General features: G+C 40.2%; 1 protein-coding gene across 14 annotated transcripts; it reads left to right on the top strand.

Moving 5' to 3' along the window:
• The first annotated feature begins 95,332 nt into the window (after positions 1-95,332).
• On the top strand, positions 95,333-268,736 carry MBNL2 (muscleblind like splicing regulator 2). 14 transcript variants are annotated; one of them, XM_012458626.2, is made up of 10 exons: positions 95,333-95,561; positions 148,546-149,319; positions 206,014-206,178; positions 216,167-216,367; positions 220,285-220,548; positions 230,329-230,382; positions 231,016-231,169; positions 238,609-238,644; positions 239,926-240,020; positions 265,943-268,736. In XM_012458626.2, the coding sequence occupies exons 2-10, from the start codon at positions 149,146-149,148 to the stop codon at positions 265,955-265,957; spliced, it is 1,158 nt and encodes a 385-aa protein (XP_012314049.1). In that variant the 5' UTR covers positions 95,333-95,561; positions 148,546-149,145; the 3' UTR covers positions 265,958-268,736. The 14 variants fall into 14 exon arrangements, with proteins under 14 accessions (XP_012314049.1, XP_012314054.1, XP_012314051.1 ...); XM_012458631.2 differs by lacking the exon at positions 230,329-230,382; XM_012458628.2 differs by lacking the exon at positions 238,609-238,644.
• Positions 268,737-288,358: the final 19,622 nt, after the last annotated feature.

Genomic DNA, 288,358 nt, shown 5'->3' with positions numbered 1-288,358 from the left:
TTTAAATTCTAAAGGCAACTCTTACCAACCTTTGTTCCCTTAGCCTCCCAAAGGTCTTGTGAACCTTAAACTCCCTGCATCAAATCTTTTCTGCTGGAAATATCTGCAGTGGTTTTTACTTTCTTGACCAAACCTTGGCTACCACAAATCAGGCATCCAATGACCTGGAAATGATTTTAAGCCAAGTCTCAGCTTCAAGCTCACTAAGATACAGCCTTTTTGTTCCCTCTGTGGTTGCAGAAATCTATGCAATTCCATGTCTGCTTCAGTTCCTGCCTTGTGTTTTGGGTCCTTTGCATGAATTCAACCCCATGTGGGGGATCCCAGGCCACTTGGCTAAGACTTCAGTGCCTTTCCTAATTTTTTTTTTTTTGAGACAGAGTTTTGCTCTTGTTGCCTAGGCTGGAGTGCAATGGTGCGATCTTGGCTCACTGCAACCTCCAAGTCCCAGGTTCAAGTGATTCTCCTGCCTCAGCCTCCAGAGTAGCTGAAATAACAGGCATGCACCACCACTCCCAGCTGATTTTTTGTATTTTTAGTAGAGACGGGGTTTCTCCATGTTGGTCAGGCTGGTCTTGAATTCCCTACATCAGGTGATCTGTCCACCTCGGCCTCCCAAACTGCTGAGATTACAGGCATGGGCCACCATACCCGGTCACCTTTCCTAAATTTTACTGGCCTGCCATGTGAGGAAACTTAACTCTCACGCCTTAACTCTCATGCCAACTCTCCCTCTTGAAGTCATGCTCTGAATTGGACAACCTTTCTGGAACCAAAGGGCTGCCATCACCCAACTTCAATATTTACTACTGCCTGGAAACTTCTGCTCTAGTTCTTTATTCATTCTCTGGTTCTAACCTGCTTTCGGGTTCCAGTCAACATTGATTAACCATTAAATTCTTGCCTCCTCTCTCCAGGTGACAAATCATACGGCAACTTTGCTTTCATGACCCAGTCACTCCTCATCCTGTTTTGTTCTAGTCTCTTTTCTTCTAGTCTAGTCTGGACTTGAAGTCCCAGCACACTCCTCAGTTGTGCCTGTCAAGGTTATAGCATTAAGCTAATAACATAGCAATTCCTTAAAAGCACAGCTTTTTCTATACTGTCATTTAACTTCAAGTCCTTCTTGTAGCCAGCCTCAAGTTGGGACACAACTTGTAATTACAAAAGGAAGTTACTAGGATCGTAATGCGTAGATATTATATTATGGAACATAGAAGCATTACTGTGGTCACAAACACTCATGACAGATCTTCAAATTCCTGATGTCACCTGCTCTTTTCTTGCTACATACAACATTACATCATGATAACTTGCTTCACTTTTTTCTCATAAACACCATTTCCAAGAGCTTGTCCTGAGGAATCACTCATTTCATATTTCATTGTCCTGAGGAATTGCTCATTCCGTATTTCAGGGATTGGTCGAACGCGTACACTCCACTTTTGAATCAGTCCTCTGTAGTTTCCGTGTGATGCTGAAAGAGTTCTTTCTTTCCTCTGGCATTCTCTCAGCTTTTCCTTTCTGGAAAATTTTTGTAACCACATGTGTACATTTAGTACCACGGACTCTTCTTTAAGTGATAATTTATGGAAAACCAATCCATGTGCATTATGAGTGCCAATGTTGAAAGTCCATGTAATCATATAATTTCAGGATCTGTTTCAGCCAGAAAACAGAGAAATCAATCTTTGGTATGCCTGAACAATCCTCATATCCACATTCAGAAGGGGCTGCTGAGTGGGGAAAATCATGGCAGCAATCTACTCTTAATATATGAGTGGAGAAATAATTTCTGCTAAAAATTAGGTATGGACATGCTACCTATTCTTCTTGGAAATATTTTAAAAGAGATTCCGCCCACCCGTCACATGGTTCTGCAGGATGAGTCATGAGCACTGTAATGCCACGAAAAGGCAGATTCTCACACATTTGCTCATGGACCTCCTGGCTGGACAGATTGGCCTTTCAGATCCGTCATGCTTGGTCATGTACCAGTGATGTGCACTTTCCTTGGTACAAGGGCAATGGTGTCACTCTATTCCTCTTCAGCATCATCCCTTTCCCCTCTCTTTTGCCATCAAGTCTTGCTTCAGTCCGTTTCCAAAATCCAATCGCCTGCTTTCCGATGAGGGTTTCCATGGCAACTTCCACTGGTGACATTATTGCCTCCGTTGCTCCATTTGGTCTCTGCTTTGTGGCACTAAGCTCTTCTTTCCAGGTTAGACCTAAACAGTTCTGGTACTCTCTCCAGCCTCTTTGTTCTTATATTGTGCTTGACTTGGATCAGGGCCTCTCTGAGTTCAATTTCCATATTATATTTTGTTCTCAACCAACCAGAATCAGAATCTATGTCATGTGTTCAAACCCTACCCTCTCACAGAGTGCTGGGTTAGCTCAAGGGTCTCCTGCCTGTTGGAAGTGGTGGCCATTACTGTTCTGCCTGGAGCACAGTCAGATAAGAGAGAATCAAGCAAACTCCACCCTTCCCCTGCAATAAACATGTACACATTCTTAGACCCCACCTAGAAATAATTCTACATGTTAGCTAATTGAAAACTCAACACCATTTCTTTCTTAGTTTCTTATATATGTCTCTTTTTTTTTCAGGTACATTCCTCTGATTGGAAATATTTATCAGTCATTCACTCCTCAGTGTAAAATGACCTTATCACCCAAGGACAAATTGGGTGAAAAGGCACATCAGTGGCCGGGCACAGTGGCTCATGCCTGTAATTCCAGCACTTCTGAGAGGCCAAGGAGAGAGGATTGCTTGAGCCCGGGAGTTTGAGGCTACAGTGGGCTATGATCACAATACCACACTCCAGCCTGGGTGAGAGAGCAAGACTCTGTTTCAAAACAAACAAACAAACAAAAAGGCACATCAGTAACTGTTCTCATAAGGCTTGTTGCCTTATTATCCAGAAGCATATTGTTAACAACATAAGCACAAAAAAGGAGAAATAGATATACCGTTTACTTGGTCATGTAGGACGAAAAGGTATTTTGAAATCTTTGAAATACCAACATCTTTCTCTTTACTATCTTATTGGAGAGAGTAAAGGTTCTGTCTGGACTTGGCGTGCTCAAAGTGTGGCTCCTTATCCTTCCTCTTATCGGGCCAGAAGTCCTTGAGGAATTTATTTAACCTCTTGGAGCCCAAGATTATCCAGGGAAAAGGAGAACAAAAATACCTCTCTCTTAGGGTTGTAAAGATTAAGAGATAAAGTTTGCGATGTGTCTGGGACTCTTAATCCAAATTAAATTTCAAGAAAGGTTATGTTTAATACACACTGGTAAAAAAAAATAAAGACTCTTCTCACTCATAGGTGAGTGTTGAACAATGAGAACACATGGACACAGGGAGGGAAGCATCACTCACTGGGGTCTGTTGGGAGGGCTAGGGGAGGGACAGCAGGGGGTGGGAAGGTTGGGGAGGGATAACATGGGGAGAAATGCCAGATATAGGTGACTGGGGGATGGAGGCAGCAAACCACCTTGCCATGTATGTACCTATGCAACAATCCTGCATGATCTGCACATGTACCCCAGAACCTAAAGTACAATAAAAATAAAATAAAATAAAATAAAATAAAGACTCTTTAGTTCTCAAGATCTTTTGTCTTGAAATTTTTCTATCAATAGTCCCCTAAAAATGTATCTAACAAAATAATTATGAGTGATTGATGTGGACCAGCCAGTATAAAATTTGATATCATTTCTTTTTATGGATTTCAGTTGAGTATGCGACTTAGACTTATTTTGAAACCAAATCACGGGAACAGAGTCACCTTCATTAGACTCATGATATTTGTGCTCTTGTTGGCTGGTTTAGCATTCTCTGCTTGCTTACTGTATTTGAAAAACCAGTCATGATTCATCGTATAGTCTCAATTGTCTTGAGAGCCCATTCATTTCAATGCAATCAATATTTATGTGCGACTTTCTGTGTGCAGAGGATTGTACTAGACACCCAGAGGCAGGGAGTGGTTAAAGAAGAAAGAATAAAACACTGTTCTGTTTCAAGGAACAGTAAATACGGCTGAGAGCCAAAGCATCGAACAGATGACTAATAGAAAACAATGAAGTGAATGCAATGAGCAAGTGATATGAAAAATATGGGGAGAGAGAGGTTCATGCTGTCTGGGGAAACCAATTAGTAGATGAGGTAGCATTTCTATCTAACCCTGAAGAATGAGCAGGACCTGACCTGGGAAGATGGGAAGAGAGAGACACCAGTATAGACAAACAAGGTAAGCATCTATTAATACATTGCCATATTCAGCGAAATAGTGAATTTGGCTAAAGTTATAGCTTTGGAAGCACAGAATTGCTAAATTTTATAGCTGGAAGGGACCCTAGTATCCAATCCACTCATTTTAACAGCAAATGTTCAAGAAAAGTACAGAGATATGTTTAGAAAGGCATGCTGGATTAATTCATGGAGAGCCTGGAATGTCATTTGAAAAGTCTGGACTTCATATCACAGGTGATGGATATTTTCCAGAGGTTTTTGAGTAGTGGAATTGAATGCATTTATAGCTCTTATTTCTGCTTTGGATCCTTTTATAGAAGTGGTTCTCAAAGCTAGACCAGTATCTGGAAAGTTTGTTAAAATAGATTGCTGGCTCCCAAATCTAGAGTTTCTGATTCAATAAAGTCTAAGCAGGGCCCAAGAATCTGCATTTCTAACAGGTTCTCAGGTGAAGCTGATGCTGCAGGCCTAAAGACCATTTGAAGAACCACTGCTCTATTATATTCTATTGCTTCTCAACTGTGGGTGTTCATTCAGATCATCTGAGGAGCTTCCAAAACGTACTCAGGCCTGGGCCCTGCCTCAGACCAGTTGACCTGGAAGCCCTGAGGATGGAAAATAGGTGGAGGTCATTTTTCAAAGCTCCCAGGTGATACCCCAGGCCAGCACTTCTCATATTGTCTTGTGCATAGAATTTTGTCAAGATGCAGGTTCCTTTTCGGTAGGTTTGGATTGAGGCCTGAGGTTATGCATTTCTAATGAGCTCTCAGCAGATGCCAATGCTCCTGGCCAGTGGACCACACTTTGAGCAGGAAGGCTCAAGGAAATTCAATATTCTTCTTCTTTTTTTGTCTTACTTTTCTCTCCAAGTTTCCATTCAGTGGTTGATTCAGTCTCTCTGCCCCCAATGCAATGTCCCAATGCAATGATGCCCCAATACACCATCCCTGACCCCCAATTTCAATTATGCCTCAGAAAAACATCAGACCAGGCCAGCCGTGGTGGCTCACACTTGTAATCTCAGCACTTTAGGAAGCCGAGGTGGGCAGATCACTTGAGGTCAGGAGTTCGAGACCAGCCTGGCCAACATAGTGAAACCCTATCTCTACTAAAAAAAAATACAAAAATTCACCCAGCGTGGTGGTATGTGCCTGTAGTCCCAGCTACTTGGAAGGCTGAAGCACGAGAATCATGTGAACCTGGGAGGCAGAGGTTGCAGTGAGCTGAGCTTGCACCACTGCACTCCAGACTGGGCAGCAGAGTGAGACTTCAGCTCAAAAAAAGAAAGAAATCAGACCAACTTGGGATTTGGCCAGCCATTGTGTTAACCTGGACATAGAACTCTGGGCAGATGCTGATGCAATGCCAGTGAGTGTGCCCCCACAGCACGTGTCCTTCTGTCCCCACCAGCTCCTGCACTTGGTGCTTGGCAGGCCACCCACACGCCTTCATCGAACCTCTTCCTTACAAGCGCCTGAGCTTCGCCTGCCCACCTTCTCTCAGCAACTTACGTTTTTTTTTTTTTTTTTTTTGCTCAAATTACTCTTTTTTATAAGCATAATTCCCAAAGAGAGAATAAGAAGCTTTCTGGCATATCTATTAATCATGAAGGAGATTGGAAGCTGTGAATAAGGAAAGGGAAAAAGAGACCTATAAACTAAATAGAAAATGCCCGTCTGAAATGAGGCTTCTCTGACAGCACCGCGCCCGCCCCCCACTACCCCCTCAAGACCTGCACTCCTGTCCCTTACCTTAGATGCCTCTTCCCTTTTCGTGTGTGTGTGTGTGTGTGTGTGTTGGGGTGGAGGGGGGACTGGGTAGGCAGGGGAGCAGAGAGACTTTTCCCTTTTTATTTCTTCCTGTGAATTCTGACAATGGTTTGAAGTGCTCTTGCCTAGAAAACTGTGCTTGGAGGAGTGAAAATGAAAATATTTCAAGATTGTAAGGCAAATCATCCTCTCCTACAACCTTGGGTAGATCAACACCAGAACACCCAAATTATTTCGATTAAAGGAAGATATCTGAGTACAAGCTGCCCTGTGCTGTTACTGAACAAAGAAAGAAAACAGTAATTGTTTTGCTAAGCTGTGTTTATATGAACAAAAGCCTCAGAGTTTAGCCCTTGAAATTCTTCACGGGACCTTGCAACGTCACCAGTTAGGAGGGGGAACTGATAATGCGTTTACTGATTCTATGTGGGTGAGGACATTTTTGCAAGGGTTCCAGGGGCGACTTCCAAATGGACATGAATATAGACACATGCAGAGGCTGCAGGAATTCAGGCCAATTGTGATACTCTGTGATACTCACAAATTTGGGTCACTCTCTCAATTAGTTTAGCTCCTCATCTGTGTGAGTACAGAAACAAAAGCTACTTGGAGGCCTTGTGGGTTGGCAGAGCATCTTAAAATACCCTCCTAAAGAGGCAGCGCTGCAAATTCAAAACAGACTTTCAAAATAAACTCAGCAGGGCAGCACTCCGGGGGTGCTTCCAGAGCCAGCCCCCACCTCCATCCCCACCCCCAGTTCTCAGTTCTAGGTGTCTGAAACTGCAGTACCCTTAGCTGTTACAATCCTCCTCTCCCCCAGGAGCCTGCTTCTCCCTGGAGGAATCAATCATTCTGCAATACATCTGAGATTTCTACCAGTCCAGATGCAAGCTTTCACAAACCCAACACACCCCCCCGTCTTCTGTTAGTCATTATTCATCTTTCCACTGTGGTGGAGGGCATTAGGTGTACTTAGTGAGCACTCAAATAAGTGGTCATGTGAAAAGTCCGGCATTTGACACATGCAGTTGGATCAGGACTTTAATCTTGGAAGTCATCTGGGACATGAGGTGTTGTGCCATAACAAGGACAATTCTCTTAGAACTAAATCCAAATTCTGTCCTGTTTGTCTCAGGCGTTTCTGCCACCAGAGCAAACTTTTTATGCTTTGGAGCATAAGTACAGATCATCTGTTGTGCTTTAAAGTGGGTGTTTTTTTTTAAAGGAGCTAATTCGGTTGTGCAATACCATCAAGAGGCGCCACTTGTAAATTATATTTAGGTGTGTGTGTGTTCCTCCCCTCGTGGCGCTGATGAATCATATCCATCTTCGTGTCATTATGTAACTCTACACTTGCAAGAAGGACTGCAAGCCCCTGCCATACACCAGAGGCTCCTGCCCATCTGCGCTCCACCCAGCAGGAGGGTCTCTGCTCTTCCAACACCAGCCGTGGCCTCTCTGCGGAAAAGCAAATAGAGTGACCAACACATCCTCTGTTCCCAGTTTTAACTGAAGGTCCTGTGTTCAAATGGGATCAGTTGGCCACACTACCTGGCCTGACTCTTTGCCCATTTCTGGCCTCAGGCGCTGAGGGTGTGGACATCAGCACTGGTCCTATGGGCTTTGGGTTCCATCCAGGCCTGTCTGTTCTAACAAAAAATCTAGAAGATTCCATGACCTGGAGGCAGGAGGCAAGCATAGGGTACAACAAGATCTGCTGTGGGCATGGAGAAGAGGACAGCACTCCCTTTCCATGTGGAAGTATGGACAGGTGCAAAGGAGTTCCCTGTGCTGAAGGAAACAAAGGCCCTACAAGTGAAAGGTTCCTATGTCTATTTCATGGCAGTAAGAATGAAGCCAAAAGTCACGTGTATGCGGGGAAGAACACAGGCTTTGGAGCCAAACTAGGTTTACATATTAGTCATGTCACTCATTTATTCTGTTTCTGGGACAAATTATTTAGTCTCTGTCAGCCTCGGTTTCCTTGTCATTAAAATAGAAATCATAAGTCCTAGACTCAAACTTCAAGATAGTATTTTCTATATTAAAAGGCCATCAAATTCTGATTTGGTTCTCTTAGACTTCAGAATAAGGGAGTAACCTTGGCTTTTTGACCAGACTTGTTTAGCCTCTAGAATCTCCCTCCTTTTTCCCTCCTCCTGCCCCACCCTGCCATCTCTTGTAAATCTAATGTGCTTTGGCATTCAGGCAGTTGTTACTCTGTGTGCTCATTAAAGCAAAACAGCTGCCATAACAATCAAACCCCAAACTTCAGCGGCTTATTGCAATAGAAGTTCTCTCAGAAGTTTGATGCAAGTGGGGAATGGAGTGCTCAGCTCCACATGGACATTCAGGGACCCAGGAACTCCATTGTCCTCAGCACATGGCTTCTAAGATAAGGTGAAGAAGATACATCCACTTGTCTTGGAAGGGACACATATCACTAGAGTTCATTGAAAAAAAAAAAAAGGCAAACTCTGTAAAACGTTGGAAGAGATTTATTCTGGGCCAAATGTGAGTGACTGACCCTTGACACAGGCTCAGAAGGTCCTGGGAATATGTGCCTAAGGTGATTGGGTTACAGTTTGGTTTTATACATTTTTAAGGAAACAGAAGTTATAGCACAGACATAAATTAATACATGTTAGGTATACATTGTTTTGGCCCAGAAAGGGAGGATCTTTGGGTGAAGGAGGAGGGTGCCTCACAGGTCATAGGTGGATTCAAAGATTTTCTAACTGGCAATTGGTTGAAAAAGTTAAGCTTTTCCTAAAGAATTGAAGTCAGGAGAAAGAAATGTTTGAGTTAAGGGCAGTTATGGAAGCCAAAGTTCTTGTTGTACAGATGAGGCTCTCAGGTAGCCGACTTCAGAGAGACTAGATGGTAAATGTCTCTTATCTGACCTTGAAAGATGTCAGACTCTTAGTTACTTCTCCTGGATCCTGGAAAGGGAAGAGGATCCTCTGCAGAATGCAAATTTCCCCACAATTTGCATGGCCATTTCAAAATATGTCAAAAATATATATATTGCAGTAAAGTACTTTTATTTCCTTCAGGGTCTTGTGATACCGTACCAGAGTCAGGTTGGAATTTTGTGTCTTACTGCTACAGCAAGTCTGTGTTGTCAGTCCTAAGATCTCTGCTTTACTGTTCACCCTGGTTAGTTATGCGTGAATTCCAGAGGGAGGGGGTATAATGAGGCATGCCTGACCCCAACCCTCAACCCTTCTGTCAGGTCCTGATCTAGTTTTTCAGGTTTCTTCAGGATCCTATTGGCCACGGGAGTTGGGGTGGGGGTGTCCATTTAGCTGGTTGTGGGCCTTAGAATTTTGCTTTTGGTTTACAAGTTCATACTCAGCTCGAAAAACTAGTCACATGGCCCCACCTAGATGCAAGAGGGTCTAGTTGTGCAACCACTTTCCAGCCACTATTCTAACTAGGAATTATCCTTTCGTGTCCTAACTTTTTCAGACTTCTCAAATGTGTGGGGCACTGTGCTGGGCATTCAGAATTAAAAAAGCATGATTAAGACACAACCCTTATAATGTTCCCACAGAGTTGACAAGAATTGCGTTCCTGGTTCTGGACAGAACAATAGTTACAATTAATCAGGTTGTACTCTGGCCCACTTCCTTCTTGCTGAAAGTCACATGGTACTAGATGCTATTTGTATACCTTAGTTCCTATAGATAGGATTTCTGACATTAGAGTCATAAGACTGCTTAAGAATTGGGTTGCATTCCCATTGTTCCTATAGACAGGATCTCTGAGATTAGAATCATATAAGGCTTTTGTTTAAGGGTCGGTTGCTTAAGATATTTTTCAGACCCTGAATTCCAGCAACCAGTTTGAGACCGCCACAGAGGAATGAGATCAGCATGAGGACACAGCTTCTTCCCCTCCCTGTCCCATGTCTTCACCCTGCACTCTTCCACAAATCCACCATCTCCACCCTTGAGCCCACTCCAGCTCTTAAAACCTCTAGCCCCATATTCCCCAGGGAGACGGATTTGAAATTCTCTCCCTCCTCCTTGGTCAATGACCCTACAATTAAGCCTCTTTCTTTACTGCAACTTGGTGTTTCTGCATATTGACTTGCTGTGTGCATCGGGCAATGAACCTATTATGGTTACACCCATACCTCCAAGGAACTTGCCTTATATATTAGTAAACTACGAGCCTCTCCATACTGCTCTTCCTTGGCTTGCAGCAGTAAGAGTCAGCCTTTTGGCATGTCTTTTGATGTATGGGATAATGAATACAGAGTGCTAGTAACCAAATTTAAAGCTGGGAGAGATCTTGGAGGTCATCTGTACCACAAAAAAAAATTTTGTTCATGGATAGGAAACATGAGACCAAAAGAATTTAAATGACTCACCCAAATTCTTCCAGCCGATTAGTGCAAGAATCAGGTTAAAATCTTGCTCCTTTCATCTTCCAGTCTTAAATACTTCCTAATATGTTGGGATCTTCCTGATGACTGTGCAACATGCAAGGGTTTATGAGCTCAGTCCTGTTTTTGTATGTGTTTAGGCAACTGGAGCTAATGGTGAGTCCCAGTGTGGTGCGTTTTAGGATAACATAGTCAACATTCACCATTATACCCACAGAACATGTGGACATCATTGCTTCATTGGGAAATTGTGTTGTCTCTTTGAAGTATGATCTTTGCCTCTTTGAATTCCTCCTACATTCAATAACACCTCAGCTCATGTGCCTAAAACCTGTCAAGTTCACCTCAAGTAATAATATCTGTCAGGTTTCGTTTGTCCCATTGAAGCCTAATGAGCCTCAAAAGTTTGAACAATGCTTTGTTTTCAATACACAGTGCTGTCTACCATGTACCCAAAGTCAATGGCCATATATATAAATTGGTTTAGATTGTACCTAAAAGCATAATTATTATGATCTCTCTCAGAGGGCCCAAGTGTATGGATTCAAATGGCCAAGTTGGTATGATCTATCAGCTCTGGTTAGATTGGCATGATCAACTTTGACATAGAGATATAAGTGGCACTTGGGAATTTTTAAGAGTGGGAGGTAAACCTGGTCTTCAAGTCCCTGGTCAAGGTGTATATCCAGTACGTAAGGTAGTCATTTTTCTTAATGGAGATTTCCTTTCATGGAGATGTTCCTGACCAGAAAACTTTTACCTGCAGGAGCTCCCAGACTGAAGTCTACTTCTCAAATACACACTGACCTATGAGCCTGGAAGTCAGGCTGTTCCTGAGGATTGCAAATTTCCTTTCTGGAAAAGTAGGAGTAGTGGATAAATTTGAGTCGAGTGAGGAAAAATTGTTTCCCAATGTATAAGTAGGCTTCTTGAGGGTAAAGGCCATGTCTGACATGTCTTCCTAATGTCCTAGTCTAGAGCTGTTCAGTGAATTCCACTTCTAATCCTAATGAGTCTGGCAATTGAGACCTTGGAGAAGCTTGGTAAATGGTTCTGAGACTAAGGAGAAACTGTATATGCCCTGCAATTCTGAAGCAACTCTTGTCAGACAGTAGGTTTATGTTGTATCAGAGCACATGACAATGGCCTTTCTATAACAGACCAGACCAGTTTAAGGGCCTTGGAATAATTTCTCTCTCTCTGTCTGTGTATCTCTCTGTCTGTCTGTCTGTCTCTCTCTCTCTCTGTCTGTCTGTCTCTCTCTCTCTCTCTCCAAAGTGACCATATCCAACTGGGAAAGGCTGGAAACTCTAACCTATTCCCCAATATGAAGATGTATGTGTTTCTTGTCATGTGACTGAGTTTAAATTCCCTGGAGAGTTTCTGATTCTACTGCAGTCTAAAATTCATGCACTCAGCTGTTCAGCTGAAAGAAACAGGGCTGGGTGGGAAGACTGATTTCTTAATATATAAATAAAATGAAGTTTTTCTACTGTCCTAGACTGGAAAATTTTACCTACAACTAAGTATTTGCCTATGTTTCTCCAGAATGCTACTGAGACACCGATTTATCTTCTACAGGCATGTTTTAGATTGTGCTGAAATGGCTAAGTTTTCCCTAAGTTGGCAAAAAAAGAAATCCATTCCATGTGGCTGGAATCAGGCCCACTGAGATTTTCACCAAGGGCAAAAATACCTTGCATGTGTATCAAAAGCAGTTGGATAAAACTGGCTCTATTTTTCTGCAGCAGCATCGTCAGACTAATGGCATTCCAGTCAGTTAGTTGGCATGGTTCTCTTTGGTGTGCATCAGAAGGCCCAACTGAAGCTGGACTCAAATTCCTGTCCCCTTCTGGATTCTAAATCTGAAGACTTCATACTACTGTGCATTCAGTCATTCATCAAAGGTTTATTTCGCACTTACAGTTCATGGGTCACTGTGTTGGGCATTAGGAATTCAAAGATGAATAAGATATGGTCCTTATATTCAAAGTGCTTACCTTAATGTCTAGAGAAGGAAACAAATATCTTCCTAGATTGTCCTCATTTTGGGAGAGAGATCAAGCTCACTTAGGATGGTATGCAGTACTACCCTACTGTACACCTCTAGTGGGGTTATGCACCTGACATTCTATGTGACTTACAGCCCATAGGATACTGTGTCAATAATACCCTGGACATGTGCAAAGAAGCTGCTCTGGGAGGGGTCCCCAAAAGGCTTCCTAGAAGATGAGACACTTGGGCTTTGAAAAGATGAGTGCATAGACAAAACTTGAGTGCATAGATGTTGCAGAGAATAACCCAGGCAAAGGAATACAAATATGTAACTATCAATAAGCAAAGTTAGAATTCAGTGGACAAGGCTGGGCGCGGTGGCTCAAGCCTGTAATCCTAGCACTTTGGGAGGCTAAGGCGGGCGGATCACGAGGTCAAGAGATCGAGACCATCCTGGCCAACATAGTGAAACCCCATCTCTACTAAAAATACAAAAATTAACTGGGTGTGGTGGCATGCGCCTGTAGTCCCAGCTACTCAGGAGGCTGAGGCAGGAGAATTGCTTGAACCCGGGAGGCGGAGGTGGCAGTGAGCCGAGATTGTGCTCCTGCACTCCAGCCTGGCACCTGGCGACAGAATGAGACTCTGTCTAAAAAAAAAAAAAAAAGAGAATTCAGTGGACAAGAAGTGTGGTAGGTGCAGAGGCAGAAGCCAGATAGCAAGTGTCTTGCATGCCATATCAAGGAGTTTGAAATGCATCCGTTTAGTGCTAGAAAGACTCTTTACAGGACTTTAAATGTGACTTGTGGTTTTGAACGTTCACTTTGAAATCAGTGTGGAAAACGAACTCGTTTATGAAAGGATTAAAGGGGTGGGATGGAGAACAGGGAGATTAGTTAGGAGGTTGTTGAAATAGCCCAGTAGAGAAGTGATGGAAATTTGAGTTAAGATAATGAGTTAAAAATTGATTCAAGACCTTTAGGAGGTGAAATTCACAGGTCAATGTGACTAGTGAGATGTAAGAAATAAGCAAAGTGAGTTGCTGGGATTGAAAACCCTATGGGTGGATGACAAATCATTTAACTGGGGTAAAGGACCAAGAATAAAGGTTCCTTGGGTAACAGAAACCATGAATTTGGCTTTTGAATATGTTGAGTTGGAAATTGGGACCACCAGGAGGGCTGCAGAGACAAGTCTAGAGTTAAGGAGAGAGGTCTAGGCCACAAAAAGCAATTTAGAACAATCAGTGTTTAGGACATGGTAGACGATACTCTCCTAAATTCCTAATTTATTCCTTTCTCTGCACTCTAAAATGACCTCTGATGAACTTTCCTGATGATTTAGCTTTTTCAAATCCGCCACTGGCAATCTATTCAGTCTTAACTGTCAGGTAGAATGACCACTTACATGGCCCTCTACTCGGCTTTTGCAACTCCAAGCCCCTTTCTGAGGTCTCTCTCTCCCTTTCTGTTTTCCTGATTGCTTCTAGTGACATACTTGAATAGACTTTCTCCTGGGCTCTGGCAGATCATAATGCAGCAAAAGATCGAAAGTTGGATTTCCCACTCTCCCACTTTTGAGCTTGTGGTCTTGAGTAAATTATTAAACTCTCAGCTTACTAATCTTTACAAGCAACTCCAGTAAAAATCTGAGAAATGCAGATTTTTGAAGTCAAAATGAGATAGTGTATAATAACATTAAGCATGCCACATCAAGGGATGCTCCACACGTTGTTTATTCGTTCATCGGTTTTAGAAATCAGAATCTATTAGAGTTGAAAGAAAACTCAGAGACCATCTCACCTCATTCTATCACATTCAAGAGAGAACGGGGTCCCAGAGAATGAATATGACCTGATGAAGTTTACGTAGCCAGTTAGTGACAACTCTGGCCTTCACATTGTCATGTTTAACATTATACTGTGCTTTTACCTTCCAAGTTTTTTTTTTAAAGGGGATCTATGTCCCCATATATCAGCACAGCTATATTGGGCTGCCTGCAGAAGATAAGAGGAAAGCTGTATTAGTTATCACTCATGACACAACAAATTCCCACTAAGTTAGTGGCTTAAAGCAGCACATATCTACGGTCTCACAATTTATTGAATCAGAAGTCTCAGCACAGCTTAACTGGGCCCTCTGCTCAGCTCTCACAGAGCTGTAATTAAAACATTGGCTGGGCCATGTTCTCATCCAGCAGCTTGACCAAGGGAGAATGCAATTTGCAAACTCATGGTCAGATTACCGACAGAATCCATCTCCTTATGGCTATGGACTAGGTGACCATTTTCTTGCTGGTTGTCAGCTGGGGGTCCACTCACTCTTGGATGCCATCAGTCCTCTGACTGGTTCTCCATGATGTAACATCTGACTTCATCAAAGCCAGCAAGATAGTGTCTCTCTGTCTACTCACAAGTCATGTATACATAGTGATGGGACATCATTATGGGAGTGACATCCATCTCCTTTGCCATCTTCCATGGGTTGGAAGCAAGTTGAGGTCCCCCAGCCCTTAGGGGAAGAATCACACAGGGCAGGACACTGTGGGCCAGAGACCCTGGGTGGGTGGCACCTCAGAATTCTGCCTTCTGCAGATGCCATGGTAGATTTCATTGTGAGAGTGTCACGGAGCACAGTCCAGTTAGCCCTCGTCTCCTCTAATCACAACTCAATACACAGCACCGCTTTCAGGAAAGCTGCATCTGCAAGGGCTCTGAGATGAGCGTGAGAGCAAAGCATGGTGGGCTCAGGAGACGCTGTCGGGCTCAGAGTGACACCACAGGTCAGAGTGGTGCTGGTGCCAGTCAAAGTGCATGTGTGTATGTATGTGAATGTATATGTATGTGTGTGAATATGTGTTAGTGTGTATATGTGTGCATGTAAAGTGTGTGCAGGTGCATGCATGTGTGTATGTATATCAAGTGTCAGGGAGCCCTTCCTGGAAGCTCATCAAGTGACTTTGCCTGCTATTCGGTATTTTCTGGAGTGGCTCTTTCCGGAATTGTTGGTATACTCTGTGACATGAGTCACGCTGCCTCTTTATTAAAAATCCATCTTCTCCAGCTGAGGCAAAGCAAATATTTACCCACATCTAACTCTGGTCCCAGCCTTGGCAATTGTCTGTGCTTCTCCATGGAGCTTTCCATGCCCTCAGGTATGGCTAAACGAAGGAGACATTCCGCTTTTCCTCAAGTTCCCTGGAGTCTGAAAAATCAGATGCTTTCTCTGCCTCCAGGCCCCTGCCTCCAGTGAATCCTGCCCACCACCTGCCAAGTCTTCTTGGAAGTCTGCTTTCATCACGCCACTTGCTTGATCAGGGTGTTCAGTGGCTTCTTCTGCCTAACGTCCACATGCATTGCCTTATCCTTTAAAGTCTGCCAAGCTTGTAACCCTTCCGCTCCCCACCTCTCCTCCATACATACTGTAATTCCCCAGTGCTACTCAGCACCCACTCCAGAGAGGCCAGGTATGTTAAAACTGAATGATGCCAGCTGCCGTTTATCTGCTAGTGTGGTTACACTGTCCCTGTCCCACTTCCACCCCATCATAGTCCCGTTCTCACAGTATCCCCCATTAAAAGCATAAGGCTTTCTAAGCCCACCTGAAATCTCACTGCATCCCTGATTATACACAGCAGCATTCATCTGCCTCAGTTATGACCTCTCTTAGCATTTGCTAACTGAACCTGAGTGACTGTTTAAGGCAATCTATTGTGCTGTGTGTTGCATTATTGATTCTTGCATGAGAGTGTGTCTTGTTACTCTAGTGAGGTTATAAGCCTCTTAATGATGGCCGGAGGTGGTGGCTCACATCTGTAGTCCCAGGACCTTGGGAGGCCAAGACAGGTGGATCACTTGAAGTCAGGAGTTTGAGACCATCCTGGCCCTGGTGAAACCCTGTCTCTACTAAAAATACAAAAACAAAAGCAAAAAAGCTTGACCAGGTGTAATGGTCAAGCTTGACCATCTGTAGTTTCAGCTACTCAGGAGGTTGAGGCAGGAGAATTGCTTGAACCCAGGAGACAGAGGCTGCAGTGAGGTCAGGTAGCAACACTCCTCTCCAGCCTGGGCAACAGAGTGAGACCCTGATTCAAATAAAAAAAAAAAGTCTCTTAAAGATAACATTTGCGTTTTTCCACTTTTTCTTTCTCTCTCCCTCTCTTCCGCCTTTTCACTTCATAGTGTTTACAATTTGGACTTTGGGCCTAAATGGACCTGATTGAAATCTCAGCTCTACCACTTTCTACCTGCGAGAAACCTCTGTGGTCTTCATTTTTCTTGTGCTTAAGTGAGGATAACTACCTCATATTGTGGTTGACGGAAGCCAGAGAAATAACATAGGGAAAGAAATCCCTGACACATAGTGAACATTCCATTAATGAGAGATATAATAGAATCCTTCATTTCACATTAATGAAATTTCTGTTCAATCCAGCAAGAAACAGCTGAGCACCTTCCCTGAGCCCGGAACTGTGCTTAGGTGATGGAAAGAGATCAATAAATGAAATGATTATGTTCCGATGGACTGTAGCGGCTAGTAGCTACTAAGGCTTCCAGGAGTCTGCAGAATGTATGACCAGAAGCCCTAAAGATACCAAAATAGTTAGTGATTATTTAAAAAAAATGGAAAGAAACCCCTCACAATGAATCATTATTTTTAGAAAGCCTTTCCGTTGGTATTGTGTGCCAGCAGACCTGTAAGCATTTGTGGTGAGAGTGGCATAGGACTCCCACCCACTGGTTCCCCCGACTATCCCCTGCTCCATGCAAGGCTGTTAAAAATGGAAATAGGGGCTGCCTCTGTAAAACAGGTGACCAGATGGTGCTGTTTTGATGAGTTGTTAATGAGATGAAGACGGATGATGCCTTCTCATTCTGCTGGAGGTGGGGAGAGGGGCTGATCACCTTCAATGTCCTCTTTCTCTCCTCCCAACCCTTCACCCTCCCCACACACATTCTTCATGCTTTTCAGAGATGGGGGAAATGTCTCCTGACTCAAGTGCCTTCTAAAGCTCCAGGGAGACATTCACCTAAGGCTGGTAACTAAGGTTGGTAATGTCATAAGTACCTAATAAATATCTGCTGACTCGTATCTCATTCTTTTGAGGGTTGTATCCTATAGAACCTGCCCCAAATGAAGGCAATCAGCCTCCTGACAAGACCCTGCTGCACTAAAAGTTAAAAGTGGACTCAGGAAAATGATCTTAAAGCTGCAGTGTGAATGTTTGTTTGGTTGTTTTGCTCGAACGTGGGCTTTCTGAGGAGTTTGAGGCTTTTCTTTCTCCCTTTTGTGGGTGGCTCAATGAAATGGAAAAGCTTCAACTTTAATTCCTATCAGAGTAAAACTGTAAGTGGTGAAGTTATTGGTTTTCCCTTTTATGGAATACAAAGTACCTTGATTATTGAAATGCAATACCACATTATGAAAGTCCCAAAGGAACAGGAGGTTTCTTGTTTGAGAGGCACGCACTGAGCCAGGAAGTCTAGTGCTAGTCATTGCAGAGGAGAAGGAGAGTGTTCCATTGCCTGCCAACCCCCCTGAGCATCCTGCAGTGGGTACTCCCACATTCCTCCCTGGCAGTTGGCATCCCAGCGTGTCTGGGATGAGGAGTCATTCCACTGATGTCGGTGTGTGCCATACGTCGCCCATAGGCCTGCTGAATTCAGATAGCGTTCCCCAAGGTGCTTAGAGGAAAAGGGAGAGCTTCAGGACCCTAGAATCTCCGTGGTGGAGAAGACCAAGAGACAATTCTGCATCTGGGAAGCTCCCAGCCCCGTGCCACTGAGGGAGAGACACTTTTCCATTCTAGCTCTTCTTCCATCTGTCTCTGACCCATACTTGCTGTGTTAGTCTGTTTTCACATTGTTATAAGATACTACCCGAGACTGGGTAATTTATAAAGGAAAGAGGTTCAATTGACTCACAGTTCCACATGGCTGGGAAGGCATCAGGAAACCGGCAGTCATGGGGGAAGGGGAAGCAAGGCATGTCTTACATGGTGGCAGGCGAGAGTGAGCAAGCAAAAGGAAATGCCAGACACTTACCAAACAAACCAGAATCTCATGAGAACTCCCTCAGTACCATGAGTACACAATGGGGAAACCACCCCCTCCCCATGGTCCAATCACCTCCCACTAGGTCCCTCCGTCAACACCTGGGGATTACAACTGGAGATGAGGTTTGGATGCGGATGCAGAGCCAAACCGTATCACTTGGATCAGGTCAGACTGGAGGAATTTCTGACCAAAGCTCCTGAGCTCCATACAATGACTGCTTCTGATGGGCTTCCGTCACTCCAGACTTTCCCAAGAAGTCTCTTGTGAGAGTTTAATGGGAAAATAGACACAAGCAAATGAGCCCTGAAGGCCTTGCTGGACTTAGCAGCAGTAGCAACCTCTATATGGGGATCTTTTCCTGTGTGCCTGGCACTGTGCTAAGAACTTCACATACAGTTATTTGCCAAGGAGCCAGATTAGGAAAGTCTCCTTATGATCTGAAGTTACTGATGAGGGAACAAGGCCCACTGATGTTACATTAGGTACCCAGGAACACACAGCCAGAAAATAAGACAGCTCGAGGGTCAATCCCAGTCTCCTGATTCTAGGGTCTCCACTCTTAGCACCATACTATATCACTTTAAAAAGTCTTTTAAAAGTCTCCAAAAATGTTTGCTTTCATTTTTTGTCCTTTCATTTCCCCAAGATTTCCACTCCTTTGTGTTCTCTTTTATGCCCTCTGTCTTAGTCTGCTCAGGCTGCTCTAATAAAAACATCGTGACTGAGTGGCTTACAAGCAGAAATTTATTTCCCACAGTCTGGAGTCTGTGATGTTGAAGATCAAGGCATCAGCAGATTTGGTGTCTGGTGAGGGCCCACTTCCTGGTTCCTAAATAGCTATCCTCTCTGTGTGTCCTTATATGGGGGAAGAGGCCAGGGAAGTCTCTGGGATCTCTTATCAAGGCATTAATCCCACCCCCATGACCTATTAATGACCTTCCAAAGGCCTCTCCTCCAAATATCATCACATTGGGGGTTAGGTTTCAACCTGGGAATTTTTTTTTCTTTTCTGAGACAGAGTCTCACACTTTCATCCAGGCTGGAGTGTAGTGGTGCAATCTCAGCTCACTGCAGCTTTTGCCTCCCAGGTTCAAGCAATTCTCATGCCTTAGCATCCTGAGTAACTGGTATTACAGGTGTGTACCATCACACCTGGCTAATTTTTGTATTTTTAGTAGAGACAGAGTTTCACCATGTTGGCCAGGCTGGTCTCAAACTCCTGAGCTCAACTGATTGGCCTAACTCAGCCTCCCAAAGTGCTGGGATTATAGGCATGAGCCACCATGCCCAGCTTCAACATGGGAATTTGGTGGGAGACGCAAATATTTACTCTACAAGCACCCTCCACTCTCCCATCAAGTGAAAGATTAGCCCATATTAATTAGTTTATTCTTAAATATACCTACTGTTTTGGCACACTAGGTGCTGGAGGTCTACTCGACAACACTGGCTACTTATGCTACCCCTAACTGTTGCCAATCATGCCATAAGCACAAAAAACAGAATAATGGTCTCTTGGTCTAGCCTGATGAAGAGGGTTCAAGAAAAGAGAGAGCGGTGGGGCATGGAAAAAATGAGGCAAGGTAGACTTTGGCCTGGGCTTTGGGACTGCTGTAAGCACAGAAAACTTTGCCAATGGGCAGTTTATTTGCCAAGTTTGAGCACGAAGAAGTAGGATTTTGCTAGCTGCGTTGATCAGGTTACCATTACCTTATCCCAGCAATCACTTCCAGCATCACAAAAAGTAGAACCACCTGTGGATCCTGATGCAATTGGCTATGAAGTAAGCAGCAGCATCCATGCAGTCATTTTGCCAAAAGTGTACACTAAATTTTATCTAACTTCCAGTTTATAGAAAATATAGGGGTTAGAGAACCAAGGTAAATGACTCGATGAGCAAGTAATCAGACAAATCCAGAAGGTAGTGCATTCCCCAAGACCCCCGCTAGTCTCTCCTGCTGGTCAACAACATGAAAAGAAACACGCAGGGAAGGAGATGTGGATGGGGCTGATCGAGGTTAAAAAAGAATAAAAATGACTAAAGGCAATTTGTGGATACTGGTTGGCTTCTGCTTTGAATAAATGAGTCAGAAAACACATTAGGACAACAACTAGGGAAATTTGAATCGAGAACTGGGATGATATGATATGCAGTCTTATTAATTTTGTTAGGTGCAGTATGGGTATTGTGATTATATAGAACGATATTTATAGAGATGCCACTAAAGTCTTCAGAAGTAAAATGTAGTCTCTTGAATTTACTTTAAATACTATTATTAAAGGCCAGGCACAGTGGCTCAGGTCTGTAGTCCCAGCAATTTGGGAGGCCGAGGTGGGTGGATTACCTGAGCTCAGGAGTTCGAGACCAGCCTGGCCAATGTGGTGAAACCCTGTCTCTATGAAAACACAGAAAATTAGTTGTGCATAGTAGCATGTGTCTGTAATCCCAGCTACTTGGGAGGCTGAGGCAGGAGGATTGCTTGAACCCAGGAGGTGGAGGTTGCAGTGAGCCGATATTGTGCCACTGCACTCCAGCCTGGGCGACAGAGTGAGACTCCATCTCAAAAAAAGAACAGAAACAAACAAACAAAAAACTACATTAAAAAATTAAAGTATATCCAGCAAAATGTTAACACTTAAAAATTCTAGGTGATGGGTATATGGTATTCATTATATGATACTACCATAGCTATGATAAATCTAATGAAATAGAAAATGACAACCTTGGTTTAGCAGTGTGAAAGCAATGTAGTGATTTATAAGACCTCTTTATGGGATAATTGCCATGAGTACAATGGCTATTAGACACGTTGTGAACGTGTCAGATTCATTTTGGGGAGTCTTTTTGATTCCAAAACCACCATATCCAAGTGCACTCAGAGGGCTTCTTTGCGTGGAGTGGACAGAATCTTCTTGTGTGGCGTAGTCCGGCTTCAGATGCACATGAAGGGGCCATTGCCTGAGACTCCAAAGATACCCATGGCCAGACGCCTCCATGAAGCAGGTTTGGGAGGCTGATCAGCCCATTTCACTACCAACATTCAGCCCCATCACAGCAGGTAGAGGCAGCAGCTATGGAGGGCAGGAGGGATGCCACATTCCTGACCTTCAGCCATCACTTCCTCTGTCCCTCTTACCTCGGGATTTCACAAGTGGCTGTTCCCTTCTTCTGCTTTCTTCCATAGGCTGGACCCATACTCCCTTACAAGTACGTGGCATCTGTCACTCAGCATTTCTGCCACTTCACCTTTCCAAGCTTGCTCCACTTCCTGATGCTTTCCACCATTTCCTCCACTGGTTTTTTCTTCCAGCTTTTCTTGCTGAATTTTTGTATAATTCTCCTATCCCATTTTTTACTCTACTTAAGAATTATATCACAATTTAAGTTGTGGTTCTCTGTTTGTCAACTTTTTTTCCCTGTTACCATCTGCCTCTTTGTAGAAGACTGGTGATATACAGGCAGATAGACACACACACATAAACTCGCATGTGCGTGCACGCACGCATGCACACACATACACACACACACAAACACCCCTTTGGTAGATGTCATGTCAAGTTTGAATTTGTTCATGTACTGAATGATGCTTAGGAAAATACTTGGTGAAGAACCAGACCATGCATTTAGCATTTGGATCATATTTGTGAGTTTCTTTCTTTCTTTCTTTCTTTTTTTTTTTTTTTTTGTGCAGTAACAGTATTTTTCTCCCAGTGGTAAGAGCAGCTCATATTCACCTTTCCCTAATGCTGAATTCTCCACTTTCTTCCCTTATGTTGCATCCCAATTTGTTTGGGGTAATTTAGGTTTTCAGCCATTCTTTTCTTGTTAGAGTCTATAATGCCTCTTCTAAATTGAAATTCTTCCTTTAGGGAGCCAAGAACTCAGATGCTTCTAAATTTACATCTGGGTAACAGATTTGCTACAAAGTTGGACTACTGGGGAACAAATTCAATGTTTCAGAAATTTTACAAAGAGTTGCATTCCTCAAGGTCTTATCCAGTGAGTTCCGTCACTGGGGACAGATGGTCTACTTTAAGTATAATCAGGAAGTTTCAGAAACATGACATAATGTTTACCTCTCCTAAGATTTTTCTCTTTGATTTGGCATCTGAGAAATACTCCTTGTGCCCATCTCTCTCTCTCTCTTTGGCAGATTCTGACAAAAATAATGTCTAGAAAGGCTTTTGCATTGTCTTTTATAAAAAGAACATATTTGCTTCTAATAATACATATTGGCTATACTTTAACATTTTTAGATCATATAAGCTCAGTTTCCTTCTCTCTTATGAAAAATAATGTGTTTTATTTTGAGCAAATGAATAAGCCACAGGCTCTCAGAAAAAAGATGATTATAGGAGAAGAACCCAAAAGGTAATCATTTTGACCCAGAGTTGTGATCAGAGTTGTCCTTTATATCTGTCCTACATCTGACATTTAGACACAAGCTCTCGCTGCAGGAAGTCTCATGAGAGTGTGTCTAGGATGGCAGAAAGGATGGCATTTCATAAGATGGGTCTGACTACATAATGTATGTTCAGTAATTAAAAAATCTAAAATGCAAATCAAATTTAAACCATCTTCATAAGAGTAGGAAAATGCTCCCCGCCCCCAACCAACTGTGCCAGTTCTTTTGAGGAAGTAGTATTTATTGAGAGGAGATAATGCATGTTTGAATTTTTCCAATTGTTCTCTATGCTGAATATTCTTCATTTAAAAGTAGCACACATTTTTTTTTTTGCAGTCTTGAATTGCAAATGTCTACAACTACTTTGGTGCCTCTGTGCACATGACAGTTTGCACACACACACACTGTCACTACTCTCTTCTATTCTACAGGATCATTTTATGGAGTTCAAAGTCCTCAAAGCTTGAAGGGAAGGGAGGAGGACTAGGGAAAAGGATGCTTGTTCTAAGCCGGAGTGTAAACTCCCCTTGAGCAGAGAATGACTCACATTCTCTGTGACATGAGTCACTCCCATGCAAAACTGGAGTTGTGAGCTACTACTTTGCCTGTGGCTGTTTGTTTGTTCAGAGGCAGATGGAAGGCAGAGGCTGTGCAGAGAATGGAGAGCTATGTCTGAAGAGCCTTGGCGCATTCACTCTGGGAGAGGCAGGCCACTGTGTGATCACCTTTTCTCCTTGGCTTTCATAGCTCAAAATATTCAGTTTCCTAAAGTAAGGCACTAGCAAGGCCAGTATTTTTTACCTAAGGAACTGAACCACAGAGAAAGTTAATTTACAAAACGAAATAGAAAAAAAATGACTAGCAACCGGTAGAAATTGATAGAAAGGGAAAAGAAGGAAAAAAAAAACAGGGTAAAAACCCAAAGGGTTTCTTTATCAATTAAATTAAAGCTTTCTCATTTAATGAGAATTGATGCTTATTATAACCGTACTTATTTATTCTTAGCTGTATCTAAAACAGCAGAAAGTGGTTGATTTAATAGGAAAATTTAGAAAAAATAAGGTATTAATTCTGCATTCTAAAAATTCGTTAACCAGGAGTGCTTGATTTCCTAGAATGCATGAAACTTTGTCTGTCATAATTACTGAGGTGATAGAGTCACCCCTGATTTCTCAATTATAAATAGAATAACCAAATGCTGAAGGCAAGGACCTTGTCTAAACAATCTCCACTCGGTTATATATTTGAGTGTTTGGAACTACTGTGCAAACTCAATAGTTCTCAGGTCTTAGTTCATCAAAACCTAAAGCTAAACATACCTCCACACACAGTGTGGGTGTTCATCCCTACACTTTCCACCTTCCTCACTGGCCCCCTCAAAGGAGGCTTGGAAGAGTCTGTGGCTGGCTCTGCATTGGTCATGCGTGCCTCCACGGCTGCTTTGCTCTGTGTCCCCTGCTTTCCTAGGCATCTCCTCTCAGCCTGACCTCCACTTCCGCTTCCTGTCCTTCATCACCAGCCAACAGCTTAAAGGGACCCTCCCCAAGGAATTGTAACCTGTGGACTTTCCCTAAGGGGAAATCTGGGTTATAGCTAGGGGCTCAGGCAATGCAACTAACATGCTTTTGGGAAGAGATCAGTTTTGCTTTTTTATCTTAGACATTTTTCTAGTTTGCCTTGAGAAAAATCGAGCTGTTCCTCAGGAAAAAAATGGAGAAGGTGGTAGGTCTTGTCTTTGGTCTTTCCAATTTCCCAAGAAGCACCAGCTCACATCCTCTTAGGACCGTGAACTCACTTCTTACCTAGCTACCTGGCCCAGATTTATCATGTCAGTTACCTCTGCAATATGGTGTTAGTCCATGATAGCTTAAAAATGAGTGTTGTGGCTTCCAGCTATACTTGATTTTTTTTCTGGTTCTTCTTGAAAACTAAAACATAAAAATAAAAAAATCCTAAAGGAATAATTCTCTTGTCTTAAAGTTGTGTCAACATAGTCAACACTGATGGAGGCATCTGAGAAACTTTCCCTGTGTCCTTTGCCATCTCATATAAGCAACTATTTACCTGTAACCACCCCCAGCGTTAGGCCAAGTTGTATTTGAGCATACCACATAGTCATTAGCTGATTTGGGTCTCAGCACTCTTGACAACGCAACAGAATTCTTTGAAACACCTTCCCGTTATCAACACTTCCTAAATTCCCCAAATCCCTGTGCCATTGAAATCTACCCAGGAGGGGAGTCTAACATGCAAAACTGCAAGTGACTCTTCAGCAAGGTGGAGAGCAGGAAGCAGGTATGATGGCTGTGCCGGCTTCTGGTTTACAGATGAAAAGAATAACGTTTGTATGCAAATAAACATATTCACTTTTCTTTAATTCCCAGACAACGTTTTGTTGACAGCTATGATGTGGCTTTAACTTAGGGATTTCCTTACAATTTTACAATGCAGTTGCTTCCTAAGATTCATTCTAACTATGATCAGTATGGAATAAACCCTTTTTTATTTTTGCTTCATTCAATTACTCTGTATTTATAAAGTATAGTGGGAATGGTTTTACCCTGACTTATTTTTGAATAGTTCAATGAGGGCTATGGAGGAATAGTGTTTAAATGAGTTTTTTGGTTTGTTTTAATTTTTTTGAGACGGAGTTTTGCTCTGTCACCCACAGTGGAGTGCAGTGGCGTGATCTCCGCTTACTGCAATCTCTGCCTCCTGGATTCAAGTGATTCTCCTGCCTCAGTCTCCCGAGTGACTGGGATTACAGGCACCCACCATCAGGCCTGGCTAATTTTTGTATTTTTAGTAGAGACGAGATTTTGCCACGTTGACCAGGCTGGTCTCTAACTCCTGACCTCAAGTGATCTGCCCGTCTCGGCCTCCCAAAGTGCTGGGATTACAGGCATGAACCACCGTTCCCAGCTGTCTTTAAATGATTATTAATGTGGTGCCATGTGGAGTGGGAAAAAGGAGAGGCTGCTCTGAATGAGTCTTTAGCAGCCCTGCCTTAGCAGCAACAGGTGGGAATGAGCGGTGTCTCCTAGGATTGTACCTCAGTAAAGGAGGGATCTGAGCTAGGGCCAGATACCTGTAGGATCCTGATACTGCCTTCTCTTCTGCTTAGAGGACTATTACTATGTTGTCCCAGAAGTTATGCATTAAAACCCACGAAGCTCCTCTCCTTGCCTCTAAGTGATACGTCTTAGAATTACTCTTGGCACAGTCACCACGTGACGGCCGAGGATGAGGAGGAAATAAGGAAGACCTCAAACAGGAACACCAAGGCCATGGGGCAGGGCTGGAGGGGAAGAACATTAGAAGCAAAGTATTGAGAAGGACCCTGACATAGAGCTGTGAAGGTTACATAATGACTGTGGTACTCATTAGGGGAATTTTAAATATTTGGACTCTCTAACCTTACAAGCACAAGGTAGCATTGTGCTTCCCCCACATTGTGTCTGTGTAATTTGCTTTAGCAATAAAACACGTGGGAAGTGATGCATATTTCATATCTAGGTAGAAACTTCAAGATAGAATGCAGGCTTCCCTACATGCTCTCTTTGCAACAGTTGAGAAAATGGCTGCTCCATCAGCCTCTGTCCCTGAGCAACTGCAATGGGCAACCTGTGATGGGTGTGTGGAATGACGCTAAAATTAACTTTGTTGCTTTAAACACCTGAGATTTGGGGGATGCATATTATTGCAGTGTAACCTGGCCAGGCCTGACTGATCCTGAAGAACCATAGACAAGCTAAACAAAGGCTAAAAGCAACATGATAAGAAAGAAAAGAGAAAGAAAGAATTGGTAATGAAAGAGAGAAAAGAGAGGTCAGGGAAGATATGGAGAAAAGAAGGGCACAAAAGGGTCTATAAGAGACAAGAGCGAGGATGGTGAGAAGAAAAAGTGTCCAAGGAAAAAGAATCCAGGTGACTGAGGATGTAGGTGCCCAGTGGCTTTCAGTGATAAATTGTCATGTGACATGAGGGCGTGGGCCTTGATGTTCACCACACACATTATTTCATAATTAGTTGGCAGCTCGTATTCTGTTGCTTATTCCCCAACCTATATATTTGAAGCTATCATTACTTTTCCATGGAACGAAGCTAAGAGATAGGGGCATTGGATGGTGTTTGGAACTGGACCATGTAACTATATTGTGAAATAACAGTTTGTTTCAGAAAAGAGCCTGCCAAGTGGTCTAGTTCTGAGTTCTTGAGTCCTTGCCCTCTGGTGCTGTACGACTTCCGCCTGATTCTCTTGGGAGCTGCTCCCTGAAACAAGGCAAGGCAGACCAAGCTATTGATCTACCTTGATTCTCACTGGAACAGTTGCATTTTTATCAGGTGTGTATAGCAGGCTTCCATGTCAGGTTTTACTGGCAGAAAGGGTTCCACTTTCTAAAAGAAAAAAGGTTTGCCAACAACAGACCCAGTCCATTGTGAAGAAGAAACCCCACAACACTTCACTAATATTCCATCCAAGCATTAGGCATGAAAGTATCTGTTTGTTCAGAATGAAATGAGGTTTGCAGCTTACAGATATTATTTATGAATGAAAAATGAGCACAGGAAGTGTGCTGTTGGCCAGGGATCTCACTTGATTGGTAGGCTTTCAGAAAGGACATTGGGGAAGAAGAGACCTATGGAGAGGGTTGTATGGAAGGAAGACCCTTAATCTTGTGGGAATAATTGAGACAGAAAAATTGCCTGAAGCTCGGACTTCAGAGAAGCCTTTCCCCTGTTCAGAATCCAAAGCCACATTCTAGAATTTTCATTATAATACATGGCTAATCTCCCCTCATACCCAAAGCGAAAAAGCAGCCATCTGGGATGCTCAGGATGTGTTGTTCCCAGGGGACCATGGCCAGTCACCCAACAAAAGCATTGACGGGTGAGGATGAGCTGGGAAAGACCAAACAGAAGCCCTGCAGGCTACTTCTGGCTTGGCTGTTTCTTTCTCAAGAAAATTCATACTGCCATCCCTCCATTGAAAACATAACTCCCATTGGATCTGTCTATGAATGGCATGGGAGGTTCCTGCTGTGCTATGGACCAAAGCAGACCTCTTTTTGTTTTGTATACTTTGGTAGGAATATGGCAGAGGTCAACTGTACCTGGAAGAGAGTGTTAGATACAAGATTAAATTGGAAACAGCAAATAATGGCAGTTATCCAAACAGAGACAAGAACAGCATCCGGAAACTTGGAAAGGTTAATGAACCTCTATGGTTGGCTCTCTTGCTCCTTTGGTTGCTGGGAAAGTAGGCAGGTTGCAGGAAGCATGAGAAGTTCTGAACAGTATTTGTGCTGAATGCATTGTCTGTTCACTTTATATTATTCCAGACATAGATACTTAGAGGAATGTTTTTTGTCTGTGGATGGGTGAGATTTTTAAGTTCAGAATGTATGAAGGTAACTTAAGCTGTGTTTATAGAATGTATGTTCATATTGGCAGTTGTTCTTACCTGTTTTCATAATCATTCCTCCCCACTGAGCACTGTAACTTTGGCTGAGTGTAAAGCAATAGCCCACCAGTGGCTAGGAATGGTCCTGCTTTGATCATCTGGAATAATTTTTTTACCCACTGGCTAAATACAGAAATGCTCATATTTACCTGATTTGTCATCTTGCAAATGAAATAGTACATTTCATATCCATTTCTCATGCTGGTTAGAGTTTAGGAAATATCTGGTATTATGAAAATATAATAGAGCCCAATGAAAATGACAGCTTTCTCAGTCCTTAAAATCTAGAGAGGAAAAAAATAGCATTACAATCAGAGTCCAGGAAGGATGGCATTGAACTGAGCAGATCTTGGTTTACCTGATATCCAAGGCTTGTTTTCATGGGGATAAAAGAAGAAATTCATGGTTTGAAGGCAAGAGAGGCACCTAATGGTGAATAAGGAGGTAAGAAAGTGGGTTCCAGAGTTAGGAGGCAGTAACAAAAGACAAGACACAGAATGCAGGAGCAGGAGGGGAGTGGAAAGAGGAAGGCAGGGGACGCACTGGCTCCGGGCAGCGAAGGGAGGCAACTAGAAAAGGCAGCAGAGTCAGGCGCCAGTCAATGCTCTGTTCAGCCCAAGCTGCCAATGTACAGGTTTGTCCTTGGAAAGAAGAGGAGTCAGCTTGGTTAAGGATACATGGTTGAGAAAGAAGATGCTAAGTGACTGGTTACATAAGAGGAAAAGAATAACAAAGCACATTCAACTCCTGACACAGACAGTATTTATTGACAATGTCCAGTGGAGACCTCTGGGAAGGAAATTCCAAAAAATAGAGGCTTTTTATATGACTAGCAAATGTTCTGCATAAAGAGTAGCTCTGTGTTCCTTAGCTGAGACAATTCTGCCTATAGAACATGGCAATCTCTTCTAGTGTGCATTTTTTTTTTCAATTTGGTAAGGCCAAATTGAAAAGAGAATTATTAAAACAACCCACGGTTACATACCATTCATTATATATTTGTCCAAACTCACAGAATGTACAACACCAAGAGTGAGCCCTTATGTAAACTATGGACTTTGGGTGATAATTATGTGTCAATATAGGTTCATCAGTTGTAACAAATGTACCAGTCTTTTGGGGGGATGCCAATAATCAGGGGAGGCTATTCATGTGCAGGGGCAGAGAGTATCTGGGAAATATCTGTACCTTCTGCTCAGTTTTGCTGTGAAACAAAAACTGCTCTAAATAAAGTCTATTTAAAAAAAAAAGATCATGCAGACTAAGAGGCAGCATCATAGAAAAGACAGATCACCATTATTATCTTCCATGAGAAGTGTCAAGGTATTTACACCAAGGCATACCTTATATTTTCAGCATTAGTGAATGTTGTTCATAGGATGTGATGGAATCCAAAATGAAATGCCGTAGTAATAATTACTAGTATTCAAAGAAAAAGTGGGTTAATTAGTTCTATTCCTAGGGTGAATACATGTGCCCTTGTGTATGCACTAACGTACACATACTGGTACACATGCACACACACGAGAATATTTCCCTTTCAAAAATTCAAATTAAGACTGCCTAGACAGGAGCAGAGGCTCCAACCCAACTCTGAACTTGGGGACTTTCCACGCAATATGTTTGCTGTGTGTGTGGATTTGATGAAACAAGCCTGTGTGCTGAAGCCAAGATCCACCGTGGCTGTGGCTGTTTATCTTGGAGATGCAGGGCTTTGCCAGTGAACTGTGTGGGTGTAAAACAGAGGGGAGAGAAAGTGATAGGACAAGATTCAGCTCTGGCAGGCATTAAGGAAGTGTAACATCATGCTTCCTAAGGCACCTTCTCACTAGTGATTAAATGAGGATATGTTCGGGCTTCAGATGGACGTTTAATGCCTTGTCTTAAGTGAAGTGCTCCTGGAGATAAATCCATCTGCTTTCTTGTACGCTGTGCATGCTTAGTAAATATTTAATGTCAACTCTGCATCTTCCTTGGGTTCACTAAGTCATTCTCTGCTTGCTACGGAGCAGCCCTAATGCTCTCCTAGAAAGTAGACTCTGCCTCCTTGGGCTACAGCTTCACAAGTTGCCACCTCGGTATGGCTCTAGCTGACTAGGGGCTCACATACTAACCACAGTCATAGCCAATAATAGCGAACACTTAAGGAGCTTATGAGTCAGCTGTAGGCTAAGAGCGTTGTCTCCTTTTTTACCTGCTTTTCACAGCAGCTTAAACAGGTAGTTATTATTATTACCTCCAATTTACAGAAGAGAAGGAAGAGGTTTAGAGAAGATCAGCTGCCCAACACAAACTAGAACTTGGTGGAGCAGAGGTTAGGACCTGCAGATTTCTAACTCCAATTGTGTAGACTTAGATCATGGACTGACAGCTTACTCTTCCACCCCTACAACTTTTTCTAATGACATCATTTGTCTGTTTTGATTCCCACACTTGAAAGTTATTTTCTAAGAGGGCGGATGCCTCTCCCTTCTCTCTCTGCAGGAGAGTTGTTCTCCCAAAAGTGAAATTAGGAAATCCATTGTAACGATTGGCCTGAAACACCACACCCCACCATATCACACATCAGCTCTCTGTGAACAAAATCACCTGAGCGTCTGGGCTGACAACTTAGAGCGTGTTTTCCAATTGTGCTCTGGCACTGCATGGCTGCCTGCAGCAACAGGCGTGCTTTTGTCTCAGAAAGTGTTGCCAATCTCGTAACCAAAAATGGAGAGTTTTTCCAATCCACAGTAATCAGCCATCCTACACTCACTGCTGGTGGGTGCACAGAGCACAGAATAAAAGGAATCAGCAAGGCTTTCTACTTGCCCACCATATGTTTACGTTAAGTGATCTGCCCAGAAATGCCATTTGTTCTTCAGAGTTATTCATGCTGAGATTTCTCCTCACTTTTTGAAGTTGAAAACCCGAATTTACCAAGATGAATGGTGTGACCCTTGGGGCTACATGAAGCAGAAGCAAGATTACCTATTTCTCAATTGCCGAGTACATTCTAATCAGTTTATAGACTGACAGGTCATGGCTCAAAGCCACATGGTCTCTTCAGGTTGCCCTGATATATGAAAAATTTTCTAAGACAAAAAAGAATTTTACAAAGGCCAATAAGAATACAATTTCAGGAAGTCAAAGAGTTACCTTGTAGTAGTGGATGAAGACTTGAATATAGTCAGGCAAATGCTTACCTATACATGAGGACTTCATTTTCACTTAATGCAGTTCTCACCCCGCCCTCAGTTATAGTCTTGACCAATCATTGGGGCTGTTTATGCCTGGCCTGGCAAAGCTACAAATTACAGTTAGAGATGAGGTCTTGCCATGTTGCCCAGGCTGGTCTCAAACTCCTGGTCTCAAGTGACACTCTTGCCTCTTGCCTTAGCTTCCCGAGTATTTGGGATTACAGGTGTGAGCCACCATGCCTGGCAAAGTTATTAACTGTAGTCCAAGACAAGTAACTTTGACTATGGGGCTGCCCAGTGCTCAGGGAAGTAGTATTTCTGGACTATTCAGGACTCTTGGCCTGCCCCTAACACAACATGCACCTTTCAGTTAGACTTTTGGATGAAGAAGGCAGATTGAGCTTGCATTTTCATTGCTCCTCCCTCAAACTACTAAAAGGACTATAAGAGGTTAAAAAATATATAAACCTTCAACAAAGAGGAGCAGGGGTAACAGAAGACTAACTTTGTGAGTTGGAAAGCAGGTGGATAAATGGTCACTGACTTGGCAGATCCCAGAAAGCTGAAATCTAAGCTGTCAGTGGGTAAAGCCAGGAAACAAACTGAATTGCACTTCAGAAAACCAGGAATGATGGTAGCAGATGCTTTTCAAAGCAGGGGTGAAAAGAGGGCTATCAGTAGGCAATGGTGTAAAAGTCTGTTTAAAACACAGTAAAACCCTGGATTCCCTCTCTCACTCTACATGATCCTGTGATTATGTTTCCTTTGTCCAACCCTGACAGATGCTGACAAGTGTATTTCTTCAAGAGGGTAAAAAAAGAGGAGTTCTAGCATAGGAAACACCATACACAGCAGGTATAGTGTGTTCGGTGGTGCACTAGTATGTTTAACTATCAGCTTGGAAGGTGGGGAGCAACTGGGGCTCTAACTTGCAGTCATTGCCAATTGCAGTGGTGTAAATACTCCCACCAAAGCTAATCTCAAATGAACAGCATAAAGTCTCTGTCATGGAGTTGGGAAGAGATGCACACAATCAGCTTTTTGTGAGCCTGTGAAAGCTGGCTTCAAGACAAAAGTTTGATGAAAATAGAGAAATTAAATGGAAATTTGCATGCCAAACTATCAGACAGCCTCCACTTTCATCCTCCTTTGTTTGATGCCATGTTTAAGCAGCCAGGATAATACCTTTTAGGCAATAGGTTACAAGACTTTTCCCTGAAGAACCTGACTTGTTGGAGAAGATAAGGGACACCTGCAAATACTTATAGTCATGAGTCACCCCATGAAATGCTCAACCAGTTATAGTAAATTTCATATAACAACAAGCCCACCCACAAAGATCTTCCAATAGCACTTTATCAGCCCACTCATCTGTAAGCAGACAAGCAAAGATGACCAGTAATTTTAGGAAATCTGCCAACCTGAAACTCAGAGATGAAAATAAAGAGAGAGAAAGAAATTTGAAATTAAAAAGACAATGCAGTGAGAACACTTCAAAAACATTGATTACATTCATGAAATAAGATAAAGTCTTTTTAAAGGAACATTCTTATAAAAGGAATCTAGAGATTAAAAATATATAAGAAAAAGGAAAAGCTCAATACATGAGCTGGGAGATAAGGTTCAGAAAAACTTCATGAGGGAAAAACATTTTTAAAATATAGTGTTAATCCAGAAGGCTTAAAATCAAATTATAGGAATTTCACACACACAAAAAAGAAAACAGGGAAAAAATCCAAGAAATGAAACAAATAAAATTTTGAGAAGTGAAGTACATGAGTTTTCACATTAAAAGTACTACCAAGTGTAAATACAATGGATATAAAAGACCCAAGCCTCAAGCACATCATTCTTAAATTTCAGAATACTAGAGACAAAGAAAAAATTTTGTAAAGTTTTCAGAAAGCAAAGAAATAATCAAGATTCAAAATAGCATAAGACTTCTCAATACCACACTGGAAAGAATAGATAAATGATTCATACCTGCCTTCAAAATTCTGAGGAGGGTATGATTTTGAGTACACTATTCTATACCTAGCCACAGCATCAATTAATTGAGAGGATAAAATAAAGACATTGTTAGACATTCAAGTTTCAAAAATTTTCCCTTCTTGCACCTTTTCTTGGGAATGTAATGGAGAACAAGATCCTCTCAAATGAGGGAATATATCAAGAAAAAAGAAAAAAGACATTGGATCCAAGAAACAAGTAATCAGGTACAGACAGGTACCAAGGGAATCTCCCAGGACGATGGCAAAGAAAGTTCCCAAGATGACATCTCAGTGGTAAATATAGGGAATATTAACTCCAAACTGGAGCAGGATGTCAGAGGGCTCTGTAGAAATGTTTCAAAAAAGAAGAATAAATAGCAGATTGATGTGTCTATTATAAGAAGATTTACATTTCTGGTAAAGAGTGTGTATAATTAGTAATTGGCACACAAAAACTAAGCAGTGCCTCCTCAAATAAAAAAGTAAAAAATTACTAATTCCAGGGACACAAAAATGTAGTATAAGAATAGAAATGTAATAATAGTACACTACATGGCTCAATTGTGAATAGTGTGTTCCAGACTCAGAGCAATGTAAAACAGTCTCTCAATCGAAACATCATAATATAATTATATAGAAATAATGTGGGGAAAAGAGCATATGCATATGTATTTGAGTGTGTGTGTATTTTCTTCGAAGGAGAAGAGGTTAATTAAAATGTTAATCTTCTATAAAGAGTTTAACAATTATGAAGAAACAGTGCAAGCACATTATTTAGGTAAATGTAGATATAATCCAAACAAATAGTTAAAAGTTAAGGTAGTTGGGCAACAGATGAGAAAGATTGTTGGGATTTAAAAAAAATGAACTTCATAGAACAATTTTCATTTTTAAGCCATGAACACATGTAATTTTGATTAAAAAGTAAATATACAGTAAGAAATAAAAAAGACTAGGAAAAACAGAAAACCTCTTATGATTCTCTGTGAAGGCCTCAATAGTCTCAGAATAATTGAATCAAAGCATAATATGTACCTCTGGCAGCCACAAATCTTAAAGCACTACACCCAGCCTGGAGTCCTGGGCCCATTTACAAGGGGGAGGGAACAAAGTGGACAGCTACTTGACCATGTCTACTTTACCAAGAGACTTCCTAACATTTGGACAATTTGCGCATGTGCTGACTTCCAAACATGTTGTGCCTATAAACTTCTCCTATATGTCATTCCTATCCTTTGACATGCTTCTATGCAGATGAGACTTGCCAAACTATCTTCCAATGATGAATTTCTAAGTTTGTGCTGTCTAGTAGACATTAAATTTATGAATTGTTTCATGCAGCAATATTTCTGTAGGATAAATACTCTGTGCCAGACTGTGCAGTATGCTCAGGAATAAAATGCATTCCTTCATTCCTTCATTCATTCAACATTTGTGTCTAATATATCTAGAAGTTGGGAGACTTGGTAAGTGAAATAAACAGAATTTCTTCCTCTGGGAGCCCAAAGTCATAAAAGGGAATTTGATGTGCAAAAAAGTTAGACTGGAGATGGACTGATTCTTCTCATCCTCATAAAAATTTGAAATAAGGCTTTTAGTGTTCACAAGGCTTTAACCCCATTTTTTTACCCTGTTGAATTTTTTTTTTTTTTTTTTTTTTTTTGAGAAAGAATCTCACTCTGCTGCCCAGGCTGGAGTGTAGTGGTGCAATCTCAGCTCACTGCAACCTCCATCTCTCAGATTCAAGCGATTCTCCTGCTTCAGTCTCCTGAGTAGCTGGGACTACAGGCATGCACCACCATGCCTTTTAGTAGAGATGGGGCTTTGCCATGTTAGCCAGGTTAGTCTCGAACTCCTAGCCTGAAGGAATCTGCTGCCTTGGTCTCCCAAAGTGCTGGGATTACAGGCTACTCAGCTGATTTTTTAAGTATATAGATTAGCATCAGGAGTACAAAAGAGGAAGTGATTAAATTAGTCTGGATGGTGCAGGGAAGGCAACACAAACTAGAAGTTGAGTCTTACTTTGCCTTTATCCCTCATGTCTAGCAGAGCTAGGCACATAGTTGATACTAGTAAATGTTTCCTGAATAAATAAATGGTATAAGGATGGATGGATGGATGGATGGATGGATGGATGGATGGATGGACAAGCTGATTAAACTAAAATTCAATCGGCTAAAAGAGGTAATTCTAAGATTAGAGGGACCAGTTTTGGTGACCGCATAAATAGTATTGAGGAGGTGGTGCGAGAGTATTGGGGACTTTTTTTTTTTATTATAAAGCCTTTTCAACAGACTTATGACTCCTATCCAGTGAGAATATGAGTAACTGATTTTGAGATGAGCCCTGACCACTGGGGTACCACGCTTTTTAAAAGAATTCATTTTTAGAGTTTTTGTTTTCTTAGTTTAGATTTCAAGGAACCAGGAGACTAATTACACACATGGACTTTGGGATTTTTTGTAGCTATTTTCACTAGAATTGGAAATACATTTTCTATTCTCTCATTCTAGGTTATTCTCTTTACCCATGGTTAATATATACATTTTATATCCAGGTTTTAAATATTTTTTTCAGTACCAAACCAAGTCCTGCTGCATTCATTCTCACTCTTGTGTAATTCCAAAGTCATTATATTTACTGAGAAAAAAAAAGTTATTTTCTTATGTTTAAAAAACCCTATTGCTGTTAGGGGAAATATCTCACTTGTAACACTAATTCTATGGTGACAGAGCCTTCTGCAACAAAATGGTTGCCTTTCAAGCCAGTTGTGTAACTTCAGCTGAGTTGTAAGAAAATTCCAGACTGCATTTTGCTCACCTTGTGAGCTGGCTGCTCTGTGCTTTCTGCAAAAGGCAAGAAGAAGCCCCCTTCAATAAATCTCAGAGGGCTTTTGCTGAAAGGAATTTTTGCTGCAAGGTAAGTGTAAGTGTAAGTCCACTAAAACAGGATGCCGCCTGCTTACTAGAAATTAAGAAGAGACGTGGCCTAATTTCTATGCTTCTGTCTAACTACATTTAGTTTGTACTTAACTCTTTTAAAATTTAGTATAGAAAATGAGGTGACACTAAATTCAAGTAACTGGATTATGAGGTACCTAGACATACACACACACACACACACACACACACACACACACACAATTAGGCAGGGGAGCCCATAAATTTGCTTTCGGTTACATGGCTGCTCATTGCTTTGTTAGAGCTGAGCTAACCATATTTATTGACATTGGCTTTTCATTCTTAAGAATAAACTCCTTGGAACGAGAATCAGGAATCTTGGCTTTCCAAATTTGTTTTTATTAGTATGGGTGCAAACAGAGAGTTGTTGAGTTTATAGCCTTCTGAACAGGGATTTATTTTATTTTATTAATCAATAGTTTACTTCTTTAAACATATGTTTTTCTAACACTATAGTTTAGGCGAAAGTAGAAAGAGTTAATTCTCAATTTTTCAATTGAGATGGATAATGTCATGCCAAGTTCTTTCCCAGACTGAAAACGGAATTTTCTGTGGTTTGTTGAAATATTTGTTGGTCATCAAATTACAGCCTATGGACAACAGCATCAGATCACCTGGAAACTTTTAGAAATGAGGAATTGAAAGTTGAAAGCCCCACCCCAGACATACTGAAGTCTGTTGTCCTCTTTTTGAGAAAATTACTAAGTAATTCATTTGCATAGTAAGGTCTGAAAAGCACTGGTTTGGATGTCGTCTTTTACTGAAGCGAATGCAGAGTAGTTCCCAATGGCATTTAGCATTGAGAGGAAATTCAACCCCGCTGGAGTGCACACTCTGGCTGCTAAGAGCTCAGTGTCTTCTTTTGCCCATCACCTCTGCAAGCTTTGGAGTATGTGGCTCAATTCTCATTGCTTATCCATTATAATCATCATCTCAACTTTTTTTGCAGCTACACTGAATCTCACCATTGGGGGTAAGGATAGTCTTTGAGTAGTTTCCATGCCACTGTTGGACTTCAAGTCTGAAACTCCCAGAACATGTTGGAACTTTCAGCTATTCTAGTGACTTTTACTCTGGTGTAAAAGTCAAAGGTACTGCACTACTCTTAGTGCAGTAACACTGTGGGCTCAGTTTCAGGATAAATTTGTACAAAGAACTCTGAGTATTCATTATAATTAATACTATAACTATAGTTTATGAATGAGCAAGAAAGTTTAAGCATCACCTTGGAAGTATCAAAAACATGCATCTACCATAGAATAGTATACTCTAGATGATCATGAATATATCATTATACTGATAGAATATAAACATTCCTGAAATAACTGGAAACTTGAGAGCAGCTGACAAATGAGTGCTTGCCATGTCTTCAATTGCCTTGAGCTGTACAGATTACCTAGATTGGTGTACACACTTGCATGGTGTTCTGGATTTATTTTTGAACACGTAGTTTTTTTCTTATAAAGATAAAAAATTTAATGCAGGGATTCAGGGTCCGAGGAATACATTTGTGTTAGTCCATTCTCGCATTGCTATAAGGAAATACCTGAGACTGGGTAATGTGTAAAAAAAAGAGATTTAATTGGCTCGTAGTTCCACAGTCTCTACAGGAAGCACTGTAGCATCTGTTCGGCTTCAATCATGGTGGATGGCGAAGAGGAAGCTGACTGGATTCGGAGGAAGAGGAGAGAAGGCAGGAAGGTGCTACACACTTTTAAATAACCAGATCTCATGATAACTCACTCACTCTCATGAGAACAGTACCAAAGGGGAAATCCACCCCTAAGATTCAATCATCTCCCACCAGGCACCACCTCCAACATTGGGGATTACAATTTGACCCAAAGCATAACAACAGCCAACTAACATCTATATCAAACCGACTCTAAGAATGAAAAGTATGGTAGGAAAACAGGAAAGAGACTGCTTACGGGATTGCAACCTTGCATAAGTGGAAATGTCAGGTACATGAGCTGGGGCTCATATACTTGGATTCTTGCAAAGTAACCTCTCCTAGGTGAAGAGGTGGGTGTATTTTTCTATTTAACACCTGTTACTTTTAACATGCATACTCATATATGTAGGTTGCTTTGTCTTATGACTACAGCTCCGGCTGCTTTTAGCTAAGGGAATTATAAAAATATGAAAAGTAGGTTCTAAAGCTCTGGGATAGATGGATATCTAGTGCTCCTCACTGTTTCTTCACTGTTCTCAAGAGGAAGTCAGCATAGTCATTATGGAAGGAAAAGAATATTGTGCAGCTCAGCCTCACTCCACCAGCAGACTGGCTGGAGTTAACATACTCATCTGTGGATACTGCTCACAGGAGTGTAAATCTATGAAAGATAATATTTTTTAGTAATTTATCTTTTGAGATGTTTATTTCTGAATGTCTAGCTAAGATCTATAAGGGAAGAAGACCATATACTGAGTGAGAGAGATAGGAGAGTCAGGATATTTGGGGAAATTATGGCAAGAAACAAAGGTCTTGAGAATCTTGTTTCCTAGGAACCAGATTCTGAAGTTGAGGGGAAGAAGAAGGGATCAACAGGGAGATACTCAAGAAAACCATTTCTTTTGTCAACCGAAGCTGCAGAGTGATGAAATTTGCAGACGACCACCACTCTCAACACCACCATCAACAAAGAATGTGCTGTGTGTTTAAAGATTTGAGGGTAACAAAGCAATAAGCAGAAAGAGCATTGCACCATCAGGGCCAAGGGTCTGGCTTGAAGGATAACATCTTTGGTGATCTTGCCCCACCCCTCCCTCCTTTTTCTTCTCCAGGCTATCATATTTGTGGTTTGGAATAAAAGGACAAATCGAGGTCCAGATAACACCTATTCCAACTTGTAGACGATAAAATGAGCAGTCCAGCAGCTAAAAAAAAGCCAGGCTTTCCGTAGAGCAGCCTTGCCTGTGGAAGCCTGAGAGGGAGGTAGCCCTCATCACCTAACTGGGATGGGACAGGGTGGACGCTTGTCCAGGCACAGGACTCCTCAGCTGCAGTAGAATTTGCCAAATCTGGGAAGGGGACTGACCTCCAACACTCTATGGCATGCAAGCCAGGCAGTTGCCCCTTCTCCACGCCTTGTATTTCTAGCTCAGGATTTCTCAAAACTGTTCCATCTGAGCAGCTGGTGGGAGGATAATTGCAGCATCAAGGGAAACCAGTTTACCTGAATACTCACTGGGTGATTGGGGGTGGCCAACTTTACATAAAAGCACCTGCTCTTCCTCTTGCTCACATGGCAGAGGCTGTGATTGTAACCTCCCTGCACACACCTGCACACACTCTCAGCAACCACCCCCTGTCCTCAGGGAAGGTGGTGGGCCCTTAATCCACTATGACTGGTGTCCTTATTAAAAAAAAGGAAATTTGGACACAGGGACATAAACAGACACAGGGAGAAGATGCTCACATGACCACACAGGCAGAGATTAGAGTTTTGCATCTAGAAGCCAATCAATGCCTGGGGCTACCAGAAGCTGGACTAGGCAAGGAAGAATCCTCCCCAAGAAGCTTTAGAGAGAGGACAACCCCACTGCCACCTTGATCTCCAGTTTTGGAGAGAGTAAATTTCTCTTGTTTAAGCCACCCAGTTTGTGGTACTTTGTTATGGCAGCCCTAGCAGATGAATAGAGTAATCATTTGCAGAACTTTCTAGCACAGTTCCTTGGATTATTTTATTTTTCTTTTTACTGCTTTTTCTTTCTTGGAGATGAGGTCTTGCTCTGTCACCCAGGCTGCAGTGCAGTGGCACAATCTTGGCTCACTGTAGCCTTGACCTTCTGGGCTCAGGTGATCCTCCCACCTCAGCCTCACGAGTATCTGGGACTACAGGTATGCACCACCATGTCCAGCTAATTTTTTTGTATTTTTAGTAGAGATGGGGTTTTGCCATGTTTCCCAGGCTGGTGTTGAACTCCTGGACTCAAGAAATCCACCTACCTTGGCTTCCCAAAATACTGAGATTGCAGGCATGAGTCACTGCACCTGGCCAGTTATATGTTATCAAGTCATTAATCACACTGGCATATTAGGATTTTTATGCTTTTTGGTTCTTTTGAGTGCTGCTACTCTGCTTTATTAACTTTCTCTTAGCACAATGCCTGGCACACAGGGGTCCTTAATAAATAAGGAATGAGCAGATGAATGAATGAATCAATCAATGAACAATTAAAAAGTTGTATACGAAAAAAATTTAAATGCTTAATTGTGAGTTTAGGTGAAACAGCAGTTATAATGTAAAGAGAGAGGTGAAATGGCACCATGTAAATATCACTAGCATGCTGTAGCCTAACAGAAATTTTTTTTTTGGTAAAGTGGTATATCAATGTTTACATTATCTTTCTTTAAGAGAGAGCCAAATTTATACAGATTTTTACAATTAAAAAGCAAGTGATTAATTTTCTCTGTTTCTAAGTAATGCCAAGAGGAAAAATGTCTCTTAGTTCTGGAGAAACCCAGTTCTGATTTTTTGCCTGGTCTGATGCTTGCCCATCAGTAACCAGGTGTCCTTGGCCACTTAGGAAGATCTGGTGTGGCCTTCTGTGGAGACGAATCAAGCAGTTCTCATTAAGTTTCCATTCTTAGGAAAAGAAAACAGGGCCGGGTGCAGTGCCTCAAACCTGTAATCCCAGAATTTTGGGAGACCGAGGCGGACAGATCACTTGAGGTCAGGAGTTCAAAACCAGTCTGGCCAACATGACAAAACCCCATCTCTACTAAAAATGCAAATATTAGCCGGGCATGATGGTGCTGGTCTGTAATCCCAGCTACTCAGGAGGCTGAGGCATGAGAATCTCTTGAGCCAGGGAGGCGAAGTTTGCGGTGAGCTGAGATCATGCCACTGCACTCCAGCCTGGGTGACAGAGCAAGACACTGTGTCAAAAACAAAAAAAAGAAAAACAAAACAAAGTTCATTTTCAAAACAAATTTTAAGGGGTTATGCTAAAATGTATCCTGAAAGAAATGAGGAGAAATGAATGTTTTTATAATAATCCTTTAAAAGGGGAAATGTCACCTTAATTTAATTGGAGCTTTGCTATTACATTTCATCTCTATCTGTGACACAGTTAAACTCTATTATCTAAAGCACTGACCCAAGATGAGCTACTTTTTCTTAAAAAATCTTCCTGACATCATTTTTAAAATGTCTTTTATGAGTCCTTTAGTTCTGAATTAATTATTTGGAGGAAGGGAGAGTGAATCAAAATTTTAGTTGGGAGGTTTAGGGTTTGCATAGTTTGAAAATCATATTCAACATTGTAATATGGATTTATCCCTAGGAAAAAAGTTAAAATGTTTTAATAATGTGAATTATGAAATGTAAACAGTAGTGAGTCCTCACTAATGAAGACACACACACATCAAACATCATCTGAGTGTTAGCGGCTCCCTAACATCCATGACGCTACCTTGGGAGGAATGCTACTTATCAGAATCTAGAACTCAAAAACTGTGTGATACAGTTATGCTTATTGAAAACAGGTGTGTGCTTCAAAAAGCATGCCACCTTGTCTAGTTTCTGTATTTTCTGTTTATATAATTCAGACTGGCTGTGACATACAGAATCTCTTCTGGGTATCGATAGCCTTGAAGTCCCTTTCTAAACTTAGGAGCTGTAAGCTATTACTTTGTGTAGACTTTCTCCATACTTGAAATTGTGTTTGCCTCCTCTTCGGCTACTGTTTATCAAAGTTTTCTGATACGTACATAGAAAGCCTTTCTGGGTGGAGAACGGAAAGGTTACTATGCAAACACAAAGTAACAGTTGCAGTGTTTGTTACAAGAGTGGCGAAAACTGTATCAGTCTCTTTGGAATATCAAAATGGCATTCCATGTTGGGTAAAGACAATTATTAGGGACAGACATGGACTTTTTAAAAAAAAAACTTAGGGGGATGTATTATTTGGGATGTTTCCTCCTGAATTAAATAATCAGGTAGCACATGAATTTTTAAAAAATCCTCGTGGTCTGTTAGCATATTCGTGCACTTACAGTAGCGGATCCCTTTCATCTTTACCTTCGTGTAGGTGTGGATGAGACAGGTAGATAAAGCATAAGACATCCACAGAGTGAGAAGACAAATGTCGTGATTAATACTGTCAACTTGATTGGACTAAAGGATGCAAAGTATGGATCTTGTGTATGTCTGTGAGAGTGTTGCCCAGGAGATTAACATTTGAGTCAGTGGGCTGGGAAAGGTCAATCTACCCTTAACCTGGGTGGGCACCATCTAATCAGCAGCGAGTAAGGCTAGAACATAAAGCAGGCAGAAAAATGTGAAAGGAGAGACTGGCCTAGCCTCCCAGCCTACATCTTTCTCCCGTGCTAGATGCTTCCTGCTGTGGAACATCGAACTCCAAGTTCTTCAGTTTTGAGACTCAGACTGGCTCTCCTGGGTCCTTAGCTTGCAGACAGCCTATTGTGGGATCTTGTGATCATGTGAGTTAATGCTTAATAAACTTCCCTTTGTGTATATATAAATATATACACACACATACATATATACATATATGTGCGTGTGTGTATACATATATATATATATATATATAGTTTATTATATATTAGTTCTGTCCCTCTAGAGAATCCTGACTAATACAACACAGCTCTTTCCAATTCTGGGTAATTCTGATTTGTAGCATGCTGGGAAGAAAAACTCAACAGCCTGAAGATTTTGCACTACCCAGATCTTGTTCTAATCTGATTCTCACCATTGGGCTCTGCTTCCAGTAACAAAGTTGACAAAGTTAAGAAAAGGAAAATGCCTTGAATATTACATAGCACAGAGTAAATGCTCAGTAATACTTGTTGAACTAATGAATAAATGAGTGTAAAGAATTAGGCAGCTGCTTGTCTATATTAAGGATAGTAATTAATAAAATAGCATAGAGTCATTCAACTTAAAAATCCCAGGAATTGAGGCCAAAACCAAAATAGCAAAGTAAATTGCACAGAACATAAGCAGGAGAGTACCTTTAGCTTAAAGAGGTAGACGAATTGCTGTCAGAACTGTCTCTTGATTGTATGAATTAATTTACATGCTCCACAATGTTGCTATCATCGTTGTTCAAACATGAAAAGATTCATTAATGCTTTATGTAAAAAAAAAGTAGGTCTAATAAATGAAAACCAGAAAGTAGATATTTTTATAGGAAAACCTAGAAAGTAGAGGGGTTAATGCAGTATAAGCAAAGAAAACTGGAAGAAATTAATTTCCTTTATTTATGAAAGTCTATTTTATTGTTTTCTAAAAAGTAAAATTAACCTCAAATTGGACTTAGCCATTGTATTTTTCTTTTTAAATAGATCGGTTCCTTTAACATATTTAGATGGGTAATAGCTAATTATCCACCTTTTAGCATATTTAGATGGGTAATACATAATTACCCATCATTTAACATAGTTAGATGGGTAATGGCTAATTACCCATCTAATTTAATCATAAAGCTGAGGATTTAATGAAAGGACTCCATTCTATATAGATCTTAAGCCTGGTCTTAGAAGTAATGGCATCCCTGTCTTTCAGAGTCCTCTGTGCCCCATCCAGTAGAGACCATTTCAAAAACAGAAAATGAGATTAGGGACATGAGTGCATTTCGTTCTGTCTCAGAAAGGGTCTGTATCATTTTTTAAAAAATTATTTGTCCCTTAACCTATATATTTGTCAAATTAAAGATTAAGGCTAATTTCTTGCCACGTCAGTACACTTGGTAGCAAGAAAAGAAAAAAGATAAGGTCTGTAATTTTTGTTTGCCTTTTTTTTTTCTTGAGACAGAGTTTTGGTCTTATTGCCCAAGTTGAAGTGCAGTAACATGATCTTAGCTCACTGCAACCTCTGCCTCCCAGGTTTGAGCAATTCTTCTGCCTCAGCCCCCCAAGTAGCTGGGATTACAGGCATGTGCCACCACGCCCAGCTAATTCTATATTTTTAGTAGAGATAGGGTTTCACTATGTTGGTCAGGCTGGTCTTGAACTCCTGACCTCAAGTGATCCACCCACCTCAGCCTCCCAAAGTGCTGGGATTACAGGTGTGAGCCACTGTGCCTGGCCTTGCATATGTTTCAATTAAAACCAAATGTGATTCAGAAGTTTAAAAAGATCAGCTTTAAAACTTATCAAGTCTAATTAATTCCCAAATTAAGTTTCATTTCTCTTGTGGCTCTCCAAAATTGTCAATAAATAAGTGAAGAAAGAACGGATATTATATAAATGAAAGAGAAATATTTTATAAATTTTGCACTCCCCATCCTCATCTCTCTTTTCTGCTTTATTTTTTCCCCTGGAACTTACTAGCTCATCATATTCTATATAATTTGTAACTTGATTTATTTTCCTGTACTTCTGCTAGAAAACCAGCCATGAGGGTCTGGATGTTTGTTTTATTTTCCAGTGTCTCTCCAGTGTTTAAATGGTGCCTGGCACACAATAGGCACTTTATGTATTTGTTGAATTGATTAATCATAATGAAAAGATACCGATATGATGTAAACAAATGATTGCACAGAGTCCCAATTTTCTATCAGCATTTATTTAGAACAGAATATGGTGCAGTGTTTTTTCAAGGACTGCCAAGTCATGTTTTACAGGAACAATAAATTTAATAACACTTCTGTGGCATTTCAGCAATTTACAAAGTGCTTTCTCATGCATTGTCTCATCTGCTCTCTCAGAAGCTTCTTGGGGACCTTTTCCTGTTCTTTCTATGTCACATAGGAGGTATTCGATAGTCAGACAGGTTAAAGAAGTTGTCCCAAATCACCACAGACAGAAAGTGCTAAAACTTAGACCTGCAGCTGTGTCCTTTGAGGGCAAAGGTCGCCTACTCTCCCCTTTGTTGCTTGGCTTCTCGTTTCTGGAGTTCTTTCAGAAATGTACAATGTGTGCTCCGAGATGCCTTCCACACAGTCTCCCTGTCAATAGCTATTTTAGGGACCAATAACTTATCGAGGTATCCAGGTCAGATTGCCAAATACTCCATAAACTGAGGTTACTCTTACTTTGACTTCTCTGTTCTTGTAGTTCTAGGTGGACACTACTTTGTCAAATGAAATGAAGGGGCTAATTAACTCAGGTGGTTTCATTTCCTTACATGGAGAGCCCCCAAGAGTGGATTGAAAACAAAATAATGCAACAGCGTTTCAGACATTCTCCTGGACACCAGACATAGAGTGGTGAACAAGAAGGGCTCGAAAAATGGATGGTTTCATTTCTACCTATCAATGTTCAAATACTTCCTCCAAATGTCCTCAACCAGAGACAAATCGGTTGGAAATTTCAGAAAAGCAAGATTTCTCTGATCTCATAGTTTTCTGAGAAAACTCAAGCCAGCTGAAGCCAAATGTTTTACTGTATTTTGAAAGCTTTTTGTGTTTCTAAATGGCATCATGAATTCAGAAATGACCATGTAATTGTCTTTCGCATTTGAAGATCTTCATCCTTCCCAAGGTTTATGGTTGTGTGGGTGAGAAGGTCAAGTTGAAAAGTATACACTACTCTTGCAGCCTGCCCTTCCATTTCTGACTGGGCCACTCTTTCCAAACCTTCTCTGATATGTATGCTTAAGGAGCTCCTCTACTTTATTTATCTGATGATGGGGTGGTTTTCTGGCAGGTTGTTTCCCTACAACGATGCCACATGGTTTGATGTGGTCCTCCAGCGTGGAACTCACAATAGTGCATTTGATTTCTTGACTTTAATCCAAATGTGATGACTTCGATTTAGTGCATTTTGGGGAAAAGATCTGGTCCATAATAAAAAAGGATCTCATCATCCTTTACTTACATGTGACTTCATATCCAAACAACCATCACTTTACTGCATGAGAACTCCAGAACTGAAGTTATTATCATCTTAACAATGGTCATTCTGCTCATTCTAACACTGCACTTCACAGGGTTACATTGACCCCTTTTATTTAGGACAGTTTTCTGTGACTAGAATGTCAATTTCCTTACTTGCCTGAGTTCATCTTAAATTCTACATGCTGAGAGACAAGAACTATATGTAAGCTTGTGATGATATTTAAAGCATGTGTGTATGTGTGGATGATACTAATAATTATCATTCCCATTTATTATCGACTTCGAACCAGTCATTTTGCTAAGTGCTTCACATGTGCTATCTCATTTAAAACTTCTAGTAATAATTATGAAACATAATTATCCCACACTTGTAACTGCCCAGTGAGTTTTCCTGCTGGTTGCACAAACAAAGATGACAGCATTGCTGTAGAGAGACTTTAATTGAGTCTGGCCACACCACGTGGGAGATAGACTTATTACTTAAATCAATCACATGGAAAGCTCATAAGTTAGGGATTTTACAAAGGACGTTTGCAGGTGGCTGCTGATTGGTTGGGTTGGAGGCGACATCATAGGGAGTTAAAACTGTCCTCTTGCACTCAGTTGCTTCTGGGTGGGGCTACAGAAGCCATTGGTTGGTGTGTCTACGTGGAGCCATGCGTGTCAGACATGTGAAAAAAAAAACCTGAAAATAAAAAACATCTTAAAAGGCCAATCTTAGGTTCTACAATAGTGATGTTATCTGCAGGACCTCTGGAATAATGGCTGACAATTGTTTACATCTACAGTTTAGCAGAATTCAGGCTCTTCTCCTCTCCCTAGCCTGGTGGTCTCTCATTAGCTTTACCAGGTTAAGTTTTTGAGAAGGCTTATTATCATTTAAACTATAAACATGTCTCCCAAAGCTATCTTGGCAGAATGAAGGCTAACGGCAAGAGGGGAGTCAGCTGGATCAAATCTCCTCCATTGCCATAATTTTCTCACTGATATAATTTTTGCAAAGGTGATTTTATACTGAGTAAGTAACTTGCTCAAGGTTTCAGAGTGGAAGTACTGGAATTCAAATGTAGGTTTGTCTCCCCACTTCAACCCTAGGGCTTTCTCCAGAGTTCAACTATGCCCACTTAATTGTAATAATAGTCAATATATAACACTTCCTATAAGCCAGAAATTATTAAAGCTTACAGATTATCTCCTGTGATTCTCATATATAAGGCAAGTGCTATTATTACTATTAAGGAAACATGACTATACAGGCATAGAGTCATTAAGGATCTTGCCAAAAGCCACACCATTTGTAAATTATAGAACTGGAATTTGAAAGCTGACAGTGCCAGAATTTTTGCTGGTACATATTATATTGGCTTCTCAGCTTATTAAATACCTTTGAAGACAGTTTTGCAAAATTAGAGCTGTAAAATACATTTTTGAAACTACCTAAATATATTCATGTGTGCATACAGTATACCACACACATATTGGAATACTTAATACACTTTTCTTGATATCCTCACTATATAAATCATTTAGAGTTGAAACTTACCAAGCCAACTATATCCCATCTGCCTACAGAGAATACATTTAGAATTACACCACTTTTCCCATCCAGCAAGTCTATCTAGATTCCTGTGGCCACCAAGTCAAACAGGATAGAAAGGAGAATGGACCTATGTAAAATTTATTTTGGGTCTTGATATGGTTTGGCTGTGTCCCCACCCAAATCTCATCTTTGAATTGTAGCTCCCATAATTCCCACTTGTTGTGGGAGGGATCCAGTTGGAAATAATTGAATCATGGGGGAAATTTACCCCAGTCTGTTCTCATGGTAGTGAATAAGTCACACGAGATCTGATGGTTTTGCAAGGGGAAACACCTTTTGCTTGGCTCTCATTCTCTTTGCCTGCTGCTATGTGAGACATGCCTTTCACCTTCCATCACAATTGTGAGGCCTCCCCAGTCACGTGGAACTGTCAGTCCATTAAACCTCTTTTTCCTTATAAATTATCCAGTCCTGGGTATGTCTTTATCAGCAGCGTGAAAACAGACTAATACAGGTCTGCCACTTTATTTTCATTAGTCCATTTCAAGATGAGGGTGAAGAGCTTGTTTTTGTGGCATCCACCAGGATCATGGGCAGTGGACACAGGTAACTGGGTGACCGCAGCCACAGAGTGCTCAAGGAGCTCCGTTCACTGAGTCCTGTGTGTGGACTCTAAAGAGTAGCACTCTCGTTCCCAGGCTCTCTTCCACCTAGCCCTGGGCACATTCCTATTTCCTCTGTTTTGTTCTCCAGGTAAAGTGCTAGCAATCTAGTTAGAGCAGCATTCTGATTTGGATGTCAAATAAAACTGATTGATTTTATGATTCTGTAAAGGTCACCTAAAAAGGTGAAACGATTTCTGCTGTGGAAAAGCACCCATAAATCCAAGCTATTTGTGACAAGTCTTGTCCCACTGTAGCAAGATGAATTCTTGGGTCTTCATCTAATCCTAGAAAAGACTGCAAATGTTCCACTGGACTTAGCTCAGGAGCTCACACTCTCTAGGTATCAAGGAAGCTTACGTATATGAAGACTGCATGGATAAATGAGAATCTATTGTCAATTGGCCTTAGTGCAGAACTGTAAGGATGAAAACTTAAATGATCACACTATTCCTTTGAATAGTGTGATATTTGAATAGTGTATCAATAAGAGGACACCTTTCACACCTGTTGATGGCCTCATCACCATCAGTTAAGGGCCTAGAACATGAGGCGTCCAAATGACTGAAAGGTCAGCGTGTGACTATAAGTCTCCCATCTCCTCTACCTTTTCCAGAGCTCAATGAAGGCAGAGAGTTTTCTTCTTCGGTGCTTTCTATTTTGCCCAGAAGAGCGTTTAGCACAGAGTGGAGGCTCAAAAAAAAATATATATATATACACACACACACACACACACACACACATGCGTAATATACATAGTAAATATATGTAATATACATAGTAAATATATATGTTATATATGAGATAAATATATGTGTGTATACATATATATATAATGATTACACAAGTTGCATGACCGTGACATCTTTGATACATCTTAAAATTTCTGGGTATTATCAAAACTCATTGGGGTTCTTGGTCCATCAAATGGAGGAAGGGAGCAGTGGGAAATGACTGTGGTTGAAAAGTGAGGAAGGAAGGGATGTGTTGTGTGTGTGTGTGTGTGTGTGTGTGTGTGTATGTAAGCATCTATAAAAATAATATAACAGTGAATGGAGGGCTTTTGTCCATGCTAGTCTAAAGCAAGAGGATCTACTGAAAATGTTTCCTTACCATTCCAATTTTCTTAAAACAACCGTGAATCAAAGGTAAGACACTGAGGGGAACTGGAAAGTACTTAAAAATGTGAAATGAGGAAAGGGATTAAAAAAACTGCCAAGTGCTATGTCAGGCACATATGGACTAGATCACTGTCTTCTCTAATACAAAGAACTAACCAAAAGGCAGAGATTGTGGTTCCCACTATGCAGGAAGGAGGCTGAAGGACTTAGTGCACAAATGATTGGCAGAGAAGTGAGGTCCAGCCTAGTCTCTTGGCTCTGGTGACTGACCTTCGTTTGTCCCGGTTTCTGCCATCACCAACATGGTTCAGGCCATCATTGACCCTTGCCTGCCTGCCCTGGCCTCTCCTTAGTCTTTATAGCCTGAGTGGTGTTTCTAAGATCCAAATCAGACATGTCTCTACATGGAACCAAAGAAGCCCGTGATCCAGCCATTTACCTTTTCCAGCCTCCTTTAAGTCTACTCTAAGACCTCCCACTTCCTCCTCTTGCTTCTTAGCTCTCCACAAACAGCAGGATATGTCTCACCTCCACATGCTAGCTAACCCATCACCTGTTTCTGGAATATCTCCCCCTTCTGTCTTTGCCTGGCTAACGTTGAATCATCTTACTTATTGGAGACCTCAATTCCTTTTGGAATCTTGCCTGAGTTCCAGGTTGATGTTGGGGCCCTCTTCTGCATTTCCATGGAACTCTCTGAATTCATATGCTGTAAAAATTTATCACAGTCTGCCAAAATTGTAATTTTACATCATCTAGCTCACTAGTTTCTAAGTTCTTTATAGTGAATGGCTGGAGTGGAATGCATACACCTGTAGTCCCAGCTACTCAGGAGGCTGAGGCAGGAGAACCACTTGAACCTGGGAGGCAGAGATTGCAATAATCCGAGATCACAACACCGTACTCCAGCCTGGGCTACAGAGTGAGAGACTCTGTCTCCAAAGAAAAAAGAGAAGTAAGAGAAGTTTTGCAGCCATGAAAGAACAATATGATGCTATAAAAACAGAACTCTTGATGAGGAATTAGAAGCTTTTTAAACTTAAAAATTATGATAACATAAATAAATAACTCTATAGGAGTTTCAGAAGTTAAAGTCCAGGATAACAAAAAACGAAGAAAAGACAAATGGAAGAGAAAAATATAAAGATAGGAGATCAATGCACTAGGCCCAATGGTCCAGAAAGAAGAAATAGAGAAAAGTTGCAGAAGAAAATCATCAAACAAATAATAAGAATATTTTGTAAAATGAGAAGATATATGTTTTTAGTAAATGTCTGTCCGATACAATGACTGAAAATATAAACAAGACACATCATAATTAAACTTCAGAATGCTAAGGATAAAAATATAATCTCAAAAATTTCCAGAAAGATAAAATGCATCACATATAAAGGGTCAAGAATTAGAATAATATCAGAATTCTCAATTACAGTATTGAAGCCTAGAAGAAAATGAAACAGTATCTTTGAATTCTGGTAGAAAATTATTTTCCACCTAGAATTCTCTTAAGACAAACAATTAAATATAAGCATAGGTAGTATCCATTGCCAGACATCTGAGATTTCAAAAATTTACCTCCTATGTATGTGTTCTTGGGAAAGCTCCTGGAGATGTTGCACTACCAAAATGTCAGAGTAAATCAACAAATAAAAAGACTGAGTCTTGGAAACAGGGGATACTACATAGAAGAAGTCAATGGGAGTGAATCCACAGGATTCTGGCAAAGAAAATGCCAGGAATGTAGCACTTTGGCATGAGGAGGGACCAACTAGGGTAGATTTGGACAAGAGGCTAGATGGAGGATGACATTGAGAATGATTTAGGTGGTGGTCATAACTATGAAAATGAGACTGATTTGTTTATGTGTTTGATTATACTGAGAGGAATATACAGTTCTGTGGGACAGTTTGTGGAATAATTAATGATCAGCACAGGGAAATTTAATGAAAAAACTAAGCTGTATAAGACGGAACAAGCAATAATAGTGTACTTTGTGGCTCAAAATGGTAATAATTATATAGTAAAGACAATATTTATTTAAGTAAAAAATTGTTATACAACTATTTTGGGAAAATAGAGAAGAAACATAATGTGTGGACCCATAGGATTTTTCCAAGGGTGCTTCAACCTCATCTTTCACAGCAGAGAGAATCAATAGAAATGTCTAAAATAAATGCTACTTAGAAATACAAGAGTAGGCCACGCACAGTAGCTCACACCTGTAATCCCAGCACTTGGGGAGGCTGAGGCAGGCGGATCACTTGAGCCCAGGAGTTCAATACCAGTCTGGACAACATGGTGAGACCCTGTCTCTACATAAAAATACAAAAATTAGCCAGGTATGATGATGCATGCCTATAGTCCCAGCAACTCGGAGGCTGAGGTGGAAGGATTGCTTGAGCCCAGGAGGTCGAGGCTGCAGTGAGCTGTGATTACACCACTGCACTCAGCCTGGGTGACAGAGCAAGACCCTGTCTCAAAAACACAAAAACAAAAAACAAGAATACTATGGTATATATCAAAATAGCTTTAAAAGTTTAATTTGAGATAGATAGTTGAAGTTGGGAATTGTATTATTCTCAGTGGTCTTTGAACCACTTGACTTTTTAAAATCGAGCAAATGGATTGCTTTGGTGAAAACAAATAATTGAAGACCTAATCAATTCCACAATAAGGAAGAACAAGGAGTAATTTACAGACATATAAGCATGGACCAGTCTCTCCCATTTCAAAACGAGCAATACCTCCCTCATCGTAATACACCACTCCTTCTCTTCACAAACCAGCTTCATTAGTGTTGACTACTCACCGCCTCCACTTCTCACTGGCCACTTATTTATTCACCTGCCATTATCACAGACTTTTTTGTTGTTCAATATCATAAATTCTTTTCTTTTATTTGACCATGTTAAATCGTCTTGTCTTTTGACTTGCCTACCGTAACTTCTCCTACTCTCTATTTTCCACTCTTCATTTCCTCACACCTCCTCCAAAGGTTCTGCTTTTTCTATTTGACATGAAAATATGCTCAGAAAACCACTGTCAGGCCACAGAAAACTCATTTCCTAGGTGGCCTCAGAGGGGGGTCTTCCCATTGCACTTCCCTAACCCAGATTCCCCTCTAGACTGTGTTCTGGGCTGATTCTTTAGCAAAGTGCTTTCTCCCTGCTTCCCTGGATCTTAATTGCTTCCTGACCTGCTGACATCTAAGAGGAGGTCAACAGATTCCCTTGAACTATGTGCTGACTCTCTGGGCTTTTTGCTCCTTCTTCTGCTCAGTCCCAACTCCTAAGAATGCTACTGAGCCAGAAAATCCAGTCCCTGCTTGTCCCAGCTAAGAAACAGCCTGTATGATGGTTCCAAGGAAGGAAGGAGCACGGAAAGTCAAGGGGACAGGAGAAGAAGCTCATGGTGGCTGCAGAAGAGAGAGTTAGGGGGTCAGTGACCAGAGATGATGCTGGAAGGATGGATAAGGGCCAGACGTCACAAGGCCTTTTGTTCCACTTACAGATTTTTGTCTTAAAGATCAATAGAAAACCATTCAATTGCATAGAGCATGAACAATTTGTGATCAGATTTTCATTATAAATAAGTTAGGATGAAGTATAGAGAATGTATAAGGTATGAATGAGAAAAACAGTTATGAATTGTGCATATGGAAGATTATGTTGCTGAAATTAAGGTGGTGATGGTGAAGGTGGAGAGATGTAATTGAAACAGAGAAAATTTGGTGGTAAAATCTACAAGACTTGGTAATGACTTGGTTAGGGATTTTGAGGGAACAGCATTGAAGATGGCCTCCAGGTTTCTGGCTTGAACATCTGAGAAACTGATGGTGCCAGTCACAGATAAAGCAGACACTGGAGGAGGACCAAGTTTGAGGGAGAAGCTACAAGTTTTTGAGCTTGAGATGTGTTTGAGACCACTGGGTGATGATTTTCCAGAAGTCAGTTGGATACAATTCTGGAACACAGAAGGATGAGCTGAGTTTATAGATTAAAATGGTGTAGTCAGCCAGGCGCAGTGGCTCATACCTATAGCCCAACACTTTGGGAAGCCAAGGAGGGCAGATCACGAGGTCAGGAGTTCAAGACTAGCCTGGCCAATATGGCGAAACCTTATCCATACTAAAAAATACAAAAATTAGCCAGGTGTGGTGGCAAGTGCCTGTAGTCCCAGCTACTCAGGAGGCTGAGGTAGGAGAAACACTTGAATCTGGGAGGTGGAGGTTGCAGTGAACCAAGGTTGTGCCACTGCACTCCAGCCTGGGCCACAAAGTGAGACTCCACCTCAAAAAAAAAAAAAAAAAAAATGATATAGTCACAGGGGTTGTATCAGTTCCTACCACTGATATACAAAATGATCACAATCTAGCTCTTGGTGACCTAAAACAATACAGATCTATTATTTTAGAGTTCTAGAGGTCAGAAGCCCAAATGGATTACATTTTACTAAAATCAATGTGTTAGCAGAGCTGCATTCCTTCTGGAATCTCTAAGGGATAATCTATTCCCTGGCCTTTCCCAGCTCCTGGAGGTCACCTGCACTGTGTATTCCTTGGCTTGTGGCTCCTTCTTCCATCTTGAAAACCAGCAGCACAGTGTAGCATATTCAAGTCAATCTCTTTCTCTCTCTCTTCCCTCTCCGACTTCTGCTTCCATTGTCATATCCCCTTCTATGACCCTTACCTTCTGACCTCCCTCTTATAAGGATCTTTGTGCTTACCTGAAGCCCATTCACATAATCCAGAACAATCTCCCCATCTAAAGGTCCTTAATGTAATCACAACTTAATTTAACCATGCCATATAATTTTTTGCCATGTAAGAAAATATATTAACAGGTTCCTGAATTTGAATGTGGACATCTCTAGAGACCAGTGTTCTGCCTGCCACAGGTGTACAGACATGACCCTATGAATGCTTATTGAATAGGTGGTTTTAAAAAGGAATGAGATTTTTAAATGAGATGTTGTTTTTCCCTAATCTGATTGAATCAAACTCAGAAACATAGGGAGGTTTAATGGATGAGCCAAGGGAAATTATGAAATGTATAGTAGTGCTGACACCAAGTTGTTTTTTTACCAAAAAAAGTTTTAGGTGTTTTGCTCCTAAAATATTCTCCCTTTTGAGCACGTATAGAAAAGATAATTTATTCCTAAAGCCTGTCATCTTACAAATCGATTCAGCTTTTTTCTGGAAGCAGTCTAAGCATGAGTTTGGGGAGTGTAATATGTGGTATATCAACCTCAGTTAAGCACCATTCAGTAAGAGGACAGCTATTCCTGGTCTGTCCTCTCTGACTACTCACATCTTGACTGACATTGTTATAGCCTCAATCCACAATTACAAAGCCACCATGAAAGTGACATCTCTCATCGTTACGTCCAATGAGCTACTTGTGAAAGCTTTGTTTCCTGCCCCTGTAACTGAGATCTTCTGGTTTTAGTACCTAAGAAGGTTGTCCTTCCATCAGTGGATACCAAATAGTTCTAAAGGAATTTCCAAGTAACCTTGTTATTTTAGGCTCATCACGCCACTGGGCAAACAAGCCAAAGAAGGGTTAGCGGAGGGTTTTATTTTTAATTTATTTTTTCTCCCTGTGTTATGGTGCTGAGGGTTAGTGTTTAGAATGATGTATTTGACCTTGACTATTAAAGGACAATAGGATGCTGCCATAAAAGTGAAAGGAAGATGTATGGATGGAACCCAGGCAATCCTGTGGATGCTGCCTTATAATACCACATGTACTGATGACTCATGCAACCTAAACAGGTAGATCCCCTGAGGGCTCAGGATATACACAAGTTAGAGAACCCCACACGAAGGGAAGTCAAAGTAGTGGGTGGACAAAGGGAGTCACAAATACTCAGTTAGCACCTGGTGACAAATCAGAGCTAATCTTTGCAGCTATTACTCATTTTTCCTTCTTTGCTATGCAATACATATATTAAATGTTTTATCTGATTTTCTTTCTCTTTCCTCCACTATCTTATATAGTGCATATTGATGACACTTATGCCATTTAGCTTTAAAGTGGAAAACTATTGATGAGAGATCACAATGGAATGAGAGGAGACATGGGTATCACTCAGTTAATCTAGGCTTGGAGATGGATAGGATAACTGGGACGACTTCAGCTTATCTTCCTTTAGGAAAAGGTTACTGCACTTTTGACGTGTTAGGAAAGTTAACTTTCGGGCATTTTTAGAACTGTCAAGATAGAAATGAAGATATGGTGAATTTTAGGCAAAAACCAAGAAGTGAACTATAAGGGCACACGTCAGATTTTTGTTGGTGGTGGTGGTTATTAAACAAAACACATTTCCCTCCCAAAAGCACTTTGAATTCCTTCTTGAGAACTATTCCCCTCCATTTTGTATTTAGTCTTAGCAAGGAAACTGGGTTGATCTTGGAAGAAAGAGGAAGAAGAAATGTTCATTATAAGTTACACCAAGTATAGATACATCTATTGCTATATTTAAAGAATAAACTCAAGATTTTTATAATATCAATAAAAACATCGGATTTCATTACTATAGAAGGAAAGTACATACAGTTTACTAGCAATTACTATATAGTTAAGGCAAACATAAATGCAGATGCATCAGAATCAAAGGTTATGGACTAGGGTTGTGTTAACTCTAATATCTTTTCAACAAGGAATTGAGGAAATCTTAATCCACATGTGGCTATGGATGTTTTTCTAATTTGGTTTTCTCTTCTGTTTTCATTGCTCAATATCACTGATCCCTGTGTGTCTCTCTATCCCAACTATTTAGTCCTTTTATTATAATAGTTAATAGAAATTATGGCAAATTCTATCTCTCATAGTAATTATCCAAAATTCAGCAGCTGTGTTTCTCAAAACTCTAGTTACCTCTGTTCCTAACCACATAGGACTTAAGAATCATTCTGTTTCCAGTACACTCATAAAATTTCTTCCCTTTACTTCTTGCCTGAAATGCAGGTTTGGCAAATGCCTTCTCATCATCCTACTGATTGCTCCCTCTACCCTTCCCTGAGCCCTCTCCAAACTGTCATCATACTCTGCCAAATACCCAATGGGATCCTCTCTGCCCAGATACCATTTGCATTTCTCCTAAGCACATAGTGGCAAGCACCTGGTGTTTTACAGTTTGATGATTTTACGCCCACAGTTGGGTACACCTCCACAAGCACTTTGGCCAGCTCTGACAGGAAGGTAAAATGTGCATTCTCCAGTACACCTTCCTTAATTTTTCTCTTAATGGCAATTTTCAATCCTTTGCCTGGGTGGATGGTGGGTATTTACCTGCTATCAGATATGAATAAAAGGGAGAAATTATTGTTCCACTTCCTCTGGCATTACCAATTTTTCTCAGTTGTTGAATTGTTTCCATAAACATGCTTCCAGGCAAGTGAGCTGATTATTTGGCCTGTAAAGGAATGAGATATTTGGGTATGAAACCAAATCCCCAGTCTCTTTTTTTCACGAGTATGCTTTGTTCTAATCATTCTGATAAGAGAATGAAACTAAGACTTTTTAAATGGAGTTAGAGACCACAGAGATGGATATAAAGTATTATAGCTTAAACGATCATTAGAAACTATCTAATCCAAACCATGCATTTTTAAAATGAGGAAACTGAGGCTCGTTGAATGGAAGTATCTTTCCCACAGCTAGTTAGGGAGAGGAAAGACTATTCTCACCTTCATTCTGCTACTGGGCACTGTTTCTCTATCCTACAAGACATATAGAGAGTATCAACTTAAGAAAATCTGAAGTGTGCATTTGATATAGTCTAGCTCTTGTCACACAGATCTATTTAATGTTTTGGTAAGACTTAAGGATAATCTCTTTTCTTAAAAATTTTTTTTTTCAAAAGAAGAGGACAACAGCAAAAAAGCTTACTTAACCTTACTGCTCCCTGGCTTCCATGATGATTTCCTCTCATTCTCCCTCCCTAAGCAATGATTTCCAGCTGTCCTCATTGTGGTCTCCAAAATAACCATCCCCATCTTTCCTGGTTTCCCACCTCACCCCTGGATCTACCCCCTCTACTACCAAGCACCAGTAACCATCTGACTTCCAAATCCCATGACTACTCCTCTTTTTTCTCTTTCTTTCTTTTCTCTCTTTCTCTCTCCTTCCTTCCTTCCCTTCCTTCCTCCCTCCCTCTCTCTTCCTTCTTTCTTTTTCTTTCTTTCTTTCTTTCTTTCTTTCTTTCTTTCTTTCTTTCTTTCTTTCTTTCTTTCTTTCTTTCTTTCTTTCCTTCTTTCTCTCTCTCTTCTTTCTTTCACTGAGCTTTGTCACCCAGGCTGGAGTGCAATGGCACGACCTCTGCAACCTCCGCCACCTGGGTTCAAGTGATTCTCCTGCCTCAGCATCCCCAGTAGCTGGGATTACAGGCACCCGCCACCACGCCTGGCTAATTTTTGTATTTTTAGTAGGAATGGGGTTTTGCCATGTTTGCCAGGCTGTTCTTGGGCCAGGCGTGGGGGCTCACACCTGTAATTTCAGCACTTTGGGAGGCCGAGGCAGATGGATCACCTGAGTTTGGAAGTTCGATTCCTCCGTCTTCATTGTTTTCACCTCCTGTCTGCAACTGGCAATAATGATTTATTCCTCCATCTCTTTCCTGAGTCAGACATATATTCTTTGGTATGTCAGTTTTCAAATATAGTTAAAAATTTTTTTTATTGTAGAATGCTGGAGAATAGGAGAAAAGGACCAAAATGTGACATATTCCCATGTTTCTAATGAAACAAAAATTGTTCAGTTGATATATTTCCTTTTGGGCTATTTTCGTATTTCACATATGTTATCTCAATTATTTTTTTGTGTTTCTGCATGTTTTCATGCTTTAAATTGTTGCATAATATTCAACAGTGCCCAGACCTGATGATATTTGATATCCAAAATAAAGAATGAAATTTATATCTATGATGTCCTGAATTACTCTAAGAAGAATCCCAAACTGAGAGTTAAGTACAAAATGTGGTGACCTGAAGTTGACCTGCAATAAGTAATTCACATCAATGAATAGAGAATACCTTAGTTTTATAAAAGAAATATTTCATAAATCTGAAATACCTTGGAATGAGAGTTGTGATTTTCCAGAATACCTTCACATTCCTCCAGGAGGCTGAATAGTCGCTCTCCCAAAGATGTTCATGTCCTAATTCCTGGAACCTGAGAATACGTTACCTTACATGGAAAAAGGCACTTTGCAGCTGCAGTTAGGGATCTTGAGATCAGAAGATTATATTGGATTAGCCACATTGAGCTCAATGTAACCGCAATGGACCCGATAAGAGAGAGATAAGAGAGTGAGAGAAGGTACTGTGATGACGAAAGCCGAGGTAGGAGTGAGAGGCCTTGAAGGTGGAAGGAGCCATGAGGTGGTCATCCTCCAGAAGCTGGAAACAACAAGGAGAGAGATGCTCCCCTAGAATCTCCAGCAGGGACACTGGCCCCCCACACCTTGATTTCAGCTCAAAAGGCACAGTGGGACTGACCTCCAGAACTATAAGCCATAAATGTGCGTGTCTTAAGCCACTAGGCTTGTGGTAATTCATCACAGCAGCCACAGGAAAGTAATCTAATCCCTTCCACCCTGGCAGGCAAGGCTCTAGGAGCTCCATAAAAATCACCCATGACTTTGCTCTGGTGGCTCCACATTCCTGCAGAATGCTACCTCTCACCTGGCTTTCCATTGCTTCTCGTTTTGCTGCTTATGGCCCATGCCTGGGCTTTCTCTATATTCAACTCCTCCAGGTTTAGATTCATGAGCCAGGTTGCCCTCAGCCTGAATGCTCTCTCTTGATAACCCAGCCCTTGCCTCTTCAGTGTCTGGCCTTAGTATCTGGGATTCTAGCCAAGGAACAGTGCTCAGCTAAGCACCAAAAGGGGAGGTTAGATGATGGTTTCCAGATGGGTAAATTTCATAACCCCAGAGCTTTCCTGACTTCTAGACCCATACATCCAATAACTTATTGGGCATGCTGCCGTAGATGCTTAAGCTCAACTCATCTAAAACTGAGCTCATGATTTCCCCACATCCTTCCCCTTCTCCTGTAATCCAATCCTGGTTACTGGTGACACCTAGTCCTCTCATCCACAAGCCCCAGAATTCCATTCAATCTCTCTGACTTCCTGTGGTGTACACTCCATTTTCCTGCTCCTACACAGAGAGCTGCTCAGATGTTCCCTCTGGGATATTTTTAGTTTACTCAACCATCAGGAACCCTAGCTAGAGTAGACCTTGGCTATTATATTAGTGTAACTGAGCTACCATTTTCTTTTAATAAAATTTATACATAATATTATATATTCATAATATTAAAATTGGTTGATCAACTAATAAAGCAGGTCAGAGTGACTATCTAACCATATGACTAGAAAACTGCACTGGGCGTTCATTGGTCTAATCACAGGACCTGCCCTCTCCAACTATAAATACTTTCAGATTCATCTGGAGATCACAGCAAGTCATCCTTTTAAGATTAGGTTAGTATTACAGAAAGAAGTTATTCCTATTCTCATGTTACTCTGATGATAAAATTTAAGATGATCATTCTATATCATGATACAGGCATTTATATTTTGATCATATGCCAAAAAAAAGGGTGGCATTTCATACATGTGCCTCCAGTGCTCAAAAAGTATCACCAGGTCAAGACAATAGGTTAAACTTGGATCTCAGAGGCTCCCCAATTGATCACGTGATGACTTTGCTTTGTAGGGACCCACTGGCTTCCCCTGCCTTATTCCCACTCTCAAAATAGTGAGAATTCTATCTTCAAAGAATTTTTTGTCCTGTGGATTTTTTCCTATAGGGGATGAGATTCTTAAAGATCCTACCTGATCTTTACTAACAGGTGAGGACTTAGAAAGTGCAGACATTATGGAAATCCACAAACCAAGTTTCTTTTGGAGTGTAGACTAGAAAGTATGTGATTTTTATTTTTTCACAAAGGATTTAACTTTACTCTTTTTCTGTTTATAAAAGATAGTCTCATTACCAAAAAAGAAGAGATAAGTACAGACTAATAGAGATATATAATAAATACCATCTTAAATCCACCACGGAGATTTAGTCACTGTTTACATTTTCTTTATATTCTTCCAGGATTTTTTCTAAGTAGCAAGTCACTATGAGGCTTTTGTCCGTGCCAGAGGGGGGAAAAAATGAAACAGAGAAGCTAAAAGGTTCAAAAATAGGAGAAGCAATCTCCTATTTGTACTGTGGCAGCAAACATTAGGAATCGGATCCCAGAGCCATGCATAATACTTCCTAATGTAATTAGGAAGCCAAACCTATCTGTTGCCTTCTGCCATTGGGAACCCTCAAACTATGCAGCTTAAAAAAAAGGAAACTGGTGCAGTATCTTTCTTTAAATGCATGGAGGGCTGAGATATTAGACCTTAATCCATGGAGAATTAATGTAGCCCTTGATTTACTAGAAGAATCTGCTGGGAAACATTTTGTTTCTCATCACCACCACCGACAGATTCATGCTTAGAACAAGACTGTTTTAGGTTTCAGAGGGAATATTTTCCCTAAATTCACCCACAGAGTAATTGTCCTTAAAATGAAGCTACAAAAGGTGAGAGGAACCTTAGGAGGTACTTGGGCTGACAAATGTCTCAGCTGCAGCCATTATCAAGGAGGCGGGGTGATTCCATCACGGCCCCAGACCTTGGCTCTCTCCTCTGCACAGGGGGGCTCGTAATCAATGTTCAAATACCTCACAGGATGCTTCCCCAAATAACAGGTCCTAAGTGGGCATACGGGCACTCCCAGACGAGTACACTCATGCACAAATATCAGGAATTATCACCACTCCTGGGGCCATAATCATACTCATCATCTCAGAGTGGAGACATTTGCTGGGGGACATACCTGCTCTCCTCTGCCCCTGCATTTCCGTTCAGATCACAGAACCCACACCTGCCACACACACATACTGAAATATACATGTCTTCTCCTTAGCCTGATATGCTGCTTCCTGCAGCTTTCTGACTCAACCAGCTGAGTGAACTAAACATCTGCCTGTGGCTGATGCACGTGTAATTCTTCCAGAACACTAACACACGTGAAAACAAAGCCAAAGGAGAAAGGAAAGGCAAAGAGAATATGCGTCTTTGAAGGCTTATTTTTCACTCAGACCACCCTGATTTCTTTTAGGCAGAGGGCCAGTGCTTCTCCAAGCATCCAGTCTCATTTTCTTATCCTAACACCCAAGTTCTCCGTCACCTGATTCCTATCAATCTGTCTCTTCTCTCACTGTCATTCTTCCCTGCCCACTTCCTCCAACCCAGACCTCATTCCTTCCTTTATTTTCAGCCAAGACAGCCCGAAATTCCTGAAAGATCTATGCCCTCTGAAACCACTACACCTTTACCCACACAGACCCGCCTGTCCCTCTGGGACTCTTCTATCCCTTTAACACCATCGCATCCTTTGAGCAACTCATACGTTCCCCCATCTAGAGAGACTTGGTCACTCCAGGGTGGATAGTGTGCTCCACCTTCTACTTGTGTATTTTTTTTTTTTAAGAAAAGAGGTATTGCTCTGTCACTCAGGCCGTTCTCAAACTCCTAGCCTCAAGTAACCCTCCAACCTCATCCTCCCAAAATTCAGAGATTATAGGTGTGAGTTACCGTTCTTGGCTGTCTCCATGCTTCTGACACTTAACTGTCAAAACACCCAGTCACCGAGTTCTAAGGTGGATTTAGTTACCCGGATCTCTCACTCATTGTTGATGGAGACTGTGCCTTCCACCTTGGTTCTACAGGTACTTGGTGGAAATCAGTAAATGCCTATTGCAAAGGAAAAAAAAAAGGAAGGGCGAATGGGAGGGAGGGAGGTAGTTCAAGGTATATGGAGTACATTTTAGTTTTGTTAGGATGAAACTGAATGTTGTGGTAGGAAAATAACCAAAATAATTCCTCATTTCTGTAGGGAAGGAAATATAAATACATATAGGTGTGTATATATACACACATGTATATACATCTGCACAAATGCATACACATATATGTCTGTGTGGCCACATTCCTGCATACATGTATGCACACATGAGCATATATATAAATATGTGTGTGAATATCCATTTTCATACATATATGTGTGTAAATATGTATGCATATTTTGTGTCTCTGTACACATACATACATGTGTGGACACATACATGTTCTGGTCTTCCTGGCCCATCTATCACTCTGTGTACAGAACCTACAGTACAGACAATAAAATTAATATGATCACAACTTAAAGGGACAGATAAGGACTCTTAACCAATTTTCAGCAAATGGTTATTGATGTTTACTTTTGGAACCACATGCACAGCATGTGCAGCTGGTGACGCTGCGTGGGCCACCTGCTACCTAGTGCTTTTTCAATCATGCCTGATTACAACGATGAGGGAGAAAAAACACCAGATAGCTCAGCCTGATATGTTTTTTATCATCCAGTCTGTGTTTGGGCAGAGGAGTTCAAACCACGAGTGTCAGCAGCATGTAAGACAGCGTGGGGTTCGGGCCACCTGCCGCAGCGGACCCCTGGCTTAGTTTCCATGTGCTGTCTTAGCACGGCAGAAAGCAGATTCCAACCAGTCACAGCAGGTGACAGGAGCTGAAGCTCAGCCCTTCCTCAAAGCAACCTATGCCCTCAAGGATGCTGACAGTGTTCCGAGTAAATTTTCCAGCTCCCTTGTTCTGTGTAAATAAATGTTTAAGAAGAAACTAGCACCAGCAGTGATTCCAAGCACTTTGTGAAGACCAGGATACTGATACTCCCTTCCCGTTGGATGGCACTCCACGCTTTGTTTGCATTTCATTTGCTGTTTATAACAATAGAGGAAGAAAGGCAAAATGTTTTTGTTTTTGTTTTTTTTTAACACATGTAGAAAACGAGATAGGAAGAAGTAAAGTTAATTTCCCAGAATAATCTATGCTAAGCCTTGAAAAGCCACGTTTATTACAGATCAGATATTTATTCTAAAACAAAAGTATAGAATAGCAGAAAAACAATGGGCTTAGAGGTCTAAGGGCTGTTAAGTTTATCCACATATATCTCTATGACCCCAGACCAGTCGTTTAGTTTCTCTGAGCCTGATATTCTCATCCATAAAGTGGAACCACCTGCCTTTTGCATATCCAAGGAGGCAGTACCCATGGAGGAACACTGAGCATTATACAGGGCTAATTCCTACAAGGGATGATGTCTGCCATGCTGACCGGTTATCCTCTGCTGTGAATTTTGTTCTTCAGAGGTCAAACAACTGAGTTTGAAGCCTGAGGCTGGATTTATAGGAGCACTAGAATACATCAGCTCCAAACATTCACAAATCAGGAGCTGATTTCATCTCCTCCTGAAACTTATCATCTATTGGCTAAAATAGCTCTAGTTGCTTGGATTCCAGATAATAACACTTAAAGTTTTAATGAGAGATAAGCATGTTCATTAAAAAACAAGTCAAATGAAACTAAAAAAAATCATTTACTTGAAATCCATGCCTTTAATGAAGGCATGCTATTGTGTAGACAACATCGGAATGATTAGGTCTGATTGAAGAAAAGAGTTGTCACCAGCACCCTAGGTAGAAAGATTTTTTTTTCAATTTCCATGAGAGTTATGTTCACTTGTAAGTTGGTTGTGAGGCAGCCAGGTGGGAGGGAGTCCCCGGAAAAATTCCAACCACCCTGCACACTAAGAAGAGTGTGCACTGGGGTGGAGCCACAGAATTTGGAACCCTTTGAAGTGGGGAGGAGCCTGGCGCCTCCTCTTCCTGGATGGAACCGGGGATTCAAGCTGCGAGGCAGGAAGCTCACTAGCAGAGTCCCTGTTTCCCTCTTTTTTCTTTTCACCCAATAAAACCCTTCTTTATTCACCCTTCAAACCATCTGCGAGCTTGAATTTTTGTGGCCGTCAGACAGATAAGGACCCTGTCTTTAGCTGAACTAAGGAGAGGTCCTGAAGCAATTATGTGAAGTTATTAGCACAAGTTACACAGAAACACATGTTATCCAAGTTAGGCCAGCCTCTCCATGCCTATTTGATGGAATTGTGGGCAAAATGTAAGAAGAATAACTCCACTGTGTTTTGGATTAAAAGGATTTTTGTGGACTAGCATGATTATTTATTTACTGTACCTATGGGCAAATGTATTCATGAATGGCAGCTCAAGATGTTGCAAGTAGACATCAGCTATTTTCAGAAGAGCTTGGGGAGATGCCACCCTGCCAATGAGCAGAGGCTCAGGAAGGGGGATCCCTCTGCAGCTGCACTGGGTACTTGGCACATGGCCAGAAGGGATCCCCCACCCTGCATCTGCCATGGCCTCTCAAAGAAAAAGAAGAAAACATTTCACCCATGCATCGAGCATGCCTCTATACAGAACAGTCATAATTTAGGTGTTTATAGGTCAGGGAGAGACTGTGATGCACTTCCTTTCATTCTCTGCTGTAGCTATGTAAGATGAGGAGTCTTTAGCTATAAGCTCTAAAACACAGAAATAACCTGACCCCAGCCCTGTTATTATGACAGCTTGGTTGGCCTTTAGAGGTTAACATTCAAATCCTCAAAAGGAAGAAAATAGTATGAGAGGATAACATCTTCAGATATTGAGGCAGAAAGAATATTAAAGGATACATATTCAGAAAAAAAAGAAGGAAAAAACCTTCATTGTTCATGCTTTCCTAAAAAATGTACCGGCTATTTAATTTAGATCTGATCTGACCCCACCCCTATGTTTCTGTGTTATCTTTTCTATTAGAATAGATACGACCCTGAGCTAGAACTGATCTGTCACAGGGGCGATAAGATCAGACCCAGTCCACCCGGCAGGTATCAAATGCAAGCAGTCAGAGGCAGAAGTGAGAGTGAAGAATTTGGAATTGAAGGCTGGGCTTACAACAGAGCTTAAGAAAATAATTAATGCTCCAAGGGTGAAGCCAGTTGGAAAGCAGAGGAAATTGAACTCCTCTATAAAGACAGAGGGTGTCCAAGAATTACTGAACCTGAACAGCCTCATGGGTGCCCAGGTGAGCTGCCCTATTTACTGTCCATGGTTTAGCAATCAGGAAACCCACGATCCTCAGAAGACGCTGAAAAGAGCCTTTAGGCACCAAAGATTAGAATTAGCCAAGGACCCGATCTGTAGAGATTCTGACTTAGGGTAGGCCCAGGAATCTGTGGCCACACTTGGAAAAACATTGTACTGAGTGACAGTATTAGATTTCACTCCTAAACAAGCAGTTCACCTGCAATGCCTCTAAAGGTGTAAGTTATGATTAAAAAGAAGTGAAGTCAAGGTGTTTATGGATGTCCAGTACCCATCAGCAGCTTCACCTGAAGGCTGAAACAAACCCAGGAAGCCAGTGGGTGAAAAATAGAAGTTAGTTTACTATTCTAGGCTTTAGTCCCAAGACAATTCAATCAAGAGAGACCTGGCAGCTATTTTGATGTGATAGTTTGCTCAAGCTGCTGTCCACTTCCCACCCAAGTCTAAAGAGCCCTGACTTTTTTTAACTGGGTGGTTACATAGAGGACAAGAGCTTTTCTGAAAGAAGGCTGCAGCTGGGTGCCTGGTGCAGAGGATCAGACTTAATGTAACTGTCAAGAGGAAGTCAGAAGGGAAGAAAAGAGAAACCCAGCAGGTGAGGAAGAAACAGCAGTTCTGCTCTCCCCGGCCAGTGGACCAATGCATTCTCCAAAGCACTTTCCATCCTAGACATTCCAGCCTGGAGGCAAAGATACCCTACTTCAGTTGCATTTAGGTTCTGCGACATCGTTGGGGCTGAAGGGCACTGTGAGCTGGGACTATAGCTGCGCACCATCATCCCTTGCAAATATTTATTTATTTATTTGTTTATTTTTGTAGAGATGGGGTTTCACTCTGTTGCCCAGGCTGAGCTATAACATTTTATTTCTAAGATGTAAATTTTTAATGTTTCCTGTCCAACCCTCACCCCTAGTTGCTCACATTTCAGCAAACGGCTTCACCATTGGCAGAGTTGTCCAGGCCATAAAGCTAGGGCTCATCTGTAATTAAATGCTTTCCCCTACAACCACATCCAAGCTGTCAGAAGACAAAACAGTGCTACCTCCAGAGTACATCCACTTATTGACCTCGCTCCTACTACCACCAAAGCCTCAGCCACTGTGGCTTCCTTCCCAGACAACTGCCGCATGCTGGTCTCTCCACTCCCACTCTTGCCCACCTGCAATCCATTCTCCACCTAGAAGCCAGGGTCAGGCCATGTCATCACACTGCTTACTGCCCTTAACTGTCTCTGTCTTCCCAGAGCATCCTCAATGAACCTCACAGCCTTCCAACAGCAGGCTCCTGATCACACTTCCCACATCATTTTGGGTCACTTTCTTCTCTCTTGGTATGCTCCAGCCTCCCCGGTCTTTTAGTTTCTGTAGCAGGTCAAGCTCCTTACCCATCTCTTGGCATAATGGAACATCCTTCCACAACATCTTCACTCCACTCTGTGTATAAATGGATATTTCTCAGCTTTCAGGTATTTTTTCAATGACACCTTCTTAAAGAGATCTTCTCCGAACATGCCACCCAAAGTCTGTTCCCATTCCTATTGTGCACAATTCTCAATGCCAGCATCATAATTCCATCATAGCACTAGTAACAAATTATACTTACTCTACTCATGAAATTGTTTTACGTTCAGTGTCTGCCTCCACTGCATGCCCTTTAGAATCTAAGTTCCACAAGGAAAGGGATCTTTTCCATTTGGTTCACCTTTATATCCTCAGTACCTACCACTGCACCTGGTACATAGGTGGGCTCCTTAAATACTTGTTAAAAGGCCAAATGAATTAAACTTATTAAAAATATCTGTGCTCTCCAGAAAATACACAGCACAGGTCAAATCCTTTGACAAACAAGACCCCTGCCCACCCATTCAGCCCCTTCTCTCATAAACGAACATCTCTGTATAATACTGGAACTGTCAGAGGTGTTCAGACTACAGCAACTTTGTCTCGAATAAGGGCTGGGTAAAATGAGGGTGAGACCTACTGGGCTGCATTTCCAGGAGGTTAGGCATTCTTAGTTACAGGATGAGACAAGTCAGCAGGACTGGTATCACAATATACAAGACATAAAGACCCTGCTGATAAAACAGGATGTGGTAAAGAAGCTGGCCAAAACCCACCAAACTCAAGACGGTGACAAAAGTGACCTCTGGTTACCGTCTCTGCTTATTATATGCTAATTATAATGCATTAGCTTGCTAAAAGATGCTCCCACCAGCGCCATGACCATAAATAAATTCCATGGCAATGCCCGGAAGTTAATCTATATGGTCTAAAAGGGAGAGGAACTCTAATTTCTGGGAAATCCCTGCTCCTTTCTCAGAAAACTCATCAATAATCTACCCCTTGTATAGCATATAATCAGAAATAATTATAAAAATTGCCAATCAGCAGCCCTCGGGGCTGCTCTGCCTTTGGAGTGGCCAGTCTTTTGTTTCTTTACTTCTCTAATAAACTTGCTCACACTTTATTCTGTGGACTCATCTCTAATTCTCTCTTGTGTGAGATCCAAGAATCCTCTTTTGGGGTCTGGATCCAGACTCCTTTCTGGTAACACAAATGCAGCGATACCAACCTGGAGGCAACCTCTTGATGGAACGTCCTCTTCTCAGGCCATTACTTTTACCTGGAGTCTTCTGCCTGTGCTTTGTCCTTGAGAACTCAGGCATTATCTCTTTGTGATCTCAGTCATCCCCCAGCATACCCCAAGGGTGCCAACTCAGACCTTCATGCCCCCAATATTCAAACTACTGTGACATGGCCCCCTATTTAGAGCATTTGTCTCTCCCAACCCTGCTCTCCTGTAGACTGTGTGTGCCTCAAGGACCTATTATTTGTCACTGTTATCACCAGAATCTAGTACCTTTTACATGGCACAAAACTGGTGCTCAGAAAAAAAAAATTGTCTAATAAATTAAAAAAATGAATGAATATGCCGGTCTGTAAGGCTCTTAGAATAACTATCTTTGACTACTCAATTTTAGTCTTACTGCAATCAATATGTTGATAATTTTAGGCTAGAAATTCAATATGGCATATAGGGTGAATTAATATGATGTAAGCCATGGTACGGAAATTATACATAATAGCATAACTATACCTGGTATCAGATAATTAGATGTGATAAGCGACTTTAAAAGGTTTTAGGTGCATTTTCAATAATGGCTGATTCTTGGTAATCTTGGACATTTTTAATATTGCCAATTGACATGTTACGTAGTGAGGATCCATTTTAATTATGAGAGCCTCATATTCTACAGCCTGTTGTTTTTCCTCTCTAATGGTACAGAAAGTGTTGCTGTATACATTCATTACACTGGACAACATCAGTAGAAGCTAACTGGAGAATAATCTCCAAAGATTCCAGCAAGACAAATGTGTATAAGTGTTGTGTTCATTTTAGCCTAAGGAACATCAGTTTTCAAATAATTTTAACCTTAATCTTTCCCTTGCCTTGTCTCATTTCAATTCCATAGAACAATAGGAAACATAATCTAATCTACCCTTTTGTGCCCTCCAAGGTTGAAGCTCTGCCCCTCTGGTATCCTCGGTGGGCATGGTAGAAAACCCTAAAGGCTGAGAAATTACTTTTGAGAGACACATAGATCCAGCTGATATAGGAAATGCACATCTTCGCATACAGGCTATAATTCACCAACAATTTCTGCAGAGAAATAGTAAGATTGCATGACATTTGAAGTATCCTGGAAGGTATTCTAGGGATTCTAAGACTATACAGTTCCTGCCCTTCCCCTTTATTGTTGCCACTTAAAACTTATTTAGCACTCCTGTGTCATTCAGGGAAGCAGAATCCAATTTAAATGGTTCAGAAAATTTTGAGGAAGGGGCGGCTATTCAGAAGTGTAGGCACGGTAAAGTCAACCTACAGGAGGTATGAAGGCACCCAGGGATTAGCAACAGCAGGAAGCCATTATTATCTTTATGTCTGAAGGGGACTGGAGGAGAAATGTTGCTGGAGCCATGGAGGAGGGAGCCCAGGACAACAAACACCTATAGCTACAGAGGTCATAGTGACTTCTAGAAATAATGCTCAAAATGAGGAAGAAAATGACTTCCTCCTGAGTGTCCAGGTGATGAATCCCGGGTGTCCATAGAGGATCAACTTCTGGGCACAGAAAGGTGGTGTGAAGGAGAGATAAAGAGAATAACCAGAAAATTTCCACAATTCTAATTACCATGGTATCCTCTACACACTTTCTCCTTAACCTTCCTCATTTCCAAAGTATCTCTTGCCACCATAAGGTTCTGAAGATCCCTCTTGAGGACCAGCAGCCTAGAAAGATGCAATTTAAATTGAATGTCCCTTTAATGTCCCTTTTGTGATCTTTGTTATTCAGATTGTTTACATAGACCAAGGGTCACCAATTACTTTGCCCCTAGAGCTAGATTCTGGAATGCCAGGAAATTGTTTTCAGTGATACTGCAAATTAAAAAGCAGAGTCACAGAACCTCAATAGACATTGATTATTCAGCCTGCTACTTGACTGGGGAGGTCAGATGCCTCCCGTATTAACTCTCCTATCTGTAAACTCAGCTAAATGTTTTTCTCTAGTGCAAGTAACAAATGCATTTATTTCTTAGACAGATACATTGTCTTGATATTGTGCTTCTACTTTTATTAAAAAATTATTGTTCTTTGCATGCACAATTATTCTGCCTTATACCCTCTATACTTTTGCTAAATCAGAAGAAACAAGAATGACTTCCTAACAGATTCATATTTTTGTGAGACTATCTATTACACATGCTTGGTTAAAAGATGATTTCTGGTTCCTAGTTATTGAGTTTCTGTGTTTATTCCATTAACATGTCAAACTCAGTTTAATGTTTATTCATTTTCCTGGAACAGTATTGATAATCTCTCAGAAGTTCTCTGCTACAACCAGTTTTCTCTTCATTTGCCTTAGAGATGGTTTTTCATTTGTTTAAGCAGTTTTTGATTAGCTATTTTTTTTTCCAGCCAGTTTTGCTCATTTTGGTGCTTTCTTTCTCTTATTTAATTCCCTTGATGAAAATCACATGAACATTTGTTTTTGTTCTTTGATCTACAAATGCATTACTACTTTATTTGAAGTATTTCTAATTCCCCTAATTTTTATTTTCAGTAACGTAATGTTTCTCTAGAGAATAATATTATTGGGTATTTGGATTATGGTGGGATCCAATTAAACTAGTTAAGATTATTAACTACTTAAACATTCAGCTGATTTTTATTCTTCATTTTGTTGTTTTTATTTCTTTATGGTTGCATATTGAGCTCCTACTTTTATGCTGGATACAAATGTTTAGCAAGTTAGAGAGATGCTAGTAGAAATAAGACTCTCAAAGTGATATCTCCTGCCAGACCTCTCTTTTGAACCTCAGACTCATATTCAGTTGCCTTCCTATGAGCAGCTCATAGGCATCTGCCATGGTTGATTTTATGTGTCAACTTGACTGGTCCATGAGATGCCCAGATACTTGGTCAAACATTATTCTAGGTGATCCTCTGAGGGTGTTTGTTGGTGAGAATAACATTTAAAGTGGTAGATTGAGTAAAGCAGATTCCTCGCTGATGCGACTGGATGAGATTCAATCTCATCCAAACAGTTGGAGGCCTGAGTAGAGTGAAAGTCTGACCCTCCCCAAGTTAAAGAGAATTCTCCTTCTTGACGGCCTTTGAACTAAACCATTGGCTCTGTTCTTGCCTTCAGACTCAAAAATAAAATATAGGCTTTTGCTAGGTCTCAAGTTTGTTGGCCTTCAGACTAGAATTACACCACTGGCTCTCCTTAGTCTCCAGCTTGCTGACTCACCCTGCAGATCTTGGGACCTGCCAACCTCCATGATCATGGGCTCATGGAGATCATGGAAGCTGGCAAGTCCCAAGATCTTCAGGGTATATAATACATATTTAATATATATATTAAATATGTATTGTATATATAAAATTATGTTATATATTAAAGATATATTTAATATAAAAATTAATGATAAATCTATGTCTATATATACATATGTACACATTCCATTAATTCTGTTTCTCTGGAGAACCCTGATTAATACAGCATCTTAGGCTTAACATGTCTTTAACCAAACCCTTGACTTCCCTTCCACTCATCTTTTTCTCCCATAGTCTTCCCTCTCCCAGTAAATGTCAATTCCATCCTTCTGGATACTGAGGCCAAAATCCTTGGAACCAACCTCGATGTCTCTCTTTTTCTTTTCACAGCAGTCCTTTAGAAAGACCTATTGAGTCTCTCCTCAAAAGAGATGCAGACCCTCCACTTTTCACCATCTCCACTGCCACTCCTTTGATCCAAGCCAGCACTGTCTCTTGCCTACCACCATAATCAATAATCTCCTAACTAGCCTCCTGCTCCCACTGGTCCTTCTGCCTATTTTCAGTGTGTGAGTCAGATCAGTTACTCCTCTGCTCAAAACCCTCCAGTGGCCTCCCATGTGACTCAGAGGATAAGCCATAGATCTTACAAATTGCTTGGGGAAGGTCCAGCATGATTTGCCCCACTACCTCTCTGACCTTATCCACATCCACCTTTCTCCTTGCCCAAGTGTGCTGGTCGCACTTGCTGTTCTTCAAACATGCCTAGCCTCCTGCTGTTTCTGGCCTTTGCACTTGCTGCTCTCTCTTCCTAGATACTGGTTCTCCAGAAATCTGAGAGCTGACTCCCTTACATCTTTCATGTCTCTACTCTCTCTTTGCCTTATCAGAAAACCTTCCCAGTAACCACCCCTTTGAAAAGGGCAGCAATTTCCACATGATAATTCCTATCTTAGCCTTATTTTCTCCATAGCAACTATGGCCACTTCATGTATTACATACATGCTCTTGGATCTGATGTCTCTCTCCCTACTAGAATGAAAGCTCCATGAGGGCAAAGAATTTGTCTATTGTGCTCCCTGATGTGTCTCTGGCATCAAGATTTATGCCTGGCACATAGTAGGGGCTCAAGCATTCATTGTTGAATGAATGAATAAACATATGCATAGGCAACCACTATTGGATGCAGAATGCATAATTGCTATACATTTTTTAAATGCCGTGGGTATGGAGAGAGATTACGTCTAACTAGAGAGACCAAGAAAGGCTCATCCCTGGGAAGCCTCTGATATGTATCTCATGGAATGGAATGCTAACAGCATAGTGGTTAAAAGCTCAGGCTTCCTGTGACACATACCTAAATCCAAATCCCCACCCTGCCACTGACAAATATGGGGATTTTTGGTGTCTCCTTAATTTGGACTTGAGTAGTTTTCCTATCATATAGGGTTGTTGTATCACTCATGGTCTGATCAAGAAACAGAGCTGCTTTGTATGATAAAACCTAAGGGACTCACTGGGGTTAGACCTCCCTGCAATTGTGGAAGCCAGTGAGGCAGTCCCTGCAGGCTGCTGGCTCTGCACCTGATGTTGAGCCTGAAACATGAGGTCTTTGGATCTGCCAGGCTGGCAAATAGAGATGAAAGCTGGATATGATTGAGAGCAAGGGCAAATAAGAGTCTACATTGATGAACTGAAGCCCCATAAATTCAGCTGGATCCTGCGAGACAAATTGGAGCCTGCATCTTTCTCTAGCTACCACCAGCCTCCGTGCTGTGGGCCACTTGCTGGAGATGCTGGTACCTTTCAGCACAGAGCTGCATGTACACCCACTCCAGGCCTTGAAGAGGTGGAAGGAGCAGATCTTTGGGGAGCTGGTGGAGCAGTGAGTTGAGATGCAGAGCCACACCTATCAGGTGAGCTAGTCGATCAGCCTCATCATGCACAATCTGCCACAGTGCCTGGGACCTGCATCAACACTCAGGATGCAGCAAAAATGACTGCTGGGTCATGTCTACATCTCACGTCAAATATTTCTTGTGGTGAGTACTAACCCAGAGCCATACAAGGAAAGGAATCTGGAGAAACATAGTTCCAGCTTAGCTAAGTGGACACATCATATTTGTAAGAATTTCCACTCATAATATTTACATTACAAGTTATCACTCTGTAGAGAATATTAATAGTCATTGGACAACAAAAAATCCTCTTGGATTACATTTTTCATGATTTGACAGCAAACAGTTTTAAAGACATTTTAGCTATATCTCTTTAAAATTTGCAACTCACCGAATCCCTCAAACTTGATTTATTTCATGTCTTATCTCATTTCATATTATAGCACCTACAGACACCACTGAAAGATCAATGAAGGAATTGCGAAGTGTTTTAAACTAAGTAGCGTTCTTGCATTGTCATAGGCTAAGGAAGCATGTCACTCTGCCCTCCATTCCTGGAGAAAAACTCCGGTTGCTTTAGGGAGGTGGACTCAATGACTTTTTGGAGAACCTGGGCTGCCTGACCTTCCACCCAAGGTCCTGAAGTACTATGCTGTGACTTAATTCCTTTAAAACTCTATGAAAGTTCATTTCTCATCAACTATCTTTACCCTTTTTTCCCTACTATGACCTCAGACCTTCTTCTTGCTCTGAGATTATTTCCTCTCTCTCTCACTCATTAAGCTAATGGACCAAAAGGAGGAAAAAAAAACTTTCTTCGAAAGCCACTTCTTCTTTGGAGCCTTTGAGTGATGAGTTTTTAATGATCTATCACTTTCTTCTTCATAAAATGAGCCGGGGTCAGAGTCATCTGCCCATAAGAAGAAAAGTGGGACTTCAAAAGACCATCTTTTCTGTAGAAACACATAGCCCTCCTGTCTGATTCTCATTTGAGTTTCCAATTATTTCTTTTTCTTTTTCCTTCGTGTCACATAACAAAGTATGACTATACTTATAATGCTGCATCTCACATGCTTGGCTGTGTTTTCTCTTCTTTTCACATATTACTTAAAAATACTTTTAGACATGCATCTTGCTAGACATAGAAGTAGGCACATAGATGGATGAATAAATGGATTGATGATAGACAGATAAATATATTGAATATCAGAGAGGAAAGAGGCTATTTGAAATTATTTACTTATTCCTTTTGAACACCAATGATTCTAGTTTTTCAAATTTAGAAAGCTCTGTCTACTAAAAATGTTTATCCATTACAATTATTTGGAGCTTTATCAGTAGATACACTGAAATTATAACCTTCAGAAGGTTCTGTAAGCTGAAAATTCTGATTTATTTATCAGTGATAGTTCAAACCCCTCTTTCCATGAATAGGAAACTGAGGTTTTACGAGTATGAGTGATATGCTTAATCACAGTAACAAAACGAACCTAAACTTTCTAAATCCTATTACTCTCTACTCCGCCACATGGAGAAATAGATGGCCTAAGCAACTTGCATGTAAAATAGTCTCATTTGATCAAACACCATTTTAGTGTTAATGCTGGAATACAAATGATGTGATTAGTGGGTTGGTAGATTTATTTCTTCATATGTACCAAATCATATTACACCTAAAAGATTATGACTTTGTAGTTAAATCATAGCTTGAGACTGGACATTTAAGACTAGAAGCATTTAATGAATTATTGTTAATATTTTTAGATGTGATAATGGTATTGTGGTTATGTTTTTTTAAGTTCTCTTTTAGAAATACATACTTAAATGTTTGTAGTTGAAACAATCTGATATCTTGGGTTTACTTCCAAATGACATTGTGTTGGGCTGGAAATAGAGGAAATAGAACTAGCTTTATGTGATATTTATTGAAACGGGGTGATGCATAAATGAGGGCTTATTGTAGTCTTCCCATTACTTCTATTAATGTTCTAGTTTTTCCATAACGAAAAGTTAACTTTAACAAACACCACCACTGAAGCATTAAGGTGATCAGTTTAGGGTTCAGTCAGATGGGCCAGATTTGAATTCCAGATCTGCCAATTACCAGTGCTCCATCTATAGAACTGGTGTAAAATACCTACCTTCCAGAGTTGTAAAAATTAAATTAAATCATACATGTAAGGCCCTTAGAATAGCCCCTATCACATTTGTAAAGACTCAAATTTAAATAATATGATGACTATTATTTGAAAAGATGCCTTATCTCCATGGTTTTCTGTTTCGCAGAATCCTCGTCTATTGCAATGTTTAAAAAAATAAGTATTAAATAAAAGACATGAATACCATTATCCTAGGTTTTGAGATAGAAAAAAATGCTCACTAAAGTTTTCAGATGCCATGCAGCAAGGAAGTCAAAAGGTTGAAATGCAGAATGCAGAACGGAAAAGATAAGAAATGCCCTTGACTATAAAGATGAACTGCTACCCAAATCAAAGCAATCCTGTATCCTCCGCTCAGCTGAGAAGTGGGTACCGTGGCTGGGTTTGGACTGGGGCTGGACAACATGTTGTTTGTCACAGCCAGTAGATTTTGTTCATTGTGAAAGGAATTACTCAGTGTTGATTCCCTTTGGCTCCACATCTTGTTTTGTGCTTTTCCTCCTCCTTCAGCTGTCCTTCTACCTCTGAGCTTCTCTTTCTTTCTCTGGGGAGGAGTGACATGATTAGGGTAATGGGTAGACCAGAAGGATTCACCTACAAGGGCTATGCTGGACATGGGAAAGCTGTGGGGAAGTATGCCTCTTAATAGAATTAAGCATCTAGCACTGTATTCATAATATAGACCACTTGCAAATAAAAAGGTCAAGATTCAATGCTTTGCAGAAGACATTTTTGGGGGTCATCAGAAGCTTGCCAGTGCCCATATTAAACACTGTTAAGTGTATAGATGTGGAAACAGGTCCTGGTGTTGTTAATTCACATATACATTGATAAATGCAAATGGATCAATAACTCTGTGAATAGAGGCTCAAATCTTCATAATGTTACATGACATAATGTTACATTTGAGCCTCTAGACATCACCTGTAGCACCACTGGCCATCACCCCATCCCCACATTGCTACTAGTCTAACCTGTATTTCTACCACATCCACCCCCAACCCTCTGTGCCCCAGGCAAGAATGCAGCCATCCCAAGGTCTCTGTGCTGGCTGTTTCCTCTACTTCAAAAGCTGTGCTCTTGGGTATCTCTGTGCCTTGCTTCCTTGCTTCCTTTTAGTGTTTGATCAAATATTACCTGTTAAAAACATGCACTTTGAATGAAGAGACCCCCCAAGCAGGCTTTGTGTGAGCAACATGGCTGTTTACTCACCTGGGTGTAGGTGGGCTATGGCCGAAAAGGGCGTTAGCAAAGGGCAGTGGGATAGGAGTTGGTTTTATGGGTTTGGGGTGGGCAGTGGAAAGTTAAGAGTAAGATCAGTTATAGTGGTGGGGGTAGGGGCAAGGAGTATACATTACCATAATATATACATTCAAACATTCAGTTACAATGGTGGGTGGGGTGAGGCAGAAGAGCAGTTAAGATGGCAGGATGGGTGAGAGGTATTCACATTATCATAAAAACAGTTAAGATGGCAGGGTTGGGTGAGGGACTTGTCTGGGGAAGCTTTGCTGGGCGATCAGGGACAATGGTGAATGCAGGAGGTGGGTGGGAGACGATCAGCTGAGGCAAGCAGGACTTCAGACTTTCAGGCTCCAGGCTTGCATATGGAGACTTCACATTACCCTCTTGGCATGGCCTCCCCTGCCAACTGATTGATAATGTCAACCACTGCCTAGCTCTTCATTCTTCATCCCTTTTCTCTGCTTTACTACTCTACCTAACCTTCATTATTTTTAAATACTCATGTAATTTATTTACTTAATTATTAATCTCCTTCTTCCCCATGAGGATGTGTATTTGTATCTGTTTTAGTCTTTGAAAGACTCCAATGACTAGAACACTGCCTGGTGTATAGTCAGTATTAAATAAACACTTAATTGAATGAATAACAAGTGAATGGATGGATGGATGGGCGAATGGATGGATGAACAAGGTAAATGAGTACTAAAAGAAATACAAAACTTGTAGTTGCAAGGTGTAGTTCATTCCTTTTTAACCAGCAAAGGCCAGTTCCCTCTCCTGATCACCTGGGGTCTGTCTTCTGAGTCTAGCTGTCTCTCTGAGGATCTGATTTACCCCAGACAGCAGCAGCAGCGACACATGTGCTCTTTCTGGGAGAAAACAACCATGTGACCTTCTCCCAGAGGCCACAGGATAAGGTCATCTTCTAAACGCAGTGAGCCCCACTTTCAGGTGAAAGACTCACAGGCGAGGTGAGGGCTGGGATTTGTTATAGAGTCCCGGATCTCATCCACAGAGAGTTCGAAGGTTAGGACTTGAATTTAGTGCCTTGGTCAGTTATTAAACGTCTTAGAGAAAGGCTTATCTAAAATAATAAAGCATCCATTTAAAATACTTTATAACGCACATTCAAAAGAAGACAATTGTGTTAATCTTAAGTGCACATAAGCCCTTGAAGCCATTAGCAAAGTATTACCAGTATGAGGAACTCCTAGCTTTATTTCCTTAAATACATTAAGTTCATTTTTGTGAAGCATTTATTTGCATAAATTGCTTAAATTCACTGTTTCAGGAAGGAAAAAATCTATACTTTCTTAAGAATGTTGAAAAAGTTCTTAATTATGTAGCAGTTAAATTATGTATAGACTTATTTAGGAAATGTTTTCTTCTTAAGGTGCAGGAAGTGGGTTGCAGCCCAGTCCATTTTGTCCTCATTCTCCAGACTCCCTTCAGTGTTGGGTCCCCTAAGTCAATGCAATTGTCGTCAATTAGGTAATTCAGTCTGGGTGTGGTGGTTCAGGCCTGTAATCCCAGCATTGTTTCAAAATGGGCAAATCACCTGAGGTCAGGAGTCTGAAACTATCCTGGCCAACATGGTGAAACCCCATCTCTACTAAAAATATAAAAATTAGCTCCTGGGTGGTGGTACATGCCTGTAATCCCAGCTACTTGGGAGGTTGAGGCACAAGAATCGCTTGAACCTAGGAGGCGGAGGTTGCAATGAGCTGAGGTCACACCACTGCACTCTAGCCTGGGTGACAGAGCGAGACTCTGTCAAAAAAAAAAAAAAGGTAATTCAGTGGTTTCTACAGAGTAAAGTTCTGCATATAAAGTACATGACAGAGCAGAATGTTCTCCTTGAATTTCTTGCCTTTCTTAACTGAAAGTTGGAATCTTTACGTCCTTCATTACTTAAGAGAGTATCACTTTAAAAGACTCTAAATATGGCATTTCTGTTAGATTACACCTTATATCAGTTTTCCCTTGTAAGAAGAAAACTCTCATTCAGAATACAAGCTGTCGGAAGGTGACAGCTGTTTTTTGTTGGATGTAGAATTAAGTAAACAGCTAAGACAGTTGAGCTTTTACTAAGATGATTTAATAAAGCTCATTAATGTTGTTGATTTACATAGCTGACCCAAATAGAACACAAAACTCAACTCTGTGTTGTAGTAATACGTTATCCAAATGTATTGAAGTATTAAATGCACGACTGACGTTAAATTTTAATTTCAACTTTAGTCAAATTTGTTAAGACAAAAGACAGCACAAAGAAGGAAATCCTCAAAATATCGGGAAATATTTTACATGTATTTTCCTTTGTTTTCCAACCCATGTAAAGTGCTCAATCTACCTCAACAGGAAAGTACTAATAGCTTCACTGCTATGAAAAAAAAATTGAGTTATTTTTGAGATTATAGATCAAAGCTATTACATCAATCGATATAAAAGCCAACGACTAGTTAGAGAAAGGCTTTAGCGCTCAGTAAACATCCTCTCTTCCCTATCAGTCATATCTACAGTAATGAATCAGAGAGAAAGCATTTGACCCAGCAAAATTCACTCCCCTGTCTGAATCGTGATTTCTACGGTTCTGATCCTCAGAGAGCAAACCACTTAGTTTTTTTTATCTTTTATATTTCCATGCCCAATTTCTTCAGTCTTTGTTCGCTGCTTCGTGACTGAGGATTTCATACAGTCTACTCCATAGGCATGTGATTCACTTTTTGTATATTAAGATCTCTTAGCTTTGCTTCAGCTTTAGGGGAGTAGAAGGGAAGGGAGATTACATTTTGTTTTTGATTCCAGTAGCTCCTGAGTGTTGATAATTAGACTTGGCTGTGAATCTCATGAAGTGTGAGAATTAAGCTATGAATTGTCATAATAAAAACAATTGGCAACATTTGTTATTTATTATTTATTATTTTCTGAGCACTGACTCCTTTAATCCTCTCAACAATCCCATGAGAATTGCTATTTCCTTGTTACAGAGATAAAGAAGAATGTTAGGGATGGGGACCCCAGGCAAAGGCACATGCTACTGGTGAGAGAGATAGGACTTGAACTTCAAAACTGATTGGAGCCTGCTCAGCCATTGCATCACGGTGCCTCTTCAATAGTAGTAATAATGATAACAGTGTAATATTGTGCCAAATACAATGAAGCAGAAAGAGAATGGCACGGGATTCAAAGTCTGCAGTATGGATTCAGGTTAAAGCCCTGACCAAATTAGTCGTATGACCCTGAGCAAGTTATTTAACTTGTCTAAGCCTCAGTTCCTCCTATGAAAAATAGATTTAGTAAAACAAGGGCAGGTAACAGGCTTGTCTTCCTTGAGTGCCTATTGTCTCTCTGGTGTGTTTCCTTTTCCTCTACTCACCACTTTCTCCCTACCTCCTTGGATCCCCTTCCCTTCCCTGTGTGCTTTTGTTTTGAAGCTCAACTCATTACACCGCTGAAGTGCTACAGAAAACCTGTAAATGGCCAAGGTTTTGCTAAACACTCTATGATGGGTGCTAAAAACCAGCAATCAATAAGAGTGAGGTTACGGGATAGTCTTAAATCATGCAGAGAAACATTGTTTATTGAACTAGTTTTTCTGCAGATTTACATTTCCCACTGTACATTTTTTACATTAACAGGAGTTCATTAGTCCATTTTCATGCTGCTGATAAAGATATACCTGGGACTGGACAATTTAGAAAAGAAAGAGTTTTAATTGGACTTACAGTTCCATGTAGTTGGGGAAGCCTCACAAGCCTGGTGGAAGTCAAGGAGGAGCAAGTCACATCTTACATGGATGGCAGCAGGCAAGGAGAGAGAGTGTGCAGGGGAGCTCCTCTTTTTAAAACCATCAGATCTCGTAAGACTTATTCACCATCATGAGAACAGCACAAGAAAGACGGGAATTCAAGATGAGATTTGGATGGGGACACAGCCAAACCATATCATTCCACTCCAACCCCTCCCAAATCTCATGTTCTTGCACGTCAAAACAAATCATGCCTTCCCAACAGTCGCCCAAAGTCTTAACTCATTTCAGCATTAACTCAAAAGTTCACAGTCCAAAGTCTCATCTAAGACAAAGCAAGTTCCTTCCACCTATGAGCCTGTAAAATCAAAAGCAGGTTACTTCTTAGATACAGTGGGGGTGCAGGCAGTAGGTAAACACAGCCATTCCAAATGGGAGAAATTGGCCAAAACAAACAGGCTACAGGCCCCATGCAAGTTCAAAATCCAGCAGGGCAGTCAAATCTTAAAGTTCCCAAATGATCTCCTTTGACTCTATATCTCACACCCAGGTTATGGTGATGTGAGAGATGGGTTCCCATGGTCTTGGACAGCTCCACCCCTGTGGTTTTGCAGGGTACAGCCTCCCTCCCAGCTGCTTTCACGGACTGGTGTTGAGTCCGTGAAATTAAGTTTGGAGATAACCAAAATTAAACTTTTGTTCCTTCTCAGAGCCTTTACTATGTGCATGTGCAATGTGAATCTCCAAGTGGACAATGTAGTATGCATTGATTCCCACTTAAACAAAAAGGGAATTCTTTTTTATTTTCCCAGATCATTTTGTGGGATCATTATTTAGCAGGAAAATTATGAGAAAGTCTTGAATGGGAGTACCAATTAATAGATGTAGGAATCAATTATTGAGGGTCGTTTCTGTGACTTGGGGAGGGGGCGACATACCTCTGATTCTTTTGTAGAGCTGGAACTTGAGCCTTTTGCAGAACCTACAGCTTGGCCTAGATTGTACAATAGAACTGGATTGTTCCTAGAACTATAGAAGTAAAAGCTGATTCATGGATTTATCTCATCAATCTTGTGGGATATAGAAACCCTATTCCCTAGTCTTTACCCTATTACAGGCCATGTAAAAAAGTCTCAGTGGTAAATGTACATGGGTCAGGGACTTCAGGAATTTGGAAAAATAATGACAAGACTAGGAAAGAGCCAGAGCAGATGCACAAAGGTTATTCAAAGGTGGAAAGCCTCTAATAATGAGACCAGCCTCTAATAACATTCACCCACCTCAACCTTAACCTTAATCTAAAGATGTTAACTGGGCAGTGTGTACAGTTGAGTGAGCTGTGTACTGCACAACTCCAGCAGTGCACATACTTCCAGAATGTGTACTGTATTATGGTAAGTATGACCTAAATAATATTCTAGAGATTTTCCAAATATAACCTCTAAGGTCATACACTGTGGCCCTGGACATAAAATCAGAAACTATGTAAACTGAGAATGTATACTAAAAATATGTTATTTTGATAAGACTACAACTGGTTTTTACACCAGAGTTCTTAAATGCGGGGGTGGTGGGGGTGGGTGGATCAAACTGGCCAGCTAACCAGCTAAAAGGGCACAAGAAATGAATTCAAAATCCTAGAAAGATATGATTTGGTTAATTAATTATATTTTAAATTAAATCCCTATATTTCCTTTAAAATATTGCAGGAAGTTCTCTGTATTTCTGTTTGCAGGATAATTTCACCCATTATTATTTTCTTCTATATAAACAGAGAACCCCCCCCCAAAATTTCACTTGCCAACTCCCTGTCAAAACATGTCAATAGAGTACGAATCTTTGTACCACTTTTTGGATTAGACTGTATTTGCGCCACTAAGAGGCCTAAATTTTACCCAGAATCCTATGTGTTTCAGAGACCCAGGATTAAGTCTTTAACCTGCTGTGCCTCAACTTCTCTACTTATAAAATGAAGGCAAAGAAAGTGACCTCCCAGATTGAGTGAGTATGAAGTAATGCATTACTGCAAAGTGCTGTTCAAAGGAGAGTGTGCAATGAATGCATTGTAATAAACTTTCCAATATTGAAGACATAAAGATAAATTAGTTAGCCCCTTTGTCTTCTTTGAGAACAATGAGAAAATCCTTATTTGCCTATCAGTGACTCTAATTAAGGCAATAAATACTTATTAGTTGATACACTATGAAAACTGTGTACTCGCTGCTCATTTAGTAAAATTTCTGGTTTTCTAGAAGTTTGAAGATCTTTTTGTTTGGCTATTGTCAATATTAAAAAGTTCTTTAAAATATACATTGACTTCTTTTTTATTTTTATTTTTTATTTTTTGAGACAAGGTCTTGCTCTGTCACCCAGGCTGGAGGGCAGTGGCGCCATCTCAGCCCACTGCAACCTCCGCTTCCCGGGTTCAAGCAACTCTCATGCCTCAGCCTCCCAAGTAGTTGGGATTACAGGTGTGCACCACCATGCCTGGCTAATTTTTGTACTTTTAGTAAAGACGGGATTTCATCATATTGGCCAGGCTGATCTCGAACTCCTGGCCTCAGGTCATCTGCCTACCTTGACCTCCCAAAGTGCTAGGATTAGAGGCATGAGCCACCATGCCCAGCCAACATTGACTTCTAACCAAAAAAAAAAAAAAAAAAAAGTGTCTTCAGTATATTTAAATGTGAAATCTTAAGGATAGATTTTTTTCTTAAGTGTGGTCCAAAGTATTAGCTCAGTGATGTTATATAACTCAGAGTATGTACCTATAAAGCAAGGTTATAAATGCTTAATTATGTTAAAAATAACTTTAAGTTTCAAATGGATTAAATATATCATCTATGTTTCTTAGTCAGGGACCAGCAAATTGAGAACTTTTAAAATTGCTTTTGGAACATGACGGTTAATGTGTGATGAAAGCTTATAAAGGAAGTCTTTGTCTTTGTGGCATAGCTTGTGGTTTTGAAGCAGAGAGCCTGATTTTGCCAAAATGTAGTATATATGTGGATAGTTTTCTACTCATTGACAGTAAATTTTTCCCTATCGATATATACAAATTTTATAACTACACATGAAAACAATGTAAATAATTCTATACAGCTGTGAATTTTTTTTTTTTTTTGAGACAGATTCTCACTCTGTTGCCCAGGCTGGAGTGCAGTGGTGTAATCGTGGCTCATTGAAATTTCTGCCTCCCAGGTTCAAGTGACTCTCATGCCTCAGCCTCCCAAGTAGCTGGGATTACAGCCACGAGTTTCATCATGTTGGTCAGCCTGGGCTTGAACTTCTGGCCTCAAGTGATCTACCCGCCTTGGCCTCCCAAAGTGCTGAGGTTTTAAATGTTACTTGCTGTGAGACCAAGGCCAATATTGAAACTTTTAAGTGGAAGAGACTCAGTCCGGTTCCTGGTGCAGGAAGGATTTCTGGCTGCTGTGATTCAATGACTTGGGTATATGCGATTTTTGTGTATGGAGGAGAGAGGTGGTGAAGGGGTGGCAGGGAGAGGAGGCAGGGATTGGGTGGGAGTAGGGGTAAGGGTGGGGTACATAACATTTGATGCATGATCTGACATCCTATGAGAATCTTCATTGAAATTTTGAGGAGCCACAAACTTCCAAGGAGTTAAAATCTTTTCTGTCTTTTACAACAGCAAGCCTTGTCTTGCTGTCTGCTTCCTCATCTTCAAATAAGAAGCTAGGACGTAGATGAAAAGAAAGATTTCTTCTAGCCCTAGGATCCGTGATTATAAGCTCACCATAATCGTCTCAGGATTGAACTGCCTCGTAAAATAAAATCATTATATTTGTGAGTGATCAGGCTTGTTGGAGAGGTTGACAATCCCATAGGTTGGGGGTACAGAGGGGGATGGTGTGGGCCTGAGCTTGAGAGAGACAAGGGTTGTAGGCAAAGCTGCAGCAAAAACTGGAGTAGAAAAAGCACAATTCTCATTTTATTTTGCTGTGGAAAAGGGACCTGCTAACAGAGTTCAAGATTAGAATGACTCAGTGAATATTTAAGTATGGTTATTTCTTCCTTTTTCATTAAGCCTTCTGAATGCAGAGATCTATAAAGCTGTGGCTTGAGATTTTAGAGGAAGAATGCAGTGACATGAGACCAGAATGATGTGAGGTGATGACATCAACATCAGAATGCTGTTGCTAAGGTGAGCCTGTTTTTCTCTCTAATCCAGCTGGAAGGCAAAATAATTGCCCATTTCTGGTAAAGAATATATCCATGACATGATCCCTTTTCTGTAGCAGATAAAACAAAGCCAGATGCCTCCTCTTTGCACAAATTATTTTAAAAATAAAGATTAAAATTTCATTATAAAACATAGCACATGTCCTTGGGAGGATAGACAGAACATTTTATGTAAGTTTGAAATTTTAATTTATCAAGAATATATGCCGAGATCTAAATGGATATTGGAATGAGAGAGTGTGATGAATCTACCAGGAAAGAGATAGCAGTATTTTGGATTTAGGGAAAGGGGAGGTAGAAAAATATCTAGAGGTGACAAAGAAAGATCTGGAAGCTTCTGGTGGCTGATAGAGGGAGAAGAGTGAGGAAAGTCCTGGATGTGAAGAAAGATAGGCAGAAGCCACCATGCTATGACTCTCGATTATGGATAGTGCCTTGTACAAAGAGAACACTGTCAGTGGAATTCAGAAACAAGTGGTGGGACTCAGACAAACTGGAGGCCAGAGTGGTTGCCTGCAGAAGTCCCTCCCACATGAACGTCTTCCAGAACTGCTCCTGGCTTCTGACTATTCTGTTTGGAACACACTTCTCCAGGTATTTCTATTCATTGACAGTGGGAACGCAATCCCTCACCCCCACACGTCTACTCAGAGGGCACTTTCTTCATGAGCCTGTCCTGGTCACTCAATAGAAGCCACAACTACCCACTCCCAGCTCCCCCTCATTGCCTGATCCCCTTTACCAGGCCCCAATTCTCCTTTACCTTTTTTTTTTCTTTGCACTTAACACCTTCTGATTTGCCATATAATTTTTCTTTTATATGTAGTCAGTGAGGTGTTGCAGTAGAGAACATGGCCTCTGAAGCCAACCTGCCTGGGACAATTGGGCTGCAACCACCTGCAACCCTGGAAAAGTTACTTAATCATTCAGGTGTTTTCCTGTCTGTAAACCTGAGATAATAATAGCGTCATGGATTTCACACAATAGCATTATGCTTGACTCAGTATAATCACTATGTACACGTTTAATAAATAGATGTCTCCCCTTATCCCCAATACTATGTGAGCTCCCCAGAAGCGCTTGTCATGAGTAGCATTTGATGGAGGAAAGAGATGAGTAACACATTTTCCAGAAATTGATGTTTTTGCTGGCACATGGAATTTAGACAGGATTAAGCTGTGGAAGGGTGGTTATGCCCATAGGTCACTAGACAGCCGCCAAGGGCCCTCTGCTGGTCAGAAAAACCTGGGCAAATTGTCTCCAAGATTTGCCTGAGGAGAAAGGCTGCTTCGAGGATCTGGTCCAGACAGGAGATCCTGGAGCCACAGGGACTTCCTGGGTAAACATGGTTCTGAGAAACAAATAGAAGATAGCATTGAGGTGTGCTAGATGCCTCAAGTTAGTAACGCTGAGGACATCAGTCAAGTAAGGAAATACAACATCAAATAAAAGAGGTTGAGTTGAATGAGTTTGAATAGAGGTGACAAAGAAAGATCTGGAAGCTTTGGTTGTTAACAGAAGAGAGTGAGGAAAGTCCTGAATGTGAGGAAGTACAGGCAGAAGCAGAGATGGACATGGTCTAATGAGAGCAAAAAAATTTTTTACCTGGGCCAGGGTTTTCCCAAAATATAACCCCCAAGAACACCATACTAGTTGGATTTCTTTTTTTAAATAAAAGAGCCTCTGATAAAATTAATTCTCAGACACAGTGAACTAGAGACCCCATCTTGGAAATTTGCAATGCGCATTCCCAGAATCAAGACTGTCAGGTCCTTCAGTAAAAACACACATTTAATTAGTGATTTCAACTGTTTCCAAACTTACTCAGCCCTAGGTCCTTTTCTTTAGAAACATTTGAGATGAGTGCCCATATATCTCACTTTGAGGATCATGTGAAATACTGTGAGATTCTCAGGGTCCCATCTACACGTTGCTTATCTTTATATCATGAAGGTTTCAACTGGGACCAACACGTAGCAAGTCATGTGATAAATCCTAATCAGCTGAGTGAACAAGTGGATCTAGGTAGGGTGGTGATCCTAAAATAAATAGAAAGAGATGGAGAGGGAAACAGGAGCACTGAAAAGTCTTTCCTTAAGGAATGGTATATTGTGGTAAACCAAAACCAGTTGTATTTAGTTTTTAAAGTCAAGCTTGTCATCATGCTACAATAACACACATGCTGTGCTTCATCTATTCCCTACGTCCATTCCGTACTCTCTCGGAGATGACCATGTCTTTGTAGGCAGCAGGCTCACATACTCCCACTGCTACGGAGACTCCTAGAACCTCACCACAATCTTTTGTGTAGGAACCCACCTGCTTCTGAATCATTGAAGAAGAAGTTACGTTATTCTCATTCCATTAAAGAAGAGGCTATTAAAGACCCTTTGATTCCACTAAACACTTTTTTTAGGGATCTAAGCTGCTCATCAAGTATCAAAGAAACATAAAATCCTGACTCTGCCATAGCACACGCTATTTGGTGACACAAAAGTGATACTCTCAAATGGTGGTTTTGACTTTTTTACTCTTTCCTGGTTTTTTAAAACTTGGCTTTCACGACCCTTGGAAACTCCTTAGAAAATGCCACATTAGCTTTAATCCTTGGCCTTCTGTCTCAAACCCAATTTCCTACTTATCCTGTACCATATTTCAGTCATCCTAAATTTTGCTTAACAAATATTTATTGTCAGTCTCATATGGGTACCGGACAATCAACAATGAGTACCACATCAATTATAAATTTTGACAAATGGCAGTAAGTGCTACAGAAACAAAAGGAAAAGTTTACCAAGTGAGGGCGTGTCCTTCCATCCAGTGACCACCGGACCCCTGTTCAGCCTGGCCCCTCAGTCGGAAGGTGGGCAGAAGCTTATGGATGGAAAAATCTTACTTTCAAGTATCCCAACAGGAGGGAGATCATGGCCTCACCTGCAGCTTGGAGACCCACCTTTCAGGCTTGCAGATTCTTATCTGTCAGAAACACCACTTTCACAGAAGGAGGTGGAGAAGGGGCTGAGAATACTCATCCTTTATTATAGGAGAAAGGGCAAATTCTAGTAAGTACAGTGACAAATGCATGATGATACCTCAGCCAGTCCAGGAGAAGAGCAGGGAGGAGCTGCAAAAGGAGTCTGTGGTTTTATTGAAGACGAGTGACAGGGGAAATGCTCTTTGCTGCTTCCTCTTTGTGCTTATATTTACAATTCACCATTTGGAGAGGGGAAGGATCCCGCACGGCAAGTTCCCCGGCCCATCAGCTGTGGGCAGATCAGTCGGCCCCTGCCTCAGGGTGTTCTTCCTTCTTTGGCCCACAGACATCAGCAATCCTGGAGAGCCATAAGCTTCACCCCTATCTCAGAAGCTTGGAGGATTTCACATGACCACAGCTTAATTGCCAGGTATGTTTTGTAACTTTTGATCTGATCTTCTCTCTGCAACTTCGAATGCCCTTAGGCCTGAGGCAGGCGGCATGATGCTACCATCAAACCAGAAAAATAATGAGACAGTTAACATTGGCCAACCTATCGGGACTTTGGCCTTAGTGCCATGGTTCCCAAACTGTGCTCTCAGGCACCCTAGGAAACTGTAGTGAACCAGCTCACTGTGGTTCCATGGGCTATTGTACATTTTCTAAGGAAATACAGCAATACTTAACATTTGCTAGACACTGTGCAACCTACTAGCTTAAGATAATTCACAATTTCAATAGAATCACACTTCATTCCTTTTGATGGCAACATACATCTTTGCAAAGCTGGATTTTTAGTAGTTGTTAAGCTGATAAAACAAGTACCATGCAAGAAGCAATGTGGAACAAGAAATGAGAGTAGTGGTTCCAATATAATGTCAAGCTTTGAGATAGGCATGCTTAATCCATTAAAAACTATGTCGAGTTGGCCAGGCATGGTGGCTTACGCCTGTAATCCCAGCACTTTGGGAGGCCAAGGTGGCGGATCACGAGGTCAAGAGATCGAGACCATCCTGGCCAACATGGTGAAACCCTGTCTCTACTAAAATACAAAAATTAGCCGGACTTGGCAGCGCGCGCCTGTAGTCCCAACTACTCAAGAGGCTGAGGCAGAAGAGTTGCTTGAACCCGGGAGGCGGAGGTTGCAGTAAGCCGAGATCCCGCCACTGCACTCCGACCTGGTGACAGAGCGAGACTCCGTCTCAAAAAAAACAAAAAACAAAAAACAAAAAAAACCCCAACTATTTCGAGTTAAGCATGGAAGAAAACTGTTTGTTTTTTTTCAAATATTTTGTATTAACTTTCCATACAACTATTAACTTGTTAAAATACAAGCACCTACTAAGGTGTTTGGCTGTAACTATTTAATAGATGGAACAATTAGGCATTATTTTTGGCGTAGTAGCATGTGAAAAAAATTATGGACTACCAAGAATGTCATGAAGCAAGGCAGTTTGCATATCTCTACTTTAGTTGTCACTTTTTTTGGCATACAGAAATCACTCTTACTAGGATTCTAAGCCCTAAGGATTATGATGATGTTGATAATGATGATAGTAGCAGGAAAAATAGTGACTAACAGACATTGAGCACTGCTGTGGACCATGTTCTGTGCTAAAGGATTCTCAGACGTTATTTCATTTACGATTTACGTGCTTCATGCAATTTACTTCCTCCTATTTTCCTGAACCTAGAAAATGTTAGTCCTAATTCTCCCCAGAGTCTTCTGCCCCTAGACCTACTGGAGAAAATTTAAAAACCAGTTGACATTTCTTGTGATAAACTCAATAAGAAACACTATAACTTTTTTTCCTGAAAATTGTAAAACCAATTTTCTGTTCCCTGCTGCATTTTCAACCCACATGTTTAAAAAAAAAAATACCAATCTCTTTGAAAGTATGTGAATTTTCTCCAGAATCCTAAATAGAAATCAATCAACCAAAATTAATTCAGCCGCTCCATGTTAGGCATTGTGGACAGCAGGAAAGTACTTTAATGCAGGCTCTGTACCCTCAAAGGGGTTTATGATTTGGTTTATACGTGAAACAACTAGAATAATTTTTTTAAAGTACATACTAAAGGACAAAGTGAGGTGGGATAGGCTTGAAATATTATGTTGAGAGAGAAATAAGCCCTAAGATTGAATAATCACAGACCTGGCCCATCAGCAACTTACCTTCCCGTCTCATCTCTCTCTTGCTATAAACAACTTTTTCTTCCTTTCTAGGGGCCAGGCCATCTCTTTCAGCAAACTGAACACTTCTATCTGTTCTAAGACACTATCCTTTTCTATTCAAAGGGAGACTTTCTTCCTCAGGAAATCACCATGATTTTAAACATCATCAAAGATTATTTTTCTCCTTGACTATAAGCTTGTTAACTTTGGTATGCCCAGCAAAGGAGACGATTTCATAACTGCATTGTGCCTTTCAGCTTTGATTTATTGCTTCTTTTCCTTCTCCAGTTCAACTTTAAATTTGTGTGTGCATGCTTGTGTGTGTGTGCGCATGTTTGGATATATATTACTACACATGTAGTGTATTTATACATACATATAGTATAATAAACATATACTGTACAATATGCATATTATATACATAATATACATAATATATAATGTATGCATAATACATACATATTATGTAATGTAATATACATATATAATATATATATAAAATGTAATATATGCATATATACACATATATGTGCTGTAGATAATATAATATACACATATATAATATGCATATAATACATTATAATACACATATTATATAGTATATATAATAATTATACATTATATATAGTATAGTATAATATACATACTAGATCCATTGTCTCTATGGCTTCTCTATCAATTTTTTTGCTTAAGCCCTGTAACTGTCTTTATCACTTTATTACCAGTGCACTTTCAAGTTTATCCATTTAACCATTCAACAGCTATTCAATAAGTGTCTGCTATTATACAGTGCACGTTCTAGGCACTGCAGATAAACTGATGAATAGGAAAGACATGGCTGGCTCTCTCAGATTCTAGCAAGGTATATAAACAAGTAAGACACGTTTACTGCATACTGTTGACAATGGCTATGATGAATAAAATGTGAAGGTGCCATGGGAGGCATGGTGGTCAAAGAAGGCTTCCTGGAGGAAGTGATGTGTACATCGAGTGTTGCTGGATGGAAAGATGTTAGAGGGGTGATTTTTCATGAAGAAGGAATCCAGGATCTAAATTAGATTCTAAATAGACACACCTGAGGGACTAAAGTTAGTTTAATAATACTGGAAGAAAAGGTAAGAAGGAAGCGACTTCAAGAGGAGGGTGAAAGAATATAGCTGGGAACTAGGCAGGAGACTTATCTGGAAGATAATGAGGAGACATGGAGTGAGTTTAGGCATTATAACATTTGCATTTTTAAAAAGATGATTTTGGCTGAGGTGTGGTAAATGGAGTGAAAAGTGAGGGTCAAGATTAGAGGCAGAGAGGTAAGGAACACGTAAAAGGTGGTGGGGTTTTTAATTAGGAGCACAGCAGTAAAGATGGAGAGAAGTGGACAGATTCTGGAGACAGGAATTTACAGGATGTGGGACCATTTGGTTGTTGGTGATGATGGAGAGTTAGGCATCAAAGATGGTGGCTCCACTTACCAAAGTGGGAAACAAGAGAAATGATGGTTTCACTCATTGAACTGGGAAATGATCAAATGAAAAAAATGATTTTAGCTTGAGAAAAGGTAAAACTGAGTCACCCAAATGGGGTGACTAGAGGTCAAAAGAAAAAGATGGAATGATAGGTCTCAAATTTATCAAAGTGTAGAAGACAAGTGACAACTTCTATTGGGCAAATTTAAAGGTGCTGTTTTTTATTTTCATTCCTCTGACCACCTCCTTTATCTTGGACATGGTTGATTGTCTTCTTGCTACTTGTTCTGTTTGGTTTCTCAAACATTCTGCTTTCTGCTTAGCATGTCATGACCTCGAGTAAAATAAAGCTTCTATTTAGAGTTTCTAGGAACTTATGTACATATATAAAAATAAGGAAAGGAGAAGGAAGAGGAGAAGGTGAAAGAAGAGGCAGAGGAGAAAAAAGAAAAAAGATAAGTCAGCTTGGATCTGTAGGACATTGTACCTGTCAATTCATTCATTTAACATGTATGTGTTATTGAGCACCTCCTCCCATGTGCCATGAACATACTAGATTAGATGTTGGAGAGACAATGGTGACTTCTGATGCCAACAGCTTGGTTCAGAAGGTAGCCCTTAAGTAAGTAAATAAAATTAACCAAATTAATGTATAACCATCCCCTGTAATAAGCGCTATGAAGCGAACAACATCTATAAAAATTTTGGTGCTTGAAGAATAGTCCATGGACAAGAGCCATCAGGGTCACCTGGTAGCTTGTTAGAAAAGCAGAATTTCAGTATCCACCCAAGAACTACGGAGATAGATAGGATCAGCGTTTTAACAAGACCCCTGGGGGATTTGCATGAGCATTAACATTTGAGACACACTGCTCTAGAGTTCACAGGGCCGTGAGAGAAAACAAGAGGAGGATCTGAACTCATCCAGTGGGTCAGGGAAGGGTTCCCTGAACAGACGACCTCTGGCTAAGCTAGAGAAGTAGGCAGGGGCTAGATGGCACAGAGCTTCATGGGCCATGTTTTCCTAAGAGCAGCCTGAAGATAGTTAAAGGTTGTCTTAGTCGACTCAGGCTGCCATAGATTGGGTGACTTATACAACAGAATTTTGTTTTCTCATAGTTCTGGAGGCTGAAAGTCCAGTGTTAGAGTGCCAGCATGATCAGGTTCTGGTGAGGTCTCTCTTCCTGGCCTGCAGAGAGCTGCTTTCTTGCTGTGTCTTCGCATGGTAGAGGGAGAAAGAGAGAGTTCTCTTTCTGGTGTCTCAGAAGAACACAAATCCCGTTGTGAAGGCTTCACCCTCATGACCTCATCTCAATTACCTCCCAAAGTTCCCATCTCCAAATACCATCATATCGAGAGTTAGGACTCCCACATATAAATGTTAAGGGAACACAACTCAGTCCATAGCAAACGTTTTACACGAAGGAGTGTGGAAAAAATAGACTTTTGTTTTTTAATTCCTATTCTGGCTGAAGTGTGATGAAAAAAAGATTTGAAGGGATCAAGAATATACTCAGGAGACCAGCTAAGGGGCTATTTCAATCATCATGATAAAAGACGCCGATACCTTGGGCAAAGCCATTGGTAGAGATGAAGCAAAGTGGAACATTTCTGAATATTTTGGCGTTAAACCTGAAAGACTTTGATAATGGATTTCAAATGGTGGTTGAAGAAGGAAGGTTAAGAATGACTGCCAGTTTTTTGGCTGGTGCAGCTGGATGAATGTGATATCAATTCTTGAGATAGGAATGGTGAAATCAGCAAGTTTGTACCTGGCATTTTGCTAAATGCAATGAACAATGCATTTAGACATACCAGTAAGAATGGTTATCATTAGTGAGCATTTATTATGTGTCAGTCACTGCATAGATGTTTTGTGTGCATTATCTTAATTAATATATGATACAAGCCTTGCTTTCTGAGATGGAAAGATCAACTCAGGTAAGCTAACTACAGAAGACTACATTGTTAAGGGTTTCAAAGTGTCTGGTACAATAAACAATACAGAATGCTTTCACAGGAGAACATCAGAGAGGGTAATGTGGTCAGAGAAGACAAGACAGAGTAAAGGGAAAGGTGAGCTGAAGTCTAAAGATTGAGTAAGGCAGAAAGAAGCAAACTCCATCAGGAAGTTCACTTGGGAAAACAGTGGAGAAAAAGTTGAGTTGAAAGGGAGAGGTCAGATTATGAAGGCCCTTGAAAGTCTATAATTCAGATTTTATAGAGAGAGAGAGGTTTGAATGGGAAAGGAACATGACTTAACATGACTTAATAAAACCTGTCTGGCAACAAAGGAGCTTGAAGATGAGGAGGCCTGAGTTCCAGACACTGTCTTGTTAGCATTTGTGTTTTCCAGGTAATAGGTCAGATTTCTGGCCTACCTGGGAGGGAAAATCAGCAGAACTTAGATTCATCGGCTGAGAATAGGGGAATGTGTCAAAGATAACTAAAGTTTCAGGAATGAGATTCATGGAATGATAGTTTCAAAGACAGAATCAGAGGGAGATGAGGGAGAGGAGAATCATAAACCTGTGGTTACCCATTTACATGCAGGAGATTAGGTATATTAATAATTAAAAATTGTTTTTACCTGTTAGACCACAGAGCTAATTTAAATTTCCAGAAATAGTACAGTAGAGGAAAGTCTGCAAGTTAGGATATTTGAGAGAATTACAGGGGGAGGATAACGAATAGAAGTATAAAAACGGAAGGGAATAAAGCATGGTAGTTCTTGAAGAAAGTAGCCTCGAAATTATATGAAACATTATGTTTTTAAGATCCAATGGCAAAATAAAAGGAAAGCATTCCATTTCATTCTGTTACTTCATTACAGATGCGCTGAACAGTTGCTTATAAAAAATAGTGCCTTGGGTTCAACCTTTCAGATGAATAGGGGCTTTGTTCTGCCTTGGTCTAGTCATGTAATCATCATACTTTTATTTTTTTCTCAAAATGTTATATTTAGGGGAAGAAAAATGTATGCTTATTGTGTTTGCTAAATACCATATGTTTTTGTGTTTTTGTTTTCAAAGCATGCAGAAATGCTGTTGACTGGGAAAAAAATAAATAACCCTTCCTAACCTTTCTCTTTTTCTGCCTTATCTCAGGAAACTCCAGCACCTCCTAGAACGTCTTTTGTGGAATGGCACTTCACCGGGGCCCTTGGATCACGTGCCACATGTATTCAACAGTAAACATCTTCCTATAATCCTTGCTTCATTAATGGCAATGTGAGCCAATGCACAGTGTTTATCAAATGGCATCTAAGATGGTTAAGGCACACCTAATCGTCTTGTGGGTGCCTGCCAAGAGTAGAAAATGGTAGTGTATAGATATCAATTTTATTGTCCAGCATTCGCTAATTGACGTCCCGAGTGGTCTGAAAACTTAGACGAAAGATAAATGGGCCACAGTAATTAACCACTGCAATAACAGATGTGATACAGGAAACCTGCGTGTGCCAGAGCTATAAGCATGTTTTGATTTTGGATAGGCACTTGGGTTAGCACATTCTTCCTCAATAATGGAAATCACACGTAAATGTTTTGTAAGGTATTAATTGCCGTGGCAGACGTTGAATTATTTTTCCTTTAAAAAACATATACATACGCTTTGTTAGATAGTCTAAGGACTTGTTTCATGCACAACCTGGATTTCTTTGGAATCTGCGGAGTTTCACATTTTTCAAAGTGTTCACGGTGCAGCTCCTGGCTTCGAGCTGGCTGTCTTAAAGGGTGTTTTCTTGAGCTACCCCTCTCTCTGCTCTGCCAATTATGTGCCACTTTGTCTTGGTGCTATGATTGCTTTCTTCTGAGAGGGAAATTCCTCTTTCATCAGTATGGATGCACTGTTTTTACACACTGCAAGTGCTGTGTTACTGTGTCAGTCATCCTATTAGGGCCAGTTTCAGACGAGTAGGGCTGACGAGCTGGCTGGGGATTGGCTGGCCCCGGCTGGGAGGGATTTGTCGGAAGGAAGGGCTGCAGCTTACAGCAACAGAGTTTAGACTGTCTTTGCTTCATCATCTGAAGGTAAAATTTTCCAGATACGGCAGACGGCTTTCAGAGTACAATAAACAGGGAATGAGAACTATTTACATGGAAGTTTCTTCCTCATGATGCGGTGGAGAAGCCTCGGCCACTTGGTTCTGCCAGATGTTCCTGGGGTTACTGTAAATGGGAAGGACAGGCAGAGCTAAACAAGGTAGGAGAATCGCCCCCCCCCCCTTTTTTGAATGTTTAAAGAGTTTGCTGCAGTATGCTGCATTCCATGTGTGCTGCTTAGGGGAGCCAGGGAAACTGGATTCCACTAATTCAAATGGAATACTTGCGGGGGACCCTGGAGTTTTACGTAACATTTTGATTTGAGAAAAAGAAATGGCAAAGCTTGAATCTATGCCGCCTGTTTGGGGTGAGGCACCAAATCGAGTTTTTATTCAAAGAATCGATTCATTTATTATTTTTTTAAAAACCATTTGAATTCTTCGGAGCAGTCTTATTTTCTTGCTCTAAAAAAATTGTCATATTGCCGTAGCTAGTTCCCAAATAGATAAAGTTTACATGGATCCTATTATTTGAAAACAGAGTTGCAATTAAGGATTTAAAAAAAAAAATCATGGTACTCATCGATTGACTGTTTGGCCAAACGTATGTGTCTGTTTATTAAAAATTAGAGACCTACCTAGCTCTACAAGACTACAGCTTTAATTGAGTTTCAAAAGCACATTTTTAACAACCTAGCAAGAGGTAGCTTTCTGGCAAGTTTTCGATACTGTAGTTCAATGTTTACGTTTCTTTTCCTGGCATGTCTGAGCCTTTGTTTCCAGCTTAAAAGTGGAACCATTATATTCAAAAGTAAAGCTGGGTTAATAATGCTTACTGCAATTATCTGATCTTTATGCATTTTTAATGAGAACACACAGCCAGCAGAATAATTTAATGAGGGCAGGCTAGCTTTTAAAGCTGTGTTTTCACTATGCAGAACCATATCAACTTTCTCGCTGAGAAGCAGCAGTGAGAAATGATGGAGAAGATTTATTTTTAACACACTTGGCCCAGGAGAAGGAAAGGATATATTTGCTAAAGAATTCTTTCTGCCCTTTTCCGTTTTAAATTTCTGCCAGGCATGAGGAAACTGTGCTTTTTTGTTAGGCCTCGGAAGCATGTGTTTACAATAAATGTGTAACATTTTTAGAATAGTTAGCAAGCACTGAAGCGAAGAAAAAAAATCCGACTTGCCTAACCACCACCACCTTGAATGTTCAAGAGACATTACTGTCCCTTTAAAAGACAAAGGTTAAGTGGAAAGCTATTTGTTAATTGGGTAATGTGTGTGTTTTGGGGACAATAAGGTTTTTTTTTTTTTTAAAAAAAAAGGCAGGGGGGAACGTTCTTGTAATCTTTAAGAGGAAGTTTCTTCAGCTATCCTACTTGTTTTGCAAGGAGCAGTAGAACTACTCATTTAAATAAGGGCAATGCCACGTAGATTCTTCTAGACCCACTGTTTTTACTTTCAAGGAGAAGTGCAGGACACTAGCCCAGAACTTCTGACGTCATCCCCCAACTATTTCTGCTGTGTGTTCTTTTATTCGAGCTTGTGGAGAGGAATATTTCTTTATGTCCTGGCCAGGAACATTCTAACTCCCTGTTGGCAGGACTTAAGTTATGTCTTCATATTTTCGCCTGTCTGTTGTAAACCGTAAACCAGTGTCCGTCATAAATAGGGCACCTTCTCGTACCTGCCTCCTGTCGGGCTGGACAGCACAGGTTTTCTGCAGGGCTTTTGGCTGGGCTGGCAAAAAGCAGCAGGGAGCAGGGCACAGCTTTTTTTCTGGCCTGACTCTCCCTTGGTGCAGCCCAGCACTGCCACCTGGGCGGATGGTCCTCAGGGCCCTATTCCCAGTTGCCCCAGAGCCACTCTTTAGGATCCAGGTTGTGCCACCAAGTTCAAGGCTGGTTGTGATGGTGGGAACAACTGCTTTCATAGAAAAATCATCATGTCCTAGCGCAGATGGCCCCAAGCAGGGAAAGTACAATACAGCAGCCTGCGAATCCATGTCACAGGTGGCAACCTTGGTCACAGAGATCAGGGGGAACGGTAACGTTTATGAAGGAGCCTTTTAAAAATATTTTGATTAGAGCACATTGGAGTTCTTGGGAGTTCCTAAAGCTAGTTCGTGTCTCCTCTGACTACTCACGTAGTTTTGAGCAAGTGCCTACCTTAATTTTTCTCTCTCTTAATAGAATTGAATCATACTTGCTGCACTTTCCCTCATCATTTCGCATTTTGAGACCTTGACCTTTTACAAACAGAAAAAAAAGAGAGAGAGAAAGTTGTTTGTCTCTTGGCACACTGAGCTATTTAAAGTACAAAGGGATAAAACCTCGGTATTAAGAAACTCTTGGCAAATGCCTTAGGGTATTAAGATACATACTCATATACACAAAACCCTTCATTATACTCTGCGTTCATGTAAATTTTCTAGGGATATTTATTCTTAGGTCATCAAATGAAATTTCCAAGGAAATCAAAGCATTGTTGTTTGCATTTTCTCCATCGATCTAGTCTAATATACTAGAAGCTCTGCAAAGCACACCATTCTGGCCACAGGCTTTGTAGTGCCCAAAACATTTAATGCTGTTTTTCCTTTGACTTTTGTGTTGAATTTGTGAAAGTGGAGTAAATAAGAGAAAATACAAGAGAGAAGGAGAAAAATATGCTTGTGAAATAAACTGGTTAGGTAGCTTTACTGGTTAACAGCCTGCCTTCTCTCTGCTAGTTGTTTTAATTTGCTGTTGCTATGGTGAAAACAAATCAATATCACATGGCTACCAGCCAGTCCCGCGCTCAGGGAGCGCCATAGAAATTCAAGATCAGGTACTCAAGATTCCAAGCAGGAATTGGGAAAAGAGGATTTAGATGTTGAGCTTGAGAGAATTCCTTATAGTAGAAGAAGTAGGTTCAATCTCGCACGCATTTTCTCTTCCTTTCTTCCTGTACTTTCCTACTGATAACAAGAAAAAGATGAAAAGGAAAGCATACTGATTTGTTTACATTTTCAAAATGACAAAACTCATTATGAACGTAGAAGTAGGTTGGCAACATTGCAAGGGGTGAAGGATTCTGATTCAGAAAAAGGTGGCATAACTACAGGACATGTTGGTTGTTGAAATCAGAGTTTGGGGGCCCTTACCATCCTCGGGTACAGCTGCATGTCAGAGCTGGCTGGGTCATGCCAAGCAGAGAAACCTGGCAACTCTAGGGGACAGGTGGGCAATGGAGATCGGAGGGGGAGGAGACGGTTTGTAGAAAGGTAGGGAGGTGTGGGTATAAAAATCAGCAAGTGAGAAAGCCCAGAGAGAGCTGTAGGTCAACAGTCAGGCCGGACGAGCACAGAGCCCTGGGGCATGGCAGAACAGAAGAAAGGACGGTTCGCCCTGGTCACAAAATCTGCTCAAGACCCAGGCTAAAGGCCTAGCTAGGAAAGAAAGGCAGGAAATGGCTGCAAAGAGAAGTAAAGATGCCCTGGGCCCAGGCATCCTTTCTGGAATGGTCGATGGAACTAGATGGGCATGGATCTTCACTGCTGTGGAGAGCAAAGAGCTTTATATTTTAATGCTTATGTTTCTGTCGGAAGAATGAGGCAGGAAGACTTAGCTGGGCTTTGTAAATTAGTTAATATACTATTTTTTTTCCTCCAGGTTTATACTCTGCTCAGTTTTTTGTTTTTTGTTTTTTTTTTAATGCGCACAAACTATTTGTTGCAGCCGTGGTAATATTCGTAGTAAGGAGCCAAAGGTGCTGTGTGGCTGGATCTGCATCAGGCCTGGGCCTCCAACTGCACGGCTCTAAATGCAGTTTGTTTATGGAGACCAGTCCTGGCCTCCTCTGCTGAGAGTAGAAACAGGTGTGAAAGGTAAGGCCTAAGGGTTTCTTTTGTAAACCCGAGCTCTGAGCCTGATGGGTAAGTTTTGGGCTTGCTGCTCTCAATACAACAGAAACGCTGGGTCATAAAAATGGACTCAATGATTTACCTTAGTGTTTTGACAAAGAATGCATTGTCTGAATTGTCCTAGGTAGTATATTCCATCAATCAGTCAACAAGTGTTTATTAAACACCTCTGAGGTCCCCTGGCTTTTGCTATTCGCTGAGAAACCCAACTCAGTAACCTAATACCTGCCTTTGTGTGTGTGTACAAAAACAAATGATGCAAAATTGTTAAGTTTCAAAAACTTGCATAACTTTATTGGCTAATATTAATTTAGCATTGTTAACAGATTAATTTTAGGCTTGGGGCAGTTTTGGTGATTGTGGGGAGAACAAGAGATGGAGTTTTGAGTTTTAGATATCTATATGTATGTACTTTCTTTACCTCTGTTATATTTCTCCAGATAAATACTGTTTAAATAACATATAAAGATGTCAGATGAGCAATAGATAGATAAGAATGGTGCAAAAAAATTCAAAATATAAAGCTACTGAGAGCAATTTCTGAGTCTCTGAGTTTTGGCCCCAAATTGCCTGGGGGAAATGGACATATTATCTGAAATCTGTAAACTCCAGCCAACAGCAGGAAGTCTTAGACCCCTGGCCCACATTTCTGAGCTGCAGGGTGTGGGGGGATGCCCCCATGCCTTTATCTCACTGTCTCCATCTCTAGCAAGGAAACCTGTTTATTGACTGCAGAATTTCGCTTCCCCCTTTTTTCTTAAAAGCAGAGTTAATTTAAAAAAAAAAAATCCATTTACTTTTTAAACACTAAGTTTTAGGTTTGTTTGTTTGTTTTAACCTAACATCAGTTAGTGTGTATCCTCTGGGCACGGACAAGCTTCGAGGTTCAGGAACGCAGCCTTGGGGAGAGCTGAGAAAGGAGGCTGAGGGTGTAGTCACGTTTACAGAACTCTTTTCAGGCACGGGTCTTGGCAGACAGATGGGCAGGTCCAAGGTTTATGGGCATTCGCTGCAAGCTGCTTGCTGTAGAAGAGCTCCAAGGGGGTACACGACCTCAGAGGGAAAAGGGAGGAGTCAAGAACACTGAAATTGCTGCTGCCGTTTGTAATCCACAATAGCAAGGAAACAAGATATGGACAAATGAGATAAGGATGGTTAAGCACTCAAGGAGAATTAACATATGTGTAGTTTCTTACACTTTACAAAGGGCGTTCACAGGCAGTATCTCAATTAGCAGTTCAAATAGAGAGTTAAAAAGGGAGTCTAAACTTAGAGCACTCTGGCAGGGTGTGCTGGGAAAGCTGCTGGAGGAGATGCATTATAAACTGGATTTTTAAAACTTGGATTTATTGATTTTTTTCAGCGGCTAATTGACTTGAATTTTGAAGCACAGGAAAAACTTAGAAGTGTCCCTGGGGGTATAGATGCGTGTCCCCAAATGCCTTCACGGACAGTATGTGCATTTAGACTAGACTTTGGGACCATCGGCAGCCTGGATACCAAGGCAGAACAGGAAGAGAGGTTGATTCGCTTTGCTGTCTCAGCTCTGACTGCTGGACATTCAGGCACAAAGCCCTGTGCTGGCTCCACACCCCAACCCGGTCACACAGCAGTAAGGGTCACACAGCAGTAAGGTGCTTCTAGAACAGAAAATTCATGCATGATTATGAATGGTCTGCAGGTCTGGGAAAAGCCAAAGTTTACAAGGAGACCAAAATTCAAAGTATTCAATTTTCCCATAAAAGCATCTTGCTGAGTTCTCCTAAGCCTGCTACAAGGGGGGAAATAAATGATATGTGTTAGGAACTGGCTGCTTTACACACATATCTTATATAATTTGAACCTAAGAAGAGCAGGAGAGCCCCACAAAGTTAATGCTATCCCTAGTTTGCCAGTAGAAGAGAGGCTCTGAAAGGCTCAGTTATACAGCAATGATCCCACAGCTAGTATTTGGCTGAGCAAATATTTAAACTCAGGCCCGTAAGACCCCCAAGCTGTATAGATAGGTGAAATTATGGTTTTTAGCTGAACAAATAAAACAGAGAACATAAAAATAATTCATCTGCAGAAAAAAAGCTCAAGGTGGAGGTAGGAGATTATTTTAAAACTCTCAGATGTACTTTATATAGTTTACATTATAATATGCAAAAACTGAGTATATTAGTGATAGTAACACCTCACATGTATATATATATTTGTTTTTATATTTATTATATCTCTTTATTTTATTATTATTATTTTTTGAGACAGTCTTACTCTGTTGCCAAAGCTGGAGTGCAGTGGCTCCCTGCAACCTCCACCTCCCAGGTTCGAGAGATTTCCTGCCTTAGCCTTCGATGTAGCTGGGATTACAGGTGTGTGACACCACACCCAGCTAATTTTTGTATTTTTAGTAGAGACAGGGTTTCACCGTGTTGGCCAGGCTGGTCTCAAACTCCTGACCTCAGGTGATCCACCCGCCTCAGCCTCCCAAAGTGCTGGGATTACAGGCCTGAACCACCCCTTTCGGCCTATTATCTCTCTTAATGGTCACATTTTGCCCCCTGTTTTACAGATTCAACAAAAACTCAAATTGAGTAAGGTTAAGCAATGTGCTAAATGTCTCATTAGCCAAAAAAGTAGAAAAAGTAGTCCTCAAACCTCTGGGAATCCATGCATGTGATAGTTAATGAGATAAATGAAATTAAACTTCAGTCTGACTTGGAATTTTCTTGTAATGGATGTTGCATAACTTGAGTAGAGGCCCAACCCAAGCAGTTTTGTGAAGACAGTAATATTTTTAATTAAGATATTGAATTATTCTAAAAATCCATAAATTTCTGGCATCCTAGATGCAAGCTTCAATTAATCAAACTTAAAGTATTGATGAAATATATATTGTATAAATGATTTACTACATATAATTTTAAATGTTCTGAGAGTTCAGGAAAGTGGAGCTCGGTTTGGGTAGGAGTGAGAGATAAGATGCTTCCGGAAGGAAGAGCTGCCTCCTCCGGCTCTGAATGGATGTATTTTGTCTGGATCCATGTCTCTAATGTGGTATGTCTATACCCCAGGCCGAGGGCGAGATTATTCACTTGGCAAAAAAATACATGAACTTACATCTTATATATTATTTAGCTTATTCTTTAAAAATGTCAGTTTTCATGGATGTTTGGTAATGTGTATAACATATTAGTATTGTTATGCAAGTGTAATATTTATAAAATAACCATCCTTCATAGTTGTTTCTGATCCGAAAAAATTTCTGGTAAGAATGTATGATCAAAAATGTTTGGAGAGGCCAGTCGTCAAAATCTCAGGAAGGACGAACAGCATGATGTGGTGTAGGGGCCCGGGAGGAACCTTGACCTTGGAGATGGGGATGAGGTGTTAGGGAGCAATGGGGAATAAAGTTAGTTGGATAGGGTGGAGTCAGGATATGAATGAGCTGGAGTGCTCTGTGGAGGAGTTTACTTTCATTACCTATGACATACTTTATAAAGATTCAGTTGGGACTTGTAAGACAGGGGTAGAGGTCAGAACATTTGTAACTAGTGATGTCACCGGCCAGAAAACTTTTGTCATATTCCAGGCACAAAGTGGAAAAGGGTTGGCATGAGAAATGGAGGAGGAAGGGTAAATCCAAAAGGCAGTTTGAAGGAAAAATAATAGAAGTTAGTGAGAGTTTAGAAGAGCCAAACTGACATTAGAATGTCTAGGAGCAGTAATATCAATGCTATCCTGATAGAAATGGGAGTGGGCTGAAGAAAGGACCAATAAATGGGCATAGGGTTGAAGGAGGGTGGGCGATGATGAGCTTTTAGACTTGAGAATGGTGTTTTTAGCTAGTGATGGAACATCCAAGTGGAAGTGTCTCATAAACATTTGACGGTGTGGGAATGGAGAATAGCCTGGACAACAGGCCACAAATATAAGCTCGAAACACACCTGTGTTGAAGCCACAGTTGAAGCCATTGGTGCTCACACCTCGTAAAAGAAGGCAGCATGAGCAGAGATAAGCAATAACCAAGATGAGTCTTGGGGAACACAGCAAGGGCCCGAAAGAGAATAAGAGCTAGCGAAGAATCAGAAAAATACCCACAAAGGAGAAAAATCATTTTAAAAAAATGAATGGCCAATACTATTAAGCACCATAGCCTAGTCTCCAGGATTCCATGAGAAAACAGTGTAGTCTCCTGGGTTGTACTATTCTCCTGCACATGGTTTTCCCTCTCTGTCAAGAGTTTCTGACTGTGGTCCTTTTGGAGGCAAATACTGGTTCAGAGTCTTGTTTAGAGCCACAGAATACTGGATAGTTAAGGGAAGCTTCATAGCTGTATTTCTCCTACACACAGTTGACTTTTTAAAAGTTGATCTTCACTAATCAGCAGAGAGAGAGTATTTACAACCAATAATTATCAATACTTCTGCATCTGTCTCTCAAAAGGTATATATGTTGGGTATGTTACTAGTTAGAACAGTAATTCCAGAGTGATTGGAGATATCACTTGACACTGGTCATCCTGTTCTCAAAGACCCTGGGAATTCATTTATTTCTGGTTCTAGCAGTTCTCAATTGAACCCAGCCATAAGGACTTCTCTGAAGAAAATAGCCTTTCATGAGAAAGTACTTGAGGTATGCAAATGGATTGATGCCCTCACACCAGACACCTACCATGAGTAACCAGAAAGCATTTCTCAAACACTCATGTGCCTGCAAATCACCTGGGGATCTTATTAAAAATGTAGACGCTGATTCAGTAGGGCTGGGGTGAGGTCAAGATTCTGTGTCTGTAACAGGCTCCAGGTGATGAAGCTGATGTTTCTCCAGGAAGCTCCAGACTACAATGTCTGCTTTGTAAGTGGCAGCAAATCACTGCCACAATGTGAGTGGCAGTAGATCACTGGGTCCAGGATGGCTACTTGGAGGATCTTTTGTAGGTCTGGAGACTGGGAGCTACATCTTCCATACAGGGGCCTTTCCAGGCTGCTCAGCCTCAGGGTGAAGTTGAGGTTGAACTGCTGTATCCCACCAGCCTTGCACCAATGAGGCTGGGACTGAAGGCATGAAGGCAGGGCCTTCAGCAGCTGCAAGCAGTTCTGTAGCTACACACTGCCCATCTCTGCATACTTCCCCGTTCCCAAGATGTCTGTCATCTCTGCGGACACAGACTCTCACAAGTTCCCCAAGAGACTTGGTTACTGCCTTCAGGGAAAGCTGGCGTGTTTGTTTATCTGTCTGCTCCAGAGTTTGTTGTTTTTATCCTAAGGAATATATGCATTATAAATCAGCCTTAGATTCCTTTTCTTCTAGATGGTGGTCAGAACTGGAGCCTGGAAGTCTGCTGTGCCTACTTGAGTCCTCACACCCTTGGTGAATTAGGTTCAGGAGCTCTGACACACTCGATCATTCCCTAAGATGTAAATAATGCCATTTTCTCCTCCTTCTCTCCAAAGAATATGAAGGATAGAGAGGAAGGGTTATATGCCATTAGCATTGCATTTGTTTAAAAATGCTAGTTTTAAAGTCTTGTAATAGAAATGAAGACATTATGAGGAGGGACAGCTGTCTAATGAAGTGGTTTAAGTGGAATGTCCAGGCCTGATTGTAGTTTCATACCTTGTTATAGGTCTTACATCTCGTGCCCCTGTCTGTCCTCCCTCTTTTCAGATGCCTCGTTTTCCTGTGTGTCCCACATGTGGCCCCCTCTTTCCTTAAACCAGGAGTCAAGCTAAACTGATTTAGAGGAAGTCTTCCCTACCCAGATGCTCATTTAGTCCACACACAGATGGCTGATATTTTTATTCATTTTTAATTTACCAATAACCTTTTAGGAGTGAAACAGAACTAACATTTATTGAATTTATTGAGCACTTACTATATGAAAAGCCCTCTGCTGAGAAATTTATGTATATCAACTCAGTGAAACCTTTTCATGAAGAAAATGAAGCTTAGAGAGACCAAGTTACTTGCCAAGGTCATAGAATAAGGGGCCAAACTCAAGTTGGTAGGATGGAAACACGCAGCCCTTGTCCACCAGCACTTAATCGGGGGTGGCAGCAAAAAGGGTTTGCTTCAGAAAAACTTCCCTGACAGTTGTAAGTGCTGTTGGTGGAACTCACTAAATAGCTAAGTAGAACATAAACAAGCAATTACTGCCATACTGTGCGGGCATGAGTTCAGTTTTAGCCAGGAGTCCCTCCTCACAAAGGGACTTGGTATAGTGCCAAGGATAGCTAGGGTATCATCTCCACTATTTTCTGTGATTATTTGTTGGTCTTTTTCTTACTCTTGACTCTGTGTGTGTGTGTGTGTGTGCGTGCGTGCACACACACACACGCACATACATTGAATAAACTTAAACAACTTGATGGATCTCAACTTTTAGACACCTTAAATAGATACCATAGGTAAAAGCTCATTATCAACTGTGAGACCTATTCCAAAGTGAAATGTTCTGTGCTATTGTGACTTTGTTGCCCTCTATGAGAATTCTTAGGGATCCCTTTTCTTCTTTGACTTCCCTTTCTGCGCAGTGCCGTTTTATTTATTGATTTTGTTGATGCTCTCGCCTCGGGCTCTGTTTTTGTAGTGCTCTGCCTGCTCCTGTGCTAACCCATGGTCTCCTTTCTCATGTCCTGTTCTCTCTTCCAAGTCTGTACCCAGCACCCCTACTAAATGGCACACACAGACACCTCGTATTTCTGGGGTTCTAGTCACACCTGACTCTTAACTGGTGGAAGGGACTATTTATTTTCCCCCTTTAGGAAACCAATCATTTGAAGCCTAAAGTATCAGCTTCCTGGCAGCCACCACAAAGACCATCCCCTAAGGAAACAAAACAAGCCCTATCTCTTGAGTTTCCCTGTTTCTTTTCTTTAAAGTTCCCTGGTGCAAGTAGGCTGCAATTAAGAGGCAGGATCAAAGGGACTGGCTGCCTCTGGGGCTGCTGGGACCAGCAGAGCGCTTTGGTCCTTTTAACTACTTACTTCCCGAAATGTGTGCTACTCCAACCCTGTCTTTGTTCTCCCGGGTACTCAGGTACCAGAATGGTGATTCACGTGGGAAGACACATCAGTCAATGGAAAAACACAGGATTCTGACAGCCCTACCACGCCACTCCTCGGAGATCTACCCAACTGACAAAAAACACAAATATAAGGTGGAAATTAGAAGGAAATCCCAAGTGGGAAGGCATCCAAGGGATTATCTAGCACAATTCCTGCCTACCCTCTTCCCCAGCCCTGACAAGCTGTTTCCAGCTATTGTGTATCTTCCTTTATTGACCAGACAATCGCGACCCCATAGTGCATACAAGCCATAACATTTGGTTAGAAAATTCTTCCTCGTGCTGAGATGAAATCGGACCGTGTAACCTGCACTCTTCACCCTTGTTCAGGCCTTTGGAGTAACCCTAAGCAATCAAGTGTGTCTTTAGGAGGCAAGCCCCTTCACATATTTGAAGATTTTAAAATTCCTCTGATAGGACCAGTATGACACCTCCCTAATTCGGGATAGAATACCTTTGTTTATGCAACCACAGACACTGAGCTGCTCTGGCCTTGACGACCCTTTGTTGACTCACATTGAACCTTGAACCACCTATGATAAGAGAAAGAGGTGGGGTTCTTCAGCTTCTCTCAGCTCTGTTCAGGCCTGAGCACAGCAGGGAGAAAGTGAATGGATGAAGGTAGAGTGTGATGGGACAGATGACCTTCCACAACTGCAGGATGGGATGCTTTCAAATTGTTTTCAGTCCCAACCACAGGTAACAGCCAGCTCCGGAAATCCCTGGCAATGTACGGGACACTGGCTTGCAAAATTGCCCACAAGGACAATAATAGACAGATAGATTGATTGCGATTTAAATAAACATTCATGCAGAGATAGATAGATAGATTGAGGTATATCTTCATATCAACCATTTGAATAACACTCTCAGGCAGTGTTTAGAGATAAGGTATACGTTTTTGCTTTTCTTTCATCCTCTGTGTTTTTTGGCTCAATGATCATTTTAGCAGTAGCACTCAGTCCTCCTGAGTTCCTCTCCGGCTCTCAGCAGCTTAGAGACACACTCCGCCATCAGTAGGTGCCAAGGTCACTGGAGGAACTAATTAATCCCAGCTCCAGTCAGCAGCAGGCTGCACTAACCTGCCCTCCTTCCTTGGAGAAGGAGAAACCAGGAAGGATTTTCTCCTTCAGTTCCACCCAGGCCTACTTAGGGGCACGCAGAGCAAACAAAGGAAGGGTGACAAGGGATGTTGAACCACTTCTCTACGAGGTGGTCACGTTTTCATCTAGAGAAAGCCCAGAGCTTGATCTGAAGCTTTCAGACTTGAGTTGATATTTAACCTAGAGATCCCCAGGCCCCTAGTCTATCACAAACTCTGACTTTTTTTTTTCTTCTGTACTAGTATTAGTTTTATGAATGCCCTATAAACCCAGCACGTTTTGCCAGGCTAAAAATTTGCCTTTTTAATAAAAACTGCCAGCTTTCTAGCTGACCACTCAAAAGCATGAGTTTTCCCCCCTCAGGGTGAAATGTGTGTTGTATAACCCAGACCTTGTTAAATAATTGATCAGAAAATGTAACTGAGAGGAGTGATTATTTTTGGAAACACGACCAATAACCCAAGACACAAAGTTAGAGAACATTGCCGTTTAAAACCTTGTAGATACCGGAATTCTTGTGAGTCCCCTTATCCAGGTACATGTTGGGTCTTGAGTTAATTGCTCTGCGGCTGTGGATTTTTATTTGATGTTCTGATCTCTTCCTCCCAGTTTGATAAATTAGCGTAGAAGGTGGAGGGAAAAAAATGCCAGCACGGCCTGTGTGCTTTGTCAGGTCAACAGAATGAAGTCCCGCTCTGGGATCAGTCAGTGCTGTTGTCTGAACCCTCTGTGGCTTCTTCCCCGCTGGGCCCCAGAGCTGCAGAGGCACGAGGGGCATCGGCTTGGGAGCAAGGTTCCCGTTACAGTTTGGGAGAACCCAGCAAATACTGGAGTTAGGTTTCTGACGCTCCCCATCTTGCTCCCTGGTTAAAAACAGAAAAAAAAAAAAATCAAAACCATATGTTCAATACACTATCAGCCTTCTAGTGAACATGTTGCCATTAGATAATAACTGTCCGCCTATCCGCAAATGTGAAGGTGATGGGCGCTGAAGCTGACCTGCCCTGGTCGAGGCTGGGGAGGGTGGAGAAGGGCGGTTGTATTTGTCTTCTTGCTCAAAATGGCATGTGGCTGGAAGCCTTCCAGCTCCTAATGGTGGAGGCAGAGTGAGGACTGCATTTACCGACTTATCCCTCTTTCTTTCACGTATTCCTTCTTCCTCTCACATTTTCAGGACTGAAAATTAGAAACACTTTTCTCCTACACACAAAATTACTCCCTCACACACACTTTATTTTCCCCCTGCTTTGAAATGACAGTTGCTGCCAGGAAAGGTTTCTCTCAGAAGAACACAGCCTGCCCTGGCCAGAAAGAAGGGGTTACTTTAACATACAGCCAGCTAGCTAGTCCTGGGGGAGTGCTTCCCCTTGGGGATGGGGTGGCGTCCAAAAGGATGGAGGGGGTGCTCCTGGGCTCTGCTAATATTTTATTTCTTCATCTTGGTGTGAGATGCACAGATGTGTTTACTTTGTGAAAATCCAGTGGGCTGGACGCAGAATATGTGGTCTTTTTTTTTTTTTTTGTCTTTAATAAAAAGTTTTTTAAATGTAGCTGGCTACCTTGTGCTGTGTACCATAAGATAAAGAGAAAGCCCGTGGGAAGGTAGTTCTATATTCTTATTCTAGTCCTACTTGGACCTCCACTTTTTATTCATTTCTTTCTTCTGGAACCTTCTGGGCTTCCAGCAGTGGTCTCTGTTCCCACCTATAATCAGAATGATAAAAGGTCATGACAGCCAGCTTATCATTCTACCCTGGGCCAGACGGAAGTTAATGCTTCAAATTAGAAACTTGAAAAGAAAATCATCAGTGTTAAATAATAATGATAGTGACAGTAATAATAACAGTTACTTTGCAATTATGTATAAAAAAACTTCTTGCTTATTTTATTTTTTTTCTAGCTCATGCAGTTAAGAAAAAAATCTTGTTTCTCCCTCTTTTTATTAAAATGCATGAAAGCTTTGCTTAATGGACTTTTTTTTTGACTTGGCAATCGAGACGTGTGGAAGGAAGGAAGAGTGTGGGGACAGCAGATGACAAAGCGCTTTGCCCTTTTCTTGCTATGTAGCCCTAGTCACCTGTTGGTCTGTTGAAGTTGAGGAGTCGCAAATCTCAAAAAATAAATAAGGATGGCTAAGGATGGCCAAATCCAAAGCTGTGGGTCATCAACACAGATTTCAATCCTGGGGTCCTGCAGGAAGCACAAGTTACCGAATCGACTGGAGCTTTGGTTTCCCACGCCCACTTCTCAGGATTTTTGTGAAGATTTGGTAAAACAGTGGACCAGAACTGCCTTGTGTACAGTGAGGGGTCCTTTGCCAGTGGGAAGAGCCTGATGGCCTTGTTGATTTAAGGACCTGCTCTGCCAGGGCAAATGTGTTGTCCTTAATGAAGCTCTCATTGACTATAGAAAAGTTTGCAGGGAAAAAAAAATGCATGAAAGAAACTGGATGAGGAGAAAATTATTTCTTAAGTTGTCTCCACTTTCTTTCCCCACATGGAATTTATACTCTGCTGTGACAGGTAAGATGTGTAAAGAAACCACCATGGTGAAGGTATTATGCCACAAGGGAGGTATAAGGTACCTGTGAGATTACTGCCATCCAAGTGAGGCAGTCAGGGAAGGCTTCCTGGAGGAGACAACATCTGACATGTCCTTGGAGGGTAGATAAAATCATATTGTGTGCACCTGAAAAGCACCCATGCAGGTTTTTCTGGAGCACAGAGTACAGTCTAGAGAGTACTTGGCATGGACTAAATTGTGAATGACCTTGAATGCCACCCTATGAATTTCAAACTTTATTCAGAATGCAGCAGATAGCCACCAAATATTTTTGAGCAGGTAATAAGGGGTCAGACAATGCTTTAGAGAGATAATTCTGTGAGCAGAGTTTAGAGCTGAGAATTACAGACACTCAGACAGGTGATGAAGGCATAAGCTGGGCTAGCAGCAATGAGAATGAGGTGCTGTGCTGAGGCCAGGAGCAACTTATGAAGAACATGGGCAGGATTTATTGGGGCCAAGGGAAGGGGAGCAAGTCAAAGCCGACCTGGACACGCTCAGCTTAGAAAACAGAAAAATCAGTGATGCCAATGGCATAAACACACAGGAGGATGGGGAAAGACAACAAAATTGGCTCTGGTCATTGGGAGTTTGGAGTCGGAGTGTCCTCTGAGAAGTATGGGTCTAGGCTGCTGTAGCATGCGGAGCCCAGTGTGTATTTGGAATTCATCCACAGTAGACTGATATTTGAAATCATAGAGGAATTGAGATAGCAAAGAAAACAAGCATAATCTAGAAAGTGGGAGATGACACAGGCTTGGGGAAACTTTACATTTAAGGGGATTTCTTGGGACACTTCCACTGGCACAAAAATCCGAAGTGAAGATCATTTCATCCGAGGTGAGGGCACTTTGGAGCAGGTATATGGGCCTCATGACCTGTCGCAGTGCCTTCGGATCTGTGACAAAGGACCATGCTATTCACTGTGTCCTAGATTAGGGCTTCCTGAAACCAGACGAGAATGGGAAGTAGTGGCAGATCCTAAAGAAAGTTCAATGAAGATGAAGACCGGGCCCAGTCCCATGAGGTGCAGAAGCCAAGACAACACCTCTGACCTTTGGGAAAGCCCTTTTTGGAAGAGTGGGAGGTGGGCTGCTGAGCTGCAAGGCACCAGGGGAGTAGAAAGTGAAAACGACTAGGGAGGGAGTGGGAGAAAGTAGCACAGCCAATGGGGAGATGGCTGTGAGCAGAGAAGAGGCAGGGATAAGGTAAGGGACTTAAGATGTGAAGGCAAAGTGTGCTGGGCTGGCTGGTGATGCCTGGGCAGCTTTTGGTTGATGGAGGCCGCCTGCTGGGGATTCATGAGCTGAGGCCACTGGGGAAAAAATGGTTTTTGAAAATTCGTAGGCGTAAGTATGATTCTGCTGTATCAGAAAAGGTGAAAAACATCAGATAAATGTGAAGGAAGATGGCGAGGTGAGGTCTAAAGGCTTCTCCAAGGAGGCTCCCAGAGGCCTTTGCCTTGAAATGAATTCTGCTCTACTCAAAATAACTAGAGCGGGGAGGAGTCAGGATGCTATATCCAGCCCCACTGCTCATCAAAGACGATCCCTGTATCGCTACAGGCGTAACAGCAATACAGCGACTGCTTCTTTCCCAAGTGCTATGCAAATGTTGTTTGTTGTACTATTGTTAGTTTATTATTTTCCTAAGCTTTTCCCTTCATACTACAGGGTATCAACAAAGGCTAATTCATGTGCCTAGATAACTCTTCTCCTAACTAACAACCTGCCAATATAGATATCTCAACTGGAATATTTTTAATGTCTCCTTATTATAGTAATTCCCATGCATTTTAAACTTGAGCCAATGTCTGATAAGTAATAGATGCTCAATAAATGTTTGTGGAATGCTTGTGAATGGCTGAAGTGTTTTAGTGTTGAGCCAGGCATTTCTCTAGATAATTATTAACTATGAGTCATACAGAAATCCATAGTCCACCATCTATACAAATGTACCCAGAAGTTTATATGGTGATAAAAAAACGAATGTGTTTTTCCCCTGGGAGTGTATGCATCTCTATGAAGTTGTGCTTTAGTGCTGAAGAGAGGCCAGCTAAGCTCCAATCCCCTTCAACCAGGGATCTTTTCTCATTTAAACTTCAAAGAATAAGTTTGGCTGATGAAGGCTGGGGACAGAGAGAGAGACTAAGTGTGAGAATCATGAACTAGGAGTTCTCTGGAGTGCCCTAACTCTTCAAATAAGTTTGAGTTGCTTGAGTGCTGTAGGATAGATTCTTCTGGTTATGTTTGGCTGCACAAAATGTACAGCACATCTGACAAAATGGATTGACCTATTTCTTCGCCCTTGAGGGCTACTCGAAAACGTAATAAAAGACAAGCACATCCACAGTAGAGGCCAGAATAAGATTTGTAGCCACTGGGACAAGGCTGTATTTCTGGACTCTATTCACTTCTCCACCCAACTCCAACCCAGGAGTAGAAGTTGTATTTTCTTTCCATACCCATTTCAAAAGCTCTCCCAAGTTACTTCAAACGTTGGTTTTGTTAGCTACACGTACTCTTGGGAAGCTTGTTAGAAGGACAGATTCCTGGGCTCCACCCCAGACTTCTCAATCCTAGGCCCCAGCTCCCATGATTTGGACTTGGGAAGTCTGAGGTGGGGCCTAGGAACCCACATTTATTGCTAGAATACACAGTGACGTTGACACAGATTATTCACAGATCTCCTGGCACAGAGGTTAAGAGACCATTCAAATCCTGCACCCCAATCCTGGCTCTGCCACAGACTAGATGCGCAACTTCAGGCAGATTTTGACATCGATTTGAATCTCAATTTTCTCATCTTTAAAATGGGGGTAATAATTCCAACTTCTTTGGGTGATGCTGAGGATTAAATGAGATCACCCCATGTAACTTAATTACACAAGAAAATACTTCCTATGCTGCACAAAATACACACTAAATATATAACGAATAAGATATAGTTCTCTGAGGTGGTCATAAAGCTATTAGAGAATAACCACCAACAAATGCAATAGACCCTCTAAGCAGTTCTAGAAAGAGCAGGGCTTTGACATGACTATTTCTGCAAATTATTAAAGGCTAGCTATCCCTCACAAAGATCCCATTGTTCTTTTAGCAAAATGCAAGAAGGCTTTATATTCTACAAAAGACTTTTGGGAATGTTTACATTTCAAAGAGATGGTGAAACACTGGAGCACGCTACCCCAGACTAAAGGAATCATAGTATTTCTAGGATGATTGAAATGTAGCTGCTTTTGAAAACAGGAGGGCTGGGCTACATTTGGAAAGTTTCATGTAGTGCATGTGTGAAAATGAAGCACTTGAGCGAGCTCCGTAATAGGCCATGCCTTGAGCTGTTTTGGCACAGATAAAATTGCTTCTGTCCTCACTAGGGCTGTTTTTAGGTTGTTCAAGCAGATGGTAACTGGCTCACATAGGGGCCAAACTCCTGAGCTTAAAACTTTTGGAAATGAATGACTGACTGAATGAATGAATGAATTTTCTCTGGGTCCAAGAAACGCTCTCATTATATCTGCTATTCCATTCTAGCCCTCTGGTCCCTCAGGAAAGGTTACCCTTTTTGTTGCTTAGAGCATGAATATGTAACGATTGGTTCAAGGTGTTTCCTGGAAGCAAAGTCCCCTTCCTTCCTGGATGTGCTGACCCGGTTGCCTGTGTTGGAAGACTCAATATCACATGTTCTTTTTCTTTCCCACTGAGAACCCATCAGCAGCAGAGATACTTTCACAAGTTAGGTGTTTGCTGGAGCTCTGGGTCATAAGATTTGGGTCACACACAACCAAGAGGAAAGAAGTGCGGTACGGAGTCCATTTGATCAGCACACAGGGAGAAATAAGAACAGAAAAGTGAAAAAAAAAAAATCAAAACAGAGGAGGGAGTGCAAAGAAAAATGTATGCTACTCTGAAATCTAAGTCTCCATTTCAGCTTTCAGTTGAGAAAGGTTTTCGATTTTTTCCAAATCAGAGTGTATCTACAAATCTTCAAATTCACTGTGAATTGTTTTCAAAAGGCCTAGTCCTTTCATTCAGAGCACTGATGAAAATCCAACTGTGAGCTAGTACCCTGATGCTTCGTAAGGGAGTAAAACAAAAATGACTCGTAGCCAGCAATGGAATTGAGCAGTAGACACACAGATGCATAAACATTGCGCACACACACACACGTGTGCAACACAGGCATGCACCCCAAAAGCCATCGGAGAACCCTGAGACCAACCCCATTGGACTTGGGCCCTGGATACTTGCTGCTTCATCTAAGGTGGGAGGGAGGGCCCATCAGAGTTAGGCTAGTTGGGTCTGACTCCAATTGGAGTGGACCTTGTGTTGAGCTTAGAAGGATGCCTGAATTGAGATAACTGTGCGGGAGATGGCATACATCCCGTATCAAAGGAAACCGCTCAAACAAAAGCCAATAGGAGGAAATGAGCTCTTATTGTGTGCACACACGGGGTTCCTCTGAGAGGAAATTGCCTGATTGAGGACACTTCCGATGCCTTCTGAAGCAACACGGAAAGCCTAGGCCCGTGTACCACAACTCGGAGAAGGTGTATCCCTCCACCCTGGGCTAGCTGCAATGATATGGGTATGATTTTAGCAACACCGCCGCCCAACCCCCAACACACTCCTAGACCTCCAGAAACGTCAGTTACAAAATGTGTCCTTGGAACCCAAAAGGCAATTCCCTATGTTCTTCTTTGTGCTTTAGGGTGTTTAGATCTAGGAAAGGGGAGGGAGCGGGCACTTGGCTCAAATATGTTGCTCTCTTTATACCCAAGGCTCCCTTATTCCTTGAGGTGCATCAGGCAACTGAGACACAGCCTGTGCCTTGCAGGGTCGCTTTGCTACCAGGATCCTGTTGGCTCCCTGGTACGGGTCAGGCCAACTGAGATGAGGTCCCTGGATCTGCTCAGAGGGGTTTTCACATTCCGGCCCTTCATTTAGACAATAGACGCATCAACAATCCTGTTACCTGCCATCTTCTACTCCAAATGTAATCCTGAGCCTGAACCTGTGATTTTGCGGGGGACAGCCTGGTGTCTGAGACTTGTCCTCGGCTCCATGCGGAACATGGATATGTAGGGTCTAGAAGAGGAGCATACGTTGCAGTTAACCTAGTAGAATAGGAACTTCTTGGGTCCCTGGAGTCCTCGAGGTGGGGGATGAGGGTACCTAAGAGACATTAAAAGAGCTTGGAATGAGCAGAACTTACTTGTCCCTTTTTTTCCCTCCTGTACATTGCTTGATTGACAGTTTGAGTACAGTTAAGCTTGGATCTGTGGGGATGCTACTATAACTGGAATGTATTATGGAGTCGTTGTCCAATGACATCATCCTCTGAAAGTGGTGCTGGTGGAAGGAAAATGAAAGCCGACTGAGCAGGGCTCCGCACACGGCGGCCCCTCCCCTCCGCGGAGCGCATGCGCTCTTGTGCAGGCGTCTCCTCCTTACCCTCTGTCAGCCTGGAGCCCCAAAGCTCAAGCATGAGCTCAGAGTGTCACCAACCCAACCAACCCCTCCCATGTACCCCTCACCGCCCAAGTGACTGTCTGCAGCGGTGGCCAGCGGCAGGCATGAACAGTGGCTGTGGGAGAGAGAGTGGATCAAAAGACAATGCCCCTTGAACATAATCAAGTTCCACTGCAGTTTAGGTAGATGCATTTTCAGTTTACCCTGGAGGATGAAAAATCAAGGTTCTTAGATTGTCTGGTGGACTGCTCTTGGAGGGCTCATTTATTTAGTCAGTCAACAAACCCTAAGTGAGTAGCCAGTGTGTGTCAGATGCTGTTCTGGGGGCTGGGTAGCCTGGCTGCTGTTCTAGCCAGATAGAGCAGCAACAAGATCAACCTCGAGGAGATGAGGATAAAAGGAAAGGGGGCACCAGGGTCAGGGAGGCCAGGACTGGTTGTCTGGGGTACTGGGGGCAGGGGACAGGGCTGGTCATGATTTTCCAATCAAGGGATTTGAACTGGGTCTGGTAGGTTGCCCCAGATGCCAGAAATCAAACGGGAGAAGCATCTCAGTCTCACAGTCTTCTAATTAGCATGCTACTTCTAATTAGTTGCTTCCAAGGCTTATCAAGTTGCATCTATAAACTAAAACTAATAGGCAATTGAGCATTTAACAGTTTCTTTGTCTTTTCCCTTTTTCTTCTTTTCTCCCCACCCTTGGAGGGGGGAAAAAACAACAAATGAATTAAGAGTTAAATTTGCCAGCAAATAGCATCATGTGGATGCAGAGGAAGAAGACTATTTTGCTCATCCTAGATAGGGCCGGGCAACTGAGAATTTTATCCGCCAGTATGAATCTTATTTTGTCATCACTCATCAGAAGTGGCAAGAAAAAAAGGGCAGAGGGAAACTTCTCTGTGGACTCTTCTGTGTTCTCCTTACACTTTTGTTTTTCACAGCATCAGAACGGCAAGGAAAAAAAACCACACACCCTTGTTCTTGATTATAGTACAGACAGTATTTTACCCTCTCTTCTGGCTAAAAATGACTAAATAAAAAACAGATTCATCTCATGTAACAATGAATAATGGTGGTTTCAAAATTCCGCATAGTTTAAAGGCTAGTTTACAGGATTAGGTCATAGAAATGCTTGTAAAATTCCAATGTGATTCTTTACTCATATTTAATTTCAAATATTATCATACACCAACAATAAAAATTTTAGGAAATCCGCTAGTGAAATATTTTCAATGAATTTAAGCTTTCACGCATTCAAACATAATGACTTTCGTAGCTGTCCTGAAAAAAACACGAGCTGTAATTTTGAAAGCAACAAATTAACGGATGCAGAGAGGAAACCAGGCCAGTGTCTAGTAACACTGCTGAATAGATCAAGATCAGAAAAGCTAAGGAAAGCATGTCATCTGCTAAGAGAAATTGGGAAACAAAGAGAGACAAGTCAACTTATAGTCCGTGTGATTCCCCTAACCACTGAACTTCACTGAGAACCACGGAACTTTGACTTTTTTCATGTATGAACAGCACTTTTGTGCCTTTGTTTTACAATGTAGACCAACGACTAGATAATGTGCCTTGTTCTTCATTGACTTTGTAATCTCATTCTTTGCCACAAATATAATGGCCTGTTTGTTTTGCTGCTGGTGCACATTGGTGAAAGAATCAGACATTTGTTTCACGGTGCTTGTTTTGAAGAAATCAGTTCTGGGTACATCTTTACACTGCCCATAAAAGCAGGGGCTTATCTGGGTGAGAGATACACCAGGTCTGCATTTGGATGGGCTTAACATTTATCCACTACTATAGAAAATGAAATTGAAATGTAATAAAACTCCATTTTAATCTAATTACCGAAGAGCTTGAATTATAGACTATTCATAAAGATGTACAGTTTTATTCATTATAATGACACATAGCAATTTGAGCTGGCCAAGAGTATTTTATTGAATAATAACCATTAAGAAATTCTTATTAATAAAGAAATAAAAATGATTTATAAGTAAGATTACAGGTATTTTTATCAAAATAAATAGTAATAAAACTTCTGAGAAGTTTGGTCTCAGAAGTAGGGTAAATATCCCCATTAGAATTAAAACTTAATTTCTTCAACAAGCACATTCTGTCTGCCCTTTTGTTAATAAATAGTTCAAAAGTAAACTTTAGCCTAGTCTATAAATGGTTTCAACTCGCAAAGGAATTCTGATCCATTGGTGGTGGCTGCCTGCCTCAAAACTTGCTTGGAGAAGTTTTTGGGTGCCAAGTCTAAGGTCCCAGGGAAAAAGCACTGGGATCATTTGGTGATATCTGCCATGGACAGGATGGGGGGAAGGGAACAACAGACACTATTCATTTGCTACCCTTGGCATATCATAGGCTATTCCAAATAGTTACAAAGTTAGGATTCTCACAGAAGTCATCCCCAGTCTTCTCACTAGGAAAGCATAATAACTTTCATGTTGCTGGTAACAATGTTTCTAGATGTCACCACAATCCTGAAGTTAATGGTTCTTTCTACAAGTGTAGTAGCCATTTCACTACCTTAATTCACTTAGACCTTAAGCAAGAAAATCAAATTTGCTAAATGTAGCCTTGTAAAATGCATTTTTATTTTTACTAAGTTGGAGAAATAAAATGATTTAACAACTCTTTCTCCTGAATTTGATGTTTAGGCAGGAGGATGGGCTGTTACACTGGATTGAGTCCATTGAAATGGTATTTTAATATTTCATTTAAATTTTGCTTGTAATTATTATTGCAGTTTTTGAAAGAAAATACTTGGTTCCTTCCACTGAAACAAATCTGAAATTCAGAACCAAGTCCACGCAGTAGCACAATTTTCCATTATTTTGAAGTTAACAGATGATGAGTAGGACAAAGGAAGGGAACTAGTGCCTTTAAAGCACCTACAATGTTTTAGGCACTTTGATTTATTTTCAGAATTTTTTCTCCCTTATTTAATGCTCCTAGCTACCTTAGAGATATATGGTATTGCTACATTTTATAGGTAAGAAAAGTGAAGTTCAGAGAGTTCCATATGTTTGTTCAATGTGGAACTTAAATTGGAACTAGCCTCCAAAGTTGACCGAAATTTCTATTTGGAATTCAGAGTTTAAATGCATACCACTTGCCCCAACTTTTAAACAGGACTCTTGTAGTGAAATTTTTGGATCGACTAATAAGAATTTAAGAACTTTAGCATTTTTGAGAGCCATCAATAATTGTTGGCTACTGTTATTTCACACACACACACACACACACACACACACACACACACATACACTATATACATGTGGGTAAATTCCTACTGAACTTCAAACATTTATTGCAAACCATTTTGCCTTTTTATTTCAAAAAGAAAATGTGAATGACTACTCTTTATGTTAGAAAATTATTTAAAACCTAGAAAAGGGAAACTTTTATGTGAGGATAAAGACTGTTAAAGTATACAATAAAGTCAGCAGTGCATGTAAGAAACCTGAATATCTTCCTGACATTTTATACAGTGTGGAAATTGAACTTCTAATCCAGAGCAAGTCTGCTTTTAGTTAACCACTGTGAATAAACTTCGGTTTCTAAAATTCTCAGTCTCTATCTTTGAGTAAGGGGAGGCAGTGGGATTTGTGGCAGAAAAATCCCCCTCCTCCCTTCCCTGAAAAGGCATTTTATTAATTTCTCTCGCTGAATTTTTGACCCTGTGAAGAAAAAAAGATGCATTGTACCAAACCACACTGCAAGACAGGCTCCTCCAGACGGGCTTTTTCCTTCCTGCTGAAGGACGTGGATATCGGCTTTAGGGGCTGGTTACAGTCAGCTTTATCGCCAAGCCAGTAGATTTTCTTAATATACTTACTGCTGTTCTGTAAATAGCACAAAGGCAATCATGAATCTGAATCACTTATGAGGTCACAGTGAGATTGATAAAGGTAATCTTGGGAAGAAAGTGTTGAGTAACCTAAATAATGAAACTAGTAATTGCAATTCTTTCTTATTGTGCAGGCTGACAGTCTTGACACCAATCCTTTGAGTACGTATTGTCTACCTCTGAAATTTAATGAGATAATGCACGCTAGAAACACTTTACTCAGTGTATACAATTCTCTGTAAATGCCAGCTGTGATAATATTACAGAAAATAATTGTATTAAAAATGTTAACTAACACAGGAAGAGAGCTTCGAGATTGTCCAGCATGTTTCTTTGCAAAGTTGATTTATTAAAAACTCAGTATGCTTTATTTGTTTCTTTATTTTCAAGAATATTTATGAGGACAAGCACTTGAAGCTTGGCTTTATGTTAGTCACGTAAAAACCAACAGGGCACTGGGTTATTTTTTTTTCCTTTAAAATGGTATGCCACCCTGATTTTTAAAATTCTGAATTACCCTTTGATTCCCTTTAAAAGTGGGAAAGGAGAAGAGATAAATTCTAAGTTCTAGGACAGGAGACTGCTAAATATGAACTCTGACATAGATCTTCTTTGTGCTCTTAGGGATGGCTTCATTTCTCTCATACCTGTTTCTCTTGTTTATTGATTGAAGTTAACGATATAACTTGGAGCATTAGAATATTCCAATGTAAAGTATCATGGTTATTGAGGCAGTGGTGTTGCTTATATAAAAATTCTTTAGGCTGGGTGTGGTGGCTCACGCCTGCAATCTCAGTACTTTGGGAGGCTGAGACAGGTGGATCACAAGGTCGGGAGATTGAGACCATCCTGGCTAACACGGTGAAACCTTGTCTCTACTAAAAATACAAAAAATTAGCCAGGCGTGGTGACACACACCTGCAGTCCCAGCTACTCGGGTGGCTGAGGCAGGAGAATCGCTTGAACCCAGGAGGTGAAGGTTGCAGTGAGCTGAGATTGTGCCACTGCACTCCAGCCTGGGTGACTAAGCGAGATTCTGTCTCAAAAGAAAAAACAATTGTTTAGAACTCTAATATTTTCTTTAGTTAATTCATTAAACAGCTAAAAGAAAGCAGAATGGTTAATTAACAATATCATTTACTCCATGTTTTAAATCACATTTTAGTTCAGTTGCATCATTTTACTTCACATAGCTTCATAAGTAGTTAGTATTTGAATCTGCAAGCCAACTAATTGCTCCACCTGTGAATTTTACCCCCAAAACATAGGTTTACCCAAATCTAGAAAACATTTCCTAGATGCATTGTACCAAACCACACTACAAGACAGGCTCCTCCAGACGGGCTTTCTGGAAAAGATGGAAATGGCACGTGATTACTTTATTCATCTCAAAGCATATATGGCAAACCCTTCATCACATGTTCTAAACTTAATGTATCATCAGACACCCTTATTCTAGACACCCTTCATCACATGTTCTAAATTTAATGTATCATCAGACACCCTTATTCTAGTTAAGTGTTTTTGTGCTGCATTAGAAATGATTTTTCTATGGAAAGGCAAATACTCTTTTCCATATTTATTATTTCTGGATTTAACATGTAATTATTTATTCTTTGCATAAAAATTTTATATATATATACATACATATATATATGTATACATACAAATATATATATATGTATGTATATATATATGTATGCATATATATGTACATATATATATACATGTACATATATATATATACATACATATATATATATATATATATATTTGAGATGGAGTCTTACTCCAGGCTGGAGTGCCGTAGCAGGAACTAAGCTCACTGCAACCTCCGCCTCCCAGATTCAAGCAATTCTCCTGCCTCAGTCTCCCAAGTAGCTGGGACTACAGGCCTGTGCCATCACAGCCAGCTAATTTTTGTATTTTTAGTAAAGATGGGGTTTCACCATGTTAGCCAGGCTGGCCTCAAACTCCTGACCTCAGATGATCTGCCCGCCTCGACCTCCCAAAGTGCTGGGATTACAGGCAGGAGCCACCGTGCCCGGCCCCATAATATTTCATAGTCATGGTTGAGGCTCTTGTACATGGGTGGAGAGCTTAGTTGGTTAAAGCAGGAGACAGTGATCACAAGTCCCTGATGTCACAGTCTCATATTTCACCCAGACCTGAGCCAACTATTCCCAAAACATGTGCTATGGGTCCCCAAAGGGACAAAGCCCTACCATAATATCTCTAACCATTTAAAACACAAAAAGAAAGTAATCTTTTGTTTATGAGTTCCATTAAGAATAATAAAATCGAGATAATTGTTTTTTTAGAATCCTCCCTTTCTTCTAAAATCCCACGAAATCAGATAAGAAAAGGTGGAACAAAATCCTAAATGTAATGTTCAAATCAAAATGTAAATGCAATGTAATAAAGTCATATGTGGTGCCTCCAGGGTTAATTTTCTAGTTATGTTTTATTATTAGAAGCAATAATAAGCAGTTTTAATTTAACATTTTTATGCCAAGTCTATGGAAAATGTTATGCAAATTTTACTATTATTAGAAAGCTACAATTTGCAAGCCATTGTCACTCCATTCTTTTATTTAATCTCTTTTCTTAAAAGTGGCCAACCCCCAACCCCACTCATTGTGAGTTAAAATTATTCAAATTAATGTCAAGTTGTTGAAATCTTAAACTGTATTTTATGTTGAGACTTATTTTTTAATAACACATAATTTCGGTGACACAATTTGGACAACACACTGTGATATATGATACGCCTACTATCCCATCTAAACAGGCGAGGTTCATGATAACAAAAATGTGTCCAGACTCAGTGAGATAATGTGAGTTCCCTATTTCTCAACTTCCTTACATTTTCAGATGTTCAGTCTGGAAAGTGTTTCCACAGTTTATGAATGATTGTCCCTAGATGGTGGTGACATTTGACCTATTGTTCAGTTTTGAAGATGGAAATGACATGTTTGCAAGCATAAAAGCCCAGGGGACATTTTTAGAATTTTTGTCTTAGAATATTTTTAGTTTTATTTTATTTTCTGGTGATAAAATACTTGCTTCCTCAAAAAAAAAAAAAAAAAAAAATATATATATATATATATATATATATAACATTTAATATCCTATGGTAAACATTGGAGCCTGACATTCTACATTGATTGAAAACATGGTTTTTAAGAGCTGCTTAATGTCTGATGATATGAAGATATCATTATTTATTTTAGCATTTCCTGTTGCTTAATATTTACATTGGTTCTAATCGCTTATTTTCATAAATTGTGCTGTGATTAACATGCTGATACATAAATGTTTAATTCCATGCCTGATTCTTTTCTGTAGGATATATCCCTACAAGTAGGAGTCCTAGGAACTGCTGAATTTTTCTTTACCCTTTGCAGATCTGAGAAAGTTTTTCATTTTCATGTTGGAAATAAAATGTGATTAGGTATATTGTTCATAGAGTATTAGGGTCCCCCCCTCCTGCCTGCCAAACTTCTACAGACATATTTCTATGGCTTTTGCTGTTTTATGCTGCAAAAGAGAAATTGGAAGCCAACTGATTCATTTGTAGTTAACTCTTTTCTGGGCGGAAAGCTAAATAATTTTAGATCTCTTCCTTTGTCTTCCTGATTGGTACGAGCTTCCAGCTTGGCAAAGCTTTTAGCTGGCTTAGCCCAGGACACGGAAGTCTGGTTGGTTCTTCTTTCTCAGCTTTTTTTTGGAACTTTCCAAGATTCTCTAAGCTATAGATTTGAATTATTGCTTCTATTTCATTTGTTCTTTGATTTTTTCTCTCTCTCTGGGAACACCAATAATTCTTAGGTTGGATCTTTGTTTTCTGACTTCCATGTCTGTCAGTAGTTCTCTGAGCAGTTTAATCTCTTTTCCATTTTCCTCTATGTTGTGTTAAAAAAAAAAAAAAGTCTCAAGTATATTCTCCAACCCACTGATTCTGCTTTCTTTGCTGATAGTGCACTTTACTGCATCAAATTCAGATTTTTATTCTGCTGTCGAAATGTTGCTTTCCTCTCTTTCCTTTCTTATGTCAACCAACTGTCACTTTCATTTCTGGCTATCTTTTGGTCCCTTTTCAGCTCAGTCCACCTTTTTCCCATTTTTACTGTCCTGTACTATAAGTTCTTTAAGAAAAGTGAGCTTTCTTGAACTTCATTGAAAACACAAAGCACGATGCTCTCTTCAATTTTCTTTTTTAATGATAAACCTTGAGTTCCCTTTTGACCCTCCTTTTAGTTTGCAGAATCTTTCCATCAGTCATTTTAGATTTTTGTTGCATGTAGAGCTATTCGTTTGTTTACTTTTTATTCATTCAATGATCTTGAAAGAAAAGAAGTCTGTCCAGGCATGGCTTGTTTTTATTCAAGACAGGGCTGAGAAATCATTTCAGAGATCCTCACCTGCTGCCTGATATCAATATAATCCTCTCCGCCAATGCTAAGTAGAAGTATCCTTGACACAAATTTGATTTAGTTTGATGGTATAGCAGCTTCAAGATAGTATGGTGACAGTTTTAGCCACGGTATATACAGCACGGGTATGTCATCTTTGCTGAGTTTCCAGCAAACTTTTTCTTTTCTTACTCTGTATGCCAATATACAACTCAGCCAAGCCTCCTTACCATTGCTATTTCCACTGCACAGGAAGAACTCTTGCACTGTCAGTTTTAGATTTGGTCCAGCTACTGGGCAGTATTTAGGAATTTCTATGTAACTGCTAGGAGCATGGAGACTTTAAGACATGTGGCTGAAGGGATGGTTAATAGGTACAAAAATAGGGTAATGAAGAAAGAGTGAGATCTAGTATGTGATAGCACAGCAGAGTGACTACAGTCAACAATTTATTGTATGTTTTTAAAATAATTAAAATAGTATAATTGGAATGTTTGTAACATGGAGAAAAGATAAATGCTTGAGGTGATGGCTACCTAATTTATTCTGATGTGATTATTACACATTGCAGCCTGTATCAAAGACTCTCATGTACCCCATAAATATATACACCTACCATTAAAATTAAAAACTAAAAAAAAAGACATAGCTGATATACTTTCTTAACACTGCTTTAAGTTTTCATTTTGCTGGCGATTAATAGGGAAGGTCAGATAGCTACTTGTGCTCAAACTGACGTTGCACAAAAAAGTCAGAAGCTATTAGTAAACACTGAAGTGTTTAAAGATTGATTTTTGTTGCATTGTTTTGTCTTGTTAGAAGGACTTGTACGTCTATTATTAATGAAAGATTCACTTATATTTTCTTTTGCCCTTTGTGGATTACATTTTTAATTAAATCAATTGGTGAATAGGGCAAGTTGAGTTTATAAATTTATTCTCTATTTTCCTTAATTTTTCAAACAATATTTACTGAATAAGGCATCCTTTCTCTATGTGTGATATTTATTATCTCATATCCTCAATTCTTATATATACTGAGATCTCTTTCAAGAAATTATTTATCTGCCTATTCTTTCAGTAATAAAAAATTGTTTTATATTGATATTACATGTATCCAGATATATCAAGGTCAATCCTATATATACATTGTGATTCTTTTTCAGGAATTTATGTTCTGTCCTCATTTGCTGTTGCTTCCAAAGAAATACCAAAATCATTTTTCAAGTTCTTCCCCATACCCAAAATAGCCTCCCCAACAATAAAAAAATCCCTTTAAGGTTTTATTAAAGTTGGATTAAATCTACAAATTAATTTAATAAGAACTAATATTTTTAGATGACAAGAATCTGCAACTATATTTCAATTTTATTCAAATATGATTTTATATCTCTAAGTCAATTTTAATTTTTTTACTTGTCCAATACATTTTCAGTTAGCATTATTTCAAGCTGTCTTATTTTTATAAAGCTGTTATAAATGAAATATTTTTCTAGCATATCTTCTACTTGATTATTGCTAAAAAACAAGAAAACTATTGGTTCCATTTAATTTTATTTAGTTATCTCATTTCTGGCAACTTAACTGAACTCACTTTTTCCTTGTGAGAACTAAATTTAATTCTCTTGAATTTTCTGGCTGTATAATCGCATCATCTGAAGGTAATGATAACATTTTCTCCTCTTTTCCAGTAGCTATGCCATATATTACTGTTACATATTGATGCATTGGCTGCACCATTTCTTGACTTTTTGAAAATTTCGAACAGCTTATCTTCTGAAAAGTCTCAAAAATAAATGGTTAGTGACAGAGGGCTCTCTCTATTTTACATCTTGTTCTGAATGTGAGATCCCCCTGGGAATTTTAAACTAATTATAGCAACCAGCAGCAGATTTTTCACCTTGCTAAGTGAAATTGGAGACACTTAAGCATCTCATAAATATCAGTTTTATGATATTAAAAACAAAGTTCAGGATAGTACATTTAAGACTAATTGCACATCAGTTACCTGCTTCCATAGAAAATACATATTGATATGTATCTTTAAAATAAAGATAATCAACTTTTTTTTGCTTTGTTTCATCTATCCATCCACGTATCCATTTATCTACTCAACAAATATTTATGAAACTCTGTGCTTGAAGCAAAGAAATGAAAAAGTATAGTCCCAACCCTACAGAATCTTAGCCTAGCCTTAGTAGGGATGCATAGTTCTGCTCATATAATTGTGTCCCAAATGTTCATGGCTTGAATAGATGATATCAAGTGAAAATGTATATACACATTAAGCTCTTATTATATTCTAATCATACACTCCTGAGTTAAAATTTCATCCTTTGAGATAGAGACACTGGTGACAGGTGAGTAAAAACAAATATCACCTGTGGATCCTGTTCATTCATTACCAAAGACCTCTCTAGTTGCTTGTACTGTCATCAAGGTTTCTCAGATAAGGATTGGGAAGAATGCAGGAAAATTAAACATGCTTCAAGTGGACTAGTTTTACCACTCGTGTAAAAAAAATCCTTTCCTTAATTCTCTCTTTGTAAAATAGCAACACACAAAACTTCTCATTTGAGACAGTAACATTGTGTTTATTAATATGTATTGTTATTAATATGTATTAAGTTATTAATACATATTAATAAGCAATTAATACTTATTACAATACATTTATTAATGTATTTATTGTGTTATTATGTATTAAGTAATATGTATTAATAAATTCTTAATACTTGTTACAATACAATGTATTTATTAATACAACATTGTATTTATTATATGTATAAAGTTTATTATGTATTACATAATATGTATTAATAAGTTCTTATTAATACTTATTACAATACAATGTTGTATTGTATTATGTAATTTTCTTTGGATATTTACATTCCAGAAAATGTGCTGATTTTTATTTTTATTTTTTTTTTTAGAAATTTTCAACACAATTTTTTTTTTTGAGACAGAGTCTCACTGTGTTGCCCAGGCTGGAGTGCGGTAGTGTGATCTTCACTCACTGCAACCTCCTGGGTTCAAGCAATTCTTCTGACTCAGCCTTACCAATAGCTGCCTCAGCCTTCTGAAAAATTAGCTGGACAGGCACGCACCACCATGTCCAGCTAATTTTTATATTCTTAGAAGAGCCAGGGTTTTGCCATGTTGGCCAGGCTGGTCTCAAATCCTTGACCTCAGGTGATCCACCTGCCTCGGCCTCCCAAAGTGCTGGGATTACAGGCATGAGCCACTGCACCAAGCCCAGTACAATTTTTTTAAACATGTAAAATTTTAACTATTAAATGCTGCTAAGAAGCATTTAGATACTTAGATTAAAATGATATAACATGTAATAGTTTCCAAATGTGTTACTATTTCTTTCTCTTTGAAAAATAAACTATAACTCACACATAAAAATCTAAAATGTAATTATTCTCAATTTCTGAAGCATGATAAAGGATTTTGATGCATTATGATTGAAAGGTATTTATCAATATCTAATAGCTTGTGAAATTTTTGAGTGTAAAAGTTTCAATTGAAACAAAATCCAGTGTTATTAACTTGCTCTTTCTCTAAAATGTCCACTCAAAGGTATTTGCCTCCATTCAGAAATTTTTTAAAATCTAAACGTCTGATTTGAACCTGTACATTGACTTCTTTTGACTCTAAGCCTACCCACCCCTCCACTGTTCCATCTGCCACTCTTTTATATTGGATTATATGGTTGTAGGGATGTAAGACCCTCTAAACTTTCCCATTTGCTTTTTAATTACTGTAGTACCTTCGGTAGTATAAATTTTTAAGAAAGACAGTCAATGTGATGGATTTCTCAAAGCAAGATTTGAGTTTTGTCAAATATGAGCAAATACAACTGAAACCCAATAGATGCTACTTTTCAGCACCAGGAACAGTCCAGGTACTCTTGTGTGGCCCTGATTTCAAGTAAATAGATGAATATTTCCAGCCGCAAAGGTGACTCTAAAGCCAGAGCATATATCATGACTATTTCAGGCATTTAGATGTGGTGAAGTATTATTTTCTTCTCCAAAAAGGGTGAGTGATTCAGATGAAATCATCAACCTTAATGAACTTGTGCTTCTGCTGCAGTGTTAACAAACCAAACCCCAATGAGTCACAAGCAGATCCCTAAAGATCCCTCCCACTGAGAGGCAAGAAACATGATTCTTGGCATGTCCCAGGTAGAAAGCACCTTGGAGACACTGCCGTTCAGTATCTCAAGTTTTTCCACTGAAGCACCCTTAAAGCAGAGCAGGGTTAGAAGAAATGACAGAAAATATCTGCTTAATTATCTACAAAAGTCTTCTAAATCTTTCCTTCTTCTCTATTATATATCTTTGCTCTAATATAAAAAAACAAATTTTAAGTCATATACGACTTCAATTATTTGACTTTTCTCTTTAACCCTCATCAAGCTTTTAAGTAAAACGAATGCTTTTATAGGCTGCACTTTCTTCCTTGGGCCATGAAACCACTCACGTCTGAGTTTGAAGACCACAGCTTGGTCCAGAGTCTTCTTTTATGATTCTGTAGACTGAGGACTAGACAGGAATTATGACTTACCCTAAATCTCTCAGCTAGCACATGACTGTGCAGGAACTAACACTCAATTCTTCTGACTCCCAGACTTACCCATGTTCAGATAAACAACTAGGCAATGAGGCTACCCCCAGATGGCAGCCAAATATATTGCAGAGAGTCTTCACATTTTACATATTCCCACTTTGCAAATAGGAATGCTCGTTGCCCTTTTATTCTAGAAACTGTTTAGGACCTCATGTGTTGTGTTTTTGGTGGGGGATGGGGAGAGCTGAGCCAATTATCCATGAAGCATCTATAATCTCTCCGCTGACTTGCACATTCACTCACTCTTGGTAACCAAAGTGCTTCTCTTTCTATAGAAAACCATTAGGGAAGCCGAAAGCACCAACTAAGACGGATAACAGTGAGCGTGACAGTCAGGAATGAGTATGATCTGAGCTCATTCATGTTTAGAGAGACTGTCAAATTAAGAACTAGGCAGTCCTACCTACTCTAAAAATGACCCCGAAACAAATTAGTTGAAGAAATTAAATCTCAAATATTCTTGGTAGAGAATTTTGAAGTTTTATCAGTATATCCATATTTAAAAGGAGATAAAAGAAGCCAAAATAAAAAAAAATGTTGCAAGGCTGACAGACAATTGGATTAAGCATCAGTTTAATTTAAAAGAGCTAACAAAGATAAATCTTTTGAAGATAAATTTTGACTCCAGTTCTTTAGAGAAACTAAGGTGACCTTGATGGACAGTGGAATCATGACACATGAAATTCCTTGAATAAAAATTTATTGACTTTAAATTTTTTAAAAAACTGTCAGCTTTGGGACATGGATTTTTTTTTTAAATCAGTTTTCTCTGAAAATAATGGAACTACTATTTGTGAAGCTAGATGGAACCCCAGAATGCCTGTTAGCAGGCTTGCTGGGAAATTGGTTTTAGCAACCAGCATAGTGAAGAACTCATAGTCAGACGTAATAAATATTTGCTGCTGCTGAGTCATTCGTACTGGAAAAAGTGAAGCAGACAGGAACATCTCCACCAAGTGCTTCAGGTTATCAGAGTGGCCTTAACCAAAATTTCCATGAGTAATGTTGCAATCTTCCTACCATGGCTTGGTAAGACCTCCAGGAATGATAATGCCTTATGTGAGTGTTCTGTTTTAAGTCTTCTAAATCTTCCCCAGACAGTATAGTGAGAGAATCTCAGGATAACCTAGTAGAGAGGAGGAAGCTGAAGTTTTGAGTTCACTGGCTTGCCCAAGGATGTAGGGTTTTATAAGCTGTTTCTCTTAACTCTTAGCACTGTGTATTCAAGTAAGCAATCATTTCTCATTTAGAAGCACACTTGTGTTAAGTGCTAAGTAAGTCATTTTGATTACCACCAACAAGACACATTTCAGTAAGCGGAACATCATTCACATTTGCACATACAGAGGGTTTCATTGTAATCACAAAAATTATTTTGCATTTATTTCATCCTTAGTTAAAAAGATACTGTGTAGGCAAAATAATACTTTAAATCAGAAAGCATTACTGCATGGTCAAGTTGCTTTTGCATGCATACCTTTTGGTTATTGGACTATGCAGAGAGCATGAATAGGTAGCCCTGTGATAGTCTGCATACCAGAAAAAAGTATTCAGGCATTCAGACCCTACCTTCTTTTCTTTCTCATTTTATCTTGTCAGGTTGGGTTTGATTCAAAGTCATTGGTTCTCTTAGAGAAGGAGGTCAAACCAGTTTGAGGAACAAGGAGGATTAGAAGAGCAATTGAAGCCTGCACGTGGGAACTCAGATGATAAAATCATTTTGGAAAATAATGAACGAGTAACTTGAGAGCTTGTCTTGAGGGTGGTATCACAGGTTAGGCCAGGTTATTAATTTTCCAACTCAGCAGTATGCCTCTTAAAAAACACTTACAGGGAAATGGATATGTTTTCGAAAGAAATGGCAATTGGCAGAAGGAAATGACAGAACTGCATGAAGTCCCCAGGCCAGTGGACCTGGGAGAGCAAAACTACTTCCATGTACATGAGAATTGTGTATTGAGAAGATACGCAAAAGATACAGCTAACAGAACAGCGTTCAGTACACCAGCGTAGATGTCTGAAGGTTTCTTGGTTCATCTATATGATGCCGAAGCACCCACCCTCTCCCGCATTTGTTTCAGTCACCCTGGGTTCTTGTTGGAGTGGCCCAGGGACCCCCGTGTAAACCATGAACACAGGTGCCTGTGCAGGGTGCGCTCCTCAGGTTTTACATTTTGCTCCTCCATTCACAGGATTTAGGGGTGCACTGGCCAATTCCTCGAATTCCCCTTACATAAAATGAGAAGAATCACACGCGCATCTCAGAAGTTGCTCGCGCCCAAGGGCAGATCAGAGACTGTGATTTCGCCTTTCTCCCCATCTCTCTGTTGCACTCCTCAAAGTGGTGCCCCATTGTTACCATGGAGATACAGCACAGGTGACCTTGCTTAGAAATAACGACAACTGACGGTAGCAGGGAAGCAGAGCCCGGTGGTAAGGAGCCTTTGAGGAATGCCCCGTCTGGACAGAGAGGCAACCGAAGGATCTGTTCCTGAGTAAAGGAAGGGGTGATAGGATGCAGGATTTCACGAGTCCTGCCTGATGCATTTAGCAATAATGTTACCTAATAATGCATGATGTCACATTTTTATTGAAGATACGCTTTGTTCCCAGGGTTTTTTTTTTTTTTTTTTTTGTCTCAATTCCTCTGAACTGGAGGCTTTAAACACAACATATTATTTAAACACAATAAATATTTGTTTTTGATTTAAATACCTAGCAGTTAGCTTAATTTCCTGAAAGATAAGATGAATTGTTGACTCATTCATTTCTGTAGGCTACTTCATACTTGTGGCTTGAGTCACTGCCCGTTGATGGGATTTTTAAAAGTATGGCAGTAAATTCTTTTTTTTTTTTTTTTTTTTTACTTCTAGGGTGAATAAAATAACAAAACAAAGTCTTGGTTTAATAAATTGCTCTCTTCCTTTTCCTGAATTAGTGGGTTCTGCTTTGCTGCTGAAGTCAAACGGTGGAAATTATATTTTGTTAAATATTAATAAAATCCCGTCACCTGTGTGTCTGACCCTGCTGCTATCTTTCCCACAGTGTTCAAATAAGTGAGTAGCATTCTGTGTCCTTCTGAGTTCTTCTGAACCCTTGGCTCCTCCAAGCCACATATCCCATGTCGGGTTCTGTGCCAGAATAATTGGGTTCTGCAAAAATAGTGGGATGGGGCTGGATGTGGAAAGAGGTTGGACAACTGGATGGCTCTTTCTGGCAGATTATCTCTGGCAGAGACTTAATAGCCAGATCACAGATCTCAGGAAGGTAGACCTGTGGCCTCTGCCCCAAGGGCCCAGGCCAGAGGAAGGCCTGCTTGCTGAGACCTGACTTTGGAGATCTGGGGGAGGGCCTGCTCTCTCTGACCTGACTTCGAGCTATGCTAACCCCCAGCGTATACAATGCTGAGGGTTCATGTGGCTCCACAATGGAGTCTTCACTTGTGAGAGAATACCAGGGCCAACGAATGGGGCCTCTTGGAGCTTAGCCTTCATGAGAATCATGTTCACATCTTCTCAGCCTCTGAGCAAACTTTTCTGATGACAGCCTTCAGGACCAGCACTGCCCCCATTCAAGTCTGAGACCCTCCGCTGGGTCCAGGACCACAGTAGCTCCCACCACCACACCATGGAAACCGGGCTTGGGTGCGCTGGTGAGGTCTTGGTGCGCAGTGGCATTCTCTATATATTCTGTGCTAGGAGAAGAGGACATGTAAAGAAGAATGAAATCCCTGCGGCACCAAGTCCCCCGATCTTTGTCCTTTTCACAGTCTGGAGTGTAAGCATTCCAAACTACCTCCCCAGTCCTCTTCACCCCCACAGCGGCCCCTCAAGGTGCTAAATGCCACAGGCAGACCCTGCCACCTCTTCACCCTCCCCGAATCCCCTTTCATGCTGCCTCCTTGAGGGGTCTGGACTCAGGAGCAGGAAGAAAATGGGCTCCACGCATGTCCCCCTTCCTCCAATCCAGATCCTCCTTTTAGATCCCACGGCTCAAAAGGCCTGCTGACAAATCTAGGCCAAACCCAGCCGAGCTGGTAAGATTTCCAGAAGAGTTCCTAAAAATACTTCTCCTTAAATCAGCCTTGCCAATCACTGTACAATCACAGAACTTTAAGGACAGAAGTGGCTCTAGAAATTGTTGAGGCCTTTCTTTTTTAAAGGTAAGAAACTGGAGTCCCAGCGTGCTGAAATAATAGCAGCAACAGCGGTTGAGAAAGATTTCAAATCCCATGGAGAAGATGGAGCAGAGCAAACCATGAAGGCGGGCACAGACTGTGAGCTCCACGGCATATTCATTCATTTATTTGCTCATTCATTCACTTGTTCACTCAGCAAATATTTATTCCATGCTCACTGTGTTCTAAACTTAAATGTTGCCCTAGATGTTAGGGATACAGACAGACCATCCCCTCCTAGACGTTACGTTCTGGGTGAGGGAGAAAATGCACAGTTAAACAAGTAAATGTGTGAGTGTCAAATAATGATAAGGACTTTGGAGGGAAATAAAGCAGGGTGAGCCAGAGTGAGGAGGTAAGGCTGATGCAATATTACATCAGGAAAGACTGCACCATAGGCTGCCATCCAAGTGATGTGACTATCTGGGACAGAAGTATTCCCAGCAGAGAGAACAGTGAGGTCAAAACTCTGAGCAGGACGTGCCTGGCTACTCAAGGAACAAAGGCCAGGATGGCTGGGGGGAGTCAGAAAGTATGGGGCGAGTCACTAGGTCAGTGTAGGCCATCGTAAGGCTCTGGACGTTCATGCTCTGTGAGGCGGACAACCATTGGAGGTTCCTGGGCAGAGAAGTGACATGATCTGATTACATTTTCGAAGAGTCCCTCAGGATGATTTATTGAGATGTGACTGCAGTGGGGCAAGGGTAGACGCGTCAGTAGACTGGTGAGGAGGCTTTGCACTAAAGTAGTGAGAGAGAATAGTGGCTCCAAGGCAGGGGCCAGTGCAGCTGGGGAGAAGTGGCCAGACTCTGGTGCCATTAGGAACGTGGAGCCAGAGACATCTGCCAGTGGATTAGATGTAAGCTATCAGAGAGAGGGAAGAGGGGAGGAAGAAATAGGAGAGAGAAAGAACACAAATGTCACCATCTGGTGGGTTTTAACAGCGTAAAACTGTACAAAAGAGTGCAGTTGAAACCGTAAAACCGGACAAGACAGTGGTTAAACAGAGGCCTGGTGGATTTTGCAGCCAAGCTGCCATGTTCCAGCCTTTCCTTCTCCTCTCCACCTTCCCCATCCGCAGATACGCTAACCTCCTTCTTTTAAATTAGCACAGGCCACCAGGCATGAACCCTTGGATCACTCTCATCTTTATCACCCTTCACTTTAAAAACGTTATCTCAAATGCTTCTCGGTAAATGTTTGTTCTGAGCTCTACAGGGGTCTTATCTTGCTATTGAAGATGCGAACCCCATCCCACTAATCTATCGGTCGGCTCTGCATGCTGCTTCCTCCAACAGTGTCCAGCACCTGCCTTTTTCTTCTCCTTGACACATGTGCGCATTCTTACTGCACCTTCTCTGCAGTTATTCATTCCTATAGAAAGGAACTCTTCACTTCTTTGCACAGCACACGTAACTATGATATGCCGAGCGCATGATGGATACAGACCCTCTCAGCTGGGAGTATCAGCCATGCCCACTTCCGACATCATTCACTGCTTCACTTGACATGTGCACACTCACACACATGCACACACAGCAGGAAATTTACAATACACTCAGAAACAAATTGCACGATTGCAGATAAAATTTCCACCCAGGAGAGAACAGCCCTTTTATCCACCTCCTCAACTGCCATCGCCTCCATGTGTACTAGCCTCATACCTCAGGCCTTTTTGTTCTTTTCAATTGTCCCATCTCCAAGACCTTGACCTTTGAAATTGGCAGCACCCTTTTTCCACCTCTGCTTTGGACTGGCCAAGGGGAGATGGAGAAAGCAGAACCATTCATCTCAGAATACATTCATGCTCTTTCACTGACATTGTGCCTCCTGGGCCACTTGAGGTTCCCTGCCTTTCTCTCTCCCTGCCACCTTCTGTAACTGCCCACTGACGATGTCCCACACTTCAGGCACTGGCTGGAAGGCCCCCGCCCCACCTTTGCGTGTCTCAGTGGGTAAAACAGCTCTGATTTGACTGAGATGGTAAAGGCCGCAGGACTGAGGCTGCCCTGCTGTCTAGCTTTCAGCCAGGCTGCAGCCCTCACTTCCCACCTTTTGTGGGTCCTGTGAGTGAGAAGTGAGTGTCTCATTTCCTCGCAGAGGCCGAGCCTTCATGGGAGCCGGCCGCCTTGTCCTTCCCTTCTCTCGAGGCCAGTGGCCGCTCTCTGGCCCACACATCCACCCTGCCATCTCCCCAAGCTCTTGTCCTGTTTCTCTCCTTCCATTAAAATGAAAAAGAAACATGGGAAGGGTTTGGGGAGAAGCAGGTGCTCTCTTATCCTCCCAGGGGCTTCAGAGAGTGAATCCTTAAAATTCTCTCTACAAACCTGAGGTTCTGAAAGGGTAACTGCTGAGGATCCCACAGGCATCAAAGCCTCTCTGACTTGAGAGAGTGAAATCCCTGCCCTGCCGCCACACGCTGTTCTTGCAACACCGAGTGCCTCGTTCACCAGCTCTGTCAGCGTCACGCCACAGAAACCACCCCCTTGAAAGCCAGTAGGGACTTCCTCCTCGTGACACCTAGCCACCACAAATTGTCCACATGCCTTGATCTCTCCGTGACCCTGGACGTTTTTGGCTACTCCTTCCTTTTAAAACTCTGAATCCTTCTCCCTCACTGTTGCGTTACTGAAAGGATCTTCTGTAGCTTTCTTTTTCTGTGGTTTACCTTACTCCTCTTCCTTTTTCCACCTCCACATAACTAAATAAACTGTCCTGGATCTGGTCCAAGCCTTTCTGTTTTCTCTCCCAGATGTATACAAACAAATCCCTTCCCCATCTCTTATTTTGGCCATTCTGTGGTTTGAGCAGCCATTTCCGTGGCTGTGAACTCCAGCTCTGGAGCCATGACCGTGACTTCTAGACCCCTATTTCTAGCTGCCTTCTGCCTTCTCTGAGCAGAGATTTGATGTCCTTCTGCACACACAGGACCCGCATTTTGAAGTCCTTACCCGCTTCTTTTTTTCTTTTTTGAGATAGGGTCTTGCTCTGTCACCCAGGCTAGAGTGCAGTGGCATGATCTTGGCTCACTGCAACCTCTGCTTCCTGCAGCCAAGCGATTCTCCCACCTCAGCCTCCCAGGTAGCTGAGATTACAGGTGCACATCACCATGCCAGGCTAATATTTGTATCTTTTTTTTTTTTTTTTGGTAGAGACAGGGTTTCACCATATTTCCCGGGCTGGTCTCAAACTCATGACCTTGGGCAATCCACCCGCCTTAGCCTCCCGAAGTGCTGGGATTACAGGCTTGAGCCACCATGCTCAACCTTTCAGTCCATTTTGACTCATGTCTTTCCTGCACACCTCATTCCCAATCCCCAAAGATGACTTTGCCTCTAATGAATTGACCTCAGCAGTAACTTCTCCTTTTTCTCCTCAGCACTGCAGTGTAACTTTTAATGGCCTTCTGCTCCACCATTGCTGTAACATTTAACCAATTCCCCCTCCCTTGCCAACTCTTCCAATTCTAACGGATCCTAGGCGATGCTTCTAGAAAGAGCTTCCTCCAGCTGGGGGTCTTGTCTAGATCCTGCCAGAGCTTCCCACTCTTTACTATTCTAACTACGCTGAAGTGTTACACCCAGGCCTACTTGGTGATACTTAGGCAGACGAAGCTCTCATATCACTATTCATAACGGGGACCATTCTACCCAGAGGGACACAGTGGAAACTTACAGGAGCATTTTTTAAAAAATTGTCCAAATGTCTCGGGAGCATCTCTGGAATTTAATGGACAGGAGTAAAGAATTTTGACATCTTGCAATGAATATGACTCCGTCGGAGCAAGAAACCAGCCTGTATCTCTATTATTATTATTTGAGTTGGAGTCTTACTGTATCACCAGGCTGGAGTGCGGTGGTGTAGTCTCAGCTCACTGCAACCTCTGCCTCTCAGGTTCAAGTGATTCTCCTGCCTCAGCCCCCGAGTAGCTGGGATTACAGGTGCCTGCCACTACACCTGGCTAATTTTTGTATTTTTAGTAGAGACAGGGTTTGGCCAGCTGATCTCGAACTCCTGACCTCAGGTGATCTGCTCGCCTCGGCCTCCCACAGTGCTGGGCTTACAGGTGTGAGCCATTGTGCCAGGCCTTATGTTTATTTTTTTAAATTATTGAACAGCCTCAGTATAGTTGAATTTTTCAAGAATGCAACAACTGTGTAAACTGAGATAAGATTGTTCTTGTTAGGGACTTCATCAGAAATTATTTGGCAATTTGATAAGCCACGTCTCTTCTCAAACCTGTGTCAGTCTACATTTGTACCCGTCCCGTTCATTACAGTGCTGCAAACGTATAGGTGTCAGCTTCTGACACTTCATTCTGTCTTCTAACATGCTTGTGCCTTAGCATCAGAATTTTAAAATATATATGATTTATTGTATGAAATAGCTTTCTGTTGTTATGTAAATTACTGTATTTATAGTTATGCGATATATTGATTTTGTTTTTAAAAAGTGTGCCCATTGGTTACACTATGATTTTCATTTGGTGATAATAAAAGTTGTGTTACAAACATTTTGTCAAAAAATGGGGGTTACTGGTATTTATAGGTAGGTGGGCAGGGATGAAATGGCCATTAAGCTGGTCACTGGAGAGAGAGAAAAAGACAAAGGTCAGCTGAAAGTGGTTCTGTCCACCCAAGGCTGTGTCCGGGGGAGGAAACGGAAGTTCTCACAAAGACTTCTCTGGGAATTCAGGGCTAGGTTTCAGTTGACAGATCGATGATTGTTCTGTCTGCCTGCAGCCATTGGTTCCTGGACATCCAGGAAACCGGTAAGTGCAGTGCAGTTTTCAATGGTCTCTAATACAATTGCTTTTATTCCTAATAAGAGCATCTCCTAACTGAATTATAAATATTTGGATAGAAAACGCAGATGCAGTGAAAAACATAATTTGAATACAAATATGTGTTGAATAGATTGCATCTGGCTGTAGTTTCAGGAGTATATTTAGAAATTTCCCCCTTTGAATTGAAGATGTGATTTCTTTCTCTGCCCATTCCTGGAAATGGCAATGAAAATCGACTGGAAATTTTCACATGCTAAAATGAGCCCCAGATTTATGAATTTTTCACTTGTACTTTAAGACATATGACACATGAAAAAAAATCAGTTGGAAATTTCTCCTTTTGTTATTTTTATCATGAAACAAAATTTGGCTTATCTGACTCATTGAAAGGCCTTGAGTAACCCTACATTTTTTTTCCCCGTAAGTATGTTCTGGAGGACGAACTACCATGTGAAATGAAGATATCATTGTCAGCGACGGCTCTTTCCCTAGTTAGAAGCAATGAGTGTTTGGAGTTAGTTTTAGAAGAGTCTATCAAGGGCGTGTCCAACTCACATGCTAGACAGGACTTCATAGGTTCTATCTACCTTCAGAGAAAGAGCCTTTCTACTTTTGTTTACTTATACTTCATTGACTTTTGAGAATACGATAATCTTTAGTAAAAAAAAGTATTTTCACCTGTCATTTGTGTGTGTGTGTGTGTGTGTGTGTGTGTGTGTACATGCATGTAGCTATCTCAAGAACTAATGTTGATACAGATTAGGTACAACGTAGAGAGTATTGATGGTTTACTACTAAATATATTTTGGTTGCAGTGCGTGTATTTAGTTTAGGTGTCACTATCCTTTTGATGACAAACAAGGAAACTGAAGCTCTGATAGATCAGATGACATCACGCAGCTTTTCAGAGGCAGAGCAACCAGGGTCCGGGTTAGAAAAGTTGGTCTTGTCCTTTAACCAAGCAGAACATTCAAGGCACCATTTTATTTATATTTTCAATAAATTAGTCTGGGTGCAGTGGCTCACCCCTGTAATCCCAGCACTTTGGGAGGCCGAGGTGGGTGGATGACTTGAGGTCAGAAGTTTGAGGCCAGCCTGGCCAACATGGTGAAGCCCCATCTCTACTAAAAATACGAGAATTAGCCAAGCTTGGTGGCAGGTGCCTGTAATCCCAGCTACTCAGCAGGGCCGAGCCAGGAGAATCACTTGAACCCAGGAGGCCGAGGTTGCAGTGAGCTGAGATTGCACCACCGCACTCCAGCCTAGGTGACAGAGGGAGATTTCATCTAAAATAATAATAATAATAATAATTAATTAGTTAAAATGAAACCAATTTGAAGGTATCTAGAAAGAAAAACACTTAAAAAAAATCTCTTTTGCTACTGCCTCAATGTTTTCCTTTGAGAAGTCAATCTAGTTCTCTATTCATTTGCATTTGCACCTCATTCACATCTGTGTTTTCCTTGGTTCACTGAGCTTCCTCTGGGCAGGCCCCAGTCAGGAGCCTCTTCTCCAAGGCTGTGATTACAGGGCAGTCTTACACCCTCCTCCCGGAGGTCAAGTGGCTCTCAGCCCCAGTCCTTCAGCTGGCGGCTCCTCCAGGGCCCTCTCCCGCCCAGGCGTCTGCATCTGATAGGCTCAGGATGCGGCCAAGTCATTGATCAACAGTGAGAACACGTTGAGAGCTATTTTAAATTAGGCTCCAGAAATAGAGGTGGGGACGCTCCAGCATCAAGCCACTCACAGGAAGGAAACATTGTTTTTTAAAAAATATATTTTAAGAATTTAAAAATTAAAAATAGGAAACTCAGAGATTCTGAAAATTAGAAATAGGAGAGTCAAGGAGACAAGGTTTCTTTCTTGTAATTAGATTTATACAAAAAAATTAAAGGCATCCTATAAATTACTTAATGGATAATGAGTTCTTGACTGTCTGACTCAGAAATAGGCTTGTTTTGCAAAGATCCTTTAATCAGCTCCCTAGGAGGCCGATGTCTGGCAGGCAGTTAAAATATCATAGATGACCTGAAAGTAAACTGGAGGAGCTGTGTGCTGCAGAAGTATTTCCCTTAAGGTGGTCTGAAATTTTGATCAATCTCAGTCTCAAGATTGGACATGATTGATGTGTTTCCCTTCAAAAAAAGGTACAAACAATCTACAAAGCAATGGCACGGAGGAGAAACCTGGGGTCCACAGCCCTGGCTTGTCTGAGAGGCGTGGAATGGAGGGAGGTTGCCTCCTTGCAGAGTGAAAGGCCAGGCTTTCCAAACTCACCCTGCATAACTTAGCACCTGCAAAAGAACGTGAGTGGCAAATTCTTTTATACAGTCAAAAGTGACTGCTTTCTGAAAATCTAACACTTAGAAGAGTTTTTAAATACGTTTTGAAAAATGAAGCGTCATGTAAGTAAAGACCCTAAAAATAGCTTGGGATTATTTTGTAGAGTTGAACGGCACCTCCTTTGGCATTTCAGGAAATACTACAGGACCTTGTTTCTTTATTCTCGAACTTCAGTCTCGCCTTTCCTTTAAAGATGAGTCAAGCAGTGAACCTGGATATTCCTTAAATCACATGCTGTCTGTCTGGAGAGGATGGGGCGCTACAAAGCAGCTCCTTCTGATGACTGAGCTGCTGGTCATCAGGCTATTAGTCCCTTTAAAGTGGTCCTCTCTCAGACAAGCGTCCATAAAACAAGGTCCCCCACCGCCCACCCTGGCCTGCCAGAGGGCTGTGGGTCAGTCGCTTTCCTAATTCTCATAGAAGGAAGCCTTAGCAGAAACAAATCTCTCAGGTGTTTTCTGTGAGTCTAGTTCTGTTTTGTTGTTTTTTTTTTTATTGATCAGAAACAGCCGCTGGGGGCAGCCCAGGCCAGCACTCTTACAATTGTTTCTGGGGAAATCAGTGAACTCAAGACCCTGCAGGTAACTCTGGGTGGACATCTTTGTTCTTTCAGCAAGCAGCAGGACGCCTGGCACAAAGAAGGCAAGGAATGCTTCCGACAGGGGTTTTCAAGCTTGAGCCTGCATCAGCCACCCCTGGGCAGATTCTTAAGACACAGATTGCTGGGCCTCACCGTCCGGGCATCTGATCCAGGACCTTGGCGGTGGGGCCTATGAGTATGCATTTCTTTTCTCATTTTTTTCTTTTCTTTTGTCTTTTTTGTTTTTCTGTTTTGTTTTGTTTTGAGACGGAGTGTCGCTCTTGTCAACCAAGCTGGAGTGCAGTGGCACAATCTTGGCTCACTGCAAACTTTGCCTCCTGGGTTTAAGTGATTCTCATGTCTCAGCCTCCTGAATAGCTGGGATTACAGGCATGTGCCACCATGTCCAGCTAATTTTTTTTTTTCAAGATGGAGTCTCGCTCCATCACCCAGGCTCGACTGGAGTGTCTCCACTCACTGCAACCTCCGCTGCCTGGGTTTTAAGCGATTCTCCTGACTCAGCCTCCCATGTAGCTGCAATTACAGGCATGCACCACCATGTCCAGCTAATTCTTTTTTTTGTATTTTTAGTAGAGATGGGATTTCACCATATTGGCTAGGCTGGTCTCAAACTCCTTGTGGTCCACCTGCCTCAGCTTCCCAAAGTGCTTGGATTACAGGCGTGAGCCACCGCTCCCGGCCCAGCTAATTTTTTTGTATTTTTTGTAAAGATGGGGTTTCACCATGCTGTCCAGACTGGTCCGGAACTCCTGACCTCAAATGATCCATCCACCTCGTCCTACCAAAGTGCTGGGATTACAGGTGTGAGTCACCATGCCAAGCCAAGAATCTGCATTTCTAACAAGCTCCCAGGGGATGCTGCCACTTCTGGCCCAGGCACAACACTTTAAAACCCACTGGACTGAATACCTGGGCACTGAGGCTCACAGCGTGCATCCCTGGGGAAGCTCCCAACCTCAACCTACTTGGCAGCAGCGGGGTAAACCAGTGGCGTCTGCTGGAATTTTCCTATGGATAACACTGGAATTCCCCATTCAGAACATTATTCCTTTAGCTTCCACTTTGGTCTGTATTAATATGCAAATATTCCTTGGAGAAGGATCAGAAGCCCATTCAACGAACCTTTGTCTGGTATAGTCTGCATAGCAGGCACTGAACTGAACTCTGGGGATTCAAAAATAATAGGCGAAGTCTATCAGACACCTGAGGCAAACCCTGTAGGGGTTATGCTGCAGGGAGGCAGATGGAGAAGTCAATATTTACAGTTCTTGTGAATTAAGGAATGATACCTATATAAAAATAATGACCAGGCAGTATTAAAGACGGGCTGTAAGAGAGGGTGTCAAAAGGGAAAGGACAGAGGAGGGCGTGCTGTTCCAGATGCAGGCGGGTGAGGAGGGCCTGCAAAGAGGGTGGCTCAGCTGAACCTTTCGGGCAAGCTCATATCCTCTTCCAGGAAGGGGCTTAGAAAGGCAGGAAGTTTCTAAATGCCTCAGGAGGAAGAGGAGAGGGCCTGCCAGAGAAGTCATCGGGAGCACCTACTCCCAAGTGTTGCCTCTGTTCTGCCCTGGAAGGAGCTGATTAGGGTGGGATTGTTTGGGACGTTGGAAATAAAACCAAAAAAGTCGAAAGAAGTGAAAGAAATGGAAGCCAAAGCACACCAGTGAGAGAGACTCAGAAAAAACTGAAAAATAATGTGGCCAGAGATCCTGTTCCCCGTGCAGCCCAGAAACTTCTGGGAAAGGCTAAGGGTGCCTTGCGTAGGAAGGGGCAATGCCGTTATACATGGAATCTTGATATAAATTTTCCTAATTTCCAAAATTATGAAATGTCTGGAGGTGCCCTCTCCAGACGTTATTACCCGGGGGCCCCTCTGGGGAGATGAACTCAAAATGCCACCCCTTCCTCCCTGCTCCTCCAGGGCACTGTGAAGGGAAACAGCAGCTCCATTTTCACCATGCCCACAGGGAAGCCGGCTCCCATCAGTGTGCCAGAGGATTCGAGTTCTGCTTCCCACCCAGGACGACTGCTTGGCCCCAGAGGTGTTCCCTTCACTTTTGGGTGAACAGCAGCTGGAGGAAGAAAGCAAGCTTAAGGTTTTTGTAGTGACACTTGGAAAAACCTCTCTGAGGGTCCCTTGGGCTGCAAAATAAAGGCAGTGTGAAAAGTGAAGCCTTCTCCAGATCAGAGGTCCAAGTACCCTATGCAGTCAGATCATTGATCTCTAGGCATTGCCCTGCTCTTTGTGGCTGGAACAGAACTACCCCAGGTCTAATCCTGGTCATCGATACGGAAGTATCATAGACAGAGAGGAAGCCTGAAAGTAGATTTTGTAAATACACATTTGGATAGCAACATTTAAAACTTACAAAGTTCTTTTATATTTTCACTATTATCTGTCTTTCATGGCAGCAACCATGTACATATAGGCAGAAACTGTTATCGATGTTTAGATGAAGAAGGTGGGTCTCAGAGAAACTGACTTGCCCAAGGTTATGTGATGAGATACCTTGGCAAAATGAAGGCTGGAGGCTAGTTCTTAGGCCAGGGTGCTTTCTACCACTCCTGGAAGTTCTGTTGACTAATGGAAGAAATGCAGCGGGCCTCAATGGGTCACACCTGTAAATTTAGCATTTGAGAGGCTGAGGCGGGCAGATCATGAGGTCAGGAGATCAAAAGCATCCAGGATAACATGGTGAAACTCTGTCTCTACTAAAAATACAAAAAATTAGCCCGGCATGGTGGCACGTGCCTGTGGTCTCAGGTACTTGGGATACTGAGGCAGAAGAATCACTTGAACCTGGGAGGAGAAGGTTACAGTGAGCCGAGATCATGCCACTGCACTCCAGACTGGGTGACAGAGCAAGAGTCCATCTCAAGAAAAAAAAAGAAGAAAAAAATGCAAAAGAAAGCTGTTAGGACAGCACCATCAGTAGAAATAGAATGTGAGCTACTTAAATAATTCTGAATTTCTCAGTGGTAAAAAAAAATCAGGTGAGCTTCATTTTAATGATATTTAACCCAATATACTAAAAATATTAATTTACTATGTGATAACTATGAAACAATATTGATAAGATATTTTCACATTCATTTTTTCTTACAAGGTGTGTATTTTTGAATTCAGTGTGTATTTTCTACTTAGAGCACATCTGAATTTGGATCTTAAATTTTCATTGGAAGCACTCCATCTGTATGTAGGTTTCATAAAATTTAAAATTAAAAAAAGTAAATTTATATATTCAACTTGGTCTGATCACACTAAAAAGTTTTCCAGTGACTGAATCAAGGGTGAGTTTTTAAAATTTAAATTCACTAAGAATAAATAAAGATGTAAAATTTAGTTTCTCAGTTGCACTAGCTGCATTTCAGGTGGTGGTTTCTGCCTTGAACAGCACAGTCTAACGCATGCCCCAGCAACTGGCAGGCTAATCGGTCCAATATTCCATTATGTCCATACGTTGGCCTATCTCTCAGTCCCGTCTCTTGATGGCCGTGCTGAAACGTGGTCTAGCTCATCCTTACCCTCCATTGCTCTTCTCTTCGGTGGACCTATCTAACTTAGCTCAAGTGGCTATCTCCCTCCTCCCCATATCTACCTGCCTGTACCCATTCCCTGGTACAGGTACCTATGCTAACAGTAGCTCTGTAGCTTTTTGGAAAGGAACAGAGAACAAGTTGGGAGGGAGTGGATTCATAAGAGGATATGATAGCAGTATGTTGTACTGTGATATGACGAATACCTCTTTCCTTCTGAAACATCTTTGCTGTATAAGTGACTCTGGCCATCAGAAAACTTGGCTACCCCTTCTCCTTTTTTTCTTTTCTTTTCTTTTTTTTTTTTTGAGATACAGGCTCTCTGTGTTGCCCAGGCTGGAGTGCAGTGGCACTATCTCAGCCCACTGCAACCTCTGCCTCCCACATTCAAGCGAATCTCAGCCTCCCAAGTAGCTGGGATTACAGGTGTGTGCCAGGCTAATTTTTTTATTTTTAGTGGAGACAAGAGTTTCGCCATATTGGCCAGGCTGGTCTCAAACCCCCGGCCTCAAGTGATCTGCCCATCCTAGCCTACCCTACTTTTTTTTTAATTTTTTTCTTTATTTTTTTTTTTTTTAAAAAAAAACAAGATACATGTGCAGAATGTACAGGTTTGTTACATAGGTATACCTGTGCCATGGCGGTTTGCTGCACCTATTGACCCATTCTTTAAGTTCTCTTCCCTCACCCCCACCCCCCAAGTGGTATGTGTTGTTCCCCTCTCTGTGTCCATGTGTTCTCAGTGTCCAACTCCCACTTATGAGCAAGAACATGCAGCATTTGGTTTTCTGTTCCTGTAGTTTGCTGAGGATGATGGCTTCCAGCTTTATCCATGTCCCTGCAAAGGACATGATCTCATCCCTTTTTATAGCTGCGTAGTATTCCATGTTGTTGTATATGTCTCACATTTTCTTTATCCAATCTATTATTGATGGGCATTTGAGTTGGTTTCATGTTTTTGCTATTGTAAATAGTGCTGCAATAAACATACACGTGCATGTGTCTTTATAGTTAAATGATTTATATTCCTTTGGATATATACCCAGTAATGAGGTTGCTGGGTCAAATAATATTTCTGGTTCTAGGTCCTTAAGGAATCACCACACTGTATTCCACAATGGTTGAACTAATTTATACTCCCACCAACAGTGTAAAAGCATTCCTATTTCTCCACAACCTTGCTAGCATCTATTGTTTCCTGACTTTTTAATAATCACAATTCTGACTGGCAAGAGATGGTATCTCATTGTGGTTTTGATTTGCATTTCTTTGATGATCAGTGATGTTAAGCTTTTTTTCATATGTTCGTTGGCTGCATAAATGTCTTCTTTTGAGAAGTGTCTGTTCATATCCTTTGCCCACTTTTTGATGGGAGTGTTTGTTTTTTTCTTGTAAAGTTGTTTAAGTTCCTTGTAAATTCTGGATGTTAGACCTTTGTCAGATGGGTAGATTGCAACAATTTTCTCCCATTCTGTAGGTTGCTTGTTCACTCTGATGATAGTTTCTTTTGCTGAGCAAAAGTTTTAGTTTAATTAGATCCCATTTGTGAATTTTGGCTTTTGTTGCAATTGCTTTCAGTGTTTGTGTCATAAAGTCTTTCCCCATGCCTATGTCCTGAATGGTATTGTCTAGGTTTTCTTCTAGGGTTTTTATGGTTTTGGGTTTTGAATTTAAGCCTTTAATCCATCTTGAGCTAATTTTTGTAAAAGGTGTAAGGAAGGCCATCCCTGCTTTTAAAATCAAGTTTATCTTGAAGACAAATAGGGCATGATCTGACTTAAAGGTTTTAAGTGTTCTTACAACTAAAAGGTGCTAAATATGCATGTGTTAATTAGGTCAATTTAGCTATACCACAATGCATACATATTTCAAAATATCATTTGTTTATGATAAACCTACAAAATTTTTACCAATTTGAGTTAATACATAATTTTAAGCAAATGTATCTTGGTAGAGTCTGATAATTCTGGTGGGATTTTCATAGTAAGTTGGAATGTGAATTCTCCCAGGAGGAAAAAAAAGTATTTTTCCCAGAGGGAATAAAAAAGTCTTCTTACCTATAAGTATGAATAAAAAATGTACAGCATTCACTGAACTGCATTGGAAGCATAGCTGCCGGGGAAATTTTGGGAATAGCTGAGTAATTATTCATGCCATCTATGCAACAGTACCTATGTTTACCTCTTTCTTTCCTTCACGGGAGCCCTTGGGAGAGACTCTGCTGCCTTTGAGGTTGAGCATCTACCTTGGGGCCTGGTACTGAGGACCTGGGGACTCCATGTAATATTTTTCAAGCACTAAGTGTGTTCAGTCCATCATTTGAAATCCCCTGGTCATTGGTGCCTCATCTCCCTTGATGCAGGCAGAAATGTGTCCTCGTCCCTTGCTTTCCTCATCCTTTGTTCTCCATGGGAGCCAGTGGTGCGGGTTGAGGTAATGAAGATACAAGTCCAGGCTGGTCTATGAAACCCAACCCGTAGTAAATTTGGTTGTTAAACTCATCTTCTTAAGCTCCCTAACTTAAGCTAGTTGATGTTAGCTTCTGTGAATACAACATTGCCAAACAGACATGCAGGAGCCTGCCTGGATCCTTCAAATATTTTATAATTGAAGTTTGCTGTGTGTCATAGCTTTCAAGATTGCCAACTTCCTTAAATGCACATGCAATTATAACTCATGCAAACACTTTTATTAAGAATTAAAAGAATTATTGGGATAAAGTAGCATTTCCCACCAGTCCCAAGGGATGTCCTGCTTAAATAAATGTTCTATCATCAGATAAGCTTGAGACACCATTGTGGCTCCTCCCTTATGAGGGACCCGTCAGATACAGCAGCCAAGAATAGCTCTGTTGCAGGCTGGGTGCAGTGGCTCATGCCTGCAATCCCAGCACTTTGTGAGGCCAAGGTGGGTGGATCACCTGAGGTAAGGAGTTTGAGAACAGCCTGGCCAACAAGATGAAACCCTGTCTCTACTAAAAATATAAAAATCTTCCAGGCCTGGTGGTGGGCATCAGTAATCCCAGCTACTCGGGAGGCTGAGGCAGGAGAATCACTTGAATTTAGGAAGCAGAGGTTGCAGTAACCCGAGATTGCACCACTGCACTCCAGCCTGGGTGACAAAAGTGAAACTCTATCCCCCAAAAAATAAAAAAGAAAAGCCCTAATGCAAGGAAGTTCAAATGGTTTGGTTTACCCAGAGTTAAATAAACTCAGCTGACTTGGGGACATACTTTTTCAGGGAACACTTGTGAACTACTTAAAAACTATTGCTCTCTGGGCCAGGCAGGGTAGCTCAAGCCTGTAATTCCAGCATTTTGAGAGGCCAAGGCGGGCAGATCACCTGAGACCAGGAGTTCAAAACCAGCCTGGTCAACATGGTGAAACCCTGAAACTCGGTCTCTGCTAAAAACACAAAAATTAGTCAGGCATGGTGGTGGGCACCTGTAATCTCAGCTACTTGGGAGGTAGAGGCACAAGAATCGCTTGAACCCGGGAGGCAGAGGTTGCAGTGAGCTGAGTTGGTGCTACTGTACTCCAGCCTGGGTGAGAGAGAAAGACTCCATTTCAAAAAAAAAAAAAAAAAGTTATTGCTCTCTGAACTTATTTGGTACCTGCCAATTTAAAATAATTTACTTCCTGTCTTCATTAAGTTCTTCTTAGGTATAAATTTTTTAGAAAGACATCAAGGCTCAGCAAGTATGTAAGGTCATTTGTGGCATATCCATTTTATGAAAATAATCAGCTTCTGGACTTCAGCCCTTTATTCATGCTTGTCCCAGTAACTGTATATTTTTAATGTTTAACGATTTCATAACCCTTGAAAAGTTAAAAGAAACTGAAGGCGCTTATTTTAGACATCTGAACTTACTGACTATATTTTTGTTGTAGCCATGTGTTTTAACTCCAGAATTTCATACTACAGAGCATTTTTAGATTATGACTCAGTTAAAAACTAAACTGAACTCAACTAAAACTAACTTATATTCATGCATTTAGCCATCAGTTAACTTGATTAATAAATAATTTCTTAAGGGTCTAATAATATATTCCATAGATGAAGGCATTGGGAATATAGAAATGAAAACTACAAAGAATAGTCTTTGCCCTGTGAGTGCTTGCAGTGGAAATAGGAAGGTAAACATTAGGTAAGTCATGGTGGAGAGGAAGTATTAAGATATCTGAGAAAAAATATCCTACCTACTCATCTCCGAGTCTACATCTCTGTAAACTAGGAAGAACGTAAAGAAGATAGAGCCCACACTTCATCCAAACTGACAATATCTTTATTACATAGAAGGGACACATCTCAAATAATTGTTTATTGCATTCCCAACAATAAAATCAATGGCCTAAATGTGAAATGAATTGGAAGTCACAGTCCTAATACACTGTTTTGGCGATTAAGCACATTAGATGGGATTGTTTCAGAAGGCCTAATTATTGTGTCTGCCACACTCATCTGTTTGAGTCATTCCTAACTTTTGGATTGCTGCCTAGACCATTCTGCAATACGGTTTCCGTTGCGTATTCTTTTTTTTTTTTCTTTAATGCATAACTTTTCTCACTATACTCAAGGCTCAAAGCTTTAAACTGTGCTTTTGCAAATTCTAGATAAGAATTCCTTAGTTCATTGAAGCGTTGATTCCATTGAGTTTGCGTAAAAGTTGATATTTCATTTCTGTTTTGCAGGTTCATGATTGAAAAGTGCCTGTGTGAAGTCACTTTTGCTGGAAACTGCAGCCTGGGAGCTTTCTTTGTATTCACATCTCACTATTCTATCAAGTATACTTTACCCTGACCTTATGAGTGGATGAAGATACCTCAGTTGTCTGACTTTGCCAATTGATTAATTTCACAATTTAAAAAGGGGGAAGAAACATCCTGCTAAAATATGAACATCTGAGTGTCTTATTTTCCAATATCATCAGTAGCTGTGAGCGTCAGCATAAATATTCTCCCAAGGAGTGCCATGATATTGATGTCACTTTATTAAAAACAGGTGTATCTGCAAAACAGTCAAGAGACTTGGACGTTGAAAGCCAGAGATGACACTGAGCATGCTTTTATTGCGGCCCGCCGTCTTCAAGTGGGACATATTGATTGATGAGTGACTGCCTGTCCATAAATTCTCTCATCATCCTGTTTCCTGGATTGGACTTCACTAAGCAATTTATCACTCACCTTCAGACTTACATGTGGGAGTTTTCACAACAGTAGTTTTGGAATCATTAGAACTTGGATTGATTTCATCATTTAACAGAAACAAACAGTCCAAATTACTTTATCATCATGGCTTTGAACGTTGCCCCAGTCAGAGATACAAAATGGCTGACATTAGAAGTCTGCAGACAGTTTCAAAGAGGAACATGCTCACGCTCCGATGAAGAATGCAAATTTGCTCATCCCCCCAAAAGTTGTCAGGTTGAAAATGGAAGAGTAATTGCCTGCTTTGATTCCCTAAAGGTAAGAGAATGTGTTTTATGTGTCATTTCGATACCACATTGGACTTGCAAACAGAAGGCTTTTCATTGCACTTTTACAGAAGTTTAAAAATTGCTTTTAGATTCTGTGTTCTTGTTTGTGGCGACTGTTGGGAGATTTTCACTCAGATTTTTTCATATCAGGCATATATAAATTTTTTACATACCCGTGTTTAAATTAAAAATACATGATGATGTATTTCTGGTCTGGCATGACATTCATGTACCCAAGAGTTTTAAATCAAAGTCTGGCTTGTGACAACTGAAGATAAATATTTTATCAACATTTGATCTTCTGGAGGTTATATAAAGGTGAAGAAATTGAATGTGTCACTTTTAAGTGCCAGTTATTCTGACTTAGCTCTTGAAGAGTTTCTTATTCTTATGGCTTTTTTTTTTTCTTGACCGAGTACTTCCTAAAACACTTCTTTGAAAATGTGTCATGGCTATCAGAAATTATTAAGTACACATTCAATACTCAATACTTGAGAATCAACTTCATGTGAGTTATATGACAAGAGAAACTAAAGTGATTCAGATGGCACCCTTGATGAGCTTACTGTCTGGCAGGGAAAATACAGCATATCAGCAAGGATCTACAATGCGAGAATAAAGGGACACATGCCTTGTGGGAGGAATAGATAGCGAAAACATTTCTATGGATTCCATAAAAGAGAGCTGGTTTCCAACAGACTGTTTCAAGAAATGTTTTTGGAGATTCAAAGCATCTGAGTTGTATACTGAGTTGGGTGGAGTTAGGAGGATAGAGAGAATTTAATGAAAGATCTAGAAGTGGCATGAGTGAAGCCATTATGCTGTGGGGTATATGCAGCCCTAACATTATGAATCCCAGATTGTCTAGGGCAGCCCTGCAGGCATAATATTGTTTCCAGTAGCAATACGTAAGGCGCATCAGTTAAAAGAGCTCGTGTTTGCATCTCTGCAAGACTTCAGTAAGTTCACCAAACAGTTAAGAAAATTGTTTATCGATGCTCTTGACATATGATTTGAGAAATTATAGAGCTGTTAGTTTACAAAATAGTGACCTTAGCCCATTCTTGGGTGTTAAAAAGAGACTGAGTTGTCCTTTGGGAGAATTTCATCTTATGTAAAAAATTATCTTTTGTAAGATATAAGTCAAAATTTATAATTTGTATAAGACTTCAAATTATATATTTAAGTATTAATGTATCTTAAAGGGAAAATTTGTCAATACACTCAAAGCAGAAAAATGTATTTCTGGCCCAACAGAAGTCTTTTAAGGGTGAAATTTTGACAAATTAGATCTGTTATCTACATCAATACCTACTCCTGTTTTATTCCTTTTTATCATAAAAGGTTTATTAGAGTAGACTTTAAAACGATGAATTGTTTTGCCTAAAATGGAAATGAATAGATGGATAAATCACAATTCATATAAACTATAACATTACAAGCATGGTTATACATTAGTATTTATTTTGCCTTTAGTCAAAAAAGTAAACCAAATCTGTATTTGCCTCTATGATTGTCAGCAATAGAAACATTCACTATGAAAAAGCAGGGTAGTCTGGGCACAATGGCTCACACCTGTAATCCCAGTATTTTTGGGAGGCAAAGGTGGGTGGATCACAAGGTCAGGAGTTCAAGACCACTCTGGCCGGCATGGTGAAACCCCATCTCTACTAAAAATGCAAAAAATTAACCGGGCATGGTGGTGTGCACCCGTAATCCCAGCTACTCAGAAGGCTGAGGCAGGAGAATCACTTGAACCCAGGAGGCAGAGTTTGTAGTGAGCTGAGATCATGCCACTGCACACACCAGCCTGGGTGATAGAGCAAGACTCTGTCTCAAAAAAAAAATAAAAATAAATAAATAAATAAAAATAAATAAAAAGGCAGCGTAGATTTAAAACTAGATCATAAAAGCTTCAAGATATGAAAACAGGTCAGTGATGATAAATTAATTTTTCAGGTCATCCCCAATTTTTCCATCTTATTAATCCAAGCCTTCTCCAATTGGATATTTAATATTAAACATCACAATTTTTGCCAGTTTTTTTTTAAACCCTGGCAAATTAGAGAAATATGGGGAAAATAATTCCTGACCTATTAAGGCCAAGTATTTCATGACTATCAACTGGGCAACAATGCCTAGATCCTTGTAATTCATCCCATCGCTGTGGATTCACTAGGACCACAATTGTTTGAGGAATCTAGCCCCCAGAATAAAGGATCACGAGCCATTTGTTCAGAATAAAAACATGAGCCAAGTTGTGAGAATGTTGAACACCATTCGAGTAGAAAGGGGCTTTAAAAATCATTTTCAGAAGTGCCTGCTGGAGGCTTTTTGAGGTGTTGAAGCATGGTTATATAGAGCCTCAAGTTATCAGTTCCCTTTCAGAATTGTAAAATTTCAGATTATTTAATTTGAGTGCAGCATTATACGTTTTTAAAATTGTCCAACTGAAAAGAATGTGAAAACAGCCCACAGGCAGAGGAGTAAGACAGACCTGAGTTTAAATACCTGCTCAACCACTTGGGTGTGTCATTTATGACTTCTTGACTTGGTTTCCTCATCAGTAAAAGTAGGATGTTCAGCAGAGAAACTGGCTGAAGTAAACATGGTCTGTAGCAACTCGCTGGCAGATTCACCTTGCAAGGTCCGTGAGGACTGCAAGCCCTTTCCACGCAACAGACCAGTTAGAAAAGCACTCAAAAAGTAGTAGCTAAAAAGAAAAATAATGACAATGAGAATTATGAAGCTGTTTATTTCATAATAGATTTAAAAAAGACAATGTTACTCAGTGTGCAACAGAGAGAACCAGTGTGCAATAGAGAGAACCAGCAAGGGCTTTGAAGACAGATGGACCAGGGCTTGACTAAGCCTGGCTGGGACCCAGGCAAGCTACATCACTTGGGACGAGTGCTTTACCTCGTTGGCTTCAGTTTCCTCCTATATAAAATCAATACAATAATTCCCACTTTACAAGGTTACTTCAAAGACTACCTGACCCATGGCATCCCACATGCTCAGCCCAGGGCTGAACAAGTTAGGACCTGGCAATATTAGTTTCTTTCCCTTTGTAATAAAGTATCCCAGGATAGCCACTGATTTTGATGACTAGCTTTAAAGGCAAGATTTTATGTCCAACTCTTAACAAGTTCAAACTTTTAAGAATCAGCTGTGTGAATTAGAGTACCTCAATTATACAAATTAGTCATGACATGGAAAAAGATTTGGGGGGCACAATATTTTTATTATTTATTATAAGATATTTTCTGCAAACACTGTGGAGTATTTATTTGTATTTATAACTGTGAAAAGAATCTGTGTTGGCCTGTTGGTATGAAGACAAGTCAATGTGAGTCTTTTTTTTTTATTGTTGTTATATGTTATTTACAAATATGAGTAAACTTTTCCATAAGTATGTACTAAATTTGTTGGTGGAAAGTGATTTGCTGAGCTCTTTGGAATGAAAAGTATACATATATAAATGCATTTATAAAAGACGTTTTGGAAAATATATTACAGTTCTTACTGTGAAATTTGTGCATTATTCACATACCTTATTGCATTTTATGTAAAACACTGAGCATGCAAGCAACATGATTTTTTTTTGGAAGTTTCAGTGTTATTATGAACAGTAGACATTGTCTAACAATTTTTCTGGAAGGCCAGGTTACATTCCGGAAAGCTGTGTTCCACGAGTTAGGTTAACTTGACAAAATACAAACTATTTCATGAGCAATTATCTCCCTTGGAGCAGAGGCCTTGACCATGTTAACTGTACCTCTGATGTTTCTACAATCCATGAAATGCTTTTCCTCACAGCTAAAATGTTTGAGATTTTTCTTTTCAGATTCTTTTTCATGTAATTGATAGGAATTCATCTGAACCATTTGGCAAATTGAACATCAGGAAGGGAGCGCATAAATTAACTTTAATGCTTATTAAGACTAAAAGTGTCAGTATTTACCACTTTCATGAAGTATTTATTTGCTTAAACATTTGAATTCACACTCAGCTTTTAAAAAAAGACACAATTTTAAAAATAGGATTGCTAATTTTGGTTAAAAACAGAGTATTGGGGAAAATTGTTCAGACAGTTTTTAGAAATTTAGACATAATCTTTTGTAATAAAAATTCATTTCAAGTACAATGAGATTCTTTTTAGCACCTGCATCAGATGATGTCACTCCTCTGTTCCAGTGGCTTCTCACTGCACTCAGAGTAAAGAGCAACACTGCAAAGGCTGCCTAGGCCCTAGGAGATCCGCTTCCCGCTCCCGCCACCTGACTTCCTTTCCACAGCCACCACTCCCTCCAGCTCACTCCAGACAGGCATCTTTGCTCTCCCCTGAATATGCCAAGCAGGCTGTGCCTTAGGGCATCTGCACTTGCTTTTTCCTCTGCTTGGAATACTCTTGCCTCAGCCACACAAACAGCATGTTTCCTCGTTTCCTTGGGGTTTCTGATTAAAAATGCCAACTTGTGAATGAAGCCCTTCTGCCAAACTTATTTCAAACAGTAATTCCGCCATTGCTGGGATCCCATCGCCTTCTCACGTGTCTTTATTGCTCCCCCTAACACCAGCGTTTGATATGAGAGAAGCTTATTTGTTTATTGGTTTATTATCTGTCTCCCTCCTCCACTCTGCTAGAACATAAGCTCTATGTGGATGGGGACCGTGTCTGTTGTGATCACTCTTGTATTCCTGGAATCTAGAACACTGTCTCATACGTAAGAGATGCTCAATAAATATGTGTTGAATTGCATGTTCTGCATGTTCATTAGGAAAGTTTTTGAGCTTCTCAGGGCTGCTGGATGTGATTGTACAGGGGTGTACTGCATTCTAGGGGTGCCTTTCTCACCGCAGTCTCTGTAATAGACACCCCCTGGAGTGGTGCAGTGGACAACCTGTACAGCCATGTGCTGTTGCTCTGGTGTTAGAATTCCAGTGGATTTCAAAATCAGGGAGCTCTGTGTAGGAATTTCGAGGTGCAGGTGTGACTCTGGAAGTATAATGCAACATTGACAAATTGTCAAGTAAATCATTTTCTTTTCTCTTCAGGGTAATTCAAGCTGCATATGATGCAGAAACTACTTTTTTCCTACTCTCCTAGTCTGTGTAAATCTCAAAGATGTCAAGTGGAAGTTGCTCATTTACCTATGAGATGCTGTCTATAAGTTAGCTGACGGCAATATGTAATTTATGTGGACTTTAAGTTCATGTTCTTAAATTGCTGCTGGGCTCCTAAATAGAAGCAAATTCTTTGCAGAAATTGTTTGAGTATTTTCTAAATTGTACTGTTAATTTTGGCCTGATTTGCAAATATAATCTCAGACAAATTTTTTATTATCAGTAGTAATCATTGTAGTCACATAGAGCCTACTATATGCCAGGTACTTTGCACGCATTATCTATTCTAGTAACTCTGTCAGGTAAATATCACTAAATCACCCTTATAGATGTGGATACAGGTTCAAAAATTTAAGTAACTCACTTGTGACTACCAAACTCATGAATGGTGGAGGAAGGGCTTGACTCCGGGTAAGTATGTTTCCCAGCCAGCACTATCCATTCCCTCCTCCTAACTGCTCTTACTGAATAAATCATTGATGTGGTTAATTTCAAAATTCTTAATAGCTTAATAATATTCGTGTTTAGCAAGGTTAGTATGTTGTAGTCCAAAAAAAAAAAAGTTCTAGGCCAAGTGCAGTGCCTCATGCTTGTAGTTCCAGCACTTTGGGAGGCGAAGGCAAGAGGACTCGTTGAGCCCAGGAGGTCAAGACCAGCGTGGACAACATAGTGAGAACTCATCTCTACAAATAAATTTAAAAATTAGCCAGTTCTGGTGGCATGCACTTGTGAACCCAACTACTTGGGAGGCTGAAGCAGGAGGATTATTTGAGCCCAGGAGTTTGAGGTTGTAGTGAGCCGTGATTGCGCCACTGTACTCCGGCCTGGGAGACACAGCAAGACTTCATCTCAAAAAAATCAAAAACCATTCTAAAATAGAATCCCCCAGGAGTAAACATGTTTAGATAGCAGAAATTTAAATCTTCCAAAGACAGAGACACTACAAGAGAAAGTAGGGCATATGTTGTATTTGTTTCTGTTTGTGTCTGCATATAAATATTATACCATCACCTACTAAGTCTCTGTAACAAAAATGGTTCTTGTCCAAGGCGTTGTTGGTGTATGTGTGCCTATGTGATTCTGAAACGTGTAAGTCAGTTTTATAGTATAGCAGAGTATAGGCAGGTTCATGCTTAAAGATTCCTGGACCCACCAATTGTTTCCTGAAAACAAGTCCATCTTCCTTTCATCTGGCTTCAGCTGTTCTGGGATATCAACCACTTTCCCTGTGCACCCTCTCTGGATACTTTTCAGACTTCCACATCATAGTTTACTACTGGAAATCCACGCCCAGTGGAAGCCCATAGGCTTCTGAAAGATGTGATTGTGTCTTACTTATTTTTGTGCCCCAGCACCTAGCATGACATCTGGCACAGAGCAGAAGTGCAGTCATCCCCAGAGAATGCATTCATGAACAAAGAAACCCTCACAATTTTTCCAAATGGACTTAGTGCTGCTCCATCAGTGATCTCCAGACCAAAACCTTCCTTTCAGGTTGTTCGCCCTTTCCTTTAACATCTCCGTTTCATTTTGCAGGTTTAGTCATTCGAGGAGAATTCTCTCCTGCTGCTTTTTGCTTGTGCTGTTTTCCTAGTTCTTTCACCATGCTCACCTCCCTTCCTACGTTCCCCCTAATGCCACCTCCTTCTCCCTTTGCTCCCTAAGTGTGGAGGCTCCCCAAGACTCAGGATTAGCCTTTCCTAGTGCATGTTCAGTCATCAGCTCTGAAAGCTTATTTGCTTTCATGCATTTAGTTCCCACCTCTGTGGCAATGAATCCCAAATCTGGGTGTGTGCCCTCACTTGCCACCACCATGGCTCCAGCTACCTACTGAACATCCCCACCTGAATGGCCCATTGTCACCTCCAGTGCCTAAGTCCAGACTCCTGCCCTCCTATTAGAATCCACTCCCACCCCCGAGTGCCTTGTTCCTAGGTACCAAACCTGACCACCATGGCCCAAGCTCCTAGTCCTTTCTTTTTTGTTGTTTTTCAGGTTTAGGGAAGAATTAATTAATTAATTTTGATTAATTAAGAATTAATCAAAACTAAGAAATCTACCCAGAGAAGTATCCATACTCACAGCCTATTACAGTCTCACAATCTAAAGGGTTTCATGTTTGCTTCTAAAAATTATAGATCGCAAGTTAAGAAATCTTCATCTTAAGAGAAGTCTGAAACATTTAAGAAGCTCTGATGATCATTAAAGAAACCTTTGGGTTAGTTTACAAATTTGCCCAGAGCCAAGATTAACATCAACCAAATTTCTCCCAATACCAAGATATTCTCTGCTAAGGAAGGAGAAGCATGTAGTTTTCAGGATAAAAGCAGAACCATGACTCCCTAAGAGCAGGTGGAATCGGTTTCAGTGCCTTGAGTGAGCAAAGGAATGAGGATTTTCAGGGCATCAGGCACCTCCAAATGTCTCACTGAGGAATGGCACATATGCGCCATAGAGAAAGCCCTTTTCCTGGAGAGAGAAAGCCACTTTCCTAGAGACAGCTTCCTCCAGCTAGATGCCTACATTCCAGCCCAGTTTACAGTTGAGGGTTAGACAAGATCGTCTCTGCATCAGTTTCCCAAGGCTGTCGTAACAAAGTACCACACCCTGTGTGCTTTAAAACACCCGAAATATGTTCTTTCTCAGATCTGGAGGTTAGAAGTCCAAGTGGTAGTAGGGGCCATGCTCCCTCTGAAGTCTCTGGGGTTGGGGTAGTTGGGGGAAAGGGGTGGAAACCAGTTCTTGCCTCTTCCAGCTTTGGTAGCACTATGTGTTCCTTGGCTCATGGCAGCATCACTCCAATCTCTACCTCCCTCTTCAGATGGCCATCTTCCTGTGTGTCTCCCTTTACATCATTTTCCTGGCGTTTGAGTCTGTGACCGAATTTCTCCTTCTTATAAGGACACCAATTACATTGGGTTAAGGGTCCACCCTTCTTCAGTATGACCTCATCTTAAATTACATGTGCAACTACCCTATTTTCAAATAAAGTCACATTCAGAGGAACTGGGAGTGAGGACACAATTCAACACGTTAAAATAATATATACACCTAGAAAATATCAGAAATCTAGCACTGTAGTCTAATTCAATTCTGATTATTGGATTTGGCAAGAGAGAGGAGGTTTGCAAAACTCCAGAGGGTCTTTGGTACTGAATCGAGAAAGAATGACGACAAACTGGCATTCCATGATTACATTCTTTGGTTAAAACGTGTAAAAATAATTCATGGAGAAAAATAGCAAAACTTATTTTCACCTACAAATGAATGGCGTACAATATCGATTTTTATTTTAATTGCATTTTTAATAGTTAGGTTTGTTTATTACTCATTTTGCCTTGGGCACTGATGCTAACTTTTGTTAGTCTGTGTATCAGTTCTTATGAAACCATTTCTTATTAAGGTTTAAGGAGAAAGAAATATTTATCATGTTACAGGATTTAATATTCTTACTGAAAGTGAAAATAGCATTTTGTCAAACCTTTTCAGTCAAACTTTTGTTTTTATTTTAGGATTACAGATGACACAATAGGAAGCAAATATTTAAAATAAAAAGCCCTGGCCTGGAAATCAGCATCTGAACCCTGGCTTTGTCGCATGTAGCTTTATGTCATTTCACCTTCCTGGGATCCAGATGTCTCACCAGTAAATATTCTTTAGTTCACTCATTCATTCATTTATTCATTCATTCTTTCTTTCATTAACTAAACAAAAGGGGACAAAATACAAAGGAACCAGGAAAGTGATACGAACAAATGACTCAGCTCTCAGTGTTGGGGAGACTCAGGAATTGCTGGAGACAGCAGAAAATTAACTGAGGAGCTCATGACCCTTTTAAAGACAGCAGCTGCCACTCAGCAATAGACAGCTGTTGCCTGCCTTGTGATAATCTGAATGACAGTTAAACAGAAATAGAGATTCAAATTTTGATGTGATGTTTCCCAATTTCTGAATCTTGGCAATCAATTAAAATATTTTTAAGCCTTGGAATCCAAATAAAACACATCTACAGGATGGATTCAGCCAGTAGACTGCCATAGTTAACCTCTGAAATAAATAAATATTGATCAGGTGCGCCTAAACATTGGGAATATAACAGCCTTGCTTCTTCCATCAACAGAGATCATTGAGGGCATAGTGAATTTATCAACTGCTCTTAATCATCCTTGAAAGTCTTTATTCACACTGATTTGGTGATTCATTTTCATCTGATTTTCCCCTCACCTCATTGGCCCCTCCTCTGTCTCCCTTCCTGAATCTTCTTCCTTCTGACCTCTAAATACTGGACTCTCTTTAGACTCAGTCCTTGAACATCTTCCCTACACATCCACGGTGGCAGCTTACTCTTCTTAAAACTCATCAAATATCTTGCCTTAAAGCCTTTGTACTTGCTAAAGCAGCCACCAGACCAGTTGAACTGTCAGATGACTCTATCCAATCCAAAGACCTTAAACATTTCTAAATGCTGAATATTTCTTAATTTTTATCTCAGCCCTGATTTCTCTCTTTAACTCTAGTCTTATGTATTCAACTGTCTACCTGACATATCTACTTGGATATTTATTTAAATGACACCTCAAATTTAATATGTCCACTAACAACTTTTTAATTCCCCACTCAACCTAGTGTTCCCATTGGACCTATTCTCAGTAGATGGTACCATTCCTTGAGTGGATCAGATCAAATACCTTCAAACCTGCCTTCATTCTCCTCGTCGTTGCCATATCCAATCCATTATAAGTCCTATTCCATCTGTCTTCAAAATACATCCTAAACTATAGCACTTTTCATCACTTCTATCGTGACCGCCCTGGTCCAAATCACCATCATGTCTCCTATGGACTATTATAGTAGCCTGGTAGCTCTCACTTCTCTACTCCAACACACAGTGATCCTTTTGAAACCTAAGTCACAGCATGCCAGTCTCTTGCTCAAAACATTTCAGTAGTTGCCATTTCATTTATGAAATTCAAAGTCCCTTAAGGCCCTGTGTGGTGTGGCACCTGCTGCATTTCTGGCCCCACAGATTAGCCACCTGGCCCTCTTCCTCCACCACCCCCCACTGTGCTCCAGCCACACTGGCCTTTTTATTCTTCAGGGCCTTGGCATTGGCTGTTCCCTCTATCTGGAATGCTCTTCTCCCAGGGAACTGCAAGTCTCAGTTCTTCATGTTAGTCTGGTCTTGGCTTAAATGTCACATTTGCTCACAAAAGCACGCCTGGAATTACCTTTACGTGATGCTAACTACCGCGTCTCTCCACTTTCTATTTCCTCCACTGAATGTGAGGCTGGGAGGCAGGAACCGCATTATTGTATCCCTGTGCCTGACAGCTACTGGCTGCACATCCATATTTGCTAGTGAAGAAATGTATCCTTACATCCTAGAATCTAAATTTTCAGAATCTAACTTCTCCAGTAAAAGTCAAATGTCTTTTCCGGCTGCCTATTACTCAGTTTTTCCCATTACTGTACAGACAGAAAAACATCGGTGCTAAAGGCTTTGTACAAAGAAGGCTCTTTGGTTTATAAGTCAAAAGGTGTTGCAGGCTCACTCATGTTTACAGCTGTCCTGAAAGCAGGTCACATGGAGACTTGCTCATGAGTGTCGGCTAGAGCTATTAAAATTCATGGATTGGCTTGTCGGGCAACTTCGCTGTTCCCAAAAACTTGGCCCGAGACTGATGCTGGGGTTTGATAAAACTTGCACTAGCCTGTTCTGAAATAAGGACACTGAAATACGTTTTTCTCATTAAGGTAGATTCATTCAATTTAAAGGCTGTGTTTTTAAATGGACATATATTGTGGGGTACATAGTGATGTTTTGATGCATATAGTGATCAGATCAGGGTACTTAGCATATCCAAATATTCACCATTTCTTTCTATTGGGATATTCACTATTCCAGCTATTTGAAACCATAATTTATATATTTTTGTTAACTCATCCTACAATGATATAGAACACTAGAACTTAGTCCCTTGATCTAGCTGTAATTTTCTACAAAAGGTTGTTTTCTGTTCCAAGGTTATTTGCTTCTTATTCTTGTGATTATTATGGGTTTTGTTTTGTTTTGTTTTTGATTCGGAGTTTTGCTCTTGTCACCCAGGCTGAAGTGCCATGGCATGGTCTCAGCTCACTGCAACCTCTGCCTCCCAGGTTCAAGCGATTTTCCTGCCTCAGCCTCCTGAGTAACTGGGATTACAGCCTCCCGCCACCAGGCCCAGCTATTTTTTTATATTTTCTTTTTTTTAGTAGAGACGGTGTTTCACCATGTTGGCCAGGCTGGTCTCGAACTCCTGACCTCAGGTGATCCACCTACCTTGGCCTCCCAAAGTGCTGGAATTACAGGCGTAAGCCACCTTGCCTGGCCTATGTTCATTTCTTGCATAAAATGATTGTCTTAGTAGGTGAGTCTTCTTGTTGTTTTTCCATAATGCCTTTACTTGGCAAAAAGAAAAAATAAATGGGCAACTCTATGTCAGATTCCCACTCTTTTTATTAAATATTACTGCTCTATAAAATTCAAAGGCGGGGATCTATCTGTCCATACTACTTGGACTGAAATCAGTAGCAGCAGACTCACTCATTTGAGTCATGCACACTGGAAGAGTTTGTCTTAAGAAAGTCACCGCGAAATCCACGTACTACTTGAGAGGACCCAAGAAGTTCCTCTAGCCTTTTTCTGTTAGCAAATGAGGACAGCTTGATACATCAAATAAGCTAATATCCATTTGAGAATGGGGAGGACAGAGCCCAGCCAGAAACCTCGAGACCTAGAATGGCTTTGTTTCAGTGCACAGGATCAAGTCCCCAAGAAGCCGAGAGAAGCTGGCAGAAAATGCCAAGGTCTAAACCAAGGCCAGGGGGCACGCTGCTGAAGCTGGGGAGACCAGGTTTGTTCTGCAGGAGCTAAACCAATGATGAACTTCACCTATTTTACAACTTTTCCATTAACTGACCCTGCTAATACTAAATAGCACATTCTTTCCACTTGGTTTGATTCAATTTCCTCTGGCTCGAAGATTATAGTCCAGTGTATATTAGTCTTTCTCAGCACCATCATGACCAAGAAGAATAAAGCTGATACTCCTAGGACAAATCCTCCTCTGAGCACAGACCTTTGGGATTCGGGGAATGAGTAGATATTGACATATTTATTTGTGATCAAACTTACCTAAGCCTGCCTGACCAAACGGCATTTTGGAGCTATGACTGATGAAGCCATTTTCCTATGCCTGAGGTTGTACCCACACAATATTAAGCCCCATGGAACATGATCTATTGCCAGGGGAAAGAGAAAAAGAAAATGACTTAGAGGCCTTAACCTAGTTAAAGCAAAACAGAATGGCTAGATTCAACTTTAGGGATGTTTCTATTTCATTTAGATTATCATCATCTTAATGGAGCATTTCTTATTCTTAAAAATATATATAATGTGTCTAATTTTTTACTGAATAGTGATGTGGGTGCTTAGGTACATTCGTAATCAATCTTAATATAAAGTAGAATAGAATACTTGGAGGCTTTTAAAAAGTGACCATCTGGTCTACATCTCAAATCTCATTCGGAGGAATATTTCAAGTGCTCCCAGCTCTTAGTAAAATCATTAATAATGACACTAAAATCATCATTTGCATACCTGCCATGAAACTAGGCACTGACCCAGATGCTTGGGATCTAAAATTAATCAGTAGCAGCCCTCACTGGAGGCATTCAAATCACACGGCCTCTCCTCCATTCCTGCTAACTTTCGGTTGTTAACAGGAGCTGGGATATCTGAAAAATATCTTACTGAAGAATTCGAGGGGGTCCAGAATCTTCTGAGTGGTATATAAAGTCAAGGAGAAAGACATTTCACTTTCTAGAGAACTTTAAATATCTTTATTCATTTATTTATTCTACAAATAATTGTTGAGCCACTCTTAAGTGTCAAGCACTATGTTTGGTGACCAAAGAAGAGGTGGGAAGCTTGCTTTCATGGACCTTGCAGTCTAATGGGGGAATCAGCCACATTCCAACACAGTGGTAAAGTAAATTAAAATGGAGACGACCAGGCCTAAAGAAACTGAGAGGAGACATAGCCAGCGAGACCCCAGAGGTGACCTTAACCTTGCTTGATTTGCAAACATAAGCAAAACTTAGCTTGAGCAATTTCTTGTAACTGCCTATATTAAAGAATACAACTTAACCTCCAACCAATCAGAAGTAACAAATAAATATGTCATTATATAACCAGGGGATTTCCAGCAGGATAGAAAAAATAAGGCAACTGTATAATGTTTTCTTTGCAGTCAAATATTTTCTTTGCATTACTTCCATGTTTATCCTATAAAAGCCTCCCCCTTGCAGTCCCTCGTGGAGCTCCCAAACCACTTTTGGGTTGGAGCTACCCAATTCTTGAATCACTGTTTGCTCAAATAAGCTCATTGAAATTTTATTATGCCTCAGTTTGCTCTTTAGCAAAAGTAAACAAACTAATACAATAATCAAAATTTCTGAAAATTGTGTAATTTATTTATGAAATTTGGAGCGCCCCAGTATGACAGGCAGTGGGCACAGCACTGGAAAAAACAGCATGTACTAAAAGCAGACAAGTTTCTTGACCTGGCGAGATTTTCATTCTAGTGGGAAGTGACACACACACAAAAAATCAATAGACCCAACCCTCCTTTCCCACCCAACAATTATTTATTTACGGACTATGAGAAGTACTAGAAAGGAAATGGAGCAAGGTACTCTGATAGAAAACATTGTGATGGGGAAGACTTTTTACAGAAAGGGTGGCTTGTGATGTGTTCTCCAAGGAGCTACTTTCTGAGCTGAGACCTGAAGGAGAAGCGAGAAAGGCTTCCCAGACACAGGGGAAAAAGCTCTAAGCTTGGAGATGAAAGTGCTTTGCCAATTCCTGGAAACAAGAGGCCTGACATCATGAGTAAGAGAGAAGCTGTGTAGGTGTTCAATGTTACGCTCAGCACTAAGATTTGAGCACAGGGATGACAGGCTCTGATCTGTCTTATGGGAAGGCCAGTCAGCACGGAGGAGGAATGGCAGGAGGAGGCAGGGCCAGGTGTTCTGTTCCAAAGCCTCTGCATAACTCATGTTACTGACAATGCTGCCCAGCTAGGGTGGAGGGGGCAGAGGTAGGGAGAAGTGTGGATTTACAATATGTTTTGAGGTAGAATTATTAATATTGGAAAAGATGATACGTCACAACAGGTTATTAAAAGGATCAAGTAATACACATCCCATCTCCATCCGCTCTTCACCTTTGTGGCATCAAGAGTGATTCCTTGGGCCAGGTGCAGTGGCTCACACCTGTAATCCCAGCACTTTGGGAAGCCGAGGCAGGTGGATCACTTGAGGTCAGGAGTTCAAAGCCAGCCTGGCCAACCTGGTGAAACTCCATCTCTACTAAAAATACACAAATTAGCTGGGCATGATGGCACACACCTGTAATCCCAGCTACTCAGGAGGCTGAAGCAAGAGAAATCGCTTGAACCCGGGAGGTGGAGGTTGCAGTGAGCTGAGGAGCTGAGATCATGCCATTCACTCCAGCCTGGGTAAGAGAGCAAGACACTGTCTCAAAAAAAAAAAAAAGAGTGATTGCTCGCAGAGGGAATAAACGACCCTTTCCTCCTACGAGGGCACATCTCTCCTGGCCCCATTTGCACTGCTGGTCATTTTACCCTTCATGTTCTCTAAGGCCATTCTTGCCGTAGTCACTCGGGAGCTGGGTGTAAGCCAAGCTTGGGGAGAACTTGGTTTATTATCTGAGCTGACTTACCTTGGACTGCTTCTATAGAAAATCCTACTAAACGTATCCTGTGTAATTGAAGCTCCTGTCACTTGTAGACTTCCCTTGGTTCCTCTTGAGATTGGCTTCAGTCTCCTTAATTTTTTCTTTGCCATTTTAAACAGAAAGTTCTATTTGATCATTTGTTTTCTAGAATTATTTTTTATTTCCAATTTCAATTCTAAATAAAAACCTAGCTCATTTTTACATGAAGTGTAAGCCCACTTCTGTAATTAAATTGAAGAAAGTGTGGTCAAGATCTAAATTCCTCTCTCGGTGAGCCCCAGGTCCCCCCGAAATTTCTGAAAACCTCACTTGAAGTAACAGTTACTTCTTGATACGTACTATAATTTCTTCTTTATTTTCCTATAGGATTTCTTCTCATTAAGTTCATCTCAATTTACATTTTTCTCAGGGAATTATTTATTTCACCAAGATTTTCAATTTTATCATTTAAAATTCTTTGACTTTAAGTCAGTCTTCTCCCTATGACTATGTAGATAATTTATAACTTATTTGTTCTCCTTTTATTTTTTTAAATTAAATTTGCCAGAGTGTGGTGTGTCTGTTTTATTTGAAGAACCTGTGCTTGGACTTAACTACCAATTCTACAAAGGATAAATTATTTTATCTCATCGTCATTATTGTTATTTTTACTTTTATGTTTAATATTTCCTTTCTCCAGCTTTCTTTTTAATTGTTTTGTCTTTTTGCCCCTAATTTCTGAGTAGAATATATAGTTCTGTTCTCATAACACTTTTTTCAGTAAAGTATTTAGGGCTGTAAATCTACTACAAAAAAAAAAAAAAAACGGTTTTGACTGTAGCTTATAGATTTTTGTTAAATAATATTCTCACTTTTGTTACTTTCTAGCTCACTTGACTGACTCAGTCATTATTTATGCAACCAATTCTAAAATATCCAAGTAATCCGGGTTTTCTTTTTCCTTTGAAATTCTACTAGTAGCTTGTAGTAGTGTTTTATTATTAAGATAATAAGGTGCAGTTTTACTTTAGAAATGCACTGAAGTATTTTTTGGTCCAGATTATGATCAATGTTTGTACCTGGTACACGACATCTGAGAAGATGCATTTCCTGCTCTTAAGGTACAAGGTTATATCAATGTGCAGATATTTATCCAAACATTAAATAATTCAAGTGCTTTATGTCTCTAATTATTTCTTTTTGTCCCCTTGACCTGCCAGAGAGTTATGGTGATGCAAGAAATTTTAATACTCCTCACATGTTTCCTTGTATTTCATGGAAAGATACTGTGTTATTCTGAGCTTAGTGTTTCCTGAGTCTCAGCTTTTTTATGGCTCTGTCTTGTATCAATATGTAATTAACCTTTTTTCAATGTATTCTTTATTTTTGCTTTTGTTTAATATTTTTTGTTTCCGTAGGTTTTTGGGGAACAGATGGTATCTGGTTACATTAGTAAGTTCTTTAGTGGTGATTTGTGAGATTTTGGTGCACCCATCACCCTAGCAGAATACACTGAACCCCATTTGTAGTCTCTTTTCCCTCGCCCTCTTCCCATCCTTTCCCCGAGTCCTCAGTTTTCTTCAACTTATTCTTTAACATGGGTATACCACTCCTGCTCTTTTTCTTCATGCTATCTTGTTTCATTCTTTTATTTTCAACTTTCTTCTACCTTTTCGTCTCATGTAAGCTTCAATTCATTGAATTTGATTTTTATTTTGAATTAATATTGAAATCTTGTGTTTCTCTGGCATGTGTATCATTTCTAGCTTAAGCTCCTGTATCTATCTTCCTTTAATTTCTCTTTTCTCACACTGGCTCTAAAACCCCTCACCAATTGACCAATGACTCTGTGTTCAATATTGTGCCATGCTCCTTGCAAGACACATGGAAACGTAGCACTCAGTTCTTGTTCTTAGGGATTTTATAAACTAACTAGGAGATAAATAGTCATGCAAAATTTACAATTAAATACTAAACCATGTGTACTAGTTATTAGCTGAAGAGACTTTTTAAGAAAATAGAAGTATTAGCTGCAAAAACAGAGCATTATGGGTGAGGTAGAATTTAGCTAAGTGGGAAGACAGACCTTCATGTTATTTACTCTGTATCAGTGGCTGCCAAATGCTATTCCTTTGGGGACTTACAGAGGCACCTGGTCAGTAGGTCTGAGTATGGATCCCAGTAATCTGTATCTTTAGAAGCTCTCCAATAATTTAGCTGCATGGCCAAATTTAGAAAACGTTACTTGAGATAATTATATCACATACTCTGAAACGGTTCTTACACTGCATAAATCTAGTAACTATCCCTGAAGGTCTTACTTAAAGTTTTCATTTGTCATACAATGTTCAAGTAAGGCACAAACACTATGTTAACTCATAGATTGCATTTCCCAAGTCAGGATAAAAAAAAGATCGAGCACCTGCTCTACACCCTTTGACTTTTTATTCTTGTGACAATTCTAATTGCAGTGTCCAACTATGCAGCAGCCTATATGTCATTAACTATAACTATAAACAACACAACCACCACCCAGCTCTTGTCAGTCTGAAATATTATGGTATCATTGTGAGGAGAAAGTAAGTAGTGTGTGAAAAAATGGAAATGAATGAACTGGATGTGTTTACTCTAGAGAAAGAAAGATTCGGAGAAGACATGATAGCCCTCTACAAATATTCAGAGTTGGTACGTTGAAGAGGAAGTAACTTGCTCTGTGTAAAGAACAGGGCCAATGAATGAGATCTGTGGGAAGACACATCTTTGTTCAATACGAGGAAGAAGATACAAACATGCCTTGAGGGATAAAAGTTTCCATCTCAAGAACTGCTCAAATAGGTGCAAGCCTGGGATTAGTATTCAGATTGTCTTTTAAGAGTTTCTTTTTTTTTTTCCTTTCTATTCTAAAGATACTAACAGACAGTCCCATGCAGAAATAATTGCTAAAGTGGCCAATCCCAGCTTAGCAATACAAGTTTTTCCCTGTGCCAGGGTTGAAATATTTGGTTGCCTAGCAACGATTATATATCTATGATGCATCAGAAAATCGTTAGTTTTTGCCTGGGTTGGTTTGGTAGTTCTTAACACCATACTTGGTTCATTTCATTCATGACAAGTATTCCCATTTTAGTTTGTTACATATCAAAAGGGTGTTGAGCTGCAACCTGCACAGTAGTCATCTTTATCAAACCCTACCCAGCTGCCCAGCTTAGCCATAATGATCACAATAGAAATAGATGTTTGATTCAGGCAGGAGATGACAGGAGAGGACGGTGAGAGCACAGTAACAGTTGGGAGACTCATAAAACTGTTAAAATACATTAAATCTAGTAGAGTTCTTGGAGTGATGGTACAATTCTAATCATGAACTCTTCAACTTTGAAATCCTGTGAATTTTTAATAAGTAACTAATACCAGCATTTAAGGTATAGAACAGAGTTTAAATACACAGCATACTTCAGTCATAACTTTGCATTTACAGTCTCCTAGGAAACCAACAAAATATATCTGAATAGTTTAAAAGTATGATCTCATTTATAAAGAGCTGCTTTATATTACAAGAACCAAAGAACTGTTATTTGTAAAATTTCCACATTAAATATCTGCCAAGGTATCTTATTAGGTTTTCTTAGTAATAATGACTCAGTACATAAAATAAACCATGGAACTCTGTCAGATTCTATCCACGTTAAATAATTGAGACACTCATTTCCTCTCCTTTGTTTGATTTCTCCAACCCAAATCACAATGTTACAAAGTGATGGATTTGATTCATTTCTCTTTCCCTCTGAAAGATTTAGAACTGCTTTAGGTAACTTTTTATTAGCCAGTCCAAGACATTGGTACAACAATATAATTAATAGCATTTTTAATGAAAATGATGGCATATTAATTGGTAATTTTTGGATGAGTGTTCTTCCTAATTACTTATTAACCTTTAAATCAGATATACACAAGGGAACAGAACAAGATTCATGTCTTTGAGTATCTGAAAGCTTTTTCAAGGTGCTTTTTATAAAAAGAATCCAGAGAAACTGTTTTTTCCCCCAGAGGAAACTTAAAATTATATCAGGAGCTAAGTGTGATATGATGCTCAGCACATTAATATGCCACAGAATTTTTCAGTGTAGTTCTTCATGGCCCTTCAGTGAATCATCATTAATAGAAGTATGGTTTAATAAGATAGTAAAGAGGATGCCATCAATTTTTCTTTATCATTTAAATCAGAGCTAGTTGCAAAAAGGTGCTTAAAAGAGAAAAATACTATTATCAGTTGAGATTGTCTATTTGAAGATTTCTACATGCATACTAGAAAATGAGGGAGGCTAGGCCAAGAGAAGATTTCTAGATCTTTGGCCCCAAACATTAAGTCTGACTTTGTGGAGCTGAAGAAAGTTCTACAGATAAGGTGTGATCAACCTGACTCATTGCCATTTACACAATAGGCCTATCTAAATGGTTGAAGATCAAGTAGATTAAGAGGCAGATAGGAAAGGGCATCCCAGTCTAAGGTTCTTGTCTGTGGCCCTGTCCTGGTCTGAGTTTCTGTCTGGCCTTTTTGTCCACGTGGTACTGTTGCAGGAGAGTTACTATTTGAAGGTCAAAGTTGCTTTCTCACTACTTCTGCAGATTCATTTTCTACCCATGCCTTACCTCAATGCCTTTGTTCTGTTAACTCTTCTGCCTTCTTCCTCTGTCTCTGCCTTTTTTCATTTATGTAATGGGCATTTATTGAGGGCCTAACATACATGAATTTCTGTCTTTGACATAGAGGGTACAGCAGTGAAGACACTACTACTGCCTTCAAATTGCTGATAGTCAGGAGTGGGGTCAAGATGAGTATCAGGCAACTGCCATACAGTTTGATAAGTACCAGGAAGGGTCTCCATGTATCCTGGAGTATAATAAGATCTATGGCATGTCCTCTGGAAACAACTTGCAGACTTAGCCAACTCAGACTTGGGGTTGGGGAGGTCAGAGAAAACGTCTCATCAGACTTGACTGGGAGAATTGGGATGGGAATGAATGAGTGGGCGCCATGGCCATCTCTGACTCTGCCTTCTCTAACTCCATGAAGCTGCCTGTTCTCTCAGCCACCCTGTCCCTGTCCCTGTCCCTTCATGTCTCCATCTTCCAACTCTCCCTGCTAGATCGTTATCTGCCAAAAAAATAGCCCCAGCCAGGACCATCCATCAGACCACTATGCAACAATAGAGACTAAGACGCTGATTACAGGCCCTGCTGCAGGTTGAAGAAGAGTTGATGAAGGAGTCTGGATATCCATTCTTTTCCTATGGTTTGCCTCCCAGTTTCAAGAGGTCTGAGTGCAGCTGCAGACCAAGTTTTAACTGTGGCTCTGCATGTCATTCTAAACAAGCAAAGCCTGCCAGAAACAATATGCAAAGACAAAATGCTAAACTATAGCTAGAGCAGCAATTAATAAAGAAGTCAATAAACACATAAGCAAGCACATAAAGAAAATAAATAGATAGGGATCAAATTAGGAGAAATATCTAATGTAGGTGATGGGGGGATGGATGCAGCAAACCACAATGGCATGTGTATACCTGTGTAACAATCCTGCATGATCTGCACATGTACCCCAGACTTAAAGTATAATTTTAAAAAAGAAAATAAATAAACAAACAAAATACTTCTTGAAAGGAGAGGGAGAACAGACACATAGAAGAAATCATAATACCAGCTGCTGTTTACTCAGGGTATACTACACATTGTAAACTATCCCCTTCAGTATATTAGACATCATTCTTTTTTTTTTTGAGGCAGAGTTTTTGCTCTTGTTGCCCAGGCTGGAGTGCAATGGTGCAATCTCGGCTCACCACAACCTCTGCCTCCTGGGTTCAAGCAATTCAATTCTCCTGCCTCAGCCTCCTGAGTAGCTGGGATTATAGGCATGTGCCACCACGCTCGGCTAATTTTGTATTTTTAGTAGAGACAGGGTTTCGCTATGTTGGTCAGGCTGGTCTTGAACTCCTACCTCAGGTAATCTTCCCGTCTCAGCCTCCCAAAGTGCTGGGATTACATGTGTGAGCCACTGTGCCCGGCCGCAGATACAATTCTTAAAACAATCCTGGAAGGCGATTTCCTAGAAACAAAACAAAACTTCCGGAGTGGTCTTTGGCACAAAGTAGGAAGGCAGTTACTATTTCTTGAATACATGAATAAATCTTTCTGTTTTCTTGGTGTCTGTCTTCCCTCTCTCTCCCTGGAATATAAGCTCTCTGATGGCAGGAACCTTGTTTTGCCTTCTGCTATATCCCAAGCACCTAGAATGCAGCCTGGCACATGGGAGACACTCAATGAGTATGTCTTCTCTAAAAGATGGAAAACCTGAGGCTTAACACAATGCAGTATCTTTTGCAAAATCACACAATAACTGGGAAGATTTTGTGTGATTTTGACTTGACCCAAGTCAACCCATGACTTTTTTCCCTTTACATAATGTCTATCTTACCTTTTCTTCCTCCTACCCACAATCATTCTCTTAAACTACCTCAGGCCGCTTTATATCCCAAATATTCTTTTCTGTCAATAATCCACCAATAAGGTTCTGTTTAAAGGACTTAGCACAAAAGCATGCATTGGTGAATGAATATTTCACATGTATCTGTGAGAGTAGGAAATGATGGGGAAGTTTTATTCTCCTGTCTGTGCCAAAAAAGCAGTAGAGGAATACACAGGCATAAAGGATTGCTTGTCCCTTGCAGCTGCAGTGGGCCTTCTGCTATGGAGACAGTGCAGTTGAATCTTAATAATGTAAAGTCAAACTCACTGATGCACTACAGCTCATCCTCAGGATCACCTGAGGTCACGTGGTCACCTGATAAGTGTAGGCAGACTGTAATCTCATAGTATAATGATCATAGTGAAAGAATAACTTGTAGCAGTACCTAGCTGGTTTTAGAGGAAGGCAGAAGGAAAGCAACGGGATGTTAGGAATTGCAGGATTAGTATTGAAAATTTTGGTGCTGGTCTGAAGAATCCACGTGACTCAGAATTTCACAAAGCATGGGCATTGGTGGTTTTTGTTACTACCAGATTCCAGCTACTTTTTTATTTTTCTAGTTTTTTTTTCCATTCTTTTTACACTGACTTCTTCTCTCTATTTTTCCTATTAGCTGAATGCAATTTAAAGCTTTCTAATATTGACAGTGTTTTAGAGAACCATGAACTATCACAGTGCATAATAGTATGTGTAAAGGCAAAACAAGGTTCCTCCTGTCAGGGAGCTTATATTCTGGGGAGAGAGGAAAGGAGACAGGCACCAAGCAAATAAATAGATTTATGGAATATAAATTGATTTAGGCTTTTGGAGGATAATTTATAAATATATATTAAATTCTTAAAGGTTCACAATGGTTCAACTCAATCATTCCACTTCTAGATATTCATTCTAGAGAAATACTTGTGCATAGGAACAGAGGCATGTACATGGATGCTCATGTCAGTGAAAAGTACAAACAATCACACTGCTAATCAATGAGGAACTCTAGAGAGGGAATTGGTTACATGAACTATGGTTCATTGATACTGTGAAATACTGTATATTTGGAAATAAGGTGGAATTACTCTATCTATCTATCTATTATCTATATCAAAGACATACACACATGACTTGAAAAAGTCTTCAAAACATATTACTTAGTAGGAACAAAAATGCTTGCTGTACTATTTTGTACACTATTATCTTTTTTATTTAAAAAACATTCTAAGAGATATATTCCATAGGTACACATAGAATGTGTCAATGAGGTTGTAGCAGCTAAGCTGTAATAAGAGACCCAACAATCATATGGCTTTTAACCATATGGCCTAGACCAGTGAGCAAAAAGCTTACTACTGTCTCATCACAGGATGTGGGTGGTGTTCCACAGTCATTCAAGGCCCATATTTCTTCCATATTGTGGTGGTTCTGCCACTCTTTAGGCTCTAGGGCCTTAGAATTGCATAGACAAGGCTGAGTCACTGATATAGCCAGGTCCCAACCAGCCATAAAGGAAAAGAGAAAATGTGGGAGGGACCTATTCACTACCGTAAGGGTCCCACCTTAGGGACCACACACATCACTTTCACTCATGACCTATTGGTGAAAACTTTGTCCAACAGCCACCTTGTATAGCAAGGAGGGTTGGAAATGCAGGCCCTGGCAAGATGACCATGTACCCAACCATAGCTCTATGACAGTGAAAGTAACAGAGAATAAGTTTTGCTGGACAGCTAACTATCTTCCTCACCATATAGAGCAGCAGTGTCCCCAACCTTTTTGGCATCAGAGACTGGTTTCATAGAAGGTGGGGGAATAGTTTGGGGATGAAATTGTTCCACCTCAGATCATCAGGCATTAGATTCTCATAAGGATTATGCAACCTAGATCCCCCGCATGTGCAGTTCACAACAGGGTTCCCACTCCTATGAGAGTCTAATGGTTCTGCTGATCTGACGGAGGCAGAGCTCAGGCAGTAATGCTTGTCAACCTCCTGTCTAACTCAGAATCTGTAATAGCTCCATGAGGCCACCTTAAGCTCCCAACTGGCCTCTCTTATAACATTGCCTTTCTCTTCTTACTTTTCACCTTCAACATCTTTACCCGACCATACTCTCTTCCATGCTAACCACCATTGAACTGCTTCAGAAATTTGGATGCTCAATTTCTACTGGATTATAAGTAGAATGCTCAGTGCCTACTGGATTATAAGAAGTCAACAAAATTATAATCCAGTAGGGATTATACCTACAAATGGCCTTTTACCCTTGCACTGGGATTTTTTCATTCACTCCTTTACTCACACAAATATGTTGGGCATTTATAACAATGATAGATCCATTAGGAAGCTGGAGTGATGAGACAGAATTGTCATTGACACCAGCTGTCCCCTTCAGAAACATATATTGAATTAGCCAAACAAGACATCTGTGTCAGAATAGATGAGTAACAATGGCGGTTGATGTGCCTGAGTTAGTGGTAAAGCTATTAAGCTAAGTAGGACTTCAGAATGGGAGATGATGACTAGGATTAGGAGGTTTAACTGGAGGTTCCTTAATGAGATGAGACTGGAATTGTACCCTCAGGCTTCTGTGGTATTTGTCTAGACAAAAAGACATTAACATGTACGGTGGGAATGGAGTGAACACTTATTGACTGCCTGCTACAAGCTGTGCCCTGTTTCAGGCATTTTGCCTGCATTACTCCATTTATCCCTGTAACATATCATTAAAATAGGTACCCTGATTTTACAGAGAAAGAAAACGAAGCAGAGAGCTTATATTAATGCCTCTCCCCAGGCTGGGAAGCAGAAGAAGTAGGATGTATGTCTGGTTTCTAATGACCTCACTGTGTCTCGGAGCATTTCAGGCAGGAGGAGAAGCAGGAGCAATGTGATGGAAGAGAGTTGAGTGTGATCCATCGAGGGACAGGGAGGAAGGGAGGAGAGCAGGTTGGGTGGCAGGATGTCATTCCATATGCTTTTAGGTTGAGGTCACCCTGGTGTCTGATGTGCTCTGGTCCAAGAGAATTGAGTTACTTGCAGGAAGTGCTGTATCATGCTTCACTTGGCACTGAGTTCTCCACCAGCCATGGGGAAAAGAAACCCTACAAGTCAGTCCAGCTCCACTGGCCCAATTTAACAAACCAGTTTAGATGAAGGGTTTAGTTAACAGAAAACACCACCAGCCTATATTAGTTCATCGATAGCAAACACCGACTGAGAGTCCTACAGCCTTCCTGTATCATGAGCATGAGTTGCTCTGGGTGACTTGTAGTCACTAGAACATAGGGCAGATGGGTCTTCCTGGTCCCTGACCTACATGGTCTCAGAGCATCAGTAAGCTCTACTCCTCTCAGATTTCTTCCGGTTGGACGCTTGCTCAGCTCTTCATGAGGTGACTGTATTCCAGTGTTTCTCAGAGATCATGTTCTTTAAAACTCCTTGAGATTTTGGCAGCAATTTCTCAGCACGTCCTTGGAGGTGTGTTTCTCCCTGTTCCCGCAGCTGTCACCCCTTGCTTCTGCCCTGAAGGCCCTCTCCTCTGGAAAGCTGAAACAAAAACGATCTTCCTAAGCCATTTCCCCTCCTTTCCCTCTCTGACCCAAGCCATAAACAATGCTCAAATGTTTTCCAAAGACCTTTTCTCTAGAAATGGCTCATTATTTTGATAAGTCAAATGAGAGGAAGAGAATCGCTTTTAACTAGAAAGGCATGATGGGTAATGCTTTTTATAGAGTGCTACCTCTGTATTACAGGGGGCCTGAATGCCGAAAGAAGTAATTTGTCCTTTTTCCTGAAGGTATCTTGGCTGTGGGGTGTGGTTGGGAGGGGAAAGCCTTGGAGTTCTCTGAGTAGGAAAATGATAGGATGGATGTTTATGATTTGTAATCTGGTCATCTAGAGTGGTAATATGTGCCCAGCACTATGCCAAGTTCTTTACAAGTGTTTCCCTTAATCCTCACAAGCAACCCTATGAGATTGGGCCCATTTTATGGATGTGACAGCTGAAGCTTAGAGAGTTTTATTTTTCCTATGGCTGGTACGTGACCGAGTTGAGTTTGATACTGATAATTTCAATCCAAACACAATGGGTGTAAATATATTGCCAGTGAGGACAGAGAAACTTCCAGGAGGCTGTTGTGGAGTCTGTACTTCAACTGGGGGCCAGACTCTGTTGGCTCTGGGAATAGAACAGAAAGGAAGGGTGAGGCCGTTGACAGGAAAGGCTGGCAGGCAGAGAGTGAAAAGGACAATGAAGAAGGGAGGGAGGGGCACTGACCGAGAGCCCTGCAACCAAGCGTATTTCAGCAGCTATGCCACCAATCCCTATGATCATGTCATGAAAAAGTTCTATTTTCTCCATTTTGTGGTTGAGGAGATAGGTTCAGAGATTTGAAATGACTCCATAGCACCCAAGTGGCAGAGCAGGGATTTGAACCAGGCCCTATGTGATTTCCAATTTGGAGCATTTTGTACCTCTTTGTACTCTCCAGATGTGGCTTCAAGCTTCAGCCTTGGACATGAGGAGGAATCATGAAACCTTTCCCAGAAACAGGGAAATCGTGTCCCAGTGAAGGACATGTGGGCTGGCTTTGGGATAATGAGTTCCTCAGGGAGGTGGCAGGAGTCTTTTGGGGTAGAAATTTCTTAAATATCTGGGGACAGGAGCTGGCAGCACAGATTTGGATGGCAGAAGTCATGAGGCAGATGCCAGCCCCCAAGGGAAAACAGGTGGAGTCGGGAGGGTTCTAGGGGCTGGGCAATGGGAGGGGGTGCCCACAAACAGAAGCCAGGATGAACCACAGGACCAGCAAACACAATGGAGAAGGTACCATAGAAGAAAATAAGAGGGTGCCAGGGTCAGAGACAATCAGAATGGAGAAGCATAGAGGTCAGAATCCAGGCACACCCTAGCCAGCCAGCTGCTGGCTCTCCCAACCACCCAGGCTGCAGCAGTGATATTTTGGATCATGTCAAATTTATTAAGAATATATTACATTGCATTAAATGCTGCAGCCATGAAGGGCACTGCAGTGTTTCTCAGGCCTCCCTGCTCTGGTGGCAGAATGCCCCATTTTCTCAGGGGCACCCTCTGATGGGCTATTGTTTTCCAGTAAAGTATTTGCTGAACATATGCCTCACATAAACAAATAGAAAAATAATAATAATGTAGACTGTCTCTGAACCTTATAGGAAAGTGTAGGCTTTCATTTAATGAGCTTTGGAGACAACATAGCAATTTTTGATGTCCTGTCAAGTTTGTTAAATTGCGATTCTACCAGGATTTTACATCCAGCCAGAGCCAGAATGTCCCAGCGTATAAATTAGGCATAATTGGATATGCACCGACTCTTTCGGTCACTGGGATATAATTTAATGCTATGATTGAATAAGTGACACTGTTGTGGCCTGACAAGCCCTCTCTCAAACTTCTAGCCCACTTTCAGGAAGCAACTGGGGAGGCAGAGACCATCATATGACTTGACACCAGCGTTTTCCAAACCTAATCCCACGTCTGAAGAAGGGCTCCAATCCATAGCTCTTGGTTTATATTTTCAATAGAGGGGGCAGGAATATGCATTTGAAAAAATTCTCTGATTAATTCAGTTGGAAAGCCATATTAGAAAACACTGTTATATGTTATTCAAGGAGAAAAGTCTTTGTCACATATTTTATTTACCTAGACTTAGTAGAGATTGACTTAGTGAGGCTCAGCAGGGAAAGTGTTTATTTGATTACTGCCTACACTAACTATCTATTTGAGTTTAATTTTATATTAAAAATGTTTACTTACCTTTTTACATATGGGGTCAAAATGTAAAAACTCATTTATTTGCTTTCTTATTTTTAATGACAATTGCAATTATCCTTTGGTATGCTATCCAAAATCTCTCATATACCCTAACTGAGCAAGTGAAGGATTTCATAATGGATCATAGTATCAGATCTTTAAAGACCTGGTTTTGGATTCCAGATCTATCATTTATAAGCTAGATGATCTTATGCAAATCGTTTGCAAAGTGGCAATAATAATAGTAATATCTAGTCTACTTAGCTCATAGTATTGTTATAAAAGTCAAGTGATATGATGAATTGACAGAGATTTGCAAACTATTAAATGCTTACAAACAAAACACATTATTACATAGAATTAAAATAACAAGTTCTATGGTGTTACTTCCATGACAGTCTCTGAGGCGAGAATGTTGGAGGGATACCAGCTCTGCTTAATTTAGAGAAGTTCTGTTTGACCTTTATGCTTTAAAATCTGATTTATATATTGACCTTCTACATGAGGCTTCATTGGAAATCTGCTGCTTAAACAAAAGGGGTTGAAAATCACTATTCTGTGTTCTGTTGGGCTTTCTGCCCATATTCTTCCTTCTTTTAATTACCAGCCCACCCTTAATCAAGTAAGTGCTAATTACCACCTTCATAGATATTTTAAAAAGGTAAAATTCCAGTTAGCATCTCGACTTGACTTCTTATCAGGAGTTCTGGTTAAATTATTTGGTTTAGTTGAAAAACAATGGCTAACATATGTTTTTAGATGAATTACTCTTATTTTCAAATTTTCTTTCTACTACCCCTATGCATAATTAAGAAATTGCTATAATAGGAGAATTTCTATTTAAAATCTACTACTTGGAAATAGTGAAATCTAAGAGATACACATGTATCAGATGATATGAGCAAATCAGAAAAAACTTATCAATCCCCAATGCTCGGCCAATATTAGAAAGAGGTAATTTTAGAATAACTGCTTAAAAGCCTAAACCATCACTTCAAAATCCCAAATCGGCTGGGTACAGTGGTTCACGCCAATAATCACAGCACTTTGGGAGGCTAAATCAGGTTGATCACTTGAGCCCAGGAGTTTGAGACCAGCCTGGGCAACATGGTGAAACCTCATCTCTACAAAGAATACAAAAAATTGGCTGGATGTGGTGGCACATACCTGCAGTCCCATTTACTCAGGAAGCTGAGGTAGGAGAGTCTATCACTTGAGCCTGGGAGGTCAAGGCTGCAGTGAGCTATGATCACCCTACTGCACCCCAGCCTGGGCAACAGAGGAAGACCCTGTCTCAAAACAAACAAACAAAAAATTCCAGGGATTTTATATTTTTTGCCAGAGTCTCATGATGAGTTTCTCATGAAAAGTTCAAGACATTTGACAGAAAGCTGTCAAAGCAATAATGGTTTCTAAGAGAAGCTGAACAAGGGGGAAGGGGAAGAGAAGGGATAAAAAAGGGAATAGAACAAATGAGTTAATTCCAACAGATTCCAATGGGGCTTTCTCTTCCCTGAGCCTGGAGGTGTCCTGGCATTATTGTGCCCTCACTGATCAGCTTCCACTGCTAGTCTACCCATATTCCCTTTCTCTCCTCACACAGAGGAAAGGTGGGAAAATGAAAACATTTTCTATGACATTAAAAATCATTTCCTCTCCCCTTTCCCCAGTGTCCCCAACCAGAATAACCTACCTTAATAGGATATTTCAGATGATGGAATTGTCTGACCTTCCTCACCACCGCCCCTTAACCCTTGCACACTGCAAGGCAACCTGGTGGTTGCTCTCAATACTCCACCAACTGCCTTTGATGAGACCACCAGTAACTGTTTAATTGCCATATTCAATGGCCATTTTTGCAGCCCTTCATTTCGCTTGACCTGTCAGCAGTATTTGACACAGTTGAGCACTCTCACCTTTTCTCACTTTCTTCAAACTGTCCCATCTTCTTCTTTCCTCTTCTTCAAGGCACATATTTCTGGAGACTTCCATCACCCTCTGAGAGCAAATTCAAGGTCACTCCTTGCCACCACTGTGACATAAAAGACACCTCTTTCCTTATGTTGCAATGATTTGTAAACATGATGGAGAGGCTGGGACTGGGTACCAGTGGGATTGCCTGGGACATAAATGGGAAACTCACCCCTTGGTGGTCCTTATTTCACTTTGTCCATCTGAGCAAGGAACAAAGGAGCAAATACTTCCAGAAAAACTTGAAGGGCTTCCCAGCACCAGAAAGGGATGAGGAGAATAGGTGTCCTACTTATGAGCTCATTTTTCATGTGGAGGAAGCCTGCTTGGGAAGTAGACAGCCTTTGGACATTGGTCTCCTGGGTCTCGGTAGAGTCTGGTGTTGTTGCCAAGCAACAGGAACAAGGCTCAAGGACTCTAAGTTCTTGTCTAATTGGGAAGAAAATTTGGTTGAATTCTCAACAGGATTTCAGGAATGTGTGGAAGCTCTGCCTTGGTTGGATCACTCTATGTTCATGAAATCTCCCTGCATGCCCAGCCCTGTAGACTCTTGATTTTTGTCAATATAGCGTCTTACTCCTTATCGTTCAAGGCATGTTCCTGCTGTCTCCCTGGTTAATTGAAAACCTTTCTGGAGGATAGAAAGAAAGTGTAAATCTCGTGGGTTCCATCTCCCAGCATGCAACATAAATAAAACCATCTTCAATAAAACCATGTTGATTTGTTGATTGATTGATTATTTGACCTACCATCCTAGTTGGTTGTCAAAAATCCTCTCTTTATTTTTCTTGGTGGACACAAGTTTAGTGATACTTGTCGAGGCCAACTTTGCCTTTCAACTTTGAACTTCTATTGATTTTTCCACTGTGTGTGCCAAAGCCTTAAACTGATTCCAGATGCTTAAAAGAGATGTATATTTTTCTTCTACACATTTTAAGGAAAAAAAAAAAAACTTTGAGTGTATTTTCCCTAGACTCAACCAAAGCCAGATAGTTTTTCCAGCAATGTATGAATGAACAACAAAGTGGTTACTTTGGAAGCCACCATGCTGTTATATTGGATTTCAGAAAAGTCAAGTAATCCCATATTTCATGTCATTCCAGGTAAAAGAAAAAATATTTAGTCAGCAACAGGAAAGGGAAAAATAAATTCAAAAGCTCCCTTGTGCAGATTTGTGATACAAAAACGGAAAAATTTAATGTAGCAGCAGTATGCCAAATTATATTAGTAAATATGAATTGCTTTTTAGACAAAAGAATATTCATGACATTTTTGCTGTTTAAAGATAAAATTATCTCTTTCTTGTTCATTGAATCATAAAATCTTGGACCTGGAAAAGACTTTAGAGAATTAAATTATTTTCCACCCAAGTGCTAAGATAGTGACTCCTCTAGGGCACGGATCATATTTTCTGCTCCCTCTTCAAAATGTCCACAGTGCTGAGTCAAATGCTGTGCACTCAATTCCCTTAAATAACATTCAGTGATGAGAATGCTGTTTACAGATACAGGGGATAAAAACAAAAATCTCATCCTCACTTTCTGGAATTCTGTTTCTCTTTGATAACAACTCATTTTGAGCCATAGAGCTATTATAATAATAGGGATTATGTCTTTGGGATTTTCCTTGTATCACTCATTTCTAGTCATGCAAAGAATCACACTGATGCTTTTGTTGCCAGGCGAGCACTGGCTGGCTGCCATATGCCTGCAGGCCCCAGTTCATAGAGGACCAGCACATTGACCTGATCATTCAAAAACTGTTACCAGAGCTTTACCTTTATATCACCACAGTACAGTGACTTACAATGATTCCAGATCAATACTCCTCTCAGAGTTCGTCTAGGAAGTCCTACCAGCTGTCATGTAAGGGTAATTAACACATCTCTCTCAATTATGCATGCCGGTGGAAGAATTTCAAACATTTGGCTGGATAACAAATCCATCCCCTCTGTTAGAGAAAGGTCATCCCTCTGGCCATCTGGGTATTTACTTTTCTTTAGAAATGAGCTTCATGGAATTTTCTGTTGGAAGGGGAAACTGATGAGGACAAAGGGAATTTCCTAGTAAAAATGATGATGCCAACTTTTAACACTGCTCATACCCACACACCAATAATCTTAAATCTTACACACAACCCCTTTTAAATTTAGTCTACTCTCTACTAACCTACATCATGTATGGCCTGCCCGCTATTTATGACAAGAGCTGCTTTAGAGGCCCCTGAAGTTTTATGATGATCAATCCGTACAACAGAATATTTCTTTTTCCTCTGATGTGTTCACAAAAGATACAAGCAATCACTTTGGGAAAAGGCACTGAGAGGCGTGCAAGGATGAGTAAGTCCTTGCTCTTAAGGAAGGTACAGTCTAGCAGCAGGGAATACAAGTAACTGTGACTATGACAATGGTCATAGCCCTTCATTTCTAGCCAAATAAGCAAAAGAAGCCTCGGGGAGAAAGAGAGGTTTCTGAGTGGGACTGAAGAGTCAACATGGAGAAAGGGCATCAGAGATGGGCCTATGGGCGTGGAGTAAGAGGGCAGTGTGTGCAGAAAGAGCCCGTGAGCATAGGCACAGAGGCAGAGGCAGAAAAGTGTGGGTGTGTTTGGAATCTGAGAGTAGCATGCTTGGACTGTAGCATAAAAAACCATGGGGCATGTACAGAGATAAATAACAACACCACTTAGGAACAGGGCTGTGGGAGAGTTTGCATGCCCCAGTGAGGAATTTGGACTTTATTTGATAAGTGGCGACAATGGAAGACTTTGAGCAGGGAAATGAAAAATGTCAAAATGACCTTTTGCAATCAAGAGCAGCTGCATCTTATCTTCCCCCAAATTCATATGTTGAAGTTCAAACCGCTGTTAGTGACTGTAACTTACTTGGAGACAGGGCCTTTACAGGGGTGATCAAGTTAAAGTGAGGTCATCAGGGTGTCTTAATCCGATATACCTGGTGTCCTTATTATAAGGGGAAATTGGACATGAGATAATCATGGAGAGGGAAGGCAGTGTGAAGAGACAGGAAGAAGATGGCCATCCGCAGTGAACGAGAGGGTGCTGGGATGGGTCTTTTCCTCATGACCCTCAGAAGGAACCAACCCAGCACACACCTGGATCTTGGACTTCCAGCCTTCAGAACTGTGAGAGAATACGGTCCTATTGTTTGAGACACCCTGTTTGTGGTACTTGGTTATGGCAGCCCAAGCAAACTAACAGCTGGGAATGAAATAACGTGGGCCCTGCAGAGGATGGCAGCAATGGGAAAATCAAGGAAGAAAGGGAGATGAAAAGTGTCATAGATGATTGAGCATAGCTCATGCCACGGGGATTTGAAAATTTAAAATTTTGCAATGTTTCAACTCAACACTAAGAGCTAGGTCCTGTTCATTAGTTGGTTTCATTCAAGTTAACACCAAGAGTAGAAGCTCATTTTCTTCATTCGAAGAAAAAATAGGATCAAGAATAGCACAGAGAAGGACTATCTGTAATGAACTATGAAGCAGGTTATGCAAAAGGCAGAATATTGGTGTCTGGACGTTCATTTGAAGAGATTTAACCAAAGTGGAGGCCTAGGAGGGTGCTAAAAACAGAGGACTGTCGGGCAGAGGACAGCCCCCAGAAGAAATGTCAAAGTTGAAGGCTTAGCAAATAACCAGCTCCTCATGCTGTCTTCAAGGTTCTGATTGGGCATGCAAAGGCCTGGGTTCAAGTTAGTTCTGACTCTGACTCGAAAGAGTTCTGTTATCCCAGACAAGTCACATCCTCTCTCTAGATTCAGTGTCTGTACCATAAAAAGAGGGTATTGCCCTGGATCATCTTAGAGATTCCAGTGCTAAGAACATTTTCATGATACGATGCTAATTATGTGAAGTTTTATGTTAGATACAATAAATACATGTTTGCATACATGTCTGTATGTATGTGAATGAGATTTATAGCCCACCTGTTTCTAAAAGGCATGTGAAAGAACTTGAAATTCAGCATCGTTTTTTTGTTTTGTTTTTGAAAGGAACAACTAAGTAGAAAATCAACCCAAAGGAAAAGAGAAACATATTACCGGTCACCTGAGATGAACCCTTTATTAGATAGAACTTTAGCTCTGAGTTTCCTGGCAGTTAAGGCAAAAGGAAAAACATGTGTTCATTGCCTGATAAAAATCAATGTAATATGATTAGGTCTTGAGAGAAACATGTGGATATGCTGAGCGCTCAGATAAGATTACATTTAAGAATAGGCAGGTTCAAGATGCATTAAAAGCCACACAAAAATCCATACTCTTTAATCCAATAATTCCACTTACACTGAGGAAATCAAAAAGAGGAGGAGGAATGACTATGTGTGTGAAAATGCTTGTCACAAAATTATTTATGAAATTTCAGAACTGTAAAGAGTGAGAATGGGAGGTAGAGTTAATTGTGGTGCACTCATTCAAGCAAACACAATGCTGGCATTGTAAACAGTGAGGCTCTCCAGCAGCATAGCGAAGCAAGGTGTGTGATTGGCTCCATAAGAACAATCAGGAGACAAAATTACCTGTTCACCGTGATTATAACTATATAAAAATATGAAAACTGTCAAAAATGAGTCTTCAAACATGGTAGTAATTATGGTAGAGAGGTGCTATTAAGTGTAAACCCCCCCACCACCATGTTTCCCAATGTTTAACAATGTTTACAATTAAATTTAAGCAAACAAGCCAGCTCACACACTTAAGCTTTTCATTCTGGCTATGCTTTATGGGATTATGTTTTTTAATTAAAAGAAAAGAGAAAGATTTCAGAAATGCAAAAATAGCAAACTGAAATTGTATTCCTTAGAAAAATCAATTTCTTGAGATAGTGTTGTTTTTTTAGGAGGGAGTGTGTGCGTGTGTTTGTTTGTTTTTTAACCATGTGTAGCTGTGTGGTGCTCATGGAGATTTCCTCCTGTTTGCTTTGAGGTCACTGAAGCTGCCTGAATTAAACATGTGAGGAAATACTCTTAAGGGGCTAGAGTTGGGTTAAGGTCCAACAGTCCTCTTTCCTTAGCATCCTCCTAGGTCCACTTCGGTTAAATCTCTTCAAGTGAGTGTCCAAACACCAATATTCCTCCTTTTGCATAACTTATCCCATACTCTATTACAGATAGTCTTTCTCTATGTTATTCTCGATCTTACTTTTTCTTTGAATGAAGGGAAAGAGCTTCTACTCTTGGTGTTAACTTAACCAATGACCAAGAACTGGCTCTTAGTGTTGACTTGAAACATTGCAAAGTTTTAAAACTTTAAATCCCCCATAGCATGTGCGAACATTCTAGAAACAATCCAGCATAGAGAATAACTTGAAAAAAATGATTCATAGAAGAAAAGTATAGGTACACGTGTCAATAGTTGCTTCAGCCTTTGGCAAAGTGCTTCTAAGTACATGAAAACCAATCAATGGAACACACTCTGTTAATGGAATAAGGGGATGGAAGACATCATGTCAGTTGATGCATAAAAAGTATTTGATAAAATCCAATATCCTCTCATGATGAAAACAAAGAAGTTTCTCTTCTACTTGCTGCATTTCTCCCACTTCACCTTCCTTTTTGAGTACTTTTCCTAATTTCATATTTCTTGGACTTGTTTCTCATGAAGTCTACTATTTTCTTTCTATTCCAACATCCTCTTTTACTGGAGGTAATTAACAAATTACACTGAAGTTTTAATAATTTCAGAATTATTATCATTGCAAAAGTCCTGGATCACGAAGAATAAGAAATATCTCCAAGAAATGAATCTACAATGGCAGCTCTCAAAGACCAGGAGACCCTAGAGTGTCTCTTCTTCTCATTGGTCTTCACAACCCATAGTTTGCTCTAACCACCACCTTGGAGTTAGATTTCAAATATCAGTAGCCCACAACTTAGATTCATTTTATTACTTATCATTTACTGCTTATAGGTTTTGAAAGAATTAAAATTCCTCTTTGGCACTAAAAAATTTTGTCTGAGCACCTATATTACTATGCTTTCATTACCTATTGATTGGGAACACATCTTATAAAAAGTACTGTGAATTCAATTTAAAATTGTATGTCTGACTCTGCATTTTATTCCTCAAAGTAGAGTTTATAACTTTGGAAACTGTCATGTATGTATTTACTTGCAAGACACCATTTATTTAGTCTACAAACAGCGTTTGGTGCTACATGCAACCATTTTCCCCCGGTGACAACTCGCATCCATTGGGGTAGCAATGGTCCACAGACGGAAACACTGAGAAGCACAGAGGAAAATAAATTCTAAAATTCTTGGGAGGAATTGCACATAGATAGGTTGAAAAGAAGTCATTTCCTCTATACCTCAGGACCGTGAATTGGAAAGTGGGGGCTCCTAGTGGTGCTCCCTAAATTCTAAAGGTCCAATGGCTCTTTGAAGGTTTGCATTTGTCAGGCTAAAGGCAGGTCCAAGGTATTAACTCTAAATCCTGAAAATAGAAACTAAGCTATCCGTTTGCTTATTCTGAAGTAATTTTCAGTGGTTTCCTCTGCTTTTCTTTTTCATGCATCTAACTGCACTCCTACCTTCTCACAACACATAGGACCCACCCCTGCACAGAAGAAACTCAAATTTCTAATCAGCCAGTGTTTTATTTGTGGAACATCCCATCAATTTTTTTAGAAAAGATCTTATTGAACTGAAGAGGGAAATGGAACTTGAGGATGACTTGACATCGTGAGATGTAAATGAGGTTGGCAGAAGTTTGACCAGGACTTTTCCCTGCTCCGCTGAAGAGACTGTCTCTCCTCTTGCTGCCCTTCTTGGAGCAGCATTTTCAGCCTGCTGCCTAAACAGCTGTTGATGGATAGCTTTCTCCCTGCAGCACTGCTTCAAGAGCTGGTAGCAGACATGGCTGATGTATTCCCAGCTGTCTGGATTTTAAGGCTGAGCTGTAGGCTTCAGGGATAGCCACACACATTCTTTCAAGGTCTGAGACAGGCACACTGGAAATAGTGTGGCCCACTACACCTGGGCTTTTATATGTAAGCCCTTTATGCTCTCCTAGGCTCTGACCTGCTCTCTGATCACAAGGGCAGTGCTAAATGGAGATCTGTATGAGATCAGCAGTATTTAGCAATTGGGAGTTTGACATAATGCACTTTCTCATAATTTATTAAAGTTGCTAATACATTAAAAAATATGTGAAGAACATGGAAACCTCTCGGTCATACGGTCCAGTGCATTAACCCTCCATTGATTTTGCATCTCTATCAGAGTAAAAGCCAAAGTCCTTACGATGACTGGCAAGGGTCACCATCTGGTCACCGCACTCTCCCCAATCTTAGTTACTGCTCTTACCCTCACTCACTCAGCTCTAGCCACACTGACCTAGTTGCTATTCCCAGAATACTCTAGGCACGCTCCTGCCTCAGGAGCATTGCACTTCCTCTCTCCTCTCCCCAGAAGCTGCCAGACTTGCTGCCCGCTCCCTTTACATCTCAAATGGCATCCTCTCTTTGAGATCTTCTTTGTTCATCCTATGAAAACTTGTGAAGTTTTCTACACACACACTTCCTGTTTCTCTCATTTCTGTTTTTCTCCCTAGCACTTACCACCATCATCATATTCACTACATGTTGTATTTGTTAATCTTGTTGAGTGTCTGCATTCACCCATTAAAATATAAGCTCCATGAAGACAGGTACTTTAGCTCGTTATGCTCATCACTCTGTCTCTAATGCTGAGAACAGTGCTACACAGAGTAGCATACATTAAATATGCACTCAGTAAATGAACACTTACTTGTCATTCAACCATGCATTGAAGGAATGAATGATTGAAATTGATAGTCAATTCTGTCCCAGAATATGACTCTTGGGAGGCTCTTGCCATGCTAATTTTCTTCTTTTGAGATAATCTGAAACTCAGGCACTGAGGTCAACAACTCTAATGTTCGAGATCTTCCAAGAAGGGGCGAGGAGGTTGGATAAACAGAGTTTGAGTACATCTCCCTTGGCATTTGAGAGAGATAAATTGAGAATCCTGGCTTTCCCACCTCCTAGCTCTGTGGCCACTGATAAGCTATCCAACTTAGGTCAAGCTGTTCAACTCTGGGCCTCAGCTCTCTCAATATGTAAAATAGAATGATGTAAAATGCAGGCTTTTATAAGAATCAGGGTTGAAAACATTGGGCATATAGTGATAAACCTTCATTAAAATGAAATGTATTTTCATATATATAAATCATTTGTATTAATTTGCTTATTGATGAAGTAGAAAGTCATATACTTATTGGGATTTTCATTTGAAGAGACACACCGAGTCTATATTTAAACTCTTTACAATAGTTTTTGTCTTACAGGAAAAAAAAACCTCTTATGTATACTTTGATTAAATTCTCACATGTATTTCTGTTATTTAAGGATCCCAAAACGAAAAGAAATAGCTTCTAAAGCAGTTAAAATAATTATCAAGGTATATTTGTTCACTCCAGATCTCATCCCACAAGGTTTATAAGGGTCTTGCCTTTTGAAGTCTTTGTCTTCCAAAAATTCATTTGTTAAGCAAGCACTAAGCACTTGCTCTCTTCCAAGCAATGTTACTGGCTCTATGTTACTGGCTATTCCCAATGGCAAGAAAGAGTTTCTGCTCATGAGCAACTTACAAGATAGGCCCAAGATGGGATCTGACATCGATACTGATATTGATAATGGTTAATAGTAGGCATTCGGGGTTAAATGCTGCCCCAGAGGTGCAGATTGTTAGAGACATGCAGAGAAGGAAAAAAATGCTTTCTCAAGGAAGCTTGGGAGTGGTCAGAGAGTCATTCATGCGAGGTTCATTGGAGGAGAGAGATGCACTCCTGGCCATAACCAATGGTTTGTTCATAGCTGTCAATTGTTTTCCTATGCCAATGACTTCCAAATGTACACTTCCAGACCTTACCTCTCTCCTGGACTCTAGATTCCTGAAGCCAACAGCCTGCTTGGCATCTGTCTTTCAATGTTTTATAGGCATCCCAAATGCCACTCCTGCTATTGCCCCCACATCTGCTTGAACCATGCCTTCTGCATCTCAATTGACGACAAATATACCCTTCCAGTGCCTAAGGCCCAAAACCTTAGAATCATCCTGACTAGTCTCTTTCCCACTTTACATTCAGTGTGTCAGGAAATCTTATTGGCTCCACCTTCCAGATATACCCAGAATCCACCACTTCTCACTTCTCCCACTACCAGCAGCCTGGTGTGAGCCACCATCATCCTTCCCTGAGTGACAACCACAGCCTAACTAGTCTCCTGATGACACCTCTGGCCCCTTCGGTTCATTCTCTCACAGCAGCCAGAGCCATCCTTCTAAAACACCAGTGAGATTACGTCAGTCCTCTGCTCCAAGTTCTCATTTCCTTCAAAGAAGAAAACAAGTACTTACAATGGCCTTTAAGACCCTACCTGGTCAAGACATGGTTGTTTCTCAGAACTCCTTTCCAGGTTGGCCCTGGCTTATGGAGCCCAGATTCTCCAGCCTCCTGGCTGACCCTCAGATGTACCAGGCATGTGTCCTCCCAAGCCCTTAGTGCTGGCTCTATTCTTTGCCTGGAATATGCTTCATCTGGATACAGGCAGGCCAACTCCACACCCCTGCAAAGTCTTTGCTGCTAAATTGCTTTCTTTGTGGTAATAGCCCTAACCATGTAACTCAAAAGGGCCACCCAACCCTCCAGCACTCCCCGTCCTACTTACCCACTTGTTCTTCCCCAAAGCCCTCAGCACGTTCTGCTGCATAACTTGTATATCTCTTTATTGCTTATTGTCTGTCTCCCCTAACTAGAAGCTAAGTTCCATGTGGACAAGGGCATTTGTGAGTTTTGTTGTTGATATCCCATGTCCCTGGAACACTGCCTGGCCCATGGTAGACTTGCAACATGTGTCTGTGGAGTGAATAAAGGGGAGAGTGCAGCGGAGGGTATAGGAGGTAGAGAAGGCATCTGTTGTCAGCACTGTCACACATCTGATGGCCTGGACCAGCCTGACAATGCCAGTGGGAATGGAAGGTGGCGGGGGATGGGTATGTATCTAGGGCTGGGTAACTCAATGTGGGAGATGCCAGGCTTTGTGATGGATGATGCATCAGTTGCGCTTCAGTCCCGTGTGGTCCGATGAGTGTCACTCTGTTCCAGGGCCAGGTAGCATATGCTTTTCACGGCTCAGCTGTCTTTGTGGATCACAGAGGCAACCAGCTGAAACTGGGTAGATAAAGTGAACAAATGTCGGTCCTGTAGAAATAGCTCAAAACTGCATACCCTCCCAGTGGAACCCCACGAAGTGTCAAAGTATGACCTGCCCAGGATAGGCACGTGTTTCATACTGGGGTCATCTGAAGGAGGTGCACAGTTCCCCCACCCTACTGTTCCTAGGGAAACTTCTCTTATCTGGGACTTTAGTCTTTTTCAATAAACAAAGCACTGATATATGCCTAAAGTATGCATGCAGAACTCTTAAATGATGGTTTTATATACGCATAATCCTTTTGGTTGCCTGAAATCCAGGTGCCTCATTTGCAGATTCTGAAAGCTTGTGATCTCCCTGTAACAGGGCAGTCCCAGAGGCTGTTACTGGTGCCTCGTCTTGCCCTAATAGACGGAGTATGATGACAGTGGCCTACTTTGGTTATTCACTTCAATTATTAGTTTGATGTATTAAAAGCCAGCCATATTTATAAAATATACTAGATCACTTTAATTGGATTTGGAAAACTATGATTTATGAAACATTACATTGATCCTTCTGGCTAACATTAGGCTTAAATGTTACTTATTACTATGCTTTCTTTCCTTCCATTCATGTGTATATGAATTGCAGATTTATGTATGTTGAGCTTCTCAAAGATAAGAAGAGTTTGTTTTTCATCTTTGTAGCCACTTGGGCCTAGCACAGTACCAGACATAAGGTAAGAATCAATATTTTGTATTCAGAGAGTGTGGCAGCTCTGGAGCCAGGATGAGTAGGTTCAAGTCTGTATCTTCCTCTTACTAGCTGTGTCGCTTGAGACAAGTTATCTAACCTCTCTGTGCCTTGGTTTCCACATCTGCAAATCTGCATAAAAATAAGACCTACCCAAAAGGCTTATTGTGAACACTAAGGAGATCATTCCTGTAAAGCACTTAGCACCATGCTTGGTACACTATGAGAATTCAGCCAACATAATTAGTCTTTACAACCATATGAATATGTGAAAGAAGAATAGTGATTAAGGGCGGTGGCTTTGGAGTCACACTGCCTGGGTTCAAATCCTGGTTCTACATCTTGCTACTTACACACCCTAGGACAAGATCATTCATCTCCTCAGGCCTCAGTTCTCTGTCTGTCAAATAAGGATATTAATAGCTCCTCCCCCTCTCAAAGGTTTGTCTGAGATTTTGCATGTGAAACACTTAGCATGGTGTCTAGCGTGCATCTAGTGAGTATTCAAAAATAATAATAGTGGTATTTGACTGCATTCAAAAGCTGTTACCAAGTATTATTACCATATATGTAATCCCCTTTTTAAAAATAAAAATTAGACTTCATAATAATGTATTAATTCAGTTTGTATATACGTTTGACTAGCAGTGCCTGGACTACCTAGAGCTTAAGTCTCCAACAAGCAGGGACAGATGAAGTACAGCTGGGGTTTGCTGAGGGAAAATACTTCTTCCACAGTTTACAAGCAGGTCCTCAGAGAAAAAGGAAGTAATGTCATATCTCACCACTGGGCTAAATTTGGCCAGGAGAGGCCCCAGGGTCTGGAGTTAGTTCTGCCCACTGGGCCAAACAGATGGAGATTTCGCTGCTGTGAGCCTGGGTGTGTTGTCTCAAGGCCTCCACCCTCTCTAGGTACATATTGGAGAAAGATGGGGCAGCAGGAATCCTGAGAAAAATTAGCAGGTATCTGCTGAGGGTGGACCACAGTGAAGAAAAACCCTGGATGGGGACCCTCAGGAAGTGTGAGTGAGCGACATCTATGCAGAGGGGACACAGGACCCCAGCCTGCAGGCAGGGTTTTCTGGAGGCAAAGATGACAGGCAGAGCTTCACTCCAGGAAGGAGCCTGGAGGGAGGCAGGTTCTCAGACCTTGAACTTGGGGCAAAAAGAGAAGACTGCAGGACGCTACAGTGTAAGACATGGGACATCTGGTGGGTGTTAGGGCTTGAAACAGAGCAGCTGTCCAGCCATTAAAGCTGGCACCCTGGTGCAAAGACTGAGTGTCACTTCAGGATTGGTTCTGGGGACTTGGGCCTCTCTGAGGGAGTGCTGGCCAGGCCCAAGCTCTGGCAACAACCAAGGGCACTAAAGGCTGGGCCTGATGAGAAGGAATGGATGGGCAGGACAGTCATGAGGGTGACGGAAGACTCTGGCTGAATAGGGCAAGTCTCTCCCCTTTCCTCTTCCCTACCGCTGTCCCTCTGTGTGTCAGAGTGCCAGCGAAGGTGATTCCACCCACATCACAGGTGACACTATGCCGATGCACATCTATCTACCTTTGTAAAAGCAACTCCAAAATGTTGGCTAAATTCACCCATTTCTTTTGACCTCCCTCCTGCTAGACTGAATGATTTTTCCCCCCACCATGCAAAGTTAATATCAAGGACAATTTTTATCAAGTCATTCTCTGTAATCAGAATATAAAAATTATCCCAACATTTCTCTTTGAAAATGGATCTTCAGAGACCCAGTAGCCCTTTATGCATTACTAATGAGTACTTTAGTGAAACATTTTGTCTTTTACTAAAATAAATCTCTTCTATTAAATCTTCCATGTGAAAAATAGGATAGTATTTAAGCTGACTAGTTTCACTGGTAGAAAATCATTGTACTTGTTAGGGATTTGGGGGTTGTTATAGTTTATTTTTGAGCAAATAGGGAAATCTCGTTACCTAAGATCATAATAAAAATTAGAATGCACATTCACAGAAACAACTCTTAGCGTTAGAAGAGACTGTAGTGTTTTGCAGGTGTAACCACCAATCTCAAGACAAAATACATTTGCATTTCCTAGAGGTGGCTGTGTTAGCTTCCTAAGGCTGCTAGACTCAGTATCAGAAACTGGATGCCCTAGAGCAACAGAAATTTATATTCTTACAGTTGTGGAGCCCAGAGGTCCAAAATCCAAGGGTCAGCAAGGCTATGCTCTCTCAGAAGGTTCTCTGGAAGGGTCTTTTTTTTTTTTTTTTTTGAGACAGAGTTACACTATGTCACCCAAGCTGGAGTGTAGTGGTGTGATCTCGGCTCACTGCAACCTCCGCCTCCCAGGTTCAAGCGATTCTCCTGCCTCAGCCTCCCAAGTAACTGGGATTACAGGTGCGTACCATCATGCCCAGCTAATTTTTTGTATTTTTAGTAGAGACGGAGTTTCACCGTGTTAGCCAAGATGGTCATGATCTCCTGACCTTGTGATCTCCTGACCTTGTGATCTGCCCACCTAGGCCTCCCAAAGTGCTGGGATTACAGGCATGAGCCACTGCACCCAGCCTGGAAGGGTCTATTTTAGGCCTCTGTCACAGTTCTGACAGCCTCAGCCATTCATTGGCTTAAAGATGGCCGTCTTCTGCCGGCCACATTGGCTCACACCTGTAACCCCAGCACTCTGGGAGGCCAAGGGCGGTGGATCACCTGAGATTAGGAGTTCAAGACCAGCCTGGCCAACATGGTAAAACCCCATCTCTACTAAAAATACAAAGAATTAGCCAGGTATCTGTAATCCCAGTTACTCAGGAGACTAAGGCAGGAGAATCGCTTGAACCAGGGAGGTAGAGGTTGCAGTGAGCTGAGATCACACCACTCCACTCCAGCTCCACTCCAGAGCGAGACTCTGTCTTAAAAACGAAAAGAAAAAGATGGCCATCTTTTCCCTGTGTCTCTTCACATCGTCTTCCCTCTATGCATGGATCTCTGTGAAGAAATTTTCTCATTTTACAAGGACACCAGTCATACTGGGTTAGAGTTCACCCTAATGTCCTCCCTGTAGCTTGATTACATCTGTCAAGACCCTACCTCCAGCTAGGATCTCATGCTGAGAGTCTGTGGGTCAGGACTTCCACATGCAGGGAGACATTATTCAACCCAGAATGCGGACCATCCGCTGTCGCCTCCCTCGAGTGCATTGTCATGCAGGTCACTCATTCTGTTTTAAACACATCTCACAGGTTGAGCCAAAAATCTGTGACCCCACAGTGTCTCCCGTGGACCACCATGGGCAGTGGAGAAGGCACGTGTTTTGGCGAGGGAAGAGCAGAATTTAGCCCCGGTTGACTTTAACAACATGACCTGGAAAGTACCTTAAATCTCTCAGAGCCTCATTTCCTTACCTTTAAATTCGGGTAGCAGATAACAAAAACATTGCGAAGGTCTAATAAGACAGAGTGTGAAGAATGCTTTTTAAGGTGTGATACAGAAGTTCCATCGTGAGTTTCTTCAAAGCAGCTCTGCACAGCGCTGATGGCACGAAGTCCCGGGCCAGCCGGCTTCACTGACTGCACGTATCTGCCACTTACTAGCTACACACGCTTGGGAAGTTATTTCCCGTCTCTGTATCTCTGTTTCATCCCATAAAATGGGATTATTAACATTATCTCTTCTAAGAGCTTATAGTGAAGACTAAATGGGTATGATCTCCAAGAAGCACTTAGAAACTGCCTGGTACATGATATGTACAACATTATATAAGTCTCTGCTATTTTTATCCAGGGCAGGGCCACAGCTTAGAGTCCTGTACGCAATTCCTTCCCAGTTTCTGGCGTAGAGCAGATGCTCCGAAACTGTCAGATGAGTAAAGGAGGAGGCACGCCGCTTCCAGCCTCAGGAGGTGCAGGATAAAGCCCACGCCTCTTCCCTGTACCTCTGCTCTGCGTAGCCTTCCCCAGCCGATGCATAAATGCCCACGCCAGGTACCAAGGTGCCATGGCCTCCACCTTCCCAGGCTGTTTTTTCTGGAAAAAATGTGGCTTCTCCCTGCTGCAGTGCAGGACTGCAATGCAGGTCTTTCCTGAGGCACCAGGTACAGAAAGTCCCTGACATATAATGGTTCCATTTACGATTTTTGACTTCAGAACAGTTCAAAAGCAATATACATTCAGCACACTCCTGGACTCATGATGGGGTTACGTCGGAAAAACTCATTGTAAATTGAATATGTCATAAGTCGAAAATGCATTTTCAACATATACTATTTTCCATTAACTGTGGGTTTGTCAGGACATGAGTTCATGGTAAGTCAAGAAACATCTGAAATTCAAACCAGCCTAAGAGAAATGTTGTTTTCCGGTGTTGCTCACAATGAAGGCACTCTGAATACGATACTTTGTTTGCCCATCTTCTTCCAGTGCTTCCTAACCTAGTCTTCCTTCCCCTCCAGCCCACCCCTTCCCTATTCCTCTCTCCACAAGCACACCATCCTTCTCCCACTCCTTCCCAGAAGCATTCCCAACTCCGACACTGGCAACCGGGACACTCTGGCCTTGTCACAGTTTATCTATAATAAGATGTGATATTCAAAATATTTTACCATAAGTACCTCCCAGGCGGACAGCAGCCAATCAGAGTGCACCACAGCTGGTCTTGGAAACCCCTGCTGTGTGGGCTTAACTCTGATGGCTGGGGTCCAGGAGGGGAAGATGCTGGGACTCTGGAGGAGGCACTGGAGTGGCCAGAGATGCAGGGAAAACACTCGACACTAAACAGGCTTGGGACGGTGTCTGTTTTCTACCTGGGATGGAATTAATTTCCAATATTTAAGTAAATGGCACAGCTGTACAGAAGCACACCCACCAAATGCTGGCCTTTACAGCAGCCCTCTGTGGGGGCAGGTGATTCACCATGCAATATTTCAGTTTGGAAAAGGCTGTAACAGAGGATGTATAATAAGGTTTTGTATTTTTGGATAGATTTTGCTTATTTTAAAAATTGACCAGCTTCTGGAATTTCTGAGGACTGATGATAATAGAAATAGTGCCCAATGTTCACTAAACATTCAGTTGGCCCTCCGTATTCATGGATTCAACCAACTATGGATTGAAAACATTTGTTAAAAATTGTGTCTGTACTGAACACAGTCAGACTTTTTTTCCTGTCATTATTCCCTAAACAGTAGAGCTATTCCCTAAACAGCTATTTACATTAGCATTCACTTTGTATTAGGTGTTATAAGCAATCTAGAGATGATTTAAAGTACATAAGAAGATGTGTATAGGTTATATGCAAATACTAGTCCATCGTATATCAGGGACTTGAGCATCCTGAATTTTGGTATCCATGGGAGGTCCTGAAACCAGCTCCGCATGGAAACTGTGGGATACGGATGTCATGTGATGGTATTTATAAGGCTTCAGGAATTAAACCCTCCTAGAGTGGTTGTCAGTTACTCTGGTTTGCTTTAATTCTCCAAATGGCCAACTCTAATTTTTTAAAAAAATGTTGTGGGAACATAGTAGATGTATATATTTGCGGGGTATATGAGATGTTTTGATACAGACTGCAATGTGAAATGAGCACATCATGGAGAGTGGGGTATCCCTCCTCTCAAGCATTTATCCTTTGAGTTACAAACAATTCAATCATGTTCTTTACATTATTTAAAAATATACAATTAAGTTATTGTTGACTATAGTCACCCTATTTTGCTGTCAAATAGTAGGTCTTATTCATTCTTCCTCTTTTTCTTGTACCTATTACCATCCCCACCTCCGTGCTCCAAAAGGCCATAACTCCCACCTGCCTCCCCACTCTCAACTAGATATTCTGATAAAGATCTTAGCTTAAATGTTAAATGTCCCATCCTCTGGAGTCATCCCTGACCTCTAAACTGGGAGAGCTCCCTGCAATGCATTCACACAGCTTATCATGGCATCAATCACTCTATTTCAATTGCTTTCATATCATAGAGCTTGAGTTCAGGAAATATCTGTTGAAGGAGGGAAGGAAGATCACTTGGATATTATGCACCCATTGTGTGAGGTTCACTATACTGTGGGCTTTGAGGAGAAGTTCAGGAAGTAGACAGAAAAGGCCTGCCCTCCCCGACAGGAGAAATTCGAGAAATTCCAAGCTGAGCTACTAACGTTTCATGGGACTTCTATTCACAGAAGGGGCTGGACTGGGAAAGACAGACCCACCCTCAATCTTGGTGGGCCGCAGACATTAATGAATGTGGTGTTAAAAATCTAGACTCTGTGAAGTCAAACAGCCACTAGACTGGTATATTAGTCAGGGTTCTCTGAAAAACAGAACTAATAGGATTAGATGTATATATGAAGGGGAGTTTACTAGGAGAATTGACTCACACGCTCACAAGATGAAATCTTGCACTAAGCTGTCTACAAGCTGAGGAGTCAGGAAGCCAGTCCGAGTCCCAAAACCTCAAAAGTAGGGAAGCCGACAGTGCAGCCTGCGGTCTGTGGCCAAAGGCCTGAGAGCCCCTGGCAAACCACTGGTTGAAGTCCAAGAGTCCAAAAGCTGAAGAACTTGGAGTCAGATGTTCGAAGGCAGGAAGCATCCAGCATGGGAGAAAGAGGAAAGCGGGAAGACTCAGCAAGTCATTCTGCCTGCTTTATTCTAGCTGTGCTTTATTCTAGCTATGCTGGCGGCTGATTAGATGGTGCCCACCGAGATTGAGGGTGGGTCTGTCTTTCCCAGTTCACTGACTCAAATGTTAATCTTCTTTGGCAACACCCTCACAGACACACCCAGGAACAATACTTTGCATCTTTCAGTCCAATCAAGTTGACACTCCATAGCAACCATCACAGTTGGTTTCCTGTTAGTTTGATATATGATCATCGTCCACACTAAGCAACCTACCCCTGTGACTCAGAAGACATTTATATTCTCATTAAATGAAATAATTTCCAAATGAAGCATCTGGTGCCAGGAAGTTTGTTTCCCTGAATCTCTAGAGAACTGATGGGCTATTTTTAGTCTCACTGATTTCTCTTAACTGGAACATTTTTAGTTAACAAATAAAATTAAGAGAATTAACAGTCCTTATCGGTAAGAGGGGTTGCTCCCTTCACCAAGTCAACAAACAGCTCTCCCCATTGCAGAACACAATAGTATGAGAAATTGAAACTGCCCAGCCAACCAAAATGCATTTAAAAGTTTTTTAAAGACAGGGTGCGGTAGCTCACGCCTGTAATCCCAGCACTTTGGGAGGGTGAGGTGAGAGGATTACTTAAGCCCAGGAGTTAGAGACCAGCCTGGGCACCATAGTGCAAATCAGACTCTACAAAAATTAAAAAATTAGCCTGGCGTGGTGGTACACACCTGTAGTCCCTACTACTTGGGAGGCTGACGTGGAGAATTGTTTGAGCCTGGGAGGTCGAGGCTGCAGTGAGCCGTGATTACACCACTGCACTCCAGCCCGGATGACAGAGTGAGACCCTGTTTCAAAAATAAAAAAAATTTTTTTTTTTGAGACAGAGTCTTGCTTCATCGCCAGGCGCCAGGCTGGAGTGCAGTGGTGGGATCTCAGCTCACTGCAACCTCCACCTCCCGGGTTCAAGCAATTCTCCTGCCTCAGCCTCCCGAGTAGCTGGGACTACAGGCACGTGCCACCATGCCCAGCTAATTTTTGTATTTTTAGTGGAGACGGGTTTCACCATGTTGGCCGCAATGGTCTCAATCTCTTGACCTCATGATCCACCTGCCTCGGCCTCCCAAAGTGCTGGGATTACAGGCTTGAGCCACCGCGCCCGGCCAAAAACAAAATTTTTTTAAAGACTTAAACATGTTATGAAATGGCAAATTACAAACAATTTGTCTGCTCTGCCTTTCTTTCTCATTTATTAGTTTTTATGCTTTATTTATTTAAAATAGTCACAAAATTAATGTCAGGGGCCTGTGCCAGTGGTGCTTGAAAGAAGAGGGCGGTTGTATTAGCATAATAAGGAGTGAGTCACAAATCTATTCCCAAAGCCCTGTGATGGCCTGAAGGTTTTCCCAGCCCTCAGGTGATAACAAGCTGTCCTAAATGCAAATCTAGAGATGAGAACACTCAGATTTGCAACTCCCTTGAAGAAAGGTCAAAGCACTAACCTTAGAGAAGAGTTCCGCCCCATAGTCCAGATGATACAGTGGAATGATGCTCTACACCTATTTGTATTGTTTTTGGAAGGAAAATGCAAACTGATTTGGGCCACTCACCTATACAACTTCATTCCTACTTTTCTTTATCCTCTCCTAAACCCACAGCCATGCAATTGGTGGTGGTGGGTAAGACTGGAGCTGGCAATGACTGCCTACCACTATTTGTGTTTTCCCTCATTTATCCACCGGGCTACGCTGCCAAGCATTCCTATGTCACCCTAGGCATTTCCTCCATATAATAGAAGCAACAGAGAAAAAGAACCCAGAGAAGAAAAGATTGTAAATACACCATTTTTATCTGTCATTAATAAGTACAAAATTTTGTGCTATTCACCAAAAATTATTGCATAGCTAGACTGTCAAAGATAAATTGTAATATATGTTGAACCAAATAATAAGCAGAAAGAGCTTATTAGAGGCTTATGCATAATCTTGATGATATTGGCAATTATTCATGTTGATGGATATTCTGGTTATCATTTGTTTATAATGATTCCCTGAATCCACAGTTTCTTTCTAATTCTGAAGCTCTTATGTGGTTGTATTTTATTTGCTATATTAGGTAGTTGGAATTAATAATACAAGGAGCTCATGTGGTTCAATTAGTTTATTTAAATTCAAAAGAAACCCAAAAGCCTAATCTGTCACTTGCCTTAGAGTAGAGCTATTTCAGTCTCGTAGTTAATGTTGTAAATCAAGCCTTGATGTAAATAACCATTTTATTCCTCCACACTTTTACTTGCCCATATCCTTCCGGAAATATACTGAAGGAAGAAGAGGACGTTCAGGCCGAATGTTAGACTTGCTCTATGTGACTGAGACCTGTATGAATGATGGACTAATAAAAATCAGCTTACCTACTAAAACCACAGCCTTCATTGTTTCCCCACTTTCAAAGACCTTGAGAAGTTTTGAAAGTGCAGGGAAACTGAGGCTGGGAGCATCTGATACACCCACTTAGCTTAGTCACCTAGTAAATATCTGCTGAACAACTTAGGCGGCACAAGGATGAAAACAGAGGTCTCTTTTATCGAATTTTTCACTTCTAAGTTGTGTACACTGTGGGTACTTAATAAATCCTCCTAGACTTAATTGATTTTGACTTAATTCGCCACTTCTGAATCTCCTCAAGACTCGTCACGTAGACTTCTCGTAATTCTCGGAACATATCTGGACCGTTGCCAACATACAGTCCGGGTGTCACTTTTTACTGTAACTGTTGGTTCATGTGGCTTTCCCCTTTTACTAGATTAGGAGCATCCAAGGGGAAAATAGATCTGGAAAAAACATAGATAACAACTTACATTTTTTTTTTCCTGAGCAACTTCTGCTCTAACAACTGTCAGAAGAAGTTGAGATATGGGAATAGGATCACCCCTATTTGACAGATGAGAAAATCGATGCACAGACTATTATATGTTATTTAAAAAGTTCATCTAACCATTTTGGAATGAAGCCACAGCCAGAATCCTGGTTTTCCAGCCATAATACATAGCTGCTTTAAACTCTAGATAAGCCTTGCCATGTTGATCAGCCCTGGCAAGTTTCAGCAGGGGCGATATCAAAGAAAAACAGATCTGAGGCTGTGTGAAGAGATAAATGACCAAAGTTGGCACTGACAGTTAGAATGAGAATAGCAACGGGTTAAATAACTTGATAGACGGGCCAGACAGGAGCACAGTGATAAGGAAATGGAGCAAGTATTAGCGAGGTTGTTTTCAAAACCATGTATTTTTACCCACCATGAAAACAGAGCGTCAATTTGACAGTGATGATGATGATGATGATGATGGAGCTTAGGGAGTGCCTACTAAGTGCCAGAAACTGTTAAACATTTTATATGCATTAACTCTGAATCTTTATTGAAAGTCTGTGAAGTACAAATTATTCTTAGCCCCATTTCACAGATATGGCAACTGGAAGCCACAGGGTCCCATGGCAAGAACAGCAGAGCTGCATTTTAAATCCAATTAGTCTGGTTCTGAGACTGTTCCTTTTACACTGCTTCTCCAGGAGAGGTTGCAAGACAGAACAGGCTTCTGAAATGTAATTCCAGAGTGACAGCATCTGTCCTGACCTCAGGATTTCACCAAGCTGGCCTCAGCCATGTAGAATGCAAGGAATTTCAGAGGCTCTTTCATGACTTTCCGTGGCCAGCTTTGGGGTCCAAAGCAGCCTCCAGGACTCAAAGTGTCCCTGAAGGCTGCGTCTAAAACACATATCATCTTCCTTTAAACCTTAGGGCCAGCCCTTGCCATTCCACAGCCTGGCCTGCTTGTTTGAAAACATCATCATGCACCTAAAGCAAAAAGTGTTGCCCAAGGTGGCACTGGAAGAGGCAGAATTCAGAAAATCAGGCTGGGATTCCAGCCATCTATTAGATTCATTTTCCCCCAAAAAAAGTTTTATTGGAGTCTGCTGGTCAATGACTCAGCCCTTGTAAAGACACAATTCAGATTATTTCAATGATACACGTGTCCAGGGCCTGCTAACTGTTTGAATTGTAGATCATAGAAATCCATTGCTTTTCCCATGAAAAACTAATAGGAGGCAGTTGTCTGATAGCTATTCCTATGGGCAAAAACTATTGTTATGGGAGAGGCTTTAATGGTCTTCTAATTAATGTTATCTTTTTTGTGCCCATATTTTAATTGATTTTTTTGATTAGGAACATACTGGAAAAAGATTCTAAAAATTACTTATTTTAAAATAAGCCATTAGAAAACCTCATCCTTCAATTATGCTTTTTCCTTCTCACAGCAACCTGATTCTGAAGTCTTTTCTTAGCCGAAGTTGCATTTATTCTATCCCACGCCATGTAATTTAATGGCCATGTAATTTCAATAGCGCCAATCTGTTGTTCTGTCAAGTACATATTACGGTTATTTAGCATCTTCCTTCCTACTGTCGAGAATCAACATGAGTATTGTGTATTAGAATCTTCCATGGTTGCTGATTTTAATAAACTTAATTCAGCTTGAAGTTCGAACTTGATTCTAGCCATCTTCCCCAATCGAAATATTCCTGGAGTACAGATTATTCTTGGAAGAAGAAACTGCACAAATACAATGTTGATTCCATCAGAATTCTGTTACTGTTTTTAAAGATATGGTCTCCAAACAATATAAACTATAATAAAATTAGAAATACGAGATATAATAATCAGGGTGTGCTTTAAATGTAGCATAAAGCATAAATCTGATCTTGTTATTTTCCTGCTCAGAAAGCTTCAACAGCAGGAAGTTCATACCCCTCAACTGAGCTCCCATTGTCTGGCTTCTGCCTCCTACTTCCTGCCTTACCTTATATCACTCCCCATACTCCTCACCACGCCCCTTCCCTGTGCTGGCCTTAGAGAGCTGCGTGCCTGCCCCCAGATGGGACATTCTCCTGGCACACACTTCTCTGCAGAACATTCAACACCCACAACACAAACACACAAGACACACCAGACGCACAACACACACAATACACACCAGACGCACAACACACACACAATACACATACAACATGCACACACATCCCATGCATACATACAACACACATACCATATACATAACACACCTAAATATACATACAGCAAACACACAATACAAACACACAACACACATAAAACATACACACACAATACGCACACATATGCAGCACACATACAACAAACACAACACATGCAATACACACTACACACATACCTATGCAGCACACATTTTGTTTATACACATAACACACACACAATATACCTATCCCATACACGCACAACACACAACACACTTCCATACACAACACACTTACATCAACGCATATCCCATTCACACAACGCACACACCATACATACTACATGCACAGCACACACACAACAGAAACACAATACGTACAATACATACAACACACACATACGATACACAATACATACAACACATACACATGCATGTAAACCATGAACACACAATATACACACTACACACATAGCACACATACAACACACACATGCAACACAACACACATACATACACACTTTGACCACCACTCACTCCCTTGCCAAGTTCCTACTCATTTTTCAGGTCTCAGTTTAAATGTCACTTCTCCAGAGACCTCCTCTATCCCCGGATCTCAATTCTGACCCTCTCCCACCATTCGTTCTCAGCATCTCTCTGGAACATGTATCACAACTTGTAACTAGACATGTTTTGTGAACATCTGTCTTCCCCACAAGACTGCAAACTTCATGAAAGGAGACACCATGTCTTGCTTTTCCTCACCTTTGTTTAGCTAGCACTAAGCTCAATCCCTGGCACAAAGTAGGATCTCAAGAAATATTTGTTGAATGAATATTTCAAAAGAATGAATGAGACCTTATCCTGGAAGTATATGACCACCTGCTGGTTCCCTACCTGGCATGTCCCATGTGGGATGAACAAAGGCCTTGAGGACTTATGTGACCCATGAGCTGGTCTCTGTTGTGAGCCCACCTGACTGTCCCTATCTGGGGCTCTCAGATCCCAGTTCCTGGAAGGCTTTTCACAAGCATTCAGCAAGGTGCCCTCCATCTTCACTCCATAGAAGCTGCGCCAGTCCCTGCCGCTAGGCACTGGACACTGCTTCCCTTATCTCTCCAGAAATAATGTGTTACCAAGAACTAAAAGGGAGGAAGAGTTAGAACAAAGCAAAACAAAAAACAAATCCTAGCTGCCGCAAGGAAGTTGTTTCCCAGACACTTTTGTCTTTATTTCTTGGACTAAAACCAGGAGACGCTATTTTTGACACCTCTGTTTTGTTTCACAATGATATACAAAGGCACTTTACGCTTCTGCACACTGCCCTGTACCATTCAGCTATGACAAATTGCTTTGATAACCAACGCTTTTGTACACTGATGCATATCCTGGCAAATCTTATGCCTTAACAGAAACTTCCTTACAAATTGTTCACTGTGTCAAGTAGCTTGTTTTATTTTGACAGCAGCTTTTCCATTAGGATTTTACAATCCTGTAGGATCCCTTACGAAAATTCTGTTTCCTAGAGTCTCCCAGGGTTTGAATTGGTGTGCCTCAGACATCCATGGTGCATAATTCTTCAAAATATTAATACTAGATTGTACTGGGGTTCAGGGTTGTCTCTTAAAATATGGACACAAATACCCTGTAGAATTGAAAATAATTTTAAACATAAAATATTTGAGTGAGTATAATTAAGTAGCTTTCAATATGTTTGGTGTGGAAGAACCAAAGAGCCAGTCAAAATACTACTAAATGTACGATTCTGTACTTACTGAAAATGAAATTTCATATAGAAACATTTCTCTTTCTTTTGATAATAACATTTACTCCGTGCTTACTATGTGCCAGGCATTTTATGTGCCTTCTGCATGTGTTAACTCATTTAATTACACAACAGCCCTGAGAGGAAGAAACAATAATTATTTCATTGAACAGATGAAGAAAAAAGTCAAGTAATTGCTCAAAGTCATGCAGCTCAGAAAAGGTTGAGCTAAGTTATGAGACTAGTACCTGTGAGCTTGAGTACTCCTTCACCCCCCTACCCATGGATAGGTCCAGGCAAATCATTGTTTTCCATTCCCAAATCCCTATATATATCTTATTATACTTAAAATTTTGTTATGCATCCTATTATTATACAAAGTATCATGGTAGATTTTTATCCTCCCTGGATTTTAACTATTGCTAATGAATAGCTTGGCAGTGTGATGTAACTGAGTCAGGTAAGTCTGGATTTAAAATCTAGTTCTACCACTTACCAGTTATATGGCCTTGGGAAAGTTCCTTAATCTTCTGAGCCCATCTGCTATTTTGTAAAGTAGGGATCATTATCGCTGTTATAAGGAGAAAATGAAATAACCATACATAAATTGCTTGGCATGTAGGTGATCAATAATATTCTTTACTACAAGTTTGCAAGGACACTAGGAAATTACAGCAATTCTTACAAAAAAGAAGGTTTCATTGATAAATTACTAATACAGTGTTGTAAAATACTTTCTATTTGCTGAAAATAGCTTATATGGTTTCCTACGAATCCCAGTTGTATCAAGAATTAAGAGCATTTATAAGAAAATTGTATTTTTCCAGCCAAATTGAAATGTGTATATGCAGCCACAAAGCATTACATTTAAAGATTAGTGATCAAATTAACAATTATATGAGTGAATACAACTTAATAGCCATACTGGTAGAAATGTAGACATTTCACTAATTCCATCCTCATCCTATGGAATTCTGCTTTCCCAAGTCTCTCCGTTAGACCCACCTCTGCACCCTGAATACATGAGCCTTTCTAGGTGTCAGCTTCCAAGAGCAGTGTTTGTGGCTAAAGAGAGTTTGGATTGAGGTTGGAGAAGCCTGGGGTGGCTTACCCCCTATACAAGACATGCATTCTATGAAACCCTCCTTCACCCCAGCTGATGCGCTGTACTTGCATTTTGATCCTCACGGACACCTCTCATCACAAATGATAAAATTGTTTTTGGCCACCTGATATAAAGGCAGCCAATTCAAAGACTGGGCACACACCTACGTTGTAGGAGCTGGCTCAATCTGTGCCTGTCTTGGAGATTTGGTTTTATCAGAGAGACAAGCGATTGTCAAAGGAAGGAAGAAAAGGAAATAAAGTAAAAAATGGATGAAGGAAGTTGACAGGGCTGGAGGGACTGGCAAGCCATAAAGCAAAGAGATTTAGGATTAAAAATTTTTAAAAGATTCGATTTGCAAGAGAAGCAAATGAAGAGAGAAAAGAGAGATTCCTAGATTGCTTTGATTTAGATTAGTGTCCATTTTACCTCTGTCTTTGCAATAGACTTTCCAAATGCTTGCCCTAGGATGTCCATTTATACATAGGAAGCCGAATGAAACGTCAACCATATAAACTTGAGACTAAGGAGACATGTTGGCGTTACCTATTGTTACAGACTCTTGATAGCAGTAAACAAGGACTTACTCCTTTTGGCGTCCTTGGCACCTGCCTGGTTAACCTCCCCAAAGAGGGTGATGCAACTATTAATGCTGCTAACAGTAGATCCTCAGGACACCATTTGTTGATTAGCAAAGACAACCGGGACTAGAACAGGACCCATGTCTGCCCTTCTCCATGGTAGTCGGGGAAGATTCAAACTCCAGAGAGGAAGTCTGAGCTGCCAAAAGTGCGGCTGAAATGAGCGGGAAGCAGAGTGAGAACTCCAGATGTTTAGAATTAGGATGACTATAAACAAATTCATTTCCCCAGATCCCCCAAGCTTGCTTTTTAAAATTATTTTTATATCTGGTAAACAAATCAATTCTCTCTTTTCTTGGCTGAAAATGGACTAATTCTTTAGGGAAGTGTGATACTCAAACTGGTTCACAGTTTGCTCTTCTTTCTCCAGAAATTGTATAATTCACACATCAATGTAATTCTTTCAATTGGTAGTTTGAAAACTTGGGGATTACGTATAAACACCGCCATATGCAATTACCCTTCAAGACTGGTTTTATGTACCTTGTCACCTAATTACTCTTTTCCTTTGTTTTACCAGCTTTGGCATCCAAATATTACTTTAGCCATAGACACTTCACTATGTCACATCATGACATCAGATTTGATATTCCTATCATGGGAGTAACTCCTGTGATGAGGGTAAGGCAGGCATATAGAGTGACAGCTATTGTGTAGCAAAGTAATCACTTGCAGATGATTATTTGAGCTCAAGCCTGAAAATTTCATCTATGTGTATATAAATTTCATCTATGTGTACATCACCAAGAAAAGTCCACCCCTGCACCACTATTGCCTCTTCATCAATAGGCTGAAAGAAAGAATGTGTTCAGCTAATCTGGAACACACATTTAAAATTCTTATTACTTTCCACTCCACAAATTTATTACATAATTATTCATATTTGGACATTGCTCTAGCATGTACAAACAAGTGTATAGCTAGTTCAAAGACTTTCTGATAGCCCACAATAGATGTGCCCTTCTGGTTACCTTCCATACTGTGTAGTGGAAGGACCTTTCCTTTCTCTCAGCAGTCACACTTCTTTGGAATCTTTTGTCAGGGTTTAGAATCCATTAAGAAAGAGAGAGAGAGAGAAAGAAAGAAAATAAAGAAGGAAGGAAGGAGAAAGAAAAAGAGAGAAAGAAAGAAAGAAAAGGAAAGAAAGAGAAAGAAAGGAAGGAAGGAAGGAGAAAGAAAGAAAGGAAGGGAAAAATCCTCAGGAAACTTCTCTACTTTACAGGTTCAAGCAACCTTGATAATCTTGTAATGTGTGATTCACTTTTCCCCAACAAACACACATCAGCACGTGCACGCGTGCGTGCACACACATACACACACACACACACAGGATCCTTGCTTTTGTATACAAAAAGTGATTGTTCAAAGGTTGACTTAGGAGTTGCAAGCTACTTACAACAATCCTAAAACCAAACTTGTTTTTACAGGGCCGTTGTTCAAGAGAGAACTGCAAGTATCTTCACCCTCCGACACACTTAAAAACTCAACTAGAAATTAACGGGAGGAACAATTTGATTCAGCAAAAAACTGCAGCAGCCATGCTTGCCCAGCAGATGCAATTTATGTTTCCAGGAACACCACTTCATCCAGTGGTGAGTACGTCTTATTCAGTGATGAATTGGACGGTTTCAGTGTTGGTATGGATGATGCCACATTGACCTAGGGTGGCCTCTCTCCACTTTGTCACTTTGGTTACAATGAAAGCAAATAGCTTTAAAGCTCAATAGATGAAGGAAAATAGGCTTCTAAAGAATTGATAGAAAAATATTTGTGGAAACAGGAAACAAAGACAATTTCTAATCAATATCTGGGAAATCTGTATCACTCCAACTCTTTTCATCAGTTAACTCTGTATCTCAGCCATCTTAGAACAGAAATCATTTTAACATGTTCATTTACAGTGTGAATTAATAATCTATGTATCAATGAGTTTGAGATGCCTAAAATGTTTTTAGCTATCCCGCTCTCTGACACCATTTAAAGGATGAGGAAAGTGAGAAACCTTCAATGATTTTCCCCAATGTCTTGCAGCTAATAAATCGTGGAGCTGGGACTTAACTCAGACATGTTAGCGGAGTGTTTTCTGAAGTCTGTTCCAGGCAGATTCTAGTAACAGCCCCAAAGAAGGATGTCAAAGGCAGCACCACCAAGGAAAACCCCACCTGAGTCACTAAACTCTCCTGCCTTTCAGAGGCCTGCAAAAGGTGTGACAGCTCTGACCATTGTCACAAGATCAAACACCGGAGGGACTTAAGTATATGAATACATATTGCACAATATTTTTTCCCTGATTTCACCCTGTCTGAAAGTACTTCCTTAAAGGTCTGGAAATTGTTTTAGGAATGAGACCCTTGGGGAAAAGGAGTGCATTTAATTTTAGTGGGTTTCGCTTACATTTGTGAATTATTTGTCAGAAACAAACTCACTCTTTTTTTTAAAAAAAAAAAAAAAGCCAAAATGAAATTTATTTGTTTTTAAGAAGTATGTGAACAAAAGGCTTTTGTTTAAAAATCAATGTTTATTGTAGGAAAAGTCTGCATGACTGAAACCTGCTAAATTAGGAGGGATGGCTACCAGCAAATTCGATTTTCTTGTTGTGTTCCCTGTGAGATGGGGTGTGGAGGGCAGGGCCCACTCAAAGGAGGGTAGAGAATCTGGCAGGTTGTCAGCCATTCTGCCTGTCTCCAGGTTTCTGCAGAGAGTAGCCAGGAAACAGCTCTGCCCGGAAATGCCAGGTGCCGAGGGCTCCAAGATAAATAAGATACAGTCTTTTTGGGAATAGACAGACACATGAAAAGGGCAAAGTAAAATTCAGGCACAGGAAATGATGACAGTGGATGAGGAAAGCCTGCCTGGAGGAAGTCTCAAATGAGCCTGTCTTAAAGGGTGAGTAAGAGCTCACCCAGATTAAGGACTAGACGCAGATAGAGTTCTGAACATATTTAATTCCCAAAATAGGCATTTAAGTGGTTTTGTTTAAACTACACACACGTATAATTTATGGTTCTCTCTTTATTGATGCATATAAACTATTTTATTAATTTACCTAAATGCTAAAATATTTAGTTATGCATAATAAATAATGTCTACAGCAATAAATTTAGAGCCAGCAAGGTCAACATAATAACACAACATTATGTGTCTCAGTTATTTGACTCAGACACATCCTATCTATTTAGAATTAATAAGGACTGACCCTGGTGCTCAATGTTGGCAATGTTAAGAGAATCTCATTCCTGCTGTTAACTATTAGTTGAACTTTTTTTTGAAAGTTATGTTTATTGTTGTCTCAAATATTAATTAGAAGTTCATAATCACCATTTCCCTATGAAAAAGGAATATTACACTTAAATATTTTAATAGAGGTTTTTAAATCACTGGAAGTATTAGAATAAAAACTGTGACATGCTTAAAAATGATCAGCTCTACAAACAAATTAATTCAGTCTCAGAAATGAATTAGTAACCTAGTAGGGTATAGGTGGCTGAATAATGGCTCTCAGAGGTACCTGGAACCTATAAATGTCACCTTATATGGAAGCAGGGGCTTTGCAGATGGGATTAAGAATCTTGAGATGGGAAGACCCTCCTGGATTGGATGCAATTACAAGCATCCTTCTAAGAGAGAGGGAGAGTTAGCACAGACAGAAGAGGAACAAGTCTATGTGACCACAGAGGCAGATTGGAGTGATGTGGCCACAAGCAGAGGAATGCCAGCAACCACCAGAAGATGGAAGAGTCAAGAAATGGATTCTCTTCTAGAGCCTCTGGAGGGAATGTGGTTCTGCCAACACCTTGATTTTGGCTCAGTGAAACTGATTTGGATCTTCTGGCCTCCTGGACTAAAAAGGGATAAATGTGTGTTGTTCTAAGACAACACAACGGTTTTATAGTAATTGAGAGCTGTTTACAGCAGTTACCAGAAACTAATAGATGCAGAAATTGCTTAAGACAAGTCAATTGATAAAGAGAGTCTCAAGTATCAAACTTCTTTACAGCACTGTGGATACTTCTTCTATTCCCTCCTCTGTCCACTCTTGAACCCATTCTACTGCAATCTCTCACCAGTGTCCTCCATATTACCAAATCAATGGTCACTTTTTGCCTTTATTGTTGCTATTGTCTGAATGTTTATGTCCCACCAAAATTCACATGTTGAATCCTAACCTCCAAGGGTCTATAGAAGGCAGTTAGGTCCTGAGGGTGGAGCCCTCATGAATGGAATCAGTGCCCTTATAAGAAGAGACATGGGAGAGACCCCTCACCCACCTGCCATGTGCAGACACAGCAAGAAGGCGCTGTCTATGAACCAGGGAGCTGATTCTCATCAGACATCAAATCTGCCAGCACCTTGATTTGGGGCGGCAAAACTGTGAGAAATTCAATTCTGTTTTTTCTAAGCCACCCAGTTTATGTTATTTTCTAAAAGCAGCCAGAAGGGACTAAAACAATTTATTCTACCTCTCAGCAATACTCAACTCATGTGACCAATCTCTCCTTTGTTAAACACTCCTTCCTCTCTGATCACTCCTTCCTCCCTGATCACTCCTTCCTCTGTCTCCGTTGCCCACCATGTTCCTTTTCTGTATGCTGAAGGTCCAAGAGCTGGATATTTCTTTCCATCTACCTTCTCCCTTGTGGTCACATCCATTCCTGTGACTGTCAATCATCTAAAGACTGAAAACCCCCAAATGTATGCATCCATCTCAACCTCTCCTCTGAGCCCCAGGCTCATAAATCCACCTTTCGACTGGCCTCACCTTTAAATTTCTTACAGGAACTTGACATGTTCAAAATCAAATTCTTCCCATTTTTAGTAAATGGTACTATCAACCAGCAATCTCACACCAAAACCTAGCGGACTCTTTCCTGAACACTATCTGACATCCAGTTCATCAGCAAGTCCTGTCATATCTGCCCTGAACCCCATTCATTCCCCTACATCTCAGCACCCTCATCTGAGCCACCATTAACCTTTTATCAAAATACCATAAAAGCATTTAACTTCCTAATCTGTCAATATCCACTCTTGCATTACTCCATTATGTCTGATATACAACAACCAGAGCAATCTTTTAAAAACATAAACAAGATCCTATCACTCCCTTATGTAAAACCCCTCAATGATTTCCCATTTTACTGGGACAAAGCCGAAACTCTGACCTTGACCATGACCTATGGCTTCTGTGATCTGGTCACCACCTTGCCTACATTGCCAGGTGAACACACACAGTTCATGCGTGCCCCCAGCTTCTGCCTTTGCTGGCCTGTCCATGTCCTAGTGCTCTTCACGCATTAACTCACCTCATTCATGAGGACTCCAGGTGCACCCCTGCAACCCACCTACAACCCTCAGCCTTCTCTACCAGAGAGTCCTCCTCCTTTTCTGCTTATCCATACAAATGAACTGTAATTTTGTTTGTTTTCTTTTCATTAGGGCTTCCATTTAATCAATGTACACAGTTTCTGGCACCATGTCTACCCCAATAAATATTTATTAAGGGAATGAAAATTCAAGTTATTCTCTCCTCTTACAACCCTTCTGTCTCAAATTCACAACATTTGAAAAGTCCCCTTCATTTATTCCTCCTAGCAGCTTTTCTCTCCTCAATTCCTGATAGAATAGGACAGGAATTCTTCCCTCCCGCCCTTCCCAGAGCACGCCCAGCTGTCATATGTGCACTCAAGATAAAGCAGCAAATGTGGACGACCTTTAGGAGGATGGAGATGGAAAAGCCCCAAGGGACATGTCTTGCATGGGTCTTCTGCTCTCTAGAGCTGCTTCTGGCAGTAGAGGGAGGAGCCTTTTAGCTATTGCCCGGCACCTACCATTTAAAGCAGACACATTCTAAACGAGCAGCATTCTTGCCTAGTGACTGGACTTTTGAGCCATGAAATGCCTCAGGCCACTTAGCCATTACCCTTGGCTAAGCCCCCTTGCTGCTACGAAATAGCAAAGAATGTGCATGTGTGTGTGAGAGTGTGTTGTAAGTACATAAGTGTGAGTGTGTAGTGAGTGTATGTGTGGAAGTGTGTAGTGTGTGTAGATTATATGTATGCATGCAGGTGTGCAGTGAGTGTATATATGTGTGCAAGTGTGTTGTGAGTGCATGTGTGTTGTCTGTAGTGTTTGTGTTGCATGTGTACTGTGAGTGTATGTGTGTTCTGTGTAGTGAATGTATTTGTGGTGTATGGGTGTGTTTTGAGTATATGTGAGTGTACATGAGTTTGTTGTGTGCATGAGTGTGCTGAGTATAATGTGTATGTTATGAGTGTATATGAGAGTAAAGAATGTGTTGTGTGAGTGTGTGTTAGTGTTGTGTTGTGTGTTGTCTGTAATGAGTGTGTGTGTAGTGTGTGTTGTAAGTCTGAGAATATTGTGTATATGAACATATGTGAATGTGAGTGTATATGAGTGTACATGAGTGTGTTATGTATGTGAGTGTGGAGTATGTGTGAGTGTACATGAGTGTTGTGTGTGTTTTGAGTGTGAGTATATGAGTGTACATGAGTGTGTGTTGTGTATGTGAGTGTAAATGTGTTGTGCATAGTGTTAGTGTACATTAGTGCATTGTGGGTGTATGTGTATACATAAGTGTATTATGTGTGAGTGTATATTAGTGTGTTGTATATGTGTGTAGTCTGTGTATGTGAGTGTACAAGTGTGTTGTGTGTTGTGTGTGTAATGTATGTGTGCACATGAGTATATGGTGTGTGTATTGAGTGTACATGTGTGTTGTGTCTACATGAGTGTTATGTGTGAGTGTAAATGAGTGCAGTTTTATGTGAGTGTACTGTGTGTACAAGTGTGTACTGTGTGAGTATATGAGTACTGGTGTGAATGTGTGTGTTGTGTTGCATATGTATGTAGTGTGAGTGTACAAGTGTGTTGTGTGTTGAATGCATACAAATGTATGACTGTTGTGTGTGTACATGTTGTATGTGTAGTGAGTATATGTGAGTGTGCATGAATGTGTTTTGTGTGTTGTGAGTGTACATGAGTGTATTTGAGTGTGTGGGGGATGTGAGTATGTTGTGAGTGTGGTATGTGTTGTATGTGATGTGTGTGTTTTGAGTGTATCAGGGTACATGAGTTGTGTTATATGTGTACAAGTGTGTGTATGTGTTGTGTGTGGTGTGTATGTGGGTGTGTTGTGAATGTGAGTGTACATGTGTGTTGAGTGTGTGTTGTGTGAGTGTACGAGTGTTTATGTGTATGTGTGTGTTTTGAGTATGTGAGTATACATGAGTGTGTGTGTTGTGTGAGTATATGTGTGTCTGAGTATAGTGTGTATATGTGTGCACATGAGTGTGTTATGTTTCGAGTGTATGTGTGTGTAGTGAGTGTACATGAGTGTGTTGTGTCTGTGGGCATGTTTTGAGTGTGTGACTGTACATGAGTGTGTTGTTTTGAGTGTATGAGTATTGTGTATGTAGTGAGTGTACATGAGTGTGTTTTGAGTGTATGTGTGTTGTGTGTATACATGTGTGTTGTGTCTGGGTGTGTTTTGAGTGTGTGTGCGTGTACATGAGTGTGATGTGTTGTGTATATGTGTCAGTGTATGTAAGTGGGTTGTGTGTATGGGAGTGTGTAGTGAGTGTACATGAGTGTGTTGTGTCTGTGGGCATGTTTTGCGTGTGTGAGTGCACATGAGTGTGTTGTGTATGTCAGTGTGAGTGGGTTGTGAGTGTATGGGAGTGTGTATAGTGAGTGTATGAGTGTTGTGTCTGTGAGTGCGTTTTGAGTGTGTGAGTGTACATGAGTGTGTTGTGTTGTGTATGTGTGAGTGTATGAGTGGGTTGTGAGTGTATGGGAGTGTGTGTTGTGTGTATGTGAATGTGTTGTGACTATGAGTTGTGTATATGAGTGTGTTGTGTGTGTGAGTGTGTGGGTGTGTTTGTCATCTTTGAACCCGGACCTGATGTCCTGGGAAGGAAAGCAGGGCGTGGAAGACTGCGGAGAGAAACACCGGAAGGTGGAGTGGAGACCGGGGCAGGAACTCTCAAGACCAGCGTTTCAGAAGCAATTTTCTTCAAGGAGGCTTTTCGCGAATCTTGTCCTCTGGCCTCTTTAGCTGTGGCTGAGAGCTGAGAGATGACGTGGACCAAATGGGTCCTGTCTCAGACAGCCTGGCAGCAGCACTTCTGAGAAACTGCAGGGCTAATTCTCCCAAGCTGTAGTTGGTGCGCTTCCAGAAACAGAATCATTGGAAGGTGCTGCCCTTCTCTTTTCTCAGCCGCCGGCTGAGAACCAAATGCAGACACCGGGATCCGTTGTTGGCGGAGATTCTACCTCGGGAGTTTAATTTGAATCCAGGATCTGAGAACCACTTTTTCAAGGCAGCAGGTCCCGCGCCTCCTGTCTGTAGAAGGCCCAGGCAGGCTGTGGGACGCGTTCCTGTGCAACGCTCCACCAACGCTCTCTGCATTCGCTCCAAAAACATACAGACAACTGATTTGTGGGGGGTTCTTTTTCCTCTTTTGTTTTATGAAATAACCAACAAAATCTAGTAATTGCAGTAGAGTGGACGCGGCCTCAGACTAGGAGCCAGGAGTCCCGGGGTGTTCTGCCTTGACTTTGCCTTGCAGCATTGACCTTGGGTTATCCGTTTAGCGTCTCTCCTTTAAATTGCTTTCACCTGGAAGGCTGGGCCGTTCTTGCTGCCACACTTGCTTCTCATGGATTTGAGAAGATTAAAGAAGACAAGTGTGAGAATGCCTTGAGAACGACCAGAACCTTTCCCAGATGTAAAGCATTATTATCCAGAATAGTATTAACACGGAGTGAACGTCTCTGCAAATCCCCCTAACTATATTTTTTAACAAATCAACTTCAATGAAAAACACGCTACATCAAAAAGGAAAATAACCAACTGCATCTGTCTTCGTAAGGCCTATGAACTTGCAACTTTCAGTTTCATGTGACAGAAAATATTTTTTTCAGTCCACATTTCAAAAGGAAAGAGAAAATGTTTGCTATAATATTACTCACTTTTATACCCCTGCTATACTGCTATGCTCGCTACATCTCTGTTGTAGAACTCTTAGATAATTTGAGGCCAAAAAAAAAACTTGATCAATATTGATTTTTACAGTATTAATGATAGCTGCTTTTTATTGAGTTCTGACCATGGGAAGTGGGGGCGCAATAGCACCTCGTTCTGCCCAATCCTTTCAGCTAAGTAGTTTCACTTCCTCGTTTCAGATAAGAAAATTAGAGCCCAGGGAGGTTAATTTCCTCCCCAGGTTAAAAATTAGTAAGTGTCAGAGCACTAGATTTGAATTCAGGTCTCTCTGAGTCTAACATCTATGGTTTTACTTTAAAATAATACTATTTCTCCATGAACTGTGTTATTGCCATTATCAATAAAACATACTGGAATATTCCTTTTTGACTATGAACTCGAATGAACAAGTAACATACATTTTTGAAGGCAAAAGTTAGCTAATTGGAATAGATTTGTTGATATCCAAAATGGTTTTGGGAAATGAGTTTTGAGGTTCTCAATCCTATCGACAAGCCAAAGTACAACCCGTATTTATGGCACCACGTAACCCTGGCTTCAAATGATCTGCGGGCTAGGAGGGTTGAGAATTTGCTTCCAGAGGAAATAAAAATGGAAATATGGGGGAGGGCTCTTTTATCTAAATGTTTACGTTGATAATTCGTCTCTGGGTTAAATTACACATTTAGTCCAAGTATTTTAAGACTACTTTCACTCCTCACATATGACAGTGGTCCCCAAATTTGGCCATGCATCGGATCATTTAGTAAAATTCAAAAATGTAAATATCAAGGTCTCAGCCTAGACCTATTGGGTCAGAATTTATCTCTATTTGTAAAATCTCCTCCAGGCATTTCTGACAGAGCTAGTCCACTGAATCACTGATGTGCTGTGTGATTTATGACATTTCAGAATTGATTCTTTTAAAAAATCCTAACATTACATAGTCCTTAGACCATTTAAATCACTTGGCTTTTTCTCCAGTAGCGCTAAATTAGAAAAGCTACAGTTACTGAAAATCACAACTTTCTATAATTATGACTCATTGAGTAACATACACATATAAACTTTTGTTTATAGTCAAGGGAGAAAAAATCCTAACTGCTGTCTATTTCCCACGTTCACACCTTATGATGCAACTTTCTCCCAAAGTGGATTTTATGTCTGAGCCATAAAGATCTAAGAGTTCCTTGTGGGAGTACTGAGACAGTACCCTTCTAAAACAATTAGAACCACCCCTTCCAGCCACTTCAAAAATAGGCTTTCCTTCCTATCTGATAACTGCCTGCACAATCTGTCAATAATTTACTGTTCTCTATCATGAGTATTCATAAAAGATATTTTTCTGTTACTGCTATAAAGAAAAACGTTTACTAAACGGAACTTTTTATTTTTCCCATATGTTAAACAATTCATCCGGGGTCATAAATAGACAAAAGAATGTCACCCACAATGTAGAAACAGAGAATACACATGACACAGCATAGTTCAACGCTAAAAGTGTGACAAGCAACAGTAAAATTCAGTGTTACAACATTGCATTAATATATGATTGCAAATATCTGAAAACAAATAGGCTAAAAATCATCTGTAACTAACAAACAAACAGAAAGAAGCATTCAGGTCCAATTCGGTGTACAATTTATTCTAAGAAAAGTCTTTAGTATTTTAAATTACTTAACAAGGTTTGTTCTCTTAAATGTACATTATTTCCTTTCTAAAAGGCAGAATTATTTCCATACTTTAGGTGGAGCTTTTAAAAATAATCATCACCTCAACCCACGAGCATAGTTCTTCTTATTCCTAGATGAGGAATATGGTGTCAGAGAGCAAATTTAATAAGGTTCTGTATGCTCTTGTCACTGCTGTGTTGATTTTGTGATCTAGGAAACCAAACCAACTTTTAATGGTCAATGAAAAATTGATTAAAAAGCTTTTCCATAAAACCTTTTAGGAAGGGAAGACTGACTGGATCTAGACATAGTTGAACTAGAGCAAAAAAAAAATCATAGGTTGATTTGAAAACTACATAGGAATTTTGGGAATGTACATGCTAATGACGGAATATGGAAACATACTGGTAAGTCTGGGCAAAATAAAATTGCAAGTAAGCTCCACTGTTTGAGAATGCATAGACTTAGGGAACTTGAAAATCAGGCTATAATCAAGGGGTTTCATTACTCCTTTCCCTTTGAGAAACATGTAGAATAAATCAAAGATTATCAGTCAGTATTCTACAGGTTTCACTACCTTAGTGTTATGATATTTAATAGTTCAGAATATTGAGTAATTAGAGTTGAAATTTTTTTTTGATGTTGAGAACACTTTCATAGAGACAAAAGCTTAATCTAGTTCCTGTAACTAGAGATTTCTATGATATTCTCTCATATTTCTGTATGGTTTAGGGAAGAGAGGGTGTATGTACATGGATTTCGTTTTTAATGCAGGTCAGCATTGAGCTAGACAACTAACACAGAGTATATGATGAATGCATTTTGCTCAAATGACATTTGCTGGTAATTTTTTAAAGTTTTATTCTAAAGAACTCTTTCTCCTGTGTTGTCTTCCTTTAACAGCCCACTTTTCCTGTAGGTCCCGCGATAGGGACAAACACGGCTATTAGCTTTGCTCCTTACTTAGCACCTGTAACCCCTGGAGTTGGGTTAGTCCCAACGGAAATTCTGCCCACCACGCCTGTTATTGTTCCCGGAAGTCCACCGGTCACTGTCCCGGGCTCAACTGCAACTCAGAAACTTCTCAGGACTGACAAACTGGAGGTACTTCAATTCTGTTTGTGTTTTAAGATGCGTTTGTGGTACAAGTATGTTTCTGTGTAAGTGATTGCTTGTGAGATAGAATTCAGTCCTGCAAAACAGCCATGTACACACACACACACACACACACACCACACACTCTCACCTAAAACCCATGCATTCATAACTCTATGGTTTGAAGTTAAGGCCAAGTATAAAGGAAATTAGTTTATGGAAAAGACTAGTTTTAACACAAACAAAAATCAGCTGCATGGAATATGCATTTAAGGGCAAACTATTAAACAATCAATAGATCAGTGACTCAATCATGATGCAGCCCAGAGAGATGGCTCCGGGTCCTGAAGGTCTCCTCATGTCAAGGTCTAACCCTTGCTAGACCCTGGAAAGTTCTGGAAACTGGTGGGTCAGGAGCCCAGCAACCAGGGCAGCCAAGGACACTTAGGGACAGTGGTCGGAGTAAGTGGCACTACAACTATTTACCAATTGGTGTGATCGTATTTCAGTATCTTAAGAACAAGTATGGCTGCTCTAGAATGTTCTGGCATATTAGTTCTGATTGTGTTATTGCTAAACAGGAAATTGGAGGATGAGTAAATTTAGTTATTGAGATATTTTCTTTAACCTCAATTGTTCTATGACATTCAAAAAAGCAAGTTTTGATATTTATAAAACATCATTGTAAGTTATGAATCAAACCAAACCTCCTGTAGTTTGTTGGGTAAAATTTCTCTTTAATCAGAGCTGTAGAACTCATCTATTTATCTTACTACTATATCCCTATGCTTTTCACTACAGCACTTTATAAGGGTGTATAGAGATTCTCACAGATATTTTTTCAGAGAGCTCCTTTAATTCCATTACTGATTAAAGTTGTTAGGTGACGCATCTGGTTAGGATGTACACCATGCTTTCTGCCAGTGGGATCATTAGAGAATGTTCTTTCAATGTGCATTTGTTTAAATATTAACCCAATAAACCTTGAGGGCAGTAAAATGTGGCTGCTTAATAACCTGTGAAGGTTTTAAAACTCAGAATTTCAAACTGCAGATTTTTAGAAGATATATATTTTAGTTTCAATCTGGATGCCCAGATGAAGAGAATATAAACTAATTGTTACTATTTTGGAAAGATCCAGCCTATCCTTGTCAATTACTGAACAGACCTTTCACAGGACTGGGAAAGTGTTTTGGGCTCCACCTGCTGGACCCATGGAGCTTTTGTGTTCAGTATGTGACTGTATTTTAGAAAACAAATTAAATCAGCGGAATTGGGAACAAGTAGTCCTTCCCAACAGGGCTGGTAGACAAAGACCTGTAAAAATGATTCACAATAATTTTAGCAGAGCAGCTTTTGGTTCATTTCAAAGCAGGAATGGAATCAGCTGCACACAGAGCCCCTTGGTAGGAGTTAGATGGCAGATCCACACCTATGACGCTGTCAGACAGAAGTCTTCCATTGATGGAGGAAGTCTTACTCGGAATCTGTGGGAACATCTTAGCAATATTTTATTTTGCATTTTATAAACTAAAGATAAAATGTTGGCTAATACCCAAAGTAGGAGGAAATAATTAACAATCCGGTGATTCATGCTGTTTACCTTCAACCTGGCCTGGTCACTGATCAGTGAAACAGTATTTCCCAAGTATGTCTGATTTTCACAATACTTGAATTTCAGGTCAGGGGCTCTTCATATAACATCACTAACGATCAACATGATGATCACTTACATACCCACTTTGGAATTAGAGTCTAAAAAGAAATAACTTACAATTCTACTCATAAATCTTTCCTGCTAATATGTATAAGCAGAGAAGAATTATATAATATACATGCATTATTTACGCTATTTCATGTTGCCTGTATTCAGGGCATAATTAAAAATACTCTTCAAATTCTAAAGAAATATTTTTTCATACAGTAAAATATTGATCCACCAGAATTCTCAGGGGATGGAGACTTCTAGTTACTTGAGATTTCAGGATAATTTAGCATTAAATAATTTTTAAAGTAAACTATTTCCCTCCATTTCTTTCTTTCTTTTTATCTCTTGCCATATTTCTCTCTATTTTTATCTTTTTTTTTTTTTGTCTTTTCTGTGCTGTTAAAAATAATAGTATGGTGGCCTTTAAAATGAAAGTTTTGGTGTCTTAGATATTGTTCTTCTGATTTATGATTATGCTATCTTTGTAGAACAGGAGAGAAGGAATGGGAAACAGGAGTGTTCAGATTCACCCTACCCCAACTCCTCAGAGAGAGGAGGAACAAGTTTATCATTTTCCCTGATTCTTTTTGTACAGCTATGACCTGGTAGCTTGATCTATGATGAAATTGTCCCTCCACACACAAAAAAACCCCTATAGCATTCTCAGAATTGTCATCCAAGTAGGATATTGAAGGTATAGAGAGAGGTAGATAGATTATAGGTAACTGATAGATAATAGGTAGATTATAGGTAGGTAAGCAGACATTTGGATAGGTAGGTAAATAGATTAGATGATTAATTAATTGATAGATTTTAGATAGGTAAGTAGGTAGATGATAGATGATGGATGGGTGGATGGATGAATGAATGGATGGATAGAAGGATGGATAGATAGTAGACAGGTATATAGATAATAGACAATATTAGGTTGGTACAAAAGTAATTGCAGTTTTTGCCATTAAAAGTATGATAGATGAACAGATGATAGGTAGATAGATGGATGGATGGATGGATGATAGAGGTAGATGGATAGTTAGATAATAAATGATGGATAGATGATTGATACATGATAGATGGATAGATGACTGGATAGATTGATGATAGTAGATGATAGATGGGTGAATGGATGGTTAGATAGATGATAGATAATAGACGATAGCTACATGGATGGATGGATGGATAGATGGATGGATGAATGGATAGACAGAGATAGATGGGTAGATAGATAATAGATAATGGATGAATGAACAGATGGATAGATGACTGGATAGATTGATGATAGTAGATGATAGATGGGTGAATGGATGGTTAGATAGATGATAGATAATAGACGATAGCTACATGGATGGATGGATGGATAGATGGATGGATGAATGGATAGACAGAGATAGATGGGTAGATAGATAATAGATAATGGATGAATGAACAGATGGATAGATGACTGGATAGATTGATGATAGTAGATGATAGATGGGTGAATGGATGGTTAGATAGATGATAGATAATAGACGATAGCTACATGGATGGATGGATGGATGGATAGATGGATGGATGAATGGATAGACAGAGATAGATGGGTAGATAATAGATAATGGATGAATGAACAGATGAATAGATGACTGGATAGATTGATGATAGTAGATGATGGATGAATGGATGGATAGATAGATGATAGATAATAGACGATAGCTACATGAATGGATGGATGGATGGATGGGTGGGTGAATGGATAGACAGAGATAGATGGATAGATAGACAATGATGGATGAATGAACAGATGGATAGATGACTGGATAGATTGATGCTAGTAGACGATAGGTGGATGAATGGATGTATGGATTGATAGATTGATTATAGATAATAGATAGACGATAGATACATGAATGGGTGGATGGATAGATGATAGATGCATAATATGTTACCCAGGGACAATGGAGGCCTTGTTGATTTTCTTTTGTTATTTTAGCTGAAATGCAGATTTCGGATTATTTTCTCAATACAGATTTTCACCCTAGAAAGGCGGGTAGAACAAAACTCAAATGAGTGTGTCAGAGATTCTGGTTACCTGGATTCCGGATAATCGGTATTTTCTTGCCAGTGGTACCAGAGCCACCACTGAAAGCCAGGCAAAGCCTCCGCTCCCCACGCGGTGGCCGGGCCGCAGGGGCGCCTGGGCTCAGACCTGCCTCTGCAGCGCGGCTCTTCTTTCCTGTCTCAGGTATGCAGGGAGTTCCAGCGAGGAAACTGTGCCCGGGGAGAGACCGACTGCCGCTTTGCACACCCCGCAGACAGCACCATGATCGACACAAGCGACAACACCGTAACCGTTTGTATGGATTACATAAAGGGGCGTTGCATGAGGGAGAAATGCAAATATTTTCACCCTCCTGCACACTTGCAGGCCAAAATCAAAGCTGCGCAGCACCAAGCCAACCAAGCTGCGGTGGCCGCCCAGGCAGCCGCGGCCGCGGCCACAGTCATGGTAAGTGCGGCCGCCCGCCGCCCCTGCACCCCGGCGCCTCCGCGGAGGCCGCTCCGGGCTGGGGCTTGGATGCTCTTCCACACACTCGGGAAACATGGAAGGCTGCTATTCCCGCTGCTCCGCTGCCTAAGTTTTGCTGTTGTTTTCCCTCTTTTTGTTTTGTTTTCCCCTCCTGCCCTTCTTCAGCACAATAAGTAAATCCCTCAGGCGCAGGGACAGCCCAGGGGTCCGTGAGCTCGGTCCCCACTCCCAGGGTGGCGAAGACTGAGCGCGCTCGCTTAGAATCTTCTTAAGAGAGGCTCAGGGCCCTTATGATGCACAACAAGGTGGGCACCGCTGCAGAGAGGGGAAAGAGAGGTGCATTTCTGCAGCTGAGCGCGAGGACGCAGCCTGCTCCTGGGAGCAGCCGCGGAGGACAGCTGTGGCCTAAGAGGAGCCCAGCGAGTGATCTGGTCAGTGTCTGGCTCTTCCCTGCTCCCATTTTCTCTCCTCTTCCTTGACTTATCACTAGGGCATTGCTGGTCAGAGGCCCCACCCCAGTAAGATTTTATGCGAATAGCCATGCATGAAACAGAAAGTGGAGCCGACCTGGCTAGGCTGTGGCCTGCCGACCTGTGACCTAGGCTTGCTTCCCTGAGTCACCCTTCCCTGAGTCACTCATTAGAGACCAGTAGTACATCATTACCATCTCCTGGGAGCCTGCTACTGCTCAGAATCTCAGGAAGCCTAACTGTCCCTTAGAGGCCGGATGTAGGATCATCTAGGAGCCTGTGGAGCCCCCAGAATCCTCGGCCTCACTCCAGACCTCAGAGAATCAGAATTTAAATTGTAAAACATCCCCACGTGTTTCATATGCACATTACTATTTGAGAAGCACGTGCCTAGACACTGCTTATCAAACTTGGAACAACCTGAAGGGTCTGACCTGACCTCTGAATCTATCCTTTTCCCTGAAGTTTCTTACTTTCTTATTTAGTTGGTCTGGGTGTGGCCTGGGCAGTGGCATTTTTTTTTTTTAAGACAGGGTCTCTGTCACCCAGGCTGGAGTGCAGTGGAATGATCATGGGTCACTGTAGCTTTAAACTCCTGGGCCCCAGTGATCCTCCCACCTCAGCCTCCTAAGCTGGGACCATGCCCATCTAAGTTCTAAATTTTTTGTAGAGACAGGGTCTCACTATGTGGCCCAGGCTAGCCTGAAACTCCTGGGATCAAGCAATTCTCGCACCTTGGCCTCCCAATGCGTTGGGATTACAGGTGTGAACTACCATACCTGGTGACAGTGGCAGTTTTTAAAAGCTCCCAGGTGATTCCAATGCACCACAAAGTTTGAGAACCTCTGCATTAGGTTGCAGAAGTTTCTAATTAATTTGTTTTTATATGAGCTCTCTGGCTATCAGAAGTCTATGTTGGTATGTGATAAGCACTGCACATTCATTCTTTCAAAAAAATTATTGAGACCATGCATCAGGCACTTGCTGAGTAGAATAAATAAATCAGGCAGGTTTCCTTGCCCTCACGGAGTTTGGAGTTAGTAACTGAGAGCAATAAAATGCTCCTCAATGACATGATGGAAATGCTTAATGGGGTCTAGAGGGCATGAAGGACTCAGTGGCCAGTCCTCCCTCAAGAAGGAGAGCTATTACTTCAGAGATGGAAAGTACAGTTTGAAAACACTTTGTTCTAGCTAGCAACCAGTACCTCATATACTCATTACTGATTAAAATGGAAGGGTAGCTGTCACGCAAACAAGTTCACCATTTCTCAACATTGTTGCGCAAATGTTTATTAAGGCATGAACCTGTGATCAGTGATAGGGATACAGTGAGAAAGGCACCTTCCACCCATGAGGTAATAACTCCATGTGGTTATAGAGACCTTTCCAATCTCAGCTGCTTATTTCCACACTCCTTGAGCACTAGGCCCTTCATCTGAATCACTGTTTTGTGTTTGTTTTTTAATCTCTGAGTCCTTTCCTTGTCCCTTTAGTGTCCTTTCCTCTCATTGTTCTCATTCTTCTGTTATTGGACATAATGCTGACTTTTCTGAGTGTGAGTTCCTATAGATGTGGAGATGTATGTATCCACACAAGAGGGTCAATAAAAAAATAGAGAAATTCTCCCCTTTTTTGTTCTAGTGAAAGAGTAGTTTCCAAAACTCAATACAATTGGGAATGGGAAGGAGGGGAGGGATGGTGAGAGTAAACTGATCACTTAAGGCTGGTAATAAAAGGAATTATTTTAGAGCACAAATGAGGTCCTTTACACATTTCTCCAAAGCAGAATCCACTTTACTATCCACCTAGTGAGGATCTCATCCCATAAGAAGTAAGATATTTTTTTCATTGTAATCATTCTGTTAGGCCAGCTCCAACTTATCCTAATTAGTGTGTTGATTGACAGGCATTAAGAACACGTTTTTCTCCATAAAATTTGTCTTTTCTTGAGATGGAGTCTTGCTCTGTCACCCAAGTTGGAGTTTAGTGGCATGATCTTGGCTTACTGGAATCTCTGCCTCCCAGGTTCAAGTGATTCTTATGCCCCAGTCTCCCAAGTAGCTGGGACCACAGGTAGGTGCCACCATGCCTAGCTCATTTTTGTATTTTTAGTAGAGATGGGCTCAGGAATGCCTGGACTCAGAAACTTCAAAACCAAGAGGTCACTCTCTTCTTTCCCCTACCTGCTTCTCTTACTATGGCCACACCATTCTCTAAGGTCAGCTTCTCCACAGGACCCAGGACAAAGGCTCTGGACATCTATAGGAATGTATTCTTACATCTTTTGGCAAGAGAGAGAATGCTGCCTTTTATACCAGCTCTAATTAAGTAATGGGGGGGAAAGCAGTTAAAGGTCATTTTGTGGCTGTCCTTGTGGTCGGTGACAGGATGCTGTGATTGACTCAGCCTGGGTCCCAGTGGCTATACCTGGTCACTGACATATGGAATGAGGCACTGATAATATGGAAATATTAGTCCCTCAAATAAAAGTATATCTCAAAATATTATGGGTTCAGTTCCAGACCACTGCAATGAAGCGAGTATTACAATAGAGCAAATCACATGCATTTTTTGGTTTCCCGGTGCATATAAATGTTATGTTGACACTATACTATGGTCTATTAAGTGTGCAAGAACATTATGTCTAAAGAATATATACACACCTTAATTTTAAAAATTGCTTTAAAAATTGCTTACCAACAATCAGAGCTTTTAGTGAATTGTATCTTTTTGCTGGTGGAGGATCTTGCCTCGATGCTAATGGCTGCTGACTGATCAGGGTGGTGATTGCTGAAAGCTGCGATGGCTGTGGTAATTTCTTAAAATAAGACAATAATGAACTTTGCCACACTGATTGACTCTTCCTTTCACGAAAGATTTCTCTGTATCATGCAATGTTGTTTGACAGCATTTTACCCAGAATAGAACTTCTTTCTAAATTGGAGTCAATCCTCTAAAACCCTACTGCTGCTACTTTATCAACTAAGTTTATATACTTTGCTAAATCCTTTGCTGTCATTTCAACAATTTTCACAACTTCTTGGTGAAGAGTAGAATCCATCTCAATAAACTACTTTCTTTACTGCTCCATAAAGCAACTCTTCAGCCATTAAACTTTTATCATGAAATTGCAGCAATTCAGTCATATCATCAGGCTCTACTTCTGTTAAGAATTCTAGTTTTCCTGCTATTTCCATTGTATCTGCAGTTAATTCCTCCATTTTAGTCTTGATCCCCTCAAAGTCTTCCATGAGGACTGGAATTAACTTCTTCCAAACTCCTGTTCATGTTGATATTTTGATCTTCCATGAATCATGAATGTTCTTAATGGCATCTAGAATGATGAATCCTTTCCAGGTTTTCCATTTACTTTGCCCAGATCCATCAGAGGAATCACTATCTATGGCAGCTGCAGCCTTACAAAGTGTATTTCTTAATTAGTAGGACTTGAAAGTTTAAATAACTCCTTAATCCATGGGCTGTGTTAGCAGGCATGAAAACAACATTATTCTCCTTGTACATCTCCACCCTTGGGTGATGAGGTGCATTGTCAATGAGCAGTAATAGTTGAAACACATCTTTCTTTTTTTTTTTTCTGACCAGTAGGTCTCAACTGTGGGCTTAAAATGTTCAGTAAACCGTGCTGTAAATACATATACTGTCATCCAGGCTTTGTTGTTTCATTTCTAGAGCATAGGCAGAGTAGATTTAGCATAATTCATAAGGGCCCTAGAATTTTGAGAATGGTAAATGAGCATTGGCTTCAACTTAAATTCTGCATTTAACTTCTAGCAGAGTAAGCAGCTGCATTAACTTCTAGCAAGAGTCAGCTGCACTTTGAAGGTCTAAAGCCAGTCCTTAACTTCTCTGTAGCTATGAAAGTCCTAGTTGACATCTTCCAATTGCATGATAAAGAGAACATTGTGTGAAACAGAGAACATGCAACAGATATCATGCAACATTGCATGATACACAGACATCTGACATCTGTTATTTAGTGTGGCTACCTTCATCAGTGATCTTAGCTAGATCTCTGGATAACTTGCTGCAGCTGCTTCATTAGCCCTTGCTGCTCACCATGCACTTTTATGTTATGGAGATGGCTTCCTTCCTTCAACCTCATGAACAAATCTCTGCTAGCTCCCAACTTTTCTTTTGTAGCTTCCTCACTCCTTTCAGCCTTCACAGAATCCAAGAAAGTCAGGACCTTGCTCTAAATTAGGCTTTCTGCCAGTGTGGTGGCTCATACCTGTAATCCCAGCACTTTGTGGGGCCGAGGCAGGTGGATCACTGGAAGCCAGGGGTTTGAGACCAGCCTGACCAACATGGTGAAACCCCATCTCTACTAAAAATACAAAAATTAGCTGGGCATGGTGGCACATGTTTATAATTCCAGCTACTCAAGAAGCTGAGCATGAGAATTGCTTGAACCTGGGAGGCAGAGGTTGCAGTGAACTGAGATCATGCCACTGCACTCGAGCCTGGGTGACAGAGTGAGACTCTGTCTCAAAAAATAAAAACAAAAGTAAATAAATTAGGCATTGGCTTAAGGGAATGCTGTGGCTGGTTCAATCTGTCCAGACCACGAAAATTTTTCCACATTAGCAATAAGGCTGTTTCACTTTCTTATCATCCGTATGTTCACTGGAATAGCACTTTAAATTTCCTTCAAGAACTTTTTCTTTGCAATTACAACATGGCTAACTTTGGTACAAGAAGCTTAGCTTTTAGCCTGTTTTGGCTTTGGACATGCCTTCCTCACTAAGCTTAAATCATTTCTAGCTTTTGATTTAAAGTGAATAATGTGTGACTCTTCTTTTCACTTGAACACTCAGAGGCTATTTAAAATTATTAATTGACCTAATTTCAATATTATTTTGTCTCAGGGAATAGGGAGGCCTGAGGAAAAAGAGAGAGAGGGGTGATAGCCAGTGAGTGGAGCAGTCAGATCCTGCATGACATTTATCGATTAAGTTTGTGGCATGGTTCATGGTGCCCCAAAACATTTAAAACAGTAACATCAAACATCACTGATCACAAATCATCATAACAGATATAATAACAATAAATTTTAAAATATTGTGAGAATTACCAAAATGTGAGAAAAACACAAAGTTAGCACATGCTGTTGGAAAAATGACCCTGATAGACTTAACACAGGGTTGCCACAAACCTTCAATTTTTAAAAAATGCAGTATCTGCAAAGTACCATAAAACAAAGTGAAATAAAACAAGGTACCCCTGAACTTATTAATACAACAGATCAAGGTACTATTAGTGACCTTAGAGCTGAGCCCTGATTTCATCTGCCTGTTTTCTCAATGGACCAATTCTAACATCTGCAAACACTATATACTTCAGTTATTGAAGGGACAATGCACCTAGTATATGTCAGTGGTAGATGACCTGGGCTGATGGAGACAAGAGGGAAAACGGCCATTTACACAAACAGATCATTTCCCTGCTGCATTTCTTCAAGTCAAAACTGTACTCTTCTGTGTACCCTTCTACACATTTTCACGTTACATTCATCAAGCTGCATAAAAGATTATTGCAGTGGATGCCAATAAAGTTAGTTACCATAGTTTCTTGGATTGTTACACCGTGCCCAAATTTGGAGTTCTGATAAGTCAGAGGATCTTGCAGCATCGTCAAAGACAACCCAAAGGAATGTAGTTTCAGAACAAAAGCCAGGTTCTTCCTGACAATGACATGAAAATTACCTAAGCTGTCATGTGTTTTTAGTTGAAGTGAGAGGCTCATTTGAAACCAGCCTAGGTGCTTTTGGATAAAGTCAAAGTACTGCTACTCTAATAGCAAAATTACTCAGTACATAGAGGAAAAACTATTATTTTATTTCCTTATTCAAAAGGACAAATAGGAGTGATGGATGCAGTTAGAAGATGTTAATATTCCATTCATCTGACTTCCATATATAAACCCCAAGCATTTCCAGGGTGCAATGCTTACTATTGTCTGGAGATTTCCCACTTATTTTGATTAATTAGATCCTTAAAAAGAATTTAAAGCTTTGACTCCAGAATAAAAGACATTTATTTCCTTTAGAGCCTCATTCTTTTAAATACTTCTTAAAACACAACCATTACCATCCCCAGAATTTTTTAAACATGAGAATAAGCCAGACAGAACTTTTCTTTGGTAGTTTTAACACAAAAGGTGTCTGATCTTCATACAAGCAGTCTTTGTTCACGTACAGCAAAATGGGGTGACACAAGGAAAGAACCATTTTGCAAAAGGAAACAGGACAAGCTGCCATCAGCTAGATATGTTTCGATGGTTCAGGAAAGTCTGTACAGGAACTTTGATTGGCATCCTACTTGTCTACCTTCTTTTCTGCTTTAAAGTGGCAGCTCTGATCATTGTTGTCAGTGTTTTCTGACCCCTCAGATTTGGTCTTTGCCTCTCATGCCTGGCGTGGGCACTTGTCTCGATTGCCTTGACTTGCAGAAGGATTGGTCCCCAATCCAAAAAAAGAAAAGCCTAGCTGCCTATAGGACCTCCTTTGACTCATCACCCATGCACACCAAGCATTCCAAGTGGCTGAAACATAGTTAAGGGCTCAATTAAAAAAAAAAAAAAAAACTCTTCCTCTGTCTCTGTGCCTGACGAAGATCTCAGGATACACTGGGCTTGGTGGTCTATGAGATCTGTTCTAAGCCTGAAGATTTTTCATTGTAGGTAAACATATGCCAGCAGTCAAAATCACTGAAAACACCGCATCTGTATATGAAAAAGCTACATTATAACATGATTATTCATCCACATGGATTTTTTTTATCTTACTTTAAGTTCTGGGGTACCTGTGCAGAATGTGCAGGTTTGTTACTTAAGTATGTATGTGCCATGGTGGTTTGCTGCATCCATCATCCCATCATTTACATTAGGTATTCTATACATACCTGCTTCACAGTGTGAGATGAACAAGATGTTAATATGCACACCCCACCCTCCAAGACCTCAGTGTTTGCTTAAAAAAAAGATACCTGTCTCTAATGAAACTCATACCACAGAGTGATAGAAAAGGATACACTGCCACCATCCTGCTCACGGTAGAGTTCTCAGTTTTTTTACATTCCTGGATTATTCTAAAGTCCATGGAAATTCAGTTTCATCACACTAAGACAGGAAAAAGAACATTAACATTCCAAATGACAATCCTAAGGAGAAATATTTATTATTTTTTATTGTACTTGGAGACTTCATTAAATGATTCTTTGTTAAGTCAAAATTTTGCTCATAAATATCAGCCTTTGGAGACATAATCACTCTTCTAGTCAACATGTCAGGTCTGTTAGTGGATTCATTCTGTCAATACTTAGGACTGGAAATGGGAAGGGAAAAACTGAGTCCAGAAAGTTGAGGCCCAAATGACTTTGAGTTTAACCATCAAGTTCACGTTCTCAATGCGCTCCGTGAGAACAGGCTTTGTAGCCTTCTTCAGCTAATGCAGATTAATTGAAGCTCAAAAAACAAAACAAGAAAACCGTGCACTGCTTAACACTGCAAAACTGTGCAAGGAAGAGATTCGAAACAAAAATGGCATTATGGAAGTTACATGATGTCAAAGTTACATGCAAGCAAAGAATGTCCAGTACACAGAAGTTTTGTAAGCTCATTGTTTTTAATGTTCACAATTGTACTTTCACAACATTGATTTCATATTATTTGATGACCTCGATCAAAACCACCTTCCAAAACATTTTCTTCTCCATTGGCCATTGTAAATCTCTTCTCTGCCTGTAGTCCTTTCTGCTTTATTTCTGGTCTCTTCCCCTCTATAGCTCTCTCCTTATCCCCTATTATCTCCATACTTTTTATCCTGAATTATAAAACAATAATAAACATCCTTTATTTATCCAGGGAAATATCATTAACTGTTTCCCATTTTAAAGGTTTAGTACTATCTCATGTGAAATGACAGAGTTCTATTTCAGAACTTTAGAATATAATATTTGTATTTATTAGACAAACCTTAGGGATTTACCTATTGTGCTAAGCGTAGAAAAGAGTGTTTCATTTTTTATTTGCATTGGAGCAATTTGTTTGAATTATTTTCTTTGCGTAGAATTCCATCATAGAATTTTTAGTTTTGTTTTGTTTTTCTTTTTACAAAGAATAGGAAAATTTTTCATTGTGGTCTAAATCAATCCATATTTCTTTTTATTTCAGTTGTTTAAATGAAAGTGTCTTCCCAAAAGTATGGTTATAAGTTAAAGATATTATTTTACTTCTAATCTTTCAAGCAGTCCTTTCCTATTTTTAGCTTTTGCTATTTTTAGTTGTTGTATTTGTTCTAAGGAAGAGTTCCACTTTTCATTAATGGGGTTGCTCACTGATTATAGCTAACCGTACAAATAGAATTACTAAATAGAAATTATTTTGATACCTGGGGACACTAAATACCCTTTAAAGGATATTTTCATAGTATAATCCGGTAAGTTATTTGGGATAAATGAAATGAACATTTCAAATGTAGTAGAAAACAGAATGGATGATAAGTTGGTTGTTAGAAACAAGATGATGGAATAAAAGTGGGGAATTCTGAAAACTCACTATTTAAATTCAACACATTAAATTGGGAACATTAGTCCACATTACAAGACTCACACTAGCAGAGTGAAGGCAAGAATTGAGACAATTATCCACGATTCAGACAAAAAATACAGATCCAAACCCAACAGTTTCGCCTAAATAATCTTGTGTTTGAATATTTTTTTGCCTGAATTTTTTGTCTCAGTTCACCACTTCATTTTGTTAGGCCAGATATGAATTTTAAATTATATTTATGAAAAATTTCAACTTGGGTCTTATCCTTACTTGATGGATTCATTATTTCATATTTGAAAACTGACTTATCAGAAGTTCTTCGATCCTGTGGCCCTTACAAATTTTGCATTTTTTTCTGAAGCAATATAAAAAATGCTTATGGTGTGTATGCAAGCTGCTGTTTTAATTAACTTTCCTGAATTTCAAACATCTATATTTTACTCTCTTATATGCTTTTAACTAAGGTATAGTAGATGCATTTTTGCTTCAATACTAATTTAAGGTGTAATATTCATTTCTTTAGAGAACATTTTTGTTGTTGTGCATGCCTAGTGTTTTGTACGTTGTATATTGCATTCAGAATATTTTTTTCCTTCTCACCTATCCACAATGCAATGCCGTTCCCATGATGCACCTCTGCTTGCTGTTTACCTGTATGTTAATTCGCTTGAATCCCATTGGCCCACTGCCATCATGTGCTCGCTGCCTGTTATTAAAAGACTCAGTCGACTGCCAAAGCAATGAAGCGACCTCTCGAAGCAACTGTAGACCTGGTACTTTGACCTTTCACCTTTCGCTTTGCATGTAGCTTTTCAGAGAACCATCTGAGATTTGTATTACTTGTAAAATATTGGTTGCAAACAATCATTATTATTAATTTATGGAAAAAACTCCAATAAAGTGTTTAGCCATCTCATTTTCATATGTAATCTGTGAAATAAATTAATCCTAACAAATTTTAATACCTTTTCCAAAAGAGTGAAGCAAATTTAAATTATTTGACTCAGAAAATGTTCATTATAATTCTTATTAATCTTTAAATTCGAGAAATTGCCATTTAGCTAAAGAAAAGAATAGGTATTAATAATAACACCAATGCTTCTTCCCCCCTTAGAATAGTTTAACTCATTTAAAAAGCTGAAGCCATTTTTTTTGTTGTTGTTGCTTGATAGTTTTTCTTTTCCTTAGTTGAGATGCTACCGTTTTGGGTTACAGAAATCATGCTTTCGCTCTCAATAACAAATTCTCACTCATTCGACATTGCCGCTGTTTAAATTAAGGTGCATGGCAGAGGCATCTCCTAAGCTGTCATTTTAAATAAGAATGTTGCAATTGATGATCTCTGTGAACACAGAAGGTGTGTTTGCTTTAAGTTAGACATATCTTATCGAATTCTTCATTTCTAGGCCTTTCCCCCTGGTGCTCTTCATCCTTTACCAAAGAGACAAGCACTTGAAAAAAGCAATGGTACCAGTGCGGTCTTTAACCCCAGCGTCTTGCACTACCAGCAGGCTCTCACCAGCGCACAGTTGCAGCAACACGCCGCGTTCATTCCAACAGGTGCGTGCCCTTACTGTCCCACGTCCTGTGCCCTTCTGGTCATGTGCTTTCTTCTCATTTCTTTAAGCTGTTTGGTGGCATCTAGTTTGCTTTTAAAGGTATACTACAGTTTGAGATCCATCGTTGTCCTAGCTATCTAAATGTATTTACCTTACTTTGAATGATAGCTAAAGACCGTCAGGATTCTAAAGCCAAATATTTGATAGATTTAAGAGCCAGATTTAACCCATGAGAAACAGAAAGCAGTTCGGGCTTTTGGTTTCTCGTCTCTGCACAAGCCCTGTAAAATTATTTATGTAAGACCTTTTATGTGTGACAATTGAAATTTGTCGTTAACTCTGAATGACCTAAAATTAGCAATTCCAGTAAATACTAACCATTTTTTTTCTATTTCTATTCAGAGCACTAAAAAAAGGAGGCTATTCAAATTAAAGCAATTCTCTACTCATATTTTTATATCCATTCTATCTCTTTCTCCATCCTTCTCAACTTTCACCAAGTTCACAAGTATATGGAGCTCCTATCCTCAGTGTCTAAGCCAATGCCTGATACTATTATGTACCATGTGCATTAACTATGATTCCACTAAAAGATCCGTTGTAATAGTCGTAGAATCCTAGAGTTTAAAGGAGTCTTAGTGATCTCCTCATCCAGTCAATTGTTTTACAGATGAGAAAACTGAGGCCCCCTAAATGAGAAGTGACTTTCCAAGGTGCCACAACTAATGAGATAAAGAACTGAGTTTCCCTGTGATCAATTCCACTTATGTCACATTCTGCCACCCAGGCCCGCCTCTATATACACATTCCACAGAGCTCTCCCGAAAAAGGAAAAAGCAGATAAAAGTGATATTTTAAATAAGTGACCCAAAAAAGTCAGATAAAAGTAAAAAAGCAAAAGGATAAAGCGTGTCATCCCTCCCCCATTTTCACCAACGTCCCTGACCACAGATGCACACCATACGCAAAGATAGTCACCAGAATTGACTGTGGTTTTTACCTTTTAGTCAATGTTAGAAGCGAGGGTAACTTAGGCCCCAGTGGGAAGACCATCCATTGAGTTCGTTGTTTGTAAGTCAAAATTCTTCAGCTCATGATAGTGAGATGAAGGTAAATACAAATGAATAACAATTCTAGAAAAAAATTTTTTTTGATTCATATCTAAGTTTGGACTTTTTCAGCTTATCCATTTCCTTAAATCCTATAGCTTATCAGGAGTCAACATCAGAGGTAGTTAAAATATTTCTGTGATAGTCTTTTTATAAAATCTACACTTTGAAATGGATTAGTAACCTGTAAACAATACTTAAGATATAAATTATGTGAGCAAAATGGATTTCAGTGTTTACTTTTCTTATTTTAGTTTTGAACCTATCTTAAACTCGTAGACTTGGAGAAGAAATCTCTAATGCAGTATTTATTAGGGGTTCACTCTTTCCCTATTACAACCTTAATTAGTGACATTGCAGTGCTGTTATAGCATAGCAGTATTTTCACATGTAATCCACTTGAAATACCACATTTGTAAAATAATTACTAGAAGGTAAACTTACATTAATGTCCTGTGTGGTTTCTACAAAGTGTCTCATTGTAGACCTCTTGGCCACTAGATGTTTTAAGAGAAAAAAAAAAGTTAAGGAAGAATATACTGAGGGGAAAAACGTAAAAGGACAAGCCTGTTTCTGAAGAATGGATGATACTGCCATTACCATGTCCTGGGAATACCTGAGAAGCTCTGGGGCTAAGACTGCCAAAGACTCTAAAGCCCTCCAGTACATGTTTAACTCTCCAATCCAATAACGACCGATTTTTTAAATCACTGAAAGAATCATCACTTTCAAACATTTCACCTGGAAGCCTTTTAAACACTTCCAAAGCAAGGATAAATAACATCTCTTATGCAACGACCTGATTTTTGATGATGAAATGTGTTGCATGAAGGACCCATACGGCTGTATTGGCCGCTGTGGTTGTGTACTTCCGCCCTCTGGTGGATTCTTTAGGAACAGCTTAAGTGTCTCTGGCAACCCTCAAAACCGTGCGCTTTGGAAGCCAAAAAATGGGTCCTAGGCCACCAACACAATGACTAGAAGGGTTCTCATTTCTTACATGACATAAATATCAGAGTGAGCAAACATGTGGACCTAGTTCTGAAATGGTATTTCAACTGCTAAGAATTTTTCACATTTCTCTTAAATGAGGAAAGAAAAAATAATTTTATTAAAAGGAAATTAAAATAATCTTTCTCCCACTTAAGCCCATACCAGGAATTTTAGTGTTCGTTAGAGCTAAAGGTTTCGCTTCTAATTTTGTTGCTCATAAACCACAGTTTCAACTTTATTTCTAAAATGATAATGATAATCACTCATTGTTCATCATTGTTGGTTTTAAACCTCTGCAATTAAAATGAAGATATTCAAAAATAACTTGTATAACTCGGTACATAGAGGACCCATTACTTTTAAATGAACAGATATTTATTTTTCTATAAATGTTTTACATAAACATAAATATGAAACAAAAAAGCATTTTATGTTTTCCTGAAAGTTGTCCTTGATCGAAAACCATTCATAGGTAAAGCTTTCGATATGATGCTAAAATTCTCGCACTGACACAATATGAATCTGGATTTCAGGAATTCTGCCTCCAGGTTGCAAAGATATTAATATAAAATGTTATGCAAAATATGGGAGTCTTCTCCCAAACCATGCTAAGATAATTATTGCCCTGGTTGATGCCCTAGCACATTTGCAGTGGGTGGGAGTTTTTTTTCTTTTTTGATGGGGATTATTTTAACCAAGTAGTTAGACTTTTTCTTTGCTATGTTAGGAAAGTGGCAAAACCACACACACTTACAAAAATAGCAGCATAATAATTCTTGGCATTTCTCTGACAGGTTTATTCTAAGTTACTGTAAGTGTTCTTATAGACATTATCTCATTATTCTTCAAGATGTTGCAGTTCTTTAGTAGCACGCATGGTTATTTGCATTTTGCAGATGGAAAAACTGAGGCTGTGTCTACACTGCAAAGTGGAATACATCATTAGTGGAATTACCCAGATAATTCTGGCTCACAGATACGACAGCTGAAATATTTGTGCAACTGAAGCAGAAAACATTTGGGAAGGCTTTGTTCATAGAATTGGTGCCTTAGTGAAATGCTTCAGCTGATGAGAACAAAGGCAACCCACAGAATCCTTCCTTGATTTATTCCATTATATTGGGAGTACAGAATAAACAGAACAGGGGACAGTGCCCAGATATTGCCTAATGATGAGAAACCCATAAATGTTACATCAGATTATCACATGACTTGGTGGAAGATTTATCAGTGTTTAGTGGCATCTATATCTGCATAAGTACAACAAAATGTATTGCATTCAATTCAGCAAACATACCTTGAACCCGTGGTACGTTCTGGGTTCCAGAGCCAGTAATAAGAATACAAAAGAGTTCATAACTAGGTGGAAACCAAATAGTATGCAGAGGATGAAAGAGTACCTGAGGGTCTGGGCAAAGCGAATCGAGGGTGAAGGAGAGGGGGTGATGAATTCCGCCTTCAGCATGTGCACCAGGTGGTGGTTACAAAGGATATGGAGAAAGAAGACTTTCCGAAGTAGGAGAAATTTGCTTAGGAGTTTGAAAAGGAAGCAAGATTTTATCAGTGGGGGAAAAAGGCATCCCAGTTGGGAGAGTGTACTTGAAGAATAGAAAATTGTCCATTGTAGCTATAGCATAAAGTACATACAGGGTGTATGCAGAGAGTAGAGGATAGGAGTGTTGTACAAAGGCAGAGATTGGCTTGCTAAGAAGATCAGGACCAGAATCTGGCATTGAGTAAGGGAGCCACACACGCATGAGCTATGCATTTCCAATATTCACATCACTATTAGACCGCTTAGAGAGAGAGGCTCAGGGAATTAATTTGGTTAAGGATTTCAGCCACATCCAGACTGAAGCCAAAGTGACATGACTGATCCCAGCCCAGTGCAGCTGCAGGAGCGACTGTAGATTATTTGCAATCCCTATGATATTCACATGTATGGCACAGCAAAGCTCTCCAAGATACCCCCTTCCACAGTTGAATGAAAGAAAAATAAGAGGGTATTTTTACAGGTGTAACTTTGAACCCAGCCATGGTTTACTCTAAAACAGATTAATTCACAAACTGAGTATTTGATTAAATTTTAGAAATAAATCTCTCCCAGCACACTTCTTACTAATGGCTGAAAACATTCATTCAACACATTGACCACCTACTATGTGCCCCACAGACCTAGACAGACAGGATCTCTGCTCTCCCAGAGTTTACAAGAAAGGAGGAAAGATCAATGTTTGACAACTATCCATAGAAATACACAATTAGAATTTTTTTATAAGTACAAATTGAGTACCCCTTGATCCAAAGTGCTTGGGACCAGAAATATTTCAGATTTGGGATTTTTTTTTCAGATTATGGAATATTTAAATTACATTAACCAGTTGAGCATCCCAAACTTGAAAATCTGAAATCTGAAATGCTCCAAAAAGCATTTTCTTTGAGGGTCATGTCAGCGCTCAAAAGGTTTCGGATTTTAGAGCATTTTGGATTCGGATTTTCAAACTTGGAATGCTCAACCTGCACTATGAATGAAAAAGCAGAGTTCAGTGAGATTAAAAATAGAAACTGACTTGATGGCACGGGGAGGTAGGTAAAATAACAATTGAGCATTTTCTAAAGAAGTGGCATCTGAGACCTGGAAGATGAAAAGAGTGGGGTGAAGATTATTCTGGGCTGAGGGGACAGCTTGTGGGAAGCTCAAAAATAGGACAAATGTGTAATGTGTTCAAAGAAAAGAAACATTAATCTGTCTGGATCATGGTGCCAGGGAAGAGAGGTGTAGGATGGCCTGGGGAGGTAGTCAGAGACTGGACCACAGGGAACCTTTATCCTAAAGCAATGAGAAATCACTGAATGGTTTCCAGCAGAGGAGTGACCAGGCCTGCATTTGGAGTGATCTACTCTGCCAGCAGCTGGAGAATGAACTAAGGAGGGACAAGAATGGAGCAGGAAGACCGCTTAGGATGTTATCACATAGCCCAGCCTAGAGATAATGGTGACCAGGACTTGAGATGCGGCAGTAGTGATGGACAAACAGACTCAGGCAAGCCGCATGTTAGAAGCAGGATTACTTTGGCTGGCAGGATTACTTTGGCTGATTGATAAGCTGGACCCGGGAAGTTTACAAGGGGGAAAGGGTGTCAGGCATAACTTTCAGTTCAGACTAGAGCTCTACTTAGATGGTGATGCCCAGCAGATATTTCCTGAGGTGTAGAAAGTGTCTCCCATCCAAGTACTAACCAGGCCCGACCCTGCTTAGCTTCTGAGATCAGATGAGATCGGGCGCGTTCAGGGTGGTATGGCCATAGACTGAGGTGTAGAAAGTTTCTGTGGGAAAGATCAAAGTTTGGTCCTGTTACATTTGAGACACTTTGTGAGTCATCCAAGTGGAGAGGTGAGCGGGGCAGTTAGAGGAAAGGACCTGGAGCTCCGAGAAAAGATCTGGGTGGGATACACAAACATGGAAGATCCTAGAATCCAAATCCATCAAGTGAATGATATACCAAAAGAGATGTAGTGCAGATGAAAAGGACCCATGCCTGAGTCCTGAGGAACTCCAGCATAGAGAGTGTTCAGGGAAGGAAGGTCATTCAGCAAAGTAGACAAAGGGAGTTGCCAGGAAGAAAAATGTGTGTGTGCATGCATGTATGTGGGGGGTGTGTGTGTGTGACATAAAAAATCTAAGGGAAGAAAGTGGCTTCTGATGGAGGGAATGGCGGAGTGCTGATGCTGCTGAGAATCAGGAACAGTGAGGTGAGGATGGGAGAGTTCCTGCTGAATGCAGCAATATGAGATTTTTCTGGTGTTTGGCATTCACAATTTAAGTGCAGAGATCAAATGAAAGCCAAACTTAAGTGGAATGAAGACTCAATGGGGATAGGGAATTAAAAATGTATGTGTAGGTAGATTTCCAGAAGTTTGATTGTGAAAGTGAAAGAATAGGGCTGGAAAAAAGTTTAAGTTGGTTGTATTGACAAATATTTGTTGAAGAATCTGGCAGTAGCCCAGTCAAATAGCCCCCTTTCCTGACTAGGTCATGTTAGCTTGATCAAAATGTAGATCAGGCAAAAAGTAGCCCTCCAGTGTGAACTGTGCCACAGAGGGAATAAAGACCACACAGCTCAAGCTCTCTAACTAATATCTCAGAAGTTAATTCTGAAACTCTAAGAGGGTACTCCTACATTCATGAGAAACTACTCCTCAGGCACCTACATGACACGCAGTCTTCAGTGATCTCAATCCAAGTATGACCTTGTTTTTCACGGAACTGAACCAGTAAGAGATATTTCCTCAAAGCTTTCAATACAGTTTTATTTCAGTTCTCCACAACATACGTGAATATAATATTTATGGTTGGAGTTTTCTGATTCATATACGTTAATAAGACCACCACCACAGGTAAGACAACTATTTCTAAGAAAGGGTTGAAATCGCCCCTCCCTACCTCCTACCTCCCCACTTAGACACCAACTTGAGATTTCCTAGGAGTTTTGCCAGAAATATTCCTCAGGGTCACTTTGTAGCAGCCATGACTGAATTCCTTAGCCCCGGTCCCAACTCAGCCCCAGCTCTGCACTATTTTGCCTCTACAGTGTTTAGGCTTTATTGCCGGGCACTACTCCTTTATCACAATGAATCTTACGACAGAGAGCGGATCACGTACACATACAGGTCATTCCCTGTAAGAACCTCAGTCTTCCTAGGTTCTTGGACCTTCAGGCAGCAATCTAAAATTCACCTACCCTGCCTTGCAAGCTTTGGAGATTATGAAATCTTAAATACTGTTCTTATTTTCATACCGTTGTTGACACAAAACATTTACAGTCCAACAAACAAGTAAACTTTTAATGCAGTAAATTCAGTGTATTCTAGTGAATATAAAAGCCGACCTGGATTTAGGAAGAGAATTCTATTTCTAGCCTTCCCCTTGACCCACACCATGAGTGACCTTGGAGGAGTTACTATGCCTCAGATTTTTCATCTGTAAAATACCTATTTCCTACCTTGGAGGATTAACTTGATAATGTCTGTAAAATACTTTGAGGTCTTAGAGGAAGGATACCACGGCATTATCACGTCATTCTTAGAATCATGTCGATGCATATGAATAGAAAGTGTGAACAGTGGTCTAAGGAGTGAGCTTGGAATAATATTGGCTTAAAATAAGTCAGATATATTTGTGTCTGTACTGACAATGTGAATGGCCCTAAAAGACTGTGTTAACTAACCCTACTTATTTCTGGTTGTGCTTCAATCTCACTTTGAATGTTAACTCTAAACCGCTAACCTGTTTCTTTCCCTTTATTCACTTTTTCCACCCACCATTGCATGACATCAGGGTCAGTTTTGTGCATGACACCCGCTACCAGTATTGGTAGGTTTCAACCTTTTTTATTTGTCTTTTATATGATGTACAGTACCTTCACTTGCTTGAAATTTATTTCCGAGATGGTAGAAATGCTACAGGAAATAGTAGATTTGAAGGCTTATTTGGCTTTAGAGTTAACAAATAGATTTTTTTAAATGTACTTGTATATTTAGAAAATGATGGTTTTAATGTGACCTCTTGTGCTAGAACAATCACTACAAAAACATAAAGCCACAAGTACGAGTCTGCTTTTTAATGATTTGTGTTTTGTTTCTCTTTATAGTTTATATGGTATAGCGTAAGAAACAGAGCTTACTCTATCAGCGAGGCAGGCTAATTTCATCAATGTTTGAAAGTTTCATAGTGGTGTGCCTTTATCTCCTCTTTGCTGTGTGTTAGAGCGATCAGAGTTTCCCAGAAGCATTTATTTTTTACAAATTATAAATCGATGTATTTTGAAACCCAATGTCTGAGCTGCCTAACTTGATTATCTTTTCTAAGTGTTGATTTATTTGTGATGATATTTCTGCACCTCAGCATTCCCTTAGCCATTTAATTTTAATAGCAGATAGTTATCCTCACACATGTTAATGCATTGGTACAAACGTCTGTCTTTAGGACATATGGATTAGTTCTATTTAGAGTGAAGAAAAAGAAGTATTGCAAATTTTGTCTGGCTATTTCAGAGTCACTGTGTTAGAATTTGCATCAAGGCTATGATGTTTGCTCCATCGTTTATTGATTCAAATAAACCACAACCCACAGCAGTTCCATTTCATATAAGCAGTCCCAAATTGGAAAAAAAAAATTCAAAGTAACCATAATTCCAAAGAACATCCTATCCCAAAATAGGCCTCCATATGGAGACTTGGATGTTTCAGAATTTATGATTAAAAGTGATGATCACATAGTCTTGCTTCGTCGGACAGCACCTTCCACAATTTTAGAAACAACCATTATTGCATACACTGAATACTCTGAATTGGGAATGGATCTATTGTTAGAAATAAAATGTTTATAAATACATCAACCAAAGTAATCTGCTTTGGCCTTTCTGGGAATCACTGATTATGTTTTAAAACTTCCTTTAATTGTACTTGTAATAAGCTATTTTCCCTTTTTTATTTCTCTCCCATGCTTCCTTGCTTTGCATTGTGATTGCATGCCATCTGCTGGTTTAACCCATGATGGCTTGCTGCTCTGATATTCACCATGCCAAAATACCACTTCTATTACCATAATGCTACACCCTCCTGTTCATTGCTCCCATGGTTCCCCTCCTGAAAGTACCCATGATGCACAGCGCTACGTCCGCCACTGTCTCTGCAGCAACAACTCCTGCAACAAGTGTCCCCTTCGCAGCAACAGCCACAGCCAATCAGGTTTGCTCCTTTTAAAGCTTTCTTTCACAAATCCCAAACTCTAAATGAGTGCTGATATTTAAAAAAAAAATTCTCGGTGAGAATTTTTTTTTCATGTTTATCCATCAAATTTTATTTTTTTAATTAGTTTATAGCAAGCATTTACAGACAGGTTGCACTTATTTAGAGTTAACATTTACTGCAAATAATGATGTAGCTATGTTTTGTGTTGCACTGTTTGTTTTCGTACCTAATATTGTGTAATTAACCTGACAGGCTTAAATTCCTTTTAGTACAGCATTACCTATCCAGTGGTTTGTGAATGGCCACAGAAACATTGTAAATGTGCACCCATGGGTGCTTCAAAACTGACTCTATTTGAATTCGGTTCAATATCGGCTGTGTGGAGGAAAAAGGGTCTCCTCTTAGAAAGTCTTCCCCTTGGCCTAAGTGTCATATTTGAGGTCTGAACAATTCTTATGATCATTTGACCTCGGTCTTAGGTTCTGCCAAACTCACTTGGTTCCCACTTTACAATCTGCTCCAATATTGGCCTAAGAGCCAAACTATCCGGAATGAAGAGTCATGGGTGCCGCTGAACTCACAAAGGCTGGATATAACTGACGAGGAGCGTTTAACTCTGTTGGTTTAATGCATGTGCCAGTGAGACCATGGATGTACTATTTCGTAGTGACAGCCAGCTGCTACTTCCTACTCTGTGGTCACAAGCTGACTGTATCCCTGATCCTAGCCTCCCAACTTGCAAACATGTGCTCCTAGCCACAAGGAGACAGCATGAGAGTGAGTGAGCAGAAACTCTCACCTCGCCTAGAAAAATTGTTTTTATTGTGCATGCCCTCCCTTCACAGAAGAACAATTTTGGTTTCGTTTTTAGTTTCGTTTCATGGATTTTTAAAAATAAAATCAGCTCTGCTAATAAAAGATGACAAGGGATAGAAGAAACTGGGGGAAATTGTGTCGGGGCATCACGGCAGTCCCAGCCCGCGTTCTGCAGGCTGGGAGGGCTGAGTCATGCTGCTTTCCCTGTTCAAGTGAATCCACGATTCCAGCTCTGCAGCTTTCATTCCTGCAAAGAAAGGCATGAGTGGACAGGAATGCAAGAATAAAAGTTAAACCCCATGACAGTGCTGATTGTGCTCTCAGCATTGTGACAGAGTGGGAGAGAGCAGGCAGCGGGGGAGGGAGGAGAGGCCCAGCAGCAGTGCAGAGGCAGGTGTCAATCAACTGTGGACCATTCTTCAGCAATTCACCCCCACCTCTAAAATGCCAACCTGTCCTCTAAGGAAAGCCAACCCAGCTTCCAAACAAACAGAATAAAGAACAGGCAAGGATGAGCTCCTTAGCTGGGAAGATGATGATGACTATTTTTAAATGATGGATGGGAGAAGGGAAAGAGACTGTTTGCATCTTTCCATTATTAGGTCCAAAGCTCTTCTCACTCATTCTTAACAGGGAAACTGGGTACCTGTTTCTTTCAAGTCTTAAGTCCTGCCTCCTTGAACTATGCTTATGTGATTTTTGTCCCAATTTTTGTTACAAAGTCCTTTTATAAGAAAACAAGTTTGGACTGGGTGCAGTGGCTCATGCCTGTAATCCCAGCACTTTGGGAGGCCAAGGCAGGAAGATCACTTGAACCCAGGAGTTGGAGACCAGCCTGAGCAACACGGTAAAATCTGGTCTCTACAGAATATACAAAAAAAAAAAAAAAAATTAGCTGAGCATGGTGCCATATACCTATAGTTCCAGCTACTTGGGAAGCTGAGGTGGGAGGATCACCTGTGCCAGGGGAGGTCGAGGCTGCAGTGAGCCGTGATCATGCCACTGCACTCTAGCCTGGGTGACTGAGTGAGACTTTGTCTCAAAAGTAAATTAAATTAAACTAAAAGCAAGTTTGAAGTATAATATATTAGTATTTGTTGCAGTGAAATTCCGTATGGTAAGTTTAGCCTTTCGGACACTTAGAGATTTTTTTTTTAAGAAAGGAAAAGAAGCCAAGATAAAGAAATACTTTGGAGTTGTAGGATGAATTGTTTTAGCACGATAAATTTTTGACCATGTGTCATACATATTTTTCAAGCCTAGTGATTCTTTGGCTCTGTCTTGTAAAAAAAAATTTGAGATATTACATATGTATATTCAAGTATGTATGTGTGTGTGTGTGTGTCTGTCTGTCTGTCTGTCTGTCTATCTGTCTGTCTGTCTGTCTTTCTGTCTAGGGAGGCAGAGGTTGGAAGCATGGAATATTCAGAAGTTAAAATTTATCATTTTCAGGCATGGTGCGATTGGAAAAGGAAATAAGTTGAAGTTTCAACTTCTTTAATTGCAAGCATAGCTGAGGTTTGACTTCAATTTAATCCAGATAAACATAATTAAAGGAGTACCTGATGGTAGCTTCAAAAATCCTATATTCTGTGTTTTGCAGTTTATCAGATGTAATAGTTGCTGCTGGATTGCACTTAAATGATGAAAAAGAGAAATCCCTTAGCAGCCCTTGATGCAGGTGTGCTTGCACATGAAAACCATGGAAAAATATATAATAGTGAACAGAAGTTTCCAGATATGATATTCTTTATGTATTTTCAATAAGTTTCAAAGAGCAAAGCATCTATAAAAGACCTTGGAAATTCTTTTAGCGTCCAATCATAGGAAACTCAGAGCTTGTTAATGACTGAAATAACAAGTTATCGGCTTGTTAAGATTTCTCTCTTTAAACTCAAATTGAATCATACCCATGTGGATTATGTAAGTCATTTAAACATGATGAATCTCAGTTTCCTCATTTGTGAAAAGAGAAATAGAACTAGATGGCCCCTGGAGTCCCTCTCAGCTCTGAAATTCAGTGAACCAAAGGCTCAGTGACTATTATTTTAGGCCCAAAGCATGAGATTGCAAAGATAAATACAAACATAATGGAAAGTGAAACTAATGATTCCAGAGTTTAACGACTGATAATCACCCTGCCTTCTTTTCTGTCTTTAAAATGTAGTTGGATTTTGACAGTTTTTTTGTTAATTTGATCAATTCAGACTGTCAGTTCAAATATTTCAAATCTCATAGGCATTTGTAATTAGATACAAGTCATTCATTGAAGAAAGAGGATAGATTAAAACATCCCATGACAGCTTCTTAGGTCCAGTGCTGTTTACACGTTACCCCATGGTGAGCCAAGCTGAACAAGCCACATGGCTATCAGTTCAATCCTCAGGCTGAATCAAGATGCCACCACTAAAAGTTTTCGCTGAATTTAGACTGCTGGTTTGAGATTACTTAAGTAAAGACAGAATCCAAACACATTTGGGAAATACAAAATATTTTTTGATTATTTAGCTCTGGGAGCAGATAAGGAAACAAAAATATAATAAATTTACTAAGCACTATTTTCTGTTTCTGTTAAGATATTTGTGCCTTAATAGATAAATTATACCTAATAGTAATAATATTATTATTATAAACCACTTATTATGTGCCAGATATGATTCTAAATGGTCTCTCTCATGTAATATATTACATGTCATATCATGTATTTTATTATATAGTACGTAAGAGAGGATAGTTATATATAGATGCAGACACTCAATTCTTAACAATAGTTTTATGAGATGGGTACAATGATCATCATCCCCATTTGATAGATAGGAAAACTGAAACAAAAGTTAGCTACCTCAGCCAAAGTCAGACAGCTTCTAAGTGGTCTTGCTGAAGTTTAAACCTGGTTCCAGAAGACTTGCTTTAACCAGGATGGTATACTGCCTTGCTCCATAATTATAAATACACAAAAGTCATTTATTCCATAAATGAAACTGTTTTTCCAGTGAGGCTCAGTAATAACCAATTTTCTTGTTATAGGGGAAAATAAAGTAGTGTTGCCAGGGCAGCTCAAGCTGAGATGAATCCTAAACTGGAGAGATGAGCTGGATTTGAACAGAGCTTTGAGCTAGTTATGTGAAGTAGCCAGGTCATCTTTAGAAACCATATAGTGGGGCCGGGCGTGGTGGCTCATGCCTGTAATCACAGCACTCTGGGAGGCCAAGGTGGGTGGATTGCCTGAGGTCAGGAGCTCAGGACCAGTCTGGCCAACATGGTGAAACTCCGTCTCTACTAAAAAATAATTTAAAAAAAAAATTAGCTGGGCATGGTGGCAGGCGCCTGTAATCCCAGCTACTCAGGAGGCTGAGACAGGAGAATTGCTTGAACCCGGGAGGCAGAGGTTGCAGTGAGCTGAGATCGCGCCATTGCACTCCAGCCTGGGTGACAAGAGCAAAGCGCCATCTCAAAAAAAAAGAAACCACATAATGGACCTTCTTATTTCAGTGTGATAAAATAACCAGTGAAAATTAGAAGTAAGATAACCTAAGAAAAAATTAGTCATTTGTCTTAGGGAAACAGGTTCATGGCTTTCTTTTGTCATAGGCTTTGCTCCCAACCTCTACTAATCATCTCACAAATAGCTTGTTAACAAAAAAATGGGGTGAGGGGAGAATGATAGGTAGCATGTAAATTAGTCCATTTGAGTCCATTGACCAAGAACCAGAATGTGTAACTCTGTCAAAGATGCCTATATTGAAACAAATTTAATCTTAGTGTGTACATTAAAAGAGATAAAAGCTTAGTAATGGATTACTTATTTTTTCATATGAAATGAAATTTTATAATGAGAGTGCAGAGTAAAATTCCTGATGAACTTGAATTATTACAATATTCTATGCTGTAATTCGTTTAGCATTTTTTATTTTAAAGTTACATTCTATTTCAAAGGGAGAGAAAATAATTTCCAAATAAATATATTTTAAGTCTTGGTTTCTTCATTTATATATAGAGATCATTTAATTTACTTAATAACATTCTTCAAGGCACAATTAAAATACAATTTATACTTTGAATCTTTCCCTGAACGTCTCCCTTCTCCTCCCCCAGCAAGAAGTACTCTTTCCTGTTCTCTGAAGTCTACAAGGACTTTGCACATGCCTTAAGGCATTATCATTAAATAGAAAGACAAATGCAAGCGTATGAAGAAAGCTGGGGAAGTATAAAGTTTAGCTGGAGAGTAACTCATGTTCAGATTGATCAGAGAATCCACTGTGTGGGACCCTGATGCCAGGTTAAAGGGTTTGGCCCTGACTTGGCCACTGAAGGATTTTCAAGCAGGATAGTGATGGAAACAGTACTCCAGGAAGAGTGAGCAGATGGAGTCGAAGCAGGAGAGTCTGTAGAGGCCGTTAAGAGGTTTTAACAAGAGCTTAAATGGGGACAATGGCAGCTGGCAACTGGCCTGCTTTGTCTTGCCTTTGCCCATTACATAGGGAGTGTTACTTTTAGCAAAAGAGAAACATAACAATGATTCCCTACTATGGCAAAGCCTGTCTAAATAAATGTCACATGGTAGAAGGCGAGATTGAGGCTGATAAGAAACTCAGTCCCTGCCAGTACAGCAGTTGGGTGGCCTCACTGTTGGGACACCTGCAGTGTGCTCACCTCTCCCATGGGCCTTCCCACTCCTACCTAAATGAGACTCGGCCACGAAACCTCACCCTACCCACAACCACAGGCCTCTGCGTGAAGAAAAGAATCCCCTCAGGTGGGGAGTAAATGTATATCATCCATGTCTCCGAATCAAAGCTCTATGAGCAGTGAACAGATTATTCATCTAATTCATTCTGGCCCGTGAGTCCATGCTAGGGAAAGAGATTCCTATGTATAAATATTGTGAATATTTTTATGGAGCATCACAAGGAGTGCCTTAGAAGCTAATGAAATGATTATATTCTGGGCAATATGTTAACCAACACTTAATCACATCTCCAAAAATGATGATTCATGTTTAATATTATGACCTCAAGGTCTTATCACATCTTCTGAACTCTCCTCCGAAGATTAAGTACATTCAACAGAGAGTTGGCCTAAGGAAGAGCTCATTGAAAATTAGTTGATAATATATCATATACGTATAGCCCTCTATTATATTTGATAAATTAGAAAATCTCATTTTCTAGACTTACCTGACATCATTTTTTTATCTATGACCATCAATTTCAACAATATCTTATCAGAAAGATAAAATAATTACATGTAGCCAGATGTATATTACGTCTTATCTGGCCTGCTATAAAGTACCAAAGAGGGAAGAGAAAGCTTGTTTCTCACCTATAAATATGAACATAACTTTTAAGTTATTTGTATATGGGTTCTTGGATATATAAGTTAACCTATACTAACCAAGAAGTCTAGAAAGGTAAGATGGTGTTTCATTTCATCTCTCATCTCAGAGTTTTATAAAACATCTATTATTCAATGCCATCTGTCTGGACTATATTCAGACAAATGTAGGAGGCATTAAACATTCCCCGCTATTCACCACTTGACCCATTTCGGGGCCTGCCTTTTGTTTCACAAGAAAAATCTTGGTTCTGCAAGGTCCCAGTGTGGGAGGAGTAGGCTCCTGTCATCTCTCTCTCCTGAAATACACGGGAAAGTGGCTGGCCTTTATGTATGGATGATCAAACTGTGAAGCACTCCTTTCTCGCAGTTTGCTTGTTCCTGGGAACAGATTACAGAAAGCAGCTGGGCCCCATGTATGTTGTTCTCCAAAAAAGCAGAGACAGCAACTGCCAGAATCCAGCCCCTGTAAACGGTAATCTGGGCCGAGATCTGTCTCTCTGCCTTACACTGCACCAGTCATTTAGCCACCTCTAACTTTTTGCTTATATTCTAACCGTAGAGGGGATTCAGGTTGGTGAATGGATGTGGTTACTTCAGATGAGGCAGAATTGGCATATCAAATATTTTCTACAGAAGGCAGGAAAGAGAGAGAAAAAGAGAGAGAGAGAAGGATTGAGATTGAAACCTGCTCTACTTCTTTGAATAAAAAATAAAACTATAAAAATTGCAGCATTTGCATTCAGTTAACACTATTTGTTAAAGCTCCTTGGCAGTTTGAGTCTGAATTCCATTGTCTTCATGGCTAAGGACATCAGAATCCAGACTTGCTTAGTATGCTAAAAAATAAAATAAAATAAGAGTGGGAAGGGGGGGTACTTTGTCCAGCTTACGTGGTCTTGGATCTATGAAAACAATATAGATGCACATCAACTTTTCTCTTCAAGTAATTAGAAAATAAGAAAACAATAGACCTTTTATTTTCCTGTCTCAGCAGTAGCTGCTTTGCAGGCCTACCCTGAAGTTTAATTAATAAATGCATTTGCAGATTCTCTAAGAAAAGTCTCAGTTATGTAAGTGTTGTAATCTAGTACATTTTCATTTTTCATGAATAATTTACACCTCTTGGTGAGGAACTTGGGTAGAATTCTTTTGTATATAGCACATAAAGACATAATATCAGCTCCAATTCTGTGCAGCTGAAGAGAAAATGTCAAGAGTCCTTATGTGGCACATTCCTGCCTGGTGGATAGTTCTTCACACAACACCTCAAATCCCATCCTCCTTTGCATTTTTTTGTTTGTTTGTTTTGAGACAGAGTCTCACCCTGTCACCGAGGCTGGAGTGGAAAGGCGCAATCTCAGCTCACTGCAACCTCTGCCTCTTGGGTTCAAATGAGTCTCCTGCCTCAGCTTCCTGAGAAGCTGTGATTACGGGTGCCCGCCAACATGCCCAGCTAATTTTTGTATTTTTAGTAGAGACAGGGTTTCACCACGTTGGCCAGGTTGGTCTTCAACTCTTTTTTTTTTTTTTTTTGAGATGGAGTTTCATTCTTGTTACCCAGGCTGGAGTGCAATGGCGCAATCTTGGCTCACCACAGCCTCTGCCTCCTGGGTTCAAGCAGTTCTGCCTCAGCCTCCCAAGTAGCTGGTACTACAGGTGCACACCACCATGCCCAGCTAATTTTTGTATTTTTAGTAGAGATGGGGTTTCACCTTGTTGACCAGGATGGTCTCGATCTCTTGACCTTGTGATCCACCTGCCTCGGCCTCCCAAAGTGCTGGGATTACAGGCGTGAGCCACCGCGCCCGGCCAGTCTTGAACTCTTGATCTCGTGATCTGCCTGCCTCAGCCTCCCAAAGTGTTGGGATTACAGGCATGAGCCACTGCACCCAGCCTCTTCTGCATTTTGATGGAATTAGAGGGAGATCTTTTCGGGTTGAAAAGTCATATTCCCTGTCATATTTTGGCTTTTGTTGATGATAGTAAAATCATGCTCCATTTCACCAATTTTAGGTTTTCTCATTGGAGCAAAATGAATATATAGTTCATCCTATATGGGTGTTTATTTCCAGCTGTAAATTTGTAAGGAAAAAGAGACTAGCTGCAGTGAAGGAATTCAGGTCCGTTTTCAAGGGCTGAATGATGGACAGGGTTTTCTTCTTTATAAGAGTTGCTGTGAACCGAATGGAATTCCTGTTCATGGACACTTATCTACCCAAGCTCTGTCGCTGCTGCCTACCTTCTCACACGTCTGCCTGTGCATTTGGGGAAGTTGCCAGCCTTTCTGTGCAGGTGGATGTGAAGGACAGACAAACTCGAGACTGTGGCTCCACTTAGCAAACACATTTGATGCTGCCACACATCAAAGGCACATTGGCATTTGCTCTGGCCTCTCAGCCCCTTCTGGCATTCCCTTGGGATGACACTGCTGGAGGCGTGACTCCCAAGGTCAGACCAGGCTGGGTCTGCTGACCACTTTAGGGGCTAAGAGGTTGGGGAAATGCTGAAAGTACTTAGGAACTCACTGCCTAGCAGAGAAAATGTCATAAAACACAAAGTCTAGCAGGCAAATGTTGCTGCCTGGGAAGTAAGCGCCATGGCATGGCGTCATCCCTGCAGTCTCATACGTCTGAGGGGTGTATAGGAATGAGAGAGAAGGGACAGGTAAGGTTATTCCTGACACCATAACCAGCTGGAAATTGAAGAGGTGGCGATGAGGTAGGGTAAAGAGAAAAGGGAGCCCATGCACCGCCGCCTACTTTCCACACGCTATCACGTCAAACCCACCAGGACTCTCTTTCCCTCTTTTACGTGTGAAGAGTCAAAGCTCAGGTTTGATCACAGCTCCAGTAGGTAGCAGAGCCTGCCTTTGGCCTCATCTGTCTGACCTTAAAGTCAGTGTTTTTCCCCTTGTTTGACATTCTTCCTCGATAGCATGTGTGCTTTAGAAAGGAACTTCAGACTCCATCTCAGACTTTATCTCATGATAGAAGCAGATAGAGCAACTGTGATTGCTTCAGATCTAAAGAAGAGGGGACACTGTGGCTCTTGTGAGCCGGGGAGTGGGAGACACCAGGGAGGGTGAAGAGGAGGGTGTGCTGGGCAGTCCTAGGAAGTGCAGCTGGGGGGATAAGGAGGGTTTTGGAGGGCCTTAAAGTGTGGGATGAGAACAGAACAGGATGGGTTCCTTGAGAGGCGTGGAAATTCAAATGTACTGGAAGTGAGTGGGCAGAGGTGCACTGGGACAGCCAGCCTGAGTCAAGCTAACCAGTGAGAAAGCTGCTTCATCAGTGAAGTGATGAAATCAGGACAGAGAGAAAAGAGAATATTTGAGGGGGAAAAGGTGAGTCATTCAGAAGCAGGGAAATTCAGAGAGGCTCCGTGATGCCTGGCTTGCCTTTGCTCCCCCAGAGGCTGTTCTCTGACATCTATGGTGTCTGTGGATTTCAGTGCCTTTCTCCTCTCTGTCACATAACGCTCCTATGAGACCTCTCTCTCATTGACCATCAAAAGGATGGTTCTCGTCTACACACCTTCCCTTTGATTTGTACTATAAAGGACAAATTTTTTGACTGGCATTTTCTAACACCAGTTTATGACATACTATAGCTAATTTAACAGTTAGAATTCATCATGCTTTAGCATCAAATACAAAGTGTTAGAGCTTTTGGTCTGTTTGTTTTACTTTCGATGTTCAAATTATAGTATTCCTGTCATCGCTCCCCTTGCTCTGAAGTATTCAAAGATCTCAGAGCATATGTCAGTAAACTTCCTATGATCTTTACTTCTCGCTGAAATGCATTTCTGGAAGCAGCCTCATTAAGGTGATCATTGCAGAATGTTGCTCATTTTCCCCTAATCACAGCTACATCAGGCATTGCAGGTCTGACCTGAGACCAGCATCAATTACATCATAGATATGAAAGGCCGTAAGTTGTAAGAGCAGATTTTCCACCATCATACCATACTTCTACAAAACATAAAAAAAGAAAAAGTATGATGCAGATTACATAAATTGGAATAGAGGCCTAGATGGGCAAAGTGGCTTACCCAATTCACACACATAGCAAGAGAGCCAGGCCCAGGACCCAATCACCCGCGTCCTACCTAGAACAACGTTGTTTCCCTTTCAGCACACTGCCTTCCTGAGAAGGTGCGTTAAAGGATCATGTAAGAGACTCTGAACTGCTCCAGAGCATGCAGACAGCAAAAACATGACTCTGCTACCCTCACAAAGCACCTACCATGTGCCAAACACTGGGCTAAGCCTTTTGTATGAATTATGTCATTGAAATCCAACATGTCCTGTAAGGGACTATTATTATCCCCTCTCTAGGGATGATGAAACTCCAGTTTAGATGAGCTGAAGAACTTGCTCAAAATCATACTATCACATTAACTGGCAAAACCAGACTTAGAACTTTCCCAAAGCTCCTACTATCCTGTTTTTCCAATGAGGAAAAGGACCTAGAGTGGTTAAGTGACCTTACTCAAGATTACATAAGGGATTAGGATGAAACTCAGTCTCCTTGTTAGGAGCATGCTTACTCCTCTTTCCCCTCAATCAAACCGAAATTCAGCTTGAATCTGCAGGCTCTACATTTATTTGAACTTTGTTCAGTAAAATAACTTTGCTTCCTCCCTATGCTTTAGAATGGTTTCTGAGGAATCAAAAAGATACTTGAAGGAGTTAAACTTATTCCCTCTGTTTCTCCAAGTGCTTTTTTCTAGTAATAATTTCATAACTGTTCCATTAATCATTCTTTCACCGTTTGTCATTGTTATACTGAAATATGCAAAAGGTCCAGAGAACCACTTTAGTTCAGAAGATTTAGGACAGAAGGAATTGCTTAAATCGATTCCTATTGTTCATATTCTTTTCTCTGCTTTTCTCTGAACCTTGTAACATTAAGAATGGCCTTGCACCAGGAAAAAAGAGAAAATAGGGAAAGCTAAGAAGTATGTAAAGAATGAGAAGGAAAATTCCATTGTATTCCTTTGCCTCAGATAAAGGTATTTAAGAGTTGGTTGGGTTGGGGTTTTTGATCGGTTGGTTAAATGGTTTAAGGTGAACTAGAAAGTCCCCTCCACCTTTCCACTGCTTATGTGAAACCTATATGGGAAGAGGTGAAGGTTTGGAGCTTGAAAGATAGATGTTTATTAGACAAGACTGGATGTACAGAGGTGTCCATGGATAGTCATTTACTCTAAGCAGGCTGATCTAAGAATTATTAATGAACACTATGCCTTATCAACATATTCACATTTTATGGCTTAGACCAGGAAATGGAAATAACTGAAATATTACTGTAATATAACAGTGCCATTTATTATATGCTTACTACCACCAGGCACTTGTGAAATACATTATCTGATCCTCACGCCAACCCTATAAGTTAGAAACAATTTTTAATTCCCATTCTAGAAATGAGTAATAATAAGAATAAAAGATGCTGGATAACTTATCTATGAAAATATATCTGTTGAGCCTAGAAGCTGGGTTTGAACCAGGTTTAACTTTAAAGAATGGGAAATCCTGCCTTTCACGGGATGTTGACTCCCTACTGCAGTGGGTGCTGATTAGCATGAGTTGGTGACTGTTGATGCTTTTGTAACAAAATATTTTAGTTTGAGAAATTATTAACATGAATTGACAGTCAATACTTTAGTAAAAAATCAGAGAAATTCAGTTTATAATTTATTATCAGTGACAGTTCAGGAGATACATATACAGAACGAGAATTAAGGGCTCATTTTTAAAAATCTCAATCTCATTAAACCCAAGTTTATCTCCAACATATGGAGTGACATACAGATCATATAATATTTAAGTTAGCAATAGTATTATTTGAATGTCTATTTAAATAGAAACTGAAAAAAATTATTTAGGATTATGAATCCTAAAATAATAGCCTAAGGGAACAGAGCCAACATTTATAAACACTACTGTTCCATATGGGATGTGCATATACATGATTCCATTTGCTACTGTTACATATGGGATGTGCATATACATGATTCCATTCGCTACTGTTACATATGGGCTGTGCATATACATGATTCCATTCGCTACTGTTACATATGGGATGTGCATATACATGATTCCATTCGCTACTGTTACATATGGGATGTGCATATACATGATTCCATTCGCTACTGTTACATATGGGATGTGCATATACATGATTCCATTCGCTACTGTTACATATGGGCTGTGCATATACATGATTCCATTCGCTACTGTTACATATGGGATGTGCATATACATGATTCCATTCGCTACTGTTACATATGGGCTGTGCATATACATGATTCCATTCGCTACTGTTACATATGGGATGTGCATATACATGATTCCATTCGCTACTGTTACATATGGGATGTGCATATACATGATTCCATTCGCTACTGTTACATATGGGATGTGCATATACATGATTCCATTCGCTACTGTTACATATGGGATGTGCATATACATGATTCCATTCGCTACTGTTACATATGGGCTGTGCATATACATGATTCCATTCGCTACTGTTACATATGGGATGTGCATATACATGATTCCATTCGCTACTGTTACATATGGGCTGTGCATATACAGGATTCCATTCACTACTGTTACATATGGGATGTGTATATACATGATTTCATTTACTACTCAACATAACTTCTTAAGTTTCTTATCTATTTTACATATGTGAGCACATCTTAGAGAATAATTTGCTTAAAATTCAAGCAGGTAGGAAGAGACTGGATGCATGCAGACCTCAGGCTTGCCTGCCTGCAAATTCTGTTCTCTTGTGAACCCACCATGTTTGATTTACATGGGAGTCTATGGTCAGCATAGGCTTGGGATGAACCTCTTCACATGACTCCCCTTAAAAACTCCAAACTACTGAGTTTATTGCTTTGAAACATTTTGACTATTGAGAAGAAAGTTTAGTAGAAGCGAAAACCTTTTAAAGTCCAAGCTCCGTGTCAGAAATGGTGTGAAAATATTGTTGCTTGGTGAGATCAACAAACGAATCCAAATTTCAGCCCAGCAAACCAGAGCTAGAAAGCACTGAGAAAAGGCACCATTCATTCTTCCCAGTGTGGGAAAACTGGCTGGCAACTTCTGTCTGAAAAGAATCTATCAAGAGAAGTCCTCTCAATCAAGACTTTTACTTTAAAACTTTTAACAATAATAATTTAAAAAGAACGATACTATTTTTCTTCACCATCCCCACAGAACCTCACTTTCAAATTGATCTCAGGTAAACAGAACAACACTAGTTGAGGATAACTATTTTAGGCAGCCTGGAGGAGCGACTGTGAAGGTAACAACCAGAAGTTTAATTTAGTTTTAAGTGAAACCACAGAGCTAAATGAGAAAGTGAATGGGGATCTTAATGATGATTCAGGTATACAAGCAGAAAGAGACAGGGGTCTCACTGCGAAGCCCGAAATGGGAAGGAGAACAGAAAGGGAAAGAAGGAATGGATGGAGGAAGGGATTCAGGATTGGCAGGAAAGGGGGATGTGGAGTTATTCTTGAATGGGGGCAGTTTCCATTTGGAATGAGAAGTTCTAGACATGGAGGGTGGTGATAGTCGTGAATTCACTGAAGTGAATATGGTTAATGCCACTGAACCGTACACTTGAAAATGGTTAAAATTGTGAGTTTTATGTTATGTCTATTTCACTACAATTTTAAAAAATAGACAAAAGATCTGAGTGGTCATTTCTCCAAAGAAAGGATTAAGAATTGGCAAGGACAGTGTCTGATTGGCCCTGAGTTTTTGTTTAATAAAATCTGATAGTATAAAATAATGAAAAATTATTTATGGTTGCCATGTTTCCCTTCAAGCATTCTGTTTTCATAAGGCATGAACTGAGCGCAAAGGTGGATTTTTTCTCAATGAACCATGTCTGCAGCAACATATCTTTATGTCTTTTCTCAACAAATGTGTGCTAAGAGCCCACCTTTAGCCAGACTCGGTGGCTCACACCTATAATTCCAGCACTTTGGGAGGCTGAGGTGGGTGAATCACCTGAGGTCAGGAGTTTGAGACCAGCCTGGCCAACATGGTGAAGATATGTCCCTGTATCTACTAAAAACACAAAAATTAGCTTGCGTGATGGCACCTGTAATCCCAGCTACTTGGGAGGCTGAGGCAGGAGAATTGCTTGAACCTGGGAGCCAGATGTTGCAGTGAGCTGAGATCGTGCCGTTGCACTCTAGCCTGGGGAACAGAGCAAGACTCCATCTAAAAAAAAAAACCCACCTTCAGCCATGAGCAATGTAGAGTTCAGAATTGTGGGAATACAGCAATGAAAACCACAGTTCCTGCCTTTATGAGTCTTACATGGTGAGGGGGACAGGAAATACACAAATGTGTAAATAGTTACAGTTAAAGTCCTTATTATATGAGAAGGGTCATCTCAGAAAGTAAATGCTGATGCTGAAAGAATGGGCTTCACCACTGAGCTTTGATGGGGGATGGTGAATAATAAAGAAATGAAAGAGAATGTGGGCGCTCTCCTTCTTTAAACATTTTCCTCCTTTGGTTTCCGTTTTGCCATCGATTGGCTATTTGGCACTTTCTGAGGGCTTTCTGGGGAGGACAGATGGTGACCTGGCTTAACTACTCACCTCACTGCAGAGGTGCCAGTGTGATACAAGCCAAGTGAGAAACTAAAGCTCAAAAGAGCACAAATCTGATTGATGGCACAGACAAGCCTCCTGAAATCCCCCCTCCAGGACGCTTTGATTTTTCCTTTGAACCCAGATTTTACACACAATGGAGTGGTTTTTGTTAACCTCTCTCTCTCTCTCTCTCTCTCTCTCTCTGTCTCTCTCTCTTTCTCCCTCCCTCCCTCTCTGTCCCTATTTCTCTCTCTCTTTCTGATACACACACGCACACACACACACACACACACACACACAGGCAAAGAACTAAAAAGAAAAAAAAACTAGTTTTTCTGGAAAATTTGTTACATGGCAGCATCATCCCACCTATTTGAGAAACGATGGCAATACACAAAGACCCACGTCCGCGTCCGGCACATTACATTGATCTTACTGTTCCTTTTACTGCATTTTAGCATTTCGTTGCTTTTCTCCCTTTGATGCCTTAAAAGCCAATTCTTAGCAGGCTGAATTACACATTCTACTCCACTGTTAAAACGGGTACTGTGACCAAAATGTGCCCAGGATTCTAAGTCTAACATAATGGTAGTGGATACAAAAGCAAGGCATTGAGCAGAATTGGACATTTTATGTTAAATCCAACAAGATCTTGTTTCTGTGATTTTTCTTGACCTGAATCTTCAATTTATTACCAGGAGCAAAACCTCATTTTGAAAAACCCATATCATATATGAATGTTTTTGAAATTTCTTTTTTATTACTGCATAAATAATTTTTTTTGGAATTCCCTTGTTGCTTGAATTTTTTTAACTTTCATGTTTATTAAATTTTTAATTTGTTTTTCACTGTTTAGTTGCCACTTAATGTCCTTTAAAATATTCAAGATATATCAAAAATAACCATGAGCAAAAATAGATACATTTGGGAAATATTTTCAATGTATACAACAAGGTAGGTCTTAATGTTATGTTACATATTATATTAATTAATATTATGTAACATTTTTTCTGTAAATGACATATATTACATATTATGTTACATAACATTAAGACCTACCTTGGGAATACAGCAGTGAATACAGTGCTGATTTTTAAAGGTATAAAAATGTTTTCTTGGATTCCACTTCACGTCCAGAGGTGATCTTCAATGAAGCAGCCTATTTAATCTCAGATAGCCTCACTTCCTATACATCCTACTGTAAATATTTTAAATACTTTCAAATATTTTTGTAAATAGTGTGGCCCATATATTATGTATTTTTTCTTGATACAGTAGAGGAATTTATCCTTCTCTAATACACAGTCTGTCCCTAATTTTAAACATATTTGTTCAAAATTTTCTTTGTCATTTGGTTTGGAACTCAATTTTCCTTTTTCATTTGATTTGGAACTCAGTTTTCCTAGAGAGACAGCCATGAATTTGGTGGTTAGATCACCAGGCTGGCCTACAATCATTTTATTTAGCTTGTGGCGTTGCTTATAAATAACACTGTGCTGAAGCATGGCCCAGGTCAAATACCACCCATGTCTACAAGGTTGTTTTATCTTTGGGATTTAAGAAAGATATCACAAGTATGTGCCTAACCCAAACCTCCAGACAGCCTGCAACAGAAAATAGAAAATTCCTTCACCTCCTCCACCTGCTGGAGCTATGGAGGAGCCATAATCCCTGGTAAATTCCACGACTAGAATGTCATCTGGGGAAGGCTTAGGGAGTAGGAATGAGAAGTATGTTGTAGAATCATGAATGTTGGGTAAGGAATAGGAAGATAAAATCTGGGACCTGCTTCTGGGTAACCACCAGATCCATTCACGCCAACTTCTTCCCCATTTCCCTCAATGCCATGGTTTTATCTGCCTACAACTTTTTTTTTTTTTTTTTTTTTTTTTTGAGACAGGGGTCTCACTCTGTTGCCAGGCTGGAGTGCATTGGTGCAATCTTGGCTCACTGCAACCTTCGCCTCCTGGGTTCAAGCGATTCTCCTGCCTCAGCCTCCTAAGCAGCTGGAATTAAAGGCATGGGCCATGCCTGGTTTTGTTTTATTTTGTTTTTGCAGTTTTAGTAGAGTCGGGACTTCACTTTTTTTTCCTGGCTATCATGCAGCCCTTCCAATCTAGGGTTTTCTTTAATTTTACCATTTCTGGCACCTGCTGAGCAAATACAGTCTCATAACTTCCCTCCTGAATAAATATACAGTGATCTTGAATATGTCTTTATTTAAAACACTTCTAGAGCACCAGAGGAAAGGACTAGGAAAGAAGAGTCTCATTCTCATGCCTCTTTACCTTCCTCCTCATTTACACCCTATAGGAGAAGACAAGTGTTCACTCTTGGATGACAGACGGGTTGTTGGATGGTCTGAGGACTAGATTCCCATCTCAGCATGAGAGCCACAGAAGTGATCCTCAGAATTCCCCCGAGGGAGCTGGGATTGAAGGAGACCGTGTCTGGAGTCAGGGAGGGGACTATAACCAAAGCCTAACAGCAATACTCCTAAGAACCTAGATGTTTCCACACGTGACATGGATTCATGCAAAGAGCAGAACCTTATTCAAAGTTGAGCATTTCCATTTATGAATTTTATCCAGATATTCTAAGTTGTCAATGTGAACTCTGGTCAGTAATCTTTAGTGAGGACGGTGTTATTGCTTTTCATGTAAAACCTCAATTATTAATATTTTTAAATGACAGTTTTTCTTATTTTAGTATATCTAAAAATATTTTGTTCAAATATAATCATGTGGAAAATATTAGACAGAAATGAGTCATCCGCAAAAGGTATCCTTTTGAATTAGAGCTTTGAATATAAACTTTCTAATAACAGCAGAGGACAAAACAATAATCCTGACAAAACGCCTCTTGAAATATTATGGTGCTATGAAATATTATGGACATTCCAACCATGGTATGCTTGCTCTTCTGCAGCATAAAGCTGGTTGATATATTTGAGAATTTTTCCCCAGAACCTCAGTACATGCCTTTCCTGTGCAAATAAAACTGCATGTTGAAAATAAGCCAAATATGGTATGACACTGCCCTCCTCAAAACAATAGTCCCCCCAGAATAATGAATCAGACTATTTTTAACTGTCTTTACATATGACACTAATAATCTCTGAACTTTTTATATAATTAATTTTGTTTTTGGAAAGGGAGTCTCACTCTGTCGCCCAGGCTGGAGTGCAGTGGCGCAGTCCCGGCTCGCTGCAACCTGTGCCTCCCAGGTTTAAGTGATTCTCTGCCTCAGCCTCCAGAGTAGCTAGGATTACAGGTGTGCACCACCACACCCAGATAATTTTTATACTTTTAGTAGAGACCAGGTTTCACCATGCTGACCAGGCTGGTCTCAAACTCATGACTTCAAGTGATCTGCCCGCCTCGACCTCCCAAAGTGCTGGGATTACAGGCATGAGCCACCACACCCGGCCTATATTTAAAATTTTATAGTCACGAAATAGGCTGAAAAAAGTTATTGAAAATGTACATTTATTAACATGTATAATTATAATTGCTCTAATTACTTTTTTACCTGATACCATATATTCATCAAGAGACTCAAGACACTTGCTTTTGACTTCAGTAATTCATACTATGATTAAGTACTGAATTCTACTTGAGTCAAAAATGTACACATGTCCCTCTGCCTCTGTGCAGTTTGCTTCAACGGAAAGATCTCACAAGTGTAGCCTCTCAGGCAAGATCAGGGCCTTTCAGACAGTTGTGGCTGCCATGGAGAAGAGGTGTGGGGCAGTGGGGAAAAGGTGGAGAGAATATTAAATGGTGGGGAGACTGAAGGAGACAGCAAAGCCAACAGAGCGTGGGGAGAAGGAACTTGTGGGACAGAATCAGAAGTAAGCTGTGGATGAAGAAACACAGAGACTGGGAGGGTGAGCAACGTGCGAGCCTCCTTAGCTTAGCCCCTTTTTAGGAAATGCCACCTAAATGTCTATTTTAAAATTAATAATAAATTTTGTTTAAAGAGGCAGTGAAATATTATTAATACCTTTAATTGCCTTCTGAGGAATCGGGGCCTTGTAACCATGGCAAAAGAGTTCTAAGAAATCTACCAAGTATAGAAGGTTTCTTTAGGTGGATTTTCATCTGCCATATTTCCCTTCTCTGTGCATGATTCTGCCCCCAGCCTGGAATATCTTCCCCTTTTTCTATAATGGGGAGTAGGAAGAATGGCGGAATGGGGAGGGATGTTTATTTCTCTTAGCTATTTCTGAGTCCTTAACCCCCCTAAAAGGGAACACAGATGATCTCTTGTCCAAAAGGGTTCTTTCTCTACCCCATTCCTATTTCTCCCATGAGTGGTCTGGTGATCTGTTGATGCCAGCATTGTGGCACTGTGTCCTCAGTGACTTCAATTTATTCAGCCATCCATGCAACCAACAATTAATAAATTCCCAGTCCTATCTTAGACACTGGGGCTATAAAAATGAATGAGACATTCCCCCCGTCCTTAAATAGCTTGGTTTTGCTGTGGACCCAGTTAGTGCACCAGCCCTTCAAGAAATACCCACTTGAGATTCCACGTTAGTGATATCAAGACGCATTGAAATTCCTTAGTAGTTTAGCAAGGCTGTACAAATATGTTATAAGGTATATTTTATCTATCCCATCCAAACTCAACATTACAAAGACAGCCCGAATGGCTATTCACAGGAAGATTGAACCAAAACATCCATTATTTCACTTTTCTAATTGCTTGACAATTTGCATACATAGAAACTCTTGGCATTTTTCACTGGAATGTTTTTCCTATCAATTAAGCAGAGCAGGAAGAGTTCTTAAGAAATTTAATACTGAGCTATCATTTTAAAAAATAACTCATTTGACATCCTTGAATCTTTGAAATGAGCACTTTTATATAAGAAGTATAAACGTTTCTAGAAGTCATCTAGAAGCTCACAGTTTTCAAAGTTATTCATATGTACAGTTCTGGAGATCAAACTCAAGGTAGAAAACTCAGAATGTATTAATACTTGGTACCTCTGAAACACTAAGGAAATCCTGCATTGATTTGTCTTCTCTTGCACCCTCCTGCATGAGGACTGGTTAGTTCAGCTGTTAAGTTCATGGTACTGATGAGTTCAAGTTCAGTGTTTCAGTCTCTGCAGAGACTATTTTGCTTTGAACCAAGTGTGTTTCTCACACTGTTCAGCTCTTTTTTGAGAGCACACCATGGGTGAGGGGTATGGATGGCTCAACCTAAATCCATCATCACATGGCAGAGACTAGGCAACATGCATGATTCATAACTGATGACTCAGTCAAGGGAGGGTTGATATTTTCTTTCCAGGTAGAGGGTGCCTTGTTTGTCACGTACTGTCTTTCTTTGGATGAAAGCCAGATGTCTGAAAGTTGCAGGACTAACTCTCCTGTAGACCGGTTCTCCTGGTCTCACTCTTACTACTACTGCCTGCCAGGATGTTGCCTGTAGCCTTGGCTGATGCCAGCTCAGGAAGCCACCCAGACTAAGTGGATATTGCCTTCAAGAAAGTAAAGCTGTTGAGGACACAAACCAGCAACTCTTAGCTGAATTTAGCCCAAAGATCTGTATGATCACACAGGGTTTTCTATAATGTGAATTAATTGCTGAATTTCCAGCTTCTTTTGGAAAATGGAAAGGATGAGCAATATGGAGCCCGTGTTTCCACAGGTAGCACTTGGCTGGGGCTGAGTAGCTGCTGCCACACCCCTGACCTGGACTGTTCACTTACGTACCTTTCCTGCCTGGACCCGGGAGGCTTAGTAGTAGACAGAACCTAATCTGGTCCACTTTTTAATAAGCTTGACAACCACTGCACTGTGAGCCAGTGGCAGGCACTTCACTGAGGACACTGTAATTATTAAATGGCTGCTCATAACATATTTGATAGAGGCCAGGTGCGGTGGCTTATGCCTGTAATCCCAACACTTGGGAGGGGCTAAGGCAGGCAGATCACAAGGTCAAGAGATCAAGACCATCCTGGCCAACATGGTGAAACCTCATCCCTACTAAAAATACAAATATTAGATGGGTGTGGTGGTGTGCACCTGTAGTCCCAGCTACTTGGGAGGCTGAGTCAGGAGAATCACTTTAACCTAGAGGCGGAGGTGGCAGTGAGCTGAGATCGCACCATTGCACTCCAGCCTGGACAACAAGAGTGAAATTCTATTAAAAAAAAAATTTGATAGAGAAATAATCCATTTGATGTTTTTGAAGCTATTCATGCTTTGTCTTCAACATATAAATATGAAACTAACCAGGTACTGGAATCACATCGGGGTAACTTGAGAATGTATATTGAACAGAACCATCAGATTCTTAAATACAACCACCTAGGGGAGATGGTTTAATTCACTTAATATGATTTCTTTTCCTTATTGATAAACAGACTCTATTGTAGCCAGCTGATATTTTTGCATCATAGATACTCTTGTTCCAACCAGAGGGACCACTAAAGATTTATAAAAGTACTCGTGATTTGAGATCAAGTGTATCTTTGTCTTAAAAATAGAATCACAGATTTTATGGGCATCAGCTATTCTCATTTTGGTCTGTTCTCCTTTTAGTAGAAAAGGAATTGAAAATAATGCTTGCGGTTCAGGATTTTGATTTACCATACTAGATAGGCTAGAATCTTCTTTAATAATTTCACTTCCTTCTTCTGTCATAGCACTCTGTTAGATAAAACACTACTTACTTGATGGAATAGTCTCCCAGGGAAACAAATAGAAATATAGCTTGTTGAATATCTTTGATTTCTTTCCTATCATCATAGTTTGCCAACACTTCTCAGCAGCTGAGGCAGTGGCACTGTGGTTGGGTAAGGTGTTCTGTTGATGTAAGCAGACACATTTGCGGCAGACACGTTTGCAGCATCCACGTGGAGGAGGCCTGGGGCAGGATGTGGTTGACTGCCCAGGCAAGGATGCCCTGAATGAGAGACCCAGCAGCCTCACAAGTCCCCCAGCAATTTCCACCCATCTAGCCCCTCCAGACAGTCCCACTGTCTCCCCTGTAAAGCTCCAACCTGCATTTGCTCTAGGTTCCACCCCAGGCCCCTGCCTTCCTTGATTCCCAAGATCACAGGAGTTCTTCTGAGCACCCTTCTAAGCAGGCACCATGTGGCACAGACATGCTCTTTGGAACCTCTGCTTCCCCTAGCCCTATCTCAGACTGTCCCCATGCCCTGGAGGGGATGCCTTCACCAATGAGCAGATTGACCTCTCTAAGCTCATGCTGGTTTGTGCCAACACTTTGTGCATTGTGCAAGCCAATTAAAATTATGCACGTTGGCTTTTCCATGTCTGCGGAATATGATCACAATACTGACCTAGGTCATAAGACTCTAGCTTGTAAATTCTCAGAGCCTCCTGCAAATTTAGGGAATATCTCTTAAAATTCAAACAAAGAAAAGGGTGCTTCAGAGAGGAGACTGACAGGAGACCCAATGTGGTGGCTGTTTCTCTGACTTACGCATACTCTGGCAGACCCTATGAGTTTTCCACTTCCCTTTCAAGACAGCATGGGGTCCTGTGCCTTGGAGGTTAAGTAGGGAATTTTGGGGTACCAGCCTCGGCTTTGACCAAATGCAGGGCAGGAAAGAAGCGACAAACAGTTGGTCTGTTGAGCTCACTTTGGTGAATTGCATTTTAATTAACATTTTAAAAAATGGACAAGTTCAAAATTAAGGTTGATCTACATCAGATGTGTAGCCCATGTGCCAGGGCCACATATAATCCTGTTACTTTAAGAAGGTATGTTTTGTACCTATAATGAAATATTCAGGCACCTTGTGAAGGTTTTCATCCTCCTGATCACAAAAACCAAAGATGGAAAAAGTATATATATTATATAATATACATATATATGTAATATATATAATATATATATATATAATTGGCATGGGATAAAATCTCTTAAAAGAGGTAACAGGAAAGCACACAAAAGGTATCTATTCATCTTATTTTAAATTATGTTTGTTTAGTGCTAAATCAACATATAATCTGAATAAAGAAAAGCTGTGTTAAAAACTAGTAGGCCAAGGTGGGCAGATCACAAGGTCAAGAGATCGAGACCATCCTGGCCCACATGGTGAAACACCGTCTCTACTAAAAATACAAAAAAATTAGCTGAGCATGGTGGTGCGTGCCTGTAGTCCCAGCTTCTCGGGAGGCTGAGGCAGGAGAACCGCTTGAAATCGGCAAACGGAAGTTGCAGTGAGCTGGGATCCTGCCACTGCACTCCAGCCTGGTGATAGAGCAAGATTCTGTCACAAAAACACAAACAAATAAACAAAAAAACTAGACAAAAGGTTCCTGTTTCCCTCAAAGTAGCTTCTCCTCTCCCTCCCACCAGTCCCCACAAGCACACACACTTAGCTCTCCATTTTCCTCTTGTCCTGTGGGTGGTCTTCCGGCTGGATCTTTCCCAGACTCCCCTGGGGCTCTCCTGTGCCTCCAAACTACAGAAGTGCAATCAGATGGGTGCTAGTGATACAAGAGGCCCTCAGCTGATAACTGTTCTTGATCTGTTCTGTCTATATGTTCAAGGTATATTTCACCCCAGAGTACAGAAAATACAGACTATATCAGCTAGCTGTATTTCTCAGGAAAAAAAATTTAATAATCAAAAGGTATTTCCAAGAAAAATGCTGCCACCCAAAAATGGAACCTATGAGGAAAAACACCCAAAGTTTTCTCACCTTCTAAGATTAAATCTGTTAACCTCTTGAAGTTCACAGATGCTAGGAGTTTGGTCCATTTTTTATACCACATGACAGTCTAAAACAAAGACCGGGGGATGGCCAGAGTTTTCTGGCCTAATGCCAGGCAGCAGTCACAGCTGAGAGTTCAGTAGTATCAGAGCTCACTTTTATTAATGTCTTTATCCATATAATAGCTCTTGGGTAGACTGGGGCAGAGGGGAAAAGCAGTCTGAGTGAGACTAGTTTATGCTTTCAGTTAGCTGCAAGACTGATTTACAGTCCAATTAAATTTCAGTGGTCATTTATGTCTCTGTGTCAAATACAAGTTCAAAGCCTTGCTATAAGTAATTTTCATAACCCACGTTTGCCCATTCTAATTTTCCAGTGCTGTGCTTTTCATAGAATACTTCTTTTCCAGATAGTTAGGAATTTCATTCTTTATAGCATTTTAATTTCAGCAAATAAGCAGGAATGTAATGCATTCTAAAATAGATATTATTATATATCAATTTAAGAAACTGGCTGGGCACAGTCGCTCATACCTATGATCCAGCACTTTAGGAGTCTGAGGTGGGAGGATTGCTTGAGTCTAGGATTTTGAGACCAGATAGGGCAACACGGCAAGACCCCATCTCTACACAAATAAAAATAAAAATTAGGCGGGCATCGTGGTGAGTGGTTGTAGTCCCAGCTACTCAGGAGACTGAAGTGAGAGGATCGCTTGAGGCCAGGAGTTCAAGTCTGCAGTGAGCTATGATTACACCACTGCATTCCCAAACTGAGCGACAAAGAGAGACTCTGTCTCAAAAATAAAGAAATAAATAAATAAATAAGAAAAAGAAATAAACTGCAAATATTTTTCCAGAGATATTTCAGAAAGATTTTTTCTAAAGGAAAAGGAAAAGAAAAATCAGACATGATGTGATGTCCTGGGGTGCATTCTTATTTGGAAAACTTACAGATAGGCTTGAAGCTAAGGTATGAAATTGAAAATTGTCTATTTAATAACCAAGTATCTAAATCTAGAGAATGTGAATATCACCTATCTGCAGTGATAATATTCAAAGATAATAGTATTCAAATATTAGATGCTATATTTACATACAAAATCATATCTTATTAATTTTTTTCATGTCTATTAGTCTATAAGACAAGGAATGCTATTTTTCCCAATTACGTTTAGATTCCTAGGAATATTTAAGAAAAAAAAAGTGACCATATCTGAAGTTTGAGGTTTCCATTTACTATAAATATTTAATGTAAATGAGTTCTTTCTCTATTTTTATGAATTCTATACACATCTGTCTGTTTCAGTAAAATAAAGAATAGTCATATTTATTTCACAAGAGGAACTATTTGCATGTACTAAAATTATTGCATATAAAGTACAGAAACACTCAAAGGGAAAAAATATCCACGTGGAGAAATTCTTACACAGTGGGACAATATATTATGCTTGGGAAAATAAGGCTTTTGTTGGGAATGGAATCCTAGCGTGCAGAAGTATTAGCTGACTCTCATAAATCAATTTACCACTTATTTCCTAAACAGACTTGTTTAATGAATAAACACTTTACCTATTATTTCACAAAATTTGGTCAAAGCATTGGCAAAGATTAAATAGTTTTGTTAGAGTGTGTTAAAAACTCGGCTTTTCACCCTGACATTTAATGGATTGGACCGCACAGGCCAAATTCCCTTGCTTTTGCAAAGGTATGGAGCTGGAAATGAACGTAGAGATCAGACTCAAGGGACCACAGCTTGCATTTGATAGTTTACCTTTATCTGTGCTTTAGGTGCTTTTGGACATATTAAGAACTTTTTAACTGCTTTATTACACTGTTATCCCTTTTACTGTTTGATATGTGACATTTAAATATACCTTGAATTTGAGATTGGTTGTTGCTATGTGTTGGGAACAAAATTACTTTTGATGGGAATACATCTTTGAATTACAAATGCAAGTTAATAGATAAATAATAATATCTGATTTATTATAGATTTTGAAATATTTATATTTAAGTATTACAAATGACTTTCAGTACAAACATTCTCTGATTAGACATTCTGATCACCATAGCAAATATTAATTGGATAAAAATGTGAATGTATAATAAAGAGCTATAAAGCAAAAATTTTAAAAAGAGATTGTGGTCTAAACATGCATGTCTCTATATATGCTGCCACAGTTTTCCAGAAAGTACTGTGCATTTGAATCATAATTCTTTATGACGGCCACATAGCAGAAGTGGTTAAGTGTAAAATTTTTCAGCATGATGGGCGGGTATTGTGCAAAATTATAATCGCGTCAAAATAATGAGAAATTGGAGAAAATTCTGATTTTCAAATGTCTATTTTTGAAGAGTAAAACTTAAACTCATTATTTTCCCTCCCAGAAGGATGCCTAAATCATGCTTGTCTTTCTCTTTAACAGATAATTCTGAAATAATCAGCAGAAATGGAATGGAATGCCAAGAATCTGCATTGAGAATAACTAAACATTGTTACTGTACATACTATCCTGTTTCCTCCTCAATAGAATTGCCACAAACTGCATGCTAAATAAAGATTTAGTTCTTCTGGACAGACCACAACTCTAAGAAGCTAGTGCTGCTATCTCATATACGAGTATTAAATATGGTATGCTTAGTATATTCCAACCTAAGATAGTTAACTACCTGAGACCAGCTGTGATGTTTAAAGACATAAAGGATAAAGTTTACTTTTAAAGGGTTTCTAAACATAGTTTCTGTCCTAGGAATATTGTCTTATCTCCATAACTATAGCTGATGCAGAAAGTCCAGCCAGTTTACTCATTTCGATTCCGAATATTTCAAATTTAGCAATAAACAATTAGCATTAGTTAAAAAAGAAACATATTCCAAGGGCAGGTTTGATTCTAACTCCAATTACTGTCATGTCACTTACCCACTGGATCAAAGGGTATGTTTCACTTCTTGACAATATAAATGCTGCAGCAAAGACGAGAGGTGAAGTAAAATCGATACCTGTCCTGCAGGTCTAAAATTTGAATGGAAATTCAAGCACAAGTACTGGGGACACATCAAAGTGTGGTGTTTGGTTTGCCTGGAGATGCCGCGTTGAATCATGTGATTCTAGAATAACATTAAATAGATTGAAAAAGAAACTTTGCACGGTATGAGCTTCATACCCCACCAAACAAAGTCTTGAAGGTATTATTTTACAAGTATATTTTTAAAGTTGTTTTATCAGAGAGACTTTGTAGAAGTGCCTAGATTTTGCCAGACTTCATCCAGCTTGACAAGAATGAGAGGCCCATGCCAACAGTCTAATCTAAGAGATTAGTCTTTCAAACTCACCATCCGGTTGCCTGTTACAGAATAACTCTTCTTAACTAAAAACCTAGTCAAACAAGGAAGCTGTAGGTGAGGAGATCTGTATAATATTCTAATTTAAGTAAGTTTGAGTTTAGTCACTGCAAATTTGACTGTGACTTTAATCTAAATTACTATGTAAACAAAAAGTAGATAGTTTCACTTTTTAAAAAATCCATTACTGTTTTGCATTTCAAAAGTTGGATTAAAGGGTTGTAACTGACTACAGCATGGAAAAAAAATAGTTCTTTTAATTCTTTCACCTTAAAGCATATTTTATGTCTCAAAAGTATAAAAAACTTTAATACAAGTACATACATATTATATATACACATACATATATATACTATATATGGATGAAACATATTTTAATGTTGTTTACTTTTTTAAATACTTGGTTGATCTTCAAGGTAATAGCGATACAATTAAATTTTGTTCAGAAAGTTTGTTTTAAAGTTTATTTTAAGCACTATCGTACCAAATATTTCATATTTCACATTTTATATGTTGCACATAGCCTATACAGTACCTACATAGTTTTTAAATTATTGTTTAAAAAACAAAACAGCTGTTATAAATGAATATTATGTGTAATTGTTTCAGACATCCATTTTCTTTGTGAACATATTAGTGATTGAAGTATTTTGACTTTTGAGATTGAATGTAAAATATTTTAAATTTTGGATCATCGCCTGTTCTGAAAACTAGATGCACCAACCATATCATTATTTGTTTGAGGAAAAAAAAGAAATCTGCATTTTAATTCATGTTGGTCAAAGTCGAATTACTATCTATTTATCTTATATCATAGATCTGATAACCCTAATCTAAAAGAAAGTCACATCCTAAGTGTAATCTTACATAGTGCTTGTATTTTGCATTTGTTTTAATTTGTGGAAAAGTATTGTATCTAACTTGTATTACTTTGGTAGTTTCATCTTTATGTGTTATTAATATTTGTAATTTTCTCAACTATAACAATGTAGTTATGCTACAACTTGCCTAAAACATTCAAACATGTTTTCTTTTTCTGTTTTTTTTTTCTTTGTTAATTCATTTAAACTCATTGAAAACATAGTATACATTACTAAAAGGTAAATTATGGGAATCACTGAAATATTTTTGTAGATTAATTGTTGTGACATTGTCTTTCTTTTGTTTCATGATTTTGATTTTTAAAATTATTAGCACACAACTATTTTCAGCCCTTTAATAATGGAGCATCAAAAACATCACCTGTATCCCCAAGCAGATATAGAAGACTGTATTTTTTACTATGATATCCATTTTCCAGAATTGTGATTGTAATATGCAAAGAGTCATAAATATACCATTTACAATAAGGAGGAGGCAAGGCAAATGCATAGATGTACAAATATATGTACAACAGATTTTGCTTTTTATTTATTTATAATGTAATTTTATAGAATAATTCTGGGATTTGAGAGGATCTAAAACTATTTTTCTGTATAAATATTATTTGCCAAAAGTTTGTTTATATTCAGAAGTCTGACTATGATGAATAAATCTTAAATGCTTTGTTTAATTACAAAAACAAAAATCACCAATATCCAAGACATGAAGATATCAATTCAACAAATACTGTAGTTAAGAGACTAACTCCACTTGTATGGGAACTACATTTCACTCTTGGTTTTCAGGATATAACAGCACTTCACCGAAAATATTCTTTCAGCCATACCACTGGTAACATTTCTACTAAACCTTTCTGTAACACTTAAAGAATTCCCTCATTCATTACCTTACAGTGTAAACAGGAGTCTAATTTGTATCAATACTATGTTTTGGTTGTAATATTCAGTTCACTCACCCAATGTACAACCAATGAAATAAAAGAAGCATTTAAAAGGATTGTATAATCTTCCTTCTTTTTGTGTTGAGACAGATTGATAATTTGCCAAACAAAATGGTTTCACCTTCACACAAATAGTATTTGGTAATTTCAAAGAAGCCCAAACTCTGGTTTTCAAATAGGAGAGTGATAGTTTTTGCTTTTGGCTTTGATTTTTAAGCAGCAAGAAAAACAATTAAAAATGGTGATTTGAGAAGTATTTGTAATATTCTTTAAAATTAGAAGTAAAAATATATCCCACCACTCAGCCCTCTTCTTCACATCTCTGACTGATAATGAAAAGATACCGAATCAATGGCATCAATAACTAAATAAATGGGAAACAAAATGTCAGTTTCAGGAATAGATTTTAAGAAGGACCCATTAGGATGCAATTCAGGCTTCTGTAAGAGCTTGACGTGATAACCTGACTCAGACCTGAAGGTGCAGAACAATACAGAATGATATGTTCTGATCTATACAGAGGTCCTAGCCAGGTGGCTCAAAAATAGTACGGGAATCCAACAGAGAGGGTGATGAGGGTCCCTGCTATCCGGTCAATAACCAGACTCCTCCTACGAGGTGGTGTGCAGGCAAAAGGAGCAATGGAAGTTCCTTCCTCAGCCTTTTGAGACCCACCATGTTTCTCAAGGAAGGTGCTATTGGCCTTTTGGGTAGGAAGATTCCTTGTCATGCCGAGATTGACAGAAATCACCTCCTCTATGGACCAACGCAAAAACATGAGTTTTTCTCCATAGCAGATTGAGAGCTTTGGGCCTCCTGAGTGGTTATGATAGGAAAGAAAACACACATATTCAGCAGATAAAAATAAAGATGCTTGTATTTTTTAACTATCCCATCAGGATTTCCAGGGGTAAAAATACTTGTAACACCTTTGCGGATATTTGAAAACATGGCTATATATTTGGATGAGTGATTTTGTACTGTAATGCAAAAGAAAACCCATCTCATCAGTCACTCCCACAAAAATCATTCTGTTAATAGTAAGTTCAACATGTCAACTTCAGAGAGCAAGTTAATATTTTTAAGTGAAAAATGTAAGACAAACTGTACACCTGGTTTCATCAAGTATAATTTCTATCAGTTGAATGGGTATTTATGGTACTACATCAAAATCAAAAACAAAAACCTCTCAGGATAAAAAAAAACTATCTCTTCAGCATAGAAAATATTTAGGTATAAAATATCAATTATAATTATCAGACAAAAGAAAAGTGTCATTTCAGTTTTGAGCTGTCCAAATTAAAAATGTTGTTTCAGTGCCACAGTGAACATATGTGTGCCTGTGTCTTTATAATAGAAAGATTTATAATCCTTTGGGTATATACCCAGTAATGGGATTGCTGAGTCAAATGGTATTTCTATTTCTAGATCCTTGAGGAATAGCCACATTATCTTCTATAATGGTTGAACTAATTTACACTCCCACCAACAGTGTAAAAGTGTTCCTATTTCTCCACATCCTCTCCAACATCTGTTGTCTCCAGATATTTTAATGATCGCCATTCTAACTGGCATGAGATGGTATCTCAATGTGGTTTTGATTTGCATTTCTCTAATGACCAGTGATGATGAGCATTTTTTTTCATATTTGTTGGCCCCATAAATGTCTTCTTTTGAAAAGTGTCTGTTCACATCCTTCGCCCACTTTTTGATGGAGTTGTTTTTTTTTTTTTTTTTTTTTTTTTGGTAAATCTGCTTTAGTACTATGTAGATTCTGGATATTAGCCCTTTGTCAGATGGGTAGCTTGCAAAAATTTTTTCCCCTTCTATTGATTGCCAGTTCACTCTAATGATGGTTTCTTTTGCTGTGCAGAAGTTATTAAGTTTAATTAGATCCCATTTGTCTATTTTGGCTTTGGTTGCCATTGCTTTTATGAAGTCCTTGCCTATGCCTATGTCCTGAATGGTGTTGCCTAGGTTTTCTTCTAGGATTTTTAAGGTGTTAGGTCTTATGTTTAAATCTTTAATACATCTGGAGTTAATTTTTGTGCAAGGTGTAAGGAAGGGATCCAGTTTCAGCTTTCTGCACATGGCTAGCCAGTTTTCCCAACACTATTTATTAAACAGGGAATCCCTTCCTGCTTGTTTTTGTCAGGCTTGTCAAAGATCAATGATTGTAGATGTGCGGTGTTACTTCTGAGGCCTCTGTTCTGTTCCGTTGGTCTGTATCTCTGTTTTGGTAGCAGTACCACGCTGCTTTGATTACTGTAGCCTTGTAGTATGGTTTGAAGTCAGGAAGCATGATGCCTCCAGCTTTGCTCTTTTTGCTTAGGATTGTCTTGGCTACACAGGCTTTTTTTGGTTCCATATGAAATTTAAGGTGGTTTTTTCCAGTTCTGTGAAGAAGGTCAAAGACTGGAACCAACACAAATGCCCATCAGTGATAGACTGGATAAAGAAAATGTGGCGCACACACACCACGGAATAATATGCAGTCATAAAAAAGGATGAGTTCATGTCCTTTGCAGGGACATGGATGAATCTGGAAACCATCATTCTCAGCAAACTGACACAAGAACAGAAAACCAAACACTGCATGTTCTCACTTATAGGTGGGTGTTGAACAATGAGAACACATGGACACAGGGAGGGAACATCACCCACTGGGGTCTGTTTAGGGGTGGGGGCTAGGGGAGGGACAGCAGGCAGGTGGGGAGGGATAACGTTGGGAGAAATGCCTGATGTAGGTGACGGGGGATGGAGGCAGCAAACCACCATGTCATGTGTGTACCGACGTAACAATCCTGCAAGATCTGCACATGTACCCAGAACTTAAAGTAAAATTTTTAAAAATGATGTTTCAAATCAGAAATATACTCTTTATTATTAAAGTTCTATTGCAATGCCACAGATATTAGGGGCAGCTAGGAAAACCAAAATAAAGTTCAGTGTTCTGATATTTATAAAAAGACGATACTGGTTCCCTACAGAATGATTTCTTGCCCCTACCTCCTCTCCCGCCTCCAAAATATCCTATGATGTCTCTGAAATATTAGGCAATTGTTGCTAGACTGGTTTATCTCCATAGAAATGACTGAGTCACTGTGAATAAGTATGATTCACACAGAATGAAACATAGTAATGATTTCCTCTCTGCTCTTAGCTGGGGAGATAGATGGCAGGGATGGGAATGGGTGGAATTGAGAATGATCACCAGGGACCTACTTATGTGCCAAGTTCTATGCTAAATATTCTATATATGTTTCCAACAAGCCCACCTTGTTTTGGAGGGAATTACTAACAACTGATAAGTGAATTCTAACTGCTACAGAGATTCCTACTCAAGGTACATAGAGATTCTGCTGTGAGAAGCATCTTGATTCCAGATCAACACTACCAGTGTCTGACCTTAGGAGTGACTAGCTGCCCGGCTCAGCTGAAAACCTCTGTCCAGTACATGTCAAAGGTCTGACCAACTGGCATGTGACTTCAGTTTCCTCCGCTGTCAGTTACTTTGAAAAAATGTCCCTATTTGAGGTGTCCCTGTGCACCCACCATGTAAATTGTATAAATGCTATTTGGCCTAAATTATAATGAAACCATTTCGGATATCGCATCAAATCTGTTGAAAACCCATATAGTTGTTACATGAAATAAGGCATAAACAGAGAGTAACTGGTTTTGTTCACACACATTTTACATAATCCTTAGGGTTACAAAGAATCTCTTATAACTCTAATGTAGATTAAAAAATCAAGACTCATAAAAATTAAGTAACTCTCAAGATCACACAGAGCAAGCCATAGCTTGCCCCAGCTCTACAGTCAAGTTGAAATGAGCTTTATTTGTGGCAGCCTTCAGGTCAAAATTTCACCAAAAAATTCAGAGTAAAGCATTCACTCAGGTTTCAGGTGAAGCTACGATAAGAATGCTCTACTTGGTTACTTAAAATGAGGATATTCTTCCCCATTCCAAGAATATGATTTATGAAATGTTTTGAAACTATGGGCTACAAAGTACTGTGCTACATTTAGGATATAGCCTAATTATTTATTAAGACCAGAGTCAATAGATGGAATGTTACATTGTGCCATTACTTCAGTGTTATCCAGAGTTTTTTGTTTGTTTGTTTGTTTGTTTGTTTATTAAGCTTCTCTTGGTCCTCCTGAAATAAAATATATAATGATGGTCATTGAATTTTTCCCAATAATAATGTGGCATTAAGTCATGATGCAGCTAGTCACATAGAAGCAGCACCTGAAAAGATATAACTTGAAAGTCTCAGGAAAATAGCCAGAGAGAATAAATTTCTACATAAAGGCCACACATGAATGTGTATACCCCTAAAATCCAGTTGTATCCAGAGAGGCTGAGAAATTGAATGTGTGATTATAGTTGATCCCTTTTTCTCATAACTTTACTGTGGGTTTTTCCAAGACTTTATTTTATATAAATGAAGGAATAGATTTATATTTGTCCTTGTGTGTAAACTAACATCATCTAAATCAGAGCAGTCTAACTTTTCCTTTGCTGGAGAATATTTCCTTCCAACAAAAGCTCACGCCACAAAAGGGCACAAGCCCAATCGTAGCGAAGTGCTCTGGTTGCAGGAGATCCCTTTCCTGAGATCCCTGAATAAGCTCTACAGACCAGAGATGGAAACTCATGCATTTAAATGTTAAATGTGTGGCTTTACGGGGCGGGGGAGGGGGGGTGGGGGAATGTATTCAAAGTAGCATGACAGCTTAGGAAAACTGCTTCTTAAGCTCTAAATATGTCTTAGCAAATTGATCGGATATATACAGAAGTAACAAACATACTACAGAATAAATATATTTTCAACACTCTCACACACATATATTTATATAGAGAGCAATCTAAAGGCATTAGCATGCATAAACACAAAGTTGAATGTTTTTCAGAGCTACAGAAAGGAAAGATCAGTGTTTGCATTCCACAGTAGTTTTTTAAGAGCTGGTTAAGAACTAAGTTCTGGTCATGCTGCCCAAGTTTAACTCTCGACTGTACTTCAGCAGCTTCTAAGCATCAGGGTTTTTTCCACCAATAAGCCAAGTCTCACAATCGAATGTACCTTGCTGGGACATAATGAGGACTAAATGAGATAATATATGCTAACCAGATAGAGCAGGACCTGACACTTAGCAAGATTTCAGTGAATATCAATTATTATTCTTAAAATAATATTAAAATGAGCTCTTGTATTTCCCCATAAGTATTTATTTCCTTTTTCTGTCCAAACATCTCTTGGCAACTAAGAGGCGCTTCTTCTATTTCCTCAATGACAATTAATGCCAAAAACTGATGGGCAAATTATAGAAAATTCATAATAACAAATAATGAGCCAGATTATTTTTGTGGAAACCTATAATTACTTCAATTCAACAACTGTTCACTGAGTACCGTCTAAGCCCTGCTAAGCCATTTAACGGATGTGAACATGGCCAAAGTCCAATGCTCTGCCCTCAAGAAGCTTCTCATGCGGCAGAAGAGGAAAGATAAACCTGTTAAAAATAGAGAAAGGAGGCCGGGCGTGGTGGCTCACACCTGTAATCCCAGCACTTTGGGAGGGAAGATCACAAGGTCAGGAGATTGAGACCATTCTGGCTAACATGGTGAAACCCCTTCTCTACTTAAAAGACAAAAAAATTAGCTGGGCCTGGTGGCGCATGCCTGTAATCCCAGCTACTTGGGAGGCTGAGGCAGGAGAATCGCTTAAACCAGGGAGTCAGAGGTTGCAGCGAGCCGAGATCACACCACTGCAATGCAGCCTGGTGACAGAGCAAGAAGTTGTCTCAAAAAAAAAAAAAAATAGAGAAAGGAGGAAGAATATTGTATCAATTTCCTAGGGCTCCCGTAACAAACCACAAAGAAGGTGGCTTAAAACAACAGAAATGTAAGGCTGGATGCGGCGGCTCACACCTGTAATCCCAGCCTTTTAGGAGACCAAAGTGGGTGGATCACCTGAGGTCAGGAGTTCGAGACCAGCCTGGTGAAACTAAAAATACAAAAATTATCTGGGCATGGTGATGTGCACCGGTAATCCCAGCTACTCAGGAGGCTGAGGCAGGAGAATCGCTTGAACCTGGGAGGTGGAGGTTGCAGTGAGCCAAGATCACACCACTGCACTCCGGCCTCGGCAACAAGAACAACAGAAGGAAAAACAATAGAAATGTATTCTCCTATAACTCTGGAGGCTGGAAGTTGGAAATCGATGTGTTAGCAGGGCCATGTTCCTCCTGAGATTCCAGTAGACTCCTTTCTTGACTCTTCTAGCTTCTGCTGGTGGCTGTCAGCCCTTGGCATTTTTGGTTTGCAACTGTATGACTCCAGTCTCTGTCTCTGTCATCATATGGTCTTCCCCTTGCAGGTCTTCTGCCTTACATTATCTTATGAGGACACCGGTCATATTAGATTAGGACCCACCCTAATGACTTCATCTTAACTCGATTACATCTGCAAAGATGCTATTTCCAAAAAAAAAGCCGTATTCACAGGTATGGGGTTAGGACTTTAATGTCTGTTTTTGGGAGGACATAATTTAACCTAAAGCAATAATAAGGGGGTTTGAATAAAGATGGTTTTCTATAGATTGCAAAGTATTAATAAAATACTTTGATAATGGTTTCTGTTGCTTTTCAGTTAGGAGGTATGACCCACAGGGAATATCATGACCAAAGCCACAATCCCTCAGGGAGAGCCTTGTGGGTTTTGTTTGTTTGTTTGTTTCTGTTTTGTCTGTAGAATGAAGCAATTGGAATACAAGACCTTCTAACTTCCATTCTGGATACAAGAATCTGTGATTTATCAAACCTAGCACATGACTGAACTCGACATTTATTGTACTTGGCACTTTTGATTTGCAAATATAATTTATTGTTTATAAGTTTGCGTTGACCAGACTAATTTTATTTAGTCTGTGTTGCAGGGGTAGGCCCTTTCTTTCTTTCAATACACACGAGAAACTTCAGTAACCTTCATAAGAAGTCATAGCCAAGCTTGGCTCAAAAGGCCAAGCAGTCTATCTGATTGCAGCAAGAACAAATATATCTAGCATTTTTTGTACCTTATATTGTGATCACCTCTTAAAATGAAGTGTCTCATTTAATCTTCACGATAACTTGATTGGTTGATTCTATTATAAGCATCCCAATTTATAAATGAGAAAACTGAGGACTGGAAAGTTTAGATAACTTAACAAGTCACAAAGTTTGTAGTGAAGTGAAGATTCAAACGCAGCCAGTCTGACTCTAGATCCCTAGTGTTTTGCTACTTTATTACTCCAAATGTGGTCCATGAGCCAGCCACAGGACTACCTGAAGCCTTGCTAGAAATGCAGAATCCCAGGCTCCACCCCAGACCTACTCCCAAGGGACACATTTGCACACTAAGGACTGAGAAGTGATGCTGTGGTACTCAGGACCAATCCCCCTTTAGATACTCAGTTGACTCTGCAAAGCAATGAATGAAGACAGTGACAACACTGGACTATTTTGATGTTCCTTGTTAGTAACTACATTCAAAAGAATTGTGACTAGATGCAAGATATGTCTCTGGTTTTACTCTTGCTCCTTCTTGATCTGCTCTCCATATGGCAGCAAGCACCTTCATAAAATAGAAATCCGATCTCACGGCATCATTCTCATCAGAGATAGATCCAGGCTTTGTGAGGCTGGAAGCTTATAAAATTGGGGAAGGGAGTTCTTAAAGAAAAAGAACCCCAAAATAAATATAAAGTGAAATACAAAAGTAAATATATAGAAAAGCAACATGCCATTTTTATAAATTATCCATCAGACACATTACTATGATATGTTTTATTTAATTTCTCACTGCATCACCTTTGATTACATCCTCATGTGATAACACTTTTTTGTGATATCATTTCCTATACAGATAACAAAAAGGTAATTCAATCTTACTTGTAGTATGGTTGGCTGAAATTTGCTTTTTAATATAGATATTTTCATATTGATAATTTAACATACAACTTCATACATATGCATACACACACATATTCTCACTGCTTATCATAAAAACACAGGAATTCTAAGTTCTATTTTTCACAATTCTTATCTGAAAAGGAAAAAAATAGGCATTATAATTGTACTTTGCTATCCTGAAAGGTAAGTATAAATAAAGAATAAATCCTCTGCTTAGAATTGTATGCATCTGATGACTAGAATGTTCCATGGACTAGCATCCACCACATATACCTCAAATCTTTTCCTTTCCACTACCTGCTTACTCCCAGGGCTGGGTGCTGTAAGACACACTCATAGTGCAATGCGAACCAATGGTTGTACACCTTCATGTCATAATACTGAGTAAGCCAGCACCTATTATGAGATGGTTAACAACATTAGCCATACACAGAAATGGCTTTGAGCCATATAACTGTATTTCAGCAAGCCAAGTTAGATGTATACCATTCGAGCTCCTTGGAACCAGATCTAAAAAATGACCATGGCCACTCCAATGCCACTCCACAAAAGGGAGTGTGATGGAAGGGATGTCAGTATGGAAAAAGAGAGTGGTCCTAAACAATTGCCAATTTTATAAAACCATGACTTCAAACACATACAAAGCTACAGTTCCTCCCAGGTTTTTTAAGGGACTCATGCAAGTGGGAGGTCCTGAAGCCTCAGCTTCATTAGTTTCATGGTAAATCTGCCTCTAGCCTCTATTTTAAACAAACACGCAACAATGGCAATAAACTTTCACTCTTCACTGACTTACCATTGCTCTTAGTATAAAATTCAACCCCTTTACCCTGGCCGACACCTTTTCCAACCTCATCCATTACCATGTTCCCCTGAGCAAACTACTGTCCAACCCTTCTGACCTCTTCCATTTCTCAAAGGATATGGAGGTCTTTCTGCCTCCTGAATTCCTTTCCTTCTACCTGAAATGCTTGTTTTCTCTCTCTGGTCATGGCAGAATCATTTTCTTCTGAAAGCGATATCACCTCATCCCAGACTTTAGGTGGTGTATTTCATCTCTTCACTATGTTTATTGCTGCCATGGCACCTATCACATTGTGTAACCATCTTGATCATCTCTGTTTCAGTTGCATTATGTGCCTCTCATTGGAATTTAATCTCCATCATGGCAGGTCCCTTGTCTTGTTCACCACCTTTATTAGTCAGTTTTCATGCTGCTGAAAAAGACGTACCTGAGACTGGGTAATTTATAAAGAAAACAAGGTTTAATGGACTCACAGTTCCATGTGGCTGGCGGGGTGGTGGGGGGCTCGCAATCATGGCAGAAAGCCAAAGGCACATCTTACATGGCAGCAGACAAGAGAGAATAGGAACCAAGTGAAAGGGGAAACCTCTTATAAAATCGTCAGCTCTCTTGAGACTTATTCACTAACTTCAGAACAGTATGGGGAAATTGCCCCACAATTCAATTATCTCCCACAGGGTCCCTCCCACAACACATGGGAATTATGGGAGCTATAATTTCAAGATGAGATTTGGGTGAGGACACAGTCAAACCACATCACCACCATATCACACCCTTTGCTCAGAACAATGTCTGGAACACAACAGAATTCAATACATATTTGTTGAGTGAATGATTAGAAAATCTGGGATGTCAGAAGAGATGAGCATAAATAAAAATCTAAAACTGTGAAATTAAAATAGTGATTCATTACATTTGCCACACCCGCGCTACATTCTTGGCTAAGGAGTTAAGCAGAGATCCATTTATTTAACAAGTATTTTTGAGCCTCTAACGTGCGTATTACAAAATGCTAGAAAACATGAAAAACAAAGGGCCTATTTCCTTATTAGATTGTAAACAATCTGAAACCATCATAATCTAGCTATAATTTAGTTAGAGAAAGAAAAAACCATACAGATGGAAACAAAATACAAGGTATAGATTGAGATATCTCATGATGAATTCCAAATTATTAAATAGACAGACAATGCCATGTAAGATTGGTGAGAGCTGGAGATGGGATGGAAGTCTCCCTGGAGAAGTCTCTTGAGATGGACCTGGAGGAGTGGTAAATACAGAATTTGGCAAAGTGAGAAGCCTGAGAAGCAACAGGAATAAAAATGCAGAGGTAGGTGATGAGAATGGATGGGTGTTCTATGCTCAAAAGAGTGAGTGGAACACAAAAAAACATGGGGGGACATTGGCTTTTGCAAGACAGCTACAACTGAAAAAGTGAATGGCAGAGTGGAGCTACAGTGTGCTGTCAGATCCTACTGCAGAATGAAGTACTTACTCCCCAGGGTCCAGGAGTGCTGCAGCAGTCCATTCTTCTGGAATTGCATTAGCTAAAGAGAAATGCCTGGTCCAAAGCCCCACTCCCTCTCCTCACATGCCTCTTGTCCAGTTGGTTGAAGGAAGAGGATGAAGGCCCACAACCTTGCCCCAAATCAGAGCAACTCTGAATAGTCATCCTTGGGTGTCCATGGGGCAGCTGAGGCTCTTGTTGAGACTTCGACAGAGCCCAGCTTCTCCCTCTGCCTCATTGAGCTTTCTGCCCTCCCTTCCACATGGGTTGGTCCCAAGTATCTTCCCTAAAAAGCTTCATGCACACTGATCACCACTTCAGAGTTTACTTCCCAGGGAATCCAAACTGGTATCAATAGGTAGATCCATCATTTGTCAATTCCATTATTGAAGCACTTGATTTTCTTTAAACTGATGCAAGAAACAGATTTTAAATTCACAATTTGATTCTTTTTTGACAAAGAAAATAATTTCCCTGTAAATGTATATTGCCTAAGATAGGACTAAATTAATCACAAAGAAGAAAAAAGAAAATGATAAGAAGAAAGAACTCAATGCTGAAATATTTTTTATTATGATTTCAAAAAATAGCAAATTTTCACACATTTTAAGGAGAAATATAGACTTTTTAAAAAGGCACTAGTGAAAGTCATGTTTCACTTGGTCCAAATTTTTTTTTTTTAGTCTTTTACATTCCTGAAACTGATGCCAATACTTCTTTCAAAAGAAACTGGAAAAAATAACCAAATTAATTCTACGTAAGCCAGGCATCATCATTTAAGATGAAAGTTTGTATTTGTTCAATACAATCTTGGTACTAAATTCAATTGTAGAACACAAGGGATATAAAACTCTAGAATCTAGTCTGCTCAACTCATCAAAGCCATTTCAAAGCTAATTGAAGTGATTTGTCTATGTTGTTACATATTGTCTGCAAGTTTAAACAGGGCACACTTGGGAATTTATGCAGTTGATGGGTACTATTGACAAAAGTGTCCCTTACAAAAGCAAGGAGTAATTAAAGAAACACATATACATAATCAATGTTCAGAAAACCCCAATTCCTTCAAGAGCCATCCATATGTTTTGAATGCAAACCACATAAGGGGTGGTTTTACTCTGGTAAAAATCTTTACAGAGGTCAATTAACATATTTAGGGCATAAGCTGATCACTAGCTGAGGACACAGGGACTATAATTTTTACATGTTTTACTCACAGGAGCCACTGCAGGAGAAAGCAAACTGGGTTAATATGAGAAACCTTTGTTGATCATTGGTCAGTGCTAACTAACACTCACTAACCACACTTCATTCTGCAACCCTAAAAGGCAATAGGCATAGTGTTTACAAGTATGCAATTGGAAGCAAAATTAGCTTACATCCTGGCTATCCACTTTCTTCTATCACATAGGATGGTTGTGAGAATTTAGTGAGTTACAATATAAAAACTCTTGGAACTGTGCCTGGATTATAAAGACATCAGTTGTCCTTGAAAAACAAATCCAATTTTTAAAATTTTGCCATTTGAAATGAGCTTCTGTGTTTGTGTCATTTCCCAAGCAGAATGATCTCTCAGCATCACTCTTGGTAAAGTTAACTGAGACAGTCTGGTTGTCTCATAGTGGAATTAAGTAACCCAAGGGCCAGCCATCAGGCACTGGCTTGGCTCCACAGACAACCCAGCTCTTTATATCTTACAGCAATAAACATTCCAGAGTATCATTTCTGGAGGCACAATGGAATAAATACATTGAATGAGCCTCTGGAGGAGAATAACAAAGACAGCTGGATAAAATATTAAAACTGTTTCTTTAAAGGCACTTTGGAGCTATCAAGAAAGGAAGAAATGCTCAGAGGCTTAATAAAAAACGAGAATGCTCTAACAGGACCTGGGACCAAATCTATCCTCTGCTGGTGGCATCTACCCAGCTCCAGTACATTGGAGCCTCCAGAAGCACAGGAGACCAAAAGAAAGACTTGGCCTGGAACAAGCTGTCTGCAGGGCTGGATCAGCACTTACTCACCTGTTTCAGTTACAGCATTTAAGGGAGCACCAAAAAACCCTGAACTTGAGATAAAGAATATTTTAATGTAATATTTTTAAAAATCAAAACGAACACAAAAAAATCCATGATGAACAAAATAGCAAAACTGTAAACAAAGATAAACTGTTGCTATTTATTTGATTTGCAACCCAGCCAAGGACAGTAAAAGTATGAGTCAATGTCATTCATGAAAACAAACATATCAACACATTATCAATTTCATGGAGAAAAAACATCTTTCCAAAGATGCAAACACATCATTAAATAATGTCTGTTTGCAACAAAATCTCTTTACAAACTAGTAATAAGAGAACTTTCATATTGTTATGAAGGATATATACAAAATGCCCACACCAAGAATGGCAGTTAATGGTAAAATGTTAAATAACTCCCTTCAATATCAAGACCAAGGCAAATTGTACACCATAGTTGGCTTTATTCAGCATTGTACAGGAGACATCAGCTAATGCTGTAGTACAAGAAAAAGAAATAAAATGTGTAAAATATAGAAGAGAAAATAAGCAAAGCTCATTATTACCAGATAATATCATTTGTATGCCAAAAATAATCAAATAACCAACAGGTAAATATTAAGATTAATAAATGTGTTTATCAAATTTCCAAGATTAAAACTAATACACATTACTTAAGATAATCTTATTTGTTGTGACACATCTCAGTGGCTTAACAAAAGAAGAATTTGTTTCTCAGTAGGTAAAGCTAATTTAATGGGAAATAGGTAAGAGATGGGGCTCTGCTCTATCAGGGAAAGAGAGACTGGGGAGCTGTAAAGGAGGCTCTTATGAGCCAGATAACATACCTAGGAATTAATATGACAAAACATGTGCAAGTGCTTTTTGAGAAAATTTTCAGCTTTTTTGTAAGATCTTAATAAGCAGAGAGATATTCCATGTGCACGAATGGGAAATAAAGCAATATCATTAAGATGTCACATCTTCCCATATTAATCAATGGCTTTAATGCAATTGAATCAAAATGCTAAAAGCGTTGTTTATGGTACCTGGAAAACTAATTCTAAAATGTATATGGAAAAGCAAAGCACTAGGAACAGCCAAAATACTCTTGAAGGAAAATAAAGTAAAGGGCCCTCCCCACCCCTACCAGGACTAATTATACAACTGTAGTAACTAAGGCAGTGTGGAACTGATGCAGTGTTAGACAAGGCAGACCAATGGAACAAAACAGAAAACCCAGAAACAGTCCACACTTAAAAAAAAAAAAAAAGGAAAAAAACTTGACTCATGACAAAGTGACAGACAGGCATTGAACATCAGGCAGGGAAACTATGCAAAAATTGCTAGTGGGGAATTTGGTTATGTAATGGATTTTTAAATTCAGATTGAACCCCTATGTTCCACCATACATAAAAATCATCTATTCAAATTAGATAAAAATATTTCACTGTGAAGGGCAAAATGATACATTTTTGAGAAGACAGTGCATAAGAATATATCTCCCATTTTGGGGGAAGAGGAAGATACATGAAATGTTTTTATAAAGCTCAGAATCTTAGAGGAAACAATTAACAAATTCAACTTCTTTTATATTAAGAAATTCTACTTGTCTGAGGGCTCTAAAGGAAGATGAGAAAACAAACTAAAAGAAGATACTTGATACACATGTGAGATAAAAATTAGTATTTGAATATGTTAAGAACTCCTACAAATCAATATAAAAAGGGACAAACAACCCAATATAAAAATGAGTAAAAGACATGAACAGGCATTTCATAGAAGAGGAAACATAAATGACCCCAAAACATGGAAAATTCTCCATTAATAATCAGGGAAATGCAATTTAAAACCACAATGAGGTATCATCTCACACGTATTAGGTCAGCAAAAAATTTAAACATTGAACAAAAGGTAGTGTTTGGAGTTTAAATTGGTATCATTGCTTTAGAAAACTATTATGTGTTACCTAGGAAAACTGAATATGTGTATCAGTGAAAGGTTGAGGTAGAGATCTAAGCCCCAACTTACCAGTGACAACAGCAGCCAAGGGTGTGACAGAATCTGTCTGTATCAGTCAGTCACGCCAATGTCCCAGTTTAATGTCTTCAAATCTGGGAAGAGAAGTGGGTTTCAGTTAAGAGTGCCCAGGCACCAATCTTGTCTCCCACTACTTACTAACTGTGAGCCTTTGGCAAGACCCTTAACTTCTCTGTGTCTCAGTTTTACCATCTGTAAATGAGGACAATAAGATTGAACACTTAGTGAGTGCTATCGTAATGATGAATTCTGTGAAAATTTCACTGGAGATGAGGATGAAAGTATAAGAAGCTGGGGGTGGCCCAGCTTGGAACATCACCAACTCAGGACACTTAGTTGATATCCCTTAATATTTGGGCTTACCATCTCCTCAGGACTATTCTGTAGGCAGTGGGTGATGTCTCAGGTTAAAGCTAAGTGTGGTACATCTTTATTTCTTAGCTAGAATATGGTGTGTCCCGGACAATTTCACACAAGTCAGGAAAAAAACAAACAACAAAAAAAAAGAAAAACATAAATTCCATGTCCAGCTTCCAAGCATAAATGAAGAACATGAAGTCACTTGCCATTTTAAAAGCTAATTACTAGTAAAATACTTTCAGATTCACATTTCCTGTGAAATAAAATTCTGACTTTGAAATGAAAGTCTCTGGCAGAACTACTCAGCAACACCTTTCTTCCAAGCAGGGGTTTTCCTTTAGTACAGAACACACTGTTCCCTAGTCAGAAAAAGATTGATTTAATTTTAAAGGGGAGACAATGAAAGCATATAACTGTTAACACACATTTAAAAATATATGTGCCACATCACCAAAGAGACATAGATGTTGGTGAGCTCTTTTGTTTTTGTAAGTTTTATAGTGAAAAAATAAAATATGTAAAGATATCCAGCTTAGTGTCTGAAATTGAAAATAACAAAGAAGTATTCAACTTCTTTGTTATTTTCCAAACAATCTGCCTTTGGACTACAAGTTGTAGGAGACCTTGATATCACCAAATTTCAGTTTATTTGGAAAAAGACTCCAATTGGTTCAATGACTCAATATTTTTAACATTGATACTTTTCCTATATGTATACTATCAGTTCTTTTCAAAAAGCTAGATTAGTTAGAGAATAAAAAGGAACATGAAGAAAAAAGATCACCTCCAGCTTGTACAGACCAAATAATAAACATTACTTCACTAAGTTGAATATATTGAGTTTAAGCATATAATTCTTCAGCTTCAAATGTTGGCTTCCCTACAAAATTGTACAAACTGTTAAATTCTTACAAATCATTTGGTGTCAAGAAATTTTTTAAAAACCATTCTCTTCTTTTCTCCCCTTCCCTGTAAAAAAAGGTGGAAAGAATAGTCCTCTCCTGCCCTCTCCATTTCCTCATCTCTGGTTTACTCTTTTCATTTTGGAAAAGTATTAAACAATGTTTAAAATCTAAAAAGGTATAGAGGCCAGGCATGGTGGCTCATCCCTGTAATTGCAGTAGTTTGGGAGGCTGATGCAGGTGGATCACTTGAGGTCAGGAGTGGAGACCAGCCTGGCCAACATGGTGAAACCTGTCTCTACTAAAAATTAAAAAATTACCCAGGTCTGATGGCAGTGTCTGTAATCCCAGCTATTCAGGAGGCTGAAACAGGAGAATCACTTGAACCCAGGAGGCAGGAGTTGCAGTGAGCCAAGATGGTGCCACTGCAACCTGGATGACAGAATGAGACTCCATCTCAAATAAATTAATTAATTAAATTAAAACATATAGAGAATACAACAACAAATACTCATCTACCTACCTCCAAGCTTAATAAGCAACATATTTACAACATACTTGAAACTTTCTGTGAATGCTTCCAGATCAGATAACTCTTCTTCTTGAATTTGGGCTATACCATTCCCAAGCCTCTCTTTATAATCTTATTACTTACGTATCCTTAAACCACATGAGATATTGTTTGAATTTAAATTTGATATAAATGATGTCATACGTTATGTATTCCTCTGCAACTTATTTGACTCACTCAGCATTATGTGTGAGAATCATCTATGATGTGCCTAGAGTTAATGTTCATTAATTTTCACTGCTGTATAGCATTCCACTGTATGAAGATGCCATAACATGGTCTAGATTAGTGACTACTATAAACAGTAATTTATTTCTGTGAATGGACATTAGTTATCTTCAGATTTTTATGCCACATTCTCTCCAATGTTTGATATAGTCTATTTACCTTACCTTTTTGTCAAGTCATTTAATTTGTGTATTTCTCATTACTGGTATTAGTAAGCCTCTTTTTTGTGATGAGTTTCTGGATATTTAAGTTTTCTCTCCTGAAAATTGTTCCACCTGTCAATCTTTTTGAGGGAGAGGTTTTTTGTTTTGTTTTGTATTTTACTTTTAGCATTGTCAAATTTATCAAGCCTTTTATTTATGATTTAATAAATTCTTCTTTACCCCAAGGTCTTAAAGATATCTTCTTATATTTTTCTTCTATAGCAATTTTGCCTTTCAAATTATTCCACTAAGGATTGATTTTTGTATATGAAGAGCAGCAGGGATCCAATTTCATTTTGTTTTTTCACTGGAGAACAGTGAAATAAATGCCCCAGAACCATTTATTGAATAGCGTATCTTGTGTCCACTGGCCTGCAATACCCTTTCAGACATAAATCAGTTTTCTATATATGTGTAGGCTTCCTACATCTTCCTTCTGGAAGGAAATTCCTTATTTTTAAAAATTGAATTGAATCCCTTAGCAGTTGTTGCTAGAAGGGTCAGTGGTAGTAATCTTTCTTAGAAATGTATGAAAATATTTGCCTTTTATTGAATGACATTTAAGTGGATATACAACCTAGTTTCCCCCGGCATTTTGAAGATATTGCATTGTCTTCTGATATCTATGATCACAGAGATAGTGCATGAGAAGCCAACCCTTGATTTGACTTGTTCCTTTATACATGATCTCTCTTGCCTCCTCTAGCTTTGAACTTTTTTTTCTTTATCTTAGATGTTCTTCAATTTTAGTATAAAGTTTCTAGATGCAGATTTTTTATTTCTCCTGCTTGGGGTTCTGCATGACTTTTCCAATTTAGGATTATTTTTGTTTAACTTTTAAAAAGTTTTAATCATTCTTTTTATTGCTTCCCACAAGGCTCTTTATTTTCTCTTTCCAGATGTTATATTAGGTATATATTGACTCTTCTCATGATGGTTCCAATTTCTTTCTGCTTTTCACATTTTCCCTCACTTTGTGTCTTTGTGATGCATTCTGTATAGTTTCATCAGATATACTTTACATTTCTCTAATTTTCTCTTCATCTGCATCCATTCTTGTTTAATCTATTGATCTTTATTTTAATAACTATGTCTTTCATTGTTTAAAATGTCTGTATGCTTCATTTTTATAAATCTGTGTGTTCCTTTTTCACCAAAAATAAGTCCTGCTATTGAATTAGGAATCTTACTCCTTATTTTCTCCCTTTGAACAATTTAAATGTCTATTTTAAAGTCTCTGAGATACTGTACTATTCTGTTTTAAAGTGTTTCTCCAATGCAAGTAAGTCTCCTCAGTGCTTTGAGTGTTTTTCCTCTGAGCTTGTCTCAGCACCACTGTCTACTGTGGCATCTCTGGGTTCTGTATTCAGGAGATTCTATTCCTGCCCATCATCCAGGGCAGGTGGAGCAAATCTAGCATCTTTTTCAGGTCAGTCAGTGAAGTTTTTTTGGGTCACTGACTAGATAGCCCATTTGTTGGTCTTGACTCCCCACTAGACAGGGAAATTATAGACTTGGCTTTGGCCCTCAGTGGGTTTCATAATCCTGCTTACTAAAATATGTTTCCTGTCCTGGAAGCTGAGTGCACATCCTTGACTCCATTATATTCACATCTGATATGTTTACCTGAGATGCTTATCACCACCTGCGGAGGTCTGTCCTATAGATCTTGACTCAGCAACAGATGTATAAATGCACTTACATACCCCAGAATACGGTGAATCGAGTGGGCTAGGGATGGTCGTCAGCTGCTTTCAGAGGGCGATTGCAGCTAACCCACCATCACTCTCTGTTCTTTTTCACATTTATTCAGTATAGATTTCAAACAGGTTCTAAGTCAACATGCTTATGGATAATTAACATGGTTAAAAGAGTGGTTTTACAAAGGTTAAAAGCTTTTGGTTCCAGGGCCCAGAACAAACACCATTAACAGCTAATTCCTCTTCAACCTCCCTCTGAGAGGGCCATCTAGCACAAAGTTTACACGAGTAAACAGTTAGAGTAGAGACAAAGGAATGTGAGGTAAACAGACTTTAACTGAGGAAGCTTTTATTATCCCTAATCTTCACCTTATGACCTAAAGCTCTAACATAAGAACTGGCTGCCTTCAGCCTGTTCCATAAGTTAATAAAAACCTTTCAGCTTTACAAAATGTTTGAGACTACAATCTTATAACTTCCCTAATAGGTACCTTAATATTTTGCCAGCCATCCCAAGTGAATCTCAACTTTCACCCTTGGGAAATCCATTCACTTATTTGGGATAAATAGTAATATGCAACTGTGTCAATTTCCATTCACTACTTCAGCTGAATTCCTTCCTTGATTCTGGAAACCAGAGAGAATACCTCAGAATTCTGATAAGTGTTTGGTAAAAATTTGTAGTTTAGCCACTATTTCCATATGTCTAGATAGAGAGTGAACATTTGTCAACCCAGCTCATTCAACCATTCCTAAATGGGAACTCTCCTTCCTTCCTTTCTTCTTTCCTCCCCACTTCCTCCCTCCCTCCCTCCCACCTTTCCTCCCTTCACCAGTCACCAGTCACCATCTTCTACCTCCGTCTCATTCTCATGGCCTTTCTTCTCATTTTTTGGTGCTATCTTCTTTCTCTGTTCACAACACAAATTATCATGGCCTCTAAGCTTCTGACCTTGGCCCTCTTATCTTCATTTTCTATGTGTATACACTTAAGAAATTTGTTCAGATCCTCGGCATATATTCATTCAATTCTTTGGCAGAGTAACATCCTAATGACAAACAAATCCAGCCCAGATAGACCCACTGAGCTCCAATGCCATGCATTTACTTTCTACTGCATATATAGGCACCTACAAACCTCCCACGCACTCCCATCACAACATACCCAAAACAAAGTCACAATTAGCCTTGTAAAAATCTTTATACTTACTCTTACATTTCCCTTTCCTTTGAGTGACACTTTCATCTATCTGCTCAGTCACCAAAGCCAGAAACCTGCAAATGCACCCTTCCTCTCAGTAGCTACATCCAATCGACAATATTCTACCCATTCTGCATATTCTACCCATTTGGCAATTCTCAGGTCTATCTTCTCTTCTCCATT

This window comes from Aotus nancymaae, unplaced genomic scaffold, assembly GCF_030222135.1.
Source record: "Aotus nancymaae isolate 86718 unplaced genomic scaffold, 86718_ANA_hifiasm-v0.15.2.pri h1tg000048l, whole genome shotgun sequence".
Lineage (NCBI taxonomy): Eukaryota > Metazoa > Chordata > Mammalia > Primates > Aotidae > Aotus > Aotus nancymaae.
Note: the sequence above shows the minus strand (reverse complement) of the source record. Positions and strands in the feature narration are given on the sequence as shown.

Excerpts from the sequence above, each read along its gene's own strand:
- MBNL2 (XM_012458624.2), top strand. The coding sequence starts at position 149,146 with ATGGCTTTGAACGTTGCCCCAGTCAGAGATACAAAATGGCTGACATTA. Across the intron at positions 216,368-220,284 it reads TCAGGACTGACAAACTGGAG|GTATGCAGGGAGTTCCAGCG; the intron begins GTACTTCAATTC and ends TTCCTGTCTCAG. Across the intron at positions 238,645-265,942 it reads GACACCCGCTACCAGTATTG|ATAATTCTGAAATAATCAGC; the intron begins GTAGGTTTCAAC and ends TCTCTTTAACAG.